A 288,358-nucleotide genomic window follows, 5' to 3' on the forward strand; every position below is an offset into this window, starting at 1 on the left:
AAGTTAGTATAGCATTAAATAAACATTTCCTTTCCTTTTCACAAATCTCTGGCATTGAGAGAAGTCTTTCCTCTGGCGGCGGACATAACGGACCCGGGGCCTTCTTTCAATAATAGTATATCATCCCAGGCCCCCCTTGTTGTGTTCTGTAACAATATGTCTTACAGATCTTAAAGTACTGCAAAGAAAGCTCCCATTCAAAAGCAATTTAGACTTCTGTTCAAGATGGCAGCATAGGTAAACATTGCTCACCTCCATCTACAACCACATCAAAATTACAACTAAATTATAGAACAACCATCACTCAGAACCATCAGAAATTGCATTGAACAGAAGTCTGACAACTATGGAATTAAAGAAATCACATCCATCCAGATTGATAAGAGGGGCAGAGACATGGAATGGGCTGGTCCCAGACCTATATGTGGTAGGCAAAAATTCAGGGGGAATATCTGAGGAGCAAGGAGTCCCAGGCCCACACCAGGCCCCCAGCCCAGGGTTTCAGTGCCAGGAAGATAAGTCCCCACAACTTCTGGCTGCAAAAATTAGCAGGAACTCAGTTGGGGGAAGAAACTGCTGGAGCCTCAAGCAATTCCTCTTAAAGAACCCACACATGGACCTACTCAAGCTTACTTTCTCTGAGCTCCAGCACTGACATAGGAGCTTAAAATGCACCAGTGGCATACAGGGAGGAAGTAAATGCTTTGGCATCAAGGCAAGAGCTGGGGGACATCTATCTTTCCCAGACTGAAAGGCCATTGTCCCTTTCTCAATAATCCCTGCTCAGAGCCACAAAGCCAGAAGGTGGGTGCCGTATCTGAGATTCCATCACCCTGGATAAACAGTCCCACCATGGATATTCTCTGAGGCTCCATCTCATCTAACAAATGGGCCCACCCAAGCTGTTAACAGAAAATCTTCCACATGAATGACAGATCTTGGCTCATGCTTCACAACTTCCTAAATCCTATCAAATAAGCAACAGCCAATCTCAGGGAACCCTCAGCCCCCATGCTTCTAGTTAAGTGGCCCCAGGCCCAGCACAAGCATCAGCCAGCCTAGGTTCATAACTTCGCTTCACCTGGGAACCTCCAAACCTAGCACAAGTAGCATTCATCTCAGATAGCTTTATAGCTCAGGCAGGGTGGCCCTGGGCAAAACACAGGTGGGGGCTGACTTTGGCCTGCACAACCCAAAAAAAACCCAGGGCCAGCAAACTCAGTGAACAGCTACAGACCATGTTGGAGCACCACCACCCTGCCCATGCACAGATGATACTCCACAGATGGTGGAGGTTGGAGGTAAGTTGTCACATCTAATGTTTGCTGGATAACTTGCATGGGTAAATCCCTCCCATTGATCTGCCAATAGCAACCAAGGCTCAACTACAAGAGGAGAGTGTCCTCAGCCCACATGAAGGGTGCACCTCAGGTACCCAGCTTGGGTGATAGGGGAGGCTGTGCCACTGGACCCTACAGGACACCTACTACATTAGGCCATGCTACCAAGATAAGGAGTCACAGCCAGCTCCACCTAATACATAGAAACAAACACAGGGAGGCTGCCAAAATGAGGAGACAAAGAAATATGGCCCAGATGAAAGAAACAGATCAAAACTCCAAGAAAAGAACTAAACAAAATGGAGATAAGCAATCTATCAAATGCAGAATTCAAAAACACTGATTATAAGAATCCTCAGGGAATTTACTGAGGGCCTCAACAGCATAAAAAAAGATACATTCAGAAATGAAGGATACACTACTGAAATGAAATATTTATAGAGAAACAACAGTAGAATGGATGAAGCCAAGAATCAAATCAAAGATTTGGAACATAAAGAAGCAAAAAACAAAAAAACAGACAGACAAACAACAAACAAAAACAAACAAAAAAAACCCCAGGCAATCAGAACAAGAAGAAAAAAGAATCCAAAAAAATGAGGAGTGTGTATGTAGCCTCTGGGACAACTTCAGCGTTCCAACTTCACATCACAGGGGTGACAGAAGGAGAAGAGAAAGAACCAGAAATTGGAAATCTGTGTCTTAAAAATCAGGAAAAAAATTTCCCTAATTTGCTGAAGGAAATAGACATGCAAGTCCAGGGAAGCACAGAGAGTACTAAACAGGATGTGTGCAAAGAGTCCACTCCAAGATATATCAAATTAAAATATCAAAGTTTAAAGATAATCAGAGAGCCTTTTAAAAATATATTTTATTGATTATGCTATTACAGCTGTCCCATTTCCCCCCTTCACTCCCCTCCACCCTGTACACCCTCTCCCACCCAGATCCCCCCCCTTTATTTATGTCCATGTGTCTACTTGTAAGTTCTTTAGCTTCTACATTTCCCATACTATTCGTACCCTCCCCCTATCTATTTTCAACCTACAATCTATGCTACTTATTCTCTGTACCTTTTCACCTCGCTCCTCCTCCCACTCCCCTGTGCGAACCCTCCATGTGATCTCCATTTCTGGGGTTCTGTTCCTGTTCTAGTTGTTTGCTTAGTTTCTTTGGTTTTGCTTTAGGTGTGGTTGTTCATAATTGTGAGTTTGCTGTCCTTTTACTATACATGTTTCTTCTTTATCTTCTTTTCTTAGATAAGTCCCTTTAAACATTTCACATAATAAGGGCTTGGTGATGATGAACTCCTTTAACTTGACCTTATCTGAGAAGCACTTTAACTGCCCTTCCATTCTAAATGAAAGCTATGCTGGATAGAGTAATCTGGGATGTAGGTCCTTGCCTTTCATGACTTGGAATACTTCTTTCCAGCCCCTTCTTGCCTGTAAGGTCTCTTTTGAGAAATCAGCTGACAGTCTGATGGGAACTCCTTCGTAGGTAACTGTCTCCTTATGTCTTCCTACTTCTAGGATTCTCTCCTTCATTTTAATCTTGGCTAATGTAATTATGATGTGCCTTGGTGTGTTTCTTCTTGAGTCCAACTTCTTTGGGACTCTCTGAGCTTCCTGGACATCCTGGAAGTCTATTTCCTTTGCCAGATTGGGGAAGTTCTCCTTTATTATTTGTCCAAATAACTTTTCCACATGTTGCTCTTCTCTTCCCCTTCTGGTACCCCTATAATTCGGATGTTGGGACATTTAAAGATGTCTTGGAGGTTCTTAAGCTTCTCCTCATTCTTTTGAATTCTTATTTCTCCATTCTTTCCTGTTTGGTTGTTTCTTTCTTCCTTCTGGTCCACTCTATTGTTTGAGTCCCAGTTTCCTTCCCATCAGGTATCTGTTCCCTGTGCATTTTCCTTCATGTCTTTTATGGTAACCTGCATTTGTTCATCTCATTTGCGCCCACAATCAACCAATTCTATGAGCTTCCTGATCACCAGTGTTTTGAACTGTGCATCTGATAGGTTGGCTATCTCTCGCCACTTAAAATGATGAGTCCTGGGGCATTGATTTGTTCTTCTGAGACATGTCTCTCTCTTTTTTGGGGGGGGGTCTGGTCACTCCTGTTAGGATGAGGGGGCGGAGACTTAGGTGTTCACCAGGGCTGGGCCTCCAGTTGCTGGATTGTGACATTGTATGTGGGGGCGGGAGTGGGGGCGTGGCAGGAGGGAACAATGGTGGTAGCTCCGTTCTCCTGGGACTTTCAGTCCCTTCTCTGGGATCCTGGGTTGCACGTTCTGCCCTGCTCCACAATTGCTGCCTCACTGGGTCTGCCAGCTGCCGCTTGTGTACTCAGGGTCCGCCCGCTGCAATCTTGTGAGCCCCAGATGTCTTACACGCCTCAGTTGCCTTATTTCGCCCAACTCTCTCTGCTCTTTCTGAGACCCCTGCCGTGACCCATGCCTGGCTGCTCCTCTCCGCCCCTCCTACCGGTCTGGATGAATGGGTCTACTTCAACTTCTTGGCTGGCTGACTTCCATTCAGATAAATTCCCTATCAGTTCTGGGTGTTATTCTGCTAAATTGTTGTTGTTCTAATCTTGGTTGTGCATGGAGTATGGTGCATCCACCTATGCCTCCATCTTAGCTGGAAGAGATAGATAATCAGAGAGTCTGAAAAGCAGCAAGAGAAAAGCAGTTAGTAACCTACAGGGAAGTTCCCAACAGACTGTCAGCTGATTTCACAAAAGAAACTTTGCAGGCTAGAAGGGATTGGCAAGAAGATCTCCAAATATCCTCTCTACCATCATCTCACATGAGAAAGTTGGTGTGTAGTCCAGTCCAGGAAGTCACCATAGCCATGTGCTGTGAAAGGGGCCTTGGCCAAGGCTGCCAGGCAGTCCATGTAGTAGAACACCAGACACTCATGTTCATCATCACCAGCCAGGATGAGGTTGACACGATATGGGGTCTGACTCTGAAGACAGTTAGCCAGGTTCCCTGTGTGAAATTAGCTGCCTCTGTGGGAGACAGTTCATAACCATTTCTTATCTTATAAAGTTGCACATTTTTCTGACCATATTCTGCAAACTGTACGGTGTCTCCAGCCTCTCCAATATGTAGGAGTAAGATTTTTCACTCATCTTAAATATCTTGTCAGATTGTCCTTCTTCTGGACTATACTGGTAGTGGCCACCTGCTCAACAGCCCTGTTTTGGCAACAAGGACAAAATTGGGGCCCTGGATGCCAATGAAGTATTCCATGCTGGTGGGAGGCCAGGGGCTTCAGGCTCCACACGGTGCGGGACTCCCTGCTTCACTACCTACTACTCACCAGTGAGACAGCACCACCAACCACAAGCTTTGCTCTACAAAGACATTTGTTTTCATCACTTTCTTTTTTAGAGTGAGAGGAAGGGAGAGAGAGAACATCAATGTGAGAGAGAAGCATCGTTGGATGCCTCCCATATGCATCTGTGCCCAGACCAGTGGTTGGTGCCTGGACTGGGGATCATTCGCTTTTGGACTAGGGGTCCTATGCATCCAGGCCACAGGTTGCATGCTCCCACGCCCAGACAAGGATTGAACCCTCAATCTCGGTGTGTGCCCTGACTGGGAATCAAACCTGCAACTTTTTGGTTATGGGGCAATGTCCAACCAGCTGAGCCATACCTGCCAGGGCACTTCAATTTCATTAGTTGTAATTGTATTCACCTTTTATAATTCTTCCTGATTCCACTTTGAAAGACTGTTATGTTTCTAGGATTTATCCTTTTCTTCCAGATTGTCCAACTTATTGGCATATCATAACACTTTCTTGTAGTCCTTTGTATTTCTTTGGTGTCTGTTATTATTTCTATTTAATTTATGATTTTATTTATTTGGGTCCGGTCTCTTTTTTCATGACTAGTCTGGTTAAAGGTTTTTGTTTGTTTGTTTGTTTATTTTTCTCATTTCTTTCAGAGAACCAGTATTTAATTGTATTGATCTTTTGCATTGCTTTTCTAGATTATATTGTTTATTTCTGTTCTGATCTTTATTATTTTTCTACTCACTTGGGACTTTGATTTTCTTTTCTTTAAGTTCCCTTAAGTGTAAAGTTAGATTGTTTATTTAAGCTTTTTCTTGTTTCTTGCAGTAGGACTGTAATGCTATGAATATTCTGAAGATTGTTTTTGCTATGTCTCATAGATTTGGGGTTGTTGTGTTCTTATTTTTATTTGTTTCCCAGTATCTTTTGTTTCTTCCTTGATCTCATTGTTAACCCATTTATTGTTTAGTAACATGTTATTTACTGTCCATGTCTTTGTATGTTTTTGAGTTGTTTTTTTCTTGTAATTGATTTCTAGTTTCACCATTATGGTGTCACCTTCTCTGACACCATTATGGTCAGAGAAGATGCTTGATATGATTTCAGTCCTCTTAAACTTATTGAGTCTTGTTTTGTGTCCTAACATGTGGTGTATTCTAGAAAATTGTTCAATATCCACTTGAGAAGACTGTATATGCGGTTCCTTTGGAATGAAATGCTGTGAAGACATCAATTAAATCCATCTGATCTAGTGTGTCATCTAAGGCGACTATTTCTTTGTTGATATTCTGTCTGGAAGATCTATCCATTGATGTCAATGGGGTATTAAAATCTCCTACTATGATTGTATTACTGTTGATCTCTCCCTTAATGTTCATCAAGATTTGCTCTATATATTTAGGTGCTCCTATGTTGTGTACATAAATGTTTACAAGGGTTGTATCCTCTTGTTGGATTTTTTCTTTATCATTATGTATCATTCTTCTTTGTCTCTTATTACAGCCTTTGTTTTAAAGTCTATTTTGTATGATATAAGTATTGTTACCCCAGTTTTTTTTTATTTCCATTTGCATGAAATACCTTCTTCCAAACCTTTACTCTTACTCTGTGTATATCTCTCATTCTGAGGTGGTCCTCTGTAGACAGAGTAGGTATGGGGCTTGCAACATTCATCCATTCAGCTTTCTTCTGTCTTTTTATTGGAGCATTTAAACCATTTACATTTAAAGTGAGTATTGATAGCTAAGTTTTATTGCCATTTTATTCTTTCTAACTCTGCTCCTCTGTTCCTTCCTCCTCCTTCTTCATCTTCTTCTCCTGCTCCTTCTTCCTTTCTCCTTCTTCTTCTCCTCTCCTTCACCTCTTCCTACTCCTCTCTCAAGAAGATCCCTTAACATTTCTTGTAATACTGGTTTGGTGGTAATGAATTCCATTAGCTTTTGCTTGTCTAGGAAGTTCTTCATTTCTCCTTCAATTTTAAATGATAGCCTTGCTGGGTAGATTAGTCTTGGTTGTAGGTCCTTGCTTTTCATGCCAATCCCCTGGTCTGAAATGTTTCTTTTGAGAAATCAGCTGACACTCTTATTGGAGCTACCTAGTAGACAACTAACTCTTTCTCTTACGCTTTTAAGATTGTCTTTTGCCTTTAACCCTTGCCATTTTAATTATGTTGTATCTTGGTGCAAGCCTTTTTGGATTCACCTTGTTTGGGACTCTCTGCACTTCCTGGACTTGTGTGTCTTTTTCCTTCTCCAGATTAAGGAAGTTTTCAGGACTTCCGGCAAGATGGAGGAATAGGTGGATGCACAGTACCTCCTCGCACAACCAAGATTAGAACAACTAATTTACACAATAATTTACAGACAGAATAATACCCAGATCCGGCAGAGGATTTATCTGAATGGAAGTCGAGCAGCCAAGTTGAAGTAGACGCATTCATCCGAACTGGTAGGAAGAGAGCCGGGTGGGTGCAGGGCTGGCGCGGGTCGGCGGCGCACGGAGGTCGGGGAAAGTTTGGCGCAAAATCGGTGCGACAGCCCATCCAGGGTGCAAGAACGCAGTGGTGATCCCTGAGTGTGCAAGCTGCAGCTGGCAGACTCAGAGGGGTAGCGATTGTGGACCAGGGCAGAACTCGCAGCCTGGGAGCCCAGAGAAGGGTCTGAGCCCAGGAGAACGGAACTACCGCCACTGTTTACTCCCGTCCCCACTCCCGCTCCCGCCCCGCCCCCACATATAACGTCACAATCTAGCGACTGGGGTGCCCAGCCCCAGTGAACACCTAAGGCTCTGCCCCCCACCGTAACAAGAGCAACCAGACCGAAAAAAAAAAAGGAGAGACAGGGGAAAAATATGTTTTCAACAGAGCAGATCAGTCCCCCAGGACTCATCCTTTTGAGCGACCAAGCAATAACCAATCTATCAGATGCGCAGTTCAAAACACTGGTGATCAGAAAGCTCACGGAATTGATTGATTTTGGGCGCAATTTAGATGAAAGGATTCAAGTTACCATAAAAGAGATGCAGGAAGATATACGGAGAGAGCCAATAGTGAAATGAAGGAATCTGAGTCTCAAAACAATACAGTGGACCAGAAGGAAGATAGAGTCAACCAAGCAGGAAAGCATGATGAAATAAGAATTCAAAAATCGAGGAAAAGCTTAAGAGCATCCAACACCTTTAAACGTTCCAATATCCGAATTATAGGGGTAACAGAAGGGGAAGAGGTAGAGCAACAGATTGAGCATGTATTTGAACAAATAATAAAGGAGAACTTCCCCAATCTGGCAAAGGGAACAGTCTTCCAAGAAATCCAAGAAGCTCAGAGAGCCCCAAAGAAGTTGGACCCAAGAAGAAACACACACAAGGCACATCATAATTACATTAGCCAAGGTAAAAACGAAGGAGAGAATCCTAGAAGCGGCAAGAGATAAGGGGACAGTCACCTACAAAGGAGTTCCCATCAGACTGTCAGCTGATTTCTCAAAAGAGACCTTACAGGCAAGAAGGGGCTGGAAAGAAGTATTCCAAGTCATGAAAGGCAAGGACCTACATCCCAGATTACTCTATCCAGCATAGCTTTCATTTAGAATGGAAGGGCAGTTAAAGTGCTTCTCAGATAAGGTCAAGTTAAAGGAGTTCATCATCACCAAGCCCTTATTTTATGAAATGCTAAAAGGACTTATCTAAGAAAAGAAGATAAAGAAATGACATGTATAGTAAAAGGACAGCAAACTCACAAATATTAACAACCACACCTAAAGCAAAACCAAAAGAAACTAAGTAAACAATTAGAACAGGAACAGAACCACAGAAATGGAGGGCACATGGAGGGTTAGCAGCAGGGGGGTGGGAGGAGGAGAGAGGGGGAAAAGGTACAGAGAATAAGTAGCATAGATTGTAGGTTGAAAATAGATAGGGGGAGGGCAAGAATAGTAGGGGAAATGTAGAAGCTAAAGAACTCATAAATATGACACATGGACATGAACTAAAGGGGGGGAACGTGGGTCGGAGAGGGTATACCGGGTGGAGGGGAGAGAAGGGGGGAAATGGGACAACTGTAATAGCATAATCAATAAAATGTATTTAAAAAAAGGAAGTTTTCAGTCATTATTTGTTCAAATAGGTTCTCTCATCCCTTGGTCTCTCACTTCTTCTTCTGGTACTTCTATGATGCAGATATTTTTATGTTTCATATTGCCCCAAGGGTGCCATAAACTATCCTCATTTTAAAAATTCTTTTTCTTCTTGCTACTCTGATTGGCTATGTTTTCTACTTTGTCTTTCAAATTGCTGATTGACTCCTCTGCTTCATCTAACATGCTGTTTTTTTCTCCTTCCAGTGTGTCCTTTATTCCTGATATTGCCTTCTTTATTTCTGACTGGTTCTTTTTTATGGGTTCTGTGTCTTTTTTGTGCTGTTGAGCACCCTTATAATCATTACTTTGAGCTCTATATTGATAAATTGCTTGCCTCCATTTCATTTAGCTTTTCTTCTGGAGAATTCTCTTGTTTTTTTCATTTGGGGTCTGTTTCTTTGTTTTCCCATTTTGGCAGCTTCTTTGTGTTTGTTTCTGTTAGGTAGGTCTGATGGAGACCAATGTCAGATGCTGCCTGTGACTTGCCCTGGGCAACATGTTTGAATCTATCAGCAATCCAAGGCTTGTGGTTCCCTCTGCTGGGCTTGGGTGCATGGTGTGGAAAGTATCAATGTGTGCCCCAAGGCCAGCTTTTACCAACTCTAGTCCCAGGGACAGGTCAACAAAATTTGGAAACAACCAGAGATCTGTCTCCACCTGCAGGCTGCTTATTAGGCTTAGTCACTGTAAGAACCTCTAGCTGTACTCCTCAGCAGGGCTTAAGCTCCACAGGGTGGGGCAAGAGGGATTCTTGCAGATGGGGCTATTGCTTCTCCCCAGGCTGTTGTTATATGGAGAGGTGCTCTGCCTGAGAAAGATGACTTCTGCAATACAGGGATGTCTCAACACAGGGATCCTGGTGGCTGTTCCTTCAGTTCTCTGCCAGAGCCACCAACCCCAGACTTTCTTCACACAGCCCTAGTCCCCTCTGTCCTGCCTCTACTGGAGCCCAGGATGAGTGACTACAAACAAAATTTTGTGTGTTGGCACTTTATAAGTGTGGCTGCATTTCTAGTCATCTCTCCCTGGCAGACAGAAACCCTGCTGTTTTTCACAGCTGGATGTTACGTGGGTACCCTTTTTGGTCTGGTACTCTAGGGTGGTGTGGAGACATGCTGGACATGGTTCTTCCAACCCCAAAATGGAAGGTTGGCTAAAGGGCCTCCAGCCAGAAAGAATGTGTATTGTTTTGGAAATGGATTGTAATTCCCTTCTTATCCCCCTTTGGGAATGGCTTCCTGTCCTGTGACTGCTTCTTGACCTTTGTCCTTTCTGCATGTACACACTGAGGTAGGACATGTGCCTCCTTTGTCTGGGACCCCTTAAAACAAGTCTCAGACTCTGGGAGGTAGGGTTTTGCTTTGCCAATCTGCCACCGCCACCAATGCTCCCTGTAATGAGAGTAATAAAAGCTATGTCTATTCCACTCAGTCCTCCTTGTGTTTTTTTTTTTTTTTTCCAGCTTATCTGAATGAGCAGTGGAGATCCCCAGGCTTGACCTCTTGCGTTACATATGGGGAACCCTGCTTGAGGCTTAGACCTCCTCCCTTCTCAGGGGACTCCCCTGCAGTTGAAATATGCCTCCAGAATGCTCAAGGTAGCCCAGCCAGCCCTCTCATGCCTCTGTACTTCCTACCAGTCTTGATGTGGTGTCTTGTGTAAATCCTTGTTTAAGGCTTGTCTCCAGCTAGTCTTCACTTGATTATTCCTGCTGGCCTTTTAAGAGGGTGTCTGTCTCTAGTAGACTCCTGACTCTCCCTAGCAGACAGAATCTCTGCTGATTTTCACAGGCAGATATTATGTGGATACTTCTTCCTGGCTCTGGAGCTCTGGGCTGGGCAGCCTGGCATAGGGTTGAGACCCCACATGCCTGTTGGGGAACAGTTGTAACTAAGATATCCTTCTGGAATCTCCACAGCCACCTATGGATGTGCAGCCAGCCCTTCTCACAGCTCTGCCCTTCCTAACCATCTCAATTTGGCTTCTGTAAATCCTTGGTTATAAAGCTTCTGTTCAGCTAGTCTTCAGTTGGTTATTTAGGTTGATTATCCTATATTTTAGCTGTGATTCCAGTTCAGTCTTGGGAGGTGGTGAGTACACATTCCATCTACTCAGTTGCCCTCTTGGATCCCCTGTATTCTTTATTTCTGACTGGTTCTTTTTTATGGTTTTATGTGCTTTTTTTGTGCTGTTGAAGTTGTCATTAAGTTCCTTGAGCATTCTTATAACCATTGTTTGGAACTTCCACCTACTCTGTGATCATCTTGTATCCTTCTATCCCCAGTTTTCTTATCCTTGGGGCGACATGATGACTAAATGTGATCATCTATAAAATGCATTCAACACAGTATGAACATAAAACATTCAATAAATGCTAACAGCTACACTCCAGCCATAAGACATTAACTTCCATTTCCCAAATGCATGCTGTTTTGTTTCATTTCCATTAGTTAGTACCTGATGACATCTGCTTAAAATGCCTTGCTCCCTCCCACTGCTTCACCTAGCTAACTCTTGGTTGTCCTTTAAAACTTAAGTCTTGGTGGAACTTGTTCTAATCCACCCTCCTCACAGTCTGGGACCCTCCTCTGGGCTTCCACAGTACACTGTGCCTGTCTCCACAAAGTGAGAAGCCACTGCAGGGTTAGATCTGGCTCAAGGACCTACTATATACCAGGCACCATTCTAGATTCTCAAGACAAGAATAAAAATAACACTCAGCTCCCAGGTTACTAACAGGATTATAAGAGATAAGGTTTGCCAAGCACTTAAGACAGTGTCAGTAATTGCTAACTATTATCATCTATCTATATTCAAGATACTCCCTCACACCATTGACATCTATGGCTTTTGGTTCAGTCTTCCTCTCTAAACACACTCCCACTATCATCCTTTGTAATGACCCCTCCAACATGCTAGACTCTCTCCTGGACCTCAACTCCAGTAGATTTCACCTTCACCCCACCCACTCCAGACCACCATGAAAATCCTGACATTGATATTGTTGTTGGAGTGTTGGATTTTTGCAGACTTATGGCTCCAAGGACAAGGTGTAGAAATCAGGACTTACCCCACCTTCTGTCACTCAGAGCAACTCTGCTCTTTATCTGTTTTATTTATTTGGGCTTTCACTTATAACTGCTTTTGCAAAAAAAGTATTCTAATGCTAAACTTCTGCTCTTCCTCTCAGCACATAACTACACATTTTACTTTCCAAAAAATCCAGTTGCCATTGAGGTATGGTGACCCCCACCCCTCAAAATTTCTACTTATCTACATTGCATGCCCTTTGGCCTCTGAGGATGTATCCTTCTTTCTGTTCAAGGCTAATGCCACTATTCAGGCTTGATCTCATTTCTTTCTCATTTCCTTTGAGTTTTTATGCCATCAATTTTCCTTTCTCATATTAGGTTGGCCCACATTAAATTGCTGCTTGGGACATTTGACAATGATAGACCATTGGCAATTTCATATATGGTTCAAGTTAATAAATCTTTGTTCTCTCCCTCTCTCAATGTTCCTTCTTCTCAACCAAAAACAGCTACAAAAAATCCTTGTACAGGTAAGAATAACCTTTCCATAGATTGTGTTCTTTTAGCTTTATACCGCTTTGTATTCCTACATTTAAAATCTAGACACTGTATCTCAGGTATACCTGCCTTTGCTGTCCACATCTCCCAATGACATATATACCCAACAGTGTTTACTGAGGGTCTGGAGTTCTTATGCAATTTTTATTCACACATTCAATAAATACCTTTTGAGTATCTACATTGTGACAGACACTGTTTAAAGCACTTGGAATAAGTCATTGAACAAAGATTCCTGTTCTCTTGGAGCTTATATTCTAGCAGTAGTGAGAGGGAGGAGATACACAATAGATAAACATAATAAATAAGAGAACCATACAGTATTTTAAAATACAATAGATGTTGTGGAAGATGGAAGGGGACAGCAGAGAAGATGACTGGGAGTTGATAGGAGGAGAAGTTGAAATTTTAAATAGATTGATCATGGTAGGCCTTATTGAAAGGTGACAAGCAAAGTTTTGAAGAGGGTAAAGAGGTATGTGGGGGAAGTGTTCCAGACAGAGTAAACATCAAGTGAAAAGGCCCAGAGGCAGGGAAGCTAAAGGAACAAGGAGAAAAAGTAGTAGGAGATAAGGATAGAAAGGTAAGAAGAATGCTTATTATGTAGGTTCTTTGTATCAGTTATCTGATGCTACATAACAAATTGCCCTAAAATTTTAAATGACAATACACAGGAATTAAAGAGTGTCTTGGCTGGGTGGTTCTGGCTCTGAATTTCAAGATATTGCAGTTATCTCCTGGCTGGCGTAGCTCAGTGGATTGAGCGCGGGCCGGGAACCAAAGTGTCCCAGGTTCAATTCCCAGCCAGGGTACATTCTCGGGTTGCGGTCAGGCCATAACCCCCCGCAACCGCACATTGATGTTTCTCCCTCTCTCTCTCTCTCTCTCGCTCCTCTCTCTCTCTCTCTCTCTCTCTCTCCTCTCTCTCTCTCTCTCTCTCTCTCTCTCTCTCTCTCCCTCTCTCTCTCTCTCCCTCCCTTCCCTCTCTAGAAATAAATAAATAAAATGTTTCAAAAAATGTTCATTTAAAAAAAAAGATATTGCATTATCTGAAGTCTGGGCCTGAAGAATTTTCTTCCAAGGTGGTTCACTCACCTGGTTGGCAAGTTGGTGTTTGTTGTGGATGGGGAGAAGGAGGTGTGGAGAAGGCAGGGCCCAATTTTTCCCTGTATGGGACTTTTCACATGCTATTTGAGTATCCTCATGACATGACATTTGGCTTCCCCCAGAGCAACAAATCTAACAGAGAGCAAGCAAAACCCACAATGCCTTTTATGACCTAGCATTTTAAGTCACACACCATCATTCCACTATATTCTATTGGTTATGCAGGTCAGTTCTGGCTTATTGTAGAAGATAACTACCCAAAAGTTGAAAACAAGAGGTAAAGATCACTGGAGATCATCTTGGTGGTTGGCTACAATGGCCTTTGTAGACTGACACAGCCTACAAAGTGTTTGCAAATCTGTGCCTTTTTGAGTGAACAGATTTGAGCCAATATTTTATAATGATCTGACTTATTAGGATAACTCTGGCTCCTTTATGAATAGACTGGAAAGGGACAAGAAGGTAATCTAGGAATTGGTGAAGAAGCTTTTCAGTCTAGAGAGAGTAACTAGGGGTATAGTAGTGTTGATGAGAGTTGGTGATATTCTGGCTATATTTTTGAAAATGAGATGGCAGTATTTGCTCATGGATTGGTGTGGGATAGAAGGGCAATTAAAGCTGATTCCAGGAGTTTTTGGGGGAATTACAAAAATGGGTTAGATATAGATCTTGCCACAAATTATAACAGCATAGGTGAGATAAAGCATGTACACAGTAGCTATACTGTAGACGAAAGCACTGTGCTCCATAACAAAGATACAAATTCAAGTGCCAAGATAAAAAGTTCTGGAGGTGGTTGGTGAATGTACATAATGCCACTGAACTCTACACTTAAGTAGTCAAAATGGTAAATTTTATGTTATATATATTTAACCACAATTTTTAAAAGATGTTAACAAAACCAAAAACAAATTCACTGCTGAGAGGGTTCGGAGGAGGAAGAGATGACCTTCGGCTAAGAAAATCCAAGAAGGCTTGTGCAGGGGTGGTCCTTTTCACCTCCAATAAGGAACAGTTTGAGCAAATTAATAGAAGAGGCAGGAAAGCTGGGGATGGGTAGTGCACAGTAAATATCTTCCATTTTGTTTGATATAGGTAGGATGACCAAGGAGAGAGTGAACATGAGTCAAGTAATTTTAACCTTATCCTGGAGGCCATAAGAACAGTTTACTCACTGGCCTTGTGCAGACTGGATTGTGGGGGAGTAGACAAGGATAGAGGTCAGTTTAGGAGACAGAGTAATGATTGGATATGTCTATAATCAGCTCTAGGTTTGAATCAGTTTCTGCTCCCACACATACTAGCAGGGTGACTTTGTGCAAGTTACCTCACCTCTCTAAACCTCATATCTTTTTTTTTTTCTTTATTGTTTCCTGTTGACATTATTGCAGCTGTCCCCATTTTCCCCCCTTTGGCAGCCTCCATCCATATCCTGCCCCTCTCTCTCTAACCATCACCACACTGTTGTCTGTGTTTTATGGGTTACACATACATTCTTTGGTTAATGCCTTCACTTTCTTTCAAACCTTCAGTATCTTCAACTGTAAAATGGGAATAATGATAGTTGACGTATTTTATAAGGTTGCTGTGAGAATTAAATGAGATAAATATTTGCTTGCATGACTATTATTACAGTAAGTCAGATGTGAGATTCCCAGAGTTGTGACAGTGGGAGAAGATCAGAAGAGATAACTGTTCTTAGCAAATGCCTAAGACCAAAAAGAAGTCTTTACTCAATCCAATTTCCCTTTTCATGAGGGGCAGCATCATTTAAAGATGCAGGATCTTCCCCGTGAAATGAATACTTCTCATTCAAAATCTTTCATCTCACTACACTAGCTTCTAGGGGAGACCCAAGTTTCTGAAACAGAATTCATCTTTTGGTCTCATAATCCTACAGCATACGTGAATATAAATATAATCTATTATAATCAGCATTTTGGTGTATACAGATTTCCTTTGCTTCCTTTCTTTGGTGCTTCTGTACTCATTCCTTTTTTTAAAGATTTATTTATTTGTTTAGAGAGAGGGGAGGGAAGGAGAGAGAGAGGGAGAGAAACATCAGTGTGTGATTGCCCCTCACATGTCCCTACTGGGGACCTGGCCTGTCAACCCAGGCATGTGTTCCTGACTGGGAAATGAACTGGCGGTTCATTTGGTTTTCAGGTCCCGCACTCAATCCAACTGAGTTACACCAGTCAGGGCCATTCAATTTTTCCCTTCATCTTCCCAATCCCCTTCCTGACTGCTCCCACTAATTGTCCTACTTTCTTTTCCTTTCATCCTTCTCTCCTTTGACAAAAAATCATATTGCAGTCTTAGTTCTCTCGCTTATTACCTGCGTGCTACTGGGGCAGTTATTCCGTATCCGGGCCTCAATTTCCCTGTAAAATGGTTTTAATGAGAGAGTGCCTACCTTACATGGTTGTTAAAATTACAACAAAGAACACTTATATGGCTCCCACAGTGCCTGGTCTACAGTAAAACTCAACATGTTCGCTCTCTTTTCATCCTTCAAGTTCTACTTCCCCTACTCCTCGCCTCAAAAACCAGCAGGAAAAAACCGTGGGAAAAAAAAAAAAAAACACCTCCAAACTGAAAGAGGAACACTTGAGCTGGGGGCGGAGACTGTGCGGGTGCGCACGGCGCATGCGCGCTCGCTGGCCAGTTCGGGTTTCGAACTTGGGGGGGTGGGGGGATTGGGGAGAGGGTTTCATTTGTCCTGGCTGTCCCCTTCCCGCCCTAGGAAGTGGCAGGACCACCGCGGCGCCCCGGGTGGACTGAGCGCTCCGCGAGGAACGCCCGGGCCCTAGGGGTAAGTTTCGAAAATGCCGGAGGGGAGAGAAGGAGGGGTTTGCAGGGCGGGAGGCTGGCCTCCAAGCGGGGGGTGGCGGGAAGAAGACTGCATGGGGCCCCAGTGGCGGGGCCGGGGCGATGAGACCGGCGGACTGTGTCCGGTGCCACTTTGAGTCCCCCTCCCCCCCCACCGAGTCCCTCGCGATTCCTCCGGGGGATGCTAGTCTGGTGGGTGCAAGTGAGGGAGACGAAGGGACTTCCGTTGTCCTTTTAGGCCCTGTCGTCTGCTCAGTGGGAGTTGGCATTTCGAGATTGGGGCTTGTTCCGCCCCTCCTCCGGGGCCCTCCCCTTGGGACCCGCGCGGGGCGCCGCGGGTGATCCGGGCCGGCTCTCCTGGCACGGTGGGGTACTGCCCGCACGGGCTTCCTTCTCGTTCTCCTCCCCTTTTCTTTTCTCCCCTCCCTCCCCCGTCGGGCCCCGCGCTTCGGGGAGAAGGCGGGAAGGCCGCCTTTGCCCGCCAGGGAAGGCAGGTCAGGGCTCTCGGCCCAGGGTTTCCGGGACTGTCGTAGGAAGGCGTGGGCGAGTGGGTGCCAGCCTGAACCCCATGACCTCTAAAGTAAATCGAGTCAAGGACTTTTTTTAGTGATCAAAGGGACCCCTCCGACACCCCCATCTGATGCCTGTGGCATGTTTGGAGCTGGGTGGAGTGTGGGCGAGGAGGGCGTGTGAAACAGAAAGAATGGGAGCCAAAGAGCTTCCAGAAGAGGAAATTAGCTAGTAATTCTTTCCAACCTTTGCTGCCCTAGTCATCTTCACATCATATTCTGTAAGTGAAACAAAATTCAGTCTAACTTCAGTTCCATTATTTTAAGTCCGAAATACACTTCATTATTTATTTTCGGGCGGAGTGGTTGGTTGTTACTGAAACTAAGCCACGGCCCTCCTCAAAATAAAAAGGAAAACGTCAATCAAAGCTTTGTAAAAACCTATCCGATTCAATAATCTACTTTTCTTTCAAATATAATCATGTCGCTAGTTCTGTGACAACTATACCTTGATTGTTAACAATGCATAGAAATTACTTTGGTAAGACTGGAGGTCACTATAGTATTTCTCTTTTTTTACTTAACATTGTTTACAACCAGTTCAAGAGAACAGTTACAGACGGCCATCTTAGAATTATAACATTTTAGAGTTGGAAGGGATCTTCGTTCAACCGTTTACAAAAACAGTAACTAAGGCACAGGAAGATTTCATGGCTTGCCTAAGGCTACTTGACTACCTAAATTAGAACCCAGGTTGCCTGCCTTCTTGCTAACTACTTTTTCTCGCAACTGCTACACTTGAGCCGCCTCCTAGCAGGAAAATTAAATACATTCCGTTTAAAAGCACGTTTCTGAAGCATATACCACTTTGCGCCATGCAGCTCTGCTACAACTTTCAGTGTTTGAACATGCTTATGAAGCCGGTGCTTGAGACATTTCTCTCATCATTGAAGAAGTGGCAAAATTTTAGGTTTAAAAGATTTGTGTATACACACAGGCACATAATGTATACGCTGTTAACTTTTTTTTTCCTCCAAATTTTTTCGTTGTTCAGTTACAGTTGTCCCCATTTTTCTCCTATTGCTCTCCCCTGCCTGCTAAGGTAACTTCTTGAAGGATATATAAAAATGTTAACAGTAGTTAACTTAATGGAGAATGGAGAGGTGGGAGGCTTTTTACTTTGCACTTCACATATGGCCTCAGGTACTGTTTGAATTTCTTATAATAAACAAGTTTTGGTTTTATAATTAAAATCAAGTTTAAAGTTAATACATGTATATGTATATCAGTATATGTCAATGGTATATATATATATATATTTATATACATATATGTGTGTATCAGTGGTTTAGGGGTTTTATTGTTTTTTATTTATTTATTATGTATTAGTGGTTTGTATTGTAAGATCCAGTGTGGTTCACGTCAAACCAACTGGCAAATCATGCTCACATTTCTTCTTTGGTTTTCTCCTATTGTTTCTAATGCAAGATGTTAAAAATTATATGTTACGAGACATATTAAATATTTTTACAAATGTGCTAACCTTTTAAAAACTTTTTATTGAATTTATTAGGGGACATTGCTTAAGAAAATTACATGAAAAGCCGCTCAGTTTTTTAAATCAAATAATGTAGCAACTAACATTCCAGTATATCAAATTTGACACAATGAAAAAAATCTTAATGTAGAATCTTTGTGGATAGAATCATTTGAAAATTAAAACTGAAACATCCCTGGTGATTAGTAGTTCAGCTCTTTGTTTTTATGAATTGGTTAATCAGGCCTCAAAGAAGAAAAAGTGAGTTGCTCCAGGTTACATATGTGATTATTGCAGAGCTTGGACCAGGATCTGGGTCCCAGTCCAGTGCCCCTTGTACTATACCTATAATTTTACTGCCTTTTAGTACATTCAGTGACTCACTGTGTAGACAAAGTAGTGGTGACTAAAGGTTATTTAGGCTCATTTCAGTAGTTAAGAATTCTGGAAATTAATGTGCCATTGATTTGTGTAGTGCTTGAAATATTTTAGTACTGGAAACATTCCCCTTACATTTGTTGTAAAAATAATTTGTTTAGTGAATCCTTTGTTTATATTATAAATGCTTAAAGACCCCGAAATGTGGAATTATGTATTTCATTGTTTTTGAGTGTTTTTTTTTTGTCTTATTTAAGTCTGATAGCTAGTGCTAACAGGAAAGAAAAGCTATGGTTTGTGTGAAAACAAAACCATTTATTGAGCACCTACTCTGTGCCAGTCATTGTACTGTGTCGTAGGGTTACAAAGGTGAATATGGCAACATAGATGCCCTTGTTTTGAGACTGGAAGATTACCATTAGCTGTTAATTCTCAAACTTAATCTCTGCTCTAATCTGGTAATAGTATTATAAAATGTAATCTGTAGCACTGTTTAAGTTCATTGTGTGAGTAGTTTTCAGGAAACAAACACTGGTAAAATAAGAAGGTGATATTGAACAAATGTTAGTTTTGTATCCTAGAGGCCATGTGGTACATTGGGAAGAATCCTTTTGTGGATGACTGGGTTTCTTGTCTTGGCTTTGTTTCCAATTAGCTGTGCGATTGTGAGCAAGCCACCAAATCTCAGTGCCTCCATGTTTCTTTTTCCATAACTGTTTTTCATGTATGTGTTCCATTTAATTCCAAACCTGAAGAGAGTATTTAGAATATTACATACTATACAAGAAATGTGTTTATTATAGAAAATTTATGAGATTCAGGGTAAAATATAGCTAATTCAGTATAACCCATATTCTTTTATATTTACTTATTTTTTATTTAGGATTATATTGTATATAGATTGTTTTAATCCTTTCAATATTCTGTATTGAATATTTCCTTTGTCATGAAGTCTTTCAAAATATAGTTTTTTTATGTATTCAGCATATTGTTGTATGCCACCTTTCCTTCATCTGTAGAGTAACAGGTTTGAGCTGGGTGATTCAAAGATTCAAAACCCATCATAGTAGTTTTTTAAAAAATGAATTATCTCAGATTTTGTCAATGAAAAAAATCCCATTTAACAATCCCAAATCTGTTTGGAATAAATATCTCAAATAAAGGGACAAGAAATTAAGAATAATGCGGAGATGCATTCCCTAATAATTTATGGTTTATACTTTCATGTATTTTAACATTTCACATGCTAAATACTTAGGTTTAATTTGTTGGAGGTGTATGTGGTACATGTATCATTGTTGTGTTAAAAAGCTGACATATTTTAGTTTGATTTCGTAGGGTGGGTATGTAATAGGTCAAAGAGTGAGAAACTGGGCTTCTGAATTTTATATTCTGGGATTATAGCACAGAGGAGAGAAAATTTGGAAGTTCAGAAGTGTTCAATAACTTGCCCAAGGTCCAAATAGCTATTGAGTTGTGGAGGTAGGTTTTGAATCCAGATTTCTCTGATTCCAGTGCTCCTGCTTTTCTTCCATTGCATGCTGTATTTCGAAAAATGAAGATCTCTTAAACATATTTCTTTATGGTATTGCTTTGATCAAAATTAACCAATTTGTTCTTTCTTTTTTTAGTACATTGAGCTGAGGTGAGAAATGTTGAAATAGCATTTTATGAAAATGGTTTTAGGCTGAGATAACAATGAACACACCGTGAACACCTTCTACTTTGAGCTAAGCTTTAATATCAATGTTTTGGCAGTGGTTGACATGTAGTAAGTAGGTGCCTGGTTAAAAAAATGTTGACTGAATACTCTTGCTTGTTACAAAGAAATGTATTAGATGAAAAAGGAAAAAAAAATAACTTTCTAGGTGCTCCAGGTAATAGAAGAGAAAGGCTTATCTTCTGAGAAATTAAGCAAAGTAGTTGTACATTAGTTATTCTATCTACCATAAGGATTTGAGGACAAACTTAAGAATTACATGTTTTATCTGTTCCTTGTATAACTTAATAGTATGTTGTCCTTTCTGTGATAAAATCATATTTATATTCATTTTGTAGGGCCTGGCATGGACTTTTATTATTTTCTATTGAAGATTTTATTTATTTATATTTAGACAGAGAGGAAGGGAGGGAAACATCAATGTGTGGTTGCCTCTCACACACCCCTGACTGGGGATCTGGCCTGCAACACAGGCATGTGCCCTGACTGGGAATCGAACCAGTGACCCTTTGGTTCACAGGCCTGTACTCAATCTACTGAGCCACACCAGCCAGGACAAACTTTTATTTTTAATTATGGTATAGTCAGGGGTGTCCAAACTTTTGGCATCTCAGGGCCACATTGGAAGAAGAATTGTCTTGGGCCACACATTAAATATACAAACACCAATGAAAACTGTCGGGCAAACAAAAACGAGTTTTGAGTAAATTTACAATTTTGTGTTGGGCCACATGCATACCCACGGGCTGCAGGCTGGACACTGTTGGTATAGATGTAGTTCTGCTATTTGATACATTTTGGGATTTGATTTTGGATTTTGGTGTGATTGGTACCCAATCTTTAAGGGTACATGTGATTCTTAACATGATGTGCTTTTATAAAAATGTGCTTTCAGGAATCTGGGTCATGGTAAAAGTGCAGTTTACCTGTGTGGGTGAGGAAAAATAACTTTCTTCTCCCCTTCTGAGTTCTTCTGGCTGGTTTAAAATCGAATTGAAATGAGACAGATTACAAAGAGAAAATAACCAGATTTATTATGTATGTACACATGGAGGCTCTGTAAGAATACGAGACCCCAGGACAAATTGGGCAGTTGAGAGGGAGGCAGGGATCTGGGACTTCAAAGGAAAAGTAGGCAATTCAGAGGTAAATGAGAGAAAGCAAACATGCAATAAGGAAACAAAGTCTTGTCATGGCAGCCAGAAACAATGGGGAGTCTCCGGACTTTGCAGGTTCCTCTCTGCCACCCTTGTATTATATTATGCTAAGGTGACAGTACCTTTAAGCAGGTTTTCTATCTGCATTCCTTTCAGCTGCTAAGAGGGAGGTTCAAAGGTTCTTTCTAAGCCTTTTTTCTTAAAAATAAGCAGCTTAAAATAATTAATATTTCAAAAAGGCATGTTTTGGAGTGGCAAACTCTGCTTCCCCTCTCCTGTATAGACTGGGAATAGCTTGAACTCAGACAGAGAACAACTGAGTGAGTTACAGCTCATTTCCTAAACGGGGCAAAGCTGGTGCCACTGTGCACTCTCTCGTATATCTCTAAATACTTAAATATTGTTTGAACTTTTATACTTACAACTGTAATGATTTTATTGACCTGAAAACACAGGCCTATCAGCATATATTGGTATGCAATTTACCTTTCTGTGTTTGGCTCCAGCTAATTTTTTCAGCTCTTGAAAGGGCAAGGAGCCTAACATTTTGTGTTACCTCACCAGACTACCCCTTCTGCCAGTAATCCTTACAGTAATTTCCTTAGACCTATATTGGTCATAATGACTGGGTTTAATTTTTGACTGCTATTACTGGTCATGGGATCTTTGATGAGTAACACCCAGCCAGAAAACCAGTTTCCCCATATTTCAAATGGGTGTTATGATATGTTGTATAGGTTTAATTAGATGTCACCTATGAAAGCATTCTAAATTGTAAAGTGCACTGCATATTTTAGTTATTATCAGAGGTAACATGGTGAAAAAAAGAGGGTAGGCTGTGGAATTACAAGTTCATGCTTAAATTTTGCCCTTGTGTTAAAAGAAGTAGGATTAGAAATTTTTAGTTTCAGTTAAGCATGTTTTAGTAGGTTAGAGACAGTATTTACATGTAGTTAAAAGATGGGATGGAGGGAAATGAAAATTTGTAAGTGCTTAGTACACATGGGCACTTATTAGATATTTTGTACTGTTTTAATTTGGCTTGTAATCACTTATTGTGGCAAAGTTTACTTTGTGTCTTTTTAGAAAATTTATTGATTTTTTAGGGAGAGAAACATCAATCTGTTCCACCTATCTATGCATTCATTGGCTGATTCTTGTATGTGCTCTGACCTGGGATTAAACCCACAACCTTGGCATATTGGGATGGCACTCTAACCAACTGATCTACTCACGACTTTTGTGTCAGATCTTTAATTCAAACCCAGATAGAAGACAAAACTATTAAATGTTTGCATGTGGGCAGCAGAGTAGCTTTCAGACAGAATTAAATATTTTTACTGAGGAAAAAAGGTAAGATGTTGGCTTTTATTTAAAACTTATTTCAATACTTGCTGGAGATCCCAACATGCTCGTGGAAGAGAATACTTACTTCTAGGAAATATCTAGTATCACTATTTCCCATTCACTGAGTCATCCATTAAAAAGACCTCATCATGCCCTGGCTGTTGTAGCTCAGTGGATTGAGTGTGGTCTGTGAACCAAAGGGTTACCAGTTTGATCCCCAGTCAGGGCACATGCCTGGGTTGTGGGCCAGGTCCCCAATGGGGGGCACATGAGGGGCAACCACACATTGATGTTTATCTTCCTTTCTTTCTCCCACCCTTCCTCTCTCTAAAAATAAATAAATAAAATCTTTTTTTTTAAGGACCTCATCACTGCCCTTATGGAACCATATGATTTTTAAGTACTGAATCCTAATCATTCTGTCAGGATAAGTTATCTGGACAAATATCCAGTGGAGTAAGTTCCAGTTCTGTGCCACTAATCAGCGGTATGGTCTTAGTCAAATATTTAACTTCCTTATGGGCTCAGCAGGTTGGAGCATCATCTAGATACACCAAGGTTGTGGATTCCATCTCCAGTCAGGGCACATACAAGAATCAACCAATGAACGTGTGAATGAGTGGAACAACAAATTGATGTTTCTCTCCCTCCCTCTCTAAAAAATCAATAAATAAAAATTGTAAAAACTTCCTTGTGCTTTAGTTTCCTTATTTTTAAAATGAAAGAGTGGCCCTGGCTGGTGTGGCTTAGTTGGTTGGAGTGTCATCCTGTAAACCTAAAGTTTGCAGGTTTGACTCCCTGTCAGGGCACATGACTGGGTTGCAGGTTGGATCCCCAGTTGGGGGCATGTGCAAGAGGCAACCAATCGATGTTCCTTCCCCTCTCTCTCTAAAAGAAAAGAAAGAGTGATTTCTGTTATCCTATTCAGCACATAATTATGGTGATCAGGTTTTCCTTGTGGGTGTCTATAAAACATAATGGCTTTATTTTGCAGTGTACTTGATTTGAGCTGCCCTTTTGTAAAAATTATTTTAAGAAAAATTTTGGCCAAAGATCAGGGGAGCCTCTTCTTACTAGGCTCCAAATTAATTATTTTTACAAGGCAGTGAGTGAACAGGTCATAACTCCAGCAGTAGACATCACTGAAAACATTTTTCAACGAAGTCCTTTTATTTTTCAACTCAAGTTAACAGTATGTCTCAATCAAGAATCACCTGTGTTTCTTAGCCTTCTGTTAGTGATATACTGCCACCCAAGAAATGGACCAAAAGACATTTGTTCATGGCTAGCCCCTGTGATTACTGCTTTTATCAAGAGTTGACTGTATCCTTTTTTCTAATCTGCTGATTGACAATGTTGACATCAATTTAAAATTTCTCCTTTTTTGTCAGGGTTGCTCAGATGTAGTCATCTAACAGTAATATTACAAAGTAACAAACTGGCAAAAATTATCAGAATAGGCAAAAATTAATGACCAAGAACATATCCTTTCCACTCCTTTTCGTAAGTCATAAAATTATTTTCTGTGAATGAAAAGCCAAAACTTTGCAATACCAGTCCCTGATATTGATAGTTTACTGGGACAATGTTTTCACAGATGAAGTTTCCACATTGCCACATGGAAAATAGCCAAAATAACACCCCCAGTCTTCTGGACAGGATCGTGTAAGGGGCCTGACTAATCAACAGCCCAGCTGCTTTTGCTTTTCTTTTTTTTATTGTTTTTCTTTTTTAAAGATTTTATTCATTTTTTTAGAGAGAAGAAGGGAGGGAGAAAGAGGGAAGGAAACATTGATCAGTTGTCCCTTGCATGCTCCCAACTGGGGACCTGGCCTGCAACCAAGGCTTGTACCCCGATGGGAATCAAACTGGCAATCAGCCCACTGAACCATACCAGTGAAGGCCAAACTGCTTTTTCTTTTGATTAGAATCTAGTATATTTGCTGGATAAAATTTAGAAAATTAAGAAAAACAATAGTAAAAATCAGTAATCCCACTATGAAGAGATAATCACAGTAGAATTTTAATGCATAATTTAGCCTAAATCTTTATATATTTTTTAATTGGGATTATATTGCACAATATTATCTTGTAACCAGCTTTTTTTTCTTTTTTAAAATATATTTTATTGATTATGCTATTACTGTTGTCCCACTTTTTTCCCCTTTATTCCTCTCCACCCTGTACACCCCCTTCCCTCTAGCATTCCCCCTGCCTTAGTTCCTGTCCACGGGTCATACATATAAGTTCTTTGGCTTCTCCATTTCCTATACTGTTCTTAACCTCCCCCTGTCTTTGTACCTACCAATCATGCTTCTTATTCCCCATACCTTTTCCCCCATTTTCCCCCTGCCCTCTCCCTGCTGATAACCCTCCATGAGATCTCCGTGTCTGTGATTCTATTCCTGTTCTAGTTGTTTGCTTAGTTTGTTTTTGTTTTGTTTTTTAGGTTCAGTTGTTGATAGTTGTGAGTTTGTTGTCATTTTACTGTTCATAGTTTTGATCATCTTTTTCCTAGATAAGTCCCTTTAACATATCATGTAATAATGGCTTGGTGATGATGAACTCCTTTAACTTGACCACATCTGGGGAGCACTTTATCTGCCCTTCCATTCTAAATGAAAGCTTTGCTGGATAGAGTAATCTTGGATATAGGACCTTGCCTTTCATGACTTTGAGTGCTTCTTTCCGGCCCCTTCTTGGCTGAAAGGTTTCTTTTGAGAAATCAGCAGATAGTCTTATGGGAACTCCTTTGTAGGTCACTGTCTCCTTTTCTCTTGCTGCTTCTAGGATTCTCTCCTTATCTTTAATCTTGGGTGATGTAATTATGATATGCCTTGGTGTGTGCTTCCCTGGGTCCAGCTTCTTTGGGACTCTGAGCTGAACTTCCTGGAATTCTATTTCCTTTGCTAGATTGGGGAAATTCTCCTTTATTATTTTTTCAAATAAGTTTTCCATTTCTTGCTCTTCCTCTTCTTCTGGCACCCCTATGATTTGGATGTGGGAATGTATAAAGTTGTTCCAGAGGTCCCTAATCCTCTCCTCATTTTTTTGAATTCTTGTTTCTTCATTCTGTTCTGGTTGAGTGTTCATTTCTTCCTTCTCCAAATCATTGATTTGAGTCCCAATTTCCTTCCCTTCACTGTTGGTTCCTTATATATTTTTCTTTATTTCACTTTGCATAGTCTTTATTTCTTCCTCTTTTTCTGACCATACTCAGCCATTTCTGTGAGCATCCTGATTACCAGTGTTCTGAAATCTGCATCTGATAGGCTGGCTATCTCTTCATCACCTAGTTCTATTTTTGGAGCTTTGGTCTGTGTTTTTGTTTTGTTTTGTTTTTGTCTGTGAGCCTGTTAGGGTGGAGCAGAGCCTTAGGTATTCGCCAGGGCGGGGCAACCCACATGGCTGTGTTGTGGTGCTGTAATATGCAGGAGGGGTCAGAGAGGGAACAATGCCGCTTGCTTGTCTCTGGGCTGGCTTTCAGTCACTTCCCTTACTACCCACAAGCAAATTGGGCCCTTCTGGTGTTGATTCCTGGGTGGGTGGGTTTATGTATGTTCTAGGACCCTATGGTCTCTCCAAGGAACTTTCCTATGAGGCAGAGATTTAACATTTTTGTATATGTTTGTTGGTCATTATTATTCACCACTTTTTTTATTAAAAAGTGGTCATGCTAAGACACACTCCTGTTTGAAACCATTTTATATGAGTGTTAAAAGCAAATAATGACATAAACAGGTTTAGATAGGATATTCATTCCAACATTTTAATAATAGTAAAAATTATATAGTATTTATACAGTAGTATACAAAACTATAATAGTGAAATACTGCTAGCTTTCTAAATGTCCAGCAATGAAGGTACATACCTGCATATAAACTATGTTAGCATTTATTTTTTTAAATGCTCATACATACTTTTATATTCATAGAACATCTGTGGAGGAATACACAGAAAACTGGTAAGAGTGATTGCTTCTAGGAAGGGAACCAGAGGTTTAAGGTACAGGGGAGGAATGGATGCAACTTTCGCGCCTTTTGAACTGATCATGTGAGTATTGTCTCTCTTAAACAATATACATCTAAAATTAATGTTAAACAGTATGGATTTGGTGAGGTTATGATACATTCATACAGCTAGGTACTTGTCATCCACTGAAAATAGTGTTTCTGATCCACATTAAAATTGATGTGGGAAGATATTTATTGTATACTATTAAATGAAAAAAGCAAGTTATACAATACCATTTATAGTAAATCCTCTTTAAAAGTTTTTATAGTGTGCATGCGCTTGTGCACACAGAAAGGTTCTTAAAAGATAAATATACTAAATTGTTCACAATCTGGGTAGTAGGATTTTTCTAATCCCCTCCTTTTTAAAAGATTTTATTTATTTATTTTTAGAGAGGGGAAGGGAAGCAGAAAGAGAGGGAGAGAAACATCAATGTGTGGTTGCCCCTCACACACCCCCACCTGGCCTGCAACCCAGGCATGTGTCCTGACAGAACCAAACCCACAACCCTCTGGTTCATAAGCCTGCACTTAATCTACTGAGCCACACCAGCCAGGGCTAATCCCTCTCTTTTAAAAAGGAAAACAGTTTGTATTAAAGATTGTGTTGGCTTCCATCTTGAGATTTTTGGCCTACTCTGATTTTAGCAAAGTTTTTTTTGTTGTTGTTGGTCCTCACCAGAGGATGTGTTCACGGACCTTAGGGAGAGAGAAAAGGAGATAGAGAGAGAAACATTGATCTGTTGCCTCTTGTATGCCCTGACCGGTAATCGAACCTGCAGCCTTTTGGTGTATGGGGTGACGGTCCAACAATCAACTGCGGTCTAACCAACTGAACCACCTGGCCAGGGAGGAAAGGTTTTGATCTGAGCTCTGAATAAGCATAAATAGTATTAATCTATGTCATAGATCTACAGTTTAGAATGTACATGGTATGTTTTTGAGTCAGACTACTGATCAATGAGCACTATAAATCATCCTAAATTCTAAGCAGTTTTCAGTGAAATGGAAGATAAAATAATGGTGATCTTGATCCCTTTTGTGCTCTTGGGTGAATTCTTAAGCCCCAAATCTGTGTATTCTTCATGCACAACATTCTTTTGGGGGAACACAGTCCCAAAATTTGTTGAAGACTAGATGAGGGAATGCTTTACTGTATGTTTATTCTGTGGGAACTATACCTGTGGAGTTCGTTATTATGAATAATTTGTCAAAGATTGTAGGTCTGTGCTCAAATTCAAGTATTACTATGGCTTTCTAAATTAAGTGAATGTGTAATTGATATTTCTTTTGTTGGTTCTCAGTATGCCCTTTCAGGTATTTATAGAAGTAGGTTTGATAATCAAGCATACATTGTATACAGCTTTATTAGTAAGCTTATGTTATTGACTGAGTATATAATGATACTCTTGGCAGAGTGCTCATTAATGCCATTCAGTTATTTGAATGACACTAGTGCTTAAGTTTAGGGAAAGAACTTTTGATCTGATTGAATATAATTAACTTCAGAACTGTTTTATTGACCATTTAAACTTAAAGTTATAAGAAAATGTGCTTCATCATTTGAAGAGTTTTAGGATAGTATAAATGAACAATTTGACTGAATGTTGAATTTTTATGTAAACGTATCATGGTATAAAAGCTGAATTTGAAAAATGAAATTTCATTTTTGATTAGGGCATATCATCTTAAAAATTCAATTTTTTTATACTGTGTACATTTACATAGATATATTTCCTAGATACTACAGCTTTGTAAAACAAAATGCTATTTCTAAACAGGGAACTAATTGGCTAATGCTTTAAGATAATTAAAAGAGGGATTGACCTACATTGAGTCAGGGAGAATGCTGCTTACTTAACAAGATCTCTGTGTTGGACCCTCTATAGAAGAAAAGGCTACCGATGAGAACAGCTTGTAATATTTGAGCAAAGAGTGAATATTAAGATAAATTTTAAATTACGATGGTGTTTTTTTGGTTAACACATAAAATTTTTATGATGTCACTATGAAAAATTCTAGGAGTCCTATAATATTTTTGAAAAGTGATATTAGTATGGGCTTTTTATCACTGAAGAATTATACTGCTTACATTGTATGCATGTATTTTCTACAGGGTCCAACACCAATAATTTCCCTTTTTATTAATAAGATCATAAGTATGTAATTCTGAAACATAATATCACATTCAAGCACACCATGTGACATTGTAGGTGAAATGTTCAAATTAAAACTATAAATTATTACTCTCATATTATTACCCTACCAACCACACGCAAGCAGGCCTTCTGCTGGACCCTGTATTTTGGTCACATTTCCTAGGCACAGTGGCATATTAACAATTTTTAGTACTCACCATGATTTCAAGAGTCCAGGGGAGGTAGTGCTTGGAATGTGGAATAATAATGGCAGTAGCTTAATAGTAGTGGTTCAACAATTTTTCTCAAGTACCACTGCATGTTGTGCATTACTTTAGGCATTGGAATACAAATGTGATAGAAACACAGCCCTATTGTAAAGTGCCTACATTATTTTTTTAAGATTTTATTTATTTATTTTTAGAGAGAGGGAGAGAAACATATGTGAGAGAAACAGTGGTCGGTTGCCTCTCATGCCCCCAACTGGGGACCTGGCTTGCAACCCAGGCATGTGCCCTGGCTAGGAATCGAACCGGCAACCCTTTGGTTCACAGGCCAGTGCTCAATCCACTGAGCCACACCAGCCAGCACAGTACCTGCATTCTAATAACGTGTACACACACACATACAGACACCTGCAGAAATTATTAAATCTTCTACTATACTTGGGTCTTCAGCAAATTATGTAGAGGATAGCATGGGAACACAAAGAGTGGTCATTCTGGAGATTTGAGTGGAAGAATCAGCAAATATGTCATAGATCAGATTCTAAAGACAACTATTTTTTGAGTTTTAAACAGATGCCTTTAATTACATAACAATTCAGTCAGCATGATAGTACTATTATAGTGGGAGCTAATAGAGTTGTATTGCTTGCATAATTTTTTTCAGTAATTTTTTAATCCTCTCAGAACATCAGTCAGTCGCCTCCTTCACATGTCCTAAATCTTTTTTCTTTTAAAGTATTTTATTTATTTACTTTTAGAGAGAAGGGAAAGGAAGAAGAAAGAGAGGGAGAGAAACATCCATGTATGAGAGATATATCGATCAGTTGCCTCCTACATGCCCCCAACCAGGGACCTGGCCAGCAACCCAGGCATGTGCCCTGACCAGGAATCAAACTGATGACCCCTTGGCTTGCAGGCTGGCACTCAATCCACTGAGCCACACCAACCAGGGCAGACTTCACATTAGAATTTAAAATATGTAGTTAAAGGAAAACTTAACCGGGATCTTTGCAACAGGTTAAATATTTAACCACTTCAAACAAGTGATTTGGTACTCTCACCTAGTTCTCAAAATGTACTGTGACATCTAGCTTTCCATATCAAAGCACATAACTTCATTAGCAAATGTTCCTTTGTTTTAGACTTAAAGTGACATCTGGTTTATTAAAGAACACACTAACAATTACAAAGCTATTATTTTAATAACATTTAAACAGTTTTATCAAGGTATAATTCATATACCATAAAGTTAACTTGGAAGTGCTCATTTCATTGGTTTTTGGTGTATTTGCAGAGTTGTGCAAACATCACTACACCTGATTTAGAATGTTCTCATTACTCCAAAAATAAAGTCAATAACCATTTTCAGGTGCTCCCCATTTCCCCTCCTCGCTCAGTTCAGGCAGTCACTAATCTTTCTATTTCTATTTATTTTTATAATATTTTAACTTGCAACATTATTGTTCTCGTGCCTATTCCAGAGCATTGGATCAGAGGTTTAAAATCTCTTAAACTAGCCAAATTTACAAGTCCTGTGACAGCCTCACTCAGAAAACATTCAGTCAATTTTTTCCTCATGTTATAATTGTTCCATGTTCTAAGAGTTATTTATTGTTTAATCTGGAGCATGTTTAAAATCCTCTGTTTGCACCACTTGTTAGGGGGATACTAAACTCACTGAATTAGAAGGAATAAACCCTTTCTGTTCAGACTCAAAACTAAGTTTGTTCTGTTTGTGTCAACTACTCCAAGGTAGGAATCTTCTGTGGCATGCACCATTATCTTCAATAATAATGTCAGCTTCATCACTTTCTTCATCCTTTGGCTCAACGTTCAGTTCAGTCTGCTGTATATAGCCTAGAAGGCTGCTATCAGTGGATTTGTTGGAGCTGTCAGAAGTCCTACTGTTCTTAATATTATTCTTCTGATTTGTCTTGCTGTTTTGACAAGGTTGCAGCTGTCTGCAATCATCGTGTCTGTTACTTGATCAAAACTCTACCCTGAAACTTCTGCATCATCATTAACAGCCAATAGACTTGTCCAGGGAGCCAGACCTCCTGGAACAAGCTAGGATATAAAGAGATCCCTGGGACCTTTCTAAGCCATGTGGTATCTCCCTTAGACTGAAAGCATTCCAGTTATTGAGTGCTAGAGAATGTTCAGTGTTGTGTTTAAAGATGAACTAACCCTACGATGTGTTTCCGGGTGAATATCAACATCTGTAATAGAAAACAGGTATACAGTCTTAGGGCATACAAGTGACTGGATACGGCTTTTTCTCTGTGCTTGACAGAACACAGTGCATTGGTTAAAACATTTTACTTCTTCTTTAGCATGTTTGTATCAGAGGCACTGTTGTCTGTTGCTTCCTTTTTTATTTTAAAGATTTTATTTACTTTTAGAGAGGGAGGAAGAGAGTGCTGGCCTCTGAACCCAAAGGTTGCCGGTTCGATTCCCAGTCAGGGAAAATACCTGTGTTGTGGGCAAGGTCCCCAGCTGAGGGCGTGTGAGAGGTAACCAACTGATGTTTCTCTCCCTCTCTTTCCCCCTCCCTCTAAAAGTAAATAAAGTCTTTAAAAAAGGTATGCAGGCTAGTGTAAAAAAAACTTTCAGCCCTGGCCAGTGTGTAGCTCAGTTGGTTGGAGCGTTGTCCTATAAATTGAACAGTTGAGGGTTCAGTCTCCAGTTGCGGCATGTATGAGAGGCAACCAAGCAACGTTTCTGTCTCACATGAATGTTTCTCTCCCTCTCCCCCACCCTTCCTCTCTCTCTAAAATCAATAAGCATATCCTCTGGTGAGGATTTAAAAAATTAACTTCCAGGTCTTGTCCATGAGTGTATGTTTTCATGCAGTAGCAGTCTAATGTACATCCTATTTTATATTATTTCCCATTAAAATAGCTTTTGTTTCATATATTTAATAATAAAAACCTGGGGAAACAAACTTTTGTGTTATAGTCAGATACCAGGTAGGTGGGTCTTTTGTGTGTGTTTTTCTCTGTCCTCCAACTTCCTGTATTCCCATATGATTGATCGCTGGATTAGCAGTCAACCTCCTCTCCTTGGCCCCTGCCTATGGCTCTCTTTATCTAGTTGACTAAGCTGTATGTATATGTATATTTTAAACACATCTCACATCTTGAACTCTTCCGTACCCCTCATATTAATGTGTAACACTACTTGATTCTTTGTTTTGTGAATGTGTGCTGCTATAGTGCCATTTTTTCCCCAAGCACTGTTTCCCTCAGGATTTCTGACTGTCTAGCCCATTTATGTTAAGGCTTCCTTTGACTATCTTTTCTCTGTGCCTTCTTACCTTTCTGCTTACCCACTAAAAAGGCTGAATATGCTTTCATAAAGAAGCCTTGCTGTCTCAGCATACTTTATTGCATTTAGACATTTTCACATCCATGGACCTTTTTATTACCCTTCTCCAATATCCATACCCTATTTTCTTCTGTATTCTCAATTCCTGTGTTCTGTATCCTTGCTAAACATCATCTTCCCCACCTTCATTTCACTTAAACAATTTTTTAAATTTTATTTTATTTTACATTATTTATTGTTGTTCAAATACAGTTGTCTCCGTTTTCTGGAGTGTCCCCACCACTCCCCCCCACCCCAGCCATCCCCACCTCCCACCCTCGATGCTATCGCCATTTGGCTTTATCCATAGGTCCTTTATAGATACTCCTTGATGACCCTTCCCCTTTTTACCCTGGTTATCCCCTCCCCTATCCCCTCTGGTCACTGTCAGTTCTTAATTTCAATGTCTCTGGTTTTGTTTGCTTGCTTGCTTGCTTGTTTTGTTGATTAGGTTCCACTTCTAGGTAAGATCATACAGTAAACTATTTTTTAAAAGTCCTCTTACCCTTTCTTTTGGTGCCTTCCTCCAAACCCAAGTTTTCTGTGTTTTGTCAGTCATCTTTCTCCCTTCTACTCTTAACCTCTCTGGTAATTTCACTTTTTAAAAGATTTTATGTATTCTTAGAGAGAGAGGAAGGGGAGAGAGAGACAGATGTGGGAGAGAAACATCAGTTGGTTGCCTCTCACATACCCCCAAATGGGGAACCTGGCCCGCAACCCGGGCAATGTACCCTGACTGGGAATCAAACCCACAACCTTCTGGTTCACTGATCCACACCAGCCAGGGCTGGTAATTTCATTTTTTCACTCTTCTCCAAAAGCTTTCACTCTGATAACGTATATGTAGTGTTCATTTGAGGGCTTCCGAATAGATATCTGCTTTTCAAAACAGTGAAATCTAAACTATTAGTTTAGGAATAACCCCCGGGAAGATGAGGTCTCAACTTGAAAGCTTCAGGGATTCTCCTAGTATCAAATGATGGAGTTTTATATAATATCTGAAATAGGGTGGCTGCTTTAACCATACAAAATGTACACAACTGTGAAATGAGAATAGATTGCTGATTTTGTACTTCTGTTTTGATTGACCTGAGGAATAAAACATCTCCGAAGGTAATTTTCATGTGGATTGTACTGAGCGTTAATTCTTCAGGGTAATTATAGACTTGGAAATATTTAATACTTGCTCATAGTCCATGCCAAAGTGTCTTCCAGTGGTAGGAGGAACTCATATTCTACAAGGCAATCCAGTTCATTTTGTACTGCTATTTTTTAAAGATTATTTTTTAAATTTACTTTTAGATAGAAGGGAGGGGAGGGAGAAAGAGGTAAAAAAAACATTGATGTGAGAAACAGATCAGTCGCCTCTCATATTTGCCCCAACTGGAGACCAAACGTGCAACCCAGGCATATGCCTTGACAGGGAATCAAACCAGCAACCTTTTGCTTTGTGGGATCATGCCCAACCCACTGGGCCACACCAGTCAGATGTGCTGCTATTGATTATTTTAACTGTTCATCCTTGTATAGAATTAAAGTCTCCAGTCTATAGTTATATTTCTTGATTTTAATTCTGCTCTCAAGCTTCACAGAATTTAGGTCCCTTTTCTACATGACAATGTCTTAGATATCTAACCATAGTTATTATATCCTCTATAACCCTCCCCTCACATTTTTTTTCCTTTTGAAATAACCACTCTCTGCCCCTCCAACTATTGCTCATAGGACACCATTTTCATCATCTGGATTGCTCTTTAGGGACATTACACTTTGTTAACGTCCCTTCTAAATTTGTTCAGAACTTAAAATAATAGGCAAAGTGTATCTGAATTGGCTCTGGATGTTGCACATATGGACATTAATGCAGCCTGGAGTTGCTTTAAGTTTTTTATCAGTCATGTAATGTTGGCTCATAGTGAATTGGTAATTAACTAAAATCCCAAGATTTTAATCTGCTTTGCCTTCATGTGACTTCTTTCCAACCAGGTTTCCATCTTCTTTAGTTGTGCGACAGATTTTTTAAATCAGAATGTAAAACTTACACATATCTCTGTTAAATTTTATCTCATTGCTCCTGACTGATGTGGCTCAGTGGACTGAGCACTGGCCTGCAAACTGAAAGGTCACTGGTTTGATACCCAGTCAGGGCACATGCCTGGGTTGCAGGCCAGGTCCCCAATTGGGGGCGTGTAAGCAGCAACTGATTCATATTTCTCACATATCAATGTTTTCCTCCCTCCCCCTCTCTCTAAAAATAAGTAAATAAAATCTTTTTTTTTTTTAATTTATCTCATTAGGCTTTCATCCAGTCTTGGTTTCTTTGAATCTTGATTCTTGTCATTCAGTTTATGCTGATTCAACAAAGGGCCTTGAAACTAGTATCATAATGTTTTCAGATATCTGAGAAGTGATAATCAAAAGTTATGGAGACTATCTTCCAAAATTGTTGTATGCAGCTATAACTCAGCTCTTTAGGTATATATGAATTAATACCATTGTAAATTGACAAGGCCCAGAAAGACTGATATCCACTGCCAGCCTGCAAGACAGAAGCCTTGTGTTGAACAGTATTCTAAGAGGGGTGATGTTCCGAGACATATTGTGCCAACATAATGCCAAAAGAGCTCGTTATTCTTCCCAAGAAATCAGTTAATGCGCAGATGAAGTAGAGACAGTGTCATTGTGACTATTCTTTTATTTTGCATTTCACAAGCATGTACCCAGTACATACAGTGTTAGGAAACATGTGAGATTTGGAGAATCAGGGTTGCCTCCCTGATTTACGCCTATTGTCCCAGGGTAATTGTTAGTAGCATCACTTTTCGCTGTCAAAAGTGTCCAGGTTAGGAGGATAAATAACTGGCCATATTTTTCATAACCCAACTACTTCCTTTAAGGTTTTGGAATTGGGTTAAATGTTACACAGCTATAATTTGCCAGATTTAATGAGGCTGCAGTAGTACTTAACATTTGCATAGATAGTTCCTTAACCGTGGGAAGTCGGTAGCAAAAGCAACTACACATATTTAGTATTCCTCCTGAGCTACCATCTAGAGGGCAGTATTATATACAGCTAAAGTGATCCAATTCCAACCAAAAAATGGCCTCTTTGTTTACACATGAAAATCAGAAACTTTTGATGTTCTTAAAGAACTCATTGGAACCAATATTGTGAATAACTTATCTTTTATTAAACAAAAAAGTAAAGAAATAGTAAAAATTAATTCATTAGCATTCTGAACATTCCTTTTAAAAATTTGTAGAAACTGAACTTTGATGCCTTGAATATATAATGATCCATTATAACAATTATGCGTAGGCTTTAAAAATCTGCATATTTTATGCTTCTTTCGTGGTTTTCCTGATTAATGATTTTACATGGTTAATTTTAATATATTCTGCATCACAGTTTCTGTATTTATGTAAAATAAGCACTTAAAATGAATACTACTTGCTTAAATATTACTTTCCTCTAAAAGAGAAAACAAAATTGCTAGTTTTAACTTTAAGACTTGAACTCAAGTATTTAGAATTTGAATATTTCTTAGAGATTGTGTAATTTTAATGTCGTCAGTAATTTCTTAGTTCCTGATATCAGAAGTGATTGCCTGTGTTTCACATTTTGGATTTCCTAATGTAATGTTCTCTTTTTAGAAAAGGTGGACAAGTCCTATTTTCAAGAGAAGATGACTCTTAACTGTTTTGAAGGATCTAAAACTTGTGTACCTGCAGACATCGATAAAGATGAAGAATTTGTAGAAGAGCTTAATAGATTAAAAACTTTTGCTAATTTTCCAAGTAGTAGTCCTGTTTCAGCATCAACGCTAGCACGAGCTGGTTTTCTATATACTGGTGAAGGAGACACCGTGCGATGCTTTAGTTGTCATGCAGCAGTAGATAGATGGCAATATGGAGACTCAGCAATTGGAAGACACAGAAAAGTATCCCCAAATTGCAGATTTATCAAGGGCTTTTATTTTGAAAATAATGCTGCGCAGCCTACAAATTCTGGTATCCAAAATGGTCAGTACAAAGCTGAAAATTATCTGGGGAACAGAAACCATTTTGTTTTAGACAGGCCATCTGAGACTCACACGGACTATCTTTTGAGAACTGGACAGGTTGTAGATCTGTCCGACACCATCTACCCAAGGTACCCTGCCATGTGTAGTGAAGAAGCTAGATTAAAGTCATTTCAGCACTGGCCAGATTATGCCCATTTAACCCCAAGAGAGTTAGCTAGTGCTGGACTCTACTATACAGGTGTTGATGATCAAGTGCAGTGCTTTTGTTGTGGTGGAAAACTAAAGAATTGGGAACCTCGTGACCGCGCATGGTCAGAACACAAGCGACATTTTCCTAATTGCTTCTTTGTTTTGGGCCGGAATGTTAATATTCGAAGTGAATCTGATACCCTGAGTTCTGATAGGAATTCCCCAAATTCAACAAATTCTCCAAGAAATCCAGCCATGGCAGATTATGAAGCACGGATCGTTACTTTTGGGATGTGGATGTACTCTGTTAACAAGGAGCAGCTTGCAAGAGCTGGATTTTATGCTTTAGGTAAACCTTATTATAAAATCAGGCTAATAAATAACTTTCCAACTGTCCCAGGGCTCCTAAAAAGTAAATAGATTCCTTTAGCCCCCCTGAACTGTTAAATATTTAGGTGTAGACTGGCATGATTATATCACTAATTCTGTTAACCCATATGTTGAATACGTAATGTGACCACTGAATTTATATGAAAAGGAGTACTATATTAACAGTCATGTTTATCTTCATGTAATTGTTTTTTGGAGAAGAATAACATGCAAAAGATGATAGGTATCCCTGATAAAAGAATGGGTTGGATAGTAACACTAACTATAATTTATTGAGTGCCTACTCTATGTGCTCAATACATATATTAAATGCATTTTCTCTACACCTCTTAAGAAAATAAGAAAAGTTAGTATCAAAGAGTTTAGTTTGGCTGATATTAAAATTACTATCTGCCTTTTGTACAGAGACTATATATTTGAAAGCTGCCCTATATAATGCCTTTTTGCTTCAAATGAGCACTTTTCAAATGGACTACCGTGGGCATGTCAGGAAGAGCCGTATCAATTATTTAATAATTTACTTACATAGTGTCATACAGGTTTTGGTGTCATGTAGCTGTAACCTTAGAGAAACTTATCTTGTAATTTCATTATGCATTAAACTTTATTATTAAAGTTTCATAATTTGAAAAGGTAAACTTTGGGCCCCAAATGAGATATGTTAAAAAAGAATAACAATTGTAATTTTCTACGTAAAAATTGGGTAGTTTCATTTTTGTTCTATAAAATACCTCAAGTTGAATCAGTGAATTTAATGTGTATTTCCTCCTCAAATGATCATATCTATTACTTAGATGTGAGTTTGAATGTATTTTTAATAGTTTATATTTGTCTTTTTCCATTACCATTATTCTTTCTTATACCCTCCTCTGCCTCCACCCTTCCACTCCCTGTCTTCCATGTCTATGAGTTCCTTTTTGCTAGATCCTATGACCCCCAACTGCCCCCACCAGAGTGAATGTCTTTTTTTAACCTATACATTTTTATGTAACTTAGAAATGCTTGATTTCATGGTGTTAAAGAAGGGGTATTTTGTGTAAGCTTCTAATTGTATAAAATACATGTATTTTTACTTGTGTGTTTTCTTAGGTGAAGGTGATAGAGTCAAGTGCTTTCATTGTGGAGGAGGTCTAAGTGATTGGAAGCCTAGTGAAAACCCTTGGGAAGAACATGCTAGATGGTTTCCAGGGTAAGGTATTTAAATGTTCATTCAATAACAGCCAAGCTGGACAGGGTACAGTAGAAAGACTTGAATAGCTTTTCACCTCAACTATTTTTGCCTTCCCAAGCCTTGAAATTCACACCAGGTTTATAAAAATGGGATCACCTACTTTATGGGGGGTGGGAAACACCTAACCTTCTCTGGTGACAAAAACATTCATTACTTGTATATTGTATTGATGACATTCAGAGGATTCCATTTCTAAACACCAAATTAGGAATGTGTACTTTAGTTGTTGGAAGTAGGCTTTTTTACAGTGAATACAAGAGAACCCACAATAAGTAGCATAACAAAGGGAGCATTTTGTGGCTCCTTAGAAATACTGAAATGTAAGTTAATGGAATTAAGATGATGGAGATGATATCATATACTTTGCTAATTTTCCTGCTACTAAAGTTAACCTTCTTGTTTAGGTGTAAATATCTGTTAGAAGAGAAGGGGCAAGAATATGTAAACAACATTCATTTAACCCACTTACTTGAGGAGTCTGTGGTAAGTCAAATATTGTAGAATATGTATTTTCAGATACTATGTAAGTTGTTTTACAATGATTTCTTGGAGTAAAAATCACAGTGTTGTATTTTTTTTAAAGATTTTATTTTATTTTTTAGAGAGGGAAGGGAGGGAGAAAGAGAGAGAGATAAACATCAATGTGGGGTTGCTGGGGGTCATGGCCTGCAACCCAGGCATGTACCCTGACTGGGAATCGAACCTGTGACACTTTGGTTCACAGCCCACGCTCAATCCACTGAGCTACGCCTGCCAGGGCACAGTGTTGTATTTTAAATCAATAATGTATGGTGAGCTTTAAAAGGGAGATCTTGAAAAGTGCTTGTTATTCTTAACCTGAAGCAAATTGGTGAAAGGGAATTAGGATGAACTGATTTAATATCACTATAGGCAAAAAAAAGGGGGGGGGCTTGAAGAACAAAAATACTTTAATTTATCAGCCTTCTGGAATTTGACTTTTGTACTTTGTATTTTGTACTCATAAATAGTTTTAAACTACTTATAAGTACAACTTTGGGAGAGCACAGTCACCATTATAGTTCTGCCATCAACTATATTGCCTCAATCAAGTTGTTTAAACTCCCTGGATGTCAGCTTCTTCTCTGTAAAGTGAATGGGTTGGGCTAGATGACCTTTTAACTTCCTTCTAGCTTCACTGGGCTGTACCCCTTGTGTATATTCACATGTTGAGTTAGAATAAAGCCAATTTTTAATTCATGATTACTATAACTTTTCAAATTGAGTTAATTTGCCTTCTACCAAAAAGAATTTTAACTTACAATTTATATTTCTATTTTAGGGAAGAAATGATGAGAAAACACCATCACTAACTAAAAGAATTGGTAAATATGCTTATTATAATAAATATACTTTTAATTTCATTACCACCTTATACTTGTTATTTATAAGGTAGAAAGGTAAACATATTCTTTCAGGTTCACCAAGGTGTATTTGAGGTGAGATTTGCTATAAATTTAAGAAGTAATGAAGTGCCTATAGATTTCAGTAGGATATTTATATATATAGAACATTCTTATGGAGGTTGGACAGTTAGCTTTTCCAGGCTTGGGAGAAGCAGCTACAGGCTGCCCATCACCACTTCTGGGGCTTTTTAGTTTCAAAAATAGTAGAAAGTTTAATTTAGAATATGTCTAGTGATTCCCCACGTTCTATACTCATAGCAAGAGAATACTGTATGTATTTATAAATATGCTTGAGGAGAGCCACTTTCATAAGGCTTTTGTAATGGAAATAAATAATCAAGTTTAAGAAGTCATTTATTCCAGCCTGTATTTTTGAAATTATCCAGAAACAAAGAGACTGTAACATTTCTTGATAATCATCTTTACAATGCATACTATTATTTTTATGACTAATAAGACTCTTGGTTTGGGATTTATGTTTTTTAATTGAGACAATAATTTATTTAGCAAAATTTTCGCCATCATAAAGTATAGATTTTGGTGTTTTTAGTATATTCACAAGGTTGTGCAACCATCCCTGTTATTTAATTACAGAACATTATCATAACCCCAACACGAAACCCCAAACCCATTAGCAGTCACCCCCCATTGCTGCCCCCACATCCCCAGCCCCAAGCAACCACTAATCTACTTCTGTCTGTATGAGTTGGCCTATTCTGGTTATTTCATATTAGATGGAATCATAATGGCCTCGAGGTTCATCCATTTTGTAGCAGTCATATATGAGTATTTCTTTTTTATGGTGGAAAACTATTTCTTTGTATGGCTAATACATCTTGTTTATTCATTTGTCAGTTGGTGGACATAGTGATGCTGCTATGAACATTTATGTACAAGTTTTTGTGTGGACATATGTTTTTAATTCTCTTGGGTATATTTTTAGGGATGGAGTTGCTGGGCCATATGGTAACTCTTACGTTTAACCTTTTGGTAAACTACATTCCCACCAGCAATGTGTGAGGGTTCCAGTTTGTTTCTCCACATCCTTGTGAACACTTGTAATTATTTGTCTTTTTATTACAGCCATCCTGTGGGTATGCAGTAGTATCTCATTGTGTGTGTGTGTGTGTGTGTGTGTGTGTGTGTGTGTGTTTCCCAGATGGCTAATGATGTAGGGCATTTTTCACCTGCTTAGTGACCATTTGTATGTCTTTGGAAAAATGTCTGTTCATCTCCTTTGCTCATTTTTTGGTTGGGTTATTTGTATTTTTATTATTGAATTGTAAGAGTTTTTTATACATTCCAGTTCTTTTTATATGTAAGTCCTTTATCAGGTACATAATTTGCAAATATTTTCTCCCATCTTGTAGGTTGTCTTTTCACTTTCTTGTTGGTGTTCTTGAAAGCATAATAAATTTCTAATTTTGACCAAGTCAAATTTATCTGTTTTTTGTTGTTGTTGTTGTTGTTGCTTATGCCTTGAAGTCATATCTAAGAAACCATTGCCCAATCCAGGGTCACCTGTTTTCCTTTAAGAGTTTTATGGTTTTAGCTCTTATATCCAGGTCTTTGATCCATTTTGAGTTAATTTTTGTAAATGGTATGAGGTAGCAGCACATTTAATTCTTTTTCATGTGGGTATCCTGTTGTTCTTACTTTTGGTTTTCAGCAAGTTGACCTTCAGGTACCTGCAGGATATCCAAGTAGGTGAATGTTAAAACCTCAAATTCATAAATGACAGTGAAATTGTGGTAGTAAGGAAAGTATCCAGAGAAATTGGGGGAAAAAAAAGAGGGAGAGATCACATGAGGGAACCATCAATATCTAATCGGGTGGGCAGGAGGAGCCACAAAAAATTGGGGGAAGCTGACTTCTGGACATCTCCACCTAGAAATCTCAAAAACAGCTCAAATTCAGCTTCTCTTTTGAAAACCACTCAGACAAATTCAGCCCTGCTCTATTCCCCCCATGTTAGTTAATAGTATCACAATTCACAAAGTTGGCCCATAATTTGAGTCATTATAAGCTCTTTGTTTTCTTTCGTCTCACTACATTTAATTAATCACCAGGTCTGATAAAATTCCACCTTTTTAATATTGTCTAAAGTCCAGTGGTTCTGCCTTGGTTCCTCCCCTTTCTCATGCAGGCTATTGTAGCAGTCTCTTAACTGGTCTTTTATTTGCACTCTAACCTCCTGACTGAATTTCTATCAAACACAACTCTTAAGTTACTTCCCTACTTAGAAAATGTCTTTTGTTACCATACTGTTTCTTACAATCAAATCCCTGCATGTCCTGATCAGTATCCACCCCCAAGTTATATTCTTACTTTTGTTGCCATAGATTAGATTTGAACATCTTATATATGTAGTCATACAATATGTAGTGTTTGTCTCTAGTTCATCATTACGATGACATTTTACTCTCTATGAGACTCATCATGTTGTCTATGGTAGTAGTTCATTCTTCTTTCTTGCTGTGTAGTGTTTGAATATAGCATAATTTACTGAGCCATTCACCTGATGATGTTTGAATTTCCAGTTTGGAGCTGTTATAAATAACGCTGCTGTGAATATACTTATGTATGTCTTTGGTAGATATGCGCATCATTTTTAATACTCAAGAGTGGAATTGATGAGTGAGTGGGTATGATTCTCCTTTTTAGCATTTTTTTACATAACTGTATCCTACTTTGAGCATCATAAAAGTGAGTTTTGGTTTGCTTCCTTGCCTCAGCTGGTTCACCCCCCTTATCTATAGAAACTAAGTCTGAGAAATAGGAAACTGATACGTTCAAAGTCATACCAGGAGGTCCCCCTATTTCCCATTAATTTTTCCAAATAATTGCTAGGGACTTGGTAAAGAAGACATCCGCTCTTTAAGTACCTTAGGTTGGTTGTTAATGAGAACATGTGATTTAAAAAATGTTCAGATTTTTTAAGCATTTAACACTTACCTGTTTTACTTTATTTTGCACTATTTCATAAAGTCATTAAAGCATCAAATCTTAATTCATAGTGCTGCAAAATACTCCATTTTCAGTTGTAAAATTCTGAAAGTGATCCTTCAGTGCCTAAATATTTCAAAATCTTCTGTTCAGAGCAGCTTTGGTTTGTTGGGGGGTTTTTTCTTGCTGCTTAAATTTTTTTTACTAAAGTTTGTGTTGAGTTGTGTTAATGAAAATGATTGTTTCAACTGTGTTCTTCCTCACCGATTTTCATTTCAGATGATACCATCCTCCAGAATCCTATGGTACATGAAGCTATACGAATGGGGTTCAATTTCAGGGATATTAAGAAAATAATGGAGGAAAAAATTCAGACATCTGGGAGCAACTATACATCACTCGAGGTTCTGGTTGCAGATCTAGTGAGTGCACAGAAAGACAACACACAAGATGAATCAAGTCAGACTTCCTTGCAGAAAGGTATGCCTGGCTGGTTTTAAAAAGCAAGAGACACCTAACAGTGCTTCATTATGGATAGTATCTTAAGGACTTCGTGACCCATTAATTTTCCTCCTCTCACATCCCCCTTAGAATAAACATTTTGTAACATTTTATTATGGAAAATGTCAAACATCTTCAAAAGTGGAGAGAACAATATAATGAACCCTGATGTACCCATCAACCAGCTTCAGCAATTCATAGCACTTTTGAAATCTTGTTTCATGTCTTCCCACAATGTTTTTTTTGTTTGTGTGTGTGTGTTTGCTATAGTATTTCACAGTAAATCCTAGACTTCCTATATATCATTTACCTTGAACACTTCAATACATATCTAACAAGGACTTTTTAAAAAAACTTTAGTATTGTGTGTTAGTCTGCTTGGACTGATAAAAGAGAATGCCATAGACAGGGTGGATTAAACAGCATTTATTTCTCATGAATCTGGAGGCTGGGAAGTTTAAGATCTAGATGCAGGTAGATAGAGTCCCTGATGAGAGAACTCCTTCCAGGCTTGCAGGTGGCTGCCTTCCCTGTGTCCTCACATGGCTGAAAGAGAGCACTCTGGTTTCTCTTCCTTTTATTTGTTTGTTTGTTTATCTGTTTATCTATTTATTTATGTATGTATTGTAAGGACATAGATCCCATCCTGGAGCCTCACCCTCATGACCTCATCTAAACCTAATTAGCTCCCAAAGGCCCTGTCTCCAACTACTGTCACATTGGCTGTTAGGGCTTCAAAATATGAGTTTTGGGGAGATAGACATTTAGTCCATAACATAGTATGATCACACTTAAACAGTATGAACACTTAAAGCTAGAGTGAAGTATTAGCAGAGGTAAACTATTAATCTGGGGGGGTGGGGATCTATGCCCAGAGCATCACCATCTCAAGTAAAGGGCTCCATGCAATGCTGAAATAAGGTAGAAAAAGTAGAGTTGATATCAGCATTTGGTAGGCATGACATTTCATTCCGTTGTGGTCTGTATAAGGAATCTCTCAGTCAGAACCAAGAGAAACCTTAAAGATGATATAACTTTCATTACTTCAGTGAGAAAACGGAAGTGCAGATGTGCTCTTGCCCAAGATCACTCAGATAGTTGGGAGTGAAATTCAGGTTTCTGGAGTTCTGGTCCAATGTTAATTTTTTAATTAAAAAAATTATGGTGCAATACACATAACAAAATTGATCATCTGAACCATTTTTAAGTTTACAGTTCAGTATTATTAAGTACATTCACTGTTGTGCACCCAGCATCCAGAACCCTTTTCATCTACAGAACTGAAAGTCTGTACCCATTAAACAGCAACTCCCCATTCCCCTTCCTGCCAGCCCCGGGCACACAGCATTCTGCTGTCTGTCTCTCTAAAACCGACTACTCTAGGTATCTGGCCCATTGTTATTTTCTACTCACTGCAGCATCACATCCAAAAGTAATGTATAAATTACTTTATTGTTTTCCTCCCGTTTTTAAACTACAAAGCTACTTTTAATACTTTGGGATAAACCCCACAGGACTAAAACACACTCAGGAGGGGTAATCCCTTCACACACTGCCCCCCCCCCAGGAATGGTTCATGGGAACAGAAGCTATCTGGGGGGAAGGAAGAGCAAAAGAGACCCAGTATAGACTTAAGGCAAAGGCAACGCCATCAGTGCTGGAACCTTGGAGCACTACAGGAGGAAACTTGAGTATGGTGGGGCTGGTTCCAGGCACATAGGTAAAGGACAAGAGGTTTGGATACGAAGCCACCAAGGTACTCGGGTTCCTCCTCATTTGCCTTTTTGTGCTGCTGCTGCTGCTTCCTGATCTCCAGCCCCTTTGCTTACCGAGTGGCAACAGTAAGCCCATCATCTTGGTGCTTTTCCTTAACCACGTGGCTCTGCTCTTTCATATTCTTCTGGTTGAACTCAGGCTGCTTATTGCTGGTTGTGACAGTCGCAAGAATATGTGTTTCATTCTCACTTTTATATGATGTAAGTCAGTTTATAATGCTGTCCCTTTACTTAAGTTGTTTCCTTTGTCCCGAATGCCTTTTCCCTGTCTGTATACCTGATTTCATTCCCCACTGCCCTCCCCTCCATTCCCTAAATCCATCTTGTGAACTAACCCATCCTTCAAGGCTCAGCACAGAGGTCATGTCTTTAATGTTTTCCCCAGGACCCACAGCAGAGTTCAGAGCTTCCACTTCTCTACTCAGTACTCTTAGAGCACTTATAACATTATTTTTGAACTGCTTTCCTTTTTTTTTTTTCCTGCCCATTAGACACAAGCTTCTTGAGCCTAGGTGCTTTATGTTCTTGTCTCTGGTAAGTTCCAGGTTTGGGCCTATAGTTTTCAGTATGCCCAGAAGGTTGCCTTTTAAGAAACAGGAGATAAACAGTCTTTTCTAGTCCTGGCTGGCATAGCTCAGTGGATTGAGCGCGGGCTGCGAACCAAGCATCGCAGTTTCGATTCCCAGTCAGGGCACATGCCTGGGTTGCAGGCCATGGCCCCCAGCAACCCCACATTGATGTGTGTGTGTGTGTGTGTCTCTCTCTCTCTCTCTCTCTCTCTCTCTCTCTCTCTCTCTCCCTCTCCCTCTCTCTCTCTCTCTCTCCCCCCCCTTCCTCTCTAAAAATAAATAAATAAATAAAATGTTAAAAGAATAAATATGGGGGGGAACAGTCCTTTCTTACACCCCTAGTCAGGGAAACCTTTCTGAAGCACAAATCTGAACATCTCTCTCTCTAGGTTAAACCTCTTTGCTGGCTCCTAGGGCCCTGAGAATCAAGTTCAAACTCCTTTACATGGGTTGCCAAATGCTTCAGGATGAGGCTCCTCCTAACCTCTTCTGTAGCCTCATTTTGTGCTGTTTCCCCTTCAAATTCTGTTCCTGAGTCTTACCTGTGGACATGTAGGCCCTGTTCTGTCTCTCCCCTTGGAGTCTACTTACACTGTTTCCTCTACCTAGAACACCCTTCTCCCTCTCCCTAATTTATTCCTCTAGGAGGCTTTCCCTTTATGTGTTCATCCATGCACATACTTAACACCCTTCTCGTGTTCTTCCTAACACATTCTAACTACCTTTATCATCACACTGTACTATAATTTCCTGGCTACTTGTGTCACTTACTTGTCTGTGAATGATTTAGGGGTTGAGGTCTATATATGTAATTGTTGTATCTCTAGTGCCCAGAATCTATTTAGGTGTTCAGTAAGTATTGGTTGAATAAAATTAAACCATTATTTCCCAAACCTCTTCTCATGATAGTGTTCCCCAGGAGTTTAAAAGGCATGCCATGAAAAAAGGAGCTCTATTATTAAATAAGGAGATGTGTTACAAATTTCTAAGAAGGGACATATACTACATTATACATCCCTGAACTTGAAAGCAGTGGTTTCCAAATGCCAGTGGGCTCAACCCCAAATATTCTAGATTTGGGAATAGGGCCTAGGAATCTATCGTTACAAATGCCCCAAGTAATTCTCATGTGAGGCCAGATTTAGAAATCACTGGTATACAATGATTACAGAGATTGTCCAAGTACGTAATGCATTTGGAATAGTGCCTGGCACATGGTAGTAAGTGTTATATTACTGTTAACAGCTGCTACTGTTGATTTTGTCATTACAGTTATATAAGACCACAAAACATGGCTTTTGTGGCATATTTGTTAACTTTTCAAAAAACCTAGTTTGGGAAAGGCTGAATTAATAAGCAAGTACTTCACTACCATCCATATGCTGAAGACACCCAAATCTCTATCTGTGATGCTGACTCCTGACCTCAAGACTCGACTCCCCAGTTGCCTGCTGGACATGTTTATATAGATGCCCTGCAAATGCCTCAAAAATGTCTTGAAAAGCCCAGACCTGTGCCTCCTTTTATATTTCCTATTGGCATCACCATCCCCTTGTCAGCCACCCTAGAAATATTGAAATCAACTGTACTTCTTGTTTCTTTCTCATCCCTCACATCCAGTCAGTTGCCAAATCCTACTTGTCCCACTTCAGAAGTGTCCCTCCAACGCCTCCATTCCTGGAATGAGCCATACTGTTTTTTGTGCAGCACTTCTTTTACCTAACCCTTGTTTGTCTGCCTGGCAGATTGCTGGCCAGTTTAAATGTCATTCCTCCACTTCCCTGCTCCCCCCACCCAGCAGCCACCAAGCCATGAAGCTTTCCCCAACTAGTCTGAACAGAAGAACTTGTTCTTTCATCTTGCCCCCAAGCACTTGGTATATATCATTATTAGAGCACTTGCCACTATGTATTTTGTGCTTACCTTCATTGACTCAGCTCACCTCCTTGTCTCCTACCAGCATTCAAACCTCTTAAGAGCAGATGGCATGTGTGAGTCATTCTGTCTCCCAATACTTATTTAGTGTCTGACACGTAGTAGAGGTTGAAATTGTTTCAGTGAATTTAAACAACTAAGAAAGTCTACAATTAACTAATTTCTTTTCTCTTTGTACAGAGATTAGTACTGAAGAGCAGCTAAGGCTCCTGCAAGAGGAGAAGCTGTGCAAAATCTGTATGGATAGAAATATTGCTGTAGTGTTCATTCCTTGTGGACATCTGGTCACTTGTAAACAATGTGCTGAAGCAGTTGATAAATGTCCCATGTGCTACACAGTCATTACTTTCAAGCAAAAAATTTTTATGTCTTAATCTAACTCTACAGTAGACGTATTGTGTTCTTATTACTCTCATTGAATGTGTGATGTGAACCAAATTTAAGTAATCAGCATTGAATTCATTAGCATTTGCTCCCAAGAAGAAAAATTGTAAACTGCAGTGTTATAGTTGGCAATCTAAAATTCGAATTTCTGGATTTTCAGAATATTCACTATATTATCTATCCTTTTTCTTTCCTACTATTAATTGAAACCCTAGACTAAGAAGCATCATATTGTAACCGATCACAATGTGTATTTGTGGTACACTGACTTAGCTTCTAAGTGTAAGTGAATTAATCAACTAAATTTTCCATTCTTTTCAGATAGGCCTAGCAGGTGGAGTATTCTTTGTAAATGTGGAGATTGGGGTTAATCTCTCCAATCACATACTTTGTTTTATATGAAAAAGGAGTGAACTGTTCCACCCTGGTGGAAAGATAGACATTATTTTTAGATGTTATGTTAGTCTCTATGCTCTAGATTTTGTCTATTTTCTTTTAAAATTATACATACATACTTGGGTGGATGATTTTACACAATGATTTTGCCATTGTTAAAAGGGTATTAATGATAGAATGCCATCTAGCCTACATGTATCGAATGAGCCGAATGAAAGTTGTGTGCATTTTATTGTATGTATAGAACAACACATTAGAAAAGATAGGTACCAAACTGTTAAATGTGGTTTCTCTTGATGGGGTGGGGGGTGGGTCCCATAGGGGCTTTACAGGGGCCTTTCACTTTCTACTTTTTTCATTTTGTTCTGTTTGAATTTTTGTAAGTATGTGTTACTTTTGTAATCAGAATTTTTAGAAAGTATTTTACTGATTTAAAGGCTTAGGCATGTTCAAATGCCTGCAAAACTACTTAATGCTCAGCTTTAGTTTTTCTAATCCAAGAAGGCAGGACAGTTAACCTTTTTTGGTACCAATGTGAAATTTAAATGTCTTTGTTTGTCCTGCTTTGTGGATGAAAAATATTTCTGAGTGGTAGTTTTCTGACAGGTAGACCATGTCTTCTTCTCTTGTTTCAAAATAAATATTCCTGATTTTGTAAAATGAAATATAAAATATGTCTCAGATCTTCCAATTAATTAGTAAGGATTCATCCTTAATCCTTGCTAGTTTAAGCCTGCCTAAGTCACTTTACTAAAAGATGTTTGTTAACCCAGTATTTTAAACATCTGTCAGCTTATGTAGGTAAAAGTAGAAGCATGTTTGTACACTGCTTGTAGTTGTAGTGAAAGCTTTCCATGTTGAGATTCTCATAATCTTGTAAAGTTTCATGTGAGTTATTGCTGTTAGGATGATTAAGATGTATATAAGACAAAATGTCATGTCTTTTCTCTACTTAACATTTTTTGTTTTCTTGACTAGTAATAGTAGTAGATAACTCTGAAGTAAATGTTCTCTCAAGATCCTTAAAAACCTCTTGGAAATTATAAGCTATTGACAAGGAAAGAAGAACATTTGTTTAAATATTAAAGACAAAATAAAACTTGAATAAGAATCAATATAGATAAAAAAACGAAAGTTTAAAAATCCTTCATAGAATACCCACCCAGGCTTTTTTTAAAAGATTAGATTTATTATTTTTTTTAGAGAGAGAGGAAGGGAGGGAGAAAGAAGGAGAGAACCGTCAATGTGTGGTTTTCTCTCGTGCGCCCCCAACAGGGGACCTGGCCCACAACCCAGGCATGTGCCCTGATTGGGAATTTAACTGGTGACCTTTTTGTTCACAGGCTGGTGCTCAGTCCACTGAGCCATGCTAGCCAGGGCCCACCCAGGCTTTAATTACAAGATTCTCACAACGACCTGTTGTTGTAGAGATGAGTGAAGCATTTTACTGCAGAGAAAAGTACGAGATTAAGACTTAAAAATTATCATTGTTGTATTTTCTGAGAAAGAGTATTGTCATGTTCTCCTAACCTCTGCTTATTATTACTTTAAGTGGTATTCATTTAAAGCATTGCAAATTTAAATGAGAATTTTTAAAATAACAACTGTCCTGTTTTGTTTTACTATTATATATTTATTAAGTTAAAATTTGCATGTGTAGTTTAAGCTTTAAGTTGAAATTACAGGGAGAGAAAAGTGTTATTTAAAGTTTTCAAAAATGTGTTTTCCAGGACATGTCAGCTCCAAGTCAGGTAGTTAGTTCAATGTAGTTGTTGGCTAAGGACTCAATTGTTTTAACATAAGGCCTTTTCTGTTCTGGGAGCCTCAGTTGATTAAAACTCTTCTTTTAAAACTTACGTGTTTAGAATTAAGCAAGACCTTTTTTTCTCCCCATGACTTGTGAAATTTAATGCATGAAGTTGATGTGACTAACAAGTTTATTTTAAGAATTGTTTAGAAATGCTGTTGCTTCAGGTTCTTAAATCACTCAGCACTCCAACTTTTAACCAAATCTTTAAGACTTAACCAATGTTTGTGTTCCCACTTTAAAAACCACTGGATTCTCACTATCTAACATGCAAGAAATGATCACTTACAAGGTCAAGAATATAAGCAGATCCAAATCTGCCTCTCCTCAGAGTAGTTTTCAGTATCTACATGTAGATACTCCTTTTGTGTATAAAGATTTCAAAGTCACCACCTATTTTACTACATTTAGTCACTCGAAGAGTCAAGTTATTTGTAATAAATAGTTATCTTTATTCATAACAATTTGGTGTGTTATCAAAAGCTTTATTTTAATTTTTGAGAAATGGGGTTAGTGTTTATAAATTCCAGTTTATTAATTAATGGCTTTATATCACCTTTTTTGCTAGATTTGTTTTTGTGTGTGTATGTGGTATTGCTTTTTTTTTCCTTTGGTTAGGATCTAAGAGGAGGTAGGTAGGGTGGGTATAGTAAGTGTATATAATGTGATGTGGCCCTGTGTATTATGATCTTCTGTGTTTTTGTTGTTCTGATATTTAAGTTTTGATAGTTGTTTTTCTTCTTTTCATTTTAGTGGATAGGATTGGTATTTTGAACTCTCTGAATGGGAGACTACCACCACAGCATTATTTGCATGTATTGTACCCTTTAGATCCAAATCATTGTTTTATTTCCTGGTTACTCAGATGTTGAATATGGAAGGAGGGAGTTAAAACGTGGGAGAAATGGGATTGGTTGTGTATCATTTCCATTAAAGAAACAAGAAAATAGGAGGGAATATTGGACAGGTGTAGTTATTTTTAGTGAAGTCTGCTTTTTAAAAAAGAGATAGCCATTTCTTCATCTGTGAAATGAGATTAATGCCTATCTTACATTTGTGAGAGTTCAAGATCAGGTATGTAAAATACCTGCTATAAATACTAGTCTCCTTCCTAATACTCTGTTACCCTTCTGGTTTGCCTTGACTCTGGAAATGTGGGCTAAAATTTAAAATAACTCTTTCAGTGACTCTTACTCACCTTTTTTGGTGTTCCTCATAGTTAACATGTAAACTACAATAAATAGATAGGTTAAGTAAGTCCTTAAAGATATTTAATTTTTTTTTAACTTGGAAAATTTGTCAAATTTAGTTGAGCTTTCCTAATAGAAACAATTGGCTTATTCACACCTTCATAATCAGTTTCAGTTTGAGTCATCTACTTAGCACAACGTGAATTTCACTGGCAGCATAATAGAATTATGGGGTGTCAAAGCTAAGAAGTGACCTTAGAGAGCATCTAATTCATCCCCCTCATTTTACAGATGAGGTAAACTGAGGCTCAAAAGGGAAGTGATTTGTTCAAAGCTGTATAGCTAATTAGTGGCATCCCAGACTGGGACTTAGTTTGAAGGTGAAAAACTTGAAGCTAGTTTTTTCAGACCTCCTCAGGTCTGAAAAAGTGTATTTTTCAACTATTTCTTTTATACCATAACTTTCACTACGTATTAAATGACACTTTATAGCTAATACAGTAGGACAATCTTAAATACATATATCTTCAAATTGTAATACTACATTAATGTTTGGTGGTAAGATTCTATTTTGAAGTCTAAAATCTGCAGATATGTGTATAGATTTTTTTTTGCATTTACTGTGTTCTTAATGTGTATCACTAATGTAACATTTAAAATTACTGTTTAAGTATATATTGTCATTTTGTCTGTGCTTAGTTACAGATTTGCATTTTTGATTTGATGTAACAAAGGCTTTTATGCAATTTTTGTTAGAAAATTTTGCATTTTTTCATTGCTATTCTACTTTATCTAACCTGAGAGAATGAATGGTTGATTGATATGTCATTGTATTAGTGTTGTGAATAATCGTGTGAAATGTTTTGAGATAGAGTATTATATTTGTGAATACAATTTTATGGCTTTTTTTTCACGTAGTAGAAATCTTTCCATCAGTATGGAAAATGAAGAAAATTACTTTCCACTGCATAATCTGGCAGTCATAGATTAAAGCTTATTTTTCTGTGAATAAGACGTATTCAATAAAGTACTATTCTTTAAAATGTTATCTTATTACTTTGTAATATGTTGTACTTTTCCAGAAAAAAATAGCCCTCCTAAAAATACTCAAATGTAACTTCCTTAATACACCCTATGCCATTCAGCCAGGTATTAAGGTACACATCAAATCATCATTTTTTTTAAGAAGACATCCATTTTCATGATAATTTATAGAATTCTGTAAGTGCATGAAAGTTGATTTTTAAAATACATAAAAAATATGAACCATAGTTAACGCTCCCCTCCCCACAAAGATTGGCTTGGTTGTCTCAAGACAGTATAGTCACCATAACAAAGTTTGAACAAGCAGGGGACCTAAAAGCCACTGCCCCTTTGAGGCAGGTGGCAGAAAAGGATTTTTTGGGTCTGTAGAAGCAGTGACCCAGAGACTTTCAGAGGCTGCCGGCAATCTGATGCATAAAAAGGGAGGGGAATAAAGGATCTGTAAAGGCAGAGTGTTTAGATATAGGTATTTCAAGTAGCTATTTATCCTACCCATTTCTGTCCACCACGGGGATTTCTAAATCAGGAGCTGCATTTCAGGCCTAGTCTATTACAGTGACTATGTTATCACTGTTTCTGGGATTACCATAAAGACCTTGTTTTTTTTGTTTGTTTTTGTTTAAGATTTTATTTTTTATTTTTAGGGAGGGAGAGCGGGGGAGAGAGAGAGAGAGAGAGAAACATCAATGTGCGGTTGCTGGGGGTTATGGCCTGCAACCCAGGAATGTACCCTGGCTGGGAATCAAACCTGGGACACTTTGGTTCCCAGCCCGCACTCAATCCACTGAGCTACGCCAGCCAGAAGACCTTGTTTTAAATGCAGTTCACATTTCTTCTTACATGTCAACTATATTTTCGATGAATATCGATGAAGATGTGAATTTTCTAAGCTTTCTCAAGGAAATTTAACTTACACAAAAGTAGAAAGTGTAATAAACCCCATGATACTCATCATTCAGCTCCAACAAATATCAATATTTTACCAATATTGTTTCATTTAGGATCCCCCTCCCTTTTTACTTTTGCTGGTATACTCGAGAGTAAATCCTAGATGTTATGTCATTTCTCCTGAATTACCTTATGTACCTATACCAGATTAGAATTTTTTTTTACATAAGTATGTGAATTTCAACTCTCACTATTACTGAATTTAAATGGACATCTAAAGAACTAAAATCAACTTTATTTCTTCTTTTAAAGATTTTATTTATTTTTAGAGAGGGGAATGGAGGAAGAGAGGAAGAGAAACATCAATGTGTGGTTGCCTTTCACACACCCCCTACTGGGGACCTGGCCCATAACCCAGGCATGTGCCCTGACTGGGAGTCAAACCAGCAACCCCTTGGTTCACAGGCCAGCAGTTAATCCACTGAACCACAACAGCCAGGGCTCAACTTTATTCCTTTTATTGGGGTAAATATACCTCCTCAAAACTGATATTATTTAAAATTACTTAAACTGTCTTCTCACTATTTCATTTACAGTTTGCTTATAGACTGTAGAATATGTACTTCTTAAAAATTAGGAGAACTGTATGGTGTAAGGATACCTAGTGGTTCTCAAAGTAACAGTCAGGACCAGTGGCATCGGCATCAGTTGGGAATTTATTAAAAATGCAAATCATTGGGCCCCATCTCAAACTTGCTAAATCAAAAACTAGGGTGTGACCTTGCAACAGTTTTTCACTCTTTAGGAGGTTTTGATGCAGGCTGTAGTTTGAAAACCAGTGGAATGTGGTATGGGGTCTGAATCCACAAATAAATAAGTGGCTGAAACCTGTAAATTAAGTGGATCTCTGGAGATGATTATTATCCTCATCTTTCCTTATAATTCATTGCTTATCCAGTCCCATCTTTTCTCCTGCTACCAAAACATGAAGGCATAAAATCACCCTGAAGATCCCCTCTGATTCTACATTTCAACAAACTTGCATACAGTACTCTGAATATCATAACAAAAATCAACCTTTAGACCTTTCACTGCTAAGCTCAGAATAGCCCCACATTGCTCATTGTCATTAAACTATACTCCAGTCAAGCAATGAAAGGTTAACTATTTGAATTTACAGCCAAGATGGCAGCATAGGTAAACACAGCTCACCTCCTCACACAACCACATCAAAATTGCAACTGAAATATAGAGAACAACCATCACTCAGAACCATCAGAAATTGAGTTCAATGGAAGTCTGACAACTGCAGATTTAAAGGAACCACATCTATCCAGACTGGTAGGAAGGGCACGGATGCAGACCAGGCTGATTCCACATCCACGTGTGGATAAAAATTTGGGAGGGATATCTAGGGAGTAAGGAGTCCCAGGCTCCCCAGCCCAGGATTCCAGTGCCAGGAAGATAAGTCCCCACAACTTATGGCTACAAAAACCAGTAGGGGACTGAGTCAGTGGAAGAAACCTTTGGAGTTCCAAGAAGTTCTTGAACCCACACACGGACTTACTCAGACTCAGTCCCTCTGAGCTCCAGCACCAGGGTAGCAGCTTGAAAAGCACCAGTGGCATACGGGGGAGAGCTGAAATGTCAGGCATCAAGGTGGGAGGTGAGGAATGGCATTCTCCCAGACAGGTGAGTAGAGGCCATTGTCTGTTTTCTGGACCCTTCCCCCACAGAGCCATAGAGCCAGCAGGCTGGTGCCATGTCTGAGATTCCATCAACCTGGCTTAATACTCCCACCCTAGAGATCCCCAGTGACTCTGTCCCACCCAAATTAAGGGCCCACCCAAGGTGCTTTTCCATATGAATTGCTGTTCTTGGCTCATGCTTCACAGCTTCCTAAATCCTCTCAAACAAGCAACAGCTGGCTTCAGTGAGTCCCAGGCCCCCACTAGTCGCAGCCAGCCTAGATTCACAATTTGCCTTTGCCTGGGAATCTCCAAGCCCAGCAAAAGTAGCCTTCATCTCAGATTGCTCTATAACTCAGGCAGGGAAGCACTGGGCAAAACATAGGTTGGGGCTGACCTTGGCCTGCACCACCCAGGAAACCCCAGGGCCAATGCACCCAGTGGACAGATACAGACCACGTCATAACAGCACCACCTTGTCCCTGCACAGCTGATCCTCCACAGAGGGCAGAGGGTGGTGGTCAGTGGTCACAGCTAGTCCTTGCAGTTGACTGGCCTGGGTAAGTCCCTCCCATTGACTTGCCAATAGCAATCAAGGCTCAACTACAAGAGGAGGGTGTATTCAACCCACATGAAGGGTGCACCTCGAATACCCAGCTTGGGTGATTGGGAGGCTGTGCCACTGGACCCTAAAGGACACCTACTACATTAGGACACACTACCAAGACAGGTAGTCATAGCAGCTCTACATAATACATAGAAACAAACAGGGAGGCTGCCAAAATGTGGAGACGAAGAAACATGGCCTAAATGAAAGAACAGATCAAAATTCCAGAAAAATAACTAAATAAAATGGAGATAAGCAATCTATCAGATGCAGAATTAAAAACACTGGTTATTAAGGGTGCTCAAGGAACTTAGGACCTCAGCAACACAGATAAAATCAAGTCAGAAACAAAGGACACTAGTTAAAATAAAGACCAATTTACAGGGAAACAACAGTAGAGGGGATGAAGCCAAGAATCAAATTGATGATTTGCAACATAAGGAACCAAAAAACAAGCAATGAACACAACAAGAAGAAAAAAAGAATCCAAAAAAAAAAAAAAAAAAGGATAGTGTAAGCAGCCTCTGGGACAACTTCAGGCATTTCAACATTTGCATCATATGGGTGCCAGAAGGAGAAGAGAACAAGAAATTGGCAATCTATTTGAAAAAATAATGAAAGAAAAATTCTGTAATTTGGTGAAGGAAATAGACATGCAAGTCCAGGAAGCACAGAGTCCCAAACAAGATGGATGCAAAGAGACCCACTCCAAGACACATTATAATTAAAATGCCAAAGATTAAAGAGAGAACCTTAAAAGCAACAGGAGAAAAGCAGTTAGCTACCTACAGGATAATTCCCATAAAAAGTACAAATAAGTAGTTACAGAATAGCCGTGGGGCTGTAAAGTACAGTATAGGAAATGGAGTAGCCAAAGTACTTACACACATGACCTGTGGACATAAATAATGGTGTGGAGTTTGCCCGAAGAAATGGGAGATGCTGGATAGAGGGGGTCAAAAGGAGAAAATTGGGACAATTGTAATAGCATAATCAATAAAATATAATTTCTAAAGAAAAAAAGGTTTAACTATTTGAAGATTCTTAACTGCTAGTGAAGCAACAATCAGTTGATATTGTACAGAAGAGACCTGCACTTCTAGAAAGAGCTAAAGCTTCAGTGAAATGTGAAGAGTTAAGTTACAATAATAGAATTTAAGAGTTAGAAGGAGTCAACCTGTCTAATTCATAATAACTAACAGTTCTGAATACTTTTTAGGTCTGAAATTTTTAAAGAATTGTGCCACAAAAGACCCAAAGAAAACTTGGGAAGTGGTCTTGGATCTCTAAGGCCTTCAGAGTTGCATAAATCCACACTCATAGGTCAATATTGGTCTCTGTTACCAAAGGTAACTTTTTTTAATGGAAGATTTAAAAACAGTTTTTATTGATTGATTGTAGAGAGAGAGAGGAAGCAGGCGAGAGGGGGGAGAGACAGAGAGAGAAACATCAGTTTGTTGTTCCACTTATTTGTGCATTCATTGTTGCTTCTTGTGTGTGTCCTCACTGGTGATTGAACTCACATTCTTGGTGTATCGGAACAATGCTTTAACTAACTGAGCTACCCAGCCAGGGCCACCAAAATAAAACTCTTAAGGTAGTTAAGGCTAGATGAAAGTGGATTTAGTTTTCTTTTCTTGCAAACCGCTAATTTGCTTATAATAAATACAATACTCCATAACTGGCCATTTGGCTTTGTATGGGGCTAGTCTGCTTAGAGTTTTTTCCAATCTTACTCTGTTTAATTTGAGATTTCCAAGACCCTATATGCACCATAATTAATGACAGCCCAAGAAATATTTTCTGGGCTCATACTTGTTAACTTTAGGCTTATGAATAAATATTGGGAAAATATTAGTTCAAAACAAATAAAGAATAAGAACCTAATAGAAACCAAATTTTTATTATTTTCCTTTTAATTTTCCAGAGACTTTTTAGTAGTTTATTTTTTATTATGTCCTTTCCATTACCATTTATCCCCCTCATACCCTCTTCCACCTCCACCCACATCCTCCCAGAAGAATTTAAATTTGCAAAAAGAAAGAGTAAGGTATGATTAATTGAGGTAATAGTATTTCAACAATGATTGTGCTGCCCTGGGTGCTGTGGCTTAGTGGTTTGAGAGCCAGCCTGCAAACCAACAAGTCACTGGTTCAATTCCCAGTCAGGGCACATGCCCAGGTTGTGGGCCAGGTGCCAGAGTTAGGGGGCATGCAAGGCAGCCAATCAATGTTTTTCTCCCTCTCCCACCCCTACTCTTACGCTCTCTCTAAAAAATAAATTAAAAAATATTTTTAAGAAAAAACAATGATCATGCTACAAAACATAATTCTTACTTCAATAAACTTTACTATTCCAAAAATATATACAAAATTACAGATATTCATTGGTTACATAAAATTTAATTTTAGTTAAGTATATTTTATATACAAAATTATAGATATGTACTACATCAAATTCATTTTTAGAGTTAATTTCTTTGAGTCTGTGTGTTGTATTTCTTTAGCTTTATTCTGTTACTGGGTACTAAGGATTTCTTTTTAATTCCACTAGCTTATATAAGGAGTTTTGCATTTTTGGCTAAAGCATCAAAAATATATTTTCTCATTAAATATTGGAATTTTGTTTGGCAGCGATTAGGTTCTGCTTCTGCCAGATTACTGACAATTGTACTGAGGGAAAAACATGGACATGTTCATGAACACATGATGTTTTAGAGGAACTTATATTAAAAATAAAAGACTCCAAGTTTCTCCCCATAAAATTATTCTGATGTGAAGAAAAACTTGCTAAAAATCATTTTATTTTTCATTAAATAAACATTGTGCATGGATTTCCTAGTAGAAATTTAACAAAGGCCTGTGTTAATCATTAAGAGAATGGCCTAACTCATCTGGAAAAACCTGTTTCTCTTGCAAGAAGATTGTTGTTTGTTTGTTTGTTTGTTATTTGATTATGTGAAAGAATGTACTCTACTATACTTATACCTTTCTTGGTTTTATACTGTAAACTTTTCAGATACATTATGTTCTTATGTGATCTATAAGAATTAAGTAAAAATACCTATATTAAGTATTGAGTTTAAATCTGTATTTAGTAAGTTATATGAAATGAAATGTAACAAAAATATTAATACATGAGGATAATAATCCCTGCTCCACCTACCTCAGAGAATTGTTGCAAGGATTATACAAGTAAATGCACATGAAAGAGCTTCAAAAAGTATAAACCCTCCATATAAGCTCAAGGAATCATTTCTCTAATTAGGGTTTACTGGACTAATTATGGGTTAGTTTCACACAAAATGAAATAGTCATGGATCAGTATCTGATTAATCATGGATGTATAGCGATGAAATTCATTAATACAGTTGGCCATTTCCATGGATCTCAAAAACCTTTATATACATTATTCCTTTGCCTTCCACTCTCTGCACAATTATTCCTTGTGTTTAAATCCAAAGTATATGGGTAATGGTGCAGAGATCATTGTGAAATTGTTGCTGTGTACAATTGTGCAAATTGTGTTCATAAACCCTGCCATTCCTGTGTCCCTCAAATAGATTTATTTGGACAGTCAAGTTAGCTCTATTTTCTAACATGTGAAAATAAGGATATATAAAATAGATCAATTTAGGGATGATAAAATAATTGGTCTGGTACACTTGCACTATGCCATTGTGTCTCTCATTCATTATATTCCTAGCATCCCTGTAATTTACTGCTGAGAATCCCCAGACATAGAGGTTATGTGACTCACCTAAATCATACGGTAAATCTCAAGTCAAGCTATTCTTATAGGCAGTGAAAATGTTTCTAGCTAATTTTTGGCATGAATTAGCTAAATTGGCTGCCTCACTGTCTGAACTTAGAGTATATATGTCCAAATCCACGTTCTTTTATGGTTGGCAAGACCTGCCTGGCTATATGATACCAAACCACAAAACCAAGTAGAAGTATAAGTAGTTATATGTGGTTCTTATCATGTCTACTCAAATAGAATTGAAAAATTAAAGTAATTCTAAAACACCAAAATTTATAACTATGTTTTTGGTCTCAAGAATTTGGAATTGAGATAGAGAACATTTTTTAAAGATTTTATTTATTTACTTTTTTAGAGAGAGGGGAAAGGACAGACAAAGAGGGAGAGAAACATCAATCAATGTGTGAGAGATACATGGCTGCCTTTCGCACACCCCCAACTGGGGACCTGGACTACACCCAGGAATGTGCCCTGACTGGGAATCAAACTGGTGACCTTTCAGTTCTCAGGCCAGCACTCAATCCATTGAACCACACCAGCTAGGGAAAGAGAAAGAGAACATTTCACTACATTGCCAAGGCAAACCTTGGAGGTCAGGAACCATATCTTCCTAATCACTGTGTCCTCAATGACAAGCATGCTGTGTAGCCCATTAATAAGCACTGAGTTAATTTTTTCATTTCTAAAATATATGAATGAAGGAATAAGTGAAGAAATTAATAAATGAACAAGGTGGGAAAACCTCATCTCAAAGTTGTGCATTGACAAATATAATACAGTTTGTAATCCATATTGATTTCCTAAAAATATTGGTTTTATGAACAAACATTAAAATCCCACTATGTTCCAGGCTCTGTGGTAGACACTAGAGAGTCCATTCTGTCACATTGTGCTGAAGGGCAATAGGAACTGTATCTAATTCAGACTGTTTGGGGAGGGTCTGGGGGAAATTTTTCTAGAGAGGAGGGAGCTGTTGGAAACTGTCATGCCTAGTTTCAGAAGCTGTAATCCCCCATGGATAAGGCTGAGTAAAGGACCATGGGACCATAAGCCACTTAGGAGACAAAGCTTATTTTCCTTGTAGGGGCACCACCTCTGCCCCTTTTCTCTTCACCTTGCTTAGCCCCGGATGAATGACTGGTTAGCCAATGATGGGTAAGATTCCTCAAAAGAGGGACCACCTAAGACAGGCATGATCGTGAAGGGGCCCTCAGGGAAGGACTTGGGGGGCTATAGAAAAAGGAGGTGATAGACCCTCGCCCCTCAGCTTTGGCATAGCTGGAGTCCTCATTCTGTCTGCAAGAAGTCTCCTAATCTCTTGGCTGCCTTACTTCCCCTGCCTGACTTAAGCCTGAAACAATGCTGGAAGCAGGTGCGGCCCTATGCTGGAAAGGGCAGGTTCCCTAGGGAGATCAGATCTAAGAAAGAATGCACAAAATCCTATGAAACCTACTTTGCTAATACCCTCAATTTAAATGATAAGGGTCCAAGCAGGAAGTAAGTTTTTTCCTCGAAGTTTTATGGCCCTTTAACTATCTGACCCTGACTCAGAATAAGCCCTCAGAGTTCTTTGAATGTTATCTATTGTTTATTCATTTCTGCCTGACAATGATTGATGAGCTTTACATATATACCCTGTATTCTTCTGAAAATTGAACTCAATAAATGCTTGTCAAGGCAAGGGTTGGGACGCTCTCCTCTTGAGAGAGTAGCCATGCAGTCCCTTTTCCCCCACAGGACTCGGTAGTCCATGTGAATTTGTCTCATCTCGTCCATAATGCCGCGGACCCCAGGAACCTGGATCTGAATCAGGGAGCCCTTGAAGTAGTCAAGGAGGTGGAGGAAGGAAGTTCTGCCTACGAGACAAGCATGAGCAGAGCTCAGAATGAAGCAAGTTTGAGGAACTAAAATGGAAGTTTTCAATGAGAAGTCTGAAGTCATTTATTGAGAATCCTTGAGGGCTCTTTCTCCTTGGGTACACATTTAGGACAAATTTGGTCTCTTTCCCCATACAGATTAGAAAAAATTCAAGCTGATATAATGGGTTTTGAATTTCTAGCAGGAAACGAATAGGTTAATCTTCTAAAGCAGGTTTTATGAGGTATGTTAGTGGGTAAGGGATACAATATTCATTCATCAGGCAACCATCATCAGTTCCAAGCCTTTCCTGGGGCTGGATGGAATACAGGGTCCAGCAGAAGTAACACCTGTTTGAGTGTAATTGGTAGGGTAATGATATGGATATAATAATTTATAGTTTTAATTTGAACATTTTACCTAAAATGTCCCATGGTGTGCTTGAATGTGATATTGTATGGTACAGAATTATGTGCTTATGATTTTGTAAAAGATTTTGTAATAAAAAGGGGTGTTATTTGTGCCAAACCCTGTATATGTGTCTCACATAGGTTCCTTTTTATTTGAAATATATATTGAAATGAAGCTGCCTGTTTAATGAAACCTTGTTTCACTTCATTGATGGTCTCTACCAATATCTCTTAATCCTATTAAATCATACTAACAATGTGTATTGTGCTTGCAGTGTACTCAGAAGTTCTGGGAGATAATGATAAAAAACAAATAAGGTTCAGGCTGGGTCCTCCTGAAGTTTATATAGTCTTGTTGACAGTAAGAGGTTAAATCATCATTCCACCATTCCAAACATAATTCAGGGATCATTGGTAACCACTGCATTATTTTAAAAAAAATAAAATAAAATAAAATAAAATAAAATAAAATAAGGATTTTATACACCAATAATAAGCTATCAGAAAGACAAACTAAGAAAACAATCCCATTTGCTACTGCAACAAAAAAATAAAATAAAATAAAGTACCTGGGATAAATTGAACAAAGGAGTTAAAAGACCTGTACTTGGAAAATTATAGGACACTAAAGAAAGAAATTGAGGAAAATAGAAGTAAGTAGAAGCATATACCCTGTTCATGGATTGGAAGAATTATCATCATTAAAATGTCCATACTATCTAAAGCAATCTATAGATTCAACACAATTCTTATTAAGATATCAATGGCAGATGGAAGTGGGGTATAAGGGAATGGATAAAGAGGTGAGAGGATTAAGAAGTACAAACAAGTAGTTACAGAATAGCCATGGAGATGTAAAGTACAGCATAGGAAATGGAGTAGTCAAAGAGCTTATACACATGACCCATGGACATGAACAATGGTGGGGGGATTGTCTGAGGGAGTGGGGGTGCTGGGTAGAGGGGGGCAAAGGGGAAAAATTGGAACAAGTGCAATAAGAAAATCAATAAAATATAATTTTAAAAAAGATACCAATGCCATAGTTCATTGATCTAGAACAAATATTCCAAAAATTTATATGGAACCGAAAAAACCCCAAATAGCCTCACCAATCTGGAGAAAGAAAAGCAAAGTAGGAGGGGTCACAGTATCTGATATCAAACCGTACTGCAAGGCCACTATAATCAAAACAGCCTGGTACTGGCATAAGAACAGACACATAGATCAATGGAACAGAATAGAGTGCCCAGAAATAAACCCACGTCTTTATGGTCAATTAATATTTGACAAAGGAGGCAAGAATATACAATGGAGTAAAGACATTCTCTTCAATAAATGGTGTTGGGAGAACTGGACTGATACAGGCAAAAAAAAAAAAAAAAAAAGAAAGAAAGAAAAGAAAAGAAAAGAAACTAGACCACCTACTTACACCATGCACCAGAATGAACTAAAAATGGGTAAAAGACTTAAATATAACTCATGATAATATAAAAATCCTAGAGGAAAATGTAGGCAGTAAAATTTCAGATATCTCCCATAGCAATATTTTTGCCATTTATCTCCTAGGGCAAGGGAAATAAAGGAAAAAAACACACAAACAAACAAATGGGACTACATCAAATTAAGAAGCTTCTGCACAGCTAAAGAAACCATCAAAAAAATGAAAAGGGACACGACTATGTGGAAGAACATATTTGCTAACGATATATCAGACAAAGGTTTAATGTCCAAAATACATGAATAACTTACGCAATTCAACATGAGGAAAAAAACAATCCAATTTAAAAAAAAACAAAAACAAAAACAAAACATGGACAGTCCTGGCTGGTGTGGTTCAGTGGATTAGGCATTGGCCTGTGAACCAAAGGGTCACTGGTTCAATTCCTGGTCAGGGAACCTGCCTGGTTTGCAGGCCAGGTCCCCAGTTGGGGGCATGCAGGAGGCAACCAGTTGATGTTTCCCTCTCTTTCTCTCTCCTTCACCTCTCTCTAAAAACAAATAAATAGCTCTGGCTGGTGTAGCTCAGTGGATTGATTGTGGGTTGTGAACTTAAGGGTCACCAGTCCCATTCCCAGTCAGGGCACATGCCTGGGTTTTGGGCCAGGTCCCTAGTGGGAGCCACATATGAGGCAACCACACATTGATGTTTCTCTCCTTCTCTTTCTCCCTCCATTCGCCTGTCTCTAAAAATAAATAAAATCCTTTTAAAATAAAAACAAATAAATAAAATCTTTAAAAAAAACATGGGCAAAGGAGCTGAATAGACACTTCTCCAAGGAGGTCATACAGATAGCCAATGGACATATGAAAAAATACTCAACATCACTAATCATCAGAGAGGTGCAAATTAAAACCACAATGAGATCACCTCACACCTGCCAAAATGGCTATCATTATTAATAAATCAACAAACAAGTGCTGGTGAGGATGTAGAGAAAAGGGAACCCTAGTGCACTGCTAGTAGGAATGCAGACTGGTGCAACCAGTATGGAAAGTGGTATGGAATTTCCTCAGAAAACTAAAAATGGAACTGCCTTTTGACCTAGCTATTCCACTGCTGGGATTATACCCTAAGAATCCCAAAACACCAACTCAAAAGAATTTATGCACCCCCATGTTATTTATAATAAGTAGGTTTGGAAACAACCTAAATGCCCATCAGTAGATGAATGGATTAAAAACTATGGTGCATTTACACAATGTAATACTACACAGCAGAAAGAAAAAAGGAATACCTACCTTTTGTGATAGTTTTGATGGATCTGGAGACTATTATGCTAAGTGAAATAAGCCAGTCTGTGAAAGACAAGTACCATCTGATCTCACTCAGAAGAGGAATCTGATGAACAACATAAACTAACAAACAAAATAGAACCAGAGGCATGGAAACATGGAACAGACTGGCAGCTGTAAGGGGATTGGGGGTGGTGGGGACTGGCTGAAAGAAGGTGAAGGAATTAGTCAAAGAACATACATGAAGGACCGATAAATGAAGGATATGGACAATGGTGAGGATACTGACTGTGGAAGTGGAGGGAGGTGAAGGGAGAAAAAGTGGGACAAGCTGTAATAGCATAAATAAATAAATAAATGTAAATACAGTGTGATACAGTGCTAGATTGTGTGGTATACACTATCATTATTACTGGAACACAGAAAGACAAATGAGTGTGTGACCCAATGATTGGAGTAGGTTTCGAGAACATGGTGCAAAAAGCTAAAGAGATTGGTGAAGGCCATTCCAGATACTAAAACTTTTTTTTAGGTCTTTTTAAAATTTTTTTAAAGATTTTATTTATTTTTAGAGAGGGAAGGGAGGGAGATAGAGAGAGAGAGAGAAACATCAATATGCGGTTGCTGGGGGTCATGGCCTGCAACCCAGGCATGTACCCTGGCTGGGAATCGAACCTGCGACACTTTGGTTTGCAGCCTGAGCTCAATCCACTGAGCTATGCCAGCCAGGGCCAGATACTAAAACTTGATGATTGTCTATGATATATTTGTTGTTTTCCTTTGTTTTCTATACAAGATTAATGATGGAGCCACTTAATGAAAGACTTACATGTTTGCCTGGCATATGTCTCAAATAATATTTTAATATATTTCCACACACATTCCATTAAATAATAACTCTTTGAACAGCATTTCATTTTAAAGGAATTTAGCCTCCCTTGCTTTGAAACAACAACAAAAAAATTGAAGCCAAAATTCACTCAAAGCCCTGCTCAAGCATTCCCTCTTCATTTGGAGTGGCCAATTAATTCAAATGACAAATCATAAATGGGAGCAAGTCAGCAGGTGATTCCTGGTGTGATTGAAAGGGCCTGGTAACCCTTCTGTCTGTTTTTTCATCTGCCTGTAGAAAATAATGGTCTCACAGAGGTGTTATGAAAAATAATTGAACTTGGTAATGTACTTTGAGATCCATGGATGAACGATGCTTTCAAAGTGCATAATTACACATTGCACTGAGTCTCTCAGACTGGCTTCCTCTACTCACTCTTTAATAGGTTTTCAAAATGATACAGCTCAAGTAAGTTTTCCTTGTTCTTAAGTTACTACTACCGTATTTAGCTGCTGATACCAGTTGCCTTTAAAATAGAATGCAGCCGACAGAACTAGTAAGGACCACTAATCCTTTGGATTTAGGATTCTTAAAGTCTTTCCTTTTGGGGAGTTCAGTTTTCCAGATCACTATATGCCTTCATTTCTTCATTTTTCCACTTCAGTCGGCTCACTCATCTCCTGTCTGATGACAGCCGCAGAAGATTGTAAAACATCAGCTCAATGGCTTTCCTGAAATCTAACAGGAGCCCCTCCTTTGCTTTGCTTAAAATTTGGTAATTTCTTCTTTGTTCTTGTTATTCCTCTTCTTTCCCTCCTCCTCTCTCCCCTATTTTAATTGGCCTTTCAGAAACACAGCAGGTGAAATTCTTTAGATGACTCCACAGCAGGAGAGGAAAGGAGATGCTGAAACCCAAATGTTCAGTTGTTGAGTGGGGGGAAGAAAGGGGCTGGGATTGGGCAAGCTGAAAACAGGAGTCAGATGCCAGCGAGATGTTGTGACAACAACATAGTCTGTCTCGGTAGTAAGGGGAAACCTGGAACAAGAAAGTTGATTGAGACACATGTGAGAAAAGAACCATTGACACCTAATCTGGCAACCTTCCTACAAAATCCATTTGCCATTTGAGAGAAGGAAGCAACAGAATGTGGCATCCCTCCCGGTCACAGGAAACATGTGGTCAAGCTTATATATCCTAATGACCTTGGATGTATAGTGCCTTTTTTATCTTCAAAGGAAAGCACATTTTTCTGAATGTTTCGTACCAAGATGGAAGATGAAATAGAATATGAGACTGAGTATAAATCAATTTTTTCTTAAGCTCCATTTGAGTCCTGTCATTTATCAATATGTGTGACAATTTCAACATATGAATCTCTGATAAAAGCTTTCTTTCTTTCCCCCCAACTGCATAAATTCTGTCTGTACTGCCTGGGGGGCAGAGTTTCCTTTCACAGAAACCATTACTTAAAGCAGTGCCCTTTTCTGAGGGGCATCAGTTACCATCACTACACTAGAACTTTACCAGAATAAAATATCCAGAGAGTGCATCAATTTTACCCGTTTATTTTGCTGGTAGGAAATATTTTTCTTCAAATGGAATAAAAAAATACAAAGAGGGCTTTTATTCCTCTTAAAATACTGTAGCACTGCATATATTCTCATTCTGAAGTGCAGAAAACTTTTGAAAAGTATCTACTTATATAACTTTTGAAATGGCAGAATTTAAGAAATGGAGGACAGATTAGTGATAGCCAAGGATTAGGGAGGGAGGACAGAGGGAGGTGAGTGTGGTAATAAAAAAGCAATTCAGAATCCTTGTTGTATTGAAAGTGCTCTGTATGTTGATTGGCAGTCGATACAATAATTTACAAGACTGACAAATTGTATATAAATCAATATACACATGTATGTGCATGCACACACAAATTAGTACAATAAAGTGGGGAAAATATGGCCCTGGCTAGTGTGGCTCAGTGGACTGTGTGCTGGCCTGTGAACCCAAAGGTCACCTGTTCAATTCCCAGTCAGGGCACATGCCTGGGTTGCGGGTGCAGGTCCCCAGTTAGGTGTGTGCGGGAGGCAACCAATCAATGTATCTCTCACACATTGATGTTTCTCTCCCTTTCTTTCTCTCTTCTTTCCTTTCTTTCCAAAAATAAATAAATAAAACCTTATAAAGTGGGGGAAATATGAATAAGACCAGTGGATTGTATCAATGTCAATATTCTGGTTGTGATATAATACTATAGTTTACCATTGGGGGAAACTGGGCAACTTGCACAAGTGATCACTCTGTATTATTTCTTACAACTGTATGCAAATCCACGATTACCTCAATAACATTTTCAAATTTTAAAAAAGTTAATTAGGACTTTTCTAGGCCCCACTCAAATAGCACAGTTAAGGAGAAAAACTACCCATGGCTGAGATAAAGAGAAGATAGCTGGACCCTGAGAGGTGAGCTGTCCTCTGAGGATTGAGTGACCCAGAACCAAAGTTTGATAAATCAGAAAAGAAGAAAAAAAAAGGCTTCTGATTACAACTTAACATTCCATGTAAAGGCTTTAGGTTACAAATTAGTATAAAAAGATGCTGAATTGTACAATATTTGTTTATTTCTTTTAAATGTTGGTCCAAGGGATAAACTTTCAAAACAACTGTACTTCCTAGTGCCCATTTAATTATTTTATTATATAATTGTATTTTTATTAATAAGGGTGGAAAAATCATGCTGATTTTTGACAGAAATTTGCCTCAAGCCAGGTGCCATCACCATAAAATGGCTGGTTCAGATATTTTTTGAGAAATAAATAAATCTTATAAAGCTTAAATTTTTACACTAAGAATATCAAGTGACAGCAAATGTTATAAATATATTTTTGAAAGTGAAGAAATATTGAGTCTAGGTTTTGTATATGTATTTTGAAACCCCAAAGGGGGCAGTAGATAGGACCAAAGTGAGATGAGAAAAACTCTAGTTGTTGCAGCCATTGATATTCTGTTAGATAATTATTATCCTGAGAGAATAAAAGGAAAAAACAGCTCAGCCAATCTGTTTGAGTATTAAAACCTTCTCCAGTTAAATTATTCTGTGTGAGTCAATAATGAGGTAATTTGTATAGAATCAAACTAACAAACACCTCGATATAGAACTGAAAAGAATTCCAGGTCAAAGTCAAATCTCTGCCTAGTATCCTATTGGTATAATAAGCAAGACTAAGTGTGACTACAATAATGAATAATGCATATGCTGAAAGTCCAACTACTGGACAAATATTCCTGGCAAATAACAGCATTCTTGCAGACAATATCCTGAAGGCTCAACAGGATATTTTCTATCCTCACAAAGACTTGAAGGATATCATCCAAACAAGAAGGAAAATAATTTCTGGAGGCTAAGTTAGGGATGGCAGTGCCAGAGTGGAATAGGAGAGAACTCATAACTTAGCAGACACAGGCTCGATGTTACCACGTTGAGGAAAACACGGGAGACAGGGAAGGGCTGCCCTCCTAGAAGCTTTCAAAGATACACGGGCAAAATGGAACTGTCACCTAGATACACTATGAAAGAATTAAAGGGCAATATAGTAACTTCTAATGAGCTAGAAGAAAGACTGGGTGGAGGGAATTGAAAAGAAATATTGAAAGCAAAAAGGGGAAAAGAAGACATGAGCTTCAGATCCAGAGGCTGCAAGTATTATTAGCACAGAACTAATTCCAAGACCTCCAAATAGCTGAGAAATCATATATGGATGTAAAAAGTATAAAACATAGAACTTGTCCTAAGCTATAAGAAGAACATCAAGGGAAAATAATTAATAAGAACTTAAAAATGAAGATTTCAGAAAAATATTCCATGGGAGATAAAAAGCGAACCCGGCCATATGTAAGTTGCCTTTTTTGGAACAAAATTTCCATTGACAATCAATATTCCAGGGAGACTGTATGCAAAGTTGGTTGCATCAAACCAATCGCAATTTCATGGCCATTCGAAAACCTGGAGTCTAGCATTTCAGAAGCAAATAAAGGATCTTGATGGCAATTGTCTCTGTAAATACAGTATTGTCTTATAGTCATTATATATAAACCTCTACTTCCTTTCTGGAACGAAGCATGCTGTATTGTCATTTCCTACTGCCTGTCAGTTTCACTAGATAGACTATAAACTTCTAGAAGGTAAGAACTGTGGTTTACTTTTTCTGAATCCCAAGTGCCTGACATATGCTAAGAACTCAATAAATGTTTGTTTCTTTAATAAATGAACAGCAAAGCTAACTTTGCAAAAATGAAAGGCACTAAACATGCAGCTAATTGCTGAAAGTGCTTCTTAGCACTCTCTACATGGTGCCATTGAAGGAAACTAGGTAATGACCGAATAATTTCTTTGAGGAGGTCTGGGAGAAAACAGTTCACAAAGGAAAGGAATAATACAAGAGAAGCACAATTCCTGTATGACGCTCTAAGATGTGAAATAGTCAAAGCTCAGCATTAAATTACAACTGGTTACAATACTTTTCCTTTTTAGACTTAGATCCAACTTACTCCTGTACCTCCTGTTTGTCTTTTTTCTTTTTAAAATATACTTTATATTGCCTGGCTGGTGTAGCTCAGTGGATTGAGCGCAGGCTATGAACCAAAGGATTGCTGGTTCGATTCCCAGTCAGGGCAGATGCCTGGGTTGCAGGTTGGGTCCCCAATGGGGGACCTGTGAAAAGCAACCACACATTGATGTTTCTCGTCCTCTCTTTCTCCTTTCCTTCTCCTCTCTCTAAAAACAATGAATAAATAAAATCTTTAAAATATACTTTATTGATTATGCTATTACAGTTATCCCATTTCTCCCCCTTTATTCCCCTCTACCCTGCACACCCCCTCCTACCTGCATTCCCCTCCTTTAGTTCATGTCCATGGGTCGTACATATAAATTTTTGACTTCTACATTTCCTACACTATTCTTAACCTTCCCCTGTTTATTTTTTACCTACTATCTATGCTATTTATTCTCTGTACCTTCCTTCCTCTCTCCCCCTCCCACTTCCCCACTGATAACCCTCCATGTGATCTCCATTTCTGTGATTCTGTTCCTGTTCTAGTTGTTTCTTTCTTTTTTTGTTTTTTATTTTCTGTTTTATCCTTTAACCACACAATACCACTTTCCCTTCCTGAGGTCAGTTGTGCACTTCCACTCATTTGTGCCATTACTCATAATATTCACTGTGACTGAAAAGCACTTTCCTCCATTATCTTCCTGGAGAATCCTTCTTCACCTTTCCATTGCTGCATAACAAACTCCCCCAAAACTGAGTGGCTTAAAAACAAGTTGATTTATTATTTCTCAAAGTTCAATGGGTTGGTTGGACACTGCTGCTGGTCTCACCTGGGCTCACTCATGGGGCTTTAGTAAGCCAGTCTTGGGACTGGGCTCAGCTGGGACACTGTCACACCTGGCTCTCTCTCTCCTTGTGGTCTCTCATCTTCCAGGGCCTCTCTCTCCACATATTCTCTTTCCAGCAGGATAGTCTGGACTTTTTTCCATGGCAACTGGGTTCCAAGAGCTAAAGCAAAAACTTCTAGCTCTCTTAAGACTTACCTAGGCTCAGAAATTCCACAATATCATTTCTGTTGCATTTTGTTGGTCTAAGCAATTACACAATTAGCCCTATTTCAAGGAGAGGGAAACTAGATAAGGGTAACTGCAGAATCACATTGCAAAGAAACATGAACCCAGGGAGACATAATTCATTGGGAGCCACTTTAAATAATCATACAGCTGAAATGTCACCTCTCCACCATTTGTGACATATATATGGTCATGCATCATTTAAATAATGGTGATGCATCCTGAGAAATGCATTGTCAGGCAATTTCGGTGTTGTGTGAACATCATAGGCTGTACTTACATGAACCTAGATGGGATAGCCTACAACACACCTACGCCATATGGTATAGCCTATTGCTTCTAAGCTACAAACCTGTACAGAATCTTACTGTTCTGAATACTGTAGACAATTGTAGCACAATGGTAATTATTTGCACATCTAAATATGGAAAACACAATAAAAATATGGTATAAATGATAAAATATGGTACACCTGTATAGAGTGCTTACCATTAGTAGAGTTTGCATGACTGGAAGTTGCTGTGGGTGAGTCAGTGAGTGAGCAGTGAATAAATATGAAGGCCTAGAACTACTGTACACCACTGTAGACTTTACAAATACTGTACATTTAGGCAACACTAAATTTATTTGAAAACATTTTTCTTTTTTGAATAATAAATTAACCTTAGCTTACTGTAATCTTTTTATTTGATAACTTTTTACTTTTTACCTTTTCTACTCTTTTGTAATAACATTTAACTTAGAACACACACACATTGTACAGCTGTACAAAATATTTTCTTTTTTTTAAGTTTTATTTTAATCATTGTTCAAGTACAGTTTTCTCCCTTTTACTTCTATTCCAGTCCACCCACCCAACCCTCCCCACTTCCCTCCCACTACCACCCTCCCCCTAGCTTTTGTCCATGTGTCCTTTAAATTTGTTCCAAAATATTTTCTTTATATCCTTATTGTAGAAGGTTTATTACTATTTGTTTATTATTTTTTGTTAAACATTATTGTTAAAAACTAGGACAAAAACACTCACTAGCCCAGGCCTATACAGAGTCAGGCTATCAATTTCGGTCTTCCACACTGACTGGCATGGCTCAGTTGGTTGGGTGGTGTTCCGCAAAGGGAAAGGTTGCCAGTCTGATTCCCAGTCAGGGCACATACGTGGGTTGTGGTTTTGCTCCTGGTAGGGATGTGTAGAGAGGCAACCAATTGATGTTTCTGTGTCATTGATCTTTCTCTTTTCCTTCCTCCCTTCCCCTCTCTCTATAAGTAAGTAAGTAAATAAAATCTTTTAAAAAATATATTGGTCTTCCGCCTCCATGTCTCGTTCCACGGGCAGTTCTTCAGGGACAATAACACACGTGGAACTGTCATCTCCTACAATCACTAGGCCTCTGAACCACCTCCTGAAGGACCTGTCTGAGGCTCTTCTTGAGGAGATGTCAGTCTTTTCAGAAATATGTCCACGGTGGTTTGTTCTTTTTTCTCTTTTTCATAATATATTTCCTTGTAAGCAAATGCTGCCTCATTAATATTCCTCTCTATTAATGAAAACCTTTCAGTATGGGGGTCCATGTTTTCAAATGTTTTTTAGGAGCTTGTTGAAGTCTGCCAAAGCTTCTACAAAACCCTGCACTGTGAATTTTGGGGGGGTTCTTTTTTCTCCTCCAGTTTCCTTTTCTCTTGCCTCTTCTTCAGCTATGTGTTCCTGTTCCAGTTCCAAGAACTCCTCATTAGTCAGTTCCTCAAGCTCCACCTGTAGGAGCTGCTCAATGTCATCCTCATCCACACCCAGGTTAAGTTGTTTGCCATCTCACCTACAGCTGTGTTCAGTTTTGCAACCTCATCCTTGGAAATTCCTTTAAAGTCATGGATGAACCTGTTGTGTGTCCTCTTCCAGATGCTATCCACACACTCCTTGTTGACATCACCCCAAGCCCAAACGAGGTCCTTGATGCAGCCATAGATGTTGTAATCCTTCCAGAATTGCATCAGTGCTTTCCTCAGTTATAGCAAGAGCCCAGGCAAAGGTCCTCCTTAAAAGCTGCTATGACTCCTTGACCCATTTATTAGATCAAAGAGGTAGTGTTTGGAGGGAGAAATATCATTTTCATATTGGGATGAAGATCAGCAGTGAAAAGAGAATGTCTGGGAGCCCTATCAACAAAATCTCGAAAAGTGTGTTATTTTTCAATTAACACTTGTCCATTTTACTGGCATAGCAATTCAGGAGGGCCTCTTGGAAGAAGAGGAGCTGGGTCATCCATGACTTCTTATTGCTCCTGTAGTACACTGACAGTGTGTGTTTATTGATGTGCTTGAAGGGGTTCTCACTGTACTAGATCATAAAGGGTTTCAATTTGTAGACTGCAACATTGCTCTAGAACAGGACTGTTACCTTGTCCTTAAAAGCCTTGAAACTTGGCATTAACTTGGTCTCCTTATGGATCAAAGTCCTTTCGGGCACCTGTTTCCAGAATAGGGAGTTTTCATCCATATTGAATATTTGCTCAGGCAAGTAATTTTCCTTCACAGTCAGCTTGTCTAGAGTTTCCAAAAGTTCTTCAGCTGCCTTCATATCAGCACTTACAGACTCACCACTCACTTTCACATTATGTAATGAAGAATGATTCTTGAATCATTTAAACCACCCAGAGCTAGCAGTAAATTCAACATGGTAGCTGGATCCAAACTTTTCTTGCAACGTTGCAAACACAATTTTCACTTTGACCATAAAATCATGGTCTTGAGAGGGATATACAGACACTTTGGAATGCAATGTGTACTATCCATCCAAATTTAAAATGCATATACACTTTGGCCTACTAATTCCATTTCTAGGAATCACAAATGGTTTCCATTTGTAGCCCACAACATTACCTTCAAGCAAGGCTGTCATCCTGTCCTTAAAAAGCCTTGAAACCTGACATTTACTTGACCTTGTTATGAATGGAAGTCCTTTCAATCATCCATTTCCCAAAAAGGGAGATTTCATCCATATTGAATATTTGTCCACATATTGAATACTGTGGAGTAATTTTCCTCCACAATCAGCTTATTTAGAGTTTCTGAAAATTTGTCACACGTCTTTACATCAGCACCACAGACTCACCACTCACTTTCATATTATGGAATGAATAACAATCCGTGAGTCCTTTATACCACCCAGAGTGAGCAGTAAACATCATAGTCAGGTCCAGCCTTTTCTTTCAATATCACCAACAAACTTTTTGCTTTGGCTGTGTCTTCCTGGTGCTGACAGGGATATACTTTTGTGTCTGGTCTTCAATCCAGGACATTAGAAATTTCTTCATGTCTGATACATGCCCTCGCAAAATTTTTGTTAGTCTCGTTGTTTCAATAGAGCAGATCCTTCAACTGCTTCCATCACTTCATTCTTTTTCTTCAAGATGGTAGCTATAGTGTAATGGGACAACCCTGACTGGTGAGCAATAACAACTACTGGTTTTCCACCATCATAGTCCTTAATCACTTTTAATTTTGTTTCCAGATTGATTGATCACTCCATGTGGCCTTTTACTGGTAACATTAGCAGTGGATTTTGTATGCTTAGAGGCCATGTTAAAAAACAACATGAGATTAAATCAAGCCCAAGAGAAAATCATGCAATCTAGAGACACAGTAAACATGAGATGAATGAGGCTGCTGCCAGCATAACACAGCACACTGTTTCACAGCAAACTTTTTTATGCAAGTGGAGAGAATACACCCTAAAATAATTATCAAAAGTATAGTATAGGAATAGCCATGGGGATGTGCGGTACAGTATAGGAAATTGAGTAGCCAAAGAACTTACAAGCATGACCTACGGATGTGAACAGTGGTGTGGGGATTGCCTGAGGGACTGGGGGTGCTGGGTAGAGGAGGACAAAGGGGGGAAAACCAGGACAAGTGTAATAGCATAATCAACCAAATATAATAAAAAAGTATAGTATAGTAAATATATAAACCAATAACAGTCATTTATTATCATTATCAAGCATTATGTACTATATATAATGTATGTGTCATACTTTTATAGGACTGGCAATGCAGTAGGTTTGTTTACAGCAGCATCACCACAAACATGTGAGTAATGTGTTGTGGTGCAATGTTATAACAGCTAGGACGTCATTAGGTAATAAGAAGTTTTCAGTTCTATTATAATCTTATGGGACCACTGTCATATATACAATCAACCAAAATATTGTTATGTGACACATGACTGTACTTGTGTCTATGTCTATTTCCCCTACTATATATACTCTGGCATGCTCCTGACACACTGGTAGGAGGAGGGATCTAGGAAAACAGATGCAGAATCTGGAAGTACAGCTTTTGGTAATCTGATTGGGGAAAGCTATACTGGCAAGATGCAGTTGGAAATAAAGTTTGAGGCCAGACCATAGAGGACCATGAATACTATGCCAAGGAATTTATGTCATTTTGCAAGCACTCAGAACTGAAGTCAAACACATCTTCTCTCTCCTAATTACTTCTCCTATATTTCCTATCCAGGTGAATGACAGAAATAAGGACTCACATCTTCCACCTCCCTCATCCAAATAGCCTCCAAGTGCTACCTATCACAAACATCTGTTCACTGTGTCCCATCCTCCCATCTACACTGCCATAGCTTTAGTCCAGGCCCTCATATTTCTCCTCTGATCTATTGTCGCAGCCTGTAAACAGGTTTTCCTAATACTAGTCCTGCTCCCTTATCCATCCTCCATAATTACATCCAAATCATCTGTTGATGTTAGCCCACTCGTTATTAGCTTCCATGGATTCCTACTGCTCTCAAGATCAAGTTCAAAGTCTTTTGCACCTCTCCCAAGGGCCCACCATAATTTGGCCTCTGCCTAATTTCCCTCTACTGCCCTCTGCCCTTGCCCTTTATACTTCAGCAATACCAAACTTTTTGTAGTTCCTCAATTCATGCCATGTTCCTTTATGTCATGAGGTTTACAGAAGGTACCATGTTAGCCCACTGTTTGTCATGGAATAGGTGTTCAACTAATGGTAGTATTACTTTTTATTTATTTGGTCCTTTGTATATCTCAAAGCATTTGCATATATATTGTCACAAAGTTATTTAGCGATAGAGAAAGAAAATATGTCATGAAACAATGTTGCATACTGTGGGAAAATATTGGTCTAAAAACCAAACAGACCTGGGACTGGATCTGACTCAACCATTACAGAGCTTTGTGACCTGGGGCAAAGACCCTTAACCTCTCTGAGCCTGTTTCCATACCTGTAAAATAGGGATAATGGTACCTAGTTGCAGAATGAGGGATTTTGTTCACTTATATATAGGCTTAAAAACTAACAAAATAAATTAGTAACATCAGTTTGTGAACTCTGAAAAACCAAAGGTCATACTTGTGTATGACAACCAAAGTTAAGAGTCACAGTCACCAAAAGGCTCAATAATCTGATGCGATCCTAAAGACTTTTTAAAATTTTTATTTATTGGTTTGAAAGGGAGAGAGAGGCTTTTTTCCCACGTATTTGTGCATCCATCGGTTGATTCTTGTGTGTGCTGTGATGGGGAATCAAACCCACGAGCTTGGCATATTGGGATGATGCTCTAACCTACTTAGCTAAATGGCCAGGGCTTGATCCCAAAAACTTTAAGAGGAAATTTTTATGAAAAGCATATGAAGTACTCTGGAAAATATAAATGAATAAAAATTTATCTTCTTATACCTGAGGTGACTTCCGCAGTACTGGATACTATAAACAGGGTGTTTCGATGGGTACTGGATTTGCAGAAGTGAGTTTTGCACCCTGAATGATGTTGATTCTCTCCCAAAGTATACCATTCTGCAAAGTGTTGTTTGGATGGAGAGCTGGCTTCTTGCCATAGAATCTTTTTCTCAAGTATTGCTATCAAAAAGCAATAGTTCATAATTACACACAAGCCAAAAGAACTAGCTTAAAACTTTATAACCAGTTTCCACTAAGCTAGTTCTCTCCCATTGAGTTACATATACTGCACATCTAAGTAGAGAGAAACACCCATGTGTGCACGAAGATGTTTACTCTAGTACTGTTGTTAACAGTGACAAATAAGAAACAACCTAAAAAGAGAAAAAGAAAGAACCTCAGTGTCTGTCGGTGGGAGAATGACTAAATAAAATCCAGTTTTTTCATTCAATGGAATACTATACTGTAGTTAAAAGTCATGAATTAGTGTATGCATCAACAGGGATAATTCTCAAAAACATAATGTTGAATGAAAGCCACAAGCCATATCTGACTGGTGTGGCTCAATGGGTTGAGCATCATCCCATAAGCCAAAAGTTTGCTGGTTCAATTCCCAGTCAGAACACATGCCTGGGTTGTGGGCCAGGTCCCCAGTTCGGGGTGTGCGAGAGGCTGCTGATGGATGTTTCTCTTCCTCTCTTTCTCCCTCACTTCCCCCCTCTCTAAAAATACATAAATAAAATCTTAAAAAAATAAAACCACAAACTACAACAGAATATGTATGGTATGACACCATTTATGTCAAATACTATAATATAATACTACATATTTTTCTATACCTATTTGGGTACGAGTATTTAAAAGAGTTATCTGGAAGAATGTACATCAAATTCAAAGATGGTTATAAACGGGACGAAGAGAGAGGAGCAAGTTGGAGAGGTGGCCAAGGAATCTGTAATGATTAATTTTATATGTCACCTTGACAAGGCCACTGGGTTCCCAGATAGTTGGTCAAAATTACTCAGGGCACAACTATGAGAATGTTTTTGGATGAGATTAACATCCAAAACAGCAGACTGAGTCAAGCATATTGCCTTCCCTAATGTGGGTGGGCTGTATCCCATCAGTTGAAGGTCCGAATAGAGAAGAAAGACTGACCCTCTCTCCTGCCTGACTGCTTGAGCTGCTCTAACTGAAACATCAGCTCTTTGTGGGTCTCCAGCCTGGTGGATCTTGGACTGGAACTAGTCCACTGGCCCTCTGGAGTCTCCCTGCAGCTTGCTGATTCTTGCTGACTACAGATCTTGGGACCTCAACATCCATAATTGTGTTGAGCTGATGATTCCTTATAATCAATCAGCCCCTCTCTAAATATAGACATGGCTATAAATATCCTGTAAGTTTGTTTTCTCTGGAGAACCCTAATACAAGGATTTTAGCTTTTTTTTTAGTGTTCTGATTTTTAAAAAAGGAGAATAGATTCTTGTGTTATATTTATTATTAACTTTATCTTTAGAGACCCAAGGCATGACAAGCCTTTATTATTATTCCCAGTTAACGGATAATGAAATTGAAAGGTTAAATGATTGTGGCAGTCCTTCCCCTTAGTTCTCACATACAGAGTTGGCAGGAATGCTGCAAAGACAAATGCAGCATTATAAAATCAAAGTATTTGGAGCTTCTTGTTAGAATACAGAAATTAAAGGTATTATCATTTCTTGCCTTTTCCTTCTCACCTTTTCCCCTCAGATCTTCCACACCAAAGTGGTGAGCTCACACACATAGAGAAAGAGAGAGGAGGCAACAAATGTCTCATAAACATGGTAATTAACTCCATGTTACTTTCAAGATTTGAGGATGTGCCAAAAGTTGTCTGACCCCCAGAGTGTGGAGTGAATACTGCTTTGGAAATCAATGAGAATCAATGCTTAAGAAACATAATTTATGGGCACAGTAGCTAGACAGAAACATTTGCAGTGGAAAATTCCTTTCACTCCCTGGTTAAAGAATGGGGATAATTCTTCTGGACAGGAAAAAATGTGCTTTGAAATATGTAAGTAAGAGGAAGGCAGAAAAAACATTAAAAGGGAGGAAAGCTATGTGAATATTTATAAAATCCTCATCTTTCTTGACTATTTCTAGGGAAAGATATACTGACATAAAATCTATTTGGGGGCTTGTCTGTTTTACTTAAAAGGAGAAAACAGGAGTACAGGTGTTTCTTTCTGTTGTCAACAGAAACCCCCTTCCCATCAAATTAAGAAAAAGCACCCTGGCTGGTGTGGCTCAGTGGATTGAGCATGGGACTATGAACCAAAAGGTCTCCGGTTCAATTCTCAGTCAGGGCACATGCCTGGGTTGCGAGCCAGGTTCCCAGTGGGGGGTGCTCAAGAGGCAACCACACATTGATGTTTCTCTCCCTCTCTCTCTCCCTTCTCTTCTATAAAAATAAATAAATAAAATCTTTTAAAAAGTTAGGAAAAAGATACTGTATCTTTGATCTTGGGAGGTCTTGTGTAACTACTTCAATGTCTGTAAACGTGGAGATAGAATAGTCTCTCTTTTCTGCTCACTCCAAACCAATGGTTTGATCTTTAAATTCAAAACGTTATATTAGTTGTCACACCAATAAAATGTCCTATTATTAAAATAGAATTATGCATGTTTTTCAAGCCTGATTGTTTATCGAGATACTTCTTTTTTTAAGAACATTTTCTTTTCTTTCTATTTTTTCAATATACTTCTATTTTTTAATTGAATTTATTGGAGTGACACTGGCTAACAAAATTATACAGGTTTGAGGTTCAAGATACTTCTGAAAGCTGTTTTCAGAATTCTTCCTTTTTCCTGATTAAGTACAAGGTTCTTTAAACAATTAATTTAATTCTTTATAAAACAAAAGTATCACCTTTAAGGAATTCCAAAACAGTTATGTTGATTTCTGGTTTGAATTTGGATGTGGCCCTTCAAGAGATCGTATATGTAGTGCTTATATAATTATATACTAATAATATTTTATTGTGAAGACTTCACTACTTTTATCTGTAGAATCTATTTTTCAGGCTGTATCACTGAACTTTTTAAAAAGATTTTTAAAATTTATTTTTAGAGAGGGGAAGGGAAGGAGAAAGAGGGAGAGAAACATCAATGTGTCTTTGCCTCTTGTGCACCCCCTACTGGGAGCCTGGCCCAAAACCCAGGCATGTGCCCTGACTGGGAATTCAACCAGCTACCCTTTGATTCTCAGGCCAGTGCTCAATCCACTGAGCCTCACCAGCCAGGGCCTGTATCACTAAATTTTTATTAAATACCCAACTACATTTCAGCTGAAATGAAAAAAAAAGTGTTTCTGAATTTCACAGAACCTTTATTTTGCATTATTTATATAAATATTTAAAATTATAATCAGATTTGTCTATTATATTTGAGATCCAAGACAAGTACTCTGTCTTTATATTATACCTTTTTCATTTCTTATTTAAAACTTCTGTTTTTACCCATTAATTCAATACATAAATTTTTAAAATTTCTGTTTTTAAAATTATGAAATGTTTTTCATATACATAAAATATAAAGAATAATACAATAATAAACTTCCATGTATCCACCACCCAGCATTGTCAAACCTTATGTCTCCCATATTTACTGAAGACATATTTTTAAAATTTTTATTAAATCTATTGGGGTGACATTGGTTAATACGATAATGTAGGTTTCAAGTGTACAATTCTATAATACATTATGCATATATTGCATTGCGTATTTACCACCCAAAGTCACATTTCCTTCTGTTGCCATATATTTGACCCTCTTTACCCTTTACTACCTCCCTGCTACCCCCTTTCCCCCTGGTAACCACCATACTCTTGTCTGTGCCTATGAGTTTTTGTTCATCTTGTTTGTTCATTTGTTGCCTTCAGTTTTACATCTCACATATGAGTGTAATCATATGGTTTTTGACTTTTTCTGTCTGACTTACTTCACTTAGCATGATATTCTCAAGATCCATCCATAATGAAACACTGCCATTTTTTAAAAAAAGAAATAAGACTTTTCAGATATAGTTCAAGTTTCCTCTCTCCATTCATTTTCCCTGTCTTCCTTTCTTAGAAATAGCCACAATCATGGATTTGATGCTTTTCATATCCATGCGTGTTTTCACATCTTTACCACATATGTGTCTATGCATAAACTGTATAGAAGATTGTCTTCCATATTTTAAGTTTTATTAAATAGTATCATACAATCAGTAGTAAAGGGAGTATAACGCAGTGAATAAACTCACAAACAGAGCCAGAGGTGGTCTGGAATGTCTGCTGCATATGTTACTGAACATCATTTTCCTCATCTATAAGATACTATTTCCTCATCTATAAGATGAGGAAAATGAGAATAATATGTACCTCATAAGGTTGTTTTGAGGATTAAATGAGTTGATACATATGAAACATTAAGAACATAATACACTAAGCATAATGTGTTAGCTATTATTCTGCACCTTGCTTTTTTTACATAACATTTTTGAGATTTATTCATGTTGGTACATATAACATTAGTTCATTTGCACAACTGCATAGTATTCCATCATATGAATATACTGTAATATATCTACTCTTCTGTGATAGACATTTAGATTGTTTGCATTATAAAAAGTATTGTAATGAACACCCTTATACATGTCTTCTTATGCACATATATGAGAGAATTTCTCTCTGGTTCTTCTTTAATTCTTTCCAGAAAAATACATTTTTATAAAATATGCCATTGATGTCTTTTTCACAGCAAAGGAGCTATGTGTTCAATCCATTCCAGTGTCTTCAAAATCAGCAGTGTTTGTGACTTTCTAAATGTTTGCAGCTATCTTCTTGGGCATCAAAATCACAATTTTGTTGGAGTAATGATGTCATGATAGCAAATACTGATCTTATTAAATTAACTTTGATTGCCTTTTATTTTTCACATACTGCTATCTGCATATTAAAAAGTAGAACTTGAGCCCTGGCTGGCTTAGCTCAGTGGATTGAGCGTGGGCTGGGAACCAAAGTGTCCCAGGTTCGATTCCCAGCCAGGGTACATTCCTGGGTTGCAGGCCATAACCCCCAGCAACCGCACATTGACGTGTCTCTCTCTCTCTCTCTCTCTCTCTCTCTCTCTCTCTCTCCCTCCCCCTCCCCTCCCTCCCTAAAAATAAATAAATAAAATCTTTAAAAAAAAAGTAGAACTTGACTTCCAATCAAATGGGATACCATTTTTATACCATGTACAAAAAATCTGATTGATCACTATACTTCAAAGGTTTTTGAAGTTTATGTCACAACAGTTGTAACTAATGAATGGCTTTTCAAAGTCTGACTGTTTTATTATTTCTTCTTGGGAAAAGACTGAATTGGTCAAGTGGGTGTTTTATTGGTCTTAACTTGCTGAATGGTAGGTTGTAAACCCTAAGAATGTTTCAACAACTCATAAAGGAGTAAAGACCTCAGTTAAACAGTCTCTGATGATTGGGATCTTAGATTACTAACCTCATTAAGATTCATCTGGCAGTCCTTCTGAAAACGTATTCAAATTTTATAACTCCCTCATTCTGAAGATTGTCAGAAAGTGTTCATTTTTAAAGAAATAAGGACAAACAACTTCTGGTAGCTTTTGTTTTTTTGGCATTTTTTGTGCTACTAATTGGTACACTTCTCCTTCAAGAATATCTAATGGCTATAATGTTTTGTCCTGTAAAGTGACTTTAAATTGATTCTCAAAGTATTTGATAAACCATATTTGAATCTGCAAGAATAAAACCTCAGTAAAGACTCCAAGGCTGATCTCAGTTTATAATTTGGTACCTAAACATTTAGATGTGCCACCTTCTGTGAAACAAGTCATCTACTTTCATTGTTGGTAGTCAGCTCTTCATTTACAATTCTAAGAAAATACTCATCAGGTTTTATACCTTTATAAGTAAATCAGAAAGCATCTTTGAAAGAAGACTATGTGAAAGACATTCCATATAATGGAAATATTAATTGTTTATTGAGCCCCTAGTTTTATCTATTGAGAATCTACTCTTAAAATGAGTAACCATACTAAGTTTTGTCAGGAAACAGAAGGTGATGATCTGGTATATAAATCTAGCCTGGAAAGTGTATTCTGTAATGGTATAAAAAATACCTGCCCTGACCAGTGTGGCTCAGTCGATCAGACATCACCCCGCAAACCGAAAGACTGTCAGTTTGATTCCCAGCCACAACAGATGCCTGGGTTGTGGGTACCATATGGTCAGAGCGCTTTTGAGAGGGAACTGATCGCTGTTTCTCTGTCACATTGCTGTATCTCTTTCTCCTTCCTTTTCCCCTCTCTCTAAAAATAAATAAATTAAATATATTTTTAAAAATAGCCCAGGGCTTGGGGATGAGGGGACTAGAGTACTGCTCATAACTCTGTTACTGGACATTGTGTAATAGTGGGGATGTTCATCTCTTTTTTAAAAAATAAATGTTTATTTACTGATTGATTTTAGAGAGAGAGGAAGAAAGAGACAAAGAGGAAGAGAGAGAGAGAAACATTGATTTGTTGTTCTACTTACTGATGAATTCATTGGTTGATTCTTGTATGTGCCCTGCCCAGGGATTGAACCCACAACCTTGAGGTATCAGGATGATGCTCTAACCAACTGGGCAACCCTGACCAGGACAGGGATGTTCATCTCCTGACTGTTCAGTTTCTCTTCTGAGAAAATGAGGGGGTTGGTCTGGATGCTTCTCTATGTTTATTTCATACAATTCTATGCACTCTAAGGAAGGAACTGGTGTTGAACGTGGTATTCAAGAAAGACCTTATGAAGAACATAAGGTTTCACAAAGTCCCATGAAGAATGCAGATGCCTGGGAGCTAAGCAGTGTTTGGATATAACTAAACTGGTCCCTGCTACTAGATATGTGATTGCTTTTAGTTTATGGTGTACAATAACTACAAAACTGGGATAATGTATATATTTACCTACTTTCTTGAGAAAGTAGGTTTGAAAGATATTTGCAGTTGAGTAGAGAATGGCATGTTAAAATATATTGTTATTATTATTGAGTATTTAACAGCACTAGTTTTTTTTTTAATGTTTCAACTCAGGTTAAAAGCAAAATACAATAACCTATCCATTATAACAACACAAATCTCACAAATCTCACCATTTTCTTTCATTTTGATCCATGACAAATATATTTTAACAACTGGCTCTCCGGATCTCTCTGATCTATAGCGTTTGATGATTTTCATGGTATGAATATTCTCACCATGGCTGGTTTCAAGCTTCCAGTGTGGGGTCACTAGCTGGAGTTGGGAAGACATGTGTACAATTAGCTCTTGTGAGCCATTACTAGCAGGCTCTAGCACACCACCGTAATATATAATGTGTATATAAGGAATATATTTACTTTTCTTTCTGAACCAGTTGAGTAAAGGTTAGTGACATAACGCCCCTTTTACCCTTAAATATTTCAGTGTGTATCTCTTAAAAATGAAGACATCTTCCTAATAACCACAATATGATGAACAAAATCAGGAAAGTAACATTAATACAGTACTATTACATAATCTAGTAGACCTTATTAAAATTTTGCCAATTGTACCAATAATGGCCTTTATAGCTGAAAGAAAAAAAAATTTGACATAGTATTGTCTATAGTTTTGGGATAAAATATGTTTTCTCAGAAATTTCTTTCTCTAGCCTCCTTCCACTTTGCAAATCCTCCTTTGTCCTTTCTTCACACCTCTTTGTCTTCCTACAAGCACTTCTAGCATTAATTTCTAGTGTCTAACATTAGAAGTGTTATCAGCATATAACAGCAAACCTGCTACCAATGATAGACTTCAAATGCTGACAGTGGTTCAAATGTCTGAATTTTACTTAATGTTGGTAGTTACTAGTCACAAATATTGCACTTAAATTTAGGGACTAGTCTTTGTAGTCAATAATGTCACTGTCTTTCTTGGTTAGTAATAAAGATTTGCTTTATACGCTTGCATGCATGCCAATAAAAGAGAGTTTTATGGGATGTTCTGGGCAATGCTAATTTTATTTATTTTTTTGAGAAATTTTACGAGTTTATTTGAGCCAAACTGATGACATATGCTGGGGAACAAGATCTTAAATGCTCCGGCTAGGCAATGACAATTTTAACAAAATCACTTTCAGCAATATAGGGAAATAACTTAAATATGTTTATTTTGGGGGCATGTGTGTGCCTCTTATTCTGCTAACAATAATGTTTCTGCTTCCAAAAGCTACTGCTATTTCTATAAAAACTAATACCCAACAACAATGCCACAACAGCGACAAAATGAATAATGTAATCATGAAATGTGTATGGGTTTAAAATGATAAATGTCTCCTGAACATATTGAAAAATCATGCATCACAATAGAACCTTTAGAGTAATCCATAAGTCTGAGTTGATAGGTCTGCTTGTGCCTTGATCAGTCTTTTTTGTTGTTTATTGAATGTTGGCACTCAAAAAATAATGCAAATGTCATCTGTCTACACAAACAAATCCCGTGACATGTTTAACTACTTAATACAAATAACTAGGGCCAGTGCCAACATTAATGGATGAAAGAATTAGCTGCTGATAGGAATGATTTATTTTGGCTAATATTTCTCAAATGATTTAAGCAGAAGGCAGAGGGTAGTATTTTCCTTGAAATTTCCAGATATTCATACCAAGTTTCGACTTTGCTTCCATGGAGACCTGGCCATTCAGTGAAGGCTGTGCTCCTACATGCAAAAGGAAAAAAGCAGGAAAATCAAATGGATTATGAAATAAAGACAAAGCAAAGATGTTCACTGAAATTATCCTCTTATTTCAGGCTACAAAGCAAATATGCCCTAACTCCTGACTACATTTTCACGGCCCCATCGCCTCTCAGCCTATGTGTCCCTTTGAACTCCATCATACAGAGCCATCTTTCTAAAATGTCAAACCAAGCATGTTGCTTCCATGGCTTCCCACTGCCAGGATACCAAGTTCCTTCCTTAGCATGACATTTCAAGGGCCCTCTGTGATTGGGCTCCTGCCCATATCTCCAGTATAAACATCTCCAGTTCTTTTGATAGAGCTCTCTGCCTTCCACTTCCTAGGTGGTACCCAAGGGAATTACTTGTAGTCCCAGGAGGAGAGGGCTCTCTGTTTTGACTTTCCATGCCTTTGTTACACTCCTCCCTGGGTAAAGCTCTTTATCTTTTGTTTGCCTAATGAATACTATGCTATTTCAACTCTTGCCTTCCTTATAAACCCTTTTCTCACTCCCGCCCACATTCACCTTTGTACACATATTCTATTTGGTCAAACTTCTATAATAGCACTGATAGCACTTGATTGGATTTGTTCGATCCTGACTATCTTCTCTTAATAGGTTGCAAACTCTTTGAAGTCAAGGCCCATAAATTATTCATCTATCACCAGCCCCTAGCCTATCTTGTGTCTAGCACATAGAATGCACTCAGTTTTTATTAACCAATGTCACCCAAAAAGTTAATAAAACACAATAAAGTAAAATAAAGAAGGCACTCAGTAAATACTGAGAATGAACAATTGTAAGTTGAATTATCTAGATAGCTACTGTCCAATACATAGCCACTAGCCACGTGTGACTATTTCATTTAAATTTTAATTAAAATAAAAAATTCAGTTCCTCAGTCACACTAGCCACATTTCAAGTGCTCAATGGCTACTTGTGGTTACCATACTGAACGGCACAGATTATAGAAGCTGCCATCATGGCCAAATTTCTATTACACAGTGCTGACCAAGGTAATTCTTTATTTTTTCATTTCAATTTAATAAACATTGATTTCTACTATATGCTAACATTTGTGCTAGGCATGGTGGTTATAGTGAATTGTAATAAAACTATTATTATTATTTGCAAGGCATTCAAAATCTGGTAGAGAGAAACCTTGCAAAATGAGAGAAATTATTTCCATATTGGAACATTGGGGAAGATTTTACAGAGATTTTTTTTTTTCATTTAAACTGGGCATTTAAGAATGGAGAGAATTTGAATGGGGCAAATCTTGGAAACTGAGAGAAAATAGCATGAGCAAATGCACAGAAGTGGGAAAGTACTAGGAAAATGAGAAGAATTTAGTTTGCTTACAATGTATGGCGCATGAGCAGGGAGTAATTGTTTCATTTATTCAGTCCTTCAATCGTTGAATAAATAATTTTGGAGCACCTGTCCTGTTTAAGGCTATGTACTAAGCATTGGGGATACAACAGTGACCTATACAGATATTACCTCAGCAGAGTTCACACAGTTATGAGTGATGAGATTCAGATAAGACTGTGGAAGGCAATGAAAGCTACTCTACAGAGTTTGTACTTTGTTCCTCAGGCCCTCACCTGGCAGTGTGGACTTTATTTATTTATTTTTTATTTTCAAAGTGTGGACTCCAGAAGGGTAATGTGGGCCCGGCATGACCTGGGAGTTTGTTAAAACGCAGAATCTCAGGTTCCATCCTGAACTCAGACTTACTGAATCAGAATTTGCATTTTAGGAAGATCTCTAAGTTATTCCTAAGCATAGTAACATTTGAGGGGCATTGTTATAGGTCAACAATTTTCAACTGGTGTGCCGCAAGAATTAAAACATGCAATACCTGACTATTTAGTAAGGATCACTGACCTCTTTTCCCTTAGACTGTCAAATAAAAAAAAAATGACAACAGCCATCACAATAGCCGTCCAATGTGAATGAATAAAAATTATACCCATTTTTGTCAGATCAGCAAAAATTATATTTTTTGACCTACTGAAGAATTTTAGTAACTAATTTATGTGTGCCATGAGATGAAAAAGGTTGAAAGTTACTGCACTAGGCCAACTGAGCCAATTGCATAGTATGTAAGTGAGCAAGTTAAGAGTAAGGCAGTATGAAGGTGGCAAGTAAGCAAGCATAAAAGTAAGGAAAGTAGTATTCAAATCAGTATTGGGTTGGACGCAAAAGAAATTGGTCATAGGACTATTACTGTAGCTCAGACGAGAAGTGGGAGGGGTTGTATGGGAGAGACATCGAATCTCTTGTTCATAGATATAGCTTCATTTTCATTAACTCATACTGGAAATGTATGTTATTCAGAGTAAAAAAAATCAGCAGATTCTGTAATATGGTACTTCAGATGTTTTTAAAAAGTGCCAGCTATTTGTTTTAGACAAGGCTTATTCATATGTCCATTTCCTGTTGACACCACAGGTCCATGGTCTACTCCTGAGTGTTGAAGTATCAGGCCCTCAATTGTGTAAGTTCATGCAGGGGTAATGATAAGGATCCCGGAAATTAAGTCATTATATCAAAGTTAACAAAGAGCTGATTTGTGAACTAGAAATTCAATTTATTAATTACAGTGGAGTAATTACTTTTCTACTAACCAGATATTTTTCTTTTATTACCAGCATTAATTTTTTTTACAACTTTTAATTTTGAAATAGTTTAGGACTCACAAGAAGTTACAAAAATAATACAGACAATTCCAATGTACCCTTCATGCAGCTTTCCCCAATGATAATAGCTTACATAACCATAGTACTTGCCAAACCCAGGATATCAACATTGATATAATACTATTAATTCAAGTACAGACCTTATTAGGATTTCACCATTTTTTTTCATGTACTCCTGTGTGCGTGTACTTCTATGAAATTTTATCACGTGTAGATGTAAGTAAATATCATCACAATCAGGAAACACAGCTGTTCCATCACAACAAAGATGCTCCCTCCCATTACTCACTAATAGTTACACCCTTTCCTCCACCCTAACCCTTGCCAACTGCTGATTTGTTCTCCACCACTATAATTTATCATCTTGAGATCATTATATAGTAGAGTCACACTGTGTAACTCTTTGAGACTGACATTTTTTCCACTAAGCAGAATGCCCTTGAGGCTCATCCAAGTTGTCACATGTATCAGTAGTTTCCCTTTATTGCTCAGTAGTATTCCATTGTAAGAATGTGCCATAGTGTGTTTAACCATTTTACCAGCTGATGGACCTTTGGCTTGTTCCCTGTTCTGGGCGATCACAAGTAAATCTGCTATGGGCATTTATGTACAGGTTTTTGCATAAATGTAAGTTTTCATTTCTTTAGGATAAATGCTCAGGAATGATTGCTGGGTCATATTGTAAGTATGTATATTTAACTTCATAAGAGAGTGGAACATTATTTTCCAGAGTAACCAGTACAAGACTTAAAAATTACATAGGTAATGTATGTAAAAATTACATAACCATAAAAAATTAACATAAGGTAACAATATATATACTAAAAAGCAAAATTACAAGCCCTGAAACCCTGCACTGACCCTTTCCTTGAGAAGTAACTGTTATGTTTCCTGTATATTCTTCAAGAATCTTACACATATGCAATCACATATATATGTATGTAAATATATATATTCACAAATGGGATCATACTATACAAGCTATATGCAACCTGATTTTTTTTTTTAAGGAAAGGGTTTTTTTTTAAAGATTTTATTTATTTATTTTTTAGAGAGGGAAGGGAGAGAGAGGGAGAGAGAGAGAGAGAGAGAGGGAGAGAGAGAGAGAGAGGTGTCAATGTGTGGTTGCTGGGGGTTATGGCCTACAACCCAGGCATGTACCCTGGCTGGGAATAGAACCTGTGACACTTTGGTTCGCAGCCGGCGCTCAATCCACTGAGCTACGCCAGCCAGGGCGCAACCTGATTTTTTTTACTTAACATCTCTTAGACCTATTTGCATATTGCTTAATATATATATGCTTGTTTTAATGGTGGGCATAGAACTCCATTGTATGGGTGTATCATGATTTCTTTAATCAGTCCCTTAATGACACCTTTTCTATTGTTTCTCTTTATTACAAAGCTATAATGAAAATCTCTCTACATATGGTATATCTTTGTGTAATTTGCATGAGCATATCTGTATGACAGAAATGAAAATGCTAGCTTAATTTTACAAGTTGAGATACTTTTTTAAACAGTTTACATTCCCACCAATGATATATGAGAATTCTTAGTTCCTCATCAACACTAAGTATTGTCAAAATTTTTAACTTCTGCCAATCTTGTAAAAGTGGAATTTAATTTGCATGTCTTGGTGGTGAATGAAGTTGAGCACTGTTTTATACATTTATTTGCCATCTGCATATCTTGTCCAAAAAATTAGTTGACTTTATATCCTTTGTTTTTCTAGTAGAGTATTTTTATATTATTGATTTGTGACAGTTCTTCATATATGAAGGAAATTAACCTTTTTCATTCATGTAGCAAATATTTTCTCACAGCTTATAGTTTATCCTTTAACTTTGTTATTTTGATATAATTTAAAATTTCTGTGAACTCCAATTTATCCATCTCCAGGCTTCTGAATTTTCTGTCATGTTCAGAATGGTGTTAGAAAATACAAAATATATACATATGTGGTTTAGAGTAGGAGACTATCTGGAAAACTTAGTTTTAATCAGAAGCTTGCTCCATTTGTATGGAGTCACAGCAAAGAGAATTGTGGGATGCTTTTTTCAGACTATGGTAAGGCTGGAGGATTATTTCTGCTACACTGTGGGATATGCATTTCCAGTGACCAGAATATTTTTGCATTCAATAGTGCCGTGCCCCTTTCATAGTATCAAAAGTGCTAACTATTCAACTTTCCTCTTTCAGTATTTATCAGGCACCAAAAGCTTCTGCCATTACAATAGTATTTCATGCAGGACACACTACAGATACTTAAGATTAAAACTTATTTTTAAAAAGATTTTATTTAATTATTTTTAGAGAGAGAAGGAAAGCAGAGAGGGAGAGAAACATCAATGTGTTGTTGCCTCTCACGCACCCCCTACTGGGGACCTGGCCTGCAACCCAGGCAAGTGCCCTGACTGGGAATCGGACCAGTGACCCTTTGGTTGGCAGGGCGACTCAATCCACTGAGCCACACCAGCCAGGGCTAAAACTTATTTTATATCAGTTACATATTTCATTTGATGGAATTTCTCACATCATCCTCAAATTATTGGGGTGTACTGTGGTCTTTCAGTGCCATATGAAATAAATTCCACTTCTTAGGATAGGACTGGAGCACACAGCACTGTGCTCTGCACATACTGAAGACTCAGTATTTTTGAATGAGTCCTAGGGGAAAAAAGAAGGAGTACTATGAAACATTGTTTAATATCAGTATAAGTTTGTTACAAAATGTTTCTGATGTTATACTAGTTAGTTACTATTCTTCAGTGGTATTTTTCACAAAATGAAAGTATGTTTACAAAGCAGAGGAACTTCTCAATTTTTTTCAAAGCATAAACTTGTTTTAAACTTCAGATGCTACATAATCAGCCGAGAATGTGAGTTTATAAAATAGATGAAAAACTGCAACATCTAGAGCAGAAAATCAGTAGTTTTTAACAAAAACTAAACAGGAAATCATTTAATATCAATTGATATTAAATTGGCACAATTGAACTAAATTAATGTAAAATGATTTGGTACAGAGCCCAATTTTTCTATTACTTTAAGTGGAATTTTGCATTAACTTACATAACTGTAAATTTTCCACTACTCTCTAATGTTCTAGCCGCATCATTCTGTAACTTGAATCTATTAAAAACTGTGTAACATTCTACCAAAGATGATCTATAAAAGACATGGAAATTTATTTTGAATGGTATTGCACTGCCCAGAGCTTTAGAGGTAAGTAAAAATGTCTCTGATTTTAGTTCTTGTTATTGATATTTAGATGTTTAACTTACATTATTTGGTTTATTAAATATACCATAATTCTTTTCTTAAGTTACAGGACAAAACCCAGTAAGTACAGAGGATAGGAGAGAAACTAAGACACAGGCATAGAAGGAATGTAATTTAAGGACTGAAAATAATCATTATATTGCATCAGGAATGCTTTAGACATGATATTGGGTGAAATCTCCATGATTTACAGGGGGCTTGCAATATTTCTCATTTGAAAAATGTCTTGTTATTAAGGACATTTATTCTTTTTGTTCTAATCGAAAGAAATTTAATATTAAAGGAAATTTTTAAAAAACAACAACAAAAAAACAGAAACAAAGGGCTAATGATTGTATGAATCTGGGAACGTCTTTAACAGCAATGGAGACACTGTAATAGGTCACTTCTTCCTGTCCTAGGAAAAGCTGCGCTTCGGAGGCGACAGGCCCTCTTTGAGTTTATCTTCTCCGCCTAGAAAGTTCTTGGCAGTCAAAGGACCAGGAAGCTGGACTGAAACAAACAAACACACACGAAGAGTGATAAATACCTAAGTTAACTGGAATCGAAGGAGCGGAAGAGGTCCTTTCGCACTTCAAACATCTTGGGGGAGGGGTAAGGAGACAGAATAAGGAACCAAAATTCTTAAAGTCTCGAGGCCACCCACCGCCGACGTTTCCAGGAAGACAGTGGAAAAGCGAGGGAGGCGATGAAGACCGTGTAGATCCCCCTAGATTTCTTTTACCCAAATTTCAATTTTCCTCCACTTCGTTCGGTCCCGTCCTCCCACCCCACAGCCCCAAAAGTCGAGAATAAATTGGTCGGGCCCCTGGCCTAGCCTAACAGTAGCCCAGTTCCCTGGTCTCCCAAACCCCAGAGAGATCGAAAGAGACCACGTTTTCTGGGAGACCGGAATAGTGAGTTTTAAAGAAAAAAATTGTTTCCAGTGTAGGTCTTCTGATAGAGAATTAGCTCGCTTTCTCGCCACACTCAAAGCAAAAAGCACGCAAAACAAAAACTTAAAAAGCAAAACCCCTAAATCACTTGGGATCAGGTGCCAGAGCTAGGCAAGTTAAGTCGTTTTGGAGGTAAGGACTAAGGGAAGGCAGTGAAGTGAGGGTTCGGGAACTGGGGCCATGGCCCCTTGCTGGGGCGTGTCAGAGGAGGGAACGTCGCAGGGTGATGCCCGATTGAGCTGCTACCGCGGACTGGGGGGGGGGGGGCAGTGGGGCGCGGGGAACTAGTCCCGAGCGAGACCGCTTTCTGATTTCCCACGGCCCGACGCTCCGCCGGACAATCCTGCCGCCCTCCCGCCGATCCCCCCAAAAAGAGATAGGAAAAGCGGCCCTATCGGGTCCGCGGCGGAAGCGCTGCCAAACGCATGAGTAAGTCAGGCGCGGGCACGGCACCTTGTTTACCCCACTCGGCGGCGCGCCCCTGCGGGCGCCCCGTTTGGAGGCGGTGTCCGAGACGCTGCACCCGCGAGGCAGCCGACCGCGATTGGCTGGTGACTGGGAGGAGGACGCGGGGTGGGAGGATTAGGAGCCCGGCCCTGAAGTACCAGCGCGCTGCCGCTAGATGCCGCTCCCTCCCAACGGGAACCGGGCGCGGGTTCGTGGCCGACAGATGGCGCTTGCGCGTTCCATTCGCCTCTAAGTCGCCGAAGAGCGAACACCCCAAACAATCCCGAAGCGCCACCAAAAAAAAAAAAAAAAAAAAAAGAAAGAAAAAAAGAAAAAAAAAAAACCCCGCCGGATCCGACCGCCACTTTCAAAACCCCCCACCGCTCTAGAACCGCGGGAGCTTCCGTCCCTGAGTAGAATTCGAGGGTGTAAAGAAGAGGAAGGGGAAAATATCTTGTACCAGCCCAGGGGTGAAGAAGCCCCCGGCCTGAGAAAGAAGGAAGGAGAAGTGGGGGAGGCGAACAGTCTCGTTGCTGCCTCTGTGTACGCTGAGGGGGGAGGTAAGTTATAAAATGGCGGAGGCGAAGCTTCTAGAAGTTTGGAGGGGCACCCGGAGGGCGCGGGGCCCACCGTGAGGTGTGTATGGTTGAAATAGGGCGCGGGAGAGGAGTTGGGAGGGAAGGCGATTGGGCGCTCCGTTGCCATTTAATTTCCCGTCTTCTTCCTTTGCCCCCAGCGGGGCCAGCCTGGAGTGGGTATAGCAAAGTCAAAGCGGGGGCACTCCTCTTCGTCCCCGCATAACCCCCAGCCCTTCTTTCTCTGCTGATCCCCCCAAGTCCCTACCTCCACAGTACCAAGGAACTTCCAACCCTCTTCCTACCTCCTACTCTTAGAGTGGCTTTCTACCGCAGGACTCTTCTTTTGGACTACCCTCGCCGAAGATTTTCTCTTCCTTCCCTCACCCCACTCTCCCTCGGGGCCTCTACGGAGGACCCCCCCAATTGGTGGCCCAAAATGGAGAACGCGGAGCAGCGCAAGATGGAGGCTCCGCTTGTCTGTGTAGCATTAGATTTAGGTGCCTTTTCTCCAGCAGGCTCTTAAGGCTGGAGAGCCAAAACTGGAGGTGGGGTGGGGTGTAGTGCAAGCCCAGTCGGGGTAGGCTAGCCGGGGAGGTTATGAGTGGGTGGGGGGGAGCAGGGTATGATGGTGAGGGGAAGGAAGAGAGCAAAATGGTGGTGCTGGGAACCTGGGGGGAGGGGAGAAGAGGAGGCTCAGTTGTGTATATTTGGGCCTCGGACCGAGGGAGGCGAGGGAAAATCTACTCTGATCACACCCCTCCCTCGTGCCCCCTCCCTTCTCTCTTCCCCTCCTTCCTTTGCTCCCTCCCTCCCCTCCCTCCCTCTCTTCCTCCCTTCCTAGAGAGGGAACAACATTCATGTGACGGGCCCCTCGGCTTCTCCCCCGCCCCATCATCTCCAGCGCGTGGTGGGGAAACTGCCGGGGAAAGCGATTGGCATCGATCTCTCCATCCCTTCCGAGGCCCGACTTCGGTCAGTTTTGTTTGGACAACAATTTTATAAATTAGGTTGGGATCTGGCGGTGTTGGCCCCCTCTTGCAGCCCTTGCCCCGAAGGGGGCCCTGCTTGGTTGGCATGGGAGGAGGGGGGAAGGGCGGGAGTGGAAGGCTGTTTGTTGGGGGGTTTTGGCGCCACTTTTGTTTTAGTTTTAGTGCTGCTTTTCGTTCCCACCCCCACCCGCGCTGTCTTTCTCAAGATACGAAGTGAGCTGATCATTGCCCCAGGTAGGCAGCTTCTCCTTTTCCCCTTCACACTTTTATTCTGGCTGGGGATTGACTTTCTTTTTCCTTCTTTCCCGTACCCGCTGATGTGAGCACGGCGATCCTGGGGACGAAAAGGGTCGGACAGGCGATGGGGGAGAGAAGGTGTGGGAAACAGCATCAAGTAGTTCCGCAAAACTTTGAGCCCCGTTCCTATTTTCTTCTGGCCTACATTCGTAATCGTATTGTTGAATTGTCCTTATTATTATTATTATTTTTTTTTGTCGCGAGAATGTCTTGCCTTGCTTTTGGTTTCTTTTAATAAGCCGCTGTACTTTCGACGGTTTTCGCTCCCCCTTGTATATATATCATTTTGTTTTTAATCTTTGAGTGTAATGGGTTTTATCGTGTGTTTTTTCGTGTGTGCTGCAGTGTTCAGCTTTAATTTTTAATATTGCATTAGTTTCATCCAGTTTGTGACTTTCTCCGTGGCCTAGAAATGTTTTATGTTGTTGACTACCACCCCTCCCTTCTCTTGGATGTAGTTTTTAAATTCAGGGTCATGGTGTTTGATTAAATGGTTATTTACAGTTTACATGATATACCTATTAGAAACTTTTGATCTGTAGGATTAGGTTTAAGTAAATGAAAAGCTTGCTCGTTTGAAATGGTTCCTTAAAATGCGCGGGCCGCCCCCCCCAGCGCCCCGTATTGCCCCATCTTCCTCTCACACCGGTGTAAATTCCGACCCCCTTGCTCCCCTGGACCGCCGTATTTCACAGCAGCCACACCCTGTATTTGTCTCTGTAGATTGCACTCATTATCAGGTTAATTTAGTGACTTAAACCACCATGATGGGACTTGCTTAAGCACAAGCTTCTTTTCCTGTTTAGTCCTAGTGGTTAGTGTCGAAAGAGGAATAATCGAGGTTTCTTGATGAAACCTGGTGCAGTCCAGCCTCTGCCTTTTTTTTTCTGTTGTCTTTTTCCTACTCCGGGCTGTTGGCGGTGTCAGCACCGCTGCTGGGGGCGGGGGTGGAGGGGAGAAAGAGTCGGGTTACCGAAGTGCGTCATTCCTGGCTCTAGCTGGGCCTGCTCGGGAGCTGCTGGTGTTTGTTACTGTCCTCGCAGCACTTTCCAGCCAACCTTCTTCTATCTTGTGCGTATTGGTTAGGAGCAAAATCAGGAGGCGGTCTCCTAATTCTATCTGTAGCCTAGCGCGTTTCGTTTAAGGGTATATGTGAACTTATTTTTTTAAAAAAACCGGGTCCTGGAAAGTGGATACATTTCTGTTTAATGACATACAATTCAGGTAGTTTAGACTTGCTTTCATATGTTTTCCAATGAACGGTGGGGTTAATTTTGAATATTTTCAACCACTTATGTTAAAATGCCTGGTTTTCTTTCTACATTGATATGAATCTATAATTAGGGATCAGAAGGACCAGCTAAGCCATAAGTGTTCAGCGGTTTTTCAAGTGGTTAAATTGTAATTTTATGACACATTATGTTAAATAGTCTGTTTTTTTTTTTTCATTTTGAGCTAAGGTGCTACATGAATGCAACCTAGTTACACATGCTTAAGTTAATTTTCATCACATATTCCTGTTTCTCCTTTTAGATATAATTTTAAATATGTCCTTTGGATCTTATGGACTTCATTAAAATTATTAAAGATGACTCTTTTTTAGCTGAATTCTTAAATTTACCACCTAACAAGGAGTTGTGTAGGTTGGCTTTACAGCTGCATGGTTAGACTTTTGTTTCTTGCTCTACGCAGTGTACTTACTGAGGTCATTGTTTTCCTCTTTCTTTTCTGAAGATAATTGGGAGAGGGAACAGGTGAAGGTAGAGATCAAACAAAAGTGGCCTTGAGTTGATGATTGTAGTAGGATGAGTGAGTACAGGAGAGAGCTCATTGCACCATTATTCTCTTTAGTTTTGTATGTACTTAAACTTCCATAATTAAGCAAATTTGAAGAAAAGATTTCAAGTTGTCTTGCAATTTTGGTGTAATAACTTAAACTTATATTTACATATCAGGTTATTTGCATGGGAGACTTGGCCTTGTGTATGAGTAATTATAGAATGCCTAATATACCAACTTTCAAAAATAATGAAATTAAACCAGTATAGAATGAGTGACAAAATGCTTGTAAATCGGTTGAACTTTAAATGGTTGTAACTTAGTTTGAATGTTAATGCTCTACTTTTAGTTTTTTAAATTTTTTTGAAAACAGGAAAATTCCATTGCCAAATTTTGTAAATTTTGCTTGCTGTCTATTTCATTAAGTTGGAGTTTGAGTTAAAGTGAGTCACTATGAAAGGATTTACTATTAATAGGAGGGGCTTTGGAAGTTGGAATAAGTGACAGTGGAAGGGATTCCAGTGCCCTAGGGAGCATTCCTGGTAGGAAGATCTGAGGTATCGGTTGAATTCAGTCAGTATTTGGTGTTTAATGAATGGGTAGACTAGAGGGTTGGAAAAGAAATGTACTTACTAGCTATTCTTTCCCAGGGTGAAATAACTAGCATTCTAGTATCAGAGACAGGCAGTGGGGGTGAGTGCGTACCTTTCTTTTTAACTGATAGGAAAATTGTGTGTAAACGTAAAGGAGTTACCCCCAAGGATCTGGTGCTAGAGTTAAAAGTTGATAATGTAAAATGTTGTAATAACATCCATTACAAAAATTCCGACCATTACCCATCAACTGTAAATAAAAGGGTAATGCAGTTAAAAGTCTGTCTCCTTAGTGTATTTGTGAATTGCTCCTAAATTCTTGGAAGGTAAGACCTTATCTTTTGCAGTTTTGTGGTGTTGAGGGTTAGGTCCCCCCTCCCATAAGATGTATTTTTGAATATATGTCAAGGTTCTAAAGGGAATCCAAAATAATGGGTATTTAATTTTAGGTTTGGTAAAGTGTGTTCCCTAATCATTGTGACAACAATTCACTCTCATCTGGTTACAGACGTTTTATAACTTTTAATATTAGTGTGTTTGTATATTTCATATTCGGCATGTTAGCTTAGAAGGATGTCAAGACAAATTGCATATCTTGAATTCCTATTCGTATGCAAATAATCTTAAATAGATGATGAGGATTATGGCTTCAAATTTATTTTATTGTGGTGAGGCAACAGCTAAACTACAAAGCCAACAAATTATGAGTTTGGTAACTTTGAAGTCTATTTTGTTAGGGTTTTTTAAAAGCCCAAACTCAAGATTTTAATGAAATTAAATTGTACATTCCTTTTTCGTCGTTTTCTTTTTTGACCTTAATGACTTTGTTGGTCACCTCAGGACAGGTGAATTAAAATTGGTGGGGTTGGATGAAGAGCAGGCTTAAGCTCCAATTATCCTTTGAGAATATAGGGTTAGATGTGAAAATATGCCTGTGACAGTTTAGTAATGCTTAATATTCTGCATGTTTAACTGATGCCACCCACAGTCATATGTGGGAAGGGAGTAAACAGTGAATAGCTTATTCTTTTTGCTTTGGGTTCTTTATAATAGATGGAAGACTTCAGTTTTTGATGCCTCAAGTTAAGTTTTGAGCTTAAAATTTACATTATAAATGGGCGCAATGATCTGTCTCTCATATCTCATTGGGATAACATTCGTATCTGTTAAATGTTGTGACTTTTTTGCATCTCATATTAAAAAACAGCCCTGGCTGGCATAGGTCAGTGGATTGAGCGTGGGCTGCGAACCAAAGTGTCGCAGGTTTGATTCCCAGTCAGGGTACATGCCTGGGTTGCAGGCCATGACCCCCAGCAACTGCACATTGATGTTTCTCTCTCTCTCTCTCTCTTTCTCCCTCCCTTCCCTCTCTAAAAATAAATAAATAAAATCTTTAAAAAAACAAACAAACAAACCCCAGACTTATATTAGCACTTTGAAATTGCTATTAGTAGGTTATTTGGAGACTTGAATGTGGCAGTTTACTGTCCAGTGGAGCATTGTGGTATACCTATTTTGGGAGTTGGGGAACATAGTAAAGGAAATGATAAATCCCAGTTAGCTGTGGGTATCAGTGTATATGGAAATGTGATTAATCATTGGAGAGTAAAGAAAACTTGAAAGATACAGGTTACTTTACATATTTTTTACATTTTCTTCTGTAATCTACTTTTGATATATGTTTAGGACTTTTAATTTGCGCTTCAATACTGTCCTGGTATAGTAATTTTCTGTATCTCCAGATATCTTAAGCTGTGGTTATGGCATGTTCTGTTTGGCAAAGATATGTGAGAAAACAGAATTGTCAGTTTCATTTTTTTTTTCAGTCTCTGGAGTTACCCATTTTGCATTTAATTTAACCAAATTTTATATATTACCGGTATAAATGGTATTGCTTGATGGAGTCGTGTTTTTTGTATATGTGCATTAAAAAAGCTGCATCTCTTTAGAGGCTGTGGCAATCTGTTGCCTGAACTGTGTTTTTAACGTATGCTTGCTTGTAGTTCTATATTTGATGGTAACCAGAAGAAAGCAAGTTTTTACGCATAGTCTAGTCAAGAGATTATTGGATTTGTTAAATCCCCCTCCCCCAAAGGAAGGGAGGGTTAATAATGCCAGTGGTTTATTTTATTATTTTAATTGGAAAATACACGACTAGGCTTGATGAGAGAAACTAGGGAGATTTCTATAAACTGTATGATCTAATGTACAACTCAAAAGTAAAATTCCCTTATAAAAAACAGTTTAGATTCTGTTGTATGTTGCCAGAGGAAGAGAAAGTAAGTCCTATTTATACTTTTGCCTGATTAACATTTATTGTAATGGGATTTGACCTATAACTTGTTGAATCCTGAGATATTCTAAGAAAGTCTTAATTTAGTTGCCATTTGAGTTCCTTTTGAATGCCAATAACTGTGGTGTATGTTTTTTAATGTGTTGTTTAATCTTCTCAGCTACCTTGCAGGATAGGTGGTTATTATCATTTTACAGATGGGGAAATTGGGGCTCTCAGAATAAATGGCTTGTTACATGATGATAGTTGACAGCCTGAATTCACACTCAAATTACTTTGGCCTCAAAAACTGCTTTTTTTGTTAAGCTCAGTAGTTTCCCTTAACTGGTTTAGGTCTTCAGTTATCTATAACCAGAAAGCACGTTATCATTTTAATGTACAAAATGACAGTTGGTTTTTCATGTGTAGTGCAAGATAAATGAAAAATTTTACAAGGGTTAGATGAGTTGCAGCCTAGTGAAGAGTCTAAATTGTGTTTTATACTAATAGTCAAAACAGTTGAAATAAGTCTGAACTTTGTTTTTGAGTATGCTCATTATACAAAAGTTTGTGGGATAATATGTTGAATTGTAGGTGTTTTTTGGTCATACTGTGGTAGATAGGATGGTTTCACTGTGGTTTTTTCCTGTCACTTATTCTCTATACTGAATAGAATAGTTCCCCAATCGTTCAGTTTGTTTGTTGAGTGGTTGGATTTGAAATAAAAATTTAGGTGATGCTTTTTATAATTCACTGCTCTGATTGGTTGTGTAGGGGGATGATTTTTGTTATTTAATGGTACTTTAAAAATGTTCTAAGTGTTAGTATTTTCTCTGTTTAAACTTCTTATTCTAGTTCATCTTTTTACTTTATTAAATTTTGTTATTTTTATCATGTAATAGATAATATTGGTGCCTTGGATTATGAGAGTCATTAATGATCAGAATCTTGATCTTAGCTTTCTTTGCTTTCCTTTTTCCCCTGCATTTCATAAACTATAACTAGAATTTTTCTTATGTGAAGGGATATTAGATGTTGGATATCTGGCATAAGATAAATTAGTGGAGATGAAGTAAAACTGAATATATTAGTGCTTTTCATAGCCATGAGTCAAATTTATATATTTTATGTTAATCATTCCTTTAAGCTTTATTCTGTAGGAAATAAATTTTCCATGTGATACAGTCTTCTACCCACAGTCTTTGTTCAGTATTGAGTGTTTTCATCCATATTTCCACCTTTGTACTCCAAGAATATCAAGACCTTGGTGTTCTACAACAGAATTATGCCTCAAGGCATCTGTTGTATGCAGTGGTTTCTTCCCGTGCATCTTACAGTGATACTAGTTATGTATCTTTATTGGGAGAATTTAGGAAATTGTCACTCAAGCCATTTTCTGAGTTTTATGGTTAGTATGATGCACACTGGTTGAGAAAGGCTGCTACTAGAATATTCAGGGACTTGGTTTGGACTAACCAGAGTTTTACTTTCCACAGTTACTTTCCTGTCAGTAACCCTAATGTAGCCTCTACTAAAATTTTGTATGATAAAATGTGAACGCAGCTGACAATACTGCCATGTCTGTGGGATAAATTGATTAGTGTTGATGTCAAGCAGTTAGTTAGTGCTACTAGTTGTTTTAAAGAATTGAATGTGGGAAGTTAAACTCATGATTTTTGTAAAAAGGAATATTGTAGGAGCACTGTTCATTATATATACAATTCAAAATTTTTTATAAAAAGTCTTTGACAGTAACTATAACATTAACAATAGCTAACACTGACTGACATGTGTATTAGCTTAGAAATGTCGTATGTGTATGTCGTATGTGTATTAGCTTACTTCATCTTCATAACCTTATGAAGTAAGATGACCATGTGATTTATTGTTCAAATCAGAGTACTTTTGAGAGTGAAAGGGGCACTAGCCAAATGGCATGCTGGGATAATAGTATAAACTAGGACTGTCTCAGAGAAACTAGGATGTTTGATGACCCTAATTAATACCCACTTTTTCAGAAGAAACCAGACTATAGGGAGGCCAAGTAACTTGCCCAATTAGTAAGTGGTAGGAAGGGATTCAAAACCCCTACAGAGATTTCTCTAGACATGAAAGTGATTTAAATTTCCATAAACTGCCACATTCTGAGAGTTTATTTTTATTCTTTTAGAGGAGTATTTACAGGTGTGGGGTAGATAGTAAAATATAAGGTACAGTGTTTTTTAAAAGCCAGTAGAATTTCTACTTGGCTTTTTTAAAGTGACTGTTCAGATTTTAGTGATTATATGTGTTAATGTTGAAAACCAACCTCTCTGAGGTCTGCCTTAATACAAGAATATTTCAGGATAATTGCTTTTACAGTTTATATCTGTATGTTTTTACATATTATTCAGACTCCTTTACCATCTTCTTAGAAGGAAATGTGAATTGTATGATATGTCATGGGGATTCTTATGTGGACAAGTTCTTCTGAGAAGAAAGCTGAAAGAGAGAATTTTGTGACTAGGGAGAAGTGGTATTAGAAAAGAAAGAAAAAGGTCCAGTTTAGAGACTTATCTGAAGTTAAACTGATTTGGTAACATAAATTGAGAGTTAAATCGTTTTTTAAAAGATTTTATTTATTTACTTTTAGAGAGAGGGGAAGGGAGGAAGAAAAGGAGAGAAACATCATTGTGTGGTTGCCTCTTACATACCCACGTGGGGGACCTGGCCCACAACCTAGGCATGTGCCTTGACTGAGAATCGAACCTACGACCCTATGGTTCATAGGCTGGCACTTAATCCACTGAGCCACACCAGTCAGGATGAGTGCTAAGTCTTGATGTCTCAATAGAGGTCGATGTCTCATTTCATAAAATTAATAGTGCTATTTTATTTGGGGTGACTTCTTGTTGCTTTGTATTTCTGGCCTGTTTATGTTTGTGGTACCTCCCACCCCACAAAAGTGAGTACTATAGGTGAACTCAAACATTTGGAGAAATGATTTGAGCATAATTGCAGATGTACTGTATTGTAAACTAAGATTTTCCCCCTCTTTTTTTTTTCAGTGGGGGTGAGTCAGTGGTGGTCTAATCTTAAAAGAACTTTGAGTTTTGTATTCATTCTTGGGTATTTTAGTATGTCATTGAGGAATTTGTGATTTTCTCTTCTAGCTAGTTTACTTTTAGGATGTTTTGTTGGTGTCACTATTTTATTGACAACTGAGAGGTTAGTATGTAAGTCTTCAGTTTTTAAAAAGTCTTATTTAAGTTCATTAAAGCCATCATGAAGTTGGAAGTGGTATGGGAAACCACATTTGTGACCAGATGAAGAAATGTGAGTATTGATAGACAGAAGTTTATATTTTGTGGATTTGATCTATTATATTAAATTAATGCAGTTGGTTTTTTATAAAGCTACTGCTAGTTTTTAGTCTGGAGCCCATGGGTAGGATGGAGGTATGAGAACCCTACGAAATTACTTGGAAAGTGTGTAAGTGTGTTTTTCCCCCAAGTTTTTCAAAAACATTCATTCATTGTTACATCAGCTGGTACTGAAAAGTGCCTACAGAGATGGAGGTATATATTTAGGTAACATTGTCAGTTGGGCTTTATCACTCAAAAGGGTGATAAATAATCCCTTTAAAAACCACTGTGCACTGGAATTACTATATATTAAAGCAGAGGTGTCCAACCTGTAGCCTAGGATGGCTATCAGTGTGGCCCAACACTAAATTTTAAATTTACTTAAAACATTTCTTAGTTTTATTACTAAGTTTTATGAATTAGATGTATGCATTTTCTCTGTTAGTGATCACAGACTTGGAACCTGCTTGACAATTTTAAAAGATTATCAAAAGGGCCGCTGCATAATCAGGGTTATTATGTGAGGACATTTTTGCTTACCTGTGGTGGTGTATATCACAAAAATTATGCACGGACCTTTGTTTTTGCTCATCAGTTTTTGTTAGTGTTTGTGTGCTTAATGTGTGGCCCAAGACAACTCTTCCAGTGTGGTCCAGAGACACCAAAAGGTTGGACACCCCTGTATTAAAGAGTATCAGGCTAAAACCAATAGTCATCAGCATAGTTTGATAGGGTCCTCAATTTGAGATTAATGACAAGTATTTAACACTAAAGGACTATTCTGGAAAGCTTTAGGGAAATAAGTAACAATTGAGGACTGTTAATGTAGCCTTGGAATGCTTCAGTCATTGGCGGTTGTTAATAAACTAAGTTAAAAGAGCCCATGACCAACCCCTATAATGAATTACTGTTACCAAAGGTCGAAACCTAAATGATACACTGGTTCTGTGTAAAACCAAAAGAGGCAATCAGCAATCACTCTGTTATGGGACTTTTGAGTCTGTCTTTATTTCAAGTTCTAAATGCTTACTTTTAAATAGGAACTTAGATTTATGTATGCTTATGCTTTACTTTTGGATTCTTTGTTGGAATGTTAATTTGAAATATCTTTGTAGCAATATATGATGCTTATTAAAGTCATTCTCTATATAGGATATGTATGATGATAGAGGTTTGGTATATTTGAAGTATTTTCATTTCAGGATTGGGACATATGGTATTCTTTTTTCTTGGATTTCTAACCTTTACTCTCTTGAAAAGCAGAGAGAAATTTTCTGTACTCACCAATGTGTCTACTACCTTGTACTTAATTTGCAAACTTTATGGTGACTAGAATGTTATTACAAAGAACACGTTTAATATCCTCTTACTTAAAAAGACCTTTTTGTGGTTTAAGAAGTAGTATTAAAGATAGGAACATGAACCTTTGAGAATTTCCCTTTAATACTGAAGAAGTAGAGAAAATATAGGAAATATTAGCAAAGCCATTAATATTTTCCCTTTGGGATGTGTCCCTCCCTGTTTCCACCACTCAATTCAGGCCAAAAGGCATTCCTCAGACTTTATCCCTGGCAGGGGAATTGAGGAAGTGGTGGTAGCCATGGCTGGCAAAGGAAGCAGAAGCATGAAGGTATGTTTTTGAAAAGCAAAATTGTCAATGACAAATGGATTTTTCCAGCACTGAGTGTATGTACTTTTTTGAGTTTTGATTAAATACCAGTGCATAATGTGCTATTATTCATTGAAGACTCTTCAGTAGTTGCTTTCATATTTGGTTGTTTCAGATACACTTGAAAATTTTCAGAGGGACTATTTGGGCAGTATGGGATTGTATTAGAAAAGATCTGTTAGTAGGGAATTAGTTCCTAAACCTTTGAAGTAGTCTGAAACAGTCATCCAGGTTGTCAAAGAAAAATAGCAAACCCACCTTGAGAGGTAGTCATTTGTGTGTGTGTGTGTGTGTGTGTGTGTGAATACGTAGTGTTTAAATGTACAATATTGGTCGCTATCCAGATTTTTCGTAACTAAATTTTTAACTTTTTCAGGCTAGGAATTATGTTTTTATCTGATTTTGTTTGAGTCCTTGTCTCATGTAGTACATGTTACACAGATTCTCAAATAATTGAAATGAAACCAGGTTTTCTAGAAATGTAAACTTGCATTATAATTGCATGATTAATAAAGAACTGTATGTTGGAAGAGAAGTAGTCAGTTAGTTTCCTTTAGTTGGCTTTGCATTAATGATAAACTTGAAGTTTGTATCTATAGGACATTATATAGTAGTTGTACTAGACTCCCTAACATTTAATTTATTTTTTACAACAACCGCGTGAGGTAGCTGCTGTTGGTATTTTCACTTACTAGGTTCAGAATTGGTTAAATGACTCGCCCAAGATAACTCAGCTAGTCAGTGGCAGAGCTTCCTTTTAATCCAATTCTGCCTAATTCCAGCACACTTCTTTATGTGGGGACACACTGCCTCCCAGTGGGGTGAATCACAGATTTTGTAGCAACTTTCGTGGAGGTGGAGAATTAAAGGAGACAAGAATCCTAAATTGATGAGACTGAGGCGGAAGTTAAACTTCTCAAAGTAGTCAGAACATTTTTGAAAATCAGGTAGGAGAAATGCTTCTTTTCTTCTAAGAGCTGATAGAGGATAAGTCATGCTCAGTCTGAAGTTACATGTGAATATGTTTCATGTTTTATAATAAACATTAAGTAACAACTAGAAGAGGGTTGGATTGGGGGAAGATGATGAAGTTTGTGGTATTGTACTTGTTTTAATCAGTAAAGTGACACTTGAATTAATTTTAAGGAATTAAACTTGTTACAAATTATGAAACAAAATGTTAGCCAAAGCATTATCAGCATTTGTCTCACGAGTAGTGTTCTTACTAAAGGGCAATAATACTTATAGGAACAGTCTGTTCAGGTAGATTGGCCTAAATGCAGGCAACGTTATGCCGCTTTGCATTGTTCTGTTCTGTTTTTCATTTTCTCCAGCCTTCTTTTTCTGCTGCTTTCCCACCTCCAGTGTTTTTACACTTTCTAAAATTCTCCATGGAAAGTAGAAACGTGATGGTGATTTCCTGTTTTTAAATTTTTATGCTAGTCTAATGCTAGAAAATTATATATGCTAGACACTTCTGCATGCTGGGCACTAAAATAGAAGTGATTTCAAAAATTAACCCATTTAGTCCTCAATAATCCTGTGAGGTGAGCACTGTAATTATTTCTTATTTATAGGTGAGAAGACAGGTGCAGAGTGAAAATGTAAAATTGCCTGAGGACATGTACAGTGAGTCCTCACTTAACACCATCCATAGGTTTTTTGGAAACTGGCTCTAATCAGAACGACAAGTAACAAAACCAGTTTTACCGTAGGCTAATTGATATAAACAAGAGTCAAGTTCCTACAGCATATTTCTAGTCACAAAATCAACCAAATTTCTAAGTAAAGACTCAAAACATTTTTAATATTAACCATTGAAATGCATTTGAGCTATATATACCTTTAAGGAAGATTAAGAAATGCAAGAGAATTATTTTCGAACCCACTTCTGGCTGTTCAGGGTACAAGGTGGGACCCCCCCGCCCCGGCCAGGATGCCCTTCCACACAGAGAGAGGCACTCACACCCACCCCCACTGGGCCTGGGGCAGTGTAGACACTCCAGTTCACCTCACGTGCACATGTTTGCGATGTGGGAGGAAGCGGAGTCCCTGGAGAAAACCCACACAGACATGGGGAGAACATGCAAGCTTCATGCAGGAGTCCTGGCTGGGAATTGAATTTTTCATTAAATTGAAATGATGTTGAATGAGATAACATTATTTGAGCACCTGCTGTACCTAGGAAGAGGTGGAGAGCCTTGAAGTGCACCCAGGCTGTCTGGCTGTAGAGTCCATGTTCTTAATGCTACAGCACCATGCTGCTGATTAGTTGACATTAACATGAATGGTTTCATCATCCTGGTGATGTATTTATTTAAGCTCTCCCTTTAATTGTGGAATTATGTTTGTTTATCCTTACAGGAATTTTAAGGTTAGCAGAGGATTAGGTAAATTTCTGATCCTCAGGTTTCTCAAGCATAGAATAATACCAGCTGCCTTATATATTATTATGGGAATTAGATATCAGTACCTTTTCTGAGCAGTTTCTGTGTACCAGACGATATGCTGAGGATTTTGCTGGCATGATAGGCCCCCAAATAACTGTAATCTCCTTTTTTTTTTTTTAAAGATTTTATTTATTTTTAGAGAGGGAAAGGAGGGAAGGAGAGAGAGAGAGAGAGAGAGCGAGAGCGAGAGAGAGAGGGAGAGGGAGAGGGAGAGGGAGAGGGAGAGGGGCATCAATGTGCGGTTGCTGGGGGTTATGGCCTGCAACCCAGGAATGTACCCTGGCTGGGAATCGAACCTGGGACACTTTGGTTCCCAGCCCGCGCTCAATCCACTGAGCTATGCCAGCCAGGGTGTAATCTCCTTTATTGAGTACATTTTATATGTCAGATGTCTAAGGATATTATGCACATTTTACAGGTAAGAAAACTGAGGCCTAAAGGAAATAAATAATTTGCTGAAATAGGTTCCTACCTCGGGGCCTTTCTGTTGCTGGTCCCTCTGCCTGGCTTGGTTCCTCAGTTCTTCAGGACATTTTGTTCATTCATCCATGATGGACACTTGGGTTCCTTCCACTTTTTTGCTATTGTGAAAATGCTGTGGGGCGTACAAATACCTGTTCAAGTCTCTATTTTAAATTCTTTTGTATATATACCCACAAGAAGAATTGGTTCACAAATGAGTGTCTAGTATGTAGCAGGCACTCTGCTAAATAAGCACTGGGGATTTAGTAATGGACAAGAGAAGCCTGGGCCCTGCCCTCATAGAATTTATAATCTGGTAGGGGTACAAAAGATTAAGCAGTTATAATTAAGTGCGTTAACTTTTCCAAAAGGGCAAGTGTAGAGTGCCGTGTATATGTTTTATATGGTTGTAATAATGTATTATTAAATGAAAAGAATACAAAACATTAAATGCTTTTCCATATTCCATTATAATCCCCTGCAGCAGCACCCCACTTCCCTACCTACCACATGAAAATCTCTTCTGCCTCTTTTTCCACGTTTAAAATTTTAATGTATTTATAATTTACTTTTGACTATGATATGAGGTAGGGCTATTGCGATACTGTGATTTATAAGAAATACACATTTGGTCTTCCTGTTTCTGGTACAGAGCTGCCTAAGTGCTGAGAGTGAAAAGATGTCTTATGTTAATGAAGTGGTTTTTGGAATGTACCTAAAGATGAAGGTTGGTTGGTTGCCAGTGGAGCCAACTGTGATTTGAAGGTTGGAACTTTCAGTCTCATCCCCTGACCTCCAGGGAGGAGAGAAGGGCTGGAGATGGAGCTCAGTCACCAGTGGCCAATGTTTTAATCAACTATGTGTATGTTTTAATCAACTATGTATATTTCTTATGGAAACCTCCATAAGAACGGAAAAGGACAGTGTTCAGGGAGCTAGCTTCCCTGTTGGTGAACAAGTAGAGATTTGGGGAGAGTGCTCTGAGAGGGATGAAAGTGCCAAGCCCCATACCTTGCCATATGTACCTCTTCCATCTGGCTGTTTCTGATTTATCCTTTTATAATAAACTGGTGATCTGGTGAGTAATGTTTCTCTTGAGTTCTGTGAGTGGAGCTAACCAGTTAACCTGAGGAAGGGATTGTTGGACCCTTGCCAGTCTGTCAGAAGCACAGGGAATAACCTAGACTTGCCACTGGCCTCTGAAAGGGGGAGAGTGGCAGTCTTGTAGGACCTAACCCCTTAACTTGTGGAATCTAGTGATGTATCTGGGCAGATAGTGTCAGAAATGAGTTGAATTGTAGGACACTCAGCTGGTGTCTGGAGAATTACTTGATGTTGTGTGGCAAATCCCCCAATACACATTGGAATTGGTTCCCAGAACCAATGTAGCCATACACACTTTTGTCTTGCTCTGTGTGCCATACCATGAACTACCTAATTATTTTCCTTGTAATACATTTTTCTCTTTCCCCTCTGATTTTGATGGCACTGCTTCTATGTGTAGTGTTGTTTTTTCTTTCCTATCTAATTATGTCCAGCAGTGGAAACACACTGTCAGTCAGTATGAACTTTTAAAGCTCTTTGTAAATGAAGATACATTGTTTTCCAATAGGGTTGTACTCAGATTACAGATCTAACATTGCTGTGATATATGGCAACCACATTATCCTTGCTTTGGAGATGTTATTTTAAGCGGTTAGCCAGTAGTATTTCAGGTTCTTTAATTGGTGTTTCTTTGATTACTAGCTAGAATGAATAGTTCTCCTTATTTTTGAGCAAGGTATTTTGAATGTGACAGACAATACTTCAGTTTAACCTGAGGGCCTTTTAATTATGAGTATACAGTAGTAGTTTTCTGGTTAATTACTGGTAGTGATGGTTTTTAGTATTAAGTAGATGTATCTAATTAGTTTAAATTGGGTCTGTGTATTTCGTAACGTCTGTTCACCTTATTCATGATTTTAGTTCATTTTAATTTACAAACAGCAGTTGCTTAGGAAACCAGCACTAATCTATGCATCCTCTTGTCTAGCCCAGTAGTGCTAACTTGCATTCAGTGGACAGTTTGTGGCTAAGCTGTGCTCAGTTTTTCTGTAAATTGTAAATACTTGAGAGAACCAGTGGGAAAAGCCCACATTTTCTCTTACTGAGGCGTAGTCTTTTTAGCAATGAAGACTACAGTGAGATTAAATTTTTATTAGTAGTTCAACCTATTTCTTGATAGTAATGATAATTCTTGGTCATGAATAGGGTAGAGAAAGTAAAATTGGCTTTTAGACATCACTCTTTTTTAAAGATTTTATTTATTTATTTTTAGAGAGAGGGGAAGGGAGGGAGAAAGAGAGGGAAACAACAATGTATGAGAGACACATTGATTGGTTGTCTCTCACACGCCCCCAACTGGGGACCTGGTGGGCAACCATCAAACCTGTGAGCTTTCCTTTTGCAGGCGGGCACTCAGTCCACTGAGCTGCACCAGCCAGGGCACATTTAAAAAAAAATAATTATGTGAGACAATTGCATTCATGGTTATGCCAGGTAGTAGTACATGGACTTCCCCTGTTGAGAATTGAAACCTATGGGAAATGATAACCTTCTTTAGGATATTTGAGAATGTTCTGGGCTATTTAACTTTAGAGTGATTAAAGATACACTAGCAACTTTGTAGTGAAAAAATTTTCAGGTCTGGGAAGAGAAGTTTGGGGTAAATGGGAAATATAGAATAGTTAATTTTTAAGCACTATATAGATTGACTTATTTTAGTTAGGAACATAAAATGTATTATTTATAACTTTAGTTAAAATGTGCATGTTATATTATGTTTAAATATAGTGAGTGGAGCCTTGCTCCCCTCTCAATACAATCACCTTGTTTTATTTTCATGGTAGCTTTTATCACTGCTTGGTATTTTCTTGTTTCTTTGTGGCCTCCCTTCCTCCTACTAGAATTTAAGTACCATGGGAACAAGAGCTTTGCTGTTTAATGCTGTAACCTCAGTGTCTACAGTGCCTGGTATAGTAGGTACTCAAGAAACATTTGTTGAATGAATTATTTAACAATTTAACTGGATACTGATTAAAATATTTAAAAATAAACTCAACCCTGGTTGTAAATGTAACTAAATACACTATTAGAAATTGCTCAGGGTTTAAAAAAAAACAAAACAAAACAACAGTTCGGGAAGGTAGAATAAGTTTTGAGTAACAAGCCCCTTTGAGGGGCTTGTTAGTATTTACTGTAGATACAAGAAAGAGGTAAAGTTCAAAAAAGACACCAGTCTCCAAAGGTTCATTAAGTAAATCTTTTGCTGTATGTAACTGTGTGGGCTCATTATCTGACTTATGACAACTAGCAGGTTTTCTTGTGATTAGTTACATCTTCACAAGTTAAGACGAGGTTTTATTTCTGATTTGGTGTACACTAAGCCCTCATTTAACGGGTTTGATAGGTTCTATGACTTTAAGCAAAACAATGTGTAGTGTAACCAATTTTACCACAGGCCAATTGATAGAAATTAGTTAAGTTCTTACGGCATCTTATCAACATTACAACAAAATGATATTGAATGAAATGACGTTGAGGACCTGTTGTATTTCCAAATGAAGACAAATTTCTTCTGCAAGTTGCAGAAGGTAAGAAATCCGAAGCAGATGAAAAAAGAACAGTTAGTCAAACCACAGTTAATCTTTACACAATGCAGTGGATGGGGGTGCTGACACCCTACCACACAACATGCATAGTAGAAAATCTGAGTATAACTTTTGACTCCCCCCAACACTTAACTACTAGTAGCCTACTATTGACTGGACACCTTACTGATAACACAATTAACACTTACTTTATGTTATATGTATTATATATTGCATTCATACAATAAAGCAAGATAGAGAAAAGAAAATGTTAAGAAAATCATAAGCAAAATACATTTACAGTATTTATTGAGAAAAATCTGCATGTAAAGTGGATCTGTGTAGTTCAAACTTGTGTTGTTTAAGGGTCAGCTGTAAATTGGTTTTTTGCCACCATCTTTGGGAAGATTGGGGAGGGGGGGTATGTTTGTACTGTATTCTTCTATGTAGAATGTATGACCTAATGTCAAATTCTGAGTGTGCCACTCTTTATGTCTGTTAATCAAATGTAATAGTAGTGATGATCCTGCCATACTTTTAGTGTGTTGTAGAGTTTACATAGCATTTTCACGTTGTCCTCATAATGATCCTTCAGGGAAGGATGTCTTGTGGTATTCATGCTATTTTACAAATGAGTCAGCCTTTCAGAGGAGCCAAACAACATAGTCCAAGTCCACACAACTAGAATTGGTAACAGAAACATTAGAACATAATCTGTTTCCTGATTATGGTTCTGTGTTCTTTAGAACCATAGATTTTTAGATCAGGAAGAAGTCTTAACTCTAACCTCCTATATGTATAGGAAGTAATTTACCATTATAAAGCTAATGTGTCAGAATTCTAACCCAGCTTTCCTCTGATTGATTCTGTGTTGTTTCTAATCTTCCATGTGTTTGATCTCGGAGATGTGCGTGCTCTAGGATGAATTGTCTGGCAGATACTGGGTTGGCCAAAAAGTTCATTTGTTTTTTTTTCCGTACTATGGCTCTAGTAGTGCTTAGTTGTCTTGAACTTCATTTGAAACAATTTTGTTAGATTCTATTGTGACAGCTGTCCTATCAGCATGCATTTAAAAAACCAAAGTAGGTGAATTTCTATGTAGCCATTTTAATGTTGAAGATGGAAGAAAATATGCAACATCTTCAACATATGCTTTATTATTTCAAGAAAGGTAAAAGCACAATTGAAGCACAAAAGATTTGTGCAGTATATGAGGAAGGTGCTGTGACTGATCGAACATGTCAAGAGTGGTTTGCAAAGTTTTGTGCTAGATATTTTTCACTGGATGGTGCTCTGTGGTCGAGTAGACAAGTTGAAGTTAATAGCTATCAAACTGAGACATTAATTGAGAACAATGAACATTATACCATGAAGGAGATAGCTGACATACTCGAAATAATCCAAATCAATAAAGTTATTGGTGAAAATTAAAAAATGTGTCTTTTATTTTATGGAAAAAAAACATATGGACTTTTTGGCCAACCCAATAACAAAGGTGTTAGGGTTTCATAATAGTTTTCTGGTTCATGTCTATGCATGTAATGGGGAATAGCTTCTAAAAACGTTTGAGTGTATTCTGAGACAGTAAGCCTTACAGTCAAGCAGATTTAAGTTGGAATCCTTTGACTTCTTTCCTCATTAACTGTGTGGCCTTTTGGAAATTTCTTGTGTTTTCTCATTTGCAGAATGGGCAGGATATCATCTGGAAATAATTAGAGGTAGTGTATAATGTTAAGTTTATGAAACATGGAATATGTTCAGTAATGTTAAGCTTATTTTACAAAATGTCAGGGAGATGAAACTCACATCTTTACAGAAGGGAACAACTAAGATGAAAACAAATTTGGGAAAACATTTGTAGCAAATATGACCAAAGGTTTGTTGTTACTTACCTTTCATACAAATTGATGTGAACAACTATTTCTGACTTTAAATGTTAGTGGATGTGAAGTTTTTAATATTGCTACCACTTACTGAGCCTTACTAAGGTCCATGCACTAAACTAAGTGTCATTTTTAATCCTTAGGTATCAAATATGTATAGAACATGTGCAAATCTCCCCATTTTACAAATAGCAAAAAATCATAGATATGTACTTTGTCCCTAATCAAGAGCCCTAAAATAATTGTTGATCTACTTGAATCTAATAATAAGAAAATCGGAAATGAGTCCACATAAAGTCTATAAACAGGAAGCAATGTTATTATAATGAAATATTGGGTTCAATTTTAATGTCTAACAAGAGATAAGTAGGTTATGATAGAGCATATCTGGTAGAATTTCATGGAAATATTAGTTTTTATTATGACAATTACAAAAACAGTCAATGCATATAGAGATTAAAATTAGCACAATAAATATCCTTTCTGTGGTTATATTTTTGAACAGTTGACACCTAGGCATCCATGTACACACAATCCATGCATGCACGTGTGCATAAAGCCTGGGGAGAAAAAAAAACAAAATAAGGAATTTATCAGGGCAATGGATGCTATGTGATTGTTCTGAGTTCTTTAAGGTAACTTTGTAAGTATTTGGTGAGAACCAAGATCATACTCTTTGCTGTGTAGTAAGCACTGAAGAACATTTGTTTTAAAAATGCCCAGTGTGTGGTCTAGATGACATAGTCCAATATATTGTTGCTTTCTTTTTTTTAAGATTTTATTTATTAATTTTTAGGGAGGGGAAGAGGGAGAAAGAGAGGGAGAGAAATATCAACGTATGGTTGCCTCTTGCATTGCCCCCCACCCCCCACGGGGGACCTGGCCCACAACCCAGGCATGTGCCCTGACTGGGAATCAAACCGGCAACCTCTTGGTTTGCAGACCAGCACTCAATCCACGGAGCCACCCCATCCAGGGCCAGTATATTGTTTCTTAAATGTTGAGGGAACTTTAATAGTTTCAACTACTGGTCTTTTATTTTATTCTTCTAGTAAACTCTCAGCACACATTATCATTCAACCTATTGCATTTTACCATGGAATTTTAGTGTTATTCTTTCCTTTTTGTTTTTGAGAATTAATAGCTACTATAAGTAGACCTATAGCTTATATAACTATTTTTGTACCTTAATGGACTTATTTGAGAATCTTTAACTTTTTGGTGACATGAAACAAGCATGTTTTAAGGCAGTGATTCTCAATGGGTGTGCCACAAGAATTTTTAAAACATGCAATACCTAACTATTTAGTCAGGGTCTCTGACCTCTTTTCCCTTAGACTGTCAAATAAAAAAAAAATGACAACAGCCACAACAATAGCTGTCCAGTGTGAATGAATCAAACGTAAATCTATTTTTTGTCAGATCGGCAAAAAAATACATTTTTTGGTATGCCACAGACTTTAAGTAATTAGCTTTTGTGTGCCACGAGGTGGAAAAGGTTGAAAATCGCAGCTTTAAGCCATCCATTATAATCTTCTATGCCCATTGCTTTTTGTGTAGCTTGTCTTGTCAATTAGCAAAGCAAATACTTTACTGCTCTCTGGCTTCTGAATTACTTCATGTATTTTATGGTTGATATATTTGATGGTATGTGTGTTCTTTTCTGTTTCATTGCTTCCCTAAAAAAAGACTGGTTGAGGTGTTAGTTTGATTCCTTCTCTTTTTCCATTCATCTGTGAGTACTACAAGGCACAGTGCACCAGTTGATTCTTGCATTTCTCGTTTATATTCTGGTTTTAAAAGAAGCTTGTTAGAATTTGCCTGGGGAAATGGTATGATGGTTTAGGTGGTTTGAAAACTTACCAGAGTGCTTTTTCAGTTGTTTCCAGTTGTGTTTCAGTTATAAAGGCATTGTTAAATTGATTCAATCTCATTCATTCATATTACCTATCTATCTATCTATCTGTCTATCTAATTTGTTTAAAATTATTCTTCGGTGAGTATGTCTGCAAGTGAAACCAGAGTTCCCTGTACTATAATTCTTTGGGATGTTTGCTTTTCTTGGTGATTGTATATTTTACAGAAGCCGTTTCCAGAAAACTTGTGGGTTCTGTAGCATGGTCCTCATGTCTTCAAAGAATTTTTTTTTTTAATGTTTGGTGCAAGCTGCTTCAAAAGAAGGAAGAATATTATTATTGTATAAAAATAATTATTTTTGCTCATGGTAAAAATTGAATGCAAAAGGGGTGTAAAGTGAAAAATTCCAATCCCACCCATTCCCAGTTTATCGAGAGTAGTTTCTGCTGATAGTTTCTTTGTATCCTTCTAGAAGATTGCTAAGCATAAACAAATTGGATCAAGTTTTTTAAAAAGATTTTATTTTTTAGAGAGATGGGGAAGGGAAGGAGAAAGAGCAGGAGAGAAACATCAATGTACGGTTGCTTCTCACATGCCCCCAACTGTGGGACTGGCTCACATCCCAGGCATGTGCCCTGACTGGGAATCGAACCAGAGACCTTTTGGTTTGCAGGCCAGTGCTCAATCCACTGAGCCACACCAGCCAGGGCCAGATCCAGTCTGTATCTTGTTCTTTTCACTTGATGATGCTATCTTATATTTTATATCAGAACATTTTTAGCAGTATGTACTTTGTATTTATGAATCTAATAATTCCTATTGCTTTTAAAACTGCATACTTTTTCTGGTCATACATGTAATCTTTTTTCTTATGGAAAAAGTGATATTATAATTACTTATCTACACTAAAGTAGCCTAGACATTTTTTTGTCGTGTGGGAAGTTCACGGGGATGTTATTTAGGGCATACTTTATGTCAAAGGAATAGACTTTACTTAGACTAGGGTCTTTTCAGAGTGAATTGTTTATAAGGAGCAGTTTTTATCCTCAAAGAGTCCAGAGTCTTAATACAGAAGGTACCTAAGGAAACAGGATCATTATTGTAAATGATGAAAGCTTGTGTATAGCAACAGAGAGGTAGTGATTAGCTGAGAGAGTTCAGGGAGTGTGCCTTCCATAGGGGAGATGATGATTGAGGTTCAGTAGGAGTTTATCAGGGCATTCCAAACCAACCAACCTCCCTCCCTTCTTTCTCTTATATATTGCTGTAGCATCCAACTACCTTTAGTTACCTTAACATACCTTGCTGTTTGAAGCCCACTTTTTTTTTAGCTGTTTCTAATGTCTAAAACATTCATGACCCCACTTGCTGGTGTAACTGTTCATATTCTTCCAGATATAGATTGGGGTCACCTGGAAACCATATCTGAGCTCCCCTTTCTCTGTTAAGAGCCACTTCCCTGTGCTCTGACACTTCCCATGCATATGTATGCTAGTGTACTTTCATGGTACTCAATTATAATTGCCTCTGTGACACCTTTACTGTACTGTAAACTCCCTTAAGGGAGACACACAACTCTTTTATTCATTTTCCTCAACATTTTATTATGAAAAGTTTACAGTATATATAATTGTACTATGATCACCCATATACCAATCACCTAGTTCAACCTTTAACATTTTGCTGTATTTGCATGGTCAAATAGCCATTTGTTTGGCATTTCAAAGTAAGTTGTAAGCCCTGGCTGGCGTAGCTCAGTGGATTGAGTGCGGGCTGGGAACCAAAGTGTCCCAGGTTCGATTCCCAGCCAGGGTACATTCCTGGGTTGCAGGCCATAACCCCCAGCAACCACACATTGATGTTTCTCTCTCTCTCCCTCTCCCTCCCTCCCTTCCCTCTCTAAAAATAAATAAATAAAATCTTAAAAAAAAAAACTTGCAACACCTGACTATTTAAAAAAAAAAAGTAAGTTGTAGACAGTAGTACCTTTCACCCCTAAAGACTAAAGCATTAAGGTCATTAAATGGAGGTAATGTTTTATTCATTTTTATTCTTTTTTATATTTTGAAAATTGTATCTGTTATCTTTACCATCAGGGCTATCACAGTGCTAGTATAGAGAGGTGCTTAGTATTTCAGTTGAAATCCTTAATTTTGTGCACTTGAAAGAAGCAATTCATTAAGGGCTGGAGTAGAGAGAATTTCCTGGAACAGTGATAATTATGATGATTATTAGAATATGCTATTTAAAGGCTAAAATAAATGCTAGGTAAACAGGAAAGGGCAGTCAGGCAATTGATTTAGAGATAGGGTACAGCGGGGATAACTGGGTTGAGAGGATACCAGGAGCTGACTTTAGAAGCTAGTGTTTTAATCGGGCCTTAGAGAATGATTCTAGGTTGAGTAAGAGGGCAGTTATGGTTACAGACTGAGGAAACAGAGATGGGAATGAGCACCTTTCTTGGACAAGCTTTGTACTTTGGAGCAGTAGGTTTAATTTCATTAATTAAAAAACATTGGCCCTGGCTGGTGTGGCTCAGTGGATTGAGTGCCAGCCTGTGAACTGAAAGGTCACCAGTTGGATTCCCAATCAGGGCACATGCCTGGGTTGTGGGCCAGGTCCCTGGTTGGGGGTGTGTGAGAGGCTACTGATTGATCTGTCACACATCTATGTTTCTCTCTCTTGTTCTCCCTTCCCGCTTCTCTAATAATAAACAAACAAACCAACTTTAAAAAAGCATCTGTTTTTTGGTCTCTGGAGGAATGCAAAGGGGTAGGGTACTGTTAAAACATAACAAGTATCCCCAAAGGTTATCATGTATTTTTCTAAAAACTCAGTTTTAAAAATAAACTGTTGTTATCTGACACTTTTTTCCAATTGAGTAAACTTTTGTCTTGGTTTATTCAGACTTTCTAGAAATTGGCAGCTCTTGGTGTTTCTGTAGAAGATAGAAAGTTTCCAGTGGTGAGTTAAAGTCTATATTGGAATAAACTTCCTAGAGATTTTCAATCTTGGTTAGTTTAGACTTGGGCAATATCTTTTAGGAAAAAGACACTTTTCTTGTGGAAAGAACAGTGATGGTGGCTTACACTCCAGGAAGCTTCTTAAGGACATTCTGGGGAAATACGTCATTGAACTGTGGGTTTCTGGCATTTGAGAGAATAAGGTTCAGATGATTAAGTGGCCCAAGGCAGTCAGGGGGAAATGTGTTTGCTTCTATTTCCTAACTATTTTTGCCTTTTCTGTCTCTAAAACTGGGTCATCCTGTATATTCGAGATTGCTGATTCCATGGCTTACGAGCAGTTTTTCTTAAAGTGGCATATGGACCTACAAATATAGGAGATTTGTGAGTAATACAGATACTGATACTTGTATACAGATCTATACAAGGAATGCTTCCCTAGGTATGGGTTTTATAACCCTGCATTTTAACAAGCATTTTATATGATTCTTACGTATGCTGGAGAACTGCCGTATTTTCGGACTATAAGCTGCACCACCTGCCGGGGCCCCTCCCAATTTGTGAGGAATGATGGTTGTTAATGCTGCTGCTGAGTTCTGTTTATATTTACATTGGTGAAGTATTATGTTATTTCTGTTATTAAATATTTTACCACATTTTTTGCTTCAAAAAGATTTTCCTACTTTCTTCCTCTAAAACTAGGTCCGTCTTATGGTCCGAAAAACACGGTACTCTTATAGATAGAATTTTCCGTTATTTATTGATTAAGTGATCCCCCACATATATTATGGTGGAGCTACTGCTCCCCTTCAGGGAAGCACAATTACAGACAACAAATACCTATTTGCTTTATACTAAGATTGCTGGTAAAGTACATCTGTTGGGGGTTTTCTCTTGCTCAAGATTCTGCTAGAGATAATTTTGTGTACACAATTATAAGGAAACAATATTTTTTAGTGTATTAAACAAGGTATGTATGATATTTCAGGGGTTTATATGTGATCATTTTATTTTTTTTCTTTTTTAAAAAAATACTTTAGTTAATTTTTAGAGAGAGGGGAATGGAGGGAGAAAGAGCTAGAGAAACATTGATTGGTTGCCTCTAGCATGCCCCCAACCTGGGACCTGGCTCGCAACCCAGGCATATGCCCTGACTGGGATTTGAACCAGTGATCTTTCAGTTCACAGGCCATTGCTCAATTGATTGAGCCACATCAGCCAGGGCTATATATGATTGTTTTAGACATTCAATTACAGAAGAAGGAAACTAACACCTCTATTATATTTGAATTTGACTGATTCAGAAGACTTTAAGGGCATAATGTCATTTATGTTCTCAAGCAGCTGATATGGATTATCCCAACAGTACCAATTTGTGAATCAAATAATGCCTAAAATTCAAGTTGAGATTTTTGCCTCTTACTAGCTTGTATGACCTTTGGCAAGACTCTTAGCCTTTTAAAAAGTATTCATTGTTGATGAGTGTTTAGGGAAAGTTGATGATGTGTTGTTGAAACCATTTTATGACATTACTTACTTAAATATTTGCAATATCAGACTTTTGGTCTTATCAAGATGGTGTTTAGGAATTTTTTTCCTATCAGGTGTAATGCAGAAATAACAAGGTGAACAGAAAAAGCCCTCTGAGAATTCTTTTGAAAAGAAAAGTCCTCACCCTAGGATATGTTACTGATTTTTTTTTTTTTTAGAAAAAGAGGAAGGAAGGAAGAGAGGGTAGGGGGGAGGAAGGGAGGGAAAGAAAGGAAGGAAAGAAGGAAGAAAGAAGAAAAGGAAAAGAAAAAAGGAAAGAGATCAATGTGAGAACATGAGAAACATTAATGGGTTGCCTCTTCTCTGTGCTGTGACCAGGCATCAAACCCACAACTTTTTGGTGTGTGGCACAACTCTCCAACCAACTGAGTCGCCAGCCTGGGCTAAACGCTTTTTTTTTTTTTAAAGCATACTTGGATACAGATGAAAAGTGAAGGTTGCAAAAAGTGCGTAAGAGGTAACAGGCAGTACATCAGAGAAACATGGAGAGTAGTAAGCTAACCCAGGGATAGCTGATCTCAGAAATCTCAACTCTAAAAGATAGTAAGTATCCTTTGTGTGTGGCAACGGGAGCAGATGAAAAGGTGAGCAGGTTAAGAAAGCCCTTGTGGACGAGGTTTAGTCAGACTAGGAGACATAGTAAAGCTGAATGTAACAACTACTGCACAAAGGCGCCATATTAGCAGAAAGTGATCTGTCTCCGTGGAAGTGGTGTAAGAGAACCTTTGGCTTATCAAGCAAAGAGCATTTCCAGGCAGGAAAGGAAATCAGCCTGTTAGGAAAAAGGGCAAATGACATGAGCAGAGAGAGTTTATGGAAAAGATGCTGAGAAGGGCCCTTAAACACATGGAAATAAAAGAAGAGCAAATTAAAACTACAACTATCCCTGTTAGCCACACCTATTTGGTTCCTGATTTTTATTAGCAAGAGTTCAGATAATTATGAATACTATATTATCCAAATTTTGGTTTATGAGTTTTAAATTATTTTTGATTGATTATGCTTTTACAGTTTTCCTGATTTTTCCCCTTTTGCAGTCCTCCACCCAGCACCCCCTCACACACATACCCTTAGCCAATCCCCCCACCATTGTTTATGTCCATGGGTCATGATTAGAAGTTCTTTGCCTATTCCATTTCCTGTACTGGACTTTACATCCCCGTGGCTATTTTGTAACTATTTCTACTTTTTTAAGATTTTATTTATTCATTTTTAGAGAGGGAAGGGAGGGAGAAAGAGAGAGAGAGAGAAACATCCATGTGCAGTTGCCGGGGGTCATGGCCTGCAACCCAGGCATGTACCCTGACTGGGAATCGAACCTGCGACACTTTGGTTCGCAGCCCACTCTCAATCCACTGAGCTACGCCAGCCAGGGCCTGTTTCTACTTCTTAATCTCCTCACCTCTTCACCCATTCCCCCTCCCATCAGGCAACTATGAAAACACTTTCCATGTTCATGATTCTGTCTCTGTTTTTCTTGTGTGCTTAGCTTGTTTTTTAGATTCGTTGATAGATATGTAGTTATTGCCATTTTATTGTTCATAGTTTTGATCTTTGTCTTCAATGAGTCCCTTTCACATTTCATATAATGGTTTGGTGATGATGAACTCTAGTTTTTTCTTGTCTGAAAAGTACTTCACCTGCCCTTTGATTCTCAATGATATCTTTTCTGGGTAGAGCAATCTTGGCCGTAGGTCCCAGCTTTTCATGACTTTGAATATTTCTTGCCAATCCCTTCTAGCCTGCAAAGGTTCTTTTGAGAAATCAGTTGACAGTCTTATGGGAACTTCCCTGTAGGCAACTTTGTTTCTGTTGCTTCATTTACGATTCTTTCTTTATCTTTAACCTTTGGCATTTTCGTAATGGTGTGTGTTGGAGTGGGCCTCTTTGCATCCAGCTTGTTTGGGACTCTCTGTGCTTCCTGGACTTGCACGTCTGTTTCCTTCAACAAATTAGGGAAGTTTTCTTTCATTATTTTTTCCACCAGATTTCCAATGTCTTGCTCTTTTTCTTCTCTTTCTGGTACCTCTATGATGCACATGTTGGACCAGTTGAAGTTGTGCCAGCAGCTGCTCATACTATCCTCATTTTTTAAATTCTTTTTTTTTTCTTGTTGCTGATTGGTTTTTTGATTCCTTATGTTCCAGACCATTTGTTTTGAACTGTGTATCTGATAGATTGCTTATCTCTATTTTGTTTAGCTCTTTTCTAGAGTTTTGATCTGTTCTTTCATTTGGGCCATATTTCTTTGTCTCCTTGTTTTGGCAGCCTCCCTGTGTTTGTTTCTAGGTATTAGGTGGAGCTGCTATGACTCCCTGTCTTGGTAGTATGGCCTAACGTAGCAGGTGTCCTGTAGGGTCTAGTGGCACAGCCTCCCAATCACCCAAGCTGGGTGTTCGAGGTGCACCCTTCCTGTGGGTTGAATACACCCTCCTCTTGTAGCTGAGCCTTGCTCGCTGTTGGTAGATCAGTGGGAGGGACTTACCCAGGCCAGTCAGCTGCAAGGACTGGCTGTAACTACTGACTACCACCCTCTGTCCTCTGTAGAGGATCAGCTGTGCAGGGGCAGATGGTGGTACTTCACTGTAGTCTGTTATCTGTCCACTGGGTATGCAGGCTCTGGTTTCCCGGTGGTGCAGGCAAGGGTAAGCCTCCACTTGCGTTTTGCCTGAGGCACCCTGCCTGAACTAGGAAGCGCTATCAGATGGCTGCTACTTGTGCTGGGCTTGGACATTCCAAGGGGAAGCCAAGCTGTAAAACTAATCTGTCCACTGCTAGTTTGTGGCCTGGGGCTCACTGAGGCCAGGTGGTGCTTGCTTAATAATAGCATTTAGGAAGTTGTAAAGCAAGAGCCCAGACTGGCCATTCCTGTGGGAAAGTAGATAGGGTGGGCCTGTAATTTGGGTGGGGCAGAGTCTCTGGGGATCCCCCACAGGCAGGTCAAACAGTGTTAGCCAGGTTGATGGAATCTCAGATATGGCTGCAGCTTTCTGGCTCTGTGGCTTTGTTGGGGGGCGGGGGGGGGGGAGAAAAGGGACAATGGCCTTTGCTCACCTTGATTCCAGGCACTTTGGTTTCTTCCTGCCTTTCAAGCTGCTACCCTGGTGCTGGAGCTCAGAGGGAGTGAGTCTGATTAGGTGAGTCCCTGTGTGGGTTCTTTAAGAAGAACTGTTTGGGGCTTCAGCAGTTTCTTCTTCCAACTCAATCCTTGTTGGTTTTTGCAGCTGGAAGTTGTGGGGACTTATCTTCCTGGCACTGGAACCCTGGGCTGTGAGGCTGGTACTTCTTGCTCCTGAGATATCCACCCCCCGCCCAATTTTTATCTACCACATGTGGATGTGGGATCAGCCCACTCCGTGTCTGTGCCCCTACCACCAGTCTGGATGGAGGTGGTTTCTTTAATTCCATAGTTGTCAGACTTCCATTTAACTTGATTTCTGGTGGTTCTGAGTGATGGTTGTTCTATATTTTATTGGTAATTTTTTAAAAGATTTTATTTATTTTTTAGAGAGGGAAGTGAGGGAGAAAGAGAGAGAGAGAGAGAGAGAAACATCAATGTGCAGTTGCTGGGGGGGCGTGGCCTGCAACCCAGTCACGTACCCTGACTGGGAATCGAACCTGCGACACTTTGGTTCGCAGCCCGCGCTCAATCCACTGAGCTACACCAGCCAGGGTTTATTGGTAATTTTGATGTGGTTGTGTGAAGAGGTGAGCCATGTGTGCCTATGCTGCCACCTTGACTAAAATTTGGTTTTATGAGTTTTGAATAACCAGGGGTTTATTGAAAATGAGTATTTGGTTCCTGAGTTTATGAAGGGGGAATTCACCTGTACTCTTTTCACCTTAGGAGGGTGGCAAAAATTTGAAAGTCTTGACAAGGCTGTTAATGAATGTACAGAAACAGATCCATAGGTGGGTTGCTGGTGCAAGTACAAACTGCTGTAACTTTTGTCAGTGGAGGCCAATTTCAGCATTATTTAAAATAATATGTAATTGCATATGGTCTTTGGCCAAATCTTCTATGTCAGTTGGTGTGAGGGATGCTTATGTGTTGTTAACACTACACTGGAGGTCAAGCCTGGGGACCTCAACTGTTTGTTCAGGTAAGCTGAAAATTCACAAGGAAGACTGAGTAGAGTAGACATTGCTTTTATTACTCACATTACAGGGAGCTCCGATGGCAGCTGGTTAGCAAGTAGGACTGTACTCCCTGAGTCTGGGACTTGTTTTAAGGAGTCCCAGACAAAGGAGGCACGTGTCCTATGTGTGACTCTAAATAACATTATGTCAGTTAAAGAAAAGGTCAAGAAGTAGTCACAGGATAGGAAGCCACTTCCAAAAAGTGATAAGAAGGAACTTACAATCCATTTCCAAAACAGTATACGCTCCTTCTGGCCCATGGCCTCCTGGTTAGCCCTCAGTCATGGGATGGGGAAGGGTCATGTCTACTGACCCCCCTTTTATGTTAATTGATGAAAATGGCCAGAGGAACAGGGAGTTAAATATTGTTCAAGTGGCAAAAACAGATAGTTTTGGGGTTTCACCCTTAGTATACAGTTCTGTGAGTTTTAGCAAACAGTTGCATAAAATCATCACAGTCCAGATATAGTTCAGTTCTAATGTTTCTACTCCCAAATCCCCAATACTCCTTAGTATAGTCAGTTTTTCTCCCCAACCTGAGCCCCTGGCAACCACTGATTTGTTTTCCATCCATAGTTTTTTTTTGCCTTTTGACTGTCGTGTAAAATGGAGTCATACAATAAGTAGCTTACTGAGTCTGGCTCCTTTCACTTAGCACAGTGCACTTAAGATTCAGCTTAGTATGTGTACACTGATAAGCAAAATAGAATCAATGCCTTCAAAATGGGTAATTACAAAATGTGGTAAGTACTAAAAAGAAAAAGAGCAGGTGGCTGAGAGAACGTATAACAATATGTGTTATTTTTTTCACCTGATATTCTTAGTTTTTAAAATTTTTCAATTGCAGTTCACATTCATTATTGTTCTGTGTTGGTTTTAGATGTATGGCATAGAGGTGGAGATTCATGTACTTTGCAGAGTGGTTCTACAGATGTGTTATCTTTAGATGAGATCAGAGTTTGGCAAATTTCAGCTCCGGGCTGCTGACTGTGTTTGTAAATAAACTTTTATTGGGACACACAAAAAATTCATTTAATAAATTAAATTATTTTTATTAAAAAAAGATTCAGCCTAGTCATGTATCAGATGTTTGTTGCTTCTTATTACTGAGTAGTATTCCATTGTATGGATGTAAATATTTGCATGTCCATTCACCAATTGATGGATATTTGGGTTGTATTCCACCTTTTGGTGATTACAGATGAAGCAACCAAGAAGTTTTACTTAAAGTTTTTACATTTTAGTCTGGTGTTCTTTTTGAATTAATTTTTCCATATGATAGAAGGTATGGGTTAAGTAACTTTTTTTGGCATGTGGATATCCGATTGTTTGAAAAGAGTATCTTTATTGAAGTGCCTTGGTATCTTTGTCAAAAACCAAGTGACAACAGTATGTGTGTAGGTATATTTCAGGTCTCTATTTCATTGATATGTCTTGATCACCATTCACACCGTCTTTATTAGTGTAGCTTTATAGTAAGCCTTGATCTAGTGTATAGTAGGAATCTTCCATATGCTTTTTCTTTTTTTTTTTTTTAAGATTTATATATTTGAGAGAGAGAGAGAGATCAGTTGCCTCTTGCATGCCCCCAACCAGGGACCTGGCCCACAACCCAGGCATGTGCCCTGACTGGGAATTGAACTGGTGATCTTTTGGTTTGAAGGCTCGCACTCAATCCAATGACCTACACCAGCCAGGGCCGGGCCATATTTGTTCTTTTTCAAAATTGTTGTGTTTTTTCTAATTCTTTTGCGTTTTCACCTAAAAATCAGTATGTTGATTGAAAAAGAAAGCCTTGCTAGAATTTTGATTAGACATTTTGAAGTTTTACTCTGGTATAATACTAGATTCACAGAAAGTAGCAAAATAAATATAATGGGGAGTATGTATACCCTTTACCTAATTTCCCTCACTGGTATTACATCTTACATAACTATAGTACAATATCAAGACCAGGAAGTAGACATTGGTCAGGAAATAGACATTGGTGTAATTCACAAATTTTATTCAGATTTTACAGTTGTACGTGTACTTACATGCATTTTTGTGACTGTATTTGTATATTTATAATTCTGTGCAATTTTATCACATGTGTAGATGGTTTTAACCACTGCCACCATCAAGATACAGAACTAATTTTTCCATCATCACAAAGACCCCTCATAGTACTTGATGGCTCTAGTAGCACATAGGTGTATTTAACGTCATTCAAAACAATTTTGTTAGATTGCATTGCAGCAATTGTCATATTACCATGCATTTAAAACTTATCAAAATTGGTGAGTTTTTGTGCAGCCATTTTAATATTGAAGATGGAAGAAAACACAAAGCATTTTTGGCATAGTATGCTTTATTATTTCAAGAAAGGTAAAAATGCAACTGAAACTCAAAAAAGGATTTGTGCAGTGTATGGAGACGGTGCTGTGACTGATCAAATGTGTCAGAAGTGGTTTGCGAAGTTTCTTGGTACTATTGACATTTTAGTCAAATAATTCTTTGCTGTGGGGCTTTCTAATGCATTGGAAGATGTTTAGCAGCACCACTGGCCTCTGCCCACTAGAAGCCAATAGTGGGCGATAGCTGACATACTCAGAATATCCAAATCAATAAAGTTATTGGTGAAATGAAAAATGTGTCCTTTATTTTATGGAAAAAACATAACGGACTTTTTGGCCAACTCAGTAGTTACACTTATCCCCCTCCCTCACCTTCCTCTATTCTGTTTCTAATTCCTGGCAACCACTAATGTGCTGTCCGTAATTTTGTTATGTTGGAGGCTCTTATATAAATGGAAACCATACAGTATATAACCTGTTGAGATTCTCTTTTTTTTTTCATTCAAATAATTCCCATGAGATACATCCAAGTTTTATATTCCAACAGTTAATTCCTTTCTATAGCTGTATTGTATTCCATGGATGTACCACAGTTGGTTTACTAGTCAGTGTTTGAAGGATATGTAGGTTTGTATTAGTTTGCTAAGGCTGCCATAACCAAGTACCACAAACTGTATGGCTTAAACAACAAGAATTTATTGTTTCACAGTTCTGGCTGGAGGCTAGAAATCCAAGACCAAGTTGTCAGCCGGATTGCTTCTTTCTGTGGGCTGTGAGAACTAATCTGTTCATGCCTCTTACTTAGCTAGCTTCTGGTGGCTTGCTGGCAGTCTTTTGTGTTCTTGGTTTATGAAAGCATCACATTGGTCTCTGCCTTCATCTTCACATGATGTTCTCACTGTGTGCATGTCTATCAACAAATTTCCTCTTTTTTAATAAGACACCAGTCATAATGGATTAGGGCCCACACTAATGACCTCATTTTAACTTGATAACTTCTCTAAAGATCCTAATTCCAAAAAGGTCATATTCTGAGGTGCTTGAGGTTAGGACATCAAAATATGAATTTTGGGGTGACATAATTCAACTTATAACAGGGTTGTTTCCAGTTTCTGGCCATTGTAAGTAAAGTTGCTATGAACATTCTTTATACATTTCTGTGTGGACATAGATTTTCATTTTTTGGGGGATAAATGCTCTAAGATATCTTGTTCTTAACCCTGTGAAAGTTGCAGTAAAAATATTACAGTGTGGGCTGTGTGTATCTGAGAGATACATCCATCACTAGTATGTGCTGAAATGCAAAAAAATAAAATAAAATAAAAACACTGCAAATTTGCATTTATATAATAAAATACGATTTCTTACTTAATCTTCAGTTATAGTCTAGAAGTTATTAAACAAAGAAATAAAAACATAAAGAATAAAACTTTCAAATAATGGGAACATGGATATTGCTTAAAAATACAACCCCAAACATGTCTTTAACATTAATGAATTACAATCTTTAACAGTTAACTTTGCAAAAACATTTAAAACAGTGATGGCAAACAATATTGCTATTCTCAAGTTATAAGTACTTTTTACAATACTTGCAAAAATATGTTGATAACTGACTTGAGTGGCATTCACTGACATTTCTTGGATTACCAAGTCGATATATTTTTCCAGCTATTTTCAATGGTTAATGGGGGGAAAAACATACAACACTAACTTCGAAGTTCACGGGGGGAAAAAAGGTACACCAACACTGACTGACTTCAGAGTTCGTGGTATCTCTCAGATAAAAATTACTGTCGAATTCACACACTCTCACGAAACATGTATTGTAACCAAACTGACAGCGACTTAATTGTTATGGCTTAATGTTAGTCATGTACAAACACGCAGCTTAGTCATGATCTCGAACCTATGCACCTGATATATGTAACAATTTTTAAGAATATACTTTGTATCTCTCACATCAGCTGTGACCTCCACATAGTTAATGGCAAATGTGTGTTTGGTTTTTAAATTTAAAATTTATTGATATGATTTACATATAAGTTGCACAGTGTATTTATTTGGTACATTTTTATATTGCAATATGATTACCACCATAGTTTTAGCTAATGTTCTATTCCATCACATAATCATCATTCGTTTTTTGTGGTGAGTGTGTAGGGATTTTAGAAAAAAACTTCTAATCTCTTTACCAGAGTGGCTGTACCATTTTACATTTCCACCAGCAATAATATATGAGAATCACTTTCTTTGTATCTTTGTTATGATTTGGGTTTGTTACTCCTTTTTGTTGTGACCGTTCTGACAGGTTATAATGATATCTCATTGTGTTTTTTATTTGCATTTCCTTCGATTTTAGCATGTGTTATTAAAGTTTCTAGATAATCATCTCTTCTTACACTATTTAAGTTCTTACCTATTTATGTATGTATGTATATATGTATTTATTGAGGGGAAGGGAGGCAAAAAGAGAGGGGAAACATCAATGTGTAGTTGTCTCTCTCGCGCCCCTTATGGGAGCCCTGGCTGCAACCCATGCATGTGCCCTAGACTAGGAATCCAACTGGCCACCCTTTGATTCACAGGCCAGCACTCAACCACTGAGCCACATCAGCCAGAGCAAAGTTCTTGATTCTTGATATTAGTATGATTACTTATTTGCTATCATATAATAACTTCAGAAGAATGGAATCAGCACTACAACAAACAACAAAAGTATTAAGTAAAGTTAAATTTTTCTTTATATTTCTTTTTGTTCTTAGAATTCATTCCACTATGGATAAAGTCTTTTTCTTTAAACTCTTACTGTAAATGTTCTCTCCATATGTTCATGGTATTTATTTGATATACATTATAGATTAAGGTTTTTTTCTAATGTTTTCAACCATAGGGATTTCAAAATTTCAATTTCATTGTTTTAACAGGTAATTAATTTTCCTAAATCAAAAGTTAAAATTATATAAAAAGATACACATAGACATGTCTAGAGATTCCTGCCACCTTATTCCTTCTTTCATCTCCTCCCTGTATAGACAGCTTTTAAAATGTTTTTTTGTTAATACTTCCAGAATTTTTCTTTCTGTACAGACAAGCAAATGCACCCATATATACATTTTATTTTGCTGTTTATTGGTTTTATTATTTTAAATATATTTTACTGTTGTCCCTTTTTTTCCTCCCCTTTATCCCCCTCTGCCCTGCATCCCCCTCCCACCATTATTTCTCCCCCCTCCTGCCATCATTCCTCCTCCCTTAGTTCACGTCCTTGGGTTGTACATGTAAGTTTTTTGGCTTCTTTATTTCCCATACTATTCTTAACTTCCCTGTCTATTTTGTACCTACCATTTCTGCTTCTTATTCCCTGTACCTTTCCCCCCATTCTCCTGCCTGCCCCTCCCTGCTGATAACCCTTGATGTGAATCTCCATTTCTGTGATTCTGTTCCTATTCTAGTCCTTTGCTTGCTTTGTTTGTTTGTTTGTTTGTTTTAGGTTCAGTTGTGGATAGTTTCGAGTTGTCATTTTACTATTCACAGTTTTGATCTTTTTCTTAGATAAGTCTCTCTTTTTTAAAATTCACGAATACATTTTATTTTAAATTTATTCTTGGTGAGAAAAAGCAGTGCTTTTCTTTTTTATATATATATTTTATTGATTATGCTATCACAGTTGTCCCTTTTTCCCCCTTCACTCCCCTCTACCCTGTACACCCTCTCCCACCCATACCCCCCCCTTTAGTTCATGTCCATGTGTCATACTTATGAGTTCTTTAGCTTCTACATTTCCCATACTATTCTTACCCTCCCCCTATTTATTTTCTTTTTTTTAAGGTTTTTTTTTAAGATTTTACTTATTTATTTAGAGAGGGAATGGAGAGAGAAAGAGAGAGAGAAACATCAATGTGCGGTTGCTGGGGGTCATGGCCTGCAACCCAGGCATGTACCCTGACTGGGAATCGAACCCGCGGCACTTTGTTTCGCAGCCCGCGCTCAATCCACTGAGCTATGCCAGCCAGGGCTACCTCCCCCTATCTATTTTCAACCTACAATCTATGCTACTTATTCTCTGTACCTTTTCCCCCTCTCTCCTCCTCCCATTCCCCTGTTGCTAACCCTCCATGTGATCTCCATTTCTGTGGTTCTGTTCCTGTTCTAGTTGTTTGCTTAGTTTCTTTTGGTTTTGCTTTAGGTGTGGTTGTTCATAATTGTGAGTTTGCTGTCTTTTTACTATACATGTTTTTTCTTTACCTTCTTTTCTTAGATAAGTCCCTTTAACATTTCATAAAATAAGGGCTTGGTGATGATGAACTCCTTGAACTTGACCTTATCTGAGAAGTACTTTATCTGCCCTTCCATTCTAAATGAGAGCTTTGCTGGATAGAGCAATCTGGGATGTAGGTCCTTGTCTTTCGCTCATTTTTTTTTTTCAAATAAGTTTTCTATTTCTTGCTATTCTCCTTCTGGCACCCCTATGATTTGGATATTGGAATGTTTAAAGATGTACTGGAGGTTCCTAAGCCTCTGCTCATTTTTTGAATTCTTGTTTCTTCATTCTGTTCTGGTTGAGTGTTTCTTCTTTCTGACCCCCCCACACCGTTGATTTGAGTCCCAGTTTCCTTCTCATCACTGCTGATTCCCTGTACATTTCCCTTTATTGCACTCTTCATAGCTTTCATTTTTTCCTCTAATTTGTCCCCATACTCAACCAATTCTGTGAGCATCCTGATTACCAGCATTTTGAACTTTGCATCTGATAGATTGGCTTATCTCTTCATCGTGCAGTTGTATTTTTTCTGGAACTTTGATCTGTTCTTTCATTTGGGCCATTTTTTTTTTCTCGAGTGCCTGTTATGTAGTAAGGGGCGGAGTCTTAGGTGTTCACCAGGGTGGGGCAACCCACATTGTGACTCTGTATGTTGGAGAGTGAACCAAGCCCCTTCCTCTACTGTCTGCTGGTTTTTAGTCTCTTGCCCTGCTACCCACAAGCAAATTGGGCCCTTCTGGTGCTGATTCCCTGATGGGTGGGTTTGTGTACATTCTAGGACCCTGTGGGTCTCTCCAACGAACTCTCCCATGAGGCTGAGAGTTTCTATCACTGCCTCAACCCCCACAGGTGTTTTCAGACAGAGGCTTTGAGGCTTTATTTCTCCGAACTGGAACCTTGGGTTACTTGGTGTATCTCGCTTCCCAGTTGTTCTCCACTCTGCCAGCTGCTGCCTTGCCCACCCTGGTCTTCCAGCTGCTGCCTCACCTCGAGTCTTCTCAGCGGGCTGCCTGCCTCCGCCTCTCCTGCGGGTCTGGATGAATGTTTCTTCTTTAACTCCTTGCTTGTCGGACTTCCATACAGTTGGATTTTCTGTCAGCTGTGGTTGTTTTTTGTTTTTTTAATTGTTGTTGTCCTTTTTTGGTTGTGTAAGGAGGCACAGTGTGTCTACCTATGCCTCTATGTTGGCCAGAAGTCCAAGATTGTTTTTCTTGATAAAAATAGTATTTTTAGCATTTTTGCCAAAGTAATCATAGAATAAGGTAGGAAATATTTGCATATGAAGAATCTTCTCATACATGTTCTCAGATTTTGCTACACCTTTTGTGAAGTGGATCGTTACAACAAATTGTTTTCTGTAGAAGAATTTTCTAATTGAGAAATTTCCTCTAATTGAGGAAATTTCCTCAATTTCCTTGACTAATGGCTTAGGAGATAAATGATTGTTAGAACAAAGTATGTCATAAAAGCAAAGTTGCCATAATTATAAATTTAAGATAGTAGTTTCAGGTTCTCTGCAGTATACTTTCAAGTATATCTAACACATATAAACATTAGTTCTAGTATATGCTGTATTTGCCCTTAGTAATAACATAGTATTGGTTTTAATATTGAATGTTTGCTGGTTCATTTCACTTCCTTTCTGAGCATTTAGATAATCCTTTGGGGGATGTTTTGCAGGATGCATAGTATACTTGTGGTTTTTTAAAAAAGGTAGTCTTTTGGTGTCAGTGCTATACAAAAGTTTAAAAAATTCTTGTCATCTTAGAGCTTGAATTGAGAGTTTTCTGTTGCCTCTCTCACAATTGGTTGGTATACAAAAGTAGATGAAGTACACTCATGGATATATAAAAACTACATGGAATAGGATATTGGACAAATGTGAGGACTCCTCATATCTAATACCAGTAATATACACATACAAAACATTTTGATACTCTTCTTACTGAATTATGTTTAGGATGTATGCTAATATAAGCTCTCTTCCCCAAGGTTAATGGGATTACATGCTGCATTTTAGGGATCAGTCACTCCTAATTCTTGGTATCATCATGTGAGGCCATTCTATCATACTAGCCCTTTACTGTAGCTTTCCTGAACTGCTGCTAGAAGGTTTGTGTTGCTTTTTTTCTGGCTTTAAGTTATATGCTGTTTGTGAATGAGTAACTATGAGGCTTGTACCATCAAATTTTGAACGAGAGAAATGTTGAACATTTGTTCAGTGGGTTTCAGCGATAGTTTTCATACGCTATGATGGGTAACCTGTGGTGAGTAACTTTAAAAATGTAGCTGGGATTAGCTTGCATTGTTCAAGTGGTTCCATGTTTTTTTGTTGTTAGTTTTTTGGGTAAGCTGGGTATCTCTTTGGATCCTTCGCCATAAAGTTACACAAGCTTTTGTTCACTTTCACCATATTAAATGGGAGACAAAACAATCTGTCAAAGTATTCTTGTTTTTTTTTTCTTTAGGGTTTAGATTTTCTTTTATTTTCTTTTATTTTCTTCATTTTGTTTTTTATTTTTATTTTTATTTTTATTTTATTTTATTTTATTTTAATCATTGTTCAAGTACAGTTTTCTGTCCTTTACTCCCATCCCAACCCACCTACCCATCCCTCCCCACTTCCCTGCCATTTCCACCCCCTCCCCAGTTTTTGTCCATGTGTCCATCATACTTGTTCCTGTATACCCTTTCCCTTTTCCTCTGATATTCCTTCCCATGTCAAAGTATTCTGAGTGTAGATACCAATGGCCCATGTCTTAATTAATAAATCTATATTTCAAAAGATATCAATAGTTATAGTGTATACTAGTACCCTTTTTTCAGTGAAAAGGTGTTCTCATTGGATTGGTAAAATCTTGTGAGTCTCTGTGACATGAGGGACGCTTGCTTGATAAAAGGGAATTTAAATTTAAATTTTTTATTGTGTTAACCCCCCAATAACATTTGCCATCGGAATCACTTTTTAAGTGGACTGTTCAGCAGCATTAAGGAAATAGACACTTTTGTGAAACAGATTTCTGGAATTTTTTGTCTGGAAAATCTGAAACTCTATGCACATTAAATAATGATGTCCCTTTTTAAGCTCCCTCCACCCCCGGTAACCACCATTCTACTTTCTGTCTCTATGAATTGGACTGCTACTTTAGATATATCATATAAGTAGAATCATATAAAATAGGGGTGGGCAAAAAGTAGGTTTATAGTTGTAAGTATATGAAACAGTTAATAAAGCTGTTGTAATTAACCTGTATGTCTTTTTTTCCATGTTAACAGCTGTAAACCTACTTTTGCCCATGCCTGTATTTTTCTTTTTGTGACTACTTGGATTATTTCATTTACTAAAATTCCCTGAAGCTTCATCCATGTTGTAGCATGTGACAGGATTTCCTTTCTTCATAAGGAAGAATAATACTCCATTGTATGTATATGCCACATGCTGTTAATGGGCATGTGGTCTGCTTCCACCTCTTGGCTATTGTGAATACTGCTGCTATGAGTGTGGGTGTGCAGCTATCTCTTTGAGACCCAGCTTTCAATTGTTTTGGGTATATGTATACATGGAAGTGGGGTTTGCTGGATCGATCATATGGCAGTTTTATTTTAAAATTTTTGAGAAACCTCCTTGCTGTTTTCCATAGTAGTTGTATAGTTTACAATCCTACCAACAGTACATGGTGGTTAAGTTTTTTCACATCTTTGCCAACACTGGTTATTGTGTGTCTTTTTTAATCTAGCCATCCCAGAAGGTGTGGAATGGTATGTCATAGTGGTTTTCCTTTCAGTCCTTGGCCCATTTTTATTTGGGTAATTTGATTTTTTTGGTGGTTGTTGTAGAAATTTTTAAATGTATTCTGGATATTAACTTCCTATCAGGTATATGGTTTGCACATATTTTCTCCCATTCTGTAGGTTGCCTTTACACTCTGTTGATTATGTTCTTTGGTCTGTAAAAGTTTTGATGTAATCCTGTTTCTCTCTTTTTCCTTCTAGTACTCTATGTTTTTGGTGTCATATCTAAGAGATCATTGCTAAGTTCAGTGTTGTGAAGCTTTTCCCGTTTTTTTTTTCCCCAGAGTTTAATAGTTTTAAGTCTTACATTTAGATCTGAATTGATTTTGAATTAATTTTTGTATATGGTGTGAGATAATGAATGGTCCGATTTCATTCTTTTACATGTAGACATACAGTCTTCCCAGCACCATTTGGTGAAGAGACTGTCTTTTCCCCATTGAGTGGTCTTGGCATCCTTGTCAAAAAATTATTTAAATATGTATGTCAGGATGTATTTCTGGTCTTTATATTGTATTCCATTGGTCTGTGTATCTCTGTTTATGCCAGTACCACATTGCTCTGATTACTGTAGCTTGGTGATGTTTTGAAATCAGGAAGTGTGATTCTTTCAACTTTGTTCCTTTTTTCTAAATTGTTTTAGTTATTTGGAGTTCCTTCAATTTCATAATGAATTTTTCTATTTCTATAAAAAATTGTTCTTGGGATTGTGTTGAATCTGTAGATTGCTTTGGGTAGCATGGACCCAAATTTTTATATCCTTGCAATATAGTCTTCCAATCCATGAGTGGGGTATCTTTCTATTTATTTGTGTTTTCTTTAACTTCATTTAGCAGTGCTTTATAATTTTCAGTGTGTGTTTCACCTTCTTGGTTAGGTTTATTCCTAAGTATTGGATTCTTTTTGGTGCTGTTGTAAATGGAAATTGTTTTCCTAATCTCCTTTTTGGATTGTTCACTGTATATAGACACACAACTGATTGTTGTGTGTTGATTTGTATCCTGCAGCTTTGCTGACTTTTTTTTATTCAAACAGGTTGTGTTTGTGTGTGAAATCTTTAGGGTTTTTTACATGTAAGAGCTTATCATCTGTGAATGTAGATAATTTTACTTCTTTCTTTCTAGTTTGGATGCCTTTTATTTCTGTTTCTTGCCTAATTGCTCTGGGTAGGACTTCCAATACTGTATTGAACAGAAGTGGTAGGACTGCATATCCTTGTCTTGTTCCTGACTTTGGAAAGCTTTCAGTAGGTTACCATTCAATATGATATTAGCTGTGAGCTTTTCATAAGTGTCCTTTATTATTTTGGGGTACTTTCCTTCTATTCCTAGTTTGTTGAGCATTTTTATCATGAAAAGGTGTTGAATCTTATGCTTTTTTCCTGCATCAGTTGAGATTATCACAAAGGTAATTTTGGTCTGTCACTCTCTTTCTTTTTTATTTTTTAAGGCATCATTGTTTAATACAGCGATTTCAACCTTTTTCATATCATGGTGCACATAAATTAATGTCTAAAAGTCTACAGCATGCCAAAAAATATATTTTTACCAATCTGACAAGAAAACGGTGTAATTTTGATTTATTCACAGCAGATGGCTGTTGTTGTGTGACTGTTGTCACTTTTTTTTATTGAAAGGAGGTCAGCCCTCCAACTAATAGTCAGGTACTACATGTTTTAAGAATTCTTTCAGTACACCAGTGTGCCTTGCAGCATACCAATATGCCATGGCACACCAGTTAAAAATTGCTGCTTATATAGTAATATCCCATGAACACACAGTTGAATTATTTTTGTTCAGTATTCACTTTTTTTAAGGTTTTATTTATATATTTTTTAGAGAGGGAAGGGAGGGAGAAAGAGAGAGAGAGAAACATCAATGTGCGGTTGCTGGGGGGCCGTGGCCTGCAACCCAGGCATGTGCCCTGACTGGGAATCGAACCTGCAACACTTTGGTTCACAGCCCATGCTCAATCCACTAAGCTACGCCAGCCAGGGCTGTTCATTATTCACTTAATATGTAGTACATTATAATGATTGATTTTCATATGTTGAACTAGCCTTGCATTCAGGGAATAAATCTCACTTGATCATGCCGTATTATACTTTCAATGTGCTGTTGAACAGTTTGCCAATAGTTTGTTAAGGGTTTTGTATCAATATTCATTGGGCATATCAGTCGATATATTTTGGTAGTATCTTTTTCTGGCTTAAATTTAACTTTTTAAAAATAATTTACATGTTTTAGCCCTGACTGGTGTGGGTTATTGGGTTGGGCATTGTCTCACAGACCCAAGGGTTGCATGTTTAATTCCTGGTTAGGGCACATGCCTGGATTGCAGTTTGGGTCGCCAGTTGGGGGTGAGCATGAGGCAACCGATTGATGTTTCTCTCCTCTTCCTCCCTCCTTTCCTCTTTCCCTAAAAATAAATACATAAATACATACATACACACATAACATAATTTAAAAATAACTTACATGTCTTAATTTTTAGGAAAGCTTAAGATCAGAGCAAATTAAAATAATTTTAGAGTACAACATATGTGTGATCTCTGGTCATTGTCATTGTGTAGAATTACCAAACAAAGAACTAACCTTTTAGATCTGAACTAAGAAATGGGAAGTACCTGTATACTGTGTTCATAAACTTCATTGTGGAATCACATTTGCATTGAATATGAGTATAATTCAGACCTATGAATTATGTACATTGGATGTAAATAGAGATTAGTGGTTTCCATTGAGTGGATGCTAATTCTAGATATTTTAATAAGGTTACCAGAAGTGGAAGGTAAAAAATATCAAAGATATGGCATACTGTATTTTGTGGCCAAACTAAAATAAAAAAAAATTGTTCTTAGTAACTGCAATTCTGAATTTTAGATTGAAATTTCCCATTATTGCCTATAAAGTAGTTTAATTTACACTTTGGCTTTGTTGTTATTAACCAAATTGCACTTGTTGCCTCTCCAACTTCATATGAATTATTAATAAACTCAATATTTCAGATACTTTTTACAACCTTGAAAGAATAAGTGTGAGATCTTTTTAAAAATATGTATTTAGAGAGGGAAAGGGAAGGAGAAAGAGAGAGAGAGAGAGAGAGAGAGAGAGAGAGAAACATTGGTGTGAGAGAGAAACATTGAGCTGCATGGGTTGCCCTTTGTATGTGCCCTGACCAGTAATCGAACCCTTGACCTTTTGGTTTGTGGGATGACACTCAGCCAACTGAGCTACACCTGCCAGGGCTGAAAGTTTTTGATGTAATCAATTAGAGAATATAAAATATTTGGATTTCCCTTGTTATCCTTTGCTTTGAAATCTGCCAGTGAGCCAGTGGCACCCAGTGGGAAGTGGGTGTGATGGTAGTAATGCACTGTACTTATATTGTGCTGTATACCATTTGAGTGTTAACCTATGAATTTAGCTCATTGTTGTAAATTTGATTTTTAGATGTAGATATTCATTCATACCAGCTTATTGGGTCTCACCTCTGAAATGTTGCTAGCTACTCCACCCAGTTGTGTTTTCCACTGTATATTCATGATGTCTTAACAGACAGAAAGTTTTGTCAGTGGGGCTATATATATTTTAAATTAATTCAAAAAGCTAGATGCAGAGCATGGTATTCAGGTATAAGTGCGATGAAGAGTGAGCATTGACAGTACTTTAAAAAATTACTCATGATTTAGCTATTGACTTTGGCAGACTGAGATGATTTTAGGGTGACGGTATATAATAAAAAACATTTTACCTGTTTTTGAGATCATCTTGGGTTAGGGCCAGATAATGTCTAGTCAACTGCAGCTTGTTAGGGCAGATTTGGAATTAGATGGCTGATATCTGTCCATCAGGTATGATAGGTATACAGTGTCTCTAGCAGCAGCCAGGGCCAGTATGGTAGATAGATGAGAGGAGGACAGTACTGTGGTGTTAAGATTAGGATAACTGGAGAGACACAGGGAGACTTATTAGGGTGGGTTTAGGTGCGGGATTCCAGTTCCTGGGATGGAGTTAGCAGATAACATTGCAGCAAGAACAAGGTAGGGTATTATTGATCCTCAGGCATAGGGTACAGCTGAGCACAGGGTGATAGGGTAATGGGTGTGCAGGAGTGAGGCAGAAATTTTTTTCTTATCTCTCTCCCCATCCAAAAGAAAAAGTCCATCTGGTAGTACTTGTTGAAGTTCATGAGTGGCGTACTAGATTTTCTACAGAAATTAGAAATCATGGTCAAGAACTAGGGCAGGCTGAGTACGTAGGTTGGGCCAGGTGATCCTAATTGTGTTTAGGACTAAAGTCACATTTGGAAAGTATTGGGGAGTGTGGATAGACAAATAAATGAGGAAGATTGCTGAGCACCTACTCTCATGTACTTAAAAATGGGTGAACAGGTAGATGTTTCCAGTTCTTTCTGGATTCAGTTTCTGGCCAGTGTATAGTGATGCCATATCTGTGTATAGTCTGAGCCCCAGCTTGTTCCTTCCCCTCTTCCTGAAAGTAAAAGTTGATTTTAATTCATGTTGCCGCACAGTCATAAGTAAGTAGTTTCAGTGTATGGGTGTTAGATTAGTTACATTTTTGTACCACGAATTAACCCATGCCAAACATTCAGTTAATTCCTACATTTAAGTGTTTGTGTTACAATGCTGGCATTTTAGAAGGGTATATACATTTCCTAGATGTGAGCTTATGGATAGAAGGGTGTAACCCTTTTGGGGAGGAGTGTTAGATACACATATGTGTTGAATTTGCTGGCTTTTAGCATTTGGATGTTTCTGTACTTTTAGGGAAAGAAGTAACACACTAGCCATTTTAAATGTTCACCCACTCCTGAATAATACATGAATTCTGAGAGACCTTGTTTAATAATGGTTGTTTTGTAGTTTGTAAAAGTTTTGCCTTGAGACCACTTGATTTGAGTTAGAAGAACTTTGAAACGATTTTGTAACAAATCAAAAGATTTTACAGAAGTGGGTGAGAAAGTTTTTTTTAATTTATCAAATTAACTTGGAATCTTAACTTTGAGTATCAGGCTATGAACATGTATTCATTATAGATAAATTGAAAAGCTATGGTGATGAAGTTTCAGCTTTTAGATCTCTATTCAAAAGCAGTTCTTTTGAGAATGTTTGCTCGAATTTAACATACAGAATTAATCTATTATGACCTATTATTTTTTAATTCAGTAATTACATATGAATTTATTTAACAAAACTTTAATGGCTTACACAGTCTAAGGAAGTGGTTTTACAGTATATTATGCAACTTATCTACAAATGTGTTCCCTTAGTTTTCAGTAAGGAGAAATAGAAGCTAGTTTTTATTGGATATGTTTTTTCCCCAAAAGGAAAGTAGTGATTGAAAGTTTTTTTTTAATATTTTATTTATTTATTTTTAGAGAGGGAAGGGAGGGAGGGAGGGAGAGAGAGAGAGAAACATCAATGTGCTGTTGCTGGGGGTTATGGCCTGCAACCCAGGAATGTACCCTGGCTGGGAATCGAACCTGGGACACTTTGGTTCCCAGCCCGCACTCAATCCACTGAGCTACGCCAGCCAGGGCTGATTGAAAGTTTTAAAGCAAATTCCATTTCTATGCTTTATTCTCCAAAGATGTTGGAATGTTAACTCTTTTTATAGTAGTTATAGAGAATTGGTACATGTGATAAAAATCTCAGAAGTTTTTCCTTGACACTAGGTGAGAGCTCCACCTTGTGATCTTTTAGCATATTTAAAAAAATATTAATAACCTACAGTAGGCCAGAAATGGTATGATAAGTTTGCTTATTTAACTCAGACTTTTATTGAGCATTACATATTCTTACAGGTTTGAGTTCCCCAACCTAGATCAGGTGATGTGTTCATTTAAAGATCTTACTTGTGAAATTTGTTTTTTTAAATAGATTTTCCATCTTTTTAAAAAGATTTTACTTGTTTATTTGTTCTTAGAGAGAGGGGAAGGCGGGGAGATACAGAGGGGAAAAATCATTGATGTGTGAAAGAAACATTTATCGCTGGTCCCCCTACAGGGGACCAGCCCTGCAACCCAGGCGTGTGCCCTGACCAGACATCAAATTGAATCTGTGACCTTTTGCTTTGTGGGATGACACCCAACCAACTGAGCTGTGCCTTGTGAAATTTTTTAAATTTTTATTTATTTACTTTTAGAGAGAGGGGAAGGTAGGGAAAAAGAGGGGGAGAGAAACACCAATGTGTGGTCGCCTCTTGCATGCCCCCTACTGGGGACCTGGCCCGCAACAAAGGCTTGTGTGGATTCAGGAATCGAACTGTTGACCCTTTGGTTTGCAGCTGGTGCTTAATTCACTGAGCCATACCAGCCAGGGCTACTTGTGAAATTTTTAATGTAAGTCTTTAGAAGAAGCAAACTGTTTATATACAGATGTAGACATTTAAAGTAAAAAGGGAAAAATTTTCAGCTTTTCCTGCAGATGAAGTTTACATCATTTAGAAAATGCAAGAAACAAAAACCACTAACTTACACATTATCCCAGGCCTTTACGTTACAAAACAACTTTAATATATAGTTTTTGAGCAGTGAAGAACTGTTTTGGTGACTAATTGATTACCTAGAGAATGATTAAAATAATAAAAATTCAGAGCCATGGAATTTAGTATTTTTATGTTTAGTATTAGGTGGCTGTAGAGGTAGGTGCCTTATAGAAATAACTATATTTTCTCATTTATTATTGCCAGTGGTTCCATGAGGGCACAGATCGTTGCTGTCCTCTCCACCAGTGTATGTCCAGTGTCTTGCATTGCCTTTGGCACATGGTAGATTTTTAAAAATATTTTATTTATTTATTTTTAGAGAGAGAAGGGAGGGGGGGAGAGAGAGAGAGAGAGAGAGGGAGGGAGGGAGGGAGAGAAACATCAATGTGCAGTTGCTGGGGGTCATGGCCTGCAACCCAGGAATGTGCCCTGACTGGGAATCGAACCTGCAATGCTTTGGTTTGCAGCCTGCACTCAATCCACTGAGCTACGCCAGCCAGGGCAGGTAGATGTTTTTAATAGGAACGATGGATTTTGTAATGGTTAGACACTTTTTAAAACAAGTATTTTACTGGGATAGGGAGTTGACCAATTTAGTATTTTTTTCTAAACCTGTCAGATGGTATTCCTTTTCAAATATAGGCACCTTATCTGGGAGACTTACATCTTTATAAATTCCTTTTTTCTTTTGTTTGCTTTGGTTTCTAATTTCCAAATACATGTTAGTATAACCCTATACTGAGAAAAATAATTTGACCTGACAAGACTTCTTGTACACAAAAAATTAAGTTTGTGGTATACAGATGAAGGTAGTACGTCACACTGTATTTATTTAGTGCTCTCTGCTTTTCAGAGTTGGTACATTCTTTTTGTCCCTTAGGAAGCTTTTTTGTTTGTTTGTTTTAGAGCTTCCCAAACTTGTATTTTACTTTATTTTATTTATTTACTTTTAATATATTTTATTGATTATGCTATTACAGTTGTCCCAGTTTTCCCCCTTTGCCTTCCACCTCCTGGTATCCCCCATTCCCTCCAGCAACCTCCACATCATTGTTCATGTCCATGGGTCATGCTTATAAATACTTTGGCTGCTCCATTTCTTATACTGTACTTTATATCCACATGGCTTTTCAGTACCTACCAATTTGTTCTTCTTAATCCCTGAACCTTTCCCCTCATTTTCTCCTTCCCCTCTTAGTTGATAATGCTCCAAATGATCTCCATATCTATGATTCTATTTCTGTTCTGCTTGTTCGCTTAATTTGTTTTATAGATTGAACTGTTGATAGTTGTGAATTTATTGCCATTTTAATGTTCATAGCTCTGATCTTTTTTCTTATATAAGTCCCTTTAACATTTCATCTAATAATGACTTGGTGATGATGAATTCTTAGCTTTACCTTGTCTGGGAAGCACTTCATCTGCCCTTTGATTCCAAATGATAGCTTTGCTGGGTGGAGTAATCTATGTTGTAGGTCCTTGCTTTTCATCACTTTGAATATTTCTTGCCAGTCTTTTCTAACCTGCAAAGTTTCTTTTGAGAAATCAGCTGACAGTCTTACGGGAACTCCCCTGTAGGTAATTAACTGCTTTTCTCTTGCTGCTTTTACAATTCTCTCTTTATCTTCAACCTTTGGCATTTTAATTATGATGCGTCTTGGTGTGGTCCTCTTTGTGTCCATCTTATTTGGGACTCCCTGTGCTTCCTGGACTTGTATGTCTATTTCCTTCACTAAATTTAGGGAAGTTTTCTTTCATTATATTTTCAAATAAGTTTTCAATTTCTTGCTCTTCTCTTCTTCTGGCACCCCTGTGATTCTAATGTTGGTACATTTGAAGTTGTCCCAGAGGCTCCTTAGCCTATCTTTGTTGGGGGGGGTATTCTTTTTTTCTTCTTGTAGTTCTGATTGAATGCTATTTTTCTTCCTTGTGTTCTAAATCATTGATTTGATTCTCGACTTCATCCACTCCACTGTTGTTTTCTTGTAAATTTCTCTTTACTTCACTGGGTCTTTTTTTATGCTGTTGCAGGACCCAGTGAGTTCCTTGAGTGTCCTAATAACCAGTGTTTTGAACTCTGCATCTGATAGATTGCTTATCTCCATTTTTTAAAAGTTCTTTTTCTGGAGTCCTGTTCTGTTCTTTCATTTGGGCTAATTTTTTTTTTTTTGTTTCTTCATTTTGGCAGCTTCCCTATGTTTGTTTCTATGTATTAGGTAGAGCTGCTTTGACTCCCTGTCTTAGTAGTGTGGCCTATTATAGAAGAGTGCACTGGTAAGTTGAATGCAGCAGAACCTTAGGCAATTACCAGGGCAGGGCAACCCGTGTGAACCAGGTTGATGGCATCTCACATATGGTGTTGCTGCTCTGTGGCTCTGTGTGGAGGTGGGCTCAAGGACGGACACAATGCCACTTTCTGACCTCTTGTTTTGTCTGGGAGGAAGCTGTCCCCTGGCACTCACCCCGATGCTTCAGTTTCTCCCCATATGTCACTAGTGCCCTTCCAGCTCCTGCCCTGGTGCTGGAGCTCAAAGGGAGTAAGTCTTTGTAAGTTCAAAGTCCGTTTCAGGCCCCTCAAGAAGAAACTTTTGAGAATCCCATGGTTTCTTCTACCATTCCAACCCCCACAGCTTTTTGCAGCTAGAAGTTATGGGGACTTACTTACATATCTTCCTGGCACTGGAACCCTGGCCTGGGTAGTCTGGTGTTGGGCTGGGATCCCTTGCTCCCCAAAGTATCCCTCCTGTTTTTTATCCACCACACGTTGGTGTGGGACCACCCACCTGTTCTGCATCACTGCCCCTCCTACCTGTCTGGATGAATAGGACTTCTTTCATTCCTTGGTAGTTGGACTTTCATACAGCTCAATTTTCTGACAATTCTGGGTGGTAATTGTTTTGTATTCTAGTTGTAATTTTTGCTGTGGTTGTGCGAGGAGGCAAGGCATGTTTACCTATGCCTCCAGCTTGACCAGACGTGCCCCAAACTTGAACATCCCAGGCAAAGTATCGGCACCTAGTGGCTGCTGGCCTGGCACAATATCTACGCTTTAGTAGAATATATTTATAAACTATCTTTAAAGTCTGTTTCAAAACTGTATATTTAAGGAATGCAGTAAGTTTGGTTTTATAAAGTGCTCAGAGAGAGTTGGGGGACAGTTATGCAGACAGTCAAAGCAAGCACTTGATTTCCATCTTGCCATCTAGATGACCTCATTGGTTAGAACTTATTTAGCTCTGTACCTCTCTAGCTGTCTCTAAAAAACAAATTTTTTTCTTAAAAAATACTTTCTTTTAAAAAATTTCTTTTTAGGAGGCAAGGTACATCCTACATTAATGGCAAGCCTCAGAATTCTGATACTATTTAGATAACTCCTTGGGTCACTGTAAGAATACAACCAGGTTAGCCCTGGCTGGTGTGACTCAGTAGATTCAGTGCCTGTGAACCGAAGGGTTGCAGGCTCAATTTCCAGTCAGGGCACAAAACCTGGCTTGTGGGTCTGGTCCCTAGTGGGACCCCACTAGGGTGGGGTGTGTGAGAGGCAACCACACATTGATGTTTCTTTCAGTGTCTCCTTCACCTCCCCACTGTCTAAAAGTGAATGAATGAATGAATGAATGAATGAATGCTTTAATAAAAAGAATACAACCAGATTAACAATTAGTGGCCTTGGAATGGAACTATCCTGTGATCATACTAACAGTCATGTCTAAATATTTTACGATGTGAGTATTCTTTAGGAATAAAAAGTTAAGCTCGAAGTGGTTGTGCAGACAACCCTTGATTATTCAGGACTTAATTTGTGGAATACTCATTCTTGTTTCTCATTGTATTATTTTGCTTACTTATAGCAGCTTAGTTAGAGTGAGCTAGGGAATGCTCTGTTTTGACTATGATGTTTTTAAAGATATAGAATTAATGGGAAACCTAAACTATCATTTTCTTTTATAACATCTTTATTAGGAAATATCATTGGCAGTTTATCAGTGTGTGATATTTGAACATTTATTATTGATTGGGCATGTGCAATCTTATCTGTTTTTTCTTTAGGTTCACCAAGTACTAGATTCACGCGGAAATAAAAGAAAAACAGAAGAAAATTATTGAGAAAGTTACACATAAGATTAAGTACTCGAGTCTCTCGCTCCCTCGCTCGCTCTCTCTTTTTTTTCTCTCGCACAGACTTGTCATTTGCTTTTAGGTCATTCTTTCATTTAAGAACTGCATCTTTGACCTTAAAAGCTAGAAATAATACCTTCCTGTGGTCAAACTTAGACTGTTGGCCATATGACATTATTGGTATTTAAATTGATTATAAGTTTCTTGAGAGCAAGGGACTAGATCAGCGCTAGCATTTTTTTCCCCTTCCCTATTCAACACAAGGTGGTATTGTCATGAAGTGCTTATTTATTAATCAGCCGTGCTTTGGACTGTGTTTCCTCTACAGTAGAAGAACCGACTTTTATAGTGTTTTAAATTTTATCATAGCTTTTTTTATTTGCTCTTTTTAACTGTACTGTACACTATCAGCAAAAAATTATAATATAGAATTTTCAGATGTCATGTGTTATGGTTTAAGCTTGTCATAAGGATTTCAGGACCAGTACAGAGTCACATCATGTTCCTAGTTAGGGTATATGTTTTTTCAAAGCCAGGCTAGAGAATCATAACACACTTTTAAAAGAATTGTAATACGAACTTTTTTCTTTGTGTCTGTTGTTACTGTTGTGGGGCTACAATAGTTGTAAGAAACCCTTATTTACTGAAATGCATTAGCAGGCACAGGGGAATTTAGTTTTTGAGTGTAGATACCCTTCCCAATGTTTTAATTTTAATTAAAAATTTTATTTATTTATTTATTTATTTATTTTTTAAGATTTTATTCATTTATTTTTTTAGAGAGGGAAGGGAGGGAGAGAGAGAGAGAGAGAGAGAGAGAGAGAGAGAGAGAGAGAGAGAGACATCAGTGTGCGGTTGCTGGGGGTTATGGCCTGCAACCCAGGAATGTACCCTGTCTGGGAATCGAACCTGGGACACTTTGGTTCCCAGCCCATGCTCAATCCACTGAGCTACGCCAGCCAGGGCCTAAAATTTTTATTTATTTTTAGAGAGAGGGAAAGAGAGGGAGACAGAAACATCCGATGTGGGAGAGAGACATAGATTGGTTGCCTCTTGCACACCCCCTTATCGGGGATCTGGCCCACAGCCTAGGCATGTGTCCTGTCTCTGGAAATGGGTTCGCAGGCCAGTGGTCAGTCTACTGATCCACACCAGTTAGGGCTTTCCCGATGTTTTTGGTGTGTTTATAATAGATATGGCATTCCTCCCCTTTAAAGGAATTGTCTGTCTTAGAAGAAAGAAGCAAACCATCATTTTACCCACGTAAATATATGAATATATTTCTGACATTGGGGTGTTCCAGAAGATGATAAAGAAATGATAGCAGCTCCAGAAATACCAACTGATTTTAATCTACTTCAGTAAGTATATTACAATGATTTTAAATACTTGTTTTTTTCCACAAAATAGGAAATGTTAAAATTACTTCTGCTTCAGAAGATTGAATGCATAATATATAGCATAGTATGTATACTTTGAAGCAGTTTATATTAATACTCATTGAACTCTGTATGTAGCAGTAATTATTTCATGCTTTTTGTGCTGTTTTAAATTTTTTTTTAATTTAGATACCTCATAATTTATTATTTATGCTGTGTAGTTGAGTCCATACTTGCTTTTATAATAGCAACTATTTTCAGGGAATGTAATGAAATTCTTAAAAAGTTCTCTTGTTAATAAGGAATATATATCATGCAGTGGTACTTAGGATGTAATGTCAGCTTTCTGTTATAAAATCAAGTTGGTGATATGCTAAAACAAATCTGGGAGAGTAGGACATGCTCTTCATATTTTTGCAGGAACACTTACACGCTCGTTGATCCATAAAGTGACTTCAACATAGACATTTTCTTTATCCTTAAAAGCTACCTATATTCCTTATTCGACTTTTATTCTAAGTACTCTTTGGTGATGTTGGAAAGAACTTGAACTACTATATGTAATAGTGGTTTTTATACTACATCCCAGTTTCATGGGGTGTCTCAGTGAAAAGCGAACCTTTAAACTGCTTGTGGATTTCTTTAACTTTACATACACATATACCACACCATATTTGCTGTAGGGGTCTTTATAAGACTTGATTTGAAAACAGTCTGGTGCTAAAAATTTTGAAAACAACATATATGTCTTTCTACATAATGGTAGTTAGCCTTTTGATGATGTGTGGATTTTCATTTTAAATAATTTTCAGTGGGCACAAAGGATCTACTAGGATATTGCCAATATTTCAAAGTATGATTTTTTTAGATTTTATTTACTTATTTTTAGACAGAAGTTAAGGGAGGGTGAAAGAGAGGGAGAAAAACATCAGTGTGTGGTTGCCTCTTGCACACCCCCCACTGGGGACCTGGCCTAAAACTCAGGCATGTGCCCTGACTGGGAATTGAACCAGTGACGCTTTGGTTTGCAGGGCGGTGCTCAATCCACTGAGCTACACCAGCAAGGGCTGATTTTTTTAATGTAATTTCAATCCCAGTGTTTACTGATGTATATTGACTCTGTTTTAGAGATTTTTGAGGAAAATTTCTTGGTTTTCTTTTTGTTTGAGGGAGGCTATGGGCTAGTCTGAGAAAATAATTTTTGTTTGACTATTGTAAAATTGTCTTTTTTTTTTTGAGGAAGTAAATTTTTAAATTTATTTCATTTTAAATAATTAAATTTAACTCTATTTTAATCATTGTTCAAGTACAGTTTTCTCCCCCCTACTCCCATTCCAGCCCACCCACCCAACCCTCCCCCCTTCCCCCCCATTACCCCCCACCCCTAGTTTTTGTCCATGTGTCCTCCAAATTTGTTCCTGTAAACCCTACCTATTCCCCCTTGTAAAATTGTCTTAACAAATTTTTACATATTAATTAAGGGTTAGAGGTGATTAAAAAGTTTTGTATTATAAACTAGACCATTGAGTTTTAGAATATTTTGAGTAAGTAGGGCCTGAAAAATAATGTATAAGAGAATTGATTTATGGAGGTAGAATAGATAATATTTGTGTGGGGGGCAGGGTAAAGAGATAGGAGTGGAAGATTCAGTCATGTGATATCTAACTTATAAAGTTTCAAGCCACTCAAAGGTTAAGCCAGTATGCTCCTTAAACACATCTATTCTGCCCAGGATACGTTTTTGTTGTTTTGATCTTGAAAGCAGAGGAAAGCACTGGAGAAAGACAGACTCAAGAGAATATTTGTTTGATTGAGGGTATTTTAGACTCCTATACTAGTTACTCACTTCAGCTGTCTTCCAAAGGTTTTCCGAGTTAGTTAATCAAACCTCTAATGACTTGTTCTTTTAGTTGGGATAGCGTGGAGATGATGATTAAGAGTGTGATTTAGGCTGGTGTGGCTCAGTGGATTGAATGCCAGACTGTGAACCAAAGGGTCACTAGTTTGATTCCTAGTCAGGGCATATGCCTGCTAGTCAGGGCATGTTCCTGGGTTGCAGGCCAGGTCTCCGATGGGGGGCACATGAGAGACAACCACACATGGATGTTTCTCTCCCTCTCTTTTTCCTTTTCCTCCCCTTTGTCTAAAAATAAATAAATAAAATCTTAAAAAAGTAAAGTGCAATTTAGCTTTTGATTACTCTGTGGCCATTGGAATATTGTGAAGACTAATGTTTGTTTGCAGACTTACAATAGTTATTGAGCTAAGAGAGGTTGGTGTCCCGCAAATGTTGTGGGGAGAAAGTATTACTATACTCGAAGATATTTAAAAACATTTTCAGTTTTTTTTGCAAGGTCACATAGGTATATGAGAATAATATTGGTAACAGCAATCTTCTTAAGATGTTAACAGGCATGTTTCAGGGTTCATACTATAGCAGTCATTCAGTTTTTGGTGCGTTAACTCTTGGAAATGGTATTTATTACAGGCCCTTTCCTCACAACATTATAGGACATAGTTAGGATTGCCACTATCTTTAATACGTTGTTTAAATTACTTGTAAGTAAGTGCTATAAATAGTACATCTCCCCTAGGATCTTAACCGTTATTTTATTAGATTTATAAAGTATTTCTCCTACCTTACAGCCTCTGGACAACTGGTTATTGTAGCAATAAAAATGGAAATACAAGAAATCTAGTTAGACAAGACTATCTTTAGAAAGATAGCCTTTCACTTTGATCCATATATTTTAAGCAAATCTGGTACTAGGTTTACACATTTATCTTTTATGGGTGTGGCTCAATTCTAAAATACATTGTGACCCAAATACCAAGTATACTGTGCCTTAAAGCATTTAAATGAGGGTATGTTACTATTATTTAGACAGGCGCTTATTAACATATAGGAAGCATGACACATATGTATTTAAATTAGCCTGTTTCTGTATGTGGAAGAGTATCCAGATTATACAAAAGATTCCTCCTCCAAAATAAGGCGCAATTCATGGAACTATAGATTTATGTGAGGGAGATTGAAGAGACTTTAGAGATTTCGTTCTTTCCTACGTACGCATTGTTTATAGATGAGAAGATTGAAAGTTGTCACTTATCCAAGATCATATAGTTTCTTAGTACTAGACCCAGTTCTTCTGGCTATTGCTTACCACCTCTTTATAATGGATTTTGGTCAATTTGCATACTTTTCTACTGTGTTTCATATGATTTACTTTGTAATAATGATTTATATATTCTTTCAGAAATACATGTTATACCTAGATTCATAAATGTTTTTGAGTGATGTAGTAGAGGACAGAGAAATGTCAGTATTGCTAAAATTCTCAGATAAAATTAATCTAGTGCCTGGTGTTCAAACACAGTTTCCCCTGAGCACAGTGGTCTTGGAATCAGAAAATGAAACCAGCCATTATAGCAGAACACCATAGTTCCTATGGTTTTGTTTTTGTTTGATTAAGAATTAACAAAGTAAAGAAATGTTTAGACATTTGTGTTTCAGATTGTTGTTTCTGTAATTGGTTATGTAATTTTATATGTTTGGTAATGAGCTGTGGTGTGATTTGGAAAATCATCTTAATTACATGTAATGCTAATAGGGAGTTTTGTAATGAGTTAACCAAACTTTTTTTTTTAAGAAAATATGGCAAAAATTAGAAACTCCATCTGCATTTCTAAGCGAGGTTTTAAATAATTGCTTATCTTTCTGTTATAGGGAGTCAGAAACACATTTTTCTTCTGACACAGACTTTGAAGACATTGAAGGGAAAAACCAAAAGCAAGGCAAAGGAAAAGTATGTATAGAATATGTGACTTTATTTTGATTTGTAAGGTCATTCATGTACATATGTGCACATACATAATTATGTACACAATGTATATAGTTGTTTCAGTTATAGCTCAGATGTTATCTTTTAAAAATGCCTTTTTTCTGATTGGTATGGTAAGCCTTTGAAACACATGCGCTTTCTGGGCTTCTAGATCAAGTGCCTTTTGATTATCTACTTCTACTACTGTAAAGTTGAAATTAATAATGCATTGTTGTTTCTAGTAGTTTATTTTGTAAAGCACAGTATGGTAAGCAAAATGTGATATTCTGTTGGCATTTTTATTTACACATCAGTAGTCAAATATAAAGCAAAACAGTAAATACAATTTGTTATTCTTAAAGCACCCTACACATGTAACTGGCAACCTGTTTATATCTAATTGCTTACTATGAACAATAGTTTTCCTCTTTCTAAATAAGGTCAAGTAAAGTTCTGAGTCAACAGAATGCAAGTTTAGAATATGAGTGGGTACCCTCAGGACTCTGGATAACTTGGCTAATGGTTAAATCATTTTGCTGTTTTAAGTACACTTAACTCAGTACATGTGTGTAATGCACTGGGCAAAATATGACATGTTACTGTTCAGCATTTTCTTAACCAGTATGCATTTTGGATTTGTATTTCCTCATGACAGACACATTTACTTTTAAAAAGTTTAATACAGAAATGTATAATAAACAAAGCAAAATTCTTCTGTGAATCTATCACCCAGAGGTGCTGTATCCTTTAAACATTTTGGTGAACATACTTTTGTACATAGAGCTGTATATAAACCCAAACATAGAATTTTACTTAAATGGAATCATACTATGCAAACTTGCATTACAAACTCAATTGTATGGCGTTAACAGCTTTCCTATAGTGATTTTCTTTTCTGCCTGCAATTTTTAATGGTGTGATAGGATCCCATTTTGTGTATGGAACATAATTTATTTAACTAGCTCATGGAATACTATTTTAGAGTGTACATAATCCATGTTTCATGATTTCATATGCATAATCCCTTGAAAAGTAGTTTTGAGAGAAAAAGTGTGAATGAATAAAAATAATAACTCATGACTCTCCAAAGACAGCCAGAAGTTCTAGTGGGTAGTGTGTTTATTCATCAGATAATCATTTTTCTTGTTTTGTAACCATCTTGCAAAACTGAAACTCCATTTTTGACTTGGAGTCCTGTCCCAATTTGTAAATTAAATCACAGTGGCATCTGCATAGAGGAGTCCCCAAAGTTTTTGTGCTACAGTTTGGTTAACTTTCTATAGCCACTGCTGTGAGTGAGGTGTTTGCGGGTAAGATCATGGGTTTTAATAATAATAACTGCCATGTTTGACACTATTACTATGTATATTCCATGCACTGTGGCTTGTTATCTAATTTAATACTTGAACAGCCTTGTGGATTAGAAAACATCTTGGTTTTATAGATAGGAAACTGAGGTCCAGAGAACTCAGTGGTTAAAGAATTTCTAACAGTACCCAGAGGGGAGGGGAGACAGGGATAACAGGGGAAAGAAAGGTCATCAAGGAGCATGTATAAAGGAAACATGGACAAAGCCAAAGGGGGAAATGATTGAGGGTGGGAGGTGGGCATGGGAAAGTGGTGATGGGAAAATGGAGACAGCTGTACTTGAATAGCAATAATTTTTTTTTTAAAAGGAATTTGAGCCCACATCTATTGAAAGATGGTGCTTTTAATCCACTATTGCAGCAATTTTCAACTGGTTTGCCACAAGAATTTTTAAAACATGCAATGTCTGACTATTTAGTCAGGGTCTCTGATCTCTTTTCCCTTAGGTTGTCAGATAAAATGACAACAGCCTCAACAATAACTTTTCAGTGTGAATGCCCTGTCTTGCACTATAAATATATAGGTCTTATAATAGTTGCATCACGTCACATAATGAGATTGTGTCTGACTGGTTAATTTTTGGTACCAGAAATCCTTATATACACATATAGACACCTGACTTTTTAAAAAGTTACTGTGGAGCAAAAAGGGTAGGTAATTACTATGATTTTTAAAAAATCACTTAAAATTACACGTATTATTTGTCAGATTTGCAAAAAAATAAAATAGTTTTTGTTGTGCTGCAGAATTTTAGTAATTAGTTTTATGTGTGCCATGAGATGGAAAAGGTTTAAACAACACTGCACTGTACTAGACTACCTCATAGGTTTTGTTTTTAGATTTTTTCCCCTCTACAGGATTGAACACAGGTTAGCATGTTTTCTTTTTGTACTTCCCTGTATTATCATAACTCTTTGCACATTGTTTTTTTCTAGCACATCATATCCACTGAGCCATTTTAATTGTACTAATTAGTTTTTCATACCAACAGGGAATATTGAGGCATATGATAGATAAATTGCAAACATATAGCTCCATTTTTAATTAAATCATTTTTATTGTTAGTCTATTAAAGGTGTCCCAATTTTTCCCCCTTTGCCCTCCTCTGCCCATGCCCCCTCCTCACTCCCACAGTCAATTCCCACACTGTTCCCATGTCTGTGGGTCAGTCATACATGGTCTTTGTCTTGTCCAGGGTGACCAACCCTTTGGAGTCTATTGGCCACACTGGAAGAAGAGTTGTATTGGACCACTCATTAAATTCATTACAACACATAATCACAAAAATATCTCAATGTTTTAAGTAAATTTACACTTTAGTGTTGGGCTGCATTCATAGCCATCCTAAGCCACATGTGGCCGGAGGCCGAAGGTTGGACAACCCTGGTAGTACCCTCCCCCTTCTTTCCACAATTATCAACCTCCCCCCTCTCTTCTGGTTACTTTCAGTCTGTTCCGTGTTTCCATGCCTTTGGTTCTATTTTGTTCATTAGTTTATTTTGTTCATTAGATTCCTCTTATAGGTGAGATCATATGGTATTTGTCTTTCACTAACTGGCTTATTTCACTTAGCATAATATTCTGCAGTTCCATCCATGCTGTCATGAAGGGTAGGAGTTCCTTCTTTCTTTCTGCTGTGTAGTATTCCATTGTGTAAATGTACCACAGTTTTTTGGTCCACTCAATTACTGATTGGCACTTAGGCAGTTCCAGCACTTGGCTATTGTAAATAGCACCCCTCTGAACGTGGGTGTGGATAAGTTCTTTTGAATTGTGTTTCAGAATTCTTAGGGTATATTCCCAGCAGTGGAATCATTGGGTCAAAAGGCAGTTCCATTTTCAGTTTTGAGGAAATTCCGTGGTGTTTGGCACAGTGGATGCACTAGTCTGCATTCCCACCCATAGTGCACTAAGGTTCCCTGTTCTACATACCCTCTCCAGCACTTGTTTGTTGATTTATTGATGATGGCCATTCTAACATGTGTGAGGTGATATCTCAGTGTGGTTTTAATTTGCACCTCTCTAATGGCTAGTGATGTTGAGACATAGACATCTTTTCATATGTCTATGGGCCCTCCGTATGTCTTCCTTGGAGAGGTATCTATTTAGATCCTTTGCCCATTTTTTAATTGGATTGTTTGTCTTCCTGGTATTGAGTTGTATGAGTTCTTTATATATTTCAGAGATCAAACCCTTGTCTGATGCATCATTGGCAAATATCTTCTCCCATACAGTTTCCTTTTCATTTTGATGATGGTTTCTTTAGCCATACAGAAGCTTTTTAGTTTGATGTAGTCCCATTTTTTCCCCTTTATTTCCCTTGCCCTAGGAGATATATTGGCAAAAATATGGCTCCATTTTAATTAACATTTCACACTTTTCTAGTGTACTCTTTGTAGTTGATCATTTCTTTCACCTTTATCTCTGAAATTCTTTTTATTGGGGACAAAAGCCTTTTCATTCTGCAATTAAGAATTAATGGCTTAGCCCCCAGTGGTTTGGTTTGGTGGGTTGGGTCCTGCAAACCAGAGGTGACAGGTTGGATTTCCTGGTCAGAGCACATGCCTGGGTTGCAGGCTGGGTCCCCAGTTGAGGGTAAGAGGCAACTGATTGATGTTTCTCTTTCACACATGGATGATTCTCTCCCTCTCCTCCTCCCTTTCCCCTATAAACAAACAAACAAACAAACAAATAAATAAAATCTTTAAAAAAAGAATTAATGACTTAGGTTCACAAAGACTGAATATCATTAACAAAACAATGTAAATTAGCAGTGGTATTTTTCAGTTGTTAGGAAGTGATTTGATGTAGATAAGAGTAGGGTGGTTTTGGAGGAGGGAAGGACCCTTTATGGGACAAAGTATAGAAGCATACAGGCTGTCGGTGGAAATAAATTTGTAAACCTGGCTGTAGTAGATAAGGGTCTGCAAACTACGGCCTGTTTTTGTACTGCCCATGAGCTAAGAATTGTTTTTACATTTTTAAAGGCTTGTAAAAATAAATGATGAATATGACAGACCAGTTATGTGGCCTGCAAAACCTAGTTTTCTATCTGTACAGAAAGTTTGCCAACCCTTTCTCTAGGTCATAGAAATGCGTTGGTCTAAAAGAGACCATAGAAAACCATGTATTCTAATTTGTAAAGAGTTTAGTACAAATATGGCATTTTAGAAATGAGAACTCCGAGTTTAGGGAATGACTTATCTTTCTGTAACAAGGTATAAAGGCTGTGAGAGGTATTTTATAACTCAGACATATAGGCAACCTTTTCATTGATTTATGAATCTCCCCCCACCCCCAGTATTGGCAACTTTCTTATAAAGGGGTTGCATTTCCATAGTGTTCACATAAATTGGATTTTCATGATAAACAAGTGTCAGAGGGAGGGCCCAGACAAGAATGAGGTTGATATACCTATTTATATTATTGAGAATTCCTTTGTTGGTGCACTGCAATGATTTATAAGAAGAATAATAGGTATCAAGCTAAAATGTTAAACTAAGTGTGACTTACTTATTTGATAAAGCAGCAATCCTATAAAGTAGGCACAGTTTTATTCTTCCTTTACAGATTAGAAATCTCTCTGAAACATAGCTTAGTTAGGTAACTTGCCTAAGATCACTCAGCTGATGGAAGCAGAAGTTTGGCCCCATGAAGTCTGTCAGTCAGCAGAGGCTGCGCTGCTAATAGCAATGTTATGTGGTGTACATGGTAGGTATAAATGAAACAATTGATATCACAAAGAAGCTGTCACAACCCCATATCATTTTTCCATATTTTGGTGTGTATAATGAGCACTTTCTTGTCCAATTTTTTTGAGGGAAAAATAAGGATGCATGTTATACATGGGTATAATGATTACCTGCTGTGGGCATAATAATCCCATGTATAATGCACACAAAAAACATAGGTTCGTATACATGGGAATGCATTATATAGGGAAAAATAGAGTATATGACATGTATGGCACTCTTTAGGTTTAGGCACGATTATGTAACCAGTTCTTTGCTTCTGTAGTTTTAATTTGAATTCTGAAAGATAATGATGTAACTTACCAAACTTATGTTTTTATGCAGACTTGTAAAAAAGGCAAAAAGGGCCCAGGAGAAAAGGGCAAAGGTGCAAATGGAGGAGGAAAACCTCCTTCTGGTCCAAACCGAATGAATGGTCATCACCAACAGAATGGAGTGGAAAACATGATGTTGTTTGAAGTTGTTAAAATGGGCAAGAGTGCTATGCAGGTAATGTTTATCGTGTTCTTCCCAGTTCATTTGTACATGTTAAACTTCAGTTATATAAAACATATCCCCAGTTTTTCTAATTGTTTTTGCAATTTTTCTAATATTGCTTATTAGAAAAAAGCAACCAACTAGTCAGAAAACTAGGGATATGTCTATTTAGACATAAGACCTTTAAGCTGTGTGTGGAATCATTTTTTGATGCATTATTTTCTTTTAATGACATAATAAAAAATTATTTGGTCAAAAATATGCTGATGTGAACCCTGACTATGAGGTTTCAACTTCCCCTGAATTTATATAGATGCCATTAAAATATGAAGTCCTTTGCCCATATAGAATTCTTGGTTGACCTAATATTATGACTGTCCACTTTAGTGAGTTGAATTATATTGATTACTGCTGTTGATTACAAATTTTATTACTTGTGTTTTTTCTTAGCAGAAGAGCAAAAAGTTATCTATCCATGTCAAATCCTAATTTTGTTTCTTCTATGTAATTAATTGTATGACAATAGCATTTAGGTTTTATAATGTAGGCTAAACCCATATGGTTTTAAAATATTGAGTAAACACTATACTCAAAGCATATATATGCTTCATAAAGTTATATATAAAAGCTGTAAGGAATGGTTTCTTTCCTTCATAGAATTAAATTTAATCAAAGGTACACACGAATGGGTTAGGGAGAACTAGCCATTTAAGCTCTCTGTTAATGAGTAACTGAAATACAGATCTTATTTATAAATAATGGATTTATCTGAGTACATGTGGTTTTGTAAATTTTAAAATTATCAATATGAACTAACAAAGAATCTTTTACATGTAAGACAAAAAAGAATTGTTAGTTTTTGAGCTATCACCAGTTGTGCAGAACATTATATTTTCTTAAGTTTGAATTTGCCTTCATTTATTCATACATGGTTTGCTTTCATATATTTGCGACTAAGGTATAGTTTTATTTCTTGTTTAATGTTTTAAATGATTATGTTGTGCACACATTTGATCCTTTTTAAAAATAATATCTGTTACTATGCTATAGTTTATTTAGTTGTTCCTTAATTTAAAAAATTACTCCCCTTTCTCTAGTTCCTATTTTGGGTTAATTTTATCAAAGGGAAAAATTGTCTTATTTATATCATTTAAATATTTTTACTTTTATATTATACTTTCCTCTGTAATATTTGTTATACATAGTTAAATGCATTAATCTTTTTTCTGATGCCTTTCATTTTTGTTAATATAAGAAATCTTAACTTATATCCATGCTAATTAGGCTATTCTATTCTTGTCTAGTCTGTGGGGTTTTGTTTAGCTTTTTGGCTCATCAAAAAACTTTAGTATAAAATATGAAGTTTTAGCTTTTTTTTTAAACAAGATAGTACACTTTCTTTTTTTTTTAAGATTTATTTTATTTATTTTTAGAGAGCGAAGGGAGTGAGAAAGAGAGAGAAACATGAATGTGCGGTTGCTGGGGGCCGTGGCCTGCAACCCTGGCATGTGCCCTGGCTGGGGATCGAACCTGCGATACAGTTTTAGCTTTTTTATATTTAATTTTGTTAATGTTATCTCAATATTTAAAGAATGAACATTTTTCTTATTTTTGTGTTACTTATGGTTTGCCATCTATTAAGATTATACCTTTAAGCGCCCTGGCTGGCGTAGCTCAGTGGATTGAGCGTGGGCTGCGAACCAAAGCATCGCAGGTCCGATTCCCAGTCAGGGCACATGCCTGGGTTGCAGGCCATAGCCCCCAGCAACCGCACATTGATGTCTCTCTCTCTCTTTCTCTTTCTCCCTCCCTTCCCTCTCTAAAAATAAATAAATAAAATCTTTAAAAAAAAGATTATACCTTTAAGCCATTTGTTTTTCTGTTTCTAAATGTGATTTCCACCTTAAAAGCTGAATGCCCGTAGTATCTCTGCATTTGTTTTGGTAAATCCTCTGTCCACCTCCAGTTTATTTTCTGTACTTCTACTTGCATTATATAACACCAAATTTGATCAAGGAAGTCTTTTGTTTACAGACTTCTAAGAGTTTTTCCTTATCTAAACGTTTCAGCTCAGATATTTGGGGGGGATACTCACTATTCTCCAGCCACAGTTTGTATTCTGCCCCCAGACCTATTTCTATCTGCCTGCAATAGCCTTTTTTCATCCTTTCTGTATTACAAAGGCTTGACTAAATCAAATGTCACTCTTCTTTTGAGAAGCATTCTTGGGCTGTTTCCTTCTCCTGTTGAATGTATTTTTTACTCTTTGCATTATAGCACTTAGTGTAGTGTATTACAGTTATGCATATGTCTGAATTTGCTTTTAGGTTAACTCCTTGATCAGGTACCGTGTATTATTCATTTTTTCTGTCCCTGGGATCGATCTGTTTCAGTAATTATAAGTGAGCGTGAATAAGTACAAGACTGGCTGTTGGTTTTAAAATAGTTCTTATGTTTTAAGAAAGGAAAAGCCATGCGTATGTCCCTAGTTCTATTGAGTTTTATTTATAGATATTGAATTTTATTGAATAAGTTCTTAAGCATACTATTTGATGATTAAAAATTTAAAGTACATTTCAATGGGATAGCTTGTATTTTGGTTATGGCAGGTTTGTATTCCTAGTATAAACCCTATTTGATCTTCATGAATAACTTTTTAATGTGCTATAATGACTTTTCTGTAAGATTTCATTAAATATTTTTGTTTATTGATGAGAATAGCCCTTGTTGCATTACAACAAACTACCCCAAACTTAGTGATATAAAAGAACAACCATTTTATTATGTTTAGTGATTCTGTGGGCCTAGAATACAGAACTAAATAGGGATAGCTATGTGTGTTCTCATCCATGATGGCTGGGTCTTTAGCTGAGACAGTTTGGTTGCCTGGAGGTGACATAAACAGGGACTATAATCATCTGCAGGCTTCTTTATTCATGTTTGGTGCCTAGTCTGCAGTGATTTGAAGGCTAGGCTCAGCTGGAACTCTATCTGGAAGACCTGCCTTGGGTCCTTCCATGTGGCTTCTGGGTTTGGAGAGAGTATCTGGTGCAGTAAGAAGTATCTAGTTCTCTAGTGCTTCAGTAACCCAATGCATTTGAATGGCCGTCTCTGAGTGAATCTTGGAAGCATCATTTCTACTGCACTGTTTTAGAGAAGGGGACGTAGACCCCACTTCTTGGGAAATGTCAGACAACTTGGATCCATGTTTTCAAACTCTCAGTTGCATAATGCATTCTCTTTATTTTCCCTATCATGTTTGGAATAATCTTAATTATACTTTTTTTTTAAATAAATTCACTTAACATACACAAGCTGTTGTAAAATACAGTAATGGACTGAATTTCTAAAATTTAGTTTTATAGAATATCTTCAGTCAGTCTCTCTGAGTCAGGTAAGTCTTGGATAATATTTTCTTTTTCTATATTGCATAATCACTTGTTTTTGTGCATCAAATTGTACATATTTTATTTATTCATTTTGTACCCAGTTTTCATATGTATTGCTATATAACTTTGTAAAAGCATTTTTAAAAGATTTTATTTCTTTTCAGAGAGAGGGGAAGGGAGGGAAAAAGAGGGAGAGGAACATGGATATGTTGCCTCTCGCACACCCCCAATTGGGGACCTGGCCTGCAACCCAGGCATGTGCCCTGACTGGAAATCAAACTTAGTGACCCTTTGGTTCACAGGCCAGCACTCAGTCCACTGAGCCACACCAGCCAGGGCTAGTATATACTTGAAACATTTTCCCCATCTGACTTCTTGTTCTTTTTACTATCTTTATCATTCTAGTTTTTAAATTTTGTTTTATTTAAAAATTTTTGTCAAGACCTGGCTGGCATAGCTCAGTGGATTGAGCGCGGGCTGTGAACCAAAGTGTCACAGGTTCGATTCCCAGTCAGGGTACATGCCTGGGTTGCAGGCCATGACCCCCAGCAACCCCACATTGATGTTTCTGTCTCTCTCTTTCTCCCTTCCTTCCCTCTCTAAAAAATAAAATAAAATCTTAAAATTTTTTTGTCTGTTTTGTGGTCTCCTTTTCTGTTCCCAAAGGAATAAAGTACTTCTTTTATTTTTTAGTTCTGCCCTAATGTTAAAAAATTACTATATTGAGATATACTCATATACCATAAAATTCACCCTTGAAAGTATAAATTCAGTTGTTTTGAGTATATTCAGAGTTGTTCTGCTGTCACCACAATCTAATTTTAGAATATTTTTTAATACTCCAGAAAGAAACCTTGCCTGTTAGGTTTCTCCTCATCTTCCATAGGTCTAAGCAACCACTAACCTACTTTCTATAAATTCGCCTATTCTGGACAGTTTATGTAAATGAGATCATACAATATGTGGTCCTTCTTGATGCTTTCTTTGACTTAGAATAATGTTTTCAAGGCTCATCCATGTTGTGGCATGTATTATAAATTTGCCTTTTTTATTGCCAAATAATATTCCATTGTATGAGTATGTCTAACATATGTCACCTATCCATTCATTTCTTGATGCATATTTGTTTTGTTTCTACTTTTTGGCTATTAAGACTGAATAATGCTCTTAAGAGTATTCTTGTACAAGTTTTTGTTTGGGTGTATATTTTCATTCTTCTTTGGTAATGTGTACTCTAGGATGTGAGTTGCAGGGTCAGTATGGTAATTCATTAATTTTTTGAGGAGCTGCCAAACTGTTTTCCCAAAGTGGCACCAGCATTTTATATTTTTAACAGCCGTGCCTTTAGCATTCCATTTCTTCACATCCTTGTCAACATTTGTTATTGTCTTTATTTTTAAAAATTATTTATTAATTTTTAGAGCATGAAACATTAATTATAAACAAGTCAGGTTCAGCTTTTCTTTGTTTCTTGTGCTGCTGTGGTAATATTTAAGAAAACTTTGCTTAATGTGCAGTTAATGAAGATTTACTTGTGTTTTAGGGTTTTAGCTCTTAACAAATTATATCTTTGATCCATTTTGAGTTGTGTTGTATACAGTGTGAAAACAGGCTTCAGGTTCATTCTTTTGCCTACATATATCCAGTTATGCCAGCACCATTGTTAAAAAGACTGGGTTTTCTCCATTGATTTTTATTGGCATCTTTGTCAAAAATCAAATGACCATATAAATATAAGGGTTTATTTCTGGACTCTCAATTTTATTGCATTGGATCTACACGTTTATCCTTACATTAGTACTATACTGTCATTTTTTAAAAGATTTTATTTATTTATTTTTAGACAGGGGAAGGGGGGGAGAAAGAGGGGGAGAGAAATATCAATGTATGGTTGCCTCTCACCCCCTGCCAAGGATCCTGCCTGCAACTCAGGCATGTGCCCTGAGTGGAAGTCGAACTGGTGACCCTTTGGTTCTCACGCTAGCACTCAATCCACTGAGCGATACCATCCAGGGCAGTACTGTACTCTCTTGATTAATGTAGCTTTGTAGTAAGTTTTCAAGTCATGAAGTTGAGTTTTTTAATTTTGTTCTTTTTTGAAAATTGTTTTGGCTGTTCTAGATCCTTTGCATTACCTTGAGAATTTTAGGATCAGCTTTCCATTTGCTAGTAAGAAACCATCTGAGATTTTGATAGGGATTACATTGAGTCTTTAGATCAATTTGGAGAGTATTCTCATCTGGCAATATTAAGTCTTTCGATCCATGAACTATCTCTCCTTCAGTCTATTGCTTAGTCTTCAATTTGCCTTTCTATTAATGTAGGACTGCCAGGGCTGACTGTTGAAAAACATTGTTATTTGACCCAGGCATCCACTTTAAAATATTTTTATTTTTATTTTTATTCTGTTGCAATGTTAATATTTAAATATTCAGCATAGTATTTTAGTCAAAAAGAAATGTGTGTGTGACTTAATGTTTTCTAGTATATCTTTAATAATGTAATAAAAATGAAATAAAAAGTGATTATGCTCCATCAGGTGACAATTTTACTGAATTTGATTCTACTTTATGATTAAAATTAAAATTAAAATTTTTGTATACAAGTGTGTATATATTAATTTGAAGTAATGTGATACCATGTAATATTGAATTTTAACGACTTTAAATCAAATTTAATTCTTAGAACATTAGAAAAAGCTAATGAGTTTTTTTCTCCCTCTACTGTAGTCGGTGGTAGATGATTGGATAGAATCATACAAGCATGACCGAGACATAGCACTTCTTGACCTCATCAACTTTTTTATTCAGTGTTCAGGCTGTAAAGGTAAGATATTTTTATTTTGGTAGCACAATGTTTTCAAATGGTCCATTTTTACTTTCACCTAAAGATATATAAGCACTTTACATGGAAAGTAATGCTAAGACATTGAATTGTTTGTATTATAACCATACAAAATATATAAGGGGAAAGGAGCAAAGAACAAAGTGAGAAACTCTTGTTGAGACAGTTGCATTCCTATGTGAAGTTAACTAAGAATTTGGAAATTTATAGTTATGTTACTTTTATTAGCTATATTTTCCACTTTCGGCATCTGGTTTTAGGAACAAAGAAAGGGGTTAAGAAGGGAGGCGAAAGATAATGAAGAGATACAGTTTCAAATGGCAGGGAATTGTAAAGTGTAGGGAATTAAAGGTACCATGAATGTGAGTGAGTAAGCAAGTACATAAGTAAGTAAATAAGTTAAATAAGGTATTGGTGAAATTTAGTTTTTCTTCTCAAAGGTAGAGAAACTGGATTGTGGAGTGGGGTCTAATTTAAAAATGTTTTTACTTTACCTATTTTTGTCTTTGTTTAGTGTTTCTGCAGTAGAAGTGTATAGGAACCTGTTTGTAGTGTTATGTAATCAAGAATCATGTCCTTTTTTATTCTTTGAAAGTATAAGGTTGATTATAGAACAGCTGAACAGGTGCCAGAAAGAATTTGATGAATTGAAATTCTAATTTTTTACCTTCAGTCTTCCCTGTAACACCACAGTTTGGTCAGTCTTAGTTTCCTAATTAGGCTTCTGAATTGCAGTTTTAAAAGAAGGCCACAGTCAATGCATTTTCCCTTTATCAGATTGATTCCTTTCCTGGCATCAGTGTGGTTATAAATAAAGAACTTGCCAACTCAACATTTGGGTATACTTTGTCACAAACCAGGTTGTCAAGATTTGTAGACATTTAAAGCATTAAAAACTTAAAATTATTGGGTAGATTTAAAATACTGCCATAATGTTTTTTATCAACAAGAAAGCTCCATTAAACGAAATTTACCATATAATCAAAGTTAAGGTTATTAAGTACTTTCAAAACACATTCAAAATTAATGACAGACTTCTTTTATAAATGAATTAGGAACTTCTTTAAGTATATACAATATACTTTAATCTTTTCCTGTGGCTTCAGGATTGTCATTATGAGCACCAGGTATTTTACTATAGTTGTGCCTTCTGTGACTGTTGAGGTTTGGAAGGAATTTGGCCCTACTGAATGGCTCTACACTGCTCTGTGTTTGATGATTCTGTGGTAATTGTTGTTGGTTTCCTTCCTTCCTTCCTCCCTCCCTTCTTTCTCTTTTGTCAGCTGTCACTTTTCCATTTACCAGTTCCTAGTAGTCCCCCTCACTTTTATGGCAGTGGGCTCTGGCCTGATGTTCTAATTCACACCTGCCTCTGGGGTTAAATGCATGGGGTTTGTGATAGCTACTGCTTCCTTTTCTGCTTAAGTTTGAGCTTTTGGCCATTATATGGGCCTGTGAGATGAGAAGAACAGCTTTGGAAATGGACATTGATCAAAATGTATGCAGTATGTTTGCTTTGAGATTTATTTATATATAGATCTTTATTTCATAGAAATTGGTTTAGAGATTGAGTTACTTAGGCTCTCTAGCACTGCCAAGTTTACAGCACCTGGGCATAAATTATGGAAGGGGTCTGAAGACATATCAATGACCCTAGATTAAAATTTTTAAAAAGCCTTCAGAAGATTTTTGAGACTGTTCTTCTTTAGCCAAGGAAATGTTGGTATCTTCCAAATATGTTAATATATTTAAACAATCATTTGGTTCTTTGATGTTGTGTTAAGTACAAGCTCTTTCACAGCATCATTAGAAATTGATTTAATCTGTGGGAGTGCATCATGATGTAAATGAATAATGTCAGACAAATTGTTTAACCTCTTTTTGCCTTAGCCTTATTTTCCTCATCCTTAAAGCCAGGATTACATAGTGCCTGTCTCATAGGCATGATACCAGGGCTAATCCATATGTGAAGTGGCTGGCGCATAGTAAACTCAATGGATGTTAGTTACTGGCCTACCCCTGCTGGTTCCATTATTCTACTGGAAAGTTTTAAATTGTGTGCCCATAGACAAGGAGTTCAGGTATCAATTGTTCTTTTCAGGTTTTGGGTTGGGAAGAGAGTATGATGTTTGTTTTTATTTTTTAATACATATTTTATTGATTATGCTATTACAGTTCCATTTTTTCTCCCCTTTATTCCCTCTCTTCCCTGCACCATCCCTCCCTTCAGGATTCCTCCCCCTTAGTTCATGTCCATGGGTCGTATATTATAAGCTCTTTGACTTCTACAATTCCTATACTATTCTTAAATTCCCCCTGTGTATTGTGCTTCTTATTCCCTGTACCTTTCCCCCCACTCTTCCCCCCCCACCCCCACACTGATAACCCTCCATGCGATCTCCATTTTTGAGGTTCTGTTCCTGTTCAAGTTGTTTGCTTAGTTTGTTTTTCTTTTTGTTTTAGGTTTGGTCGTTGATAGTTGTGAGTTTGTTGTCATTTTACTGTTCATATTTTTTATCATCATCTTTTTCTTTGATAAGTCCCTTTATCATATCATATAATAAGGGCCTGGTGATGATGAACTCCTTTACCTTATCTGAGAAGCACTTTCTCTGCCCTTCCATTCTAAATGATAGCTTTGCTGGAGAGAGAAATCTTGGATGTAGGTCCTGGCCCTTCATGACTTTGACTACTTCTTTCCAGCCCCTTCTTGCCTACAAGGTTTGTTTTGAGAGATCAGCTCATAGTCTTATGGGAACTCCTTTGTAAGTAACTGTCTCCTTTTCTCTTGCTGCTTTTAAGATTCTCTCCTTGTCTTTAATCTTGAGTAATGTAATTATGTGCCTTGGTGTATGCTTCCTTGGGTCCAACTTCTTTGGGACTCTCTGAGCTTCCTGAACTTCCTGGAAGTCTATTTCCTTTGCCAGATTAAGGAACTTCTCCTTCATTATTTTTTCAAATGGGTTTTCTATTTCTTGGTCTTCCTGTTTTCCTTCTGGCACCCCTATGATTTGGATGTTGGAACATTTAAAGATGCCCTGGAGGTTCCTAAACCTCTCCTCATTTTTTTTTTTTTTTTTGAGTTCTTGTTTCTTCATTCTGTTCTGGTTGAATGTTTCTTTCTTCCTTCTGCACCAAACCATTGATTTGAATCCCGGTTTCCTTCCCATCACTGTTGATTCCCTATACATTTTCCTTTATTTCACTTTTCATAGCCTTCACTTCTTCCTCTGTTTTGTGACCATATTTAACCATTTCTGTGAGCATCCTGATTATCAGTGTTTCGAACTCTGCATATGATAGGTTGGCTATCTCTTTATCGCTTAGTTCTGTTTTTGGAGTTTTGATCGGTTCTTTCATTTGGGCCATATGTTTTTGTCTCAGTGAGCCTGTTACTACGTTGTAAGGGGTGGAGTCTTAGATATTCACCAGGGTGAGGCAACGCATGTCACCGTGTTGTGATGGTGTATGTGGGGGAGGGGTCCAAGACGGAACAATGCTACTTGCTGGGCTCTTGGCTGGCTTTCAGTCACTTCCCCTGCTACCCACAAGCAAGTTGAGCCCTTCTGGTACTGATTCCCAAGTGAGACAGTTTGTGTATGTTGTCGGACCCTGTGTCTCTCCAATGAATTCTCCTGTGCGGTTGGGAGTTTCTCCCACTGCTGTAACCCCCACAGGTGTTTTCATTGAGAGGTTTTGAGGCTTTATTTCCCTGTGCTGGAACCTTAGGTTTCATGGTCTCTCTGGCTTCCTAATTGTTCCTCTCAGTTTATCCACATGCAGATGTGGGATCCCCAGATCCTCCAGCTGCTGTCTTGCTGCGAGTCCTCTCTACCCCAAGTCCCCCCTCCCCAATGCTTGTCTCCTCCCCTCCTACCAATCTGGATGAATACTTCTTCTTTAATTCCTTGGTTGTTGAACTTCCATACAGTTCAGTTTTCTGGCAGTTCTGGGGTATTTTTTTTGTATTTAAATTTGTTGTTGTTCTTTTTGTTGTGTGAGGATGTATCTACCTATACCTCCATCTTTGCCCGAGGTACTTTTATTGTTGTTTTTAAATTTATATATACATCCAAGTACATGCATATGCAAACTATAGCTTGGCCAATTGAAATAAATATATCTAATTGTTATAATAAATTTCATCTTCCTATGCTAAGACATTCTTTTTTCTTAGATGTTACTGTATTTATGGCATTTCTAGTGATAAAATTGGCAAGAAAAGTAATTTATCGATACAAATAAGGCTTTGAAAATCTAGTTTTCAATTTTTAAAAAAACCTGGCACCCACACCAATGGAAATTCATATGCACCTTCTTTCCTACAGTGTTTCCTACTTGTAATTTTCCCCTAGGAATCCCTTTCTGATATTTGAGCTGTACCTGGAGAGCCTTTATTACTTTTTGTAATGTGCTTTTCTTTTCTCTTCTGCAGTTGTTCTTTAAAATCTTGAATACCCTTGTAAGATACCTTCTCTAAAACACCAGAGTTAAGCTAATCTTAAGTTTTTTTGGTGGAGTGGTCTGAGCTATAGGCTTTCTTGGCATTGCCACTTGTTAGGGTATTTTTATATACTACCTTGATATTTTATTTTTCTTCCTTTTCTTTAGGTTGTTATTTATTTAAACTTCCAACTAGATAATAGGCTTCTGGATGGGCAAGAACTATAACTTACATTTATTGAAGCTCTTTTAGAGAAAGATGGGATGTCGTTACCTTACATGGAGTAGTGCATAATGAAGAATCCTGGCTAAAATTAACTCTACCTACTGTTACTCTTTCCCTTATTATCTTTAGTTTAGGTTCATCCTAAGGGTCTTAAATAAATAGTACTCTGTGTGCTGCCTCATTCTTGATGACATGTTTTACATTAAAAAACTAAGCCAGTACACATATTATAGGCATGAGTAAAGTAAGTCAGGCAGAAATGGCCAAGGCAGACTGTGCTAGAAGAAAGATATCTGTCAGAAGTGTGGAGTTGTTTTCTTGTGCACATTGAGATTGGGATTTGTGCTTCATTTATAGGGTTGAGTATCACAGTAAAGGTCACTTACTGAAGAGTTACGCCTTATGACGTGACTGTAGACATTTTAGTATTAGAGACTGACTTAGAAGTTCTCTTTTTCATTTTTCCATGTATTAACTTTTCATACTTGCAATTTTCAGGAGTTGTCACAGCAGAAATGTTTAGACATATGCAGAACTCTGAAATAATTCGAAAAATGACTGAAGAGTTTGACGAGGTAACGTTACTCTAAATGTTTTGATAATTTTATGCATGTTGATCTTGAATCACTCTTGAAAGTATTCTTAAATTTTGAATATTAGTATTATGGATAAGAGCTCTGGCATCAGATTCAATCAGATGATGGCAATGTGACCTTGGGGAAGTTATTGTCTTAGGATCAGCTTCACCATCTATAAAATGGTGCTAATAGTACTTATAAGACTGTTATGAAGATTAAATTCAGTAATGTTTGAAAAATTCCTTAGCATTTTATAATGCCTGGCACACAGTAATAACTTAATAAATGGTAGCTATTGTCAAAAAATTGAAATATCAAGGAAGAATAAAGTTTAGAGACTAGGAGCATATCTTGGAATGTTGTAAAAGGAGGATTTGTCAAATATCTGGGGAACCAGTAGCTTAGGCAAAGGACTATATGTGCATATACACACAAATACTTGAATTGTTTAAAATCTCCTTTATGCTTCAAATATGATTAATAAGAACAATAAAAAAATAAATAGTAGCTTAGACTTGAGTTGATCCCTTCATCAACGTGATGTCTTTGAAGTGTTGTTACCGATAAAGATAATATATAAGCTTTGTCAGGGCAGGGATTTTTATTTGTTCATAGCTATATTCCAACACCAGTAGTTTTTACTCTTCAGAATTTTTCACTGTAAATTTTCTAGTAGAAATCATTGTCTCATTTGAGTTTAATTTCATCATTTTTCCTTGCTTACTCTGATGAAGGGGTTTTCAACTGTCATTCTAAAAGATAGACAAGAGTTGTTAAAATGGCTTTGTTGATCACTAAGTGCTATTAATCAGTCTCCAAGTAGTTAAGAGGTAATTATGGGTAATGGTATTATTTTAGCATTCTAATATTAAATGTTTTAGCAAGAACCTTCTAATTAAAAGGAAACAGCTGTTTGAGATAAGAATCCTGAAATATGAGTTGAAAGTAATTAGCAAACCAAGTTGCTAACTACAATTAAGATGATACATTTTAATAATAGTGACTTAAATGAGTCAACCACAAAATATGGAAAAAAAAACCTTTTTGTGGAGTATTACCTTGTCAGATGAGAAATAGTACTGCTTATATATGGCATAGCTTAAAATTTTAATAATACTGTTCTAATGACAGTATGCAGAACTCTGAAATAATTCGGAAAATGACTGAAGAGTTTGATGAGGTAACATTGCTCTTTTAACATTTAATTGTTAAAAATTGTTACTGAACTACTGATACAATAATCTTTAGTCTCTAGGATATTCTTCTCTTCTCAGAAATTTTTTTTGAAGTTCTATATGGTATTGATCTCTGCTTTTATATTTAAGGACTTGTTTGTTTTTAATTATGTATGGAGATTCTCACTATAACTACATTGAAGAATATTCTACCTTTATATGGAAAGAGTATTTGAGTACCAGTCCTTCCAGGCTATACTAGCTACATTTCATTTCTATAAAAATTATCTGGTTGTTTATGTCTGTTGACTATTTGATGTCCTGAAGCTAATGAAAACATGCATTGAAATCTTTTGATTATTTATAAATCATACATCAACCTATTAGATTGGCTGAGAATATTATTTCATCATTTTGAATTCATTTAAAAATATAGCATTGGTTTGCTTTTGTTCTAAAGACATTTTAAAAACCTTTGCTTATCAGAATAGTGGTTTACTCTGATGGGAGAGGCTTTTTATTTTTAAACTCAGAGTAATTGACATATATTTTCATTGGTTAAAGTGAATTCGGAATAATTATTTTGGTCTTAAATAAAAGCAGAGTGCGCTCAAAGGTACTGCTGCCTCTTCATATTGTTTTCTGCCTACTTTAAGGATTTTATTGAAAGAGAAATGTGAGATAAAGGAGTCATTTTGGCTTCTACCTGGGATATCTCAAAAACAAGTAAAATTTACAACAATAAAATAATTTTTTAAAAATCACAAAACCAAAAAATAAAATAAAATTATGAAAACAAAAAAAGTAAAATTTTATTGTCATATGCTTTAAATGAAACAGTTGTTTGAATTCTTTGTTTTAGGATAGTGGAGATTATCCACTTACCATGGCTGGTCCTCAGTGGAAGAAGTTCAAATCCAGTTTTTGTGAATTCATTGGCGTATTAGTACGGCAGTGTCAATATAGCATCATATATGATGAATACATGATGGATACAGTCATTTCACTTCTTACTGGATTGTCTGATTCACAAGTCAGAGCATTTCGACATACAAGCACCCTGGCAGGTCAGTATTTAGAAATGTTTTCTGTGTATTTCCTAAGATTACTGATGAAAACACTTTCTATGAAAAGAAATGAAATAATAATGACATAATTAATTAATTTTATTTATAAAGTAAGCACTAGGAGGGCACTCATCTCTCTTTCAACCCCCATGAATCACTGGGAATGGGATGGTGTTTTCAGTTTTGGTTCTGTGAGGGCATACTTATATTAGTATATAGTGGCTTTTTTGTGGTAAACCTACTTGAATATTATGCTACAGAAAGGGAAGACTTGGATAGGAATGTGTTGAGTTCTTGAAGATGAGATGTTTTATCAAGGAGGATATAAACAGCAAATTTGGAAACAGCTGGTTATTTTGGATGTGTAGTCCCAATGACCCTTATTTTATCTCTGATATGTCTAGTCCCTCTTAGTATGATGATCCCTATAAGATGATGCTTCTCTGTAACCGCATCACAAAAAGCTGATTTTTCTTACATGTCTGAGAAACTTGAGGCTGAGTCAAATTCTTTGATCTTTAAATTTTAATGAAATTGATTGCATAATTCTAAAACCATGATGTTTGGTGTTGATGATGATAAAATCTTCTGGTTTCTCCTTTGTGCTAAAGGTGAAATTATTGATACACTATCATAGGATATGTGTTTTTTCATTTGAGTTTGAATAGATCAAATGGGCATTGATTATTTCTATAGTTACAGTATCTATGAATTCTTTTTCATTCTCTAAGTGTGGGGATATTTATTTTCCCTTTAGAGTATTTTCCAAATAATTAAAGATGTATTTCTACTAAGTCCTATGCAGACAATCTCCCTGTAAGTTTTTTGTTTTTAGATTCAAAGTCACAAAATATGAATGTGATCTTGTTCTATGAGTTTAGGTAGTATTTAATGTTAAGAACTTGATGGGTAAAATATATTGTAACAAGTGTGACGATGTAAGGTAAATAAATTTAGATCAGAATGAAAAACTGGTTTGCTGAGGATGTGAAATAGCTCAGAGCAGAAAATTGTGAATCTCTTTTAAAGAAAGACAATAGCCACAAAGTGATTTAGTGTTGTGTTCTGTCATGCAATGAAAGCAGGTGTGAGAAATAGCCTCGAGTGAGCTAAAGAAAGCATGAAGTGGTCAGTCAGTTATATCAATTATTAAGTTTTAAATCACAGGCAGTGAGTATTGTCTCAGTAGCAAGAGTTCATTAACAGAAGGTAGTAAACTGAAGGGGGTCTCTCATCGGTTTATTATTAAAATATCACTTTTGAACTTTGGACTTTTTTTAGTAAAAACTTTTTTTTTAAACTTTCAAAGTATGCCAGTTTTTTAAAAGAGTGGGTTTATTCATTTATTTATTTATTAAGAATTTATTTACTTATTTTTAGAGAGGGAAGAGAGGGAGAAAGAGAGAGAGAGAGAGAGAAGCATCAATGTGTGGTTGCTGGGAGCTGTGGCCTGCAACCTAGGCATGTGCCCTGACTGGGAATCGAACCTGTGATGCTTTGGTTCTCAGCCCATGCTCAATCCACTGAGCTATGCCAGTCAGAGCTTGGACTTTAGACTTTGGACTTTTTATCTATGTGGTCGTCATAATTTGACCGTTGTCTTTGTGCTATGTAAAAGAGTAGAAATAAAGGAAATCAAATATTGGTAAAATTTTCCCAATATGTTTATACACTGTAGATTAACATAAAGCACCCAGGTTCCCTCTTTTTTTGGTTGCTGAGATAGCTAATTGTTATATCAACCACAGTTTACTTGGAAAGGTGAATCTTGATCTCTGAAAAAGATCATGATAAGGGAATATATAGTCTGGGCACAGATTACCAAGTTTTGAATCCTACTTATATGTACTAGATAATCTGAGGCAAATTTCTTAATCTTTCTGAGTTTCTGCTTCCTCATGAATGAAATAAGGATAATGTTGGGTTGGCCAAAAAGTCTGTTTTTTTTTTTCTTCCATAAAATAAAAGATAACGATTTTTTAATTTTCGGCCAAGATGGTAGCACAGATAAATATGGCTCATCTCCTTACGAAACCACATCAGAATTACCAATAAAATATAGGACAACCATCACTCAGAACCACCAGAAATCAAGTTAAATGGAAGTCTGACAACTATGGAATTAAAGAAACCACCTCCATCCAGACTGGTGGTAGGGGCACAGACACGGAGTGGGCTGATCCCACATCCACATGTGGTAGATAAAAATTGGGCGGGGGGGTGGATATCTCAGGAGCAAGAAGTACCAGCCTCACAGCCCAGGGTTCCAGTGCCAGGAAGATAAGTCCCCACAACTTCCAGCTGCAAAAACCAACAAGGATTGAGTTGGAAGAAGAAACTGCTGAAGCCCCAAACAGTTCTTCTTAAAGAACCCACACAGGGACTCACCTAATCAGACTCACTCCCTCTGAGCTCCAGCACCAGGGTAGCAGCTTGAAAGGCAGGAAGAAACCAAAGTGCCTGGAATCAAGGTGAGCAAAGGCCATTGTCCCTTTTCTCCCCCCCCCCGCCCCCCAACAAAGCCACAGAGCCAGAAAGCTGCAGCCATATCTGAGATTCCATCAACCTGGCTAACACTGTTTGACCTGCCTGTGGGGGATCCCCAGAGACTCTGCCCCACCCAAATTACAGGCCCACCCTATCTACTTTCCCACAGGAATGGCCAGTCTGGGCTCTTGCTTTACAACTTCCTAAATGCTATTATTAAGCAAGCACCACCTGGCCTCAGTGAGCCCCAGGCCACAAACTAGCAGTGGACAGATTAGTTTTACAGCTTGGCTTCCCCTTGGAATGTCCAAGCCCAGCACAAGTAGCAGCCATCTGATAGCGCTTCCTAGTTCAGGCAGGGTGCCTCAGGCAAAACGCAAGTGGAGGCTTACCCTTGCCTGCACCACCGGGAAACCAGAGCCTGCATACCCAGTGGACAGATAACAGACTACAGTGAAGTACCACCATCTGCCCCTGCACAGCTGATCCTCTACAGAGGACAGAGGGTGGTAGTCAGTAGTTACAGCCAGTCCTTGCAGCTGACTGGCCTGGGTAAGTCCCTCCCACTGATCTACCAACAGCGAGCAAGGCTCAGCTACAAGAGGAGGGTGTATTCAACCCACAGGAAGGGTGCACCTCGAACACCCAGCTTGGGTGATTGGGAGGCTGTGCCACTAGACCCTACAGGACACCTGCTACGTTAGGCCATACTACCAAGACAGGGAGTCATAGCAGCTCCACCTAATACCTAGAAACAAACACAGGGAGGCTGCCAAAACAAGGAGACAAAGAAATATGGCCCAAATGAAAGAACAGATCAAAACTCTAGAAAAGAGCTAAACAAAATAGAGATAAGCAATCTATCAGATACACAGTTCAAAACAAATGGTCTGGAACATAAGGAATCAAAAAACCAATCAGCAACAAGAAAAAAAAAGAATTTAAAAAATGAGGATAGTATGAGCAGCTGCTGGCACAACTTCAACTGGTCCAACATGTGCATCATAGAGGTACCAGAAAGAGAAGAAAAAGAGCAAGACATTGGAAATCTGGTGGAAAAAATAATGAAAGAAAACTTCCCTAATTTGTTGAAGGAAACAGACGTGCAAGTCCAGGAAGCACAGAGAGTCCCAAACAAGCTGGATGCAAAGAGGCCCACTCCAACACACACCATTACGAAAATGCCAAAGGTTAAAGATAAAGAAAGAATCGTAAATGAAGCAACAGAAACAAAGTTGCCTACAGGGAAGTTCCCATAAGACTGTCAACTGATTTCTCAAAAGAACCTTTGCAGGCTAGAAGGGATTGGCAAGAAATATTCAAAGTCATGAAAAGCTGGGACCTACGGCCAAGATTGCTCTACCCAGAAAAGATATCATTGAGAATCAAAGGGCAGGTGAAGTACTTTTCAGACAAGAAAAAACTAGAGTTCATCATCACCAAACCATTATATGAAATGTGAAAGGGACTCATTGAAGACAAAGATCAAAACTATGAACAATAAAATGGCAAAAATATGTATCTGTGAACAATTGAAAAACAAACTAAACAAACAAGAACAGGGACAGAATCATGGACATGGAGAATGTTTTCATGGTTGCCAAATGGTTTGGGTGTGGGGGCGGAGAGTGAAGAGGTGAAGGAATTAAGAAGTACAGGTAGGCAGTTACAGAATAGCCATGGGGATATAAAGTACAGTACAGGAAATGGAGTAGCCAAAGAACTTACATGCATGGCCCATGGACATGAACAATAGTGGGGGAATTGACTGAGCGAGTGAGGTGTGCTGGGTGGAGGGTGGCAAAAGGGGAAAATTGGGACAACTCTAATAGCATGATCAATAAAGTATAATTTTTAAAAGGACACAATTTTCATTTTTACCAGTACCTTTATTGACTTGGATACTTTCAGCATGTTGGCTATCTTCACTCTTGGCTTCCAATTGGTAGAGGTCAGGGGTGCTGTTAAACATCTTCTGATGCGTAAGACAGCCCCACAGCAAAGACATATTTGGCCCAAATGCAGTAGTGCCAATAAAATTCACAAGCCAGTTTTGACATGTTCAATCAGTCCTGGCCCCTTCTGCATACAGTACACAAGTCTTTTTTTTTTTTGCCATTCAGTTACGTTTTTACCTTTCTTGAGATGAAGTATAATATGCCAAAAATGTTGTGTATCTTCCATCTTCCTTATTAAAATGGCTGCACAAAATTTACCAGTTTTCATGTTTTTTTAAATGTATGCTGATATGACAGCTGTCATAATACAATCCAACAGAATTATTTGGAATGAAGTTAAAAGACAACTAAGCACTACTAGAGCCATTGTACAGGCAAAAATATAACTAACTTTTTGGCCAACCTAATAAAACTTAATTCTGAGGGCTGTTGTAAGGATTAGGAGGTAATCTATGAAAAGTTCTTAACATTGGTGACTGAGTGACATACAATAAGTATTTAATACTCATTCATTAGCTGTTTTATTGTTAGATGTGGCAGCTGTACTCTCTTGTTTTTTTCAAGACTTTTTTGTTTAGGTATTTTTAGAGAGGGGGGACAGGAAGGAGATAGAGAGGGAGAGAAACATCTGTTAGCTGCCTTATGCTTGCCCACAACTCAGGTACGTGCCCTGACTGGGAATTGAACCTGGTGGACTTTCTGTTCACAGGCTGGTGCTCAATCTACTGAGCCACACCAGCCAGGGCAGCTGTACTTTTCTGTTGGAAGCATAATAGCTCATTTTTATCTTAGTTTCTCTTTACTTGATCTTAATTTGTTAATTTTTTATCTGTGAGACTAATTTCAGTGTTTTTTTCCATTTAAACATAGCTATGAAGTTGATGACAGCTTTGGTGAATGTGGCACTAAATCTTAGCATTAATATGGATAATACACAGAGACAGTATGAAGCAGAACGAAATAAAATGATTGGAAAACGAGCCAATGAGAGGCTAGAACTCCTACTACAAAAGCGGAAAGAGGTAAACTTCTGGATTGACTATTTACATTGTTAATATGTGACCAACTTGGTCACCATTAATAATATAACTGTACTAGTTCATCAGATAAAGTTTTTGGTAAGATTTAAATTTAAAATAATGTATTTCAGGTTGTTTATATGTCTTAGTTTTGTGGGCCATCCATTCCAGCAGGACCTTTTGCGTATATTTTCTTTCTGTGTGGACTAGGAATTAAGAGTTTGAGGCTTCAAGTATGGAGTCCTAGGCAGGTTTGACAAGGTGTTTTAAGCTTTAGTATTATTCACCTCTACAGTGAAAATATCATAACTTTCTCCTTCAGCTTGTTGTCAGGATGAAATAAGTTTTCACGTACATGAAATCACTTTGAAAAATAACTTAGAGCTATTTATGGTATCTCATTTGGTGGCTTTTTTGTGTGGTGTAGAAGCACTTGGTTAACATTAATGACTGACCATTAAATTCATCTTTGAATAAGGAAAATATATTTTCAGACTTTTGCTAAATAGTAAATAAGATCTTTCAATGTTGTGTTTGTGATTTAAATTGTTCCTTCCTTGATGATACGGTATTTTGCTATCTGATATTGGGGATGTTTACTTTTATTTATAATGGGCAAAGTCTGATGTTCTAAAAATGTTAATAGTGCTGTTGACTTAAAGTACTTGGCCTAGTAATCTATAAATTACTTGATTTTTGACATTGAGGGCATAGCTGTAATTTAAAGTTGGTCATTTCTGAGGTAGCCAATAACTTTTAAAAATGCCTCGACTCAAGAAAAGCCAGAAAAATCTTGCTCATATTTCCCTGATACCTAAATACCTTATTGGTTTCATATAGTTTGAAATGAAAACTGACCTTTTCCCCCTTTAATTTAATTAATATATTTCATCATGATTTATTAGGTGGACATAACACATGTTTTAGTCCTTGAAATTATGGCCTATTTCTTGGACATAAATTTAAGATGGCAAACACAGAATGAGTGGATTAAGGGAAAATAATTTTTAGCTTAAAATTTCAGTACGAATAGAGGATATTAACACTTGTAAGTTAGGTTGTGAGTTCTAAAATATGGTGACCTGGCTGGTGTGGCTCTAGGTTGAGCATTAGCCTGTGAACCAAAGGGTCACAGGTTAAATTCCCAAACATGGTACGTGCCTGGGGGGGTGTGACAGGGCCCCAGTTGGGGGGTGTATGAGAGGCAACCACACATTGATGTTTCTCTCCCTTCTTTCTCCCTCCCACCCCCTCTGTCGAAATAAAATCTAAAAAAAAAAAAAAAACCCATGTTGAAAGACCACCTGCCTCTACCTGTGACTATCTGTGCTACTGAGCAGAAGTGCATGCCCTTGTTAGAATTATTTGGAAATGCAAGATATATTTTTTTAAAGATTTTATTTATTATTTTTTTTAGAGAGGGAAGGCGGGGAGAGAGGGAGAGGAAGAGAGAGGGAGAGAGAAACATCAATGTGCGGTTGCTGGGGGTTATGGCCTGCAACCCAGGAATGTACCCTGGCTGGGAATCGAACCTGGGACACTTTGGTTCCCAGCCCGTGCTCAATCCACTGAGCTACGTCAGCCAGGGCCCAAGATATATTTTTCAAAGATTTTATTTATTTATTTTTAGAGAGAGGTGAAGGGAGGGAGAGAGGGAGAGAGACATCAATGTGTGGTGTCCTCTTGTGTGCCCCTACTAGGAATTGAACTGGTGACCCTTTGGTTCGCAGGAAGGCACTCAATCCACTGAGCCACACCAGCCAGGGCAAGAGTATATTCGTGAAAAGGAAAAAAAAAAACCATTTTATGAACGTACAAAACATTACATCAAAGCTAATTGATATGTAGATTGTGAAAGATTTTTCTTGTAACTTTCAAGCTGTAAAACACTTCTCTCTGAACTCTTGGGTTCTGAATTGAAAATATATGGGAGTAGATAAATAAATCAAATTTGAAATATTTGATTTTTTTTTCAGGTGAGCCTTGTTTTCCTCAAAACAGTTTAGCAGGGAGACAGATTTTTTACCAAGTTGTGTTACTCAAATCCCTTTTATTTTTTAACAAGTCACTAGTTAGCATGACACTTCCTATTCAGAAAATAAAGATCAACATAATCAAATACTGTTATGCTTTTTTGATATGAACATATATATAATAGATAATATGTATTATGATAAACTACTTAGCAGATTTCTTTACATACCCTTATGCAATGGAAATTTGTGAGCATTAGAAAAAATTAATCTACCAGCCAAATATTAACAGCCAAGTCACATATTCCAGATATCAAGGGACTTAACCCAATATACAACAGCTGTTGGTTTTTCCAATGTGGTTACTCTTGTCTAATGGAATTAAGAATTAAATGTAGCCACCAAAACCCTGCATTTGTATTTTAACACATTTTAAATGTTCTTTTGGTTGTCTTCCATTACAATTGAAAGAAATTATATGTGTTTTTCAGCTTCAAGAAAATCAGGATGAAATAGAAAATATGATGAATGCAATATTTAAGGGAGTGTTTGTACATAGATACCGGTAAGTCAGGACAGTTTTTTTTTCTGTATAATTCTTACTCTACTCAAATTTGTAAGGGTTTAGGCAGTGTAAGTTAGTGGAAAGAGCGATGGAGTAAGATCAGTGTTAGAATCTAAGTTCTTCCATGGAATGAGGCACTCAAGGCAACTTGATGTTTTCTGTCTGAAAAATGGGTTAGTGTTGATTTTTAACTTGTAGCTGCCCAGCAAATGGAAGCTACTGCTATTATTAGGAGCCAGGGTATAGAGTACTTCATTTCTTTTGAATGTGTTATGTTAGTAGAGTCTGTACATGCTGAATCCTGACTGTCTTCTTTTCCATTTGAATATCAGTGGGGAAATTTGGATAGATGTGTTATGTTTACTTTTCCTATTTTATGAGTATAGGAGAGACATAGGTAATCTTACCATCATTTCTTCTGTGACCTATTCTTTAAATGTTGGTGGCATTCTTATTCAACCTCTTCCTCATTTCCGTAATTTGGCAGATACTGAATTAGGTTAATCCGTTGTAATGTTTCTTTGTCCATTCTTTGTTTTTATTCCTATTGTCATCATTACCTTTGTCTGTTCCCATCATTTTCATGCCTAGAGATTTTTGAAGTTTCCCTAAAACATTCTTTTGTTGCATTATTTTTCTGCTAAAAAGCCTTCAATGACTCACTGGTGTCTACAAGATGAATTAGAATAATTTAGTCTGCCATTCAAATCCAGATTGAGCTTGGTCTCAGTGTTATGTGTAACTAATTCTCACCTGGAAAAATGTGTTCTAGCCAGACTAGTGTGCCCACTCTCTTCTGAACACACCATGCCCAGCAGGTATGAGCAGAGGCTGTGATACAGCATGGTGTAAAAGATGGGAAACAGGTTTTGTTTGTGGTTTTATTTATTTTTAAATATTCATGTGGTGATAATTATGCTTTGCTGACTAAACTGTAACTCTTGGCATTCACAGTCTATGCTTCAATCCTACTTTTAAATCCCAGTAATACTTATAGCAGTATGTCCATGGTAGGGTTGAATTATTTGGCATCCCTTGAATAAAGAAGTCCTGTGGCATGGTGGCACTAATATGTATAATTTTTTTCCTTCAGCGATGCAATAGCTGAAATCCGAGCTATTTGTATTGAAGAAATTGGCATTTGGATGAAAATGTATAGTGATGCCTTTCTTAATGACAGTTATTTAAAATATGTTGGTTGGACTATGCATGATAAGGTAAGATATGCCGCACAGGCTGCTTGTCTGTCTACCCACAGGCATAGATGTCTGCACCTTTCATTCAAAAAGAGTTATCTAAATATAGGTTAACCTGGGACCACATTCCTTTATTCTGTTCTGTCTGTTCCATGAAAACATAATCCCTATCACATAGAGTCCTGTAGATTTTTGCATCTTGGCCACTGATTTAGCCTTTAATTTTCAATTATTTTTTTACTGAAATATTAGGATCATGTAGGTAGGGGTGGTAAGGCATTTTGTAGACCAGTAAGTAAAGTCCTTGCTTTGTTAATATGTGAGTACTGTATTTTTAAAAATTCCTCTTTTGATAAACATGTGTCTTAGCCAGATTATAAATTACAACTTGGCCTCTGAACTTTTTGATTTTTTATTTTTCTTAATCCACCTTCCTCTGAAACTGGCTCTTCATTGGCCTTTAGGTTCGTTGTATATATCCCTTCCAAGTACTACTTTTTTTAAAGGAAAACTTAGTATGAAATATGCTACTATTACCTTTCATAATAGTATTTCTCTGAATAGATTTTCAAAACATTTTCATTTGATCTACACAAATGAAAACCCACAGGTATTTAGTCTTAAATTTATATATTGATTCCTATTTTCACATTATCAAAGATGAGTTTCTGAAGAAGTGCTGTTGTAGAAAGTGGAAAATATTGTATACATGTTGAGTATTCACATTGAAAACGTGCAAAGTTTTAATGCATTTTCTCGTCTTATTTAATTTAGCAAGGTGAAGTAAGACTCAAATGTCTCACTGCTCTACAAGGGCTTTATTATAACAAAGAGCTTAATTCCAAACTGGAACTTTTTACCAGTAGGTTCAAGGTTAGTATTATTTTAAGTATTAAAACAATTACCTATTATTTGAAAGTATTTTCCCTTGCTTTCCTTTTAAAAATCTTTATTTTTTGTCCCTAGGATAGAATTGTGTCTATGACCCTTGACAAAGAATATGATGTTGCAGTACAAGCAATAAAATTACTTACTCTTGTTTTACAGTAAGTATGTATTTATTACATATTACTAATGTCCAGATATCTAAAGAATGCATTAGAGAACTTGCTTTTAATTATCTAGATCTGAATTTTAATAACTTAAGTCATGGGGTTTTACAGTCAAGTTCAGAAAATAGGAAAAGGAAATCATTGGATTAGAAAAATTCTGAGCTAGGAATTCTTGTGTTCTCATTCTCTTGGTCAGTTTTCTTTCCATTTTACTGTTCTTAATATGGTCTCAAAAGAAGATTAAATAGTTGAGTGCAATAAACTGTGCTTATTGCATTTTGTCATTTTGTCACACTTTTACAAATTAGTATTTACTGAAACTTCTCTGTAAACAACCTGAATTTAAACATACTATGTTAAAATGTAATAGTGGTGCAAATAATTTTTTTTTCTTTTTAAAAGATTGTGTTTATATATATATATATATATATATATATATATATATATATATATAACATCAAATTTACCGTTTTAAATATATTTGATTGGACAGGTCTATGGCATAATGTGATGTTCACATTGCTGTGCAGCCTTCATCATTACCCATCTGCAGAACTGTTTTATCCTTTCATCCTGAAACTCGTACCCATTAAAGACTAACTCTTCATTCCTCCCCCCTTCTAATCACCCAGTCCCTGGTGACCACTGTTCTACTTTCTATCTTTATGAATTTTGACTATTTTAGGTACCTCATATAAGTGGAGTCATACAATATTAGTCCTTCTGTATTGTCTTCAGTGTTTGTATTGTACCATGTATCAGAATTTGATACCTTTTAGAGGCTCAGTAATACTGCATTGTATGTTTATACCACATTTCATTTATGCATTCATCTGTAAGTGGACATTTAGGTTGTTAACATGATCCAAATAATTGCAAAAGGGATCTTATTTTAAATCATAGCATGTTAATTCTGATAGTCATGGAAATTTCATCATGTAAGAATAGCTGATGAAATTAGATAAAAACTAATGAGAGATGACTGTCCACTAAGATTTTTAATCATATTGTAAAGCTGTAGTAATTTTTAAAATTTTGGTACTGGTGGATAGGCAGACAGATCAGTGGCATGGAATAAAGAACAATGTAGAGACAGACAACCTGCATCCAGGAACCTAGTATAGGGTGAGGGTGGCTTTTCCTATCAGAAAAGAACTGGTTTTGTGACAACTACATTCTATTTGGGGGTAGATAATAAATTAGATTCCTATCTAATTTCTCATAAAAAAGAATTTTTAGATGGATTAAATGGTTAAATGCAAGTAAATGAAACCATTAAAAGACTAGACGAAAACTTGGGAAGATTAAAAATTTTTATTTTAAAAATGTTTGTTTGGTAATATACTGGATTGTTGAGACTATGCAAAAGTAAGCCTTAATGTATTGCTGATGGGACTATAAGTTGATACCTCTTTGGAGAGAAGTTTGGCAATATCTTTAAAAATTTTTAAATAGTCATATTCTTCTAACATAGTGTTTGTAATAGAGTTTTTGAAATAGTCTAAATGATTATCAATTGAGGAAGAATTAATATATAAAATAATAGCTTATATAAATACCTTATGGCTGTTGAAGACTACAGCAGCCCTGTGGGAATGTGGTAGTGGTTATCTATATTTATATAAAATGGACAACATTATAGTCATTAACAAGGAGGCAGCTCTAGGTATGCTGACATTTTCTGAAAATTAAATGGAGGCATTTTGAGCAGTCTTAACTACTATATTTTTCTTTACTTTCTAATTGAAATTATAATATGTAATTAAAAATATTGAACATTTCCTGAAATAAATAAGAAACTAATAGTATTCTACTTCTATTTCTGTAGCTTCTCACTTTCCTTCATAATACCTTACAGATATTTTTTCCCTTGTTTCTGAGAGCTGTATTTTTATGAAGGATGATAGCCATGTATGTTGGTTCAGCCATGTATGTGACTAGTAACTGAATCTTACAAAGATCATTCCTTTTCAAATAGTTAAAATTTGTGACTGATTTGATTCAGTGTATCTTTTTATTATAAATAAATGATTTTTCCAAAAACAGTCCAATATTATATGTAGAATAGTTTAAATCAAAGTGTTTTTGAAACTTGTATTTTAACATTTTGGTTTTATTTCTCAAAAAGATGTAATATTTTCTTTGACATCAGACTTCTGGAAATCTTGAGCACAACAACAAAAAAACAAAATACATTAAAAACATTTAATGTATTTAGGCTTTTCTCTCTGGGATGGTCCTGTGATTCTTAATTTACATATAATAGTAAAAACCTGAATTGTTCATCTCACAGTAGACTAAAAACATACAAGGTCTTTGGCACTTAAATTTTAATTAGTATATCAATTTCCATTGCCTTATATGGTGTTCAGTACCTGATGGGTGAAGTATTCTTCATTATTGTGTGGTGACTGGGGTGGTAGTATATTTTAATGGTACAATATTTCTTTCCTTAGTATTATTGATACTGTGAGATATATGCAATGTTCTCTGTGATTATTAACTAAGCTCTTAGCATGCCACCACTTTATTTCTACATTAGTTGATATGTTTTTTTCTTCATTTTCTTTTAGTGTCCTTGTCAGCATTATTACCTCTCATCACCATGTATGTCTTTTCCTTCATTAATGACTCTAATTTTACCTTCCATTGATTTTAGATGTTAACAAAACACTCAGCTATTTTGTCAGGGCAAGCTTTTACTGATAGATGATAATCAGATAAAGTTGATGTCTTTTAAATTTTTCTTAATACAAATTAGTTGAAAGTATGAGCATGGACTTCTATACTTAATACTCTTAAAATTATAACATTACAAAAAAGACTGCGACTGTTTATTTCTTTTTAGGAGTAGTGAAGAAGTTCTTACTGCAGAAGATTGTGAAAATGTCTATCATCTGGTATATTCAGCTCACCGGCCAGTAGCAGTAGCAGCTGGAGAATTTCTCTATAAAAAGTAAATCTACATTTCTGTTTTTCATTTTCATAGTATACTTTTATGACAGCAATTTATTGTGTTATAATTTATATTAAAATATATATAGCATTTAAAAAAATATTCATCACATCCCTGCCCGGTGTGGCTCAGTTGGTGTCACCCTGCAGGTTCCATCCCCAGTCAAGGAATGTACAGGAGGCAACCAGTCAGTGTTTCTGTCTCACATCGATGTTTCCCTCCCTTCTTCCTTCTCTAAAAGCAATGAAAAAATGTCCTTGGGTGAGGATTTAAAAAAATTATTCTGTACAGGCCAAATTAAAATGTTCTCATTTTGCTGTTTCCTTTAAAAGGGAATGTACCTATATCTTTTAATGGATATACCTAAAATTGTACCTAATTATATATCACCAATGTTAAGGCCTTTTCCTAATTTTTCACTTTTTTTCAATGTCAACTTCCCCCAAAATACACATTTGGAGTGAAGCATTTATTAAAAAATATATGATGTAAAACTGGATTATCACTATCCAGTGTTTTCTTTTTTTATTTATAAGGAAAAAGAGTCACGATAGCCATAGAAAGTGTCCAGTAAGTCTAGACTTTGGGATAATTGTACAAAGGAGAGAAGTAAAATATACTCAGTTTAAAGAGAAGAATATTTATCTTAGATTTATATACATAAGTGATATAGGTTAGTCAGTCATTGCAATAACCTTTATGATAGGAAATGGTTGCATAAAATGCAGCGAGGTTAATGATAAATAATTCGCAACACAGTTACAAGGTGGAGGTGAAGGTAGGTTTAGTTGTGAGAACACGAGACACAGAGGTTATTCTTCAATTGTTATTTCTTAATTATGGTATTGTTTTCCATTCAAACAACTGTAAACCTACTTTAGCCCCACCCTGTACAATTAACTTGAGAGGTTAAGAGGGCTTGGAGGTACCATGAAGTTAAAATGAAAAAGGTTTATGGCAGTTATTTACTTGGGTATATTGTTGGACAGTATTATACCTACTTAACTCCAGTTTACCGTATTTTTCAGATTAGAAGGTGAACCTTTTTACCACATTTTTTGCTTCAAAAATTTTTCCCCTATTTCCTCCTCTAAAACCTAGGTGCGTCTTGGGGTCCACACCATAAGATGCGCCTAGGTTTTAGAGGAGGAAAACGGGGAAAAAAAATTGAGGCAAAAATTGTGGTTAAAAAAAAGTGCATCTTATAGTATGAAAAATATGGTGGTACTTTGTTAGGTGCTTAAATATAGGATCCAGACCGGTTTTTTATTTGGAAGTGTTGTTTTTTATTTATAAGTAAATATTTTGCATTGATTGCAGGCTCTTCAGTCGTAGAGATCCAGAGGAGGATGGAATGATGAAAAGAAGGGGGCGACAAGGTCCAAATGCCAACCTTGTTAAGACATTGGTTTTTTTCTTCCTGGAAAGTGAGGTTAGTTTATGTTCATTTTCTACTTATGCTGACTTTTTTTTTTTTTTTTGAGGACATTCCCTCTGTGTTCGTGCAGGATGTTGGTGCCTGTATTTCTTATTTGTAATGTTTTTGATGGGTTTTGGTATTATAGTAATACTGTCTCCATAAAATGAGTTGGGAAGCTCTAGGGCTATTTAAACTTCAAAGAATGACGAGAAATAATTTGCTTATATATTGAATTTATAAATAAATATGTATTTTGTTCATGTAACCATAATCATTACCATTCAGTTAAAATACATTTATAGTATATTTTATAATTGAGAATGGTTAACTCATGTAATATTAATTCCATATAGGTACAAAACATATGCATATAATCTAAAAATAATTTTCATGTTGACAATTATTGTGAGAAATGTTGAATGATACTACCTAAGAAGGTTTACTTATACACAGGAAGCCAAGGCAGTTTCTTCTCTGTCCTTTCTTTCATCTGATCTGAAAAAAGATTGTTTAAGTTTGTACGTGGTGTACACAAAGCTTCCATTCTTTTGAGTTATGCGCCTAGTATGCTACTTATTTAAGAGCACATTGCTCTTCTTACATTTTAGTTACATGAGCATGCAGCATACCTTGTGGATAGCATGTGGGACTGTGCTACTGAGTTGCTCAAAGACTGGGAATGTATGAATAGCTTGTTGCTGGAGGAGCCACTTAGTGGAGAGGAAGGTAAGGATGTTTAATTGTGGTATTTTTGTGTTTAGAAAATTTTGAAATTAGATTTTACTTACCCCATTTTTTTATTTTCATATACATGAATATTATGCCACGTAGATAGATGTAGTTGCTGTCAACATTCTTGATTTTTTTTTTGTATCTTTGTTCATTTTTCTTTGCTGAAATTGTGGATCAGTGGTATACAGATTTGTAATGTTTAGGAAGGTTTAACTTGTTTTGATCTTTTCTGTGATACAGTAATGGAATTTTACTTAGTGTGTTAGGTCAGATTCTATCACAGCCAGGAGGAACTGTTATGTAATAATTATAAATGGCATATAGGGAAAAGAAATAGATGGACTTTCTCATTTTTTTCAGCACTGACAGACAGACAAGAGAGTGCTCTGATTGAAATAATGCTTTGTACCATTAGACAAGCAGCTGAATGTCATCCTCCTGTGGGAAGAGGGACAGGAAAAAGGGTATGCCAATATTTTTTCAGTATTCTAAACTGTTTTTTCAGTATCCTTTATAAATTTACTTGTAACCAAAGAACCAAATTTTTGAATCTTACATTTTATCTTTCAGATGACCTTTGCTTATAAATACATGTTTAGAAGTAAATTTTTAAAGCATTAGCAATTTGGGAAGTTTCTTCTATAAGATTACTTTGTTAGTTACGACAGAATTACAATGATTGACAATCCATGCCTTCAAGACTAAATGTAGTGCACCATTTTAGAAGAATGCATTTGTCTGTTCAGATTTATATTAATACCTTCTATTTTCTTTCTGGTTTTTTTTCTTTTGTTTTTTAATTGCTGATAGTAACTTAATATGTTGAATTCATAAGCCACGGGTCATGGCTCACAGCTTAGAATAGGCTGAAATGCTACTCAAACTTGTTATTATAAAAGTTCCTAAATTATATTTCCTGTTCCTAGCTGCTGCTTCTTGGTTAGTCTAATTGTGTATTGATTTTTGCTTTAGAACTATTCAAAGCTTTTTTTGTTTTTTAGGTGACTTTTTTTCTTAACAACATGCAAGTTGTCACTTTTGAGTTTCAGGTTTTATACTAGCAATTTTTGTGTCCATCATCTAAAATGTGGTTTTATTGTTTATTTTATATATCTTAAACTTGACCACCTAACAGGGTCAGTGGCTTAATAAGTAACAAATGCTATGTTACTTCAGGTGCTGACAGCAAAGGAGAAGAAGACCCAGTTGGATGACAGGACAAAAATCACTGAACTTTTTGCTGTGGCCCTTCCTCAGTTACTAGCTAAAGTAAGTTTGTGTCACTATCAGAATATTACTAAGAAATAATACATTTTGTTTGGAAATGTCACATAAGATTTTATCGTAATATTTGCTTAACATTAATGTGATGTTTTTTACTTTTTTTTAAATTTCAAAGTACTCTATAGATGCAGAAAAGGTGACTAACTTGTTGCAGTTGCCTCAGTACTTTGATTTGGAAATATATACCACTGGACGATTAGAAAAGGTATGTGCTGTTTTCTGTGTATTAAAAAACCTTGAAAATTATTAGTTTAGTTTATCCCATCATACTGTTTTTTCATATTTTAAAAATATATTCTTGTAACTTCTAATGTGAAAGGAAACACATCTTACATGGTTTCTGTATTTTAGATAAGTTAGTTGGATTTAGAGAGTGACACTAACAAGGCTTTGATTCATATTCAAAGCCATATTCCGATTCCCAGCCATTATGTGACTATCACTGATCATTTATAGAGATTGGGGGTGGGTAATAGGACCATAACACTTATAAAACAAAAGCAGCTAATATCCATTGAAAATTTTTAGTGTCTTCCAGGAATTGTTGTATGTTCTTCATATGTATTAAAATTCTCATCAAAGCCCTATGAAATAGGTGATACTATTCCTGTTAAGAAAATAAACATGGGTGGTTCAGTGTATTTATTTTCCATGACTAGAAAAACACCTTAAAATGCATGTCCTACTGGTTGTGGAGTTAGTTTATTTTAAGCTTTTCACCATGGTGGTATAATTGCTTTATGCCTCTCATGTATACGGTACCAGTGATTTTAATGAACAAACAAACAAACAAACAAACAACCTTTGATTTTGCAGCATTTGGATGCCTTATTACGACAGATCCGGAATATTGTAGAGAAGCACACAGATACAGATGTTTTGGAAGCATGTTCTAAAACTTATCATGCACTCTGTAATGAAGAGTTTACAATCTTCAACAGAGTAGATATTTCAAGAAGTCAACTGATAGACGAGTTGGCGGATAAATTTAACCGGCTTCTTGAAGATTTTCTGCAAGAGGTATATATTACAAGTATTTTGTCAGTTGGGTCCCCTTCCCCTTCAGTAACTGAACTTAGTCACCAGTCCTGGTGATAGTCCCTAGCAGTACGTTAAAAAGATGTCAGACTTGTAGTTCTGTGATTCACCATGCTATTACTACTCCTCTACCAACATAGAAAGGTGGTAAAAATCTGTGACTTGGAGAAGGTGAACACAAAACTTAACATTTTTTGTTATTTTATAGAAATGATCTGGGAAGTTATCAGGGTTTAGTTGATAAGAGGCTGTTTGGGAACAGGGTATTAATGGAACAGAAAAGTAGAGCTAGCCTAGCCTCTGGCCATGTAGTCTCAAAAAGTAGGGTATTTCTTATTGTATGGTCTTTGATATTATATGTTGTAGCCACTGTAGATTTTTGGGTTTTGGATGTTCTGTTGTATTATGAAAGAGGCTTAAAGCATGTCACTCAAATACACTTGTATTTTTATTGTGATTTTTATCATTTCTGAAAATATATTCAACAGTCTGGTTGATTTGCATAACAAAAATTCTTCTCAAATTAACGTATTTAGCCTTTTCCCCACGACTTTTACCAATGACTGCCACAAAAATCATATGGACTTTGTAATTTTCAGGTTTCTTGTTTAAGAATTACTTTAACTTTACTTTTTGTGTGTGTGTAACATTCCATGCTTACTAATTTTTGCCTAATTGGCAGTTTGTGCAAATATGTTGATGTACAATGATCATATTCTTAGTTAAAATTTTTAATGACTCTAATCTTGGCTAGATATGATTGTGATTAGAACAGGCAGTGTTTTGTTTTGTTAATTAAGTTCAATTGGTAGAAAAGTTAAAATTTAAAAACAAGCTTTTTTTGAGAGACCCAGTGTTTGATACAGTAATTTGGATAGTATTTAACAAACTTTATAAGTTTCATGTAGTAAAACTCATAAAGTTTTCAAAAATATAAGTTACTCTGAATTATAGTTGATATCTAGAAAGAACTAGCATGGGCAGTCCTTACACAGAGGTTTTTTCCGAATTAATTATGATTGGACTAATATATCTTTCTTGAGCAGTATATTTCTTTTGTGTGGGTTTTGTCATTTAGGTGTTGTTTTTCTGATCACTTGCTGGTCCTCATGTCCTCTAACGTGTTTTTCTTTATTGTCCCAATGTATTTATTACTGTGAAAGAGCAGATGTGTTCATAGTTTTGTGCCAAGATTACTTAAAGGAAAAAGGGAGAATGTTGTTCACTTTCTCTTTTTTGAGTCTGATGTACCTGTGATAACAACTGTGTCTGCTCATTACTCCAGCCACATCACTTTAAATTTGGCCAGATTTTGGTATTAAATGACATAGTTAATATGTGGTTTTTATTAGGTTATTCTTTCAAGTTGATATCACCATTTTGGTGGTTATTAATGTTTAATATTGTATAATTACTATTCCTAGGGTGAAGAACCTGATGAAGACGATGCATACCAGGTATTGTCAACATTGAAGAGAATCACTGCTTTTCACAAGTAAGTTGAATCTTGAAGTTCTGATTTCTTAAAACTGTAGCAAAATCAACTTGATGTTTTGGAGTTTTAATGTTGTCAGATTCTTTGCCTGATTTCTTGTGCTTTTGGGAGGGAGGGATACTGGGTAGAGTCATGTTTTAAATTAGATAATCACTGAAAAATTATCAACTAACATACTTTTTAAAAAATACACTTTCGTTGTGGGGCATGTTAAAAAGTTTACTATATTTTAACAGCATTCTGTTAACACTCAAGTCCAAAACAAATGTGATTAAGCTTAACTTTTTAATATAACTTAATTCTTTTTTACAGTGCCCATGACCTTTCAAAGTGGGATTTGTTCGCTTGTAATTACAAACTATTGAAAACCGGAATTGAAAATGGAGACATGCCTGAGCAGGTTTTTATTATTTACAAGTTCCATACTTAACTTTGAGAATGAAAACTTGTGACTTTTTAATTTTAACTGCATTTTCTTGGTTCTTTTTACAGATTGTTATTCATGCACTGCAATGTACTCACTATGTAATCCTTTGGCAGCTTGCAAAGATAACTGAAAGCAGCTCTACAAAGGTTTGTGGCGGTTCGGTGGAGTTGTTAATTAGATTAATATCATTAACTCTTTTCAGCAAACTTGCACATTTAATAGGTCCAATTTATTTCAATACTTTTACTATTCAGACGTGTACTTTTAAAAATAGTCATGTTTGTGGTTTGATCTGTATTGACTGAAAACATTTTGCTTCAGGGTATGCTTTAAAAATAAAAATCATTCACATTTGAAGGTGGCACAATTTATGGATTTCCATATAATTCTCAAAAGTATTGAGTAGATAATAGAAATAGATTTTATAAATGATGACCAAGGCCTTTGAAACAAGCAGATGTAGCTGTTGGATTATATAAACTGATAACAAGCCAGTTAGTTGCCTTTGTATGGTTTTAGGATCACCTTGATCATACTCAGGATCTCTCTGCTGATGTTCCAAATTGATAAATCACTTCTGGTTAACTGTTACCTTCCAGCTACCATGTCTTAGAACTTTAAACATTTTATCCATAGTGATAATCCTTGATGTTTTGTTTAATAACTGAAGTAAACAGTACTGCACTATCTTTTCGATTTGCAAATCGGAAGCTTGAAACATTGTATTTATAATAGTAGACGTTGCCTTAAATATTTGGGCACATTTTTATGAATATTAAGCATTATCTAGAATTTATAGGATTAGCTTATAGGTACTTTCCTCATAAAGGAATTCTCTCTTTTATTTTAACAATCTGATTGGCTTTATTCAACAATTCATGAATTGGGCAGCATCCCATCTAGTAAATAAAAAAGTACTCCCAGGAATTCTCTTAATAATATGTTTGTTTTGTATAACATCATGGAAAATTTTAAATGCTTAGAATTTCTCTGATCTTTTATATCTGCAATGCTGTTATATCTGTAAATAGATATTCCCCCATTGAAAAGGTAGTGCAGTTTTGTTGTTAAAATGGAGTACTTTTTGTCAAACATCCAAGAAGCAGTGACCATATTAGTAAATATGATTGTTTGCCTAAGTTGAAAGTACTGAATTAAAAATTAAAATGAGAAAAAAGGGTCATACATTTAGAAGAGGAAAAAATGTAAAATGAATATTATTGAATACAAAATTATGCTGAAGCTTGGTTGAGTTTGTTTCACCAAATCAGTGTTCAAGCTAAACTAGTTCAACTTGTCTATTACATAAAACAAATATATACTGATATTCTATCATTTGGCATTCAGTATCACAAGATCAAAGATTATGACAAATAAATTAGTGTGGATGGTCTTTATAGACTTTTTCTATTATAAATTAATTGGTAAATATTTAGAAATAGAGAAAATGTAAACAAAAAGATTAATCTTTTTAAATGAGACATTTAAGTAATACCACAAAGCTGATTTTTCTCTCTCTCTGTTTTTAAAAAGTACAACCAGTATCCTTCACATACGAAATGAAAGATGCACCCTGGCTGGTATAGCTCAGTGAATTGAATCCTGGCCTGCGAACTGCAAGGTTGCCCATTTGCTTCCTGGTCAGGGCACATAAGAGGCAACCAGTTGTAAAGATGAAGTTCTTTTTATTTTATTTTTTAAATTAATTTCTCCTCTTTCATAAATTGGCCACCCCTCTAAGTACAGAGTGAGAATGGAGTATAAATCTTTAAGCATTCTGTGGTAATGGATTTATTAAAGGTAGCCATATAGAGAGTCAGATAAGTTTTGTCATCCTAAAGGACCCAGACCACTTAGAATATTACCCATTAATATACCTGATTTTTTTGTTTCTTTAATCCTCACCAGAGAATATGTTTATTGATTTTAGAGAGACAGAAAGGGTGAGAGAGAAAAACATTGATGTGAAAGAGAAGAGAGAGGCCTCCGGTACATACCCCAATCAGGGCTCAAACCCCAAACCTGGAACCTAGGTATGTGCCCTGACTGGGAATCAAACTCGTAACCTTTTTGTGTACAGGACAGTGCTCCAACCAGCTGAGCCACCTGGTCAGGGCAATATACCTAATATGTTTAAGGCTGCAATTTGTTGAGGTTTTTAAGAAAAATGGTCTCATTTGTTTTTATTTTCCTTTCTGATAAACAGTGAACAAGAATTTAAATCTAATGTACAAGCAGAGTTAATATATTTAAATGTATGATAATGTTTGTGTAATTTAAATGATCTTAAATACTGAGTTTTTTATATAGTATTTTTGAAATGTGAAATTTTTTCAAGGAGGACTTGCTACGTTTAAAGAAACAAATGAGGGTATTCTGTCAGATATGTCAGCATTACCTGACCAACGTGAATACTACTGTTAAGGAACAGGTTAGTAATCACTATAAATAGCACTATTTTTAAGGAATGTTAGTAAATATCTGAACTAAATAGAACATTTAATACTGAGATTGAGCAAAGTAGAAGTAACTTATACCCATACATGTATATATCATGTTCAAAAATTAGATTAATGTGTTGATTTTTTATGGAGTTTATAATTGCTTTATCGAGTACCCTAATTGTAGATACTCTGTGTTGTTTCTTTATGACGCTCTTAGTAAACAGACCCTTATTTACATTAATTATATGAAATTTAAAATGTCATTCCTGAAAGCAACAAGTATAACAAGCATGCCTCAGGGAGGAAAGGTCTGTATGGTTTTCTTATCTCTGAGAATATTATCAGATGTTGACATTCCTGCCTGTCCTGATTGTGCAAGTTATTTTTTCTTATGTAGACTTTGTCAGATAATCGCTTCCCTGCCTTTAAAGTATTACTTTCTCACCCCATATTACCTTGTGATTTCAGTATTGCCAACTTTCTTATTCTGGAAATAGATTGTTACCTGGTGCCATAGGTAGTATTCCCATCTGTAAAATAAATGTGACCCTGGGAATAAGAGCCTATTTAGCTCTAATTCCCTAAAGGAGGATTAATGTTTTTTGGACACATGCTTTTTAAAAGCTTTTATGAGATAGCTGTTTTTTATAATCATGTAATAAGACATTAACAATGATACAGTGAAAATGCTTATGGTGATTTCAAGATTTTATGACCATTTCATCTTGCTTAGCCTTTGTATGTTGGGGTAGAGCCCCAGTAGTCATTGTAAATGCTATTTTCAGCAGCTCATGTTATGTTAGACATTGTTTGCTTTAGTTTGGCATGTATTTAATTATTAAACCTACTGTGAAAGTTTTTCAAATATAATTCTCCAACTACAAAGCTACCAAGTCATCAACCCTTTTGTCTGTCACTTGTCTTTATTTCTTTTTCTTTTTTTTTTCAAAGATTTTATTTATTTATTTTTAGAGAGGGAAGGGAGGGAGGGAGAGGGAGAGAGAGAGAGAGAAACATCAATGTGCCCATAACCTGGGGCTTATGGCCTGCAACCCAGGAATGTACCCTGGCTGTGAATCGAACCTGGGACACTTTGGTTCCCAGCCTGCGCTCAGTCCACTGAGCTACGCCAGCCAGGGCTTCTTTATTTCTTTTTAAGAAATCAAAATTAATATGTAAGAAATACATTTGGATTTTTAATTTACATTTTTTATTTTTAATTTAATTTTTTATTGTTCAGCTACAGTTGTCTCCATTTTCCCACCACCACTTCCCCCTGCCCCACCCACCCCTACCTCCCACCCTCAATCCTACACCCTTTGGCTTTGTCCACGGGTCCTTTATACATGTTCCTTGACTTGACCCTTCCCCCTCTTTCCCCGTTATCCTCCTCCCCACTGGTTACCGTCAGTGTTTTATTTCCATGTCTTTGGTTCTATTTTGCTTGCTTGTTTGTTTTGTTGATTAGGTTCCACTTACAGGTGAGATCATATGGTATTTGTCTTTCACCACCTGGCATTATTTCACTTAGCATAATGCTCTTCAGTTCTATCCGTACTGGCGTACTGGCGTGAAGGGTCGGAGCTCCTTCTTTGTGTTGCATAGTATTCCATTGTCTAAATGACCACAGTGTTTTGATCCACTCATTTACTGATGGGTGCTGAGGTTGCTTCCAGCAAGGACTTGGCTACTGTAAATTGCGCTGCTATGAATATTGGGGCGCATAGGTTCTTTTGGATTGGTGTTTCAGGATTCTTAGAGTATAATCCCAGCAGTAGAATCACTGGGTCAAAAGGCAGTTCCATTTTTAGTTTTCTGAGGAAATCCCATACTGTTTTCCACAGTGGCTGCACTAGTCTGCATTCCCACCAACAGTGTGCTAGGGTTCCCTTTTCTCCACAACCTCACCAGCACTTAATTGTTTGTTGATTTGCTTGTGATGGCCATTTTGAGCCGTGGGAAGTGGTATCTCTTTGTGGTTTTAATTTGCATCTCTCTGATGGCTAGTGATGCTGAGCATCATTTCATATGTCTCTGGGCCCTCTGTATGTCCTCCTTGGAGAAGTGCCTGTTCTGGTGCTTTGCCCACTTTTAATTGGATTGTTTGTCTTCCTGGAGTAGAGTTGTTTGAGTTCTTTATATATTTTGGAAATCAAACCCTTGTCTGAGGTATCATTGGCAAATATATTTTTCCATATGGTTGATTCCTTTTTTGTTTTGCTTATGTTTTAGTCATGCAGAAGCTTTTTAATTTGATGAGGTCCCATTTGTTTATTCTTTCCTTTATGTCCCTTGCTCTAGGGGACATATTGGTGAAAATATTGGTGCATGGAATATCTTGAGATTTAAGTCTCTTACCCATCTTGAGTTTATTTTTGTCTATGGTGTAAGTTGGTGGTCAAGTTTCAGTTTTTTTTCCACGTTGCTGTGCAGATCTCCCAACACCATTTGTTGAAGAGGCTATTTTTACGCCATTTTCTGCTTCTACCCCTTTTGTTGAATAGTTATTGACTGTAGAGACATAGGTTTATTTCTGGGCTCTCTATTCTGTTCTGTTAATCTGTGTGTTCTTATACCAGTACCAGACTGTTTTGATTTATAGGGGCCTTGTAATATAGTTTGAGGGCAGGTATTGTGATCCTTCCTACTTTCTTCTTCTTTCTCAAAATTGCTGAGGCTACATGGGGTTGTTTGTGGTTCCATATATATTTTTGAAATATTTGTTCTATATCTGTGAAATATGTTACTGGTATTTTAATTGGAACTACGCTGAATCTATAAGTAAAAATTTACATTTAATACTTAACTTTTGGTCTCTTTTTTCTTCTTATTTCCATCCCTTTGTCTCTCCCACACATACATACTTGGGCACCAACAAATGAGAATATTCTAAATGGCCAAAATTCAATTACTGGATTTTGCGTTTTCTTGCAGAAGTATAAAGTATATTGCCACAATTATTACATTGGTGAATTCTTTCCAGTTTTAAGTATATAGTTTTGTAGTGTAGCAATAAGGGATCTTGAAATTCAGTTTTTATCTGTATAATTCAGATGAAAGGAGAAAATCTCAGTAATAAATTGAGTTTAGAGATAAATTCCTAGAATAAGATTTTAATGAAATATGCACAATCCAAACTTAATACACAATATATTGCTTGATACATTTTCACATGCCACCAAGATATTTAGCTTAATATTCCCTATTTTTTACAGTATTAACACATAACTTTTTTTATCATTTTAATTGTTAATCTGTTACAGTTGTCTCAATTTTCTCCCCTGTTTTCCTCTGCCCATCCCACCCCTCACTCCCATAGTCAATTCCCACACTGTTGTCCATGACTTAATATAATTTGTTCAGATCTTGGAGTTGATTTGGTCATTAAATAGCTTGCGTACCGACTTCTACCAAGCTTCTAGGACTATGTCCTGGTCAATTCACTTGACCTGCCAGCTCACCTAATTAATAAATATCACCATACGTATTACTTTGTATCATTTCTGTGTGTGTTGTAAAAGTTTTTATAAACTTGTATCTAGATAGGTGGTAGTAAAATAAGGAGAAGAGACTGAAAAAAGGAGGTGAATCATAATAAAGTAAAGAAAAAAAGTAAATGTGGTTAACTCCGGAAAAGGTAAAACTAGTATTAAGATCTGTTCTGTATTATAATCAGTATTTCTGGCAGTAGTCTTCCTTTAAATGTAATTTCCTGTTGATTTTGTGACCCCAAAATTCTGTTTTTGTTACCCCTTCACAACAGATAACTTTTTCCAGTTACCTTCTGACTAATTTTACCAGTGTTTAAAACTCCTTTTAACGTTAAAGTTAAGACTTCCTTTAAAATTCCTGGTACAATTTTGTTAAGCTCCTTGAGATATAACTTCAGCCTTAAGTTTATTAGGGTACTATCAGGTTTGCCCAATGAGTATTAAGGAGGCCCATACTTGGTTATGGTTTTCTACTTAAGCACCACATATATTGATAATGAGAGTTCTTAAAAAGTACCTTAGACTTTTGTGATCTCTCTTCTAAGAGATGTATGAGATATTCATCCCCTTGGTACCAGGTATTTCTTCTATAGTAGAAAAAAGTACCAAGTTTATTAATTCATATTTCAGAATGTATTCCACGTGGTATTGTGGTACGGTGTAGAATGTAGGATTTAGAGTCAGAAAAAAAACCTGGGGTTGAGTCCTGACTGCATACTTTGGTAGTTTAGTGTAAGCATATAGTATAAGTCATTTAAATTTGCTGAAAATAAGAAAAGAATATTTTTGAAAGTGCCTTGCAGTTAGCAAAGCATGATGTAAATATTAGTTATTGTTACATGAATTACATTCTTCAGGTTTAAAGTCTTAGGAAAATACTATCCATCAACTCTTCTGAACAGTTCCTAATAGTTGGATTCTGTTTCTGTGTTAAATGTGTACGTTACTCATGGCCATTGGTGATAAGCCTTAACATGTTATTCCCCACTTTTTTTAAATAGGCCTTCACTATTCTCTGTGATATTTTGATGATCTTCAGCCATCAGATTATGTCAGGAGGGCGTGACATGTTGGAGCCATTAGTTTACACCCCTGATTCTTCATTGCAGTCTGAGTTGCTCAGCTTTATTTTGGATCATGTCTTCATTGAGCAGGATGATGATAACAACAGTGCAGGTAATTTCATTGTCAGCTTTTTGTTAAACCTGTATATCTACCACAAATCAAATTTAAGTAATGATATAAAATTTTGCACTCCTGTTTGATACTTTATTCCTGAAACATGAAACATTTTTTAAGGATTATCAGAGGCCCGCTAAGTAAATACTTGTTGATAAGTGTATTCTTATATTACATTTTTTTATATTGGGAAACTTACATTGAAGACCTGACAGGATATGTACCTACCATTCATAGAAGAGGAGCCATAAGTGGCTAAATAAACATAAAAAAAAAAACCAAATGACTGACAACCAGAGAAATGTAAATCAGTGTAAGGTAGTTATATTTTTTTATAAAGTGATTCCATTTGTAAAATTCATCCAGAGGAAAACTCTTTGCATAGGAAACCTTCCACAATTTTATTTTCAGTATCAAATAATTAGAAACAATCCTTTGGCAGTACATGGAGGCTGTAGTCCTCTTGACAACTGAATGTCAAGATCTCACATACTAGATCAGAGCAGAAATATGTGAAGTCTTAAAAAGACATAATGGTTCCTAGGCCAGCCTAACTGAATATGTGTACTTAGATAAAGGAGGTATGTGTGAATAAAAGTTGGGGTAAGGTCATTTTTAGAAGGGATTGGAGAGCTTCTGAGGTTGGCTGCCCCCAGGAAACAAAGGAGCTTAGCCAACAAACTTCAATGTGTAGATCTTATTAACAAACAATCCTGTTTGGGATAGGATAGGGAAGGGAAGTTGATGAATGTGTTAGGGAAGCCTAGCCTGACTTCACTGAGCATCAATTCCTCTGACTCACTCCACTTGTTCCTGTTCAATGTTCACCAGCCAGCCTTCTGACGATTTATTTGACTTCACAAAAATTTTGTTTCTTGAAATGAATGGACTGGTCATTTACTAAGATGTTGAGACTGATTATAGTTCTTATTTCACTTAAATGTTTTTTTTCTTACATTTCAAATTATCCAAAATAAAGGTAGTTTTATAGTGAGAAAATGCAGATGGTTTAATGTTTGGAACTTTCCCCCCAGATGGTCAGCAGGAGGATGAAGCCAGTAAAATTGAAGCTCTGCACAAGAGGAGGAATTTACTTGCAGCATTTTGTAAGCTAATTGTATATACTGTTGTGGAGATGAATACAGCTGCAGATATCTTCAAGCAGTATATGAAGGTAAAGTTTGAAAAATGGATAACAAGATATTTTTATAATGCTTGAAAGATAAGGTAACATTGGCTTTTATGCTTGGTTGTCATTGAATTTTTTACTTTTCTCATTTAAAGAACTCTCTTTTTAAAATAACATTTTTCAGTGGCATTTTCTCATAACCTATTCCTCCATTATAATGGACATTTTTAGGTTTATTAAGTTCACTTGCATTTGGAATATTGGCAACAGCTTGTCTTATGTTAACTGTCACTATTAGACATTGTATTTGTGATTTAGTTAAAGATAACAGGATGATGTCCTTCCCCCTCCTGATGTAGCATTAAAAAGTAATGTTTTAGGAGTTAGGAGAGCTAGATGGTACAGTTTTGGCTTGGTGACTATGCACCTTGTGTTTTGAGTAACTCAATATTTTCTGGGTCCTGCCTTCATCTGTTCCAGTGCGATAGCTGTTCCTTTAGGACTGGTGTCAAACTCATTTCCACCGGGGCTACATCAGCCTCATGGTTGCCTTCAAAGGGCCGAATGTAATTTTAGGACTGTATAAATGTAACTACTTCTTAACTAGGGGCAACGAGCTCTACATTTGGCCCTTTGAAGGCAACTGCAAGGCTGATGTGACCCCGGTGAAAACGAGTGTGACACCCTGCTTTAGGGGTTCAAAATCTGATTTGATTCTGAGTAGATTATTTATGGTTTTCATGAATACACATGAAATTTTTAAGTAGTAGTAAAAAGGATATTGTTAATTGTACTAATGGACTATGACTAAATGTAAGATAGTTTTTTTTAATCCTTTCTCAAGTAAAATCTAATTATAAAAGTAAACTTTTAAGCCTTTGCTGTCACAAAATAAAATGTATAATAAATTTGTCAAATCTAGGTAATTCTCTTTGAAATAATTTCCTACATGATAGAGCTCTAGCACCATTATAATTTACTTTGGAACCTAAGTTATTTGGCATGATCATTGATTTTTTTTTAACTAAGATTGTTTATGAAGTCATTTTGCAAGTTTTAAACTTACAAACTTGAGACTTCAGTATTCTTAAATCAATTTTATTAGTTGCAGGAGCATGGATATCCATCTCTGACAGGTGTCATGTATGCATTTTGAAACAATCTTACATAAGAAGAAAATTTCATGTGCAATGTGTGATGTAAATGTCATCATAACTTTTCTTTTAAATGATAACAGACTGTTAGTTTGTATAAGCCAAATTAATAAAGTTTGAAATTATACATTAACTATATGAGAGTAGCAATGGATTATTTTGTGAAAGTAACTGATTATATTCATTGTCTTAATAATTTACAAAGAACACAAAAACTTTGTTTATATCCTTCATGTTAATTCTGAAAATCTATATAACCTAATTATTGTCTTATACCATACCTCTTTATCTCCTTAAAACCAAGTTTAGAGCTTAATGTGATTAGATTTTAACTCTGATATTTCTGAATTAAGTTAGAAATTGTGTGCTTAGAAATTATCTTAATGTTTCAGTAATATTCTTTTATGTCTTTGAATACATAATTTTAGTCAAATACATACTTTGTGACATGCTTACATGATTAACCTAAAATTAGTCTTATTGTCCAATAGTTTTATAAGATAAAGCTCTTAATTTGTGCAAATTTCTTTTCTAGTATTATAATGACTATGGAGATATCATCAAAGAAACAATGAGTAAAACAAGACAAATAGACAAAATTCAATGTGCGAAGACCCTTATTCTCAGTTTGCAACAGGTAAGACATTAAGAGTACCGGCTTTAGGCTAACACAATTAATAATATACCTTTCAAGGTAACAGTGACAAAAATGGATAAAGGATGCAATAGACAATTCATGAAAGTAGATACACAAGGTGTTCAATCTTACTAGTAGACATTGTGCAGATGAGACTGTTTTTGCTTTCATACTGGCAAATTTGACAAAACCTATAGCTGTCTAAGTTATGGAGGAAATCGGCATATATTCATACAACCTTCCTGGTAGGCAGTTTAGCAATATATGTTAGAATTTATAATGTATGTGCCATTTAAGGCAGCAGTTCTACTTTTAACAATTTATCCATGATAGTAATAGGACAACTTTGCAAAAATGAGTGTACAAGATTGTACATGGCAGCATTGTTTATAATAAGGAATTAGAAATAATCCAAATGTTCATTAGTAGGGTATTAGATGAATATATTACATGATACATCTCTGTAGTGGCTATTATATAGCATGTAAAGTTAGTTTTAAGTAGGTCTCTAGTCATTAATATGTAAAGATTTCCACAATATACATAGTTTGAAAATGAAGTAAAGAAGATTACAGTACAGCATCCCTATAAAATTGTACATATCTCTATGTCTATATGGAAAAATAATCACTAAAATGTTAGCTGTAGTTAACTTGCTTTGGTAGGTTTCAGGTGAATTTTACTTTTTTTGTATATTTTTATATTTATTTAAATTAGATAAGTCTTTTTTATTATTAGTGTGATTTTATTTTATAAATATATAACACTTAGAAATTCATTAATGAAAGTAATGAAAAAGTACTTTTAAGTGCCACAAAAATTAGAAATATGTTTGCAGTCTTATATTAGCCTCATCCTCACCTATTTTTGCTGTATCAGTCTTATAATCAAAATTCAATAGTCATTTTCACTTTGGCAGTGGCAAGGCAGGTTTCATTAGGTAAAAATCATTTGCTTAGTATACTTTTGTCTTTAGAGATTAAATGCATGCAAAGCATAACCCATGTTAATTTGATAAACTTTCTTCTTGTTTTTTAGAAATCTAAGTCTGAAATTTCTTAATCTTATTTGCATACTCTTTATTAAAATTAATAGAGTTTAAAATGTTTTAAAGGTAGCATTTAAATAACTTTTGTTATAAAATAATAGCTGCTTGCTGTAGAACGTTTAGAAAACAGAGGAACTAGAAAAATTCAATTTACCCTTAATTTTTTACTTAATAATACTTTTAGATTTTATAGCCTTCTTAGTCTTTTTTATGCCTATATGAAATCTTAGTTTTTCAAAATTAAGTCATCGTGCATTCTATTTTGCAAGCTGGAACTTTTCATATTAATAACTTCTGAATACTTTCATGCCATTAAATACTTTCCCCTGCATTTAAAATGACTATATATTATTTCATGTTATAGATTGACCATAACCTAACAAGATCTCTTCTTGTTGATTTTGAGGGTTTTTTCCCCCCACAATCTTTGCCATAATAAATAGTACTACAACATTTTTGTATTTATGTATTGTACACAAATAATACTATTCCTTTTGGATAAATTCTGATAATTAGAATTGCTTAGTCAAAGGACCTCAGAATTCTAAATTTTAACTACATTTTGTGAGATGGCTGTATAGAAAAAAAGGCTATCTCAATTTATGTTCCCAACAGATCAGAGTGTTCGTTGCACTGTATTTGTATCAGTGGTAGTGGCCATTAGCTTTTTAAATGCTTGGCAGTTTGGTAGTTGAAAAACTGTGTATTGTTTGCCTACTTTACAATGGAAGATCTTGATGTGAGATTCATTATTTAAAGGTAAATAGCAGAGCATAGCTGTCTAATAATTTAGTGGGCTTTTTTCTTTTAAGATTTTACATGCTATCATAATATCCAGTTAATCTAACAGTGTATAATTCTGCCATAACTAACCTGAAGAGTTTCTAATCTCAATAACTGTTTCTAGTATGAATACATGAAGTGCTACAATTTTGGTCATTTGTATCGTGTGTTTTAAAAATCCTTGTTTTTGTTCTGGGGCACAGATAATCTCAGAATTAAAAATGTGCATTGATGGCTAAACAGATAAAAATAAAATTGTTTTATTTCGTGAGACTTTTGCCATAGACAAAATAATACAGTTGTAAAAGTATCCAGCAAAGTAGGCTGTCCCCAAAGGAAAACAGCACATAAACCCTAATTATTTTTGTCTGCATCAAAGCTTCAATGCATAAAACCTCATCTAGAAAAGTGGGCTGAGTTTCACCTTTTCAAGAAATATGCAATAAAAGATATTATCAATGATATAATAAAAGATAGTTCAAAAAAGTTAAAAAATAAACTTGTTTTTGAATAAAATGCAATGCCTCATTTATGGATCATATATTTTAAGTAGAAAATATGTTTTTTTAAAGATGTTAACAATAGTTATAAAAAAAAACTTTAACATGCTTGCTTTCTTTTTTCCCAAACAGCTTTTTAATGAAATGATACAGGAAAATGGCTATAATTTTGATAGATCATCCTCAACATTCAGCGGCATAAAAGAACTTGCTCGACGTTTTGCTTTAACTTTTGGACTCGATCAGTTGAAAACAAGAGAGGCCATTGCTATGCTTCACAAGTAATCTCCAAATATTTTATTCAGCTCTCCTGTTTTTTAATCATGAAATTTTTTTGAATCTAGCTCTTGTTTAGAATAATCAAATTCAGTTGATGCTTAATTATTTGTTTACAAATCTGTGGCATATCTCTTTTCTTAAGAACCAGTTATAGTGCTATCTCCATTAACACATGAGTTGGGACTAAAACTCCTTTCATAGAAAGTCTTTGCTTTAATTAAAACCATACAAAATCTTTATAAATTATGTGAAGAAAAGCAGCATATATTCTTCAGGTATTACAATATCTCTTAACAGCTTTTGTCATAATTTCACTTGAGATTTGATTCCATTATTTGAAGTTTTCTCTTTCTGGTTCTGTTCTCTATATTGTTTTGAGCCACAACCTTCTTTCTGTCTGCATAATTTCTTTCCATTATAAAAATTGGAAATCATCTCAATTTATTTGAGGCATGTAATTTAGTGATCAATTGTACATTTAAGTATGGGTGTATTTTAGACCTTTAACCTAATCAGCACGTGGATATTAATGTTCTTTGCCTTTTAATTGGGAAAATCAAGAGGCTTGGAATCTTTCATTGAAAGCTCTGTTTTATTTGTGTCTCTTTTACTCATCTCGCTTACTTAGTTATAACAGTATTAAATGTCTCCCTACAGAAATGTTCTTGCTTTTTAAGTTAATCCCATACCTTTCCCAACTTTAATTTATTCTCTCCTTTTCACTTTGCTCTAAAATGTCTTAAATTCCTCTTGGATGATACTTTTAGGTACTATTTAAAGACCACATATATAGTAATTACTTTGACAAGTAATATATCATTTCCTTCATGTAATAGTCTTCATTCTTGCCTCCCAGTTTTCATCTGTATTATTTTTTACACGGTTACATTTTTGATGAGAGTATAATGTTGGGTTGTTGTCTTGATTAATAGAAGAATTTATTCTTCTATTAAAATGGGCCCTGAGTAGAGTTTAATTTTTAAACTTTACTCTTAAATAGGTCATTACAAATAGTCTTTAATCATTATTTTTAAGTTACTCCTATGTGTTATAGTAGTTCTTATTTATGTCTTAAATAATAGGGAAAATGCATTGATCATTATGTGAGAGCATTTGGTTTATTTTCTATGGACAAGAGAACTGAGGAAAGTTCTCTTGTAGATGTAGATGTACCAAACCACATTCTACCTAGTGGCTAGCTGGTGTGTTTGTGTGCCTGTGTGTGTTTTTTGTCTGCTTTGAAGAAAGTATCAGTGGCATAAAATGTAAATATATTTGCTTGTTTTCACATTATAGCCTCTTTGTTCTCTCTATTCCCCAGATTAAATGCATGGCAAAGAAAACATTTAGTAGTGGAACGAATTTATAGAGAGAAATTTTCTTTCTAAGTTATTATTTTGTATTGTTGTCACTTACATATTTATTTGTCTTTTTTTTTCTTGCAGAGATGGCATAGAATTTGCTTTTAAAGAACCTAATCCACAAGGAGAGAGCCATCCACCTTTAAACTTGGCATTTCTTGACATACTCAGTGAATTTTCTTCTAAACTACTCCGACAAGACAAAAGAACAGTGTATGTGTTAGAAATACTTAATTTTTTTTGGAATTCTTAAAGATCAATAGTTATATTTGATTTTTCCCCTCCTACACACTGATATTAGAATTATCTTAGTCTGTGTCCTGAGTTGTGACTACACTGGGAAGTAAAATTCCCCCTTTTTATCTTTTTACTTTAACTACTAGTCCTGCCTGTCCTCAACAGATCACTTAAACAAGATACTTTTCTGGTATAGTCTCCTAAAATGGTTACTTACATTCTAAGAGGGCCCAACAAATGGAATTAAATTTCAAAATATTCTCTTACCATCCTGGCCTGTATAAAAGGGCAGAAGAAAACAAATAACTGTGGTGGTGGGGAAATGCAGACAACTGTACTTGAACAACAATAAAATAAAAAGTAAAGATTCTTTAATAGCATCAAAAGGAAGAATAAATAACTTGTAGTATAGATAACCTCTCCTGAAAGTCTGCCAATAGTTTACATTTAAAGATGATACAGATTTTGTACGAAATTCTCATGCACACAAAACAAATCTTTGGTGATAGAAATCACAGTAGTGGTTACGTCTGGGGTTGGGAGACTGAGTAGTAAAAAGGACACAGGGTATTTTCTAGAGTCATGGGAATGTCCATGGGAATTAAGCTTAAAAGGTGTATTGGTTACATGGCTACATTCGCTTGCAAAACTGACCCAACTATTCTCTCAATTTATGTGCATTTTTATTTCAGTTGAAAACTTCAATGACACTGACAGTCAGAGAAATACAATTTGAAACAATGAAAAACCATTTCTCATTTAGCAGATTAGATAAAATTAAGAAGCCTGAGAGTCTCAGATATTGCCAAGCATGTGGAAGAATGGAGACTTTATGCATTTTTGGCAACAGCGTAAATTGGTGCAACACCACTTTGTGGAGGAGCTATTTGGCAATGTGTCTAGTAAAGTTTAACCTACCTATGAACCAGTAATTGTTCAGATGCCCCAGGGAAACTCTTGCACATGGGAATAAGAACCATAAAGAATGGACTGTTGTATTGTTTGAGTAGGGAAAAGCTGAAAACAATACCTGTCAGCCATAAAATGGCATCGATAGATTGATATACAATGGGATACCATATAGCAGTCAAAATGGTTAGGTTTTTTTAAAGCAAACATAATTCCTTAATTTTATTAAATACCTAGTCATTCTTCAAATTTCCAGTAGTCTCAGATATCATAAATTACTTTTATTTTTATAATTTATCTGATTGCATTGGGATTGAAATAAGATTCACACATTCTAATTGACTATTCTCTTTTGAAACCTTAAGAAAATTTGCTTTATTGAGGTATAATGGACAAAATAGTAACATATTTAAAATATATAACATGGTGGTTTTACATATGTATACATTGTGAAAGGATTCCCATAATCAAGGTAATGAGTCATCTATCACCTCACCCATTTTACCTTTTTAAAAACATTTAAGTTCTATTTTTCAACTACAAAGCATTATATCTTGTCAGCAATAATCACCATGTTACACCAAGTTCCTCAGATCTTAACTATTTTCTAAATAGTTTTTCAACTTTATTGATATAGTTGACATATAAAGTATAAGCTTAAGGTGTACAACAGGATTTGATACAGTATATATTGGGAAATGATCATCACTGTAACATTAGCTGATGTCACCCTTCCAAAATGGTTAGAGGTTAAAAACAAGTTTGATTTCAAAAAGCAAAGTACCAAGTGTGCAGTGATGTTTACAGAAAAATATGTATTAAAAGTACAAAAATGTGCTCTGGTTGCGTGGCTTAGTTGGTTGGAGTGTCATTCCATGAACCAAAGTGTTGCTGGGTTCATTCCTGCTCAGGGCACATGCATGGGTTGCAGGTCTGATCCTCAGTTGACTCAGGTAGAAAGTGGCTGGTCCCTGTTTCTCTCTCATATTGATGTCTGTCTGTCTGTCTGTCTGTCTCCTTTCCTCCCTCCCTCCCTCCCTCTCTCTTTAAAAGTCAGTGGAAGTCCTGGCTGGTGTCGCTCAGTGGACTGAGTGTGGACTGCGAACCAAAGGGTCGCCAGTTTGATTTCCAGGCAGGGCACATGCCTGGGTTGCAGGCCCTGTCCCCGGTGGGGGCCATGTGAGAGGCAACTACACATTGATGTTTCTCTCCCTCTCTCTCTCTCCCTCCCTTCCCCTTTCTCTAAAAATAAATCAGTAAAATCTTTAAAAAAATCTTTGGAAATGTACATCCTCAAGTGAGGATTTTAAAAAGTACAAAAATGTATGTGGGGATGACAAATAGCAAATTCAGGTTAGTGTTAAATTCTGTGGCAGGGAAATAGCATCAGGGAGGCTATTTATCTAGAATGTTCTATTAAACTATGTGGTCAGTGCACAGGTATCAGTCTCTCTACCAGTTAGTATATTTTCATTAAAGCTTCGTATCTTTTTTTTTTCCTTTTAATCCTTACCCAAGGACATGTTCATTGATTTTGGTGGGGGGCGGGCGGGGAGACATTGATGTGAGAAACATTGATCAGTTGCTGCATGCCCCCCAACTGAGGGTCAACCTGCAACCTAGGTATTTTCCTTGACCAGGAATTGAACCCACAACCTTTGTTGTACAGAATAATGCTCCGACCAACTGAGCTACCTGGCCAGGGCTCAAGCTCCATATCTTGTAGCATACTGATAACAGTTCTCAGACTGATGGCTACTTCACAGACCACACTTTGAGGAATGCTGTACTATTGTGTATAGCTGAAAAAATATTGCAGTTAATAAGCAAATAACATCCAGCAGTATGTTTTAACTCATATTTTCTGTCCTCTCTCTTTAATGGTGTTCAAAACTGGTAATTTTGAATTGATTGTAACTAGGCATTATTGTGACAGAAAGTAAGTATTTGAATTGCACCTTACAAGTTAATTGACAAAAATTTTGTTCATATATTTGAAGCATGATTTAGACAATAAAGCCCTGAACTGTTATTGTCAGAAGCCTGGGATTTGAATCATGGTTATACTGCTTTTTCATTTTTATGACCCTGAATATGTTATTTATCTTTTCTTTCCTCATCAATGTCAAATGGGAATGTCTCCCTCACAGGTTTGTAAGTATTAAGTAAAGCACTCAAGAGAAAAATATCTAGCATATAGTAGTCACACAAATGTTAGTTGAATTTTGATTGCTATATTACACATAAGCCATAGAATCTGTGTAATAGTTTGGATCCCAGGATAAATCTATGTCTGACTTCATCATGCTGAAACTTTTTTGCAGGTAGGGACCAACCATATCTCATTCATCCTTATATCTACCCCCGCCCCATGCCTGGGGCATAAATTTAGAGTGAGAATCTTGAGAGACAAAATTGCTTATCCAGTGTACTAATGAAGCTGAGATTGAGTAGTAAAATAATAAGCACTCGCTCACAAGCTAGGGGTTGATAGACGTGGGACTAGAACCCAAATTGTATGATTTTTTTTTTAATATTTGCTCTCTGGCTCTTTTTTTTTTAAGATTTTATTAATTTATTTTTAGAGAGGGAAGGGAGGGAGAAAGAGAAAGAGGAGAGAGAAACATCAATGTGTGGTTGCTGGGGGTCATGGCATGCAACCCAGGCACCCTGGGACCCCCAGTACCCTGACTGGGAATCGAACCTGCGACACTTTGGTTCGCAGCCCGTGCTCAATCCACTGAGCTATGCCAGCCAGGTCAAATTGTATGATTTTAAATCCAATTCTGTTTCCAGAAGTATGGCTTGAGTTTGTTCTAGTAGAGGACCTGAAAAGTAAGGATAGAAAAAGATATCTTGAGAAAGAAAATATTAATGTCCTGTAATTGTTCTCAACCACTATTTTCTTTCTTTCTAATGTACTTCACTTTTTATTTAATTCTAAGTTAAATGAATGAATGTTCCACTTGGTATGTGAGCCTTAAGATTGTTAGGAGGAATAAACAAATAGAAAAATAAAGCTATTACAGCTTTATTTATCAAAGCTAATGGTTTCTACTTCTTTTTAAGGTATGTTTACTTGGAAAAGTTTATGACATTTCAAATGTCACTCCGAAGAGAAGATGTGTGGCTTCCACTGATGTCTTACCGAAATTCTTTGCTAGCTGGTGGTGATGATGACACTATGTCAGTCATTAGTGGAATGAGCAGTCGGGGGTCAACTGTGCGGAGTAAAAAATCAAAACCATCTACAGGAAAACGGAAAGTGGTTGAAGGCATGCAGCTCACACTCAGTAAGTATATAGTGTATTCTGTTTTATATTCCTCCCTTATGTTTACCAACTAAGGTTCACTTTTTTTTTGAGATTTGTATTAAAAAGTTTCTTGTGGTCCTGGCTGGCGTAGCTCAGTGGATTGAGCATGGTCTGCAAACCAAAGTGTCACAGGTTTGATTCCCAGTCAGGGTACATGCCTAGGTTGCAGGCCATGACCCCCAGCAACCGCACATTGATGTTTCTCTCTCTCTATCTCCCTCCCATCCTTCTCTAAAAATAAATAAATAAAATCTTTTTAAAAAAGTTTCTTGTACAGTGTTCATAGGGTGTAAATATACTGTTTTGAGCATTTTTATATATAAACTTGGTTCCTCGTTTTTCAGATGAGGAAACTAATACAGAGATGTTAAATAATTTACCTAAGGTCTCGCAGATATTAAGTAGTAGAACCAGGCACTGCGACTCTACAGTGCCTGCTTTTTAATCGCTGCGCTGTACCATCTGCACAGGGAAATGGACTTGGTATTGCAGAGCTAATTAATATCTAAGAGATTGGCTCCATCTAGTTTAAATGGAGTAACAGATTCAGAGAGGTTGCGGCTTTTGGATTTCTGTGAAGAGGTCATTAATTATGAAGAACTTTATAGAAACACAAATTGCTGTCTAGAATCTTAGAGGTAGTAATTCATTATGACACATAAATCTGTTGGACTCCCAGCACTTCAAAATAAGCCTGGGCACTTTCTTCCTTTCCTTAGGAACCTTTAAACAAATTGGCATAGTTGTCAAAATTTGTTCCAGATATTATTGCTGAGTAACAGACTATCCCAAAACTTAGGACATAGCAGGGACATGGTACCTGGTGCTTCAGTTATGAAACCTCAGAGACTGAGGACTGGAATTGTGTGGAGGCATCATCGCTTACAGATATATCTGATACTGGCCATCAGCTGGGACCTCAGCTGGATTGTCTCCCAGAACACCTACATGTGACCTCTTCATGTGGCTGTTAGGCTTCCTCACAGCATATGACTGGACTCCAAGAATAAGTATCTGAACAGATAGGAAGGGGAAGCTGCCAGTTTCTTAAGGCCAGAAACTGGCATAGCATAATTTCCACCATATTCTATTGATCACAGGGCCCAGATTCAAGAGAATGGGACATAATCCCTATCTCTTAATGTGAGGAGTGTCAAAGATTTTTGGGCTGTTTTTTAAATTGCCAAATAAATAAAATTTTAGCCATTATCCAGGTGTGTGGTGTTTAAAACTTGATCATCCCATGGATTAAAGGTTTTAATCTTTTATCCAATAATATAAAGGCACAAATGAATAATTTGTACAACCTTAGGTTGTAATTGATTGGTTATATAGTCCCAGTATCCCAGTTGGGTAGGGAGTGGTTACGGTATTCTTGACCACTTAATTTTCCTTATTTTAATAGAAAAGTTATCAAATTAAAAAAATGATGTTTCCTGAATATTATTACAACTCTTTAAAAGTTTTTCTCCTTTGAACAAGTAGTTAATAGTTACAAATTTGTCCTGGGCCATCAAGTCTCCTTTTCATTAGACTTTATGGAGTATGTATGAATTGGTATTTATATAACATCTTAAAGATAGATTATCAAACCAGAGTCTTTAATTTTTATAGAAAGAGTCGATGCTCTGTTTGGGCTTTTGGAGAGAGCCATAGAATCTGAGGCAGTAGGAAGTTTGAAGAAGGAAGGATAAATACTGATAGTTTGGCCAGATGAGTGCAATTTGGAAGACAAAATTGGAGCCTAAACACAGCAGAACTTAAAGGTTGATGTAATTATATTGCAAATTATGAAATTTATGTATAATCTCTCTATTACTAGGGTATTAGCCACTAGCACATTTTTCTTTGTACTTTTCCCCTAAAAAGTTACCTGTATATAGGCACATATGTAATCTTCTAATAAAATAGTTTTCCTCCAAACTCAGGTTCAATCAGGTGCTATTAATTTCTCCTCCCAAATCAGTGATTTTTAAAAATGACTATGAATTCATTAATACTTGCATGTAAATCTGTCTTTTCATTAGTTGTGGCAGCATGTACAGGTATTTAGAGACAAGTAGGTTTGAAACCTGGCCTATTTAGTCCAGTGCTTAATGCACATGGATTTGTGCTCCCCCTTGAAATTGTTCCAGTGGCTTCTCAGCAGTGAGCCTCCTATAGACTGGAAACCATTCTCTTACTGTTTCCATTCCCGTTGTCACCTGTAACTAACCTGGTCTATACAGATAGCCTCTTAATTGGCCAGTTTGCTCACTAGTCTTCACATTATTAAGTCCACCTTCTGCGCTGCCCTCACATACTTGGACTAAAACATGTAACTCACCACACTGATTCCTTAAAACCTTCAGCAGTAGTTTCTGTCACCTTAGCACTGCTTCTAAAACTTTCCATAAATTGATACCTGCCTCTTTATTCATTCAGCATTACCTTTTGCTGCTTACTCCAAGAGTACTAAACTCCTAGTTTGAGCCCTATGAAATTGCCATTTTTGTAGGTCATGAACTGCTAAATAGCAGCAAATTTGTATGGTTTAGTTGTTTCATGCCTCAGTGCTTTTGCTTATGTTCTTTCCCCTGCCTAGTTCACCCAGTATCTACTCTAGTTAGAAGTCACTTCCTGGTAATTGGCTCTGATCCCTCTCATTGCTCCCATTTCATCGTGTTTCCCTCTCTTCTAGCACCTACCATACTGTGTTGTAATTGCCTGTGGTTTCTTCACAACTGGACTGTAAGGGCAGGTTAGGGACTACGCCTTACATACCATTGTATCCCCCTGTTCCGCGCACTTAGTATGTGAAAAGCAGGTGTTTGTTGACCCGAGCAGGTTGTATTTGACACCTGATAAGTTAAAATTACTGACTGAACTTCATTGCTGTTGATTTTCTTTCTTAGCTGAAGAAAGCAGTAGTAGTGACACTATGTGGTTAAGCAGAGAGCAAACACTGCACACCCCAGTTATGATGCAGACACCACAACTCACCTCAACAATTATGAGAGAGCCCAAAAGATTACGACCTGAGGATAGCTTCATGGGTGTTTATCCAATGCAGACTGAACACCATCAAACTCCTCTTGATTATAAGTAAGTACATCTGATCATTTTCTGTAGTATAACTTTATTAATTACATAGAAAAAAGTTAAGTTAAAAGAAGAATAAAATTCTCCTTGAAGCACGCAGGTAACATGGATGTTAGCTCAAAGACAGCAAGAGGAAGCAAGGCAACAACAGGAGAGAGCAGCAGTGGGCTATGTTAAACTACGAACTAATCTTCAGCATGCCATGTAAGTGAGAGTGCCTTATTGTCTGAGTCTAGGAAGTTCACTAATTCATTTTAACATTTTAATGTGTGCCTTATCTAAAAATTTCAGCAAACTCTCTAGAGGAAGCTGAAATAATCAAGGAACTAAAAATTGGTCTTTCCAACAGGAAAAAAAAAGAACTTTTAAAATATTAACTAGTTAGCTAAAGGACCAATCTTAGGTCAATCTGTTGGAAAAAAATTTAAATCTTAATCCTTGTTTATTTTGGTACACAGAATTACAGCTGAAATCCATTTGTTACATCTTAATTGATTCCCCACCTTAGTTCAGGCCTTCATCTTTCACCTGAACTAGTACATTAGCTTTCTAACTTGTTTTCCCTCAAGTGTCCCATTTATCCTCTCACCAAACTCCTCCCACCACCACTCCATCATTCACACTGCCATCCGGAATTACTATTCCAGAATAAAAATCTGATCATGTAAGTTTACTTAAAACCGTTCCATGGCTCCCCATTGCCTACAGGATAAAGTTCAAACTCCTTAGCTCATGGCATGCAAGATCTTTCAAAATATGGCCCCTGCCTACATGTTAGTATCATATCCCATTCCCTGGCAACTGGTAAAATCATCGTAAAAGAACAAGCTCAGGTATCATCTTACGAGAAGCTGTGGTCATCTATGCTTCCATAACACTATGTATATTTATCTTTCTTATAGCACTACACTGTATTATAGTTACTTGTTTATAAATTTTTCCTTTCTCTAGACTGTGAGCTCCTCAAGGGCAGGGACCACTTTCATTGTCTGTCAGTGTTTGGCATATAAAAAGTGCTAGGTAAATGTTCATTGAATGAATAAATGTCCATTGCTAACAAAATGGTAGTTTCACTTTTAAATACTTTGTTTTTGCTGGCATCTATATGAGAGCTTTATAAATATTTATTAGCTTTGGCTCTAAAAGAAGTGCCAGACAGTCTTTAGATGATTGGCACAAATGGAAAGATAAGATGATTCTGATTATTTATGGTTTGTGGTTTGAAAGCTTTGTATTTGTAACATAATGTGGTACATGTTTTAATACTGGGAGATAGTAATTGTTATCTTTTTAAATTTTAGTTTGTTTTGTTGGTTTTTAAGTGATGAAAACCTCACCTATTTTGTCTTGAGAAATTACCCTTTATCACATGAATAGTGTCCTATTTAAAATCACTTTAGGTTATCTGTGGCAGTCTTAAGAACATCTACAAAAATGTACTCTATCACATGTATAGATTCTGATCTCAACTTGTCTAATATGGTCAGCATCTATACGATATTGGTTCCATTTCCTGTTCCTGTTTCTATAGCCACATCCCACTTAATATATGCACTTGTTTAGGGCTGGATTCAACAGCTAATTTTGTAGCTTCCAACCAGTCACCAGTCCAAACATTCTAAAATCTGCCTGCAATCATTTGGTCCATAATTCTCCCCTGAAAACTTTCCACCAGTCCCTAAGTTCTTCCATGACATCTCATTACTCAGTACCATTTATCATTATTCTTTTGTTTGTAGTTTGTTTTAATTCCCCTTGAGGTGACTACAAGAGGTTATCCCGGTTAAATAATTATTACTGGAAGAATCTTTGGTGGTTATACCATAAGTGATTAATCACTTGATGTTTTAAAATATTTTTACAGTGATTTTTCTATAATGATATCTGTCCTATAATTGAAAATACTTCCAAATTCTCTTTGTTTTTTAATAGTTTATATCATATAATCTTCCTTACACTCCAAATGAAATACAGAATGGACCTCCAGATTTCTATAATAACATGGTCCACAAAGCACATATTTTCCCTTCACAGTTGCCTCCACTAAGACTCAACATAGTATTGTGTAAATTGTAAGCAAGCATTCAGTAAATAATTGATGGGAGGCAGTAAGATCTTTCAATAAGTGAGAAAAGAAGGAAATGGTGGCCAAACTGGGGAAAAATAAGCCACCCTCAATTTCAAAATTACATTGACTTCTTTATGCTGATCTGGGTTAATTTGTGAACTTTAAATTAGAGTTTATTCCTTATAATGTGTGATAACATACAGAAGTTTGGGGTTTAATTTTTCCTTTCCTTTCCTATGTAAGTCTTAGTTTTGAGTTTTCTAGGACATAATCTAATTTTCAGCATAAATGTTGCTCATTTCCTTTTGAAGCAGAATTAACCTCTTTCAGTATATCTTGATAGCACTTGATTCATATTTCTCTTGCAATATTTGTCACATTTTGTCATAATTAATTATTTCTGTTTCCCATAGTAGATTGTGAGCTCCTTGAGGGCAGGGATTATGCCTTAATTCATCTTTTTTTTCATCCATACAACAAAGTAGAAGCCTAGCAAATAGTAGGCATTGTGTGAATGAGTGAGTGAGTGCCTGGTATACATTAGGTACTGAGTGAATGAGTGAGTGATGGGGTAAAATTAACATTATATATTAATGAAAATATATGTATTCTGAAAATGTTATTTCTCTGGTCTCTGTTTTATATTTGTTTATTAATTTGTACCCTGCTTACTGTCAAAAAGGATTTGAGGTATCTTGTCTGTTCCCATGTGGGATATTCTCATTGAACTTTTATATGGGATATCAGAAGTATCAAGCTAAATGTACTGAAATAATGTAGAATAAACATAACTCCTTAACATTTTTAGACAAGTGAACATTGGGGTTTCGACATCATTGATGACATGATCAATGCCTAATCATTTTCCCTGACCTTTAATTCCATCATTTTCCATTACACCTGAATATAGAGAGCCACATAGTTGCTGCCAATATATGAATAATCACAACATTGGTTCAGATCTTGACTTTGTTTTATATTTCTCTAGTCGGCGTGGTACAAGCCTAATGGAAGATGATGAAGAGCCAATTGTTGAAGATGTTATGATGTCCTCAGAAGGAAGGATTGAAGATCTTAATGAGGGAATGGATTTCGACACCATGGATATAGACTTGGTAAGAAACTTAGTGAATTCTGTGAAAGTTTCCAAAGTTCAGATCCTTTGGAAGTTAAGTGGGACATTTATTAGAGGAGAGAAATACTTGCCATGAGAAGTAAGTTTGCAAAATTATGAAATAAAAGAGTTGTTAAGTGTTCAGGTAAATGAGAGGGGGTGGGGACAGGGTGAGGTTGGTGAGGGTGTTAGATCCTAGTTTACAATGATTAACTTTCAGGTTAATTTAGGAAAATATAAATGTAAAGAATACATTTCACTTGATATTATGCCAAGTATCATATTACCTTATAATTTTCCAATTATTTACCATTATTAAAACAATACATTATTAACTTAATACTAGCCTGTTATTGAGACAGATTTTCATATCAGTACTTCATTTTGTCACACGTCTCATTCAACTTGGTGAGTGAGATTGAAAGGATTAAGGACATTGAAGCTTAGACAGTTAGCCTGTCCAAGGAGACAGAACTAGTAAGCAGGAAAGCTGAGATTTATAAGCCAGGTCTTCTGATTCTTCATCTCAGTACACCATGGTGTATTCTATTCAAAGTATAAAGAAATAAGTAAGTGGTCTCTCTTCAGGGTAGTGTAATCTGGTGTCTTTGAAAATGATTTGAGAAAAGAATTTTTAAACTAAACTGAGTTCTCCAGTTTTCATCTTTTAATTTTCCACAAATGGCTTGCTTTGTTTTTTATTTAAACCTTCTGTAGTTGGAATACACAGTATTTAAAAGTATTATAATATACACTTGGCAACTTCATAGGCAATGTGAACATTTAATGCTAATTGATTTGAATATTTTCAGTCACTATCTGGCTTATAGATAAGACCATTGTCAACTTCTTTTTTTCCCCTTTAGCCTCCATCAAAGAACAGACGAGAGAGAACAGAACTGAAGCCTGATTTCTTTGATCCAGCTTCAATTATGGATGAATCAGTAGGTTTAATTTAAATGTACCTCAGGATTGCGAAATCAAAAGTATGGCAACCTCTAAGTTTGAGGTTGAAGAGCTGATACAGCACATCAAGGATGGATAAAAACAGTTGGAAAAGAGAAAAAGAGCAGGCAGGAGAGATTTCGGGGGAAAGGGAGAAGGGTGATGTGTAGTGGTGGTGACAGATTTAAAGTGTGTTTGAATCCCTGGCACATGGGACTTAAGGACTTTAGACTTTTTGCTTAGGCTTGAGCTACCCATTGAAGGATTTTGAATGAAGGAGTGGCATGATCAGAACTGTGCATCAGAAAGAGATTTCCTTGGCATTTATGGATGGATAGGATGAATGAGAGGAATAATAATCAAAATCATACAAAGACATTGTGAAAAATAGAACTGAACAAAGACTTTGATAATAAAGAGAAGGGGATTGAGATAATTGGTTACTAAGTATTGTCAATTCTATTTCTTAAGTACCTCTTATATCAGTCCCCACTGCCATATTTTCCCCAGCAATGCCTTGGTTCATTCAAGTCCTCCTGTTTTCACTGGACCATTTCAGTAGCCTTTAAATTAATCTTGCCTCCTGTATCTCTCCTTTGTCTCTCATTGGGGTCATCTTTCTAAAATGCAAAATCAGATTCTCTCACTTACAGTTTTAGGTCTTTCATTGACCCCCCCCCTCCCATTGATGTGAAGGAAAATATTCTGTCTCCTTTGCCAGCTTAGCCTTGGCCTTTTCCTTACATGTATCCTGTGTTCCAGCCATACCAAATCTTGTGGTTCTTCTCAGATACATTTTGCTCTTTCATGACTTCGTGACTTATTGTATAAGTTTTTCTCTGTCAGAAGTGCCCCCTTTTTTTCTCCTCCTAGTGAATTCCTTCTTTAATAGTCATTTCTGACATTACCTGAGGAGTTTTTGCTGACTTCTCCTGATAGGTACTTTATTCTCAGGTTCCATAACATGTTGTATACACTTTTATTTTAATAATTACCAGGTTGGTATAGTGAAATAGGATATAACACTCAATAGACTGAACTCCAGACAGTGATGATGATATTGATTTTGAATTCTGCCTACCATAGCAGGTGTTTAATTTTATTTGTCAAATTAATAAGTCAGTTAAGTTCCCTTTCATCTCACTATATATGTGCCTTCCTAACATCTACTACCTCAGGTGACCTCATCCTATGAGACCTACTTTCTGTGTACCAATTTTTACCAGTTTCTCCTTGCCCTCCCTCACCTCATAATCTGCCTTCAGATAGCTCTTGGAAGAATTTCAAGTAACTCATACTAACATATTAGTAAGACCAGTTAGTCATTTGAGCCAAAAGACAGTTTTATAGAGCAGTAAGTATAGAAATATTCAGACAAGCCACTTTAGGATCCTTTTTAAATTAGTGTTTGTTGCTCTGTAATATGCATTTGGGTCATCTGGAAGTCTTAATTAAAATGCAGATTCTGTTTCAATAGGCCTGGAGTGTGACTTGAGATTCTGCATCTCTAGCAAGTGCTATTGATGCTTCAGGTCTGCAGACCATAATGAGTAGCACACGTGACTTAGGCTTCCCATAAGTCTATATAGTTCAATGCATATTAAAATAAATGGTTCCCTGATAATCTTCCCAGTTTGTTAAATAAAACATGAAGGTAGTGATTGTAATGAGGAGAATCTTTTCAAGCAAATGTGATGAAATCCATTAATTCAGTGATTCATTGAGCTACAAGTTGGTGCTAAAGTGGATAAGGTAATCAATCTCCATGCCCTCTCAAGGAGTTCATAATATAGTCCACCTTGACTGCAGCTTTTGCACCTGACACTATGCTAGGCATGATTCAGTTTGATCTCTCAGTAACCTTGTAAGAAAGGTGGTGGGATCCATTTTACACCCAAGCAAACTTGAACTGAAGAAGGGATTCAGTGACTTGGTCACACTTACACAACTTCAGTGTCAGAGTATTAATTTGATCTGAATTTAAGAATCTTGTGCTTTCTCTACTGTTGTACTTCGCAGAACTAAAATTGGACTTCATTTGGAAGAAACACCAAGAAAAGGAATTTAGAAATTGAAATCCTTAACTACAGTCAAAATTGATATGAGCAGTTAGAGATTTCCTTGCTTTTTCATTTGTTTATCTAAAGTCAGGAAAACTTTAGGCATTTGTTTCCTTGGTCACATACTAGATTTGCTGAAAGGTGTTATTTAGTTTACTAAAATAATGAAATAGCAATGTAAATTACAATGTTCATATTTTTGTCATTTAACATTTAGAAAAAATGCAATTTGAGGCCACAGATAGGGATCTAATAATTATTTATAGAAAACTTTTGGCATTGTTTTTATTGCATATATTACAACTAATGAGGTAGTAGTTCAGTTGCTTCTACTAAAATTAGGAAAATGAGCACATGCATGTATGTCTGCAGTTTTGTACTACTACCACATGATGGCAGCAGTTACATAACTGAATGCTCAGTCTTTAAAAGGTTATGTATCTTTACAAGTCTTTGACCATACATACATGTGTAAATTTATACTGGTTTATTTTTAGATAGACATTATTAAACTTTACCTCATACTGTCTCAATAACAGCTTAAGAAAGTGGAATGATGGAAATTTTTAATGCAAAAATCTGTTTGCCCTTATACAGTAGCCTACATCTGTTTTTACTTAAGCCTGTGATAAGTGAGTCATTAAAACAATAGTAAAATTGGAACTTAAATCTTTTTATACCCAGTTCTAAGAATCTGTAAGTGAAACAACTGAGAGCAGCCTAGTATAGATACTTTGGGTTATTACTAAATAAACCCTAAGTATATCTTTTGTAACATGGTATCTACATAATTCAGAAATGCTAATATAAAAACTGCAAGCAGTCAGGTTGGGGATGCATATACATAAGATTCTAGATTTATGATTTAGTTAGCATTATATCTGGAAAGAACATTGGTTTATCCCACTGTACCACTGGTGGCTGTCTGCTGCTAGTGCGCCAGTATTGCCACAACATACCACAGCTTACTATTTGTACTTTTTACATATATACTTGTTTATTAGTGTTGAGACCAGAAACAGGAGTAGTTTAGATCAGCACAAAAAGAGAATGTGTCACTAATGTCATTTTTCTCCTGTGTTGATATTCTCTTATTACAAATATCTGTAGTGTAAGATTGGTAAAAGAATCACTCAGTATGATGGAGCTACTTTAATGTTCTAATAGAAGAATCTACTAAAAACTCAGTTTGTACCAACAAAGATTCTGTTTGGGTGGTTTTTAGTTAGGCACTCTGTTTGGAAAGAACTTGAGTTCATCTTCATGCCACACTCTGTGCTAAGAATTGCTAACTAAGATTTTATCCTTGTATTCATCATTGGACCTTCCCTTACCCAGAGTCACAAGTGCTATAGCTAGAAGGGACCTATACACATCTAGGCCTGTTTGGTGGAAACATTCTAACCACCCAAACTCTGACTCTGACCAAAAAAGGAGAACCATGAACCTTGTTGGAGGGTAGGGGAGAACAAGGGGTGAGCAGTAGTGGTGGTGGTTTTGACGGATGACAGGTAAGAAATGGGGTGAATTAATCCTCTGTTCTCAACACCGGGGATTCCAAACAATTTACTTAACTATTCACTATAGGGAGGCTGCAATCAGACAGATACTAGTTTCCTGGTTGGAAAACACACAGTTTCTTCAGAGCAAAACAATTCATGAGTTCTATGACTTTTGCTAAAGTGAAATTTAATTTACAAGTAAGAGCCCTCTGTAATCCCAATCTTAGCTCATTACCTCTGGGTTTTAATATCAGTTCTTACTAGCTTATTATAGTATTTAAAAATACTACTTAATTATCATAAGAAATGCTGGATTGTAATTGGAAAGCCTAACTTTTAGTATGTGCAGCCCAGAGGTACATCTTGTTCTTATTTAATAAGAATAAGGTACATCTTAGGGGAGTAGCTCCATTCATCATCTGCTTTCCTTTTTTTTTTTTTTAAGTTAGTGACAAGTAATTATTAGATTTTACCTAAATTCTTTTTCCAACTGTAATGGAAAGAAAAGAAAGCATCAGTATACGTATGTTTGCCCCAATTTCACCTTACTTACTTGATTTCTTAAAATTTTGTAATTCTGTCCTTTCACTCAGCCCATATTTTCTAAAGAAAACTTCCTGTTTTATACATAGTGGTATTATTCTTGGCTGTTTTTATTCTGCATGTTCAAATGACTTTTTAAAGAACTATACAAACTTCACAGTGCAAATGACTGAGTTTGCAAGACATCCTTAAGCTCTTTGCAGCAAACCTGTGCTGGAAGTCTATGTCAAGAAGCACATTTGTTTCTTCATTCAACAAGTTTTGAGTGCCAGTGTTCAGGGCATTATGTAGGCATTGGGGTGTGTTTAAACATATAACTGATACATGGTTCCTGCTCCTAGTTATATTTGTCAGGTAAGTAACATCTTAATTAGGCCTGTTGTTATTCCGTTATATCAATGGTCATTACAATTTTAGAACTGCATATCTAAAGGGGGGGTTTCAAAGTAGTTTTATTAGCATGTTATTAAAATTAACATTAATCAAGTGTGGTAATAATTTACAGATATATTTTACAAAGAAGTGAATGACAATTTTAACGAGATTTTTTTTCCTCTCTCTCATTAGGTTCTTGGGGTGTCAATGTTTTAATACCAGTACACAATTAAATCTCTGGTGAAGTCATTTTCTAAGTGGAAGACGGAATTTTAAAATAAAGTGTGGTAGATACAGTGAAATCCTGTACAGATTTTTCTCTAAGGAGAATATGACATGCTTATGTTCACCAAGATCAAGTGCATTGAGGGGCAGTTTTGTTTGCCTGAAAAAAGTAAAGGACAAGTAAACAGTTTGATGATAAGCTACAGTTTTTCTTAGAAAGTAAATATTTTATTTATGCGCTGTTAGTTGGCTTTTGAATCAATTATTTCATGCTTTTTTTTAAAAAGAAAATATAACAATCTGAAGAGGCATTTGGTACAGACATGAATTCTCTCACATTTATTTACTCGGTGTACTAAGTAATGATGACCTCTGCTGGATTTCTGTTTACATCCAAAGTTAAGGATGAATTTATTCCCCTACCCTGAAAGTATAGGATAGAATTGTTTTTAGCATTCTAAATTTAAATGCTTAAAACATCAATCAAGGCTTTCTTTTAAATATTGTAATTGTGGAGAAAAGTAAACTTATAAGCAGAACTTTTACAATTTTTTCATCTAAAATGTATTTTAAGATATTTTTAAAATTCAAGAGCTTCTCTATACTTTTCAGAAATATCCAGATGCAGTGAACTGCCAGAAGGTAACCAGTCTCAAACATGCTTATCCCATTATCAACCCTGAAAGTTTGCTTGTCCTTTAAGATAAAAATGTAATGTTGTGATATTCCTTCCAGTAGTGCCACTGTATTTTGTCTCCAAATAAAAGAAGCTTATTGTAGTATGTTTGCAGAAAAATTCTAAACAAAAATTATACAGCTTATTAGAGTGTGGGAATAGGGTTCTAAATTTTAAATAAAATTATATATATATATAAATTGGTGCTGATTTTATAATTGCGCAGTTTGTTTAGTTTTTTCTTACTTTTAAATTCCAACTTAAAATTATGAGGTTTCAGAAATATATTGAAAGTTTAACAATGTTTAAAAATAGAAAAGCATGAGTGTTCATGCTTTAAAATGATTTTTAAATTTGTATTTTATATTGTTTTATCTATCTGTCTTTGCAAGCAGTCTTCAGGTTAAAGATACTTCTAACAGGTTACAGTACATTTCCTCTGTATGTAAATTAGGTGGGATAATAGAATTCATAACCCATAATATTCTTTGAAAGCTAAGCTTTAAACTTCATTTTATGTCCTTTCACAAATAAATTAGTTTAAAACAGAAAGTGGCCACTTGCCATTTTGACATCAACTCATTTTGCGAGGCTTAGGCAGCTAGACATCGTTTAAAACAAAATATTAACTTATATTACATGTGTATCTTTTGTCAGTCGTCTCTCAGTTCTTGAGGTATATTATTTTAATCATTCCATGCCTTAATATGCTTGCAATACAAGGATATATCTTCAAATGGGTGAATACCAAAAGGCTTCCAGTTCTTAGAGTCAGAAATCAACAAGCATTGGGCTGTGGTAGCCAAAAACCATAGATTAGCTAAAAGATCATGATGAAATACAATTATTTTATTAAGTCATGGTTAATGAATGAAACCAAACTTGTTTAACAGATTTTCCACCAACAAACACTGTTATGTGCAAAAGTATTGCCTATGTTGTTTTTCACACCACTGCATTTACTAGAACTGCTGAGAGGACTGTATATATGATTTTAAACCTAAGTTGATTTTTTTTCTCACTCTTGAAAGGAGTACTTCTTTGTGAAAGCAGTTCTTACAGCTTTGTTTTCAACCAGCTAAAAATGTTTTATATATTACTCTAACCTGTTGTCCTCCACATTCTATTGTCCTAATTGTACTGTTTTCTGATTTGTATTTATGTCTTGAGACAGTAACTTTTTGAATAAAAGTAAACCTACAGTGTGTTGTATGTTTTATCTTTTATAATTGAAAGGAGGGTGGCTATAAATGGTTTAGAAAGTATATCTATTATCATACATTTTACATGTTTGGGTAGGAGTAATTTATAGGAAACATTGACATTTTATGTATTTTTTTAAATGAGACTACATTCCTAATTGGCTTACTACTTTAAAGTAGAAACCCATGGCCATTATTACTTCAGTTTTTATCTGGTATGGGTTAAGCACTGTTTGTTCATCCAGGATACATTTGAGTGCCTAGGATGTGCTGGGCATGTGTTAGAGATCTAATGGTAAACAAGATAGACAAGGTCTCCCCCCACCCCCACCCCCCACGAATAGATATAGTGTGGCAAACAAATAAGGAAATCTAATAATAATGAGGAAATAATAATAAACTTACAATAGGTGCTATCAGGGTGTGCTTAAGCTAGAGAGTGTGTGTGTGTGTCTAAGTAAAACCTCTCAATTCAAGGGCTTGTGCTTGGAGTCAAGTGAAAGCCAACATTTGAAAAAACAGTTCAGTAATTGAACTCTTACTGAAAATTCTTAGTCTTTAATGTGTTAGCAAGATTTGCATTGTACTCTGATTTGCATTGTAAACTGATTCAAAGCAGTGTAATGCTAGCAAATTGGTCATTTGGGCTAATTTGTAGAACATAGTGTAAGACCAGTCCTCTGTCATTGGGGTTCAGAATTGAATATACTAAGTGATAGTGAATAGCTGGGCACTGTTTTAAGTGGTTTACATGCAGTAACTCACTGAACATGATGCAAATGTGATACATGTTGTTATCCCCCAGTCTACCTCCTCTTTTTTTTTTTTTAAATCAGGAGGCAGTGAGAAAAATGAGGCACAGAGAAGTTAAAAGACCTCAGACAAGGTTATATGGTTAGTAAGTGATGCTGATTTCCTGAGAGCATTGGCAGTGTCACTTAAGGATAGTATAGGTACTTGCATAAAGATACAGTGGCATGTTCTTTGTGCCATGGTGAGGAGATCGGGCATCTTTAATTGAGTGGTGTGAATCAACATTGTCCTTAATATGCTACCCAGCTGGCTTCTCTAAAGAGTATAAATTAAATCTGAGCCTTGAGTCCATCAGTAATTATAGACTTAGTAGTTTCTAGAGTTGAGAGACAGGAGGAGAAGAGTAGGATAACCCCAAAGAGATGCCTTCAACATGCTGCCACAAAGGGAATTTATAAGGATTCACATGGATGAATCCCAGGTCAAACACATTATTCTGGTAGCTGTAATCATCCAAAGAAAATGAGGCAATAAAGCCCAACACCTCTGGTTATGAGGAAACTGAGTGATGAAGTTCACTAAATACCACTTCAGGTCAACAAATCTTTTGAGTACTGTGTGCCTGGCCTTGTGCTAGCTGCTGAGCAAAGCCCAATAAAACACTGTTTTCAAATTGATTACAATTCCACTGGATGTTGGGATACAGATGTAAAACTAGTAAAATGGAGTAAGCTCAGTATTTTTACTGAGTGTTAAGGGAACTCAGAGGTATTTTCCCTTTTTTTTTTATTTTGGTATAAAATTCATATGCAATGAAATACACAAACTCTAAGTACATATTTTTTTGAGTTAACAAATGCTTAGAGCTCCTGAACCCAAGCCCCAATCAGAGGTTTGAACATGACCATTAACCCAAAAAGTTCCCTTATGCGCCGTACCAATCAATCTCCACTTCCATCCCTTCTGTGGAGGCAACAACTGTTGTTTCTTGCCACCGTCAATCAAATTGGGGTCTTCTAGAACTTGATGTAAATGAAATCATACAGTAGGTATTTTTGTACAAGTTTTCTTTCACTCGACACATTTCTGAGCTTTATTCATGTTGTGTATCAGCTTATTCAGTAGTTGATGGACATCTAGATTTCCACTTTGAAGCTTTTATGAATAAAGCTGCTACTTGAGTTTAATTTTAAAAGTTGAGTGGAGCAGGGTGAACATGGCTGAAAATTCCAGGCAAAGGGGGCAGCATAAAGGACTATCAGAAGTGCAAACTCTTAATAACTGCTTAGGGGTGAGTGGGGCAAGACTAGAAGATAGTTGGTCATCCTACCACCTTTAAAAATGACAGGAAATGAGAGGGAGGTGGGGAGGGCTGGTTTTGTGGGCTGGGATGGGAGTAAAAGAAAATTGTACTTGAACAACAAAAAAATGACAGGCATTCACAACTGGTACTTTTGGTGACTTAAGTGTTACATTGTTCTCAGAATTGGCAAATACCCTAAGAAGTAGGGTGCCTTCAAATGAATTGTGATTAATTTGTTTAACAATATGGATGTTTTAGTCAAATTAGGCCTTAGTCTACCAATGAGAAAAAATGCTTTTCCTGCAGTTTATCATTTGTGTAGTTGTATTAAAAATGAGCTGTAAATTCTTAAAAAGTGGGTTCCTCAATTGAAGTCAGTTTGAGGCTTGATAGTGTGAACTTAAAATGAAAAGTCAGCTACTTTTTTTTTTAACCCTCTACCATCTTAAGTTGAGGATAAGAGTGAGGAATTTAGTGATTCTGGCAAGGTAGCTTTTAAATAATGTTACAGTACTTACAACAAAATTATAGTTAATTTTGAAGAAATAATAGACAATACTTGTTGGGCGTTTACTGTGTGCCAAACACTTCAGAGTGCTGCTTCAGTGGTTAATTCCTGCGGCATATGTATAGTTGACATTATCTACATTTTAAAGATAAGGAAACGGTGCATAAGTTAAATTCACTCACCTCAGGGCACACAACCCAAGTGATGGCGTCTAGATTTGAGGCTGGGCCATCTAACTCCACAGTCCATGCTCTTAACCACCTCTTTTCATCTTTGTGCTACTAAATGTACCCACGTGGTTGCCTCTGTATTCATATACACTGCATTTTCTTTCTTCACAGTGGATAAGCGGTCATTGTATGTAAGACTCTGGATACCCCTTTCTCCCCTCCCCAGCATTATTAGTTTCCCCTTCACTTGGTTTATTTGTAACATACAAACATCTCCCATCTTCAAAACTAAACATGTTTCCCTAGGCACTGCCCCATTTCTCCCCCTTTGCTGCCTGGACTTCCTTTTCTCCCAGTCCCCCTTGAATACACAGGAATTGTGCCTTCATCCTTACCACTTCACTGGAATTCTCCGATGATTTTCATTTTGCCAAATTGACTTAGCAGTATTCCCTAACCTATCTACAGAGTCTAATTTCTCTTTCAAGTTTCTTCCTCTGTACCCCAGGCTAATCCCTCAATGGCAGGTCAAGAGTTGTGCTCTACTGGTGGAGTGCTGGGGATGCCTTTATTTGGCAGCTATCTCAGGAAACCAGCAGAAAGCCATTCCTGTTTGGCTTTCCCAAAGCTCTCATGATAGTAATTGAACTTGGAACTACCATAGTAAGTCCCCAGTGTCCATAGCTGTCAGAGTCTAGCTTATGCCCCATGGAAACTTCCCTGTATTTCCCTGTCTTCTTAGTTGAGCAACCAGTTTCATCATCTTCCCCTCTGCAAATGGCTGTGCTGGTGTGTTGAGAGAAGATTGGATGGGGTGTTAACAATTAAGCTTGGAACAGAGCCTGGCACTCAATTTCACACCTGCCAAAACCTGTTTGGGTCAGATTCGTATTTTCCGATTCAAATCTTTTTATTTTTTTAGGTTTATTTATTTTTTAGACCAAGGGGAAGGGAGGGAGAAGGGGAGAGAAACATCAGTGTGTGACTGCCTCTCACGCTCCCCCTACTGGGGACGTGGCCTGTGCCAGACTGGGAATCAATTCACCTATCCTTTCATTAGCAGCCCACGGTCAACCCACTCAGCCACACCAGCCAGGGCACACTTCTGAATCTCTTGGGATGAATGTCCTTTGCACGAAGTTCCAGTGTAAGTGTAGGCACATTTGAGTAGCCCTTCACGGAATTTAAAGGTTTATCTGACATATTTCCTAGGGTTTTAGCACCCTCAAAAGCCTTTTCTTGTATTTGTCTACTTTGAGAGCCCCAATGGCCTCTATTCAGAAGGTTAAGCTGTTGTAAGAAGAGACTCAATAGCAATTTAGTAACTTAATACATAAATTTATTTCTCCCTTTGGTAGCAATTCAGGATTTCTCTTCCAAATTGGTAGGTGCCTTTTTTTTCTATTCAGTTGTGATGGCAGGAAATTCTATCATCTTTAACACATGGCTTCTAAGTTGGTTTGGTTCATCATACTAGCCCACAGGAGGTGAGGAGAGATTATGGTACAGTGAGTCAGGCCAGAGAATGGCGCCCATCACTTCTGTTCACATTCCATTGAAGAGAACTATATGGTCACACCTAACTTGGGGTAGGGGGTGGCACTCAGGAGAGCTGGAAAATATATTCTAGCCTTTGCCCAGGAAGAATGGAAGAGTGAATTTTGGCAGACCACTTGCAGTATCTTATCTGCCTTAGTCTCTCTTTGTGAACATGGACAGTCTCTGGCTGTCCATGTACATCCTTCTTGCCATTCCTAGGATATACTCCTTTTCTCAAGGGAAACAACCCAAAATTTCTATTCAGGTATTGTATGTGTCTCAAAGTCTAGTTTCTCTGGGTTAAACTCAGTCTTCTACCATCAGGTCCAGATAATGGATATCCTCTAACCCCCAATATAAAATGGTGGAGCATAGAATCTCCACAGTGACTCAGAAAAGGGAAGGATGAAAAGTGTATCAGCAACTGATCCATAGGAAACCTGCTAGACAGAGATGTTGAAGACTTCCTGCCCTGGCAGTGGAGGAAGTCCTTTGGTCAAATTCTGGTTCTACTCTGTGGATGGGATTTCCTTACCCTTTGTCTTTGTATCATCCTCCCTCTGAAAGTTTTATCTTCCACAGCCACCTCTGAATTGGACAATGGCAATAGTCTGTTTTGTTTGTCAGCATCCTGCTTTAAGGTACCTGATCTGTATTAGCTGGGGTAGGAGATGCTGCTGTTACAAGATCCCACAATGACTTACCTACAGTGGTTCACAGAAGTTTCTTTTTCTCTTCTTTTTTTGCTCTTCTCTAGTCTAGGGTAGCGAGCTATTCTAGCTTAGGGTGTGACTCCTCAATTATCTGGGCTGAAAATGAAAAGTTCTCTCATTTTTTACAGCCTTATTTTTTTCAGCAGGTATCTCATTACCTGGAGTTCAATATTTACCAGTTTCTTCTTTTGATGTAAATTTTCTATATTACCATATTTTTCAGACCATAAGATGCACCTCAGTTTTAGAGGAGGGAAATAGGAAAAAATTGAAGCAAAAAATGTAAAATATTTAATAACATAAAGTAATATTTCACCAATGTAAACATAACAGCAGCATTAACAACCATTATTCCTCCCAAATTTGGGGGGACAGAGTGCATCTTATAGTCCAAAAAATACGGTAAATGTTTTCTTTTGAAATGATATCATATATGATTTCTTTGCACTCTCTAATCTTTACCCAGATTCCTAGTGCTAGCACTTTATCATATTTATCATTCTCAGTGTGTGCAATTTTTTTCTGAAAAGTTAATGTTGCAGAAATGATGCCCTTTTAGCCCTAAGCGATGTGTATTTCCTAAACTACAAGGAGACTCACTTACATAACCACAGTACAATGAACAAAATCAGGAAATTAAGACTGACACACCCTATCGTTTAATCTACAGACTTTTAACTCAAATTTTTACTACTGCCCAACTAATGTTAAACTGCACATCAAGAGAAAACACATCTGGTCCAGGAACTAATTTGTGATGGCACATTGCATTTAATTCTCATGTCTCTTTAGCCTCTTTTAATCTAGAAACATCCCTAAGTATTTGTCTTTTATGACATGGACATTTTTGAAGAGTACAGGCTAGTCACTTTATTAGACAAGCTCAAACTGTCTGTCCCGTCAATATGTCCTCATGATTAGGTAGGCAGATTCAGGCTATGCTCTGTTTGCAAGAATACTGCAGAAGTAACGTATGCTCGGTGCATCGTATCAGGAGGCATAAGATGTTGATTTATCTGGTTGCTGGTCATTTTAACATTGATTACTTGGTTGAGGTGATGCCGGGTTTCTCCACTGTGAAGTTTCTCTCTTTTTTTAATCCAAAATTGGTAAGTATTTCGTGGGGAGATACTTTGAGTCTACTTAAATATCCTGTAACTCATCAACTTTCTTGCCTGAATTAATTATGACTATTTGTATCAGTATGGACTCAGAAACATTTATTTTAAACTATGCCTAAAATTCATTAATATCTACTTATTTTCTTGATGAGATTGGCCCAGATTTGGCTAGTGGGAGTCCTTTCACACTAGCTCCTGTTTTGTTTTGTTTTGTTTTGTTTTTGACATGTTTTCATTTTTTGATCATTTCATTACTTTTTAGTACCAGAAGATATTCCAGGCTCATTTTGTACATTCCCTGCCCATCCTTAGAATCAGGCATATCTCCAAGAAGTCCCAGTTCCTTTTATTGGAGAATGGTATTTAGAAACCAGGCTGTGGGATCCACGAGTGTGCATTGGTACTATATCCATACGCACAGCCTGTGCATCCCTTCCCCCTGCAACTACCATCGCCATGTGGTTATGTCATTCATTTGACATACAGTTAGGTGCATTTATTTGTTTATATTGCATTTTGAAGTTCTCAATTCTTATTGATTTTATTTATTTCTGAATATATGAAACATAATTAGCATGATTCCAAAAGTCAAAACTAGACACAAATATATACTCAGAAAAGGCCTACTGTTAACTCACAACTCTTTCTATTCCATTCATATCCACCATGCTTTCCATCCTGTTCCCACTCACTCCCTGTTTCTGGTTTATGTTTCCTTTTGCAAAAATAAGAAGATACATGGTTATTTTCTTATGTTCCATTTTTACTACCCTTGCATGCTTTTTTACTTAGTATTTCCTACAAATCACTCATATCATTGAAGGAGTCTCAATCTTGCAGCACATAATACTCTACAGTTACCACTCCTATGTGTGGGCATTCAGGTGGTTTTCATTGTTTTGCACTCACAAAAAATGCTACAGTGAACAACCAAGTGTATATATGTTTTTGTATCATTGAAGGTATATATCTGCAGAGTAAATTCCTAGAAGTGGAAATGGTAAATGCCTTTTGATTTTTGTTAAATGTCGCCAGGTTCCCCACTCCCTAAGGGCTATATAAATTTGCATTCCCACCAGCATGTGGTGCGGATGGATGAGTGCCTATCTGCAGCCTCACCAACAGACTGTTGTCTTTGTAATTTTTGCCAATCTGATAGCTGAGAAATAGATTTATTGTCATTTCAATTTGCATTTCTGTTTAAGTGAGGTTGAACATTTTTATTAGGAGTCAGTTATGTCTTTTTTAAAATGAATTGTTTATGTCTTTCGCTAATTTTTTTTTGTTTTCCCTTCAATTTCAAACAATTCTTTAGATGTTAGAGATATTTACCCTTTGTCTTTGATATATATTGCAAATATTTTCTCCATGTTTGTCATTTGTATTTAACTTAAATGTTTTTTAAAACCTTTATGCGGTCAAATGAGTCAATCTGGACTGCATCTGGATTTTGAGTCAGAAAACCTTTTCCTATGCCCAGGATATACAGGAATTCAATTTTTTTCTAGAACTCACGTAGCTTAATATATTTATTCAGATCTCTGGTCCATTTGAAGTTAATGGTGTGAGGTATGAATCTAATTTTATCTTTTTCCAAATGGCTATCCTGCACTGTTTATTAAAAGTTCATCTTTGCCCCAGTGATTTGAGATGTCACTTTTATCATATACTAAATTTCTCTATGTACTCAACCTCTGTTTCTGAACTTCTTATTCTGTTTCACTGGCTTATCTGTGTATTCATGGGGGTGGTACCACACTTTTATTTATAAAGGCTTTATAGTATGTTTTAGCATCCTATATGTGATTTCCTTTTCAGTGTTTTCCAAGCTATTGTTGCATGTTTATTTTTCCATACAGACAGTATCAACTTGTCTAAGTCCATCAAAAAAACTTTTTAGTATTTTATTGGGATTGTGTTAAATTTAAAAACTGAGAACTGCCATCTTTATGATGTTCTGTTCAAGAACAGAGGATATGTTTCCATTTGTTCAAGTCTACTTTGTGTCCTTCAGGAGTGTTTTAAAAGTTTTCCTCACGTGGGTTTTGCACGTTTCTTGTTAAGTTTATTCCTAAGTATTTAAACTTTATTATTGCAGTTTTTAAAAGATTGTATTTATTTATTTATTTTTAGAGAGGGGAGAAAGGGAGGGAGAGAAACATCGATGTTCGAGAGATGCATTGATTTGATCGGTTGCCTCTCTCACACCCTCAGCTGGGGATCCAGCCTGCAACCCAGTGATGTGCCCTGACTGGGAATCAAACTGGCAACCTTTTGGCTTGCAGGACAGCACTCAGTCCACTGAGCCACACCAGCCAGGGCTATTACTGCAATTTGAACACGGTCTTTCTCTATCATTATCTTCTGTAACTGATTATTACTTGTATACATGAAGACTATTGATTTCTATATCTTAATTTCATATTTTGCTGCCTTACTGAGTAAAATGTGTTGGAACAACTGGATAGCCATATGAAAAAAATTAACCCCAATCCCTATCTTACACCATGCACAAAATCATTGTACGATGGATTATAGAACTAAAGCTTCTAGAAGAATACAGGAATATCTTCACAATGTGGCAGAAGGCAGAGGTTTCTTAAGACATAGACGAGTAATATCTATCAAAGAAGAAAATCAATAAACTACACTATCAAAACTTAAAATTTCTGCTAATGAAATGACACCAGTGAGAAAAAATATGAGCCAGCCATAGACTGGGAGAAAACATTCGTGAAACATCATCTGAAAAAGGACTGGTATCCAGGATATATGAAGAAACTCAGGACAGATCAATGATTTAAATATCCAATAAAAAGGGGGCAAAAGATTTGAATGCACACAATAGAAGATAGGTGAATGGAAAGTAAATCATATTTTAAATAGGTGAAATTCATGGTATGTGAATTATATCTCAATATTTTAAAAAGTAGTTATGTGGGGGCCAAAGTAATTCCATGCAGGCAGTTTTCTTGCATTTAGGGATCCCAGGGGTACATTTTAGATTAGAGGTATGAATGGACTTCCTAGCCCCCAGGCCTCTATATATTTGATTTCTCTCAGCTGAGTTTTTGATAAGTTGAGCAACTGGGTTTGAAGGAATGCTATCTGACACTCGTTAGAGCACAGCTATTCTGTGTTTGCCAAAAGTACAGAGCCATGTGTTTTAAAAGTCAACCCGAATGAAAAATGAGCCAAACAAGAATCCATCCTAGAATAGAAAGCCACTGCCCTTCATAATGGAAGCAGGCCAAGGGAATACTCAGTGTCAGGGCCAATATAACTCTCGAGAAATGAGTTGTGATTTGCTTTAGCGTATGGATGAACCAGACCCCAAATTCTAAGCTAGAGAGCAACACTACTGTAATTCTAGGCTGGAAAAAATGTAGCGGGGTAACCAAATCTCAGTCTTGAAAAAGAACAGGAAAGATGAGCTTTGAACAATGTAAGTTCTGGATCAGCCAGCCACCAAAGAGAAACTAGTGACAAGTAATGCCTAGGTAACTGAAGAACTGACCTGCTGGATGGGCTTGTTAGTGCTGCACTTGAGAGATTTGGGGGCACATCTGCCAAAAATGGCTTTGATTTTCTAAGGGTTAGTTTGAAGCCCTTTACTATTGTCATTCCTAATTTGTGACAATACTTTGTGCATGTGGGAATAGATAAAGCACCTATATTCTTACTTCAAAATCATACTGCTTTATAAAGGTACACCTAAAATTGAGAAGGAGATAGAACACATGCCTGGTGAATGAATCAAAGTTTACAGTAGGTAAAATGAAATATTTCCAGTGATTGCGATATTCCTATTTAATTGGTGTTTAGAGGTGCACTGAATACACATTTAGGTAAAATGCTAAATGGTCAAGTGTTAGAATCAGTATTACCTGAAGCCAAGGCCAAATTAACACTACCATAAAAAATGTAAATAAATCCAAAATTTTGTTGAAAACTTATTAAAACTTTTGCTAAAAATAAGGTTTTCACATTTACTTTTTTTTAAACATTACACTGGAGAAACAGTTCTCGGCACTGTCAGTTTTGTGCACAGCTTGAAGAAAATGTTTTCTGAATATTCTTAAAACAGACAATTTTGTAAATTTTTTATTGTTGTTCATTTACAGTTGTCCCCATTTTTACCCCATTGCTCTCCCCTGCCCTGCCCACCAGCCCCATATTCAGTCCCCCTCTACACATTGTCCTTCTCCATGGGAGCTGTTTGGGGTCACAGCAAAATTGAAAGATACAGAGATTTCCCATATACCTCATGCCCCCACACCTTCATAGCCTCTGCCATTACCAACATCCCGTACCACAGTGGTACATTAGTTACACTCAATGGGTCTGCGCTGGCACATCATTATCACCCAAGATACGCAGTTTACATTAGAGTTCACTATTGGTGTGGTGTACACACCACACCAATGTGGTGTGGTGTATGGGTTTGGACAAATCTATAATTATGTGTACCCACCATTGTAATATACACTGCCCTAAAATTCCTCTGTGCTCCTATTCACCCTCCCCCCTCCCTCACCCCTGGCAACCACTGAACTTACTGTTTTTATAGTTCGACCTTTTCCAGAATGTCATACAGTCTGTAGACTTTTAAGATTGGCTGGTTTTACTTAGTAATATGCATGTAAGTTTCCTCCATGTATTTTTATGGCTTTATAGCTCATTTCTTTTTTTAAAAAATTTAAAAAAGATTTTATTTTTATTTATCTATTTTTATACAAAGAGGAAGAGAGGGAGAGAAACATCCATGTGTGGTTGTCTTTCATGTGCTCCCTACTGGGGACCTGGCCCACAACACAGGCATGTGCTCTGACTGGGAATCAAACTGGTGACCCTTTGGTTTGCAGGTTGGTGCTCAACTCACTGAACCACACCAGCCAGGACTATAGCTCATTTCTTTATAGGGCTAAATAATATTCCGTTGCCCAGTTATACCACAGTTTATTTATCCATTCACCTGAAGAACAGACATCTTAGTTGCTTCCAAGTTTTTGCAAATATGAATAAAACTATAATATCCATATGCAGGTTTTTGTGTGGATGTAAGTGTTCAGACTTTTAGTGAGCCTGTCCCTCTGGACTGTGCACTTCACATGTGCTTCTCAGATTATTCTTTGCCCCCTCTCCCCCGCCACCCTTAGGTGGAACAGAATGGCAAGAGTGGGCTGGAATTGAGTAGTTCCCTTCTCCAGGTGAGTTAGTCTCTGATTAAACCCCAGCAGGTTAGGCTCTGGTTTATTCTTCTGAGTGCAGAGCTTGTTAAGGAGAACAGAATGCTCTGGCGCTTTTCAAAATGGTTCCTTTTCCCCTCCCCTTGCCAGAAGCAGGGGCAGGGGGGATTGTTCTCTGATAATCACTGAGAACCTGGCAGAGATCCAGGAGGTAAAACTCACAAAAGTGGTGGGGGACCCCTCACGGCTGGGTCCCCCTGGAATTTTTAAGGGTCAGTCTTGTCCACACTGAGCCTCCAGGAACTCATCAATTACTGTTCAGGTTTCCCTACCTCAGCACTGGTTCCCACGGAGGTTTCTGTTTGGGTAATGGGATTGTGGAGGTTTCTTCTTAGGGTAAGTTAAGATGCTCTGTATTCACCTGTTAGTCTCTCCTATTTTGTGAGCAACAATTTGCCCTGTGACCTCATTTCTCTTACAGATGTAAGAAGAGTTGTTGATTGTTCAGTTTGTTCAGATTTTTACTTTTCAGGATGGAGGAATAACTTCCAAGCTCCTTACATGCTGGACTGGAAACTAGACCTGTATTGTTAGTAATCTCTGAGATCCTTTAGGTCACAACTGTGTCTTAACCCTTGCCATAAACTCAGGAATTTACTTAACTTGGAACATAATAGGTGCTCACCTAACATTTGTTAAGTGAGAAAATAAATGAATGAAAGAATGAGTGTTGGCAAAACAATTTTCAGATTTTTCCAGCAAGACTTTATAGCCCCCACCTGAACTCCCCAATTCTGTGTCCAAATATATAGAATCAAATATAGGAAAATAGCCCTTTTTCCTCCTAGTAGCAACTTACAAGCTTCTTTCATGCTGTACTGGAAACTGCAAATCTTGCTTTCTGAGCATTTTCAGAGGCAGTTTAAAGATTGTTGCCCTCGTTTATGTTTTTATTTCTGGTATTTTGTATGCCCTTGGTATTCTTTCTTTCGACTAACTTTTATTTTAAATCACATTTGTTTTATTTTATTTGCTAATATAACATACAATAAAATTGGTCTTTTTTGTGTACACTTCTATGAGGAGATCATTAACCACTCAATGGAGTTATTTTTCTGAACACCTCCTCCTCCACCATCTCCCTGGTCCTTTCTGGTTCTTAGGGCTCCCCTATTTAGTCTTCTGGCCAGAACGCTTGGATTTAGTTACTCTGTTTTGCTATGTACTTCTTGTGACTGTGTCCATGTCTGGGGAGAGACAAAAAAAAAACAATGGTGGTTTGCTTGGAACAACCTTGTCCTAAAGAGGAAGGTACCCCTCCCTCAAAGTTTTAGGCCCCTTTAGGTGTCTGTTACTGCTGCTGTCAGTGCTGGTGCCCTTGCCACCACAGTGTTGCTTAGGGTTGCCAGTTTGATGGCACAATACTTTGAATTCTTGTCTTCTTTTCTGAGATGTCTACTAGCACTTACTTTACAGAGTCCTCAAAATGCTGATCCATGCATTCTATGCAGGCTGTACAGCTCTATTTAGAGAGAGAGATGGAGAGAGAGAGGGAGGAAGAGAGGAAGGTGTTTCTACATCTAAGCAGGAATGGAAACCAGCCCTTGGTATTTTATAAAATCATTTGACAAAAATTTGCCTTTTAACTGTAGATGTAGATATGTGAGACTAGAGTGAGGTAGTAGAGTCAAGATAGGAAAATCAGGGGATCCAAGATGGCAGTGGAGTTAGGTGAAAGTTACACTCACCTCCTCCCAGGACCTAACTAGAATTACAACTAAAATATTAAAAAATCAAACTGAATAACCAACTAAAGACTAGCTGAACAGATCTTTTTTTTTTTTCATAATTTCTTAACATCATCCACTACTCAGTGTTGTTGTGTGTTTTTTTAGATTTTAATTTTTTTTTTTAGAGAGGGAAGGGCAGAGGGGGGGGTGGAGAAACAGAGAGAAACATCAATGTGCGGTGTGCGGTTGCTGGGGGTCATGGCCTGCAACCCAGGCATGTGCCCTGACTGGGAATCGAACCTGTGATGACACTTTGGCTCGCAGCCCACACTCAATCCACTGAGCTACGCCAGCCAGGGCTGAACAGATCTTATAACCAAGGATTTACAGAAGAAGCCACATCAAGACTGGCAGGAAGGGAGGAAGCACAAAAAGGGCTGGCCCTGCACCACAAGTGGTGGTTGAGAATCTGGAGGGGAATCTCAGCTGCAGAGTTTCCCCGAGAGGAGTGAGGGGTCTCAATCCCATGCCAGATTCCCCAGCCCAGGGTTCCGAGCTGGGAAGAAGCACCCATGTAAGATCTGGCTGTGAAAATCAGTCAGGATTCTGTCAGGGTAAGATAAGAGGCTGCTAGAAATTCAGACTTCCTCTTAAAGAGGCAAGGCACAAAATCTCATTCACAGCCACTCACCCTGGGCTCCTGCAGAGGGTGGGCAGACTAGACAAGAGTCATGTAAGTTCAGTGGCTTGGGGAAATAGCTGAAGGGACAGCTGCTAGAGTTCCTGTGCTCAGTCCTTCTACCACACCACTCACAGACACCATCTTTCTTAGGTCAAGCACTCCCCTCCTTATGGCTTCAACCTGGGGGAATACAATAGCCCCACCCTCATGACTCCCTGTCCCCCACTCTGCTGAGCTTACGCCCTGTGGAGGAGTTAGCTGCCTGGGCCCAGGGTGTAGCAGTCTGAGTGGACTCAGAGGTGTCAGTGACTGGGTTCTGTAGCTCTGGGGCAAGAGCCATTCCTTCCCAATTCCTGAAAGCCTGACCAGTACCTCCCTCTCTTGGGAGGTCCACTAGCCCCACTCTCCCAACTTGTAGTAGCCCCTCCTGCTGCATTCCAGTTCCCAGCAGAACCAGGGACAGACTGAGTTGTGTGGCTCTAGGAAAGGGGCCATTTATCTCTCACTCACCCAAATGGAACCACCATTCCTGTGCAGAGCTCTCTATTCACACAGCCAAATCTTGGTCTGTTTGGGCCTACCTCAAGGAACAAACAAACAAAATCTCACATAAACAATCTAACTTTACAACTAAAAGAACTAGAAAAGAACAACAAACAAAACCCAAAGTGAGTGGAAGAAAGGAAATAAAGATCAGAGCAGAAATAAATAGAGTCTAAAAAAATAATACAAAGGACCAGGGAAAACAAAAGCTGGTTCTTTGAAAAGTGAAAAAAGATGAATAAATCTTTAAGCAGACTCATCAAGAAAAAGAAAAAGGACCCAAATAAATAAAATTAGAAATGAAAGAGGAACAGTAACAACTGAAACCACAGAAATACAAAGGATTATAAGAAAAATTGGACAGATATATGCAAAAAATAAAACTAGATCACCTTAAACCAAATACAAGAATAAATTCAAAGTGGATTAAAGGCTTAAATGTAAGACTCAAAACCATAATACTTCTAGGAAAAAGCATAGGCAATGAAATCATACATATCTCTTAGCAATGTTTTTTCTAATACCTCTCCTTGGGCAAGGGAAACAAAAGAAAAAATAAATAAATGAGACTACATCAAACTAAAAAAATTTTGTACAGTAAAGGAAACCATCAACAAAATAAAAAGACAGCCCACTAAAAGGAAGAAGTTATTTGCCACTGATACATCTGAAAAGGGGTTAATACCCAAAATTTATAAATAACTCATGGAACTCAAAGCCCCCCAAAACAAATAGTCCAATTAAAAAATGGGCAAAAGACCTGAATATGCAGTTAAACAAAGAGGACACAAAGATGCCAATAGACATATGAAAAGTGCTCAATATTACTAATCAGAAAAATGCAAATAAAACCCACAGTGAGATACTACCTCACACCTGTCACAATGGCCATAATAAACAAATCAACAAACCACAAGTGTTGGAGAGGTTGCGGAGAAAAGGGAACTCTAGTGCACTGTTGGTGGGACTGCAGACTGGTGCAGCCGCTGTGGAAAACAGTATGGAGGTTCATCAAAAAATACAAAATGGTACTGCCTTTAAGGCCCAGCAATTCCACTTTTGGGTATATATCCAAGTAAATCCAAAACACTAATTCAAAAGAATATATGCACCCGTATGTTCATTGCAGCATCATGTAGAACAGCCAAGATATGGAAGCAGCCCAAGTGCCCATCAATAGACAAGTGAATACAAAGTGGAAGTAAATACAAATATATGCAATAGAATATTACCCATAAAAAAGAATGAAATCTTACCATTTGTGACAGCATGGATGGACCTAGAAGGTATTATGCTAAGTGAAATAAGTTAGTCATAGAAAGACAAATACCATATGGTTTCAGTTATATGTGGAATCTAAAGAACAACATAAATGAACAAACAAAATTGAAATGGACGTAGATACAGTGAACAGACAACAGTCAACAGATAGTTGCCAGAGAGGAGGAGGGACTGGGGAAGCTGGCTGAGTAAGTTGAAGGCATTGAGAAGTAGATAATTGTTGTTACAAAATGGCCATGTTATAAAGTATAAAGTACAGCACAGGGAATATAGACAATACTATTATAATAACTATCTATGATGCCAGGTGGGTACTGGAGATATTGGTGGGGGAGACACTTTGTAAAGTATATGATTGTCTAATCACTATGCTGTACACCTGAAACCAATACAAAATAATATTGAATGTAAGCTGTTATTGAAAAAAAATTTTATTGAAAAAAGATAGGAAAGCTCTCCCTAAAAGTGGCCTGAGGTGACCTCTGAAAATAGTTTTCTAATTTTCTTGACTTCCAAACCTCACAAAATCATGCAAATCAAGAGGTTCAAATCTTCATGTTCACTTTATAAACACTCATGAAACTGTCCAGACCATCAGGTGTATGTATATCTGAAAAGCCACCAAGGATCTGAAGAATGTCATTTTATAGAAACAATGTGTGTCATTCTGTCATTACAGTGGTGGAGCTGGTAGGTTTGCCTAGGCTAAACCATGGGGATGCAGGGTCGGTGGCCCAAAAAAGTGCTGAACTTTTGTTGCACGTGCTTAAAAATGCGGACAGTTATGCTGGACTTAAGGGTTTAGATGTAAATTCTCTGGTCATCGAGCACATCTAGGTGAACAAAGCTCCCAAGATGCACTGCAGAACTTACAGAGGTCAGGGGTGGATCTATCCATTCATGAGCTCTCCCTGCCACACTGAGATGATCCTCACTGAAAAAGAGCGGATTGTTCCTAAACCAGAAGAGGAAGGAAGTTGTACAGGAAAAAAAAAAAGATATTCCAGAATGAACAAAGAAACAAACAAACAAATTTATGGCTCAGGAGTAAATTCAACATGAAATGCTAAGAAAGAAAAAAAGTAAGATAGGAAAATCATCTATGCATTTCCATCTATATCTCAGTATTCACTGCATGCATACATCCAGTCAACCCTCAGAAGCAGATTTGCCTACCTGACCTACAGCTGCCCATAGACACATGAAGGAGCCCAGCTGAGCCCAGACTAAATTGCCAACTCCAAGAATCGTGAGTCAAAAAATAGTTGTTAAAAAGAAAATGGTTGTTATAGTAAGCCACTAAGTTTTGGGGTAGTTTGTTTTTTTTGTTTTATTGGGTTTTCTAAACATAGCAATAGCTAACTGATACTTTAAGCAAGTAAAACAAAAGCATCAATCCATTGTGCTAATTAAAAAAAAAAGATTTGTGAGTATTTCTCTGGGTCCTTGTGTACAATGAAGAAAACAAAAAAAGTAGCACATCTAATAGTATCATCAATCATTTTGTGCACAGTAGAATATAATTTATATAAAACATTTTGTAGTAACTTAATTTCCAGTAGAAACTTTGTACTTGGGGTTCATAGCTTGGGAAAATCTCAAAAAATCTTTCAATTTCAAGTACTAAAAAATGCTCTACAGTCTATAAGCATTATTGCCACAAGTTTTGTTTAGATTTTTGAAGTGTGCTTACTGATAATCAGACAAGCTTTGGCCACCTCACTTGTCTCTAATACTTTCTTCTCTTTATTGTCATTACATTCTTTATTGCTGTTTGGATAGAATGTGATTTATCATGGGTGAAGTATATGATTTTGATGTTTTTCTTCCTTACGAAATTTTGAGGTTGGAAAAGTTCACTTTTAACTTTTGTGTTATCCTCATAAGCTATGAGGATTTTCTTTCCTTTTTTCTTAAAGATTTTATTTATTTATTTTTAGAAAGGGAAGGGAGGGAGAAAGAGAGAGAGAGAGAGAGAGAGAGAGAGAGAGAAACATCAATGTGCAGTTGCTGGGGGGTCATAGCCTGCAACCCAGGCATGTACCCTGACTGGGAATCGAACCTGCGACACTTTGGTTCACAGCCCGCACTCAATCCACTGAGCTACGCCAGCCAGGGCTGGCTATGAGGATTTTCAAATGAGACTTTCTTAAAACACTAATGGCCTTATTTATCATTAAATAAAAATTAAATACAGTTCTTAAAGGTTATTTTGTTTATTGTTGTGAATGCTAATACAAAAATTCTACAAAGATTATAATTATATCCAATTTTTATTTTTGTCTTATATTTAAAAGTTATTGCCTCAAGAGGATATGATGCTCTTAAACGTACTTGTTCATTACATGTTTTCTTAATATTTGTATTGACTTACTTATTTACCTATTTAACTATAAGTTCCTAATAATTGTATTTGTGTATAAAATTAAAAGCTTTCATACTCATCATCATAGCATTTTACTATTGCCATAATAAATGTGCATTTATACTTCAAATGACAAAGAATTCAACATATAAAGCACATAGGGAGATTTTCACCTGTATTTGAAAACACGTGTTCAGATATTAAAAATAAATATGTCATATTCTTTGTTCATATTACTAACATTTTTATACTGATTATATATAATGGTAGCATACATCCTGCACATGTACTGGGGTGGCAGAAGTGATGCTGAGGTAGACATTTGGATAGGGTAAGGCCATAGCTGAGAGAAGATTTTGGCCGAATACTTCAGTGTACCCCTACAGTTGACAGTCATTTATTTCCCTGCTCCAGAACTTTCTGGATGATATGACTTGGAAAAGTGTTGATGATTTTAATCCATAGTAACACAAAGAGGCACATGATAAAAATTTGCTTCATTCTGCTCCATTTCCACATAGCATCAAGTGTTTTCTTTTATTTTAATTATATTTTGTTGATTATGCTATTACAGTGGTCCTGATTTCCCCCTTTGTTCCCTTCCACCCAGCACCCCCCACTACCTCAGGCAACACCTCCACCATTGTTCATGTCTGTGGGTCACGAGTATAAGTTCTTTGGCTACTCCATTTCCTACACTGTACTTTACATCCCCATGGCTATTCTGTAACTACCTATTTGTACTTCTTTCTTAAAAAATATTTTATTTATCTAGTTTTAGAGAGGGGAAGGGACGGAGAAAGAGGGAGAGGAACATCAATGGGTGTGGTTGCCTCTAATGTGACCCCTACTGGGGACCTGGCTGGCAACCCAGGCGTGTGCCCTGACTGGGAATCAAACTGGCAACCCTTTGGTTCACAGGCTGGCATTCAATCCACTGAGCCACACCAACCAGGGAGTTTTTGTACTTCTTAATCCTCTCACCTCTTCACTCTTTCCCCTGTACCACCAATATCCCCCACCTATCTGGCAACCATCAAAATGCTCTCTGTACCCATGATTCTGTCTCTGTTCTTCTTGTTTGCTTAGTTTGCTTTTTAGATTCAATTGTTGATAGGTATATATTTATTGCCATTTCATTGTTCATAGTTTTGATCTTCTTTTTCTTAAATAAATCCCTTTAATATTTCATAATAAGAGCTTGGTGATGATGAACTCCTTTAGATTTTTCTTGTCTGGGAAGCACTTTATCTGCACTTCAATTTTAAACAAGAGCTTTGCTGGGTAGAGCAATCTTGGCTGTAGGTCCCTACTTTTCATGACTTTGAATATGTCTTGATACATGAAATTTAGTATTCTTATGTTTAGTATTAGGTGGCTGTAGAGGTCGGTGCCTTATAGAAATAAATATATTTTCACATTTATTATTGCTGGTGGTTCCATAAGGGCACAGATCGTTGCTGTCCTCTCCACCAGTGTATGTCCAGTGTCTTGCACTGCCTTCGGCACATGGTAGATATTTTTAATAGGTACAATGGATTTTGTAATGGTTAGACACTTTTTAAAACAAGTATTTTACTGGGAGAGGGAGTTGACCAATTTAATATTTTTTTCTAAACCTGTCAGATGGTATTCTTTTTCAAATATAGGCACCTTGTCTGGGAGACTTACATCTTTATAAATTCCTTTTTTCTTTTGTTTGCTTTGGTTTCTAGTTTCCAAATACATGTTAGTATAACCCTATACTGAGAAAAATAATTTGACCTGACAAGACTTCTTGTACATAAAAAAGTTAAGTTTGCAGTATGCAGATGAAGGTAGTATGTCACACTGTATTTGTTTAGTGCTCTCAGCTTCTCAGAGTTGGTACATTCTTTTTGTCCTTTAGGAGGTTTTTTGTTTTCTGAGCTTCCCAAACTTGTATTTTACTTTATTTTATTTATTTACTTTTAATATATTTTATTGATTATGCTATTACAGTTGTGCTAGCTTCCCCCCTTGCCTCCCTCCTCCTGGTATTCTCCATTGCCTCCAGCAACCCCCACACTGTTGTTCATGTCCATGGGTCATGCTTATAAATACTTTGGCTACTCCATTTCTTATACTGTACTTTACATCCCCATGGCTATTCAGTACCTACCAATTTGTTGTTCTTAATTCCTGAATCTTTCCCCTCATTTTCTCCTTCCCCTCCCAGTTGGTAAACCTCCAAATGATCTCCATATCTATGATTCTGTTTCTGTTCTGCTCGTTTGCTTAATTTGTTTTATAGATTGAGTTGTTGACAGTTGTGAATTCATTGCCATTTTAATGTTCATAGTTTTGATCTTCTTTTTCTTAAATAAGTTCCTTTAACATTTCATCTAATAATGGTTCTGTGATGATGAACTCCTTTAGCTTTACCTTGTCTGGAAAGCACTTTATCTGCCCTTTGATTCTAAATGATAGCGCTGCTGGATAATCTGGTTGTAGGCCCTTGCTTTTCATAACTTTGAGTACTTCTTGCCGGTCCCTTCTAGTCTGCAAAGTTTCTTTTGAGAAATCAGCTGACAGTCTTATGGGAATTCCCCTGTAGGTAACCACCTGCTTTTCTCTTGCTGCTTTTATGATTCTCTCTTTAGCTTCAACCTTTGGCATTTTAATTATGATGTGTCCAAATGTTGGACCTCTTGAAGTTGTTACAGAGGCTGCTTATACTATCCTCATTTTTCGGAGTCTTTTTTCTTCCTGTTGTTCTCATAGGTTGTTTTTTGGTTCCTTATGTTCAAAATCATTGATTTGATTCTCAGCTTCATCCACTCTACTGTTGTTTCCATGTAAATTGTTCTTTATTTCAATTAGTGTATCTTTCATTTCTGAAGGGGTTTTATTGTGCTGCTGAGGTCCTCACTAAGTTCCTTGAGCATCCTTGTAACCAGTGTTTTGAACTCTGCATCTGATAGATTTCTTATCACCATTTCATTTAGCTCTTTTTCTGGAGTTTTGAACTGTTCTTTCATTTGGGCCATGTTTCTTTGTCTTCTCATTTTGGCAGCCTCCCTGTGTTTGTTTGTAGGTATTAGGTGGAGCTGCTATGACTCCCTGTCTCGGTAGCGTGGCCTAATGTAGTAGGTGTCCTGAAGGGTCCAGTGGTACAGCCTCCCCTATCACCCAAGCTGGGTACTCGAGGTGCACCCTTCATGTGGGTTGAGTACACTGTCTTGTAGTTGAGCCTTGGTTGCTGTTGGCAGGTCAATGGGAGGGATTTACCCAGGCCAGTCAGCTGTAAGGATTGGCTGTGACCACTGACCACCAAACTCCACCCTCTGTGGAGGATCAGCTGTGCAGGGGCAGGGTGGTTTGTAGCTGTCCACTGGGTGTGCTATCCCTAGGATATCCCAGGTGATGCAGGCCAAGGTCAGCCCCACCTGTGTTTTGCCTGGGGTACCCTGCAGAGCTATAAAGCAATCTGAGATGGCTGCTATTTGTGCTGGGCTTGGTGATTCCCAGGCAAAGCCAAGCTGTGAATCTAAGCTGGCTGTTGCTAGTGCCAGGCCTGGGGGCTCACTGAGGCCAGCTGTTGCTTGTTTCAGAGGATTTAGGAAGTTGTGCAGCATGAACCAAGATCAGACATTCATATGGAAAAGCAGCTTGATTGGCCTGTGCTTTGGGTGGGGCAGAGTCTCTGGGGATCTCCCAGGTGGGTCAAACAGTATTAGCCAGGTTGATGGAGTTTCAGATATGGCATGAGCTTGCTGGCGCAGTCTGGAGGATGTGGTTTCTTTAATTCCATAGCTGTCATATGTCCATTCAACTTGATTTCATAGTTGTCAGACTTCCATTCAACTCAATATCTGACAGTTTTGAGTGGTGGTTGTTCTATATTTTATTTTTATTTTTAAAGGTTTTATTTATTTATTTTTAGAGAGAGGGGAAGAGAGGGAGAGAAACATCAGTGTGTGGTTGCCTCTCACAAGGCCCCCACTGGGGACCTGGCCCACAATCCAGGCATGTGCCTTGACTGGGAATTGAACAGGGGACCCTTTGGTTTGCAGCTGTGCTCAATCCACTGAGCTATACCAGCCAGGGCTGGTTGTTCAGTATTTTAGTTGTAATTTTGATGTGGTTGTGCAAAGAGGAGAGCCATGTCTGCCTAATCCACTATCTTGACTAGAAGTTTGGCAAGTGTTTTCACTAACACTCCACACCTACCCCAAGAGACAGAAATTTCTTCCATTTGTTAGCTAGTGCCTTTTAATGTTAATAGAGTGGACAAGTAAGTGGAGCATGCACCTGTGATGGGGAAAGAGAAATACTAGTGAAAAAGATAAAAGGACTTGACTAGGATAGGATATAGGAAGAACCAGAAAGGAAGGGCTGTGGTTTTCTTTAGAGAAGGCTGCAGAAGTAAAGCATTATTTGAGTTACTGAATGATTGTTGGAGGATACTCATTGTCTGTAATTTCCCCTAGGTATGGGTGTGAACATTATAAGTTTTAGTAAAAACACTCTTTGATGCAAAAAACCACATTAAGTTTGGAGAAAGTTACTGAGGCAGTATCTCAGGGTGAGGAAGAAGGACCCAGTGGAATGATGAATTCTCTGAAACTAGCGAACATACTGACTACTGGGTAGGCTTTCCAGTGTAATGTCTTTACAGTTTTGTAAGAAGTGAGAATCACTTTTCTATAACCCAGGGTGTTTTGAACAAGAGATGGTTTTCCTCAAGTTCCTGGTTGTTGCAGATGAAAAGGAAAGCCTGTTAATGGCATTGTGGCATACTGGATTAGATCCTGGAACAAAAAAGGGACATTATTAGTAAAACTGGTAAAATAAAATTCTGGGGTTTAGTTAATAGTAATGTATCAATCTTGGTTTCTTGGTTTTGACAAATGTACCATGGTCATATAAGGTGTTAGCCCACACCTTGGGGCAAACTGGATAGAGATATATGGGACTGTCTATACTATCTTTGCAAATATTTTGTAAATCTAAAATTACTCAAAAGATTAAAGAACTAAAGCTGAGTTGGGGTGGGGAAGGTGGCTTTAATTTGAAAGTAGGTTGCTAGGTTTTTGTAGAGAGGTGTTACTCTTGGGTCAAGGCAACCCAACAGAGAAGGTCAGATTAGAAGGACGTAAGGACTAGAGTGTAAGGTAGTAGAACACAGCTTAGGAAAATAAATAAATACATAGACCCACATCAGGGTACTTAGTACAAATGTAGAGGAAAATGTCTCAATAGTAATTAATATGTATATTTAAGTGAAATAGTAATGGTTGGTTTAATATAAAGTTATTCTGTAACATAGGTTATTATGTAGTCATCAGCCAATGTCCAACTCATATAGAATTGACATATGCCACTTTTGCTTAGAGTTACAAGAAACCAGATATATTTTTTTCTACTGTCCCTTCTTGATGTGAACTGTAATTAAATCTTAGATTTTGAGTGAGATACCTCAATTTTTTTTCTTAGCATGTTGATTCATACTGTCAAATTTTATATTTAAAATATTAAACAACTTCAAAAATGATTATAAACCACATCCACCTTCTTTTTTTAAACCTCATAATATAAGGCAGATGCTTTGGTAATGAGTCTGGGCCTTCGTCATGTCCCTTGAATCTATAAATGATGGCTGGGCCTTAGATCACAACAGCTTGCATTTCTTGCATGGTTACTACATGTCTAACAAGTCACAAGATATCCCACCACCTGGAGTGTAGTCCAGTGCTGGGTATGTAAATTGTGCCACCCAAGCAGTTTGATTGCCTCGCTCCCCTTTGGTAGACTTGGATAATGGAAGGTAGATTGGGTAAGATTCTGGTTTTAAGCAGTGAATAGTATCTCAAGCCAGCTTAAGCAAAAATATGTAAATGGTCATTTACAAAGACGAAATGGTGGAGGTCTCATGGTATCTACAGGCAAGAATGTGGGTAGACCTCAGGAAAAAAATAAAACCAGGAACCAGAAAGCAAGCACAGGAACCCAGGAAACATACTCTCTTTTGGCATCTTACTGATGCATCCCTCTCTTTGCAGAATGACTTTCTTGGCTTCTCTATCTACGCAGTGACTGACTGGCTGACTCTAGGCTGATTGGCTAACTTCCTGGCAGGCACTACCCTAATCTAATCAACTGCTACCAAGAGGGCAGAGTCACATGGTATAAACGTGGCTTTCTATCCATAGAGGTAGAAGAGTAGTACTGAGAGAAGCAGGAAGAGCTGTGAGCTGTGCAGACACCACAAACATTATTTACTATAGGAAATGGTGGTGACCATAATGGAAAGAAGAGATATATTTGATTGTTGTGTGAAACATGTACAAGTACATAAACCATGTAATATTGAACTTTCTCTTAGAACTGATCATCAGGTGTTGCTTCAATTCCTTAGAAAACATTGAATATGTGTGCTGTGTATATGTTTATTTAAGTACTGTGGAGACAAAAGTATTAGATATGGTCTCTGAGCCCATTTGAGTTAGGGAGATGTGTTTATGAGAAAATAAACCAACAATCAAGGGAGTGTTATATTAAGTACCAAGTAAAGAGATTGAATTCTACTGAAGGTCATGTCTATAATTAAAACTTTTTGCATGTATTTTCATTGAAAGTTCAATTTACTAATGCTGCAGTTGTATGCTGGTGTTCATTTTACCTTGTACAGTGTGATGACTGTAGGGGCTATGGAAGAACATTTGGTTAAAAATCTAAATGCTGCATCCTTCAAGGAAGTGCTTGAAGAAGTATGTATGCCAGTCATCTACCGTATTTTTGGATCATAACATGCACCTAGGTTTTAGAGGAAAATAGGAAAAAAAATGAAGCAAAAATGTGGTAAAATATTTAATAACACAAATAACATAATATTTTACCAATATAAATGTAAACAGAACTCAACAGCAGCATTAACAACCATTATTTCTTCCAAATATGGGGGGAGTGCATCTTATAGTCCAAAAAATACGATAATTAAGGCCAGTGCCTCCAGAGCTTGCCCCACACATAGGTGACCTGAAATACATAATCTCATTTCCCCTGGTAATTTTTGTGAACATAAGCCCTACAAATTCCTTTTGTAAAAGCCTATGCTTTCTGGAGTACCCTATTGGAGTACAGTTGCTTTTTGGAATACTGTATGATCATGCATTGATACATTAGCATAGGCTGGTTTGTCTTATCCTAGAGACTGGTAAACTTTGATAAGGAATCAGAAAAGATCTGAAATACAGAGTATGGGCAATAGCCCCTTTAGGGGACTGTGGAAGTGAATGACAAGGAGTAGAATGAGATGGTGAGAGGCCACTGGGAATTGCCTCACTTAGTTTAAACTGTTGTCAAGAGTTCTGAAGGCTCCCCTAGCAACTTCACTTTCCAGAAAGCTTTTGTAAAAATCTTAATGGCAAAGATTAGATCCTTTGTTTTGTCTTTAACCTCCTATAAAGGCTATTCTCATCCTGACCACACTAATTCTTGTATAATCCTGTTGACTGAAGGATCTGGATTAAAGAATATACTGAAAAAAAAGAGGAACCTCAAGACACTCTAGCTCCAGCAGAAGAGCCAGTCTTCTGTACAGCCTGTTCCTCCCACCCCAAAATAGCTCTTTGCACGGCCTGATGCCAGGAAATTTCCTATTAGAGTCCTTGCTTATAGGGCTTTTGGGTATTATTAACCAGGCTTGGCATGTAGATGTCATTCAATAGTGTTTATTGTAAGATATGGTGATGACATTAGGATTAGCATGAACGCCTCTCAGTTTAATGAGATCAGTTTACGCACATAAAAGATGTTGGGTGGGGGAAAGCTGGTAAAATAGAAATCATGGTTCTATTTATTCTGGGACAGTGTAAACATAGCACATTTTAAAGGACCAAAATAGAAAGTCAAAAACAGACTATGAGCACCATGTCATAGAGAGGCTTACCACTATCACATCACATTGCTTCTCCTCTCTTCCATGACATCTTAGCTACCTGCTGATTGATGTCTGCTGATAAGAACAGTGGTGGGTGCTGAACAGCTCTGACAAAGTGAAATATACAAAGCTACTGCTCATACTTCCTCAGCTGCTCCAAACAGATCTCAGAGGGTAGAAATAACTCAGTGGCTTGATTTCCTAAGTTGACTTTGTTCAAAGCAATTTATCCAGATAAACCTTCCTTTTTTCTTCTATTGTTCTGGAAAAATACCACCAGAAGAATTTATGCAAAGTAAATATACAAGGTTTTAGGGAAGTTTCACTTCTAAGAAATATACTTAAGAGAAACAAAATGATTTACGGAGTTTTCGTTGCTCAATTGAACACAAATCAGCTACATCTTCATCTTCTGGTGATAGACCCATTTTTAAAAGGTTTTATTTATTTATTTTCAGAGGGGGAGGGAGGGAGAAAGAGAGGGAGAGAAACATCGATGTGTGCGAGATATATCAATCAGTGGCCTTTCGCACACCCTCAACCATGGGCCTGGCTGGCAACCCAAGCACGTGCCCTGACTGGGAATCAAACCGGTCACCTTTTGGTTTGCAGGTCAGCACTCAATCCACTGAGTCACACCAGCCAGGGCTAGACTAATTTTCTTTTGTTTCTATAAAATTAGATAGTGGTTGAAGATGTGGAAAGTATGCTGGTAAGTCAAGAGGAAAAAATTTTAAGTGAAATATTGAGACTTTAAAATTGCACTGAGAATTTAGAGAAAATTTGACACAATCCAGGCCAGTCTGTGTCATTTATAATACAATCGACTCTAAGAACTCTACAAGTATATGTAAAACAGATAAAAATGAGTAGCCCCTGGAGAAAAGGAATTTGAATACATAAGTACTTTCCATGTCGGCCAAGTTTTTAGTAAAACTTTGAGGCTTTTTAAAGCTCACATTTGCTACTATGATTTTTATTTTTTAGAAATGTAGTTCATGCAAATAAAGGTCCCTTTGGACCCAAATCAACATTATTTTATCAGAGAAACTGTCTTCAGTTTCAAAACTATACCATACCATGCCTATCAGTATAAGAACACAGTTCAACTATTTAAAAAATATTTTTCCAATCAAAGCAGCACCATATCTGACTTAATTCCATTATTACAATTTCAATACTGTGCTATTACATTATCAATACCCTGCTGCTTTCATGGTATGTCTTGTTTTATATAAGCAATGAATTCAGGAAAATGCACATGGAAATAGGATCTTACCTTCCACTGCTTTTGTCTGATATGGTTCTGCTGCTTTAAGGACACTACTCATTTTCTTTTCCCTTTTGCCCCCTCCTTTGCCCTGATCCTTACCCCTGTCCAGTTTAATAAAGTACACTAGACCAATGGGATAGGGAAGGAAGGAGTGATATATTGGTTGGAGTAAACTTTTTTCTAAAAAACTACTGAATGCAAACCACCCAGGGTAGTATAAGAACACATTTAACAATTAAAACATTGACATAATTTGAATTAACTTTTTCATTCAACAAACATTCCCTGAACATCTGTGTCCTTGTGTTTTTAGTCATCGGAAATACAAATATGAATAATATATGCCCTGAGTCAAAGAGTTCACTCTTTTTTTTTAGTCATCACCTGATGATATGTTTATTGATTTTACAGAAAGGAAGGGAGAGAGAGAGACAGAGTCAGAGAAACATTGATGTGAGAGAGAAACATTAATCGGTTGCCTCCTTTATGTGCCCAGACTTGGAATTGGTGTATGGGATGATGCTCCAACCAACTGAGCCACCCGACCAGGTGAAGAGTTCACTTTTTAAAGTAAAAGAGCATTATGGAGTGGCAGGAATGACAGAATTTTTTGTATGCCTGTGTTTTAAAGGATCGAATAGGAATTTGCCAGGTGAACAAGGAAGAGAAGCGCTTTTAGGCAGAGAGAATAGCATGTGCGTGGCAAGAAGATGTGAAATGACAAGAGGTTTGGGGAATTCTTATGCAAATGGTGAGGGGAGAAGAGAATGAAAAGTGGTCAGAGATGATGGTGAACAAGAGCTAAATCACAAAAGGGCCTTGTATACCATTGGTCATTAGAGAGGTGCTCTCTCTTGTTGGGCACAGGTGGTGCGTATAGCCTGGGTGAAAGATCCCTGAACTGTGGAATTCCTTTGATTCTCATTTCATGCTTACCAAGTTGTTTCCTGCCATGGTCTTAGAGATACCACGATATCAGAAAAGCAGTGCTCAGAGCAGTGAGTGGAAATAAGACAGTAACTGGAAAAATAGAACTCCATTTAACATTAATAAATTAGACAGAATAGAGAGTTGAAAAACAGATCAAAATCTCTTTGGAAATTAATTATGTAAGTGGAATTTCAAACCAAATACTAGAAAGGATGAACTTTCAGGAAATGATGTTGGAATAGTTAGTTAGCCTTTGGTGAAAAAAATAAAGTTTGATCCTACCTCATTCCTTTTACCAAATTTTCTGCATCTCCTCTGCAAGGAAGAAAAAAGCAGTGTTGTTGTTTTTTCTAAATTTAGGAAAATAATAATTTCTTCTAGTTATGTCCTTTACCAGGTACCCTACTGCAAAAGAGAGCTTCCTGACAGTTTGTTTAGTGTGTGGTAGTTCTGTAGATACTAAGCAAGTCTTGGTACAGTGAATGAACCAAGTTTCCAGACCTCCAAAAGTGAGGCTCAGACTCTGGGCTATTGTGATCCCAACCAGGCTAATAGCCCCATAAGAAAGGAACAAAACTCATTTATCCATTAGTTTAGGAAATATTTATTGTGTACTTAGTATGAGCTAGGTACTGTTACAAGTACTAAGGAATACTGCAATGAACAAAACAGCACAGAGAAAAATCTCTGCCCTGATGGAGATTACAATTTAGTCTGGGCATTTCTATGTATTCACTTACCTATTTTAGCATTCATTCAATAAATGTATATTGAGCAGATAATATGTGCCAGGCACTATATTGGGTCAGTAGTTAAGTCTTGCATAATCAGAGTCAACAGCTCTAGTGATTTTTAATGGAGATAAAATGCATCACTTTAACCATTTTAAATCATGCATTTCAGTAGTTTTTATCAGTAGTATATCCACAAGGTTGTGCAACCATCACTGTGATATAATTCCAGAATATTTTCATTACCCCAGGAAGAAATTTTGTACCCATTAACCAGTCATTTTTCATTCCTCCTCCCCTAAGCCATTGGCAAACAAATCTAGTTTCCATCTCTATATATTTGCCTATTTTGGACATTTAATATAAATGGAATCGTATATGACCTTTTGTGTCTAGCTTCCTTTATTTAGCATAATGTTTTTATCTCAGGATCATCCATGTTGTGACATGTATCAATACTTCATACCTTTATATGGTTGAATAATATTTCATTATATGGGTATACCACATTGTGTTTATCCATTTATCAGTCCATTAACATTTGAGTTGTTTCTACTTTTTGGCTATTATGAATAACACTACTGTGAAGGTTTGTTACAAGTTTTCGTGTGAACATATGAGGGGGGACTAAAAAAAACTGTAATTATTGTCCGGAGGGTGGGCCGCTTGTAGCACAGCCTTCCCCTGCTGGGTGAGTGTTCTAGGCACCCAACTGTATCAGTGTACCAGCTGGTATTGTTGTGAGAGGCTGCATTCAGCTTCAGTGAATTCTTTTTGAAGACTCTTTCAACACATTTGCCCATTTCATGATGGGTGATTTATGAGCACACCTGCCCACACCATGCTGAGTGTTCAGCAGTTTTTGACCAAAAACAGCATGACTCCTGTGCCCCATTGTAGGGTAAGTGGAGGCAGTCTGGCTTCCTCACCCAGGTGGAAACCATGTTCCTATAGCCTTGGAGGGGCCTGATAACTAGTGTTTTCATAGCCTTGAGACTGGGTCCAATAAACTATTCCCATAACATGAAGTGGGCTTGCATGTGCAGAATTATGTTATGTTATATAATTTCTGGCATCTTGCTGGCTTTGTTCCCCTCTAGTACTTAAACAGGTAAGGACTCCCTGTTGGGGGCGATGATGATGAGAGACACAAAAGGGGACAGGTGCCACAATGGGTGCCATGCTGGGGAGCAGAGTCCACAACATGAAACATGCAGATAGACATGCAGCTTGCAGCATGCATGGCTCACCCACCTGTGAATAAAAGCATGTCAGACATCCCTACAGCCCCACACATTTTCTTCTGTCTCCTGGAGGCAAGAGTGGATCTGCTCGGCCTTGATCGGTTGCAACACACCCACCCTCCCTGTTCACCGGATCTCATTCCAAGTGACTTTGTTTTGTTTCTCTGGATGAAAAAAGTCCTTAAAGGGAAATGTTTTGCTGATGTGGAAGATGTGAAACCAAAAATGGCAGAAGCACTAAAAGACATCAACATCGACAAGTTCAAAAACTGTTCTGAGCAGTGGAAAAAACATCTTGATAGGTGTATTGCATTAAATGGAGAGTACTTTGAAGGTGACTGATGTTTAAACATGTAAGAATAAATACACATTTTTTGATAAATAAATTCTGGGGTTTTTTTGGTCCACCCCCCATATGTTTTCACTTTTCTGGGGTATATACCTAGGAGGGAAATTGCTGGGTCATGTGGCATCTCTATTTTACTCTTTCAGAACCACCAACCTGGTTTCCACAGCAGCTGCACCACTTTGTATTACCATTAACAATCTATGAAGGTTCCTATTTCTCTATATCCTCAGTCATACTTTGCTATTTTTCATTTTTTTAAAATTTTATTTTAATCATTGTTCAAGTACAGTTTTCTCCCTTTTACTCCCAATCCAGCCCACCCACCAAACCCTCCCCACTTCCCTCCCATTACCACCCTCCCCCTAGTTTTTGCCCATGTGTCCTTTAAATTTGTTCCCATAAACCCTTCCCATTGTCCCCTGAAATTCCCTCTTCTCTCCCCTGTGGGCACTGTCAGCATGGCCTCTATTTCAGTGTCTTTGGTTATGTTTTGCTTGTTTCTTTGTTTTGTTGTTTAGGTTCCTGTTAAAGGTGAGATCATATGGTATTTGTCTTTCACTAACTGGCTTGTTTTGCTTAGCATAATGCTTTCCAGCTCCATCCAAGCTGTTGCGAAGGGTAGGAGCTCCTTGTTTCTTTCTGCTGCATAGAATTCCATTGTGTAAATGTACCATAGTTTTTTGATCCATTCATTCACTGATGGGCATCTTGGTTGCTTCCAGCACCTAGCTATTGTAAATTGTGCTGCTATGAGCACTGGGGTGCATGGGTTCTTTTGTATTGGTGTTTTAGTGTTCTTAGGATAGAGTCCCAGCAGTGGAATCGCTGGGTCAAAAGGCAGATCCATTATTAGTTTTCTGAGGAAGTTCCATACTGCTTTCCATAGTGGTTGTACCAGTCTGCAGTCCCACCAACAGTGCACTAGGGACCCCTTTACTCCACAACCTCTCCAACGCTTGTTGTTTGTTGCTTTGTTTATGATGGCCATTCTGACTGGTGTGAAGTGGTATCTCATTGTGGTTTTAATTTGTATCTCTCTGATAGCTAGCGATATTGAACATCGTTTCATGTGTCTTTGGATTTTCTGTATGTCCTCCTTGGAGAAGTGCCTGTTCAAGTCCTTTGCCCACTTTTTAATTGGATTCCTTGTCTTCTTAGAGTGCAGTCTTGTAAGTTCTTTATATATTTTGGAGATTAAACCCTTGTCTGAGGTATCATTGGCAAATATGTTTTCCCATACAGTTGGTTCTCTTTTTATTTTGATACTATTTTCTTTAGCTGTGCACAAGCTTTTTATTTTGATGAGGTCCCATTTGTTTATTCTTTCCTTTATGTCCCTTGGTCTAGGGGACATGTCAGTAAAAAAGTTTCTTTGTGAAATATCTGAGATTTTCCTACCTACATTCTCCTCTAGGACTTTAATGGTGTCACTTTTTATATTTAAGTCTTTTATCCACCTTGAATTCATTTTTGTATAAGGCGTAGGTTGGTGCTCTAGTTTCATTTTTTTGCACGTGGCTGACCAGTTTTCCCAACACCATTTGTTGAAGAGGCTATTTTTACTCCATTTTATGTTGCTGCCTCCTTTGTCAAATATTAGTTGACCATAGAGACTTGGGCTTATTTCTGGGCTCTCTGTTCTGTTGCATTGGTCTATGTGCCTGTTTTTATGCCAGTACCAGGCTGTTTTGATGACAGTGGCCTTGTAGTATAGTTTAGTGTCGGGTATTGTGATCCCTCCTACTTTACACTTCTTTCTCAAAATTGCAGCAGCTATTCGGGGTCGTTTATAATTCCATATAAATTTTTGAAGTGTTTGTTCTATGTCTGTGAAATATGCCATTGGTACTTTAATAGGAATTGCATTGAATGTGTAAATTGCTTAGGGTAGTATGGACATTTTGATGATATTAATTCTTCCAATCCATGAACACGGTATATGTTTCCATTTGTTTGTGTCTTCCTTGATTTCTTTCTTCAGTGTTGTGTAGTTTTCTGAATACAGGTCTTTTACCTCTTTGGTTAGGTTTATTCCTAGATATTTTATGTTTCTTTTTGCTATTTCAAATGGGATTTTTTCCCTTAATCTCTGCTTCTCCTGTTTCATTGTTGGTGTACAGAAATGCCTTTGATTTCTGGATATTGACTTTGTATCCTGCTGTTTTGCCAAATTCATTTATTAGGTCAAGCAGTTTTTTGTTAGAGTCTATAGGATTTTCTGTGTATACTATCATGTCATCTGCAAACAGTGACAGTTTTGTTTCCTCCTTTCTGATTTGGATGCCTTTTATTTCTTTTTCTTGTCTGATTGCTGTGGCTAAAACTTCCAGTACTATATTGAATAGAAGTGGTGAAAGTGGACAGTCTGGTCTTGTTCCTGATCTTAGTGGGAAAGATTTTAATTTTTGCCCATTGAGTATGATGTTGGCTGTAGGTCTCTCATATATGGCCTTTATTATGTTGAGGAATGCTCCCTCTATTCCCACTTTGCCGAGTGTTTTTATCATGAATGGGTGCTGTACCTTATCAAATGCTTTTTCTGCATCAATTGATATAATCATGTGGTTTTTGTCTTTGCTTTTGTTTATGTGATGTATTACATTTACTGACTTGTGAATATTGTACCATCCTTGCATCCCTGGAATGAATCCCACTTGGTCATGGTGTATGATCTTTTTAATGTATTGTTGGATGCAGTTTGCCAGCATTTTGTTGAGGATTTTAGTGTCAATGTTCATTAGTGATATTGGCCTGAAGTTTTCTTTCTTTGTTGTGTCTTTATCTGGTTTTGGAATTAGGATGATGTTGGCCTCATAAAAAGAGTTTGGGAGACTCCCATCTTTTTGGATTTTTTGGAATAGTCTGTGAAGCATAGGGGTTAGCTCTTCCTTAAATGCTTTGTAGAATTCGCCTGTGAAACCATCTGGTCCCGGGCTTTTGTGTGTTGGGAGTTTTTTGATTACTGATTCAATTTCTTTTGTTGTTATTGGTCTGTTCAGGCTTTCTGCTTCTTTTTCATTGAGTTTTGGAAGATTATATTTTTCTAGAAAGTTGTCCATTTCACCTAGTTTTTCAAATTTCTTGGCATACAGCTCTTTGTAGTAATTTCTTACAATCCTTTGTATTTCTGTGGTATCTGTTGTAATCTCTCCTCTTTCATTTCTGATTGTGTTTATTTGGGTCTTCTCTCTTTTTTTCCTTGATGAGTCTGCTTAAAGGCTTATTGATTTTGTTTATCTTTTCAAAGAACCAGCTCTTGGATTCATTGATCCTTAGAATTGTGCTTTTAGTCTCTATGTCATTTAATTCTGCTATGATCTTGGTTATTTCCTTCCTTCTGCTTGCTCTGGGCTGCCTTTGTTGTTGTTCCTCGAGTTCTTGTAGATGTAGGGTTAGGTTGTTTGTTTGGAATGTTTCTAACTTTTTTAGGTGGGCCTGTATCACTATAAACTTCCCTCTCAGGACTGCCTTGGCTGTGTCCCATAAGTTTTGGGTTGTTGTGAGTTTGTTTTCATTTGTTTCCAGAAACCTTTTGATTTCTTCCCTAATATCATTCTTGACCCATTCATTGTTTAATAGCATGCTATTTAATCTCCATGATTTTGAGTGTTTTGTTTTTTTTTTTTTTCCTTGAGGTTGGTTTCTAGCTTCAGTCCCTTGTGATATGAGAAAATGCTTGGTATGATTTCAGTTTTCTTGAAATTCTTGAGGCTTGTTTTGTGTCCTATCATGTGGTCTATCTTTGAAAATGTTCCGTGTACATTTGAAAAGAATGTGTATTTAGCTTCTTTTGGATGGAGGGCATTAAAGTCCATTTCATCTAGGGTATTGTTCAATGCCGTGATATCTTTGTTTGGAAGATCTGTCCATTTTTGATAGTGGGGTGTTAAAATCCCCCAATATAATTGTGTTGCTGTCCATATCTTTCTTGAAATCCTCTAAGATTTTCTTTATGTATTTGGGTGCTCCTATGTTGGGTGCATATATATTTACAATATTTATGTCTTCTTGGTGGATTCTTCCCTTGAGTATTATGAAGTGACCTTCTGGGTCTCTCTTTATGGATCTTTTTTGGAAGTCTATTTTGTCTGATATGAGTATTGCTATCCAGGCTTTTCTTTCCTGTCCATTTGCTTGGAAGATTTGTTTCCAGCCCTTCACCTTCAGCCTGTGCAGGTCTTTTATCCTGAGGTGGGTCTCTTGTAGGCAACATATATGTGGGTCATTTTTTCTTATCCATTCAGCTATTCTATGTCTTTTGATTGGAGCATTTAATCCATTTACATTTAAGGTTATTATTGATAGGTACTTATTCATTGTCTTTTATGTACGTGTGTTCCTCTCTCTCTCTCTTTTCCTTCCCTTCCTTAAAGCAGTCCCTTTAGCATCTCTTGCAGAGCTGGTTTGGTGGAGGTGTGTTCTTTTAGACTTCTTTTTTCTGGGAATCTTATTTGGCCTTCTATCTTGATTGAGAGCTTTGCTGGGTAAAGTAGCCTTGGTTGCAGACCTCTGGTTCTCATTACTTGGAGTATTTCTTGCCATTATCTTCTGGCTTGAAGTGTTTCCATTGAGAAGTCAGTTGTTAGCCTTATTGGGGCTCCCTTGTATGTTACTTCCTGTTTCTCCCTTGTTGCCTTTAAGATTCTCTCTTTGTCTTGAAATTTTGCCATTTTAATGATGATATGTCTTGAGGTGGGCCTCTTTGGGTTCCTCTTAATTGGGACTCTGTTTCCTGGATTTGTGTGACTTTTTCTCTCGTCAAATTAGGGAAGTTTTCCTTCTTTACTTTTTCAAATAGGTTTTCTATCCTTTGCTCTTCTTCTTCTCCTTCTGGTATTCCTATTATACGGACATTATTATGTTTCATATTGTCTTGCATTTCTCTTAATCCCTCTTCATTCTTTCTGAGCCTCTTTTCCTTTTCTTGCTCTTTCTGGGTGTTGTTTTCTACTTTGTCCTCTAGCTCACTGATCTGATCTTCTGCTTCATCAATCCTACTTTTCATTCCTTCTACTGTGTTCCTCAGTTCAGAAATGGCATTCTTCATTTCCTGTTGGCCCTTGTTGAGAGTTTCTATTTCCTTTTTCAGGTTTATATAGTTTGCAGTGAGATTGTTGTAGCTTCCCTCTAGTTTCAGATAGCTCATTGTGAGTTCATTGAACTTCCTGATAATCATTGTTTTGAACTCAATATCTAATAGTTGAGTTGCCTCTATCTCATTTACCATTTTTCCTGAGGCTTCCTCCTTTCCCTTCAATTGGGGATTGTTTCTTTGTTTTCTCATTGTTCGTGGGATTCTTCTTGTTAGCCTCTGTTTCTTAAATTGATCAGTTCTGATTCCCTGTAATTATAGTGTGAACTTCTATGGTAGAATACCTGTGAGATTCAGTGGTGCAGTCTCCTTCGAGTATCCTGGTGTTCACAACTTCCCCCTACTCTTTTTTGTGATCAGTTGGAGGAGTAAGGCAAAATGGTTTAAGACAGCAAGACGGTATACTATGATATTTACATTAGCAGCCAGTAGAGAAGAGATGGGTTGTCCTTTGGCTCCTTATAGTGTTAACCGTGATCCTCCACCCCACTAGCCACGTTTTAGAAAGGATGGAAAGAAGGTAAGACTCTTATTGGGGATGAAAGGATTGTTAGTTGGATCTAGAAAGCTGTGAGGCTGTGGGAGGTCAGATTCTAAGGTAAGGTTGGAATAAATATTAGTAAATAGGAGTAGTTTGTGAAAGAATAGAGATAGCCCCCACAATAGTATAGTTCAGGAAATCGCAAAGTGGGCTGAGATCAGATAGGAGTGTTGAATAGTATTTACAATTGTATGAACTGGGTCTTATTTACAGTAATATTAAACCAACAGTCTTGTGGCAGAATTGATGAGATCTAGATAAAAGAATAAGGAGTATAGAACCTTGAGAGGTGTATTCATGGAACATAGATGAAGGATAGTAAATTATCAACACACTGTGACTGAGATACCAGGGGGAACCTATCAAATGACAGTATAACCAGCCAAGCAAAGAAGATTATACAGAAATAAAAAGAATACCAAAATACTGTTAAAATAAAAAATGTCGGAAAAGTGAGAAAAAGATAATACAAATTTGCAGTAACTTGCAAGATCAAAAAAAGGGGGGGGAAGCAGAAGATGGAGTGCAGGAGAGATAAATTTGGAGTGGAAGGAATAATACTAGGATGAATGGAGGAGAAACATAAGGGATTGAGAGATATAAAAATAATAAGAATTGAAAAATAAAGTCACTTAAAACACAAGATAAAATCAATCAACCAAGAACAGCTAAAAAACAAAACAAAACAAAACAAAACAAAACAAAACAAAACAAAACAATGTCTTGTTGGTTTTTAACTGGCCAGACCAGTTTTTCTTATCTTGCTGGCTTCAGCAGGCTGAGGGGTGTTTGAAATGCTTATCACTCTTCCCTGCCAAATCTCAGTAAGTCTCTCAGGAACTATCCCCAGGGCCAGCAGGGCGCTCTCCCCAGGTCCAATCTGCCTTTCCCTTGCAGGACCCTGGGTGCTCCCGAGCAGGCTCTCCGGATCTCACTGCTGTGGTCTCCCGGCTCCAGGGCCCCGCAGGGCTCCTTCGACCTTTTGGTTTCAGGATGCAAGCTCCCGGGATTGCAAGGAGACGTACCCTTCCCCCAAAATCCACCTCGGCGAGCTCTATGATCTCAGGAAGCACCCGTGACTTTTTGGGATTCACGGTGCCATCTCTGGGGATTGTAAAAGGGTGCACCCATTCACCAAATTTTTGAGTTTTGGGCTCTAGCAACGCACTAAGCGCCACAACCCTTCTGGGTTCACAGCACGAGAGTCAGGATTCCTGAGGGGGTGTGCGCTTCCATAGTTCAGCACTGCAGGCTCCAGAAACCTGAGAACGCCCACACCCTTTCCTTGATCGGGGCTGCGAGGTCTGGGTTTTCCACTGATCCACGCTCCCACCGGGCTGGGGGTGCGGGTGCACTGCCAGGCCGCCCCTGGCAGAGCCGACTGGAGGCACTCACTTCTCCCAGGGCTATGGGTGGGTGCTCACAGCCTCTGGGCGATTTTTTCCCAGTCCAACTGCCCTCTCTGTGCCTTCAAGCAACAAGGCCTCCCCTGGTGCTACTCAATCCCTGTTGTCCAGGGAGGGAGCAGTGACTCTGCTCTCCCGGGTGCCCTGAGGCAGACCCTGGAGCACCAAGCCTCGGGACTGCAACCCCTCTGTTCCCCGCGCTGATCCCTGGGTCCCTTTTGTCCTGAAGCAGTCTCCTTACCGTCTGGTTTTTCAATGATCACTATAATTTTTGATGTCCTGTTTTCAAAAATGTTTCCGTAACCTAGGCCACTTACTCTGTTCCTCAACCAATCCTCGAGTTTCCCTCCTCTTCACAGAAGCCAAGAATCATGGTGCCTGGAGTAAAGCTGCCATCTTTGATCTGCACTCTTTCAACTTTAGTCTATTTTTCATTTTTATATAGCTATTCAAGTGAGTGCGGAGTGGTATCTTATTGTAGCTATAATCCTTTTAATATGCTGTACAATTTCGTTTGCTAGTATTTTCTTCAGGATTTTTATATCTATATTCATAAAAGATATTGGTCTGTAGTTTTCCTTTCTTGTAATATTTTGATGCCATAGTAATGCTAGCCTCAAGAATGAGTTAGGAGCGATGGCTGAGTGGCTCAGTTTGTTGGCGCCTCATCTCGTACACCAACAAGTTGTGGGTTCAAACCCTGGGGGGGGGCCCATGTGGGAGGCAACCAATTGATGTTTCTCTCACATTGATGTTTTTCTTTCCCTCTCTCTCTCTAAAATCAACAATTAAAAAACATCCCTTGGATGAGGACTTTTAAAAAAAACAATGTGTTAGAAAGTGTTCCCTCCACTTTCATTTTTTTGAAAAGGTTTGAGAAGGGTTGCTGTTAATTATTTTATAAATGTTTGATAGAATTCACCAGCATAGACATCTGGTCCTGGGCTTCTCTTTGTTAGAAAGTATTTGATTACTGATTCAGTGTCTTTACTTGTCATAGCTCTGTTTACATTTTCTATTTCTTCTTGAGTCAGTTCAGTCATTTTTATCTTATTTAAATTTAAAAAAATTGTTTGTTAATTTGTTTTTAAATAACATGAAATTTATTTTCCATCTCTGATCCTGTCTTGGTTATTTATGTCTTCTCCCATTATTTCCTGAATAATTCCATCTCAGGTCAAACAAGGTGATGTTCTGCCTCATTGTTTCAGCTCCTCTACTGTGAAGGAACAAACAACCTTTTTACAGTCCATTTATTGTCATTTTTTTGTATTTGTGTGTATCTTGTGGATTTCTCTGTTTTAAAAAACAGCATTGATTTTGCTGTTGTTGTTATTTCTACTGTTACTTGCTCTTGGAGTCCTTGTGTGCTTGGTCATTTTTTAAAATGATTTTATTTATCTTATTTTTAGACAGAGGGGGAGGGAGTCAGAAAGAGAGGGAGAGAAACATCAATGTGTGGATGCCTCTTGCACAGCCCCTATTGGGGACCTGGCCTGCAACCCAGGCATGTGCCCTGACTGGAAATCGAACTGGTGACCCTTTGGTTCACAGGCTGGTGCTCAATGAACTGAGTCACACCAGCCAAGACTGCTTGGTCATTTTTGACTGTGTATTGCTCATGGTATTTAATTTTTTTGGTAAGAATTATTTGAGACCAAGGGTAAAGGCATCTTCCTCCAAAAATGATATATATTTGTTTATATAAGGTTCTTTGTTTATGGGGATTCTAATAATATGGCACCATCTTAAGTCTAGTTCAAGTCTTGAGGTTCTCTGAAAGACCCATGGAATCAGACTTAAGCTGCAGTCCCATGTAAGAACTGTCCCAATTCTGGTTCACCCTTTCCCTGAGGGGGTAACACTTTGGGGTCCAAGCATATTAGAGGAAGGGTCTCCTGTTTGTAAGGGCTCCAGCTTTTGAGTTCTGTCTTACTGCTACTTATTGTGTGGCTTTTCGAAATGAAAATTCAATATTTTGAGAACTGTCAAAAACCATCAGTGAAAAAGTTGCTTTTGTTCTTATTCACCTCTTTGGTGAATATTTTCCCTTTAATTTTGCCTGGGTAATTCTGTACCACCCTGTTGGGTGCTGTGTGCTTTTAAGATGATAATTTTTATCTTTTATCAAGCTTTCCCAGTTGTTTTCAGTAGGAGGATTGTCTGAATAATCTAGCCCTCAATTACAAAACTGGGAAACTAGCATTTAATTCAGTCCCATTTTATTTTCCATTTCTTCTGCTTAAGGTAGAAGCTATTCTTGTGTGTTCTTTCAGGCTCAGTTCTTCGTCTCCTATGTGTAATTATACAAACAGGAGAAGACATATTTCCACAAGAAGAAGCAGTAGTTATAAGGCAAAGGACAGGCCCCCCACAGCAAAAAAAGAAAAACAATCTGTAGAAACATAATATGAACTCTTGTTCCACTATACCCAATGATTTTTTCTACCAAACAGAAGTCATTTCATCAGTCTAAAAACATCTTCATTTATGTTGCTTCACAGTTTCCTTCAAGAATAAAGCATCATTACTTGTTTTGCATATATGGAACAGAAGGGCCCATTCAAGGCTTCTCCCCAACCTTTTCCCCAAAAGAAATAGCTTGAATTAAAGATGAATTCACATTCTCACTTCCCAAGCTCTCTGCTTGTATATTTTCAGTAACAGCTTTCTCAACTTTAACCAAGAATATTTTCAAAAAATTCCTAGGCCTCACAATTCATCCTAGGCACCTTCTTAACTTTCCATCATAACAGACAAATTCCAACTTATCCTTCCTCCATCTTTCCCCTTCCCAACCTTGGATAGTTTAAATGGAACAAGAGTTGATGATCTACAATGCTGCCTTTCATAAAAGCTGCCTGCTGCTAAATAGGTGTTGCCAACACATTTGCTTATGAAAACAGGCACCTCTGTGGCAATATTTTATTCCAATGATGCCTTTTCCATTCTAACAGTACATGCCAGAGATGCAATCACTTTGGTTGATAGCCTCTTGGTACAATGGAGTCAAGTGTTCAACTTGACATTCTGTGGTCTTGTGTTTTAACTGGCTAAGAACCCTAAACTGAGGTATTTTAACACATCAAAGAGACACTAAAACTCTTACAAATAAGGAAGAGGGTAGTACTTGAAAGGACTCTCTGTTGGGTTTTAAATTTGAGAATCAGTGCTCACTGTACAGCAAGTTTTAATTTATTATTTCACAGAAGTACAAGGTGTTTCAAAAAAGCATCTTAAAACACTGAATTTCAGAACATTTTGGTTTTATTCTTGTTAAATAATAGCAATTTATTTTTTTTCATGTTTTACCTCCTTTATTTTGTTTAATTTATTGTTCAGTTAAAGTTGTCCCACCTTTTCCCCATTGCTCTACCTCTCTGAGCACAAAGAAGTTTCTATATTGGGTGTAGGATAGGAAACAGAGTAAGAGTGTCTGTATATAATAGAAAGTACACTAGAAAGATGGATGAAGTGAGGAAGGCAGACACCTCCATCTTAGGCAGAGGAGAAGAGTGGATAATTTGGTTAAAGCTGGCCACCTGCCTCCTCCTATCCTCCAATTTTGCAGTGACAAGTAGTTGAGAATATACTAGGTTATGATATAGTAACAAATAATTCCCAATGTTAGCGTTTTAATTCCACAAAGGTTTATTTGTCCCTCATAGTCAATGTAGGTCTGAGGGACTTCCTAGCACTACTGTACCTCCATGTAATAACTATCCCATCCAAGATGTTGGGGGACTCACCGTTTAATTGCATGTCTTAAACATATGGTTGTTTCAAACCTGATTGATGTAACATGGGAAGAAAGAGATTTTGAGGATCTTGCACAAACAATTAAATATTGCATTCCTGAACAGATACATGGCACCGTAGCCCACAACCCACTGTCCAAACTTGCCACATGGCCCTGACCAACTTCATGATGGATGGAGAAATGTAACTTTATATGTGCTTGGATAAAGAGGAGAACCAGACATTAATGAGCAATAGGAGTCTCTGCCACAGACATGCAGCCTGAGGATCTTTCCTTGACTTGCAAGTTACTGTGTCATTAAAAAAAATAAGTGAAAATGTAGGTTCTTAGCCACAGACTACAAGCCTGTCAGATGTAGGACTGTGGCACATTGTAGAGAGGAAGGAGATATTTTTCTTTAGAAAAATTTACTCCCACTGCTGAAAGAAGGACATGTAGGATAATACTCCCTCCTTCTTGGTTTTCACAGACTACCACAGCAACATGTTGAAAGGAAAAAAATTATTTTATGTGTCAACTTGGCTAGACTATGGTACCTAGTTGTTTGGTCAAACACAAGTCTAGATGTTGCTATGAAGATATATATTTTTAAAGACTTTATTTATTTATTTTTAGAGAGGGAAGGGAGGGAGATAGAGACAGAGAGAGAAACATCAATGTGCGGTTGCTGGGGGTTATGGCCTGCAACCCAGGCACATACCCTGGCTGGGAATCGAACCTGCGACACTAAGATATTTTTTTAGATGTGATTAACATTTGCAATTGATTTACTTTAAGTAAAGGAGATTACCCTTCATGATGTGAGTGGGCCTCATCCAAACAGTTTAAGGCCTCAAGACCAAAGACGGGTTTCCAAAGAAGAAAATTCTGCCCCCAAACTGTAGCATTGACATTCTGCCTGAGCATCAAGCCTGCTAGTCTGTCCTATAGATTTCAGGTTTAAGAGTGCAACATCATTTCTTACCTAAATTTCTAATCTATCATCTGGCCCTACAAATTTCAAATTTGTCAGCTCCCACAATTGTATAAACCAATTCCTTAAAACAAATCTCTTGTCCTGACCAGCATAGTTCAGTTGATCAAGTGTCGTCCTACAGAGAAAGGTTGCCGGTTCAATTCCCAATCAGGGTACATGCCTGGGTTGTTGGCCTGGTTCCAGGTTGGGACATATGTGAGAGGCAACCAGTTGATGTTTCTCTCCCATGTCAGTGTTTCCCTCCTCCCTTCCCCTCTCTCTAAAAATAAATAAAATCTATAAAAAAGAAATCTCTCTGTCTCTGTCTATCTCTCTCTCTCTACACACACACACACACACACACACACACACACACACACACACACGTACTATTGGTTCTGTCTCTCTGGATGTCCCTGATTAATACAAACAGCATCTATTAAATTCTCATTTACGTGAGGTACCAATGAAATTCTGTAACTAATAACTGTGCTTTAAGGTATTAAACAAATTGGTAAATCATTCTTAGTCCATGTAACTGCCTATCATGTGGGGTTTTTTTAATCAAAATACATCTTTGTCTTTATTTTAATAAGGTGCACATATTTTGCGTGATTCTATGCCCTCTGAATCTTTTCTCCGTATTGTTTATCATGAATAAGTTTGTATGTGAAGTGATTTTGCCTTACGAATATTTGTTCATTTCAAATACATAACTTCATTTGAGGAGGGAAAAGAAACTGCCTCAGAGGCTGTTCTGACATCACGCCAAGGATGAGAAATGTATATGCCCCCTAGAGCAGTGCTTGTCATCTGTTCCTGTGCACAGGAATCCCTGAGGAGCCTGTTAAAATGCAGATTTGTACTCCATAGGTCTGGGGTGAGGCTGAACATCCTTCATTTCTAACAATTTTCCAGGTGATGACCATGCTGCTGGTCCATGGACCACACTTTTTGTAGTAAGACTATGTGGTTTCAGCCCTGGCCCATGTGGCTCAGTGGGTTGGGCATCATCCTGCAAACCAAAAGGTCACTTTTTGGGTTCCCAGTCAGGGCACATACCTGTGTTGCATATTGGGTCCCCAATTAGGGTGAGTGCAAGAGGCAACTGAGCAATGTTTATCTCACACCGATATTTTTCTCCCTCTCTTTCTCCCTCCTTTCCCTCTCTCTACAATCAATAAGAGAAAAAAAAGTCACAAAAAGGCTGTGTGGTTCTATCTATGACTATGATTCTAATCACCACTTATGGTGATAACTGCAAGATCTCTATCTTCCACTGAGGTCTCTGCCATCTTTAACTCCCCCATTCCTCCCTAGCTTAGTAAATGGCACCATTCATTCCTTATGCCAGAGATCTGTCATCCATGACCTCTCTTCCTCTTATCTAATTGATGATCAAATCCTGTCAATTCTACTTTCAAAACACCTGTCCAATTTGTCATCTTTTCTCAGTCCCTACTATAAGATCTAACATCCTCTCTCAGGTCACCATCATCTCTTGCCTGGGCTACCAAACACTGCCCTCTCACTGGGGTCTGTTCTTTTGCCTCTTGCCTTCCTTTACACCATGGGTGACAAACACAAGGCCTGCAGGCTGAATCCGGCCCTCCACCTTGTTTTATCCAGCCCGGCACCTTGTTTCTACCCAGCGGCAGCACTGAACTCTCAATTAACAGTTAGAGCCCTGGCTGGCGTAGCTCAGTGGATTGAGCGCGGGCTGGGAACCAAAGTGTCCCAGGTTCGATTCCCAGCCAGGGTACATGCCTGGGTTGCAGGCCAGAACCCCCAGCAACCGCACATTGGTGTTTCTCTCCCTCCCTCCCCCTCTCTCTCTCTCTCTCTCTCTCTCTCTCTCTCCCCTCCCTCCCTTCCCTCTCTAAAAATAAGTAAATAAAATCTTTAAAAAAAAAAAAAAAACAGTTAGGTAGTAGTTACATTTATACAGTCCCAAAATTACATTTGGCCCTTTGAAGGCAACCGTGAGGCTGATGTGGCCCCTGGTAAAATGAGTTTGACACCCCTGCTTTAATCCTTTGTCTATGCAAACAGTCCCATCTCTCTAAAATGCAAACCTCTTCCTGCCACTACCCTGCTTAAAACTCCTACTGCCGTCAGGATAAAGTCCAAATTCTGATTCCATGGATTGTAAGGGTCTCGAACACCTACCTATGCCTTGATTATTTCTATGGCTTTGTATTCTGTCAGTCTCCCATTCCTCTATTGCACTCTAATATCTTGCTATACAGTCCTTTTGCCGTTCTTGAATTGAGTGTTTTATCTCTGCTTTTGCACATTATATTCACTCTGCCTAGAGCACTCTTTTTCCACTTCAGTCATCTGGCCAACTCCTATTCATCCTTGGGTTTCAGCTTAGATGTCACCAGAATCTCTCCCCAAGTCACCTAAGTTGTGCTGACATGCCCTCCTCTATCCTCCCACAGGTCTCTGTATCCTCCTGTCACAGTTGTCTCTCTCATTAGGTTGTGAGCACCATAAGGGCAGGGACCATGTCTGCTTTGTGTGGTGTCCGGCACACAGCTTAGAATTAATGGGTACTTATAAACATGTGTGAATGAATGATTACTAAGTAAATGAATTAGCGAATGTCAGACATTCTTTATCTCCTGGTGTCAGAATTGTACTGGTGCTTCAGCCTCCAATGAATTTGCACGTTTTCCTGGGAAGGAACCCCACTAATCTTGTTTGATTTGCCTCAGACAGGCAGTGAATCTCCAGATACACTTTGGGCCAAGCAGTGAAGTTCAAGGATTGAGGATGGGGCAATGGAGTGGTGGCAGTGCTCGTGTTCCTGATGGCTTCATAGTATGGCTTATGTAGTTGAAGGCTGTTGTTTTTTATACTTATAAATTATGACTTTTCTTAATATCACACCTGACTCTCTCAAGTAGAAGGTCAAGTCCATGGGGACTGGTGTTAAATTTTCTACCACTTTTCAAGGCCTCCATCTTTGCTGGTCCCATGCTTAACACATGATAAGCAGCAGCCTCAGAGGCTGATTGAAAGTTTGTGTATAGGGAGATTGAATGTTTTATTTAGCTGCCCTTGCCAGAAGTAGCAGAGTTTGGCTGAGCATTGGTTGCTGATGTTTTTGAGGCTCATTGGCAAAGATAACCAGACTGGAGAGGTGCACCCTTGCCTTTGTTTTATAGAGGTGTGGGGTATCCTCCTAAGCGAAGGCATTGCCATGTGCTATTGTTGGGTTATTGTTACAGCAACTTTACTGTGGGAATAAAGTCTTCCCAGGTCTTTACTATTCATTTTAATGTGGAAACCAGCCACTTTTAAACGGAAAAAGGAGCACTTTACATCTGGGGGAAGAGATTATTCTTGTCCTACCTTTGTGACTTTCCTTTTCTGCATAGTTAATGACACGATTTTAATTTCACAGTGCTATTTAGTCTTCTTGTTGAATTTCACTAACCATGGATTCTTTAAAACTCACCCCAGAGAACCTGAGGATTAATTTATATGTTGTGTCCTAGAAACATTGAGATAGACAACATACAGTGAAAGTTGAAAGGTGTATGATGAGTCAACCTAAGGTTCAACACAATGGCTACAGAAATCTTTAGTAGATGAGCTGTAAATAAACATTTAGATGTGTTAAAGAAATCCTAAGCTAGACTCTTTTGTACATTAGAAAAATCATGCACTGTGAATAAGTAATCCATACTTGATCTAGTTTAATAATTTGCATTTTTCATGTTGAATTTTTCTAAGATCGGGCACAATAATACTGAGAAATCACCTACCCACGCCATATTTTTGTAAGCCTCAGTCATCCACTCTCCAATATTATATAGTTGTAAACCAATGTTACAGACATTATTGTTGTCACCCAAGTTTTTCTGATTGTCTGTGAGCACATGATAACAACATTTCATTTCCTGGCCTCTTTGAGGCTGGGCGTGGCCATGTGAGTTGTGAGTAGTTGCTATCGTACTGAATGTTTTTGTCTCCTCAGAATTCAAATGTTGAAACCCCAATATCCACTGTGAGGGTATCCTAATGGAGGTGGGGCCTTTGGGAGGTAATTAGGTCATGAAGGTGGAACTCTCATGAATTAGTGCCCTTATAAGAAGAGACATGAAAAGATAAGAAAAAGTAAAGAATAACAGAAGGAGAAGGAGAGGAAGAGACACCAGAGAAATGCTCTCTCTCTGACATTTGAGGACACAACAAGGAGGTGGCCACCTGCAAACCGGGAAGAAGGCTGTCTGTCACCAGGAATCAAATCAGCTGGAACTTTGATCTTGGACTTTCCAGACTACAGAACTGTGAGAAATAAATGTCTGTTAAGCCACAGTTTATGGCATTTTGTTTTAGCAGTCCAAGCTAAGACAGTGGTAATGATATGTTACTTCTAGACTAGAGCATTTAGTTACTAATGGTCAACTCTCTGGAGCTCTCTTCTCATGAGGCTGGGTCAATGAGTAATCATAGTAAGCAGAGACCCCTGCCAACTCATGACAGATATGAAGCATGAGTGAGAAATCAATATGTGTTATTTGAAGCCACTGAGATTTGAGGGTTGTTACCCCAGTGGGTCCTAGCCTGTCTTGATTGTGTGTGGCACAGGCCAGGTGTAGCAAGGGCCTTGTTTCCATACAGAGGAACAGTCAGGGTTGTCAAACTTAAAGTCTGTTATGTTAGAGTAGCCATCTGTCCATCTGTAGTTCCCCATTAAAGCTATTTGGTGGCTTCACCTAATAATCTACCTGGGAAGGACTGGTACCCAATCATTCCTATAACAACTGAGGTGCTGAAAGGTAATACGTAAGCTGGTACCATTCCATTCCAGCAAGCCTCCAATCCTGTCTCTTTCAGGCCAAAGGCACAGTGAATCACAATGCAGATTTTAGGAAACAAAATTTGAGGGCTATCAGAGTCATGAGTCCCTCAGTGGCTATTCTTCTCCTAACAGACCATGTGTCTTTGGTCAGGGAGTGACCACCTGACCCCAAGTGGGCTAATCCAAATCCTTCCCCCCAATTTTTCATATTAACATAGGACACAAGCTATAAAGATAAGCTCAGATCTGTTTAAAGCCTTTTTCCCTGGTTTGGTTAGAAAATCTGACAGCAGAAGGCAGAAAAGTGAATGTTCCAAGAGAAGCAGCAATGAGTAATAGAGGAATGAAGATCTACAGACAGTGGGGGAAAGTGACCTGAAATCCTGTTTACGTGGCTTCATCTGGTCATCACTGAAGCCAGCTCCATGCCTGCCATTTATACATTTTTGGTTCTTGAGACAAGAAATGTAATCCCCACCCCACTCCTTATTAGAATCAAGCTAGTTTTGCCACTTACAACTAAATGAGTGCTGATTAGTAAAGTGGTTTCAGTATCTCAATGTGATTTTTGTCCAGCGTTTCCCAATTCTTTTATATTGTGACACAAATGGAAAGTGTTGACATTTGCATGGCACCTAGAAGTTACTGGAGGGGATTTGTGAGTGTCTATGTGGGACTTATTGACAACATTCATTACTTTTTTGTATCATATAATTATGATGAGAAAAATAAATATAAAATATTAAAGAAGATTAAATATTCATGTCCAACTTATAAATAAAATATTTTCAAAAAGGTTCAATGAAAAACTTGAGCTAGCTTCATTCAATGTACTTTTTATATCAGGTGTTGTGTTTGAAATGATTACACACAATTTCCTATCAAAAGTTTAGTGATAACTTTGAATTCTTCATGGTCACCACCGACAGAAGGTTGTATTGCCACAAGTGGGTGACAAAGACAATTTAAGCCTTGTTTTACAATCATTCCAAAGTTTACAACAGTTGAACTTATAGTTAAAGTGTGTAATAGCTGTTTATGTTTTGTTGTTGATATTTATTATGATGAAATATCTTGTGCTGACACAAATAGATTGCAAATCCAATTGAATTTTTCATGTCAAGCACAGTCTTTCAAAATGATGATGATGGCACAATTTACAGAACACATATGCAGTCACCATGTGGCTAACTTGGATGCAACTAAAAAGGCGTATCAAACAGATGCTAAGTATGCGACATGTGAAGAGACAGATTTGAATCTGGTACCTGGAGTCCCTCACTCCCTCCTCCACAGTGGTTCCCCTCCTCATGCTCTCTGCCAGCCTCCTTCATACCCATGTCCTGGTGCCGCAGCACCTCCTTGGATAAGGTCAGCATGGAGCAGTGGAGCAGCCTGAAGTGCCCTTTGTGCTGGCTGCTCACGAAGACTGTAGGGCAAAATTCCAGATTCTGTACTACAGGGTCTGTGTTCTGAAAGAAAAATCCATCTAGGCTGCTAGCAGCTGGTGGCAAGTGGCCTGGGGGCTCTGGCTCCCCCAAGCTCTGCTCGACTGCCTCAAACACCGAGAAGATGAATAATTTTCGTCCACTTCTAATCCACTGGCAGCACCCCAGTGTGTCAAGGCTCATTAGTTGAGCAGCTCTGCTTTATCTATTAAATCTTTCACTAGAATCACACAGGGGGATGGAGGAAATCTCACCATTTTAGGCCTTCAGAAGAGAGGAGTCCCACTGGCCCTCACACACTCTCTCAAGCTTTCTCTGTCTCTCTAAACTCCCCCCTAGTATCTGTTCTGTGGTCCCTCCAGCATTGTCACCCTCTTTCTTGGGAAACTGCCCTCATATCCTCAACAATAGAAAAGAATTCCAGAGTGTTTTGGTTCCTTCATCTGGATACAGATGGAGACTTGCTGCAACCCAGGCTTGACAACCTCTGAGGCTGAGGCCTGTGGGTGGTATGACTCAGGAGTGTTAGACTCGGCCATGGGAAGGTCACACTACCTGGAGAAGCTTTTGTGCCAGTGTAGCCTCAACCACTATGACACCAGGGATGGCGTTGGACTGCTGGACTCCTAGCAACACTGTGTTGTGGTTACAGCGGCAGCAGCTGAAGAAAACATTTCCTAGGTGGACAGAACAGGCTTCCAGCTTTCTTTCCTCTAAGCAACAGAAGCCAGTACTGAGCTTTTGAGTTGAGTATGCACCCCTGGGCTTCATAGAACTCCTGTGAGAGGGAGGGCCCCGGAGAGGGAAGAATCATATTCTGATGATAGGTAAGATGAGGAGCTATGAATAGTTTAATCAGAAAGGTAATAGAAATTTAATTGTTTCACTTCAAGCTAAATAAGTGGTATTGTTTTACACTCTTCATTTGTTCTTTCCCCAAACATAATTGCCTTAAGTTATTATTGGCTCTAGCACAACTATCCTTAAGAGAGAGGAGGTGACATGTTAGTGAAACAAAGCGGGCTGCCCCTCTGTTAATATTGCCTGTTGTGGACTTCAGATCTTACTGCAAACCTCACTTTCTTTATCGGCTTCTTTAGTCTTAGGTGCCCCCAGAAAAGAAGAACAAACCCTCTGAGTTTTTCTCATATTTGTTTATCTGCTCAAGTTTATAGGATTTGATCTCCCACTTGATCACTTCGCTTACCGAAGTGCTCCCCCTCCTGTGGCTCTGGTCTGCCTTGGGAACATGAAGAAAAGAGCCAAGTACAAAGGAATGTTGGAACCAGAGTCAAGGTCCTGGGAGTTGCCTTCTTTTCTTCTCCCTGGAATTATAAATATCATTTAGGTCATGAAACTGCTATCTGGGTTAGCAGCCAAGTCACTGCCTACCGTCAGCTGGGCTGCTATGTCAGCTCTCCACTGTTGCTATTCATTGCTGGTTAACTCATGTTTCCTTCTCTGTGCTCCCCTAAATCATCTAAGCTTTTCCCACCAAAACACTTACCATCCTGCTTCCTTCTCTGTCTTTCCTGCTGTAACAAAAACTCAATGAGTTCCGGACCTATGTCTGCCTTGGGCTTCCTACACTTAGCATAGGCTCTGCCTGGCAAACACTCAACATTCAATAAATATTTGTTGCATGAATGAACCAAATTCTGTTTGGTTTGGTGACCTGAGCAAGTTTATTCCTGTCTCTAAGCCTCAGTCTCTCAATCTGTAAAATGAAGGCTGTGGACTGGATACCAAGGTCCCTCAAGGTCCTTTTCAGTTCTGGCATGTTATCGTTTACTTTCCTGAAATGTCATTCCCAGTCTCAGTAACAGTCCTCACTGATGACTTCACCTTGCACTTTGGTAATACCAAAATTGTCCACAGTGCGATCTTGCAACATATTCTGTCCATTTCAAAATTATTTTCTGTTGCCCCCTCTTCTCTTTTTTATTGCCTCTTGTTTCAAAGAAGAAAGATTACTCCATCTACACAAAGCTCACTCCTCTATTCGTACTCTCTACCGTCCCTGCTATTCTGCTCTGCAGACTTACTTTCATCCATTCATTCAACAAACATTTGTTGAGCATCTACTATGTGCCAGACACTATGCTAGGCCCTGAGAATAGAACTATAAACAAGTGTAATCCTTACCTTCAAAGAATTTATACTCTTCATCTATCATATTTCCGCACATGTTCTCAAATCTTTACCTTCAGCCTGGCTACTTTGCCAAAGCTTTAAATTCTAATGTTCCAGGTATCTCCATATGGATGTTCTATCAACCCCTCATATCATATATAATCTATGCTAAACTAAACTCCTCTCCTCCAAATTGTTTTCTTTCTTTTTTTAACATCTTGTTATTTATTTTTAGACAAAGGAGAAGGGAGAGAGAAAGAGAGGGAGAGAAATATCGATGTGTTGTTGCTCCTCACGCTCCCCCTACTAGGGACCTGGCTTGCAACCTTGGCATGTGCCCTGACTGGGGATTGAACTGGAGAACTTTTGGTTCACAGAACAGTGCTCAGTCCACTGAGCCACACCAGCCAGGGCTAGATACTAACCTTCTTGTGCTTCTATTCCATCCTGTAAGCTTCTCCTTATGAGCTCTGAAGGCCTATTATTACCATTTTAGGAATTTTGTGAGCCAGATGATGTCACACTAGTAGCTCGCAATAGGCCATGGTGGGAGAATTTATATGATGAAAATAAGTAAACATTATAAATCAGATGTTTTTTTGTCCTGTAGTGCTGGATGTTAAACATTTACCTGTGCATCACTGACCAGGCCATTCTGGTAAATTCCCTTTTTACTCAAGTTGGCCAGAGTCAGGTTCTGCTACCTTCTCCTAGCTTCCCCAAGTAAAAGAATTACTGAAAAAGTATACCTTGAAGAGAGAAGAGCCTGTTATTGCTGCTGCTTCTAAGTGCTAAATATGGCATGGGGCTCTTTTAAAGTCAGTGACTCCACTGATACCAATAAAGTGCTTAATTTCCTTTTTTAGTTGTCAAACAGCTTTGGGGGGCAATTCTAAGTAAGTGGCAGGTCCCAGCACTGCAGGCTTCATAGAAAGCAAAACTGCCACAGCCTCTTCCTGAACACCTCCAACTTAATACATCCCATGGTTTCATAACAAGACCATGGCTTTCTCTCTTCACTTTCCACTGAGATAAAGGGCTGGATGACCTGCAACTGACCTCTGGCACATTTCTCAGACTTAGTGGTTCACTGATTCTCACTGTCATTTCAAATTTTCCCTTGGTTCAGGAATTCAGCTTTCCTATGGCATTAAAGAGACCCCAGTTGTACACTTAACTGTGTCACTAACTCACTATGTCAACATGGAAGAGTCACATCTCTTGAGGTTGAGGCCCTTAAGTTCACTCTGGGCTCTGGCAATCTCTAACCATTCACATTGCTGCTGGAGTAATGGGGCCACCATCCCAATTAGCATTAATGTTATTTAAAACTTTAAACAAGTTTTTGAATTAGATGATTTTTTTTTTTTTAGCAAGATGAATTCACTCCTGTTCTAAAGGTTCAAATAACACAGTTACATATAGTGAAACGTGAGAGTCCATTCCTTCCTCATTTCCTGATTTCTCTTCCTGATGGTAGCTTCGCTTATTAGTTTTTGTGTTTCCATCCAGTTCTTTCAAAATGCATTTACACACATGCACAAATACACACACATGTATGCAGTACACACATACACACTTAGGTAAATGGGATGATACCACACATATTAGTGTATTACTAACTTCATGGGGTGAATCTGAACTAGAAAAATACTGGAGATAAGGGATCCATCTCCAACTCCCCACTGCAGTTTTGCTATCTAATTTTTATTTCCCTTCCAAGTCCCAAACTCCCTCACCGACCCACCCCCTACACTAAGATAAGACATTAGCCCTCCGCATCTGAGATTTGGGCATAAAAAAGAAGCTAACTGCCAATGATGTTAGGTTGGAATTTCTGGTACCACAGGGTTTTGTGGTGCCATCATTTACTTAACCCTGCTCCTACTGAGGATCCCTGTTTGTCTTGATTTTCACTATTACAATCTTGCAAAAAAATCCCTGTAAATACATCTTTATGGATTTGTGTGGGTCTATAAATTAAATTCCTTAGAGTCAAAAAGAATACACATTGAAAAATTTGAGACATTACTAATTGCACACTAAAAATTATTTTTATATATCACTAGCAGTGTGTGAGTGCTCATTTCCCCACACATTATTGTCAATACTAGATATTCTCAGTCTTTTTAGCTTTAGCTAACTGATGCACTGAGATTATGGACCATAATCTCACTTTAATCAACACTTTACTAATAACTAGTGAGATTGAACAGCTATTCATGACAATTGACCACTTATTTTTCATCTTCCATCTGAAGAATTGCCTGAAACATCAGTGAAATGGCAGAATCAGGAACTCCAAAAGCCCATCCCTCCATAAAAGCGATAAAGGAACTGGCAAAACTGTCAGAATAAACTTTTTCGGAACTCTGGAAACTAATCAAATGGTTACAGCAAACAGGGAAATGCTTAATCAAGAAATGATATAGGGCCCTGACTGGTGTGGCTCAGTTGATTGGGTGTCATCCTGCAAAGCAAAAGATCAGTGCACATATCAGGGTTGTGGGTTTGATCCCTGGTCAGGCTGTGAGCAAGAAGCAACCGATCGATGTTTCTCTCCCTCTCTTTCTCCCTCCTTTCCCCTCTCTATAAAAATAAAATAAATAAAATCTTTAAAAAAAACCTATATCGGAATCTTGGTAAGTGAGCTATGTGGCATTTAAACTCTCCCTGGTACCACTCCCCACCTGCAAACTCAGCAGTAGGCTTGAAGACAATAGTTCACATTCCTGGTACAAACACCTGAAACTAAGAGTCGATATGTGGGCCGCCAGCCAGCAGTGATCACGGAACACTGCGGATGGCTCGTTGAAACACGAGAAAAAACATGCACAGAGACAGACTAGTTTCTGTGGAGAAGTAGGGACGGAATGGCCACCCCCTCTAGTGGGGAGCACGCTGATTTACCGTCCAAACCTGCTTTTATTGAGCTCATTTTGCATAATAATTCAGGTAAAGTACATTACTCATTATGAGGAAGTAAGGAACAATAGATAACAAGGAACTCTGCGGGTCTATTTTGAGTCATGGTCAAAGAACTGTAAGACTTTGAGGAACAAACTAACTTCCTCCTTGGACCCCTCTCATTCAACTGAGAGCATTCTAAACAAAGAAGGTTTCACAGTAATTTACATATTCTTTCTTAGGCCTGATCACCTGGGGAATCCACCCTTTTCAGCACAGAGCTGCACCACCCTGTCATTGTTTCAGGCTTATGTGGAGCAAGGGAACTAAGGCAACCAAGAGACAAGGAGATTTTCTCCCAGAAGATGAGGACTCAGGCTATTTCAAAGCTGAGGAGCGAGGGTCCATCACCCCCTTTTGCTGTAACCCCCAAAGTCCTTCTTTGGGGGGCCTCTCACGTGATCGTGCCTGTCTTAGATTGTTCCCCCCTTGGGGAATCTTACCCGTCTTTGGCTAACCGGCCAAGCTTTGGGGTTCAGTTATGAATGAAGCAGCAAAAGCAGCACCCCTACCAGGGAGATAAGCTTTTGTCTCCTTGCTGGCTTGCGGTTCCAAGGGCATTCCCTCAGCCTTAGCCTTGGTGGGGGTTACAGCTTCTGATACCAGGCAGGGCGGTTCCCAACAAAGAGTCCTTATAACTTTGATTAAATTTAGTTGAAATTCTAGCTCTAGAAATCATCTCTCTCTCTACATATACATATACCCTTCTCCCTGGCTGGTGTAGCTCAGTGGATTGAGTGCTGGTCTGGGAACTGAAAGTTTGCCGGTTCAATTCCCAGTCAGGGCACATGCCTGGGTTGCAGGCCTGGTGCCCAGTTGGGGGTGTGTGAGAGGCAACTGATCATTTTATCTCTTGCACATTGATGCTTCTCTTTCTCTCTCCCTTCCCCTCTCTCTAAAATAAATAAAATCTTTAAAAAAACATATACCCCTTAGAGACCTAGCCTTCCCCTGCACCCTCCATAATCAGCAACCCCCAGGCAGCAGAAGACAGCAGTCCAGACCTGACTAATGGTTACAAGGCTGGGAGCTCTGGAAGGATAAAGATAACTCCTTGACCTAAGTTGTGTTTTAGTTCCTGAGCCCTAAAGTAGAAAGACCAGACCCTCTAGCTACTTTCCCATGAAACCAGACAGAAGGACACTGGAACAGGCCTCAGAAAGGACTAAGCTTTAACATGACACAGAAACTCTGAACACTGGCCTTTGTTTTGGCCTTGCTGAGTACGTGGTTGGACTTTTTCCATGGCAGGATGGAGGGAACTGGGACATAGTCGCAGCCTTCTTTTTCCACCTGAATAAATATTGCCACACCAAAATCTCCCATGCATGGGTTCATGAAATGCTTTTCTCCTGATCTCATGAAAGAGCCCCACTTCCACTGGCAACAGATGACAATCATGAAGAGATCCCAAGAGGAAGACTGACTCTTAGGAAGAAAACTGCTCAGAGATCTTTGCTTTACTCATCCCTCCATCCTGGTTGCAACTGTTACTGGGTCAGAGAGATAAGGGCTTTGTTCCCTGGGATTATATTATTTCTGTCTTGGGAAGGACCAGGAGCTTCTTCAAAATTACCAATCAACTTCCCAAGCTTTCCTGGGCTTCAGATGGGTCCACGCCCTGACCAATTGATCTCTTCCCCAGGCTGGACTGACTGCCTCTATGGTCAGCATTTGTCTCCTATTATGCATGTACTTACCTCCCCCTTTATTGCTCTATCCCTTCCCCCAGTGATCTGTGGGTCAGACCAGTGGTTTCCTGGGGAGCGTATGAAGCTGTAACTTCCTTGTCAAGCAAACAAGCTCATGCTCCCCAGTTGATTATGCTCAATAATGATTCACTTTGCTTCTTTCCTTTATTAATTCTAGCTACCTATGCTAACAATAGCACCCAAATTTTATTTTGAGAAACTCTCTCTCTATATATAGATAGAGGGTGGCACATGTATGAATTAAAGCACTCTGTACTCTCCTAGCTTAGAAGCAGTGATGTGGACCCAAGCTGAACTTACTACAAACTTCCTTTTAAATTTGATCCATGAATATAATAATAAAAAAGACTGGATAAAGCATTAAGCAGTTCTTACTCAACACCTGGAGTTAACTGGTTTCTGGCCTAGTTTTTTTTTTTTTTTTTCCTAATTGAATTTATTGGGATGACATTGGTTTGCAAAACCATATAGGTTTCAAGTGTACAACTCAGTAAAACATCATTTGCACACTGCATCGTGTGCCCATCGCCCCAGGCAAAGCCTCTTTCTATCCTCATTCCCTGCCCCGCTTTGCCCACCTCCACCTCCACACCACCTCTCTTTCCCTCTAGACATCATCGCTCTGTTGTCTGTATCTGTGTATTATATATACAGTGTATGTTATTTTGCTTAATCCCTTCACCTTCTTTCATCCAGTCCCCCAACACCTCTCGCATCTGACAGCTGTCAGTCTGTTCTATGTATCCATGCCTCTGTTTCTATTTTGTTCATTAGATTCCACATATAAGTGAGATCATGTGGTATTTGTCTTTCTCTGACTGGCGTATTTCACTAAGAATAATACTGTCCAGGTCCATCCATGGTGTCACAAGAGGTAAACTCCCCCCCGCTTTTTTTACATATATTTTATTGATTATGCTATTACAGTTGTCCCATTACTCCCCCATTCATTCCTCTCCACCCTTCATACCCTCTCCCACCCACATTCCCTTACTTCAGTTCATGTCCATGGGTCATAAGTTCTTTAGCTTCTACATTTCCCATACTATTCTTGCCCTCCCCCTGTCTATTTTCTACCTACCATCTATGCTACTTATTCTCTGAACCTTTTCCCCCTCTCTCCTCCTCCCACTCCCCTATTGCTAACCCTCCATGTGCTCTCCATTTCTGTGGTTCTGTTCCTGTTCTAGTTGTTTGCTTAGTTTGTTTTTATTTTTGTTTCAGGTATGGTTGTTAATAATTGTGAGTTTGTTGTCATTTTACTGTACATGTTTTTAATCTTCTTTTTCTTAGATAAGTCCCTTTAACATTTCATATAATAAGGGCTTGGTGATGATGAACTCATTTAACTTGACTTTATCTGAGAAGCACTTTATCTGCCTTTCCATGCTAAATGAAAGCTTTGTTGGATAGAGTAATCTTGGATGTAGGTCGTTGCCTTTCATGACTTGGAGTACTTCTTTCCAGCCCCTTCTTGCTTGCAAGATCTTTTTTGAGAAATCACCTGACAGTCTGATGGGAGCTCCTTTGGAGGTTAGTGTCTCCTTATCTCTTGCTGCTTCTAGGATTCTCTCCTTCATTTTCACTTCGGCTAATGTAATTATGATGTGTTTTGTTGTGTTCCTCCTTGGCCCAACTTCTTTGGGACTCTCTGAGCTTCCTGGACTTCCTGGAAGTCTATTTTCTTTGCCAGAATGGGGAAGTTCTCCTTTATTATTTGTTCAAATAACTTTTCCACTTGTTGCTCCTCCTCTTCTCCTTCTGGTATCCCTATAATTTGGATGTTGGAACATTTAAAGATGTCCTGGAGGTTCCTAAGCCTCTCCTCATTTTTTTGAATCCTTATTTCTTCATTCTTTTCTGATTGTATGTTATTTTCTTCCTTCTGGTCCACTCCATTGATGTGAGATGCAGCTTTCTTTCCATCACTATGGGTTCCCTATGCATTTTTCATTTCACTTATTGTAGCCTTCATTTTTTTATCTAATTTGTGACCAAAATCAACCAATTCTGTGAGCATCCTGATCACCAGTGTTTTGAACGGTGCATCTGATAGGTTGGCTATCTCTCAGTCGCTTAAAAGTATTGGTTCTGGAGCTTTCATTTGTTCTTCTGTTTGAGCCATCATTTTTTTTTTGTCTTGTCATGCCTGTTACGTATGAGGGGCGGAGCCTTAGGTGTCCACCAGGGTGCGACAACCTATTCGCTGGGTTTTGACTCTGTATGTGGGGGCAGGGTCCAAGAGGGAAAAATGGTGCTTGCTCTGCTCTCCGTAGGACTTCAGTCCCTTCTGCCACTTGCCCCAAGCCAACTGGGCCTTTCAGGTACTAATTCCCATGTGGGTGGGCTTGTGCACCCCGTGGGTCTTTCCAACGACCTCTCCTGTGAGGCTGGGAGTCTCTCCCTGCGCCTCAACCCCCACAGGTGTTTTCAATCAGTGCCCCAAGGCTCTATTTCCAGCGCTGGGACCCTGGGACTGCCGACTCAGCCAGCTGCCTTACGCGCAGTGCCTTGCTTCACAATCGCCACCTTGCTGGGTCTGCTGGTTGCCACCCCTCGGCCAGGGTCTGCCAGCAGCCGCTTGCGTGCCCAGGATCTGCCCACTGCGGTCTTGTGTACCCAGGATGCCTTACACCAGTCCCAATGCTCTTCCTTCTGAGACCTCTCTCCACCTGGCTGCCCGACTACACCCCTCCTACCTGTTTGGATGAACATGTCTGTTTTAACTCCTTAGTTGTCCGACTTCCATACAGTTCAATTTTCTGTCAGTTCTGGTTGTTATTCTGTTTCTTAATTGTTGTTGTCTCTATCTTGGTTGTGCAAGGAGGCACAGTATCTACCTATGCCTCCATCTTGGCCGGAAGTCTAGCTTTCCCGTTTTTTACAGCTGAATGGTAAGTATTCCATTGTGTAAATGTCCCACAGCATTTTTATCCACTCATCTAATGATGGGCACTTGGGCTGTTCCTAGATCTTGCCTACTGTAAAGAATGCTGCAAAAAAAAAAAAAAGAATGCTGCAAAGAACATCATATGGGAGCATATATTCTTTTGAATTACTGTTTTGTGTTTCTTCAGATAAACACCCAGAAGAGGGATCACTGGATCAAAAGGCAGTTCAATTTTTCTTTCTTTTGAGGAGACTCCATACTGTTTTTCACAGTGGCTGTACCAGTTTGCATTCCCACCAATGGTATACTAGGGTTCCCTTTTCTCTGCATCCTGTCCAACACTTGTCTGTTGACTTATTAATGATGGCCATTCTGACAGGTGTGAAGTGGTATCTCATTGTGGTTTTAATTTGCATCTGTCTGATAGCTAATGATGTTGAGTTTTTCATGTCTATTGGCCATCTGTATGCCCCTCTTGTAGAAATGTCTGTTCAGGTCCTTTGCCCATTTTTTAATTGTGTTGTTTGTCTTCTTGGTGTTGAGTTGTGTAAGTTCTTTATACATTTTGGAAGTTAATGCTTTATCAGATGTATCACTGGCAAATATGTTTTTCCATGCAGTGGGTTGCCTGTTCATTGTGCTGATTTTTTGTATGTGTGCTGTGCAGAAACTTTTTAGTTTGATGTAGTCCCATTTGTTTATTTTTTATTTTCTTTCCCTTGCCCGAGAAGATATATTGGCCAAAAAATTGGTATGAGAGATATCTGAGATTTTACTGGCTTTGTTTTCTTCCATGATTTTTATGGTTTCATGATTTACATTTAAGTCTCTTATCCATTTTGAGTTTATTTTTGTGCATGTGTAAGTTGGTGGTCCAGCTTCACTTTTTGGCACATATCTGTCTAATTTCCCCAACCCCATTTATTGAAGAAACTGTCCTCATTGTATGCTCTTGCCTCCTTTCTCAATATTAATTGACCATAAAAGTGTGGGTTTATTTCTGGTCTTTCTGCTCAGTTTCATTGATCTACAAGTATATGCCAGTACTGGGCTCTTTTGATTACAGTGGCCTTGTAGTAGAGTTTGATATCAGATATTGTGATCCCTCCAATTTTGTCCTTCTTTCTCAAGATTGCTGAGGCTATTCTGGGTTTGTTTGTTTGTTTTTTAGTTCCAGGTAAAATTTTTGAAATATTTGTTCTAGATCTGTGAAATACGCCATTGGTATTTAAATAGGAATTGTGTTGAATCTATAGATTGCTTTGGGTATTATGGATATTTTAATGATGATAATTCTTCCTATCCATGAACATGTTATATATACTTCCACTTTATTTGTATCTTCCTCAATTCTTTCTTCGGTATCTCATAATTTTCCAAGTAAAGGTCTTTCACCTCCCTCATTAAATTTACTCCTAGGTACCATATATTTTTTGTTGCAAAACTAAATGGCATTATTTTCTTAATTTCTCTTTCTGAGAGTACATTATTGGTGTATGAGAAGGTCATGGATTTCTGAATATTAATTTTGTATTCTGTTATTTTGCTGAATTCATTGATTAGATTCAGTGGCTTTTTGGTGGAGTCTTTAGAGTTTTATATGTACAATATCATGTCATCTGTAATGTGTCCTAGTTTCTAAAGATCTGGGTTCTCTAGCCTTTCTTAAACCTGTTCACTCTCTTGTATTTTTTCAAATAAATTACTCTTTGTCCTAAATTAGTCAGAGTTGGATTTTATTATTCACAACACAGAATCCCTGACTCAGAAAGGTGATTCAGTCAATCATTCAGCAAATATTTACTTCAGCAAGTATTTACTATTTTTAAGTACTGTACCAGTCTCTGGGGAGGCCTTCCATGTATTTAATAGGCTGATCTCTTTCTGTCAATAAGAGAAAACTGAAGGCTAACTCCATAAGGATTCATTATAAGTGCCAGGAAAGAAAGAGGCTCTAGGAACTCTAGAAGTATAATAACTGTCATTGTATAAAATTTAATAGAAACAGCCTTGGCTGATGTGGTTCAGTTGGTTGAGCATCATCCTGCAAAGCAAAAAGGTCACTGGTTCAATTCCTAGTCAGAACACGTGCCTGGGTTGTGGGTTTGGTCCCCGGTGGGGTGCAGATGAAAGGGAACTGATTGATGTTTCTCTCTCTCTTTCTCCCTCCCTTCCCCTCTCTTTAAAAATAAACAATAAATAATAAATCTTTAAAGTTTAATAGAAACAATAAAACATGAATATTGAGAAATAATTTTCTCTAATTGAAATAATTAATTCAGAGCTGTAATAATTCCCCACTTTGTAACAAGTTTATTTAGAGGTCATATATATTGTACTCTGAAGCATGTTTGAGTAGATCCCTGTTGCTAACCACTCAGGAACACATTATATACTGTTGCATATGAGAAACAGCTTCATCACAAAATAATGCCAATTATTTGAGGCATCTGTGCTTGTGATGTATTAATAGCTGTGGGGGGAAATATACTCACTTGGTATTTCAGTCATTTAAAAGATAAAGGAGTAGTTTTGAAGGAACGAGTAATTTGGGGGAGTTAAAGAGTGATTCCTCCCTACTGCACCCCATGAAACATACAGTTTGTATGTATATTATTTTAAAGATCCTGGAATTCCATTAATAATGATTTTAGCAACTTTAGGAGCTTAGTAATAGGCTACAATATGACCTTTTCATTGGAACATTTAGACTCAGGTTCCAGGCATAGAACTGGTGTAGATTCTTTGACGTAGTTGATTTGGAGCTCAAATTTAAAAGCACTATTTTTTTCTAGCAAAAGCATCGGAATTCATACTTCACATACCTCCTGATCAGCAATCAAATGTCTCTTTGAACTGGACTTTGGTTTTAACTGACTGTGAAAGAACATGATTCTCCTGATCTTCCACCAAGCATTCATCTCATTGCAATTCTGTTCACACTTGAAGAGCCTGTCTTTCCAATTGGCCTTCACATGGATGTGCCTGTCAAATGGATTTACCTCTTTCCAACAATTCTCATTTAAAAATGCACTTGATGCCTGGGCCTGGTAGCTTATTTGGTTAAGGTATTGTCCTGATACGCCAAGGTTGCGGGTTCGATCCTGGTTAAGACAAATACAAGAATCAACCACTAAATGCATCAGAAAGTGTAAAAACAAATGGATGTTCCTCTCTTTAAAAATTAATAAATGAAAAAAAATTTTAAATGTACTTGGTGATGTGAAACTAATATTTATTTAAAATCTTTGAGGTGAATTTTGTGGTATTTAATTTCTTTGTGTTTAGAGAAAAAAATTAAAATGATTAATTTTGAAAACTGAGAAATTTTCTTTTTTTGTTTTTGTTTTGTTTTTTAAGATATATTTTATTGATTATGCTATTACAGTTGTCCCACTTTTTTCTCTCCTTTATTCCCCTATGCCCTACACCCCCTTCCCACCAGCATTCTTCACCTCCCTTAGTTCATGTCTATTGGTCATACATATAAGTGCTTTGGCTTCTCCATTTCTCATAATATTCTTAACCTCCTTCTATTTTGTACCTACCATTTATGCCTCTGTACCTTTTCCCCCATTCTCCCCCATCTCCATCCCCACTGATAACCCTCCATGTGACCTCTATTTCTGTGGTTCTGTTCCTGTTCTAGTTGTTTGCTTAGTTTGCTTTTGTTTTTGTTTTTAGGTTCAGTTGTTGATACTTGTGAGTTTGCTGTCATTTTACTGTTCACATTCTTTATCATTTTCTTTGTCTTAGGTAAGTCCCTTTAACATTTCATATAATAAGGCCTTGGTGATGATGAACTCCTTTAACTTGATCTTATCTGGGAAACACTTTCTCTGCCCTTCCATTCTAAATGATAGCTTGGCTGGATAGAGTCATCTTGGATGTAGGTCCTTGCCTTTCATGACTTGGAATACTTCTTTCCAGCCCCTTCTTGCCTGCAAGGTTTCTTTTGAGAAATCAGCTGATAGTCTTATGAGCACTCCTTTGTAGGTAACTGTTTCCTTTCCTTTTGCTATTTTTAAGGTTCTCTTCTTATCTTTAATCTTGGGTAATGTAATGATGATGTGCCTTGGTGCGTGCTTCCTTGGGTCCAACTTCTTTGGGACTCTCTGAGCTTCCTGGACTTCCTGGAAGTCTATTTCCTTTGCCAGATTGGGGAAATTCTCCTTCATTATCTTTTCAAATAAGTTTTCCATTTCTTGCTCTTCCTCTTCTCCTTCTGGTGCCCCTATGATTCAGATGTTGGAACCTTTAAAGTTGTCCCAGAGGTTCCTAAGCCTCTCCTCATTTTTTTTGAATTCTTGTTTCTTTATTCTGTTCTGGCTGAATGTTTACTTCTTCTTTCTGGTCCAAATCATTGATCTGAGTCCTGGTTTCCTTCCCTTCACTTTTGGTTCCCTGTATATTTTCCTTTATTTCACTTTGCATAGCCTTCACTTCTTCCTCTATTTTTTGACCATACTCAACCATTTCTGTGAGCATCCTGATTACCAGTGTTTTGAACTCTGCATTTGATAGGTTGTCTATCTGTTCATTGCTTAGTTCTATTTTTGGAACTTTGATCTGTTCTTTCATTTGGGCCATAATTTTTTTTTTGTTTTGGCATGACTGTTACATTCTAAGGGGCAAATACCTCAGTTATTCACTAGGGCAGGGCTACCCGTGTCTCTGTGTTGTCATGCTATATGTTGGGAAGGGCTCCAAGAGGGAACAGTGCCACTCAGTGGGCTCTTGGCTGGCTTTGAGTCACTTGCCCAGCTACTCACAAACAAATTGGGCCCTTCCGGTGCTGATTCTTGGGTGGATGGGTTTGTATACATTTTAGGAGCCTACATGTCTCTCTGTTGAACTCTCCTATGAAGCTAGGAGTCTCTCCAGCTGCCGCAATTCCCAGATTTTTTTAACTAGAGGTTTTGAGGCTTTATTTCCCTTCACTGGAACCTTGGGTTACACAATCTGTCTTGGTCCCCAGTTGTTCCTCTGAGTTTATCTGCAAGCGAATGTGGGACTACCACCTTGCTGCACATTCTCTCTGCCTTGGCTGCCTGTCCCCACCCCTCCTACCAGTCTGGATGAATGTTTCTTCTTTAATTCCTCAGTTGTTGGACTTCCATACAGTTTGGTTTTCTGGCAGTTCTTGGTGTTTTTTGTTTCTAAATATGTTGTTGTCCTTCTTTTGGTTGTGTGAGGAGGCAAAGTGTATCTACCTATGCCTCCACCTTGGCCAGAAGTCCCCTATTTAATGAAATTTTCTAGTGTCATCTACGTCTATGGCATTTTAGCAAAATTCATAGTGAATATTTCTTTTCTTTTTTAAAGAGATTTTTATTTATTGATTTGAGAGAGAGAGGGAGAGAGAGAGAGAGACTTGGTGTTCCACTTACTGATGCATTCATTGGTTGATTCTTGTATGTGATTTGATCAGGATTGAACTGAGAATCTTGGCATATTGGGATGATGTTCCAACCAGCTGAACTACCTGGCCAGGGCTAAATTTCCTAACTCATACAAATCTTTAACTCACAGCTCAATATGAAAGGAAAGGAATAACCAAGGTGTCCTACAGAGTCTCTGAAGTTAATTTTGTCAATATAATGCATTCTAAATCACACAATTTCAAACAGAACCTCCAAATTTGGTGAATATCTGTATAGCTACTTCCATGCCTTGTAGAAATAGACCAAAACAAGATGTTGATTACATATAGATAAGACATAGGTAATCTGTCTAGTCAGTGATGACCCTGTCCCTTTCTTCCTTGACTCCTGCTACTTGTTGGTACTTCCATCAGAGGGCAGGCAGCAAAAAAGAAAGGAAACAAGAAGAAAGGCTGTGAGGTCTTCTGCAATACCATGAAGAACTCATAATTACCTAAACACACCTGTGAGCCCATCCCCCAGTGTCCCTGTTGGGTATAACTTATTTGAATAAGGTATTATCTCAGATGGGGACACTGGGGCCAAATAATGGTTCAGTCCCTTTGGGCAGTCAAGAACTATTTACCTTGCTATATGCAAGGTACTGTTGTAGACACTGGGGATAGAGCAGTAAATGAGAAAAGCAAAAACATTAGTTTGTGGAATTAACATTTCAGTGTTATATTTTCATAATTCTTGTAAGCCTCAGCTTCCTATCTGTACCATGGGGGCAATAATGCTAGGATTTCTGTGAGTACTTAAATGAGATGCTCAAGCATCTAATAATGTTTTTGGATTTGTTATAATTTATAATTTGTACATAGTTTTACATAATGTCTATAAAATTGTGTGTTCTAATTTATAGTTTCATGAACACTTTCCTATTAATATTTCTAGTCAGTATTTTAATAGTTATGTAACATTTCCTTGTGTCAGTGTATCATAATACTCAAACTTTACTCTGTTCTATTATATACTTGTCTCATAGGAGTTTCTCAGTAAATATTTGTTGAAAGAATGCATGAATATCATAAATTTATATTTTGTGGATCTTTCCAGTATTGCAAATTAAGGGGCAGAAAATTTTCTTTTCACTCTTCTAGGTTCTTTGGCTGGTCTAATCAAATTGGCCTAATAGCAGAAAAACAAATACAATTATGTACTGTGGAGGGGAAAAAGGGGGTTTATATGGAATGTAACCTCATAGAGTGAACTTACCATAAATTCCTAACTGGGTGGGTCCTGGTAGGCAGTCACACCCCAGGTCTGTAACTTCTTTAGTAAAAGGTTTCAAGCCAGTCCTGTTCATTATTCTTGAGCATCTAGGTTAACACGCCTTTGAAATACCAGAAGCAATATTAACCCTTTAGAGAGTACATAATCTTGTTAACTATCCTGTAATCCAATCCCCACCTTGCTTTCTCCAATCTTACTTAAATTTCCTCCTTAATTTCAAAAGCATAAAAGAAGCTGAAAAACTGTTATTCTGCAGAGCATTTGGGATTTTGTTACCTGATATATTGTCAGTTTGGCTCAAATAAACTCTTATAAAAAGTCTCTACAGGTCTGGACATTCCTTATGTCAATAGTACCTATGGAAGTCCCATATAAATATGAGACCCAAAAGGCAGCCAGGTAATTGAAGTTCATATAACATCCTAGGCTAAGAAAAGGGGTACAGGTCTGGGAATACAAAGTGGAGTAAGGCCATTTACAGAAAGGGCAGAGGCAATGTTTGGAAAACAAAGATTGCCCTATAATACAGGTATGTAAGTGTCTTAGGTAAAAAGCTATCTCTGGTAATAGTCCCCTTCTTGTTACAAGCCCCCAGTTGTATTGTAAATTCAGACACCTGAGGGGAGGTAAATAACCTTTTCCAAATCTGGGTTTTGATTGCTTTATTCCAAAATAATCCTTACACAAGAAAATCATATTTGGGGTTGCAAAATCTGCTCCCCTTCACAAAGAACATTCTTTTTATCTTTTAAATAAACTTTCTGAGAAAAGTTCTAAAAGTAGGCTTATTGTATAAAATATATTACATAAGGTATGAATATTTTTATGATATTGTAGGGGATCAGAATGAGTCCTCATAAGAGGTGCCTCTGTTGCTTGTAGATTGTTTTGACTTAAAGGCAACCAAGACCCTGTGGGATCAAGAGAAACTTGTGCTTCCTCTTAATTACCCAGAAGAATGTGAATTAGTGGTTGTGCTCATAATAAGAGATTATCAGGGAGAACCTTTTTTAAAAAAACCTATCTGTAAGGAAGGGAAAACTACTAATTATTGGACATCTGCTCTTCTTATTATCCTGCCATGACATTCTTCCCCTTTGAAGCACCAAGATGATCCATAGCTCAGAATGTCACATACACCTCATTTTCGCTTTCTGTCTTTGAACCTCTTATGTATGGCATCTCTGTCTCATATATGTGGGGTTCCCATACATACATATGTAATTAAATTTGGTCATTTTCTCTTGGTAATTTGCCTCATGTCTATTGCATTATTAGACCAGCTGAAAGAACCTTGAGGGTAAAGGAAAGTTTCTTCCTCCACTACAATCCTCAATATATATTAGCATCATGTTGCTGTGAAGATTGGTACTAGTTTAAAATTAATGACTACCACGTTGTTGTTTAATTTGTGGTATTTAATTATTCATATTGTTTAATTTCTTTCATATAGTTACTTATTTGGATATCCCTGTTGTAAAAATGGTATGTTTGAGGGGCAGGACACTTGGAGGGAAGTTAGGGAAGGCCCTACCTTGTGGAATGCTAACTAAGGAGGGAAGACCTCAAAACTACCCCTTTAACCATCAGAGCATGAGGAGCAGAGAGAACAGGAGCAAAATTTGTCAACCCCAAATATGCCTTTTTGTCATGAGGATTATTTTAAACTGATTATCATTATTTTTCAGTTTTTACCAGAGGACAGATGAATCAATAAGATTTCTTAATCTCGTTGATTTTAGAGAGTGGGGAAGGAAGGGAAAGAGAGAGGGAGAAAAACATCAATGTGAGAGAGATACGTTAATAATTTGCGTCTTTTACACACCCCAACCTGGGACTGAAGTCACAACCTAGGCATGTGCCCTGACTAGGAATTGACCCCACAACCTTTCAGTTTATGGGACTACTCTCTAACCAACTGAGCCACACCAGCCAGGGCTGAGGTGATTATTTTTTTTAAAGACTTTATTTATTTATTTTTAGAGAGGGGAAGGGAAGGAGAGAGAGAGAGAGAGAATCACTGTGTGGTTGCCTCTCACATGGCCCCCACTGGGGACCTGGCCTGCAACACAGGCATGTGCCCTGACTGGGAATCGAACCTATGATGCTTTGGTTCACAGCCTGCGCTTAATCCACTGAGCTACGTCAGCCAGGGCGCTAAGGTGATTATTTTTAAGAAACAGCAGATATAGATGAAGCTCTGAAAATTGTGTGGTTACTCTTTTTTTATTGTTGTACAAGTACAGTTGTCTCCACTTCCCCCCCACTACTCCCCCCAACCCCAGCCATCCCCATCTCCCACTCTTGATCCTAGCCCCTTTGGTTTTGTCCGTGTGTCCTTTATACATGTTTATAAGAGACATTTACTTGTAGAAGGGAAATCTCCATTTGTAGGGTGTCTCCTTCTTTGTACCAGTATGTCTAAATCCCTAGAAACTTATCAGTGGAGAAGGCATGGACTTAAATCTGCATAATAACCATACCATTGTTTACTGTGCTTTGCCTGATCTCCCATAACTTACTCCACCTACTTAATGCTCCCCTCTCCCCACCAAAAATCTTTCTCTTGCATTAGCAGATGATATGTAAGGTGATGGCTTGGGTCATTTGGGGGAGTTTTCCTGGATATCTCCCTTGCATACAGGAAGTATTCATGTTATTAAACTTTTTTCTTCTGTTAATCTGTCTTTTTATTACAGTGGGGGTGTGTATGTCTTAGCCAAGAACCTATGAAGGTAGAGGAAAAATTATTTTCTCTCCCCTACAAGAGAATGAAGTGACAAAAGGAAGAGCAATGTAGAAAATAAATTGGAAGGACATTGAGAAGTTATGTTACAAATTAGCTAAAGACTAACAAATGACAGATAAGGCCTATCACTACAAAGGAGTACCTCTTTGCTGTGTCACATCAGGGCCAGGTCTCTTTTGTGCAATGAGCACCTGTAGCATTGGGAGTGAAGTCCTAAAACTCTGCTGTCTTGGTCAGACTTGAGAGAGCTAATGCAGCACTGGGCATAGAAATGTTGA

At 37.6% G+C, this 288,358-nt stretch overlaps 2 protein-coding genes and 1 pseudogene across 12 annotated transcripts; 2 read left to right on the top strand and 1 right to left on the bottom strand.

The window, feature by feature from the left end:
• Positions 1-4,147: 4,147 nt before the first annotated feature.
• LOC114505514 lies at positions 4,148-4,620 on the bottom strand (annotated as a pseudogene).
• An 11,487-nt stretch (positions 4,621-16,107) lies between these two features.
• Positions 16,108-52,518, top strand: LOC114504538 (X-linked inhibitor of apoptosis). Of its 5 annotated transcripts, XM_036016672.1 has the most exons (9): positions 16,145-16,299; positions 16,555-16,681; positions 26,899-27,017; positions 36,363-37,271; positions 38,402-38,501; positions 38,948-39,026; positions 39,844-39,886; positions 43,193-43,393; positions 47,874-52,518. In XM_036016672.1, exons 4-9 carry the CDS (start codon positions 36,395-36,397, stop codon positions 48,065-48,067), a joined length of 1,494 nt encoding a protein of 497 aa, XP_035872565.1. In that variant the 5' UTR covers positions 16,145-16,299; positions 16,555-16,681; positions 26,899-27,017; positions 36,363-36,394; the 3' UTR covers positions 48,068-52,518. The 5 variants fall into 5 exon arrangements, 4 of the variants coding, with proteins under 4 accessions (XP_028378009.1, XP_035872565.1, XP_035872566.1 ...); XM_028522208.1 differs by lacking the exon at positions 26,899-27,017 and having other exon boundaries at positions 16,108-16,299; XM_036016673.1 differs by lacking the exon at positions 16,145-16,299 and having other exon boundaries at positions 16,397-16,681.
• Positions 52,519-93,011: 40,493 nt separating this feature from the next.
• On the top strand, positions 93,012-220,628 carry STAG2 (stromal antigen 2). 7 transcript variants are annotated; one of them, XM_028522366.2, is made up of 35 exons: positions 93,613-93,895; positions 94,192-94,322; positions 145,466-145,609; positions 149,355-149,433; positions 154,893-155,057; positions 161,164-161,260; positions 166,446-166,522; positions 168,563-168,767; positions 174,083-174,234; positions 176,696-176,769; positions 177,863-177,986; positions 178,740-178,838; positions 178,932-179,011; positions 181,866-181,973; positions 183,294-183,405; positions 184,002-184,119; positions 184,486-184,589; positions 185,302-185,394; positions 185,525-185,614; positions 186,226-186,429; positions 187,872-187,942; positions 188,255-188,342; positions 188,435-188,515; positions 190,708-190,800; positions 195,306-195,480; positions 196,518-196,657; positions 198,302-198,403; positions 200,867-201,015; positions 202,459-202,587; positions 206,590-206,813; positions 209,729-209,918; positions 210,009-210,119; positions 212,972-213,098; positions 213,964-214,041; positions 218,715-220,291. In XM_028522366.2, exons 3-35 carry the CDS (start codon positions 145,566-145,568, stop codon positions 218,736-218,738), a joined length of 3,807 nt encoding a protein of 1,268 aa, XP_028378167.1. In that variant the 5' UTR covers positions 93,613-93,895; positions 94,192-94,322; positions 145,466-145,565; the 3' UTR covers positions 218,739-220,291. The 7 variants fall into 7 exon arrangements, with proteins under 7 accessions (XP_028378166.1, XP_028378169.1, XP_028378168.1 ...); XM_028522365.2 differs by lacking the exons at positions 93,613-93,895; positions 94,192-94,322 and adding an exon at positions 93,012-93,332 and having other exon boundaries at positions 218,715-220,628; XM_028522367.2 differs by lacking the exons at positions 93,613-93,895; positions 94,192-94,322 and adding an exon at positions 93,341-93,408.
• The last annotated feature ends 67,730 nt before the right edge of the window (positions 220,629-288,358 follow it).

Source organism: Phyllostomus discolor, chromosome X, assembly GCF_004126475.2.
Source record: "Phyllostomus discolor isolate MPI-MPIP mPhyDis1 chromosome X, mPhyDis1.pri.v3, whole genome shotgun sequence".
NCBI classification, from domain to species: Eukaryota; Metazoa; Chordata; class Mammalia; order Chiroptera; family Phyllostomidae; genus Phyllostomus; species Phyllostomus discolor.

Coding starts and splice junctions, on each gene's coding strand:
- LOC114504538 (XM_028522208.1), top strand. CDS start 36,395: ATGACTCTTAACTGTTTTGAAGGATCTAAAACTTGTGTACCTGCAGAC. Junction 37,272..38,401: donor AGCTGGATTTTATGCTTTAG/GTAAACCTTATT, acceptor GTGTTTTCTTAG/GTGAAGGTGATAGAGTCAAG. Junction 38,502..38,947: donor CATGCTAGATGGTTTCCAGG/GTAAGGTATTTA, acceptor CTTCTTGTTTAG/GTGTAAATATCTGTTAGAAG.
- STAG2 (XM_028522365.2), top strand. CDS start 145,566: ATGATAGCAGCTCCAGAAATACCAACTGATTTTAATCTACTTCA. Junction 166,523..168,562: donor TGACTGAAGAGTTTGACGAG/GTAACGTTACTC, acceptor TCTTTGTTTTAG/GATAGTGGAGATTATCCACT. Junction 186,430..187,871: donor TTGAAGATTTTCTGCAAGAG/GTATATATTACA, acceptor TACTATTCCTAG/GGTGAAGAACCTGATGAAGA.